Genomic DNA, 268,746 nt, shown 5'->3' on the forward strand with positions numbered 1-268,746 from the left:
TTCTTTATAAACATATTTCATTTTATATTTAACTGCATATAGTTGTTAGGAATTTGGTCCATCATTTTTAGTACATCAGAAATATGCTTCACTGGCAGTGGAGAGACATTCCATGGCAAAACTTGGATGATAAAAGGACAAGTCTAAAAAACTGAATTGACAAATGTGTAATTTCAATCACAATTTTGTGGGCTCTGGGTGGCATAGTCTAAGGTGATCATCTTTAGAAATCACTGTCATCTCACCTCTGAATGCATTGTTCTGAGTCTTTGTTTTGGCCAATGTGGGTTACGTGAAAACGCCTACCAGTAGCTGCTGTGAGTTTGTTGTTCTTTCCATGGGTTCTTCCTCCAACAGTTGTATTGGCCGCCATTTACAATCATGTGTGGAAAATGTCTTGAAACCCACAAAAGCCATTCAATTACAAATATTTTGCAATAAGTAAAGTTTTGATTGCCTTTGATGACTATATGCAGCACTAGCTTCAACATGGACCTTGTAAAGTTAATTTTCAAAAAGTTATTTACATTCTAGAGTCAAAATATCATATTGACCTATACGTATCGGTCGACTACTCATAGAAGCTACTTTCTAGATGTGACTATATTGATTGCATCACCTTTCTATGAAAATTTGAGTAGAAACTAGTTCCAGGTCAATAAGAAAGATTTGTGAACATAAGATTCTTCATGGCCAATTTTGGGACTAAACATGTACCCCAATTTCATATTGATATTTTTTTTTTTTAAACATATGAAAATAAGTTCTAGGTGACGAGTTTTTATTTTCTTGTATTGGAAAATTTCCCAATTTACTCTGAATGTAGGCCATATTCCCAATTACATCAGTGTCAGGCTTCATCTCAAAAGACCTAGTAAAATTCCTGATTGTTAACTCATCGAGGGATTAGCTATAAGATCTAATGAGGTCAATATGATTGGAATAAACTTTCCATTGCTACATATGGTAAACCATGACAAAGTGAAAATCCTCAACCAATCTGAACACAGAAAATTACTTGGGAAGAATTGTTTATTCCTCCTGCAACTATTTGAATCTGGTATTTGGCATTTCTTAAAATTGGAACACGTGTTCAAAAATGTTCACATTGACACATGCAGAAACCCAGTTATAAAGGTATAGAGATTCAGATTATGTACGATTGTTCTTATACATGTACGGGAATATAGGAAACACAAAAATTTAAAAAAAAATTTAAAAGGTGAGATCATTTTCTTGCACTAACACAACCTCTCTTGTTTAAAAAATTAGTAAATGTCACAGTATAGGACAAGTAGTAGCATTCATATTTTATGAGCAATCCGTCAAATAATTTATTTTAAAAAATACAGTCTGGCATAAAAGTTCAATCACAGATCTTTAGTCCACTTAGAAAAAGAAAAAAAAACAACTCTGCCTTTACTCTCTTTACAATATAATTTGTCTAAACAATGAACATCTGTAATAATACAAACTGCCTTGCCTTTTCTTTCATTATTCTGTTTACAATATAATTTGTCCAAACAATGAACATCTGTAATAAGACAAACTCCCTTGCCTTTTCTCTCTTTTGTTTACAATATAATTTGTTTAAACAATGAACGTCTGTAATATGTTATTCTCCTTGGATTTTACTTTGGAAAATTGGTAATTCAGTACACATGCAAACAAGTAAGTGTATGTTCCATTTAAAATATAGCAATTCCATGTAATTATAAATGCAATATGTGGAACAGTATACTGATGCACATTGGTATCAGTGTTTCTTTCCACTAATTTATTTAGTGGCTGAAGTAAATCATTATTTTGTTGATTACAATTGGAACTGAGATGGATTTATAACGTGTAAAATGTCATGAATCATCATACACAAGAAATATAAAAAAAAAAAAAAGAAAATCAATATATGATCAAAGAAAGCTCTGTGATTACTAGATTTCTTGAAGATTAGATTATCACTTATCAAACTGAAAAATTGGAACTGGATATGTGTGCATGTTAATATTTGGAACTGGATATGTGTGTGTGTTAAGTTTTGGAACTGGATATGTGTGCATGTTAATTTTTGGAACTGGATACGTATACATGTTAATTTTTGGAACTGGATACGTGTGCGTGTTAATTTTTGGAACTGGACGTATGTGTGTGTTAATTTTTGGAACTGGATATGTGTGTGTTAATTTTTAAAGGTCTTGTCATTACTGTTCCAACTCAAAAGAACTAGTGGGGCATACAACCCTGCCCCTTTTGTTCACCCTCTGCCGTATTGAACTGCCAAATTATGATCTACATAAACACTACAAAGTCATTTTCCATGCAACTATCTAGTTAACCTGGTTGTGTTAATTGTTTTTCAAACTTTAATCACTTGCCTAAGTTAAATGCAAACGACATTTTAATCAGATCAAGGAAAGCTGCAGGTCTGTGTTATCATCTGAACTTTACTAGAACAACTAAGATATTAATACATGCAGTCCCAGCTTTGAAGCATCTATCTCACTGGCTTGTTCTGAAAGTCACATATAAAAGCCTAAATATTCTGAGCACAAGCCAGATTTGCCATTACCCACCCACCCAACTGTACAGCTTAAACCTTACCATTTCAAAATGTTTATCCATGGGATTAATTCTTTTGATACAACCATTGCTACCAGCCTATATGCTTAAAATAAGTAACAGAAAAGAGTGAAGACAACAAGCTTTGCAAAATTTTGCAGAAAAAAAGAACTTAAGATATTGTGAATTAAGTCCAAAAATAATCCAAGAATTATAAACACAAGCTCTATCCATGAAAAGTTCTAAGTGAATCTCAGTTAAAATCCTGATGAAATTCAAGATGGAAAGGGATGACATATGGAATAACCTACGAAGTGTTGTAGTGTCCATAGTCTCTTGTTGAATCACAAAAATATTATTCTAGTTTTGAATTCAGCATAAATTTCAACAAATGTTTTTTTCCAAGAATTATATCAGAGCACTTTTGTATTTCCAGGGAAAATAATCACTTGAATTCAATAATTTGAAGAAAATAAAATTCAGCCCAAACTGGTCACAATACAACTAAAAATGCACAACATTCCAAAATTTAGAGCCAGATTAACAAAACTTTATCAGAACAAAAGCTACACGACTGATTACGACACAAAATACATCACCGGATGAGGTTCACGGTATTTATTTCTAGAAGTAAATAAAAGTTTGTTACCAAATGAAACATGATAAAACATCACATACTCCAAGAATGACCTTGACTCAACTTCATGATTCTTACTCTGAGAAAGAATTTTAATTTAAAAAAAAAGATGTTGACCAAAATTGTAACTGATTTTGAAACAAGGTCAGTGACTAGATACAAAGTTTCATTTACCCATAGAGGATAATGAAGCTATTTTTAGTTGTTTACATCAAAGAAATATTTTTTTTTTTTTTTAAGTCAATCAGGTCAAACACTACTGAACTGAATTCTGGACAAGGTCAAGTCGAATAAACAATGTTACAATACAATAGCAATGAATGGAGTTTAAAAAAAAAAACTAACAGACAAACAATTAAATTAAATATACATAACACCATGCAGTGATAAACATACTTTCCCAGTGCTGTGAAATCATAAAAGTTGCAGAGCACAATCATTCCATAATTTGCTTCTTTTCATCAAGTATCCAATTTATTTGAGATGAAAATCCTTACAGGTGTCCAGTCTTTTAATCCTTAAGACAAATGACCAATATGCACTACTGATCTATTCCAATTAAGATGGTCCAGAATTTTCAAGTAATGATATGCTTATATTTGTGAAGACATGAAAGTTAGGATGAAACGGATACATGGGGGTCCCACACTACTGTAAAGTTGGGGAAAAAAAGTCTGGAGAATAGGGTTGTTCCTGAATAACAGAAGCCCTTGAATTTTGCAAATATTGATCAAACTTGACAGGTGGGGGTAAGGAATTTCTAGCCTCCACTACTTATTCATCACAAAAAATAACAGAATAACTTAACTGGTCCAAAGTTAAATTGACTGTGTTCTTACTGGAATCTGTAGAGGTTGCAGAACTCTTCAGTCAGTTCATATTGGTGTATAGATCATTTGGGTGCATGTCCTAAACACGTTTGTATGGTTAATCAAAGTGTTCAGGCTAAGTAGACTAGTAGTCTAGCACGACAATGTGTCAATACAGCTGTGACATCTGATTGTGGTGAGCGTACGGAAAAAATTGATAAAGCTTTTCTTCCCCAGTTCTACATCTGATATGTAAAGTTAAAAGCAATGTAGTGATAAATCTTTCCTTATTACTTGGTAATTTGCACTGGAAACACTGTTAAACATTTTCATTAATAGCAACTTTTGTCTCCTTGAACTTGCCTTTGCTTTGAATTTAACTCTCAGACATTGCCAAATACTTTAGTGACAATTCCAACAGTAACATTTTGGGGAACCTATCCCTCAGCACTTGTCGTTGCAATCTATTTTCACACTTCCCTTTATAGCAGATTATAAAATATTATGAGGGTTTGTGCATTATATATTTTAGTTCAGGTTTTGTAGAAGATGCCTTTTTAAATAGCAGTGGTAGTATTTACTGTGTTCTTAGTATAAAAATATCTTTTTTTAAAAACAAGTCATTGATATGAAACAAATTTGTTTTTTCATCCAACATAATATAAATTTAGACTGCATTATAATACTTTTTTGTTACTTACAGGTGCTACTGGAATAAAGGTGCCATATGATAAATGGCAACATTAGTTTCACATCAAATTAAAGTTCTGTTTTATTATAAAGACTAGGAATCCTTCCGGCATATTTAGCAAGCAAATATGAAGTTTAAAACTAGAATAATGAACACTGCTAAAAATTCCTTTTTAGTGCAAAAATCATTCAACAGAATGAAAGGCAGTGGAAAGAATCATTTAGCATTTGACCATATGAATCCAAGCATATCTTTGCAAACAAATCTCAGACTATGTGGTGAATATAAGTACTTTGGAGCACTGTGCGTGTATCAATCATAATCAATATGAACTGTCAGCTATCAAAACAGATAGTGAGAAAAAAAATTTAAGGAAGAAAAGAACACATCCATCACAATTAAACTGGAGGAGCCATCTGCTTGTTAGATTTTGGACAATGCACATGTGTGTTTGAGAATCTGAATACTTAAAGATCCATGCTGGGGGGTGATTTGGGCAATATCTTCCTTAGAGTCTCCAACAGGCCCAAACAAGTGAAGTACCCTTTGCCTCTTTTTGATTTCAAGACATTCCCTCAACCCTCTTCAATACAATGTATTTATAAAAAATAAAGTGTCGATTGTTTGTAAAGTTTCCTATCAAAGTGGAAGGTGGAATAATTAAAACAAATTTACTTGTTCTGTAGTCAATTTTGGTGTATATTTGAGGATCATATTTACAGAGATGAGATTGCTTTTCTTTGGAATTCTTGCCAAAATTTCACACATGATCCATGAAAAGCAACTGAAAATATGAATATGTGTTGTCCACTCTGAAGCAAATTATGACTTAGTGGAAGGATCCAGATCTATTACAGATAAAAGATAATCCAATATTTCTTAATAAAGACATGAAAAGTCTTTCTGGAATGGAAACAGTTGCCAATTTTAGAGCTTGCTGTTTTTTGTTACATAAACACTGTAAAGAAGCAATACAAGAAAAGTGCTACTATTTTAAAACCCTCTTTAAGTAATTCTTGAATATTTATCATTTAATCTGAAAATATGCAACAACAGTAGCTTCACGTGACTTGTTTGGACTACACCTGCTTCTTTCATTTTTGCCAGCCTTGCCCTACTTTGGCTAGAGAGGTAATTTCTCCCAAATACTGAAGTCCAACACGGATCCTGACTTGTAATGATTATTTGCACTTAAAAACAATGACAATCTGAACAGAATGAGATAAAAGTTCTGGCAAGCGAGATTTACTAACATTCAAATGGTATATTTCCAAATAAAAGTTCTGTAGTTGCCAGGCAGACCCAGTAAATAGACTAAAATCATCCCTATTACTCAGAAATGCAGCAGAATTCTATGCTCTGGGTGACAACGACTTCATTAAATGTACTGTCCACAGATTTCAGGGAAAGTTGATGCCTGGGCACCATTGAACATGAATAGAATTTTTGGATAAATAATAATCAGTTTCCCCCCACGATATATAATGTTTAAGGGCCTTTTGTCCCAATTTTTCACAACCTTTGCCAAAAAGAATTTTCTGCATATCAACATTTGCAAAATTATGCAGAGTAAAATTAATTTTTTTTACTCAGTAAATATAAATGTGTTACATACAAATTTATATGAATTCGAATACTTTTGTTTCTAGTGATATGGCCGGTGTTTCTGAATATGGTCATATAATTAATTCAGATGGTATGGGAGAGTATCAAAACAGAAATGGCTTTTGATTTTAAAAATAGGTTTTGTAAAATAAAATGTTTTTTTTTTTATTCCATTCAGTAAGGGTCATAAGTGATCCATGGAAAAAAAATAATTTCACCCATGAAAAGACAAATCCTGGAAATTTTTGTTCCAAAAAGTGTGGGCATCCTGGACACATGAAAACTGTAACAACTACATGCTAGGTAGGAGTGTTTAGAGTACACACAACATAAAGGTGTCAAAAGTCTTTGAAAAGAATAACCTGTCAATAATTGTAATGACACTTTGTATATTTAGCCTAAAAAAGTACTAACTGTAATATTCAAGCAGAACTAGAAATAGCAACTGCTTGAAAAATATAGTACAAACATGTTTAAGTCTGTGTATTGCATGTTAATTGTCTTCTCTCTTTATGTTTTGATTATTTTATTCGATTTTAACTTAATCTTTTCGAACTTATATTGATTAAAGGCATAAATGTTACAATTGCTTAGAAGTGTTAGCATGTAGTCTGTTTACAGTTTTTTTTCATTTTGGCATTATTATATCACCCTGAAGGATGAAGAATTCTTCTCCAGCTGCATTCACATGTGAATATCTTCCACATATTACTGACATATTATCATTTAATGATGTTTTTCAATACAAGTCTGATTATATTTCAAGATGATAATTGAAATCACAAATGTTTAATATGATACCATGACAAAGGTTCCTTCTCACAAATATATGTCCTTATGGTTAGATGTGCCCTTACTATCCCTCTTCTGGAGTAAATTTTGGCTGGGCCACTGCATCATATACAATGTCAGAAAGTTGGCATTTAAATATGGCATCACCATCAACATAGCAATTCTACCATTTGGGGTTCAACTTTATAAAGGATGTGCCACTTTTAGATACCATGGCAAATTTCACAAAAACTTGAAGCCTACTGGCATTTTTTATTTATTTTTTACTCTTTCTGAATGGTTGCTATGTAATTGGGTCTAACTATGACAAAGATCACAACAACAGAATCTTGTCCTTTAACCATGGTTATTCCTTGTTAATAAAATGGTTCAAAGAGTTCCAGTGGTGTGCCACTCTTCCCTGTAGTATGAATTAGACTGTAAACCTGAAGATGGAATTAACAGGAACTAATGTTTAGGGTCTGTGGAACTAGAAATGTATCCACATGACATTGATGCAAATATGGTGTAGTTAGAGAAAGCTTTGTGCTATATGCTATAATAAAAATCTGTCAAATCTGGGCCAAATCCTGGTGTGTTTTTGTGTTATGGAATAGCCACATTTTCAAGGTTATATCATGCCAAGGCAAGTAGAGTCAAGCATTTTACCTAAGGCTACAACAAAGTAGCTGACCTGGAGCCCGAACTTGATACACTTTTGATGAAAACAAAAATGTTTAAAGAAAACCCTAATACCAGACGTACCTAATTCATCAAGTCCTTAACTACATGGAAACAAATTCATGATTAATGGGTGGATGAAACAGACATAATGCAGCACAGAAAAACAGACAAACATGGGTAACAATGTAAAAATAGAAAACCAACATATGTACCCAACTGTAAACATTAATACTTTAAAGGCAGACCTGATAATGGTGCATGTAAAATTTTATTAAAGGTGTAAACATTTAGAGCAGAAATGATTGGCATGGCCATTTTGTAATAAACAAAGTAGCTGTACAAAAATGGGTTTAGAAGATTCAAAAGTATGCACATGCACAATGCACGCTAATGCAGACAATGAAAAGTAATCAGTTAAAAATTCCACAAAATGGTGTTTTATCAGTGGTTCTTTATGCAATGACTCTAAAAAAAACTGTAACACAATAAAATCATAACATTCTTACACTGCTGACAATACCAGTGTCTTTATCTCTGCTAATGCTGATTATGCAATAATTGTATTTCATCGTAGACATTCATAAAATAGATCAAATTTATACTTATTAACAAAACAAGTTAAATTTACAAAATACACATTGCCAATTAACTAGAGGTCATTTAATTGCTTGGGTAGAATTCATAGTCCTCTACGTTTTGCAACATTCTGCACAATAAGAAAGATTTAATTTTTGTCTTTGCTGGTAGTAAACCTTTTTGAGTATTCATGAAATAAGTATTTTTGCATCTTCAAATATAATGTCAGAAAAACAAAATTGTATGAGCTATTCGCAGAAAGTCAAACTGAAAGTCATAAACAGTGCAAAAAGCACAATCATTCAAAAGAAATCTGTGCTCAGTTTCACCAAAACAAGAGTAACGTCTAGACTTAAGATTCTAAACTTAAATTCATATATAGGTTTGAGTTATGTTGGTGAGGTTTGCACTTCAGAGATTCTAAACTTAAAATTAGGTTTAGGCTTGATGTCTGTTGGTGAAAATTAGTTTTGGACCCAGATATCTGAAACTTAGAACAAAATTAACCTAAGGGCTGTTCCACTTAAACATACATGGCACAAAAGGAAGGAAGTTTGTTTTAAAGATGTGTCCAAGAGTACTCTGATGACTCAGTGAGTTCTGAAAATAATACAGAATTCTAAATATCATCTATGAGTGACTACACAGGGTAGAAAGTGCCTTTTTTAGGTACCAAGTATCTTTACTGGAACTGCCCTAAGCTAAAAATCAAAGTGAAATAATTTGGACAACCTTTAATCATGCAAAAAGTAAATTTCAAATCACCAAAATGGTTGTTATTTCTTTGCTTTCTCTACTATGATCAATGACATAATGTTCATATATTCCAAAATGTACACCCAATTTAGTGGGTCAAGTTTGAGTACGATGCTCAAATTTATCAAGGGCCCACTATTCAATAAAAATGAAACACGGAATGGCACCCAACTGCCGAGTTGGTTTCTAATGGCACTTCAAGCACACTCTAATTATTTGATAGTCAAGTTTTTTTTCTTCCAAGGACACACCAAGGCAGTCAACCAGGGTTGGCTTAGACAGGTATTAAACATGCAACCCTTGGATTACATGTCTAATGCTCTACCAACTGATTACTACAATTCCCTTGCAGAGTTACAAGGTCTGCATCAGTTGTCACATGGAACCAGTTACCATATGATTGGTACTTATTCTCTATTCTATGTAAATTGAAGAGATGAATATACCCCAAGTTACAAATGTTTCATATGCTAGTTTGAAATATACTGCAAAGAATAGGAATAATTCACAATCATGCAGTAATCAGTTTTGTGCAGCAACCAGACCCTTTTTTCTTCTTGCCAACCCAGTAAAACATGCTTATAATGAATATGGATACAATGCATACAGTTTATATTACTAAGTGAATTTGCATATCTGATAAAGCGAAATTTATACATTTTAAAACAGACGTAACAAACTATGACCCCAAGTGGCAGATCAATCGCATATTATCTCTGTCCATATGGGTTCAAAACTTGGCTTAACAATGTGGGTATTTGAGACAGCTTGCCAGAAGCTTCTGTAAGTCCGTGGTTCCTCCCTTGGTCCTTCTCACACAAAATACACTGGTTGTCATGTGTACCCTACCATGTTAAAAAAATGGCAATAAGCCACACATAACCCAGACAAACTGATCTTCTATAAACAATTCTCCAAACAAAATTCTTGACTCCCTGTGACTTTGGACAATACCTGTGGAACTGTACATGTGCCTAAATGCAGTTCTTTATGTTCAATGTAACTATGTCTGATTACAATGTTAAACCATGCAAAAGCTATAAGAGAAAATGGTCCTAGGTTGACCAACATCTAAAGGGGAAATGACTTGAGACCTTAATCTTAAAGATAGGACATCAGTGTGGTATCTACCACACCTTTTACTGAAAATGTAAGATGATACCAAGTTTCATCCCTTAACTTCAATTTGCTTCTAAGTTATTTGATGCAAAGAACTGTACCGGAAAACTTAAAATATTGAGTTTTAATATTGAATTTGATGATTGTATCCCCAACCTCACCATGACCAAGAAGATAGGACACCCAATGTTGCATGTGATGCACCTTCTAATTATAATGTACAGGAATAAGAAGTTTCACCTCCTTTAGCTTATGCCAAAAATGAAGTTGTGATGGATGGATACTGTGACCATTGCTTTTTTGCTTTAAAAAGACTGGACCATTAAGGAAGCAGAATTGGACAAAATCATTTAAAAACTGCCAAATGATACAAAATTTACTAAGTTCTAAATCAAAATCTGCCGATAAAAGTTTCCACAGAAGCTAACTATGGTATTAATCTAAAGTTAATGATGCGGGATATGTATTCATAAAATTCTATGTATTCATAGGCAGACATGTACATGAACCGAAACATAACTGGTGCTGCAACCAAGATAAGCCATTATGTGCTAATGTTAACAATGATTAAAAGCTTAACTTGCATTCATCCATTGTAGTTTTGTTTCCTTTCAGAGGATCTTTTGGGGGGCTTTAACAGCATTATTAACACATTATTGATTGTATCAAATAGTGGAATGCCAAGTGCCTTTTCCAATGACACAATGAGAAGGCTGACCCTGCCTGGCCTCGGTGGGTACTGAACCTGTGACAAATGGCTCAAGTCCAATGCTCTACCAAATAAGCTATCATGGCTCTCACTTTCAGAAGTATGGTGGTCTGTTGCTGTTGAAAATCATGCTTATGAAAGGTCTTGAATATAAAAATACTTAGTTTGGATCATAACATATTCATGCATGAACAAAAATACTTCTGGTTTTAAAAAAAGACATAAAAAAATGTATGGCTAAATTGTCACTGTGGCACAAGTTAGTGATATTGAGTTTTTCCTCAGTCTACAGAATGTTGCAGGCTTCATGTCATTGATTTTGAACCAGACCAGGAGAGGTCTGGACACTGGAGTCTGACATCTGGGCCTTTGGTTTTCCTCGACGCCGAACAGCAGTCTTCTTTCCCAAAGCTGTGGAAAAATTTAACAAGACAATTAAAAGTGCACTTTGAATGCAATGTAGGCCTCTTCTTGACTTGCCAATTCATCCTTCTGTCCTTTAGTTAGCTTGTTAGTATGATTACAGAGAAAGATCAATAGTTTTATAGCCATGCGTGTGTGCAAAAGTAATTGATTAAATTTTCATTCCATTTATGAGATTTCTGCCTTTATTTGCAAAAAAAATTGTTTCCCCATTTGTGTAAAATTATCTGGAAGAGCTGAAATTAGCAAGTTATATTGTACACATGAACATGTGTTAATCAGGATCTCTCACATCAATCAAGTTTTTACAACTATTCCAAAGGTGCACCTGCACCGTGATTTGGTCCTCTTTTGTTCTGCAAAGCTTGTTAGCCTGACTACACAAAAACTCGCCTGACATATATCCACATGCTGACAAACCAATTATATTTTCATGCCATTTAAATATTTTCCCCCGTCACAAACATAAACATATTTTTAAATACTACATTGGCATGATTTGGCAGCATGTTTCTACCCATATTTAGAACACAAGAAACCAATTTCACAACTGTAATTGGGGGTTGGGCATTTGTTAATAGTTTCTTTAGGCCAAAAAACTGTGTTTCCTATTGCACTAGTTTTAGAATTAGGGTAGGCAGGTTGTTTTATAACCTTGGGGGAAAAATGTGCTAGGGTCAGCAATGAAAAATGGAAACAGTTGTTTGACCGGAAACACACATTTTTTTCCTGCCTTATATATATTTAGACTCTAAACTTTTGTTGCACCAATAGGAAGGATTTGTTTGACCTTGGCTAACGGGATCTTGCCTGCAAATGTAGATTACAGATCAACTTTTTGTATTAACTACATTAAGTTTCCATACTTTCTGGACTTGGACATTTTGTTACTGCAGGGGTGAGGGGGGGGGGGTGTGGGGAGAGAGAGAGAGAGAGAGAGAGCTTTCACAAACATAAATCTAACAGCTGTATTTTTGTCCAGTTTTATGTAATTTGTGGGCTTTGACCTTTTTCAGGGAAAAGAACCCTTGTAAGCAAGGTTAAATAAATTGCTTGACCTTGGAAAATGGAAAATGGGTAGACATGATCACCATTACACAATCTGAAACTGAACTTTGGAACTTAGACTTTCTTTTGCATCAACCTCTGCAGTCAGGAGGATGCTGAGGAGACCTCGACAAGACTCAGTGCATTGTTTGCAAGCATCATGACCAAAAGGGTATGGGCTCAAATCCTACTACCGGACTGGCTAATGTGGTGCATCCTCAGGCATGGCACTTTCCTCAACTGACAAAGTGTGAGTACGTGTGATCTGGATTTTTAATTGTAACTTTAACAATTTTTCAGTCATATCGCTACAATGTCTACCATGTGGTAGTTTATAGTGATGTCTAGCACTGGGGGATCATGCTTCAGACATGTAGCATGATGTTCCACCCAATCACATTATCCTGACACCAGACTGACCAGTCCTAACACTAGCCTCTTAATGCTGAGTGCCTAGGGAGGCAGCTGTTAGTACAACATTTGTATGTCCATGTTATGACTCCACCAGGTTCGAACCTGCAACCTCCTGCATCCGAGGCGGAAGATTTAGCTACTAGGCCACCCCAGCAGTCAACTGACAATGTACTATATGTAAAAGTGTGGCTGTGCCATATAACACTAGACCAAATCAAATCAATGCTTTGATGGGGGGTATGTGTCTGTGATTTGGATTTTTAACGTAACTTTTTTTTAAAAAATCAGTCATATCGCTATGATGTCTACAGTGTGGCAGTTTATAGTGATGTCAAGCACTGGGACATCATGCCGCAGACATGTAGCATGGTGTCCCACCAAGTCACATTATCCCGACACCAGGCTGACCAGTCCTAACACTAACCTCTTAAAGCTGAGCATCAAGTGAGGCAGCTGTTAGTACCATTTTTGTAAGTCTTTGGCAGACGCTCTAACCACTAGGCCACCAGAGCGGTCCCTAATGGGTGGGGTGGGGTGGTAAACAAGTACAACAAAGAAACCCTTATCCAATAATTATGGGCATTATACATTTGTTCCCTCACCAATATTCACGTCTTCAAATTTCTACTGCTCATTCCTTGTGAAATGCTTAGTTTTATCATAGAATAATGAAAATCTATGGACCCTTAATACTTTGATAATTGTTACTGTTTCTTATGTTACTGGACCTCTAGCAGCTACAACAGATCAAAGACAATGTAAATAATAGATAATAATGGTCCATTGTTATTTCATTTTGCAGCCCAAGGGAATGTCACATTTTTTTTCCCACGAATCTCAGTTTCTAAGGTGTCCCATTTTCTTTATCAAAATGAGACCAATAATCTTTCTGCTGGCCAGTATTGTGAAAATCAAGCTCATGTGCATCCTTGCGCTTTGTGTCAAAGAAAGTATGTAAAATTGCCATCAGAGAAGAACATGTTTGATAATTCCTCAAAAACGACATTATCTTTGCAAATGACACTGAATAACAGCTGATATGATGACTGTTACATTGTGAAGGGTTGTTGTTTTTTTTCTGACAATCAAAATAAACCAATTACATCATTGGGAAGTGTCAGAGAAGACACAATTTCTCATTTTTTTCCTCAATATGGTTCATGATAAAATAGATTCCAAACATTGCGCAAGAATTTACAAAACAATGGATTAAAGTGTGCTCAATCATGTTTATTGAAAACAAGGTGTCAATGCACAAGTATGATTGATTAATCTAATGATCAAAGTGACAAGGTGCTAACAATTAACAATGATTTTAATTTTCTTAGCTACTGAAATATGGTTTAAGTGACTTCACCTTTTACAATTCCTTGACTAATACTCACTTTGCAGATCTCATTTAAAAATGGACAAAATAACAAAAACAAAACTTGCATACCAAAAACTCATTTTTTTTATTTTTTATGCATCCAAATTAAAAAATGCACTTATTTTTTATGCATATTTGGGCATCCCATAGAAAGCTGTTAGTGTAACCTCAGATTTTGGCATCCCAGAGAAAGCTGTTAGTGTAGCACTCATGTAAAAAGAGATTCGTTTAAGAAAACAAACTAGAAATGTGTTTGCAGAACACAATGCACCATTAGTGACCAAAATAAACACCCAACTTGGCAGAATGACAAATATGGGTAATTTTGTGTCTCCACCTCATGGGAGAGCATGACCCCACCCCCCATTAGTGTATTACTTTGGATTTACCTTTAGCTGGTTCTGCCTCCCCATTGACCTTCCCCAAATGTGCATTTCTTCTCGGTGATGCTAGAATGCCTGGTGCCCTGATGACAGGTTTTGGGGACTTGCCTCGACCAGACCCAGAGGGCATTCCTTCACTAGAAGATGGCTTTAATTGTTTGGTGGATGATGTGGCTCTCTTAGGAGATTTTGCATCCAGTGACTTTGGGGTGGAAGATGATGAGACTACAGCTGTCTTCTTGGCTACTGGTCCCTTCTTTCCTGGAGATTCACTTCGTCTTTTAGCAGCTTTCTGTTGAAAATAAAATCTAACCTCAGATTTACAACAATACCTTGCCATTTGAACTATGCAACTGTGAATCTGTAAATGTTATAGACACAGATCCTGCATCCCCAAAAGACTTTGTTGTAATTAGTTAGTTCAGATGTACTCCAAACCACATACTGCAGCAAGGATTGCTGTTTCAGGATAAAGGATTGATAAAGATTGTGATTAGAAAATAAACTGGCATATTAAATGATATAATAAAGTATTGGTAATCATTTTAGCAAGCATGAGAATTTCAATTTGTGGCTAGTTTATGAAATTATGCACTTTTTGATGTGAGGATTTAATTGTTTCAAGGTAAAAATTTATTGTTGTTATTGAATTCAAAGATTTTCCTTAAACACTTCTGAATGTAACAGTAATTTGAGGCAAGTTCACACTTTGTATGCTACACAATAAAAAACAAGTAGGGACCCTCCTCTCAAATGTTGAAATGGAGACAAATTACACGAAAAACCCACTGTGAAATTTATTAAAATATTTAATAAATTCTCACTTCTATGCATCAATGCTTTCTCACAGAAGCAGACCTATCCAATATTTCAAAAGAATTTTCAAAACTACTTTCCACTTGCATAGAATTACTTGTAGAGGGTCTGCATCTGTTGGTGTATGGAATTAGTCACTGTACATTATTCTTTTGACATACAATATATTTTGAACCAGCAGAGCAAGCATTAATGTATAATGCAACTTATATTTTGTAACTGCAAACAGCATAAATAATGCATATAATTTAGAACAATTAACAAGGTTGCAATAACTGATTCTATGCAGGAACTTGTACAGACCCTCTAAATACTGACCTAATACATGAACAATTTCATCAATCTTCATTTGCAAGTCAATGATTGCAAGCTGATGTTCCAAATTAACTGCTGACAAATTTACTTGCAAAGATATCAACTATCACCCATAAGTAAAATGTATCATCTTTATTTTTGAGTCCAACATTGTATACTGGAGTTGAAACTGACAGCTGAAAAACTTAACTGCCAAGATGCCAACCAGTGAGCAAGATTATCATTGTTATTTGTAAACCATCCAATGTATATGGAGTTACAGCTGACTGTTGATCAATTTAACTGCTGAGATGACAATCCATGGGTGAGTCTATTTGGAATCCTAGCATCAAAATTTCTAAATCTGGGCAGCCTGTCTGGAATGTATAGCATATTTGTTTGATGTAACAAACTTTTATACAATACAACTGCATCTTCCTACCTGTAGACAGTAACAATTAAGGTATAATAACAATAAATGAAGTATCCTTTCCTTCAATACCAAAAGAGAGTATTTTTTAAAAAGTAAATTATATCTCTGAGAATTAACTTAATCACATTAACATCAGCTACTTCTCACATGTAGCAATCCCAGAAATAGGAAACTTTAATCTTTCCAAAAGAAACTATTACCATTTACATCCCGTTCTCACTGTCTGTTAGGTGGCAACCAAACAGCCAGTTTTTTACTGGTTTAATTGCTGGAGTTTTCCCTGTGATATATATCACAAGGTAAAGCAGATCATTCACCAATGACATGTCTCATCTGAATGGGGCCACTTTGCAAGTTTGCCCCTGATTTTCTGAAATGACCCTCAGGACCAGAACAGTTGGAGCAGAGGCATAGCCCAAAATTCCATCCCAAATGAAAGTCAGAGCCTATGATTTAACCTTGTCACAAAGAGATCAGATGCCACCAAAGTGCACAAATCCAATAAAAGAATGATGGGTAAAGGGATGACTCATTGTGCAGAGTTTTTGACCTTCTTGACAGACTGACTGAAACATTGATAGCATTAGGTATGTCTGATCTGGACTGTTATCTTGTGCTGAGAGCAGTAGCATACAAATTTAGAGACCAGGACAGAAAAGTTGGCTAATTGTGGTCTCCCCATTCGAGGAGACTAGTGAGCCCTACAAAACTGTCGACATTACTAGGATCACTTTCCCCACAGCTGTTCTCTCCAACCACAAAGGCATTCATTATAGCCTTCAATTCTAAGGGATTATATAAAGACTTCTCCTCTTGGCTCTTGCTGAGGTGCAGCCAAACTTACAAGCCATAAAGTCTGGCTTCTGGCTTGTTGAGTTCCTGTTGTAAACATTGCTCATCTTGTCAATGACAGTTGTTCTCTCTTGGTCAAGATGGAAATGTATTGATCTAACCAAACTGGAAAAGGAGAACCACTGAGCTAAGAATGCCATCTGTAGAGGATGCATATCAAGGTGGTCATGAGGAAACAATCTAGTGCTGTGTTTAGTAACAAAAGTATCCAGAAACACCTGAAGAAAAAAAATCAGTTCAAATCAAGACTGATTCTGAGAACTTGATAACTTATGCATTTCATATTTGTTGGAAATGAAATGAGATTAAGACAAGTTAAAAATTCCATACAAAGATGGACAAAGTGCTAAGAGGGGATAGGATCCCAATTCCCTAGGAAGCTCAGATGGATGAAAAGTCTGAAAAGGCTATTTATTTCCCACAGCAAAACAGACTTAAAATGTGCTTCTGAGGATGCCATCCAGATATGCCGAATGCTATCGATGAAGAGGTTCTGAAAGGAGCTGACATGGCTGTATGTCTTTGTAAACATTAATGTGCCAAGATTACAGTAGAAAGGCAGAGCTTGATTTTGTTTAATTGTTCATTAGAAGGTGAATTGAAAAACTTGTGTTAAGTTTGATGGATAGGGACATGCATACAGAAACAGAATACAAATTCATCTCTCTTGATAAAATGGCAAACTGAACACAATTTCAACTTGAGGGATTATTTGTATCTGATGAACTGGCTGAGATCTATGACCTTTCTGAGTGTGCCATTGGCATGCTTCCAAAACAAGCCCTGGAGAATTTAGTTTGTGAACTCTCTTGACCACCTACATAGGAGTTAGGAAGTGCTCTCCATTAAAATCTCCAACTTCATAGGATCTCATGAGATCTCCATAAAAATTATGCTAATAAAAATGGTTACCTCTCCTCAAAGAAATCGTCTGCTGTAATGATTTACGATAAATCTTACCTTTGGAGTTGATGATGCCTGTTGTTTACTTTTGACACCATATTCTAGCTGAAGTTTCCATGCATCTTTTTGACCTTGCTTGGTTAAACCACCTTGCAGAATGGATCTAAATTTCTCGTAGTCTGGATCCTGGCTGTATCCAAGCTTTTGCACAGTGGTCAAGTAATTGCTGATTACACCTTGAATTGAAAAAAACAACGCCAACTATTCAAAACACAGTTCACAGAATTTCTTCTATGATAAGTCCAGTGAGTGTTCTAATAACATGTTAAAAAACTATGGGTAAGATATTAAACATGGGTTTATCAAAGGATAAATTTGGTACATTAATTTTTTATTTTTTTCCATCTTGCCCAAGTTGCATCATTGCTTCTCAAAATGTTTTTTTCCCTTCCAAATGCGACTTGTATGACACAAATGACAATATTCTTGGTTCAGATTAAATTTATCTAGGAAATTATTGTGCATATCTGTGCTATAGTTTTTGTGACAGGATAAAAGTTCTCAAAGGCTAGATTCGGATGACACCTACAAGACCCTCATTTATATTAGTTTCTCTTCTTAAGAAACCTTCCACAACAAGCAAACTGTGGATAGGTTAAACAAAGTAAGGAAAAAACAGACTATTTGGTAAAAAGATGTCTCCAATAATACTTACCTGATTACATTAATGTTAGGAAGGTGATCCACTACTCCTTGAATCCTGCAATAATGGAGTCCCCTCTCCTAATGAAAGGACAGCACCATTGACAATCAACCAGACTTCCTTTTCTTACTGAATAAATCACCAGAAAAATCTGTTGAAAGTGCTGTTCTAAGCCTGTGATAGGACTGTGCTGACTTTAGACCAGTCTGTGCTGGAGACACTAGACCTACTAGATTCAATTTTTGTCTTTGCAAAGCTAAGTCAAGCATACAGAACCTTGAAAAGGTTGAATGTGCATGCCAGCCAACTTTATTTATTAAGTGTTGGATAGTCACATTGCGTTTGAATGAGGCTTGCTGGGATAGCTTATTTCATGATGCATATTTCATCTCAAGAACTTGAAGTAACCTGGGCATAATATCCATTTTTGCCAGTAACACTAAGACTGGGTGGTTTCATTCTCTTTCCCAGTACTGCAATATCATTACCCCCTTAGACTCACTAATGGAGAAGATAGGATGGATGACCATTCTTGAACTGCCCATTGTTGGTTGCATCATCAAGACCACCAAATCATTTAATTAGAATTGTAAACAGTTTGGGTCCATCGAAAGACTAAGCAACTTGCTGACTCTGCATGACAACGCTTGAGCTATTAAAAAAAAAATGTTTTGTATGAAACGGCCATGTCATGACCCATATCTGTTCCACCACGAATGCGTCAGATATCCTGGAATGACAGCCTTTGATCATAATGGGTGCTAATTTTCTCCTCAAAGAGAATGTTAGCCGATTCTGGAATTGCCACACTCAAAGGGACAATGCTGTTGCAGTTGAAACAGGCAACGGTTGGGTGTCAGGGATATTTTGCTGCGAACATAAGCGGATCATTTCAGCCAGCATTTGTCCCACCAGAGAGGGTGCTTTTAGAATTGCTTTGCAATTCTGGCCCCTCATATTTTGAATTAGTTTTGGTACCAGGATTGCAGGGGAGGCTAGGCATAGCCTCAAAAACCCTGTGAATCCTTGGCCCATGCATCTGGATCCGGGACTGTTGAGACAATGTGCCTAGTTGTGATTCCACCTTGTAACAGGCAGATCTTTCATTGTGCAAAATCAATAATTAATTTGTGATGGACCATTAAACTGATAAGGGTCTAACCCATTCTTGACAATGAATGGGTCAAAACACTAAGCCTGTCTGCTATATATATGATTTAGGCACTGATATTGAGCTTGCCCAGAATGTCTGATTCAGGTAGTTACATTCACCTGGATGCACCAGCAGAGAAAATCTAAACCAGTAAGCATAGATCTGGTGATTTGATCCTGTCCTTGTTTGAAGAGATTTGTGTTTGGGGCTTTTTAAAGGTAATCATGCCACAAGTCATCGTTTGTTGCATCATTGATGCAGGAAAGAACCTACTTCAGTTGATATCATTAGTTTCTGATCGAGAAGCCCACAATAAGAATGCCACTGGGCACATGAAAAGGTGGCCAAGGAGAATTGACTGCCATGTTTAACAGTAGGAAACTGACTCTGTGAGCTTGATAATCTGTGTTGCATGTAACTAAGAAAGGCAAACAAGACTAAGGTTTGTAAAAGGGTGGACAAACTGCTGGGATGGAATAAGGCCCCATTTAATCAGACTGACTTGAAAGGGAAAGAACATTTTTGGTCTTGCCCACAGATGCACTTACCATATGATTTTAGATGTTGTCAAAATAAGTTACTGTTGTTGCTAATGAGACAGATCAGGAAAGGGATGACACATTTGATGGTTGTGGTGAAATCAAACCAAAAGAACTTGTGTGAGGACGTGTGTGTGTGTGATTTTGATTTTTAACGTAGCTTTAACAATTTTCAGTCATATCACTACAATGTCTGCAGTGTGTCAGTTTATAGTGATGTCTAGCACTGGGGCATCATGCCACAGACATCTAGCACGATGTTCCACACAGTCACATTATCCTGACACCAGGCCAACCAGTCCTAGCACTAATCTCTTAATGCTGAGTGCAAAGCAAGGAAGCTGTTAGTACCATTATTGTAAGTCATTGGTAAGACTTGGCTGGGGATCAAACCCATGACCGCCCGCATCCGAGGCAGATGCTCTAATCACAAGGCCACCAGTGCGGTCCGTATAGGGATATGAAAGTACATGTCAGCTACATCTAAACCACATGTGAACTTTTCACTTTTTATCAAAAGTTTCAATGACCTTGCCATCTCCATTTTGAAGCTAGTATCAATTATGTACTTGTTAAGCTGGCTGAGGTCTATCACTGGTCTGAGATTCTTGTTGGTCCTTGGGCATCAGAAACATCAGAGTCTGTCTTGCAAACTACCTCTACCACCCATTTGTCAAACTGCAAGCAGATCTGTAAAATCCCTGCCTTTTCCAGCCTGGATGGAAAATCCATCTTGGAAGGGGGAAGTTGAATGTGGTGGCGGTTTGATTAAATGAAATCTGAAGCATCTCTGAGGTTGCCCCTTTGTTCTCAGGAAAAAGATCCATCCACATGGTTTGAAAATGATGGAGCATGGCACATATAGGCTATTATGATAGGATATACACGACAGCCAGTATATTTGTTGAAGGAGAAAGCTGTGAATAACCACCAACCCCCAAGAAGCTACTTGCAGCTTTTTCACATACCAACACTGGTTCAGCCAAGATCTGAACTTGTGCAGACAGGTGAGATGTGTGAGTGATCTGTAAAGGTGAGTGCTTTGACCACATAGCATCTGCATGAAGGAGCAGTCAGTATGGACAGGAATGGAATAATTAAAACCATGGCTGTTTGAGAAGATTCAACATGGCTGGAATTTTCCTGGGCAGATCTATCACAAAATTAAGTAGATCTCTGTCCCAGGATTTATTCCATCTGAGATGCTCTACTGAAAGCACCTTGCAGTTCTGACCTCTCAGCCTCTGTATTATCTTTGGTGCTAAGATCTTGGACATATTGGCAAAGGCCCACAACCCCTCCAAACAAAGTGCATCCATGGCACAGGCTTCAGGATCCAGAACTGGAAAGATGAAGGTGGTCAGTGTGAAATTCCATCTTGTAAGAAACAGATCAGTCATTGGATGGCGCTTAAGCATGAAAAATCTGATGAAAGTCTGATTGATAGCTGGACCTTTTGGTATAAATAAGCTGGTCTTTTCTGACACAGCTGGCTAGGATATGGAGTCTCCCATGAATGTGTTTGATTTGTACATTTATATTGAGCTGGGAGCACCAGTGAAGAAACTGCAATGCCAGAATGCAAGGGTTAGATGATTGGTTCCCTTGTTTAAGGAAGTGGGTCAAGTGGTGTTGTCCTCAGTGACTGGGCATAAGACCGTTTAAGTGATATTGAACAACAAATGCATCTCACTGCACCAAATCCCAGCTGGCAGAGGCAGTCAAAACTGTCACCACAGAATGATGTACAACTCTGTTAATGACTTTTGTAATTCAAAGTAATGACTCCGAGGCATAATCATGCCTTATTTTTTTGGGCAACATAGCTAACATATTTTGAAGGGGTGTAAAAAAAAACAATTTTAATAACTTTACAGACGAAGAAGCTGTCATATTTATAGCTGTAATATTCTTGTCCAAAGTCAGAAGTTCAGTAGGAGTTCTGTAATAGTCAGATGAAAAGTTCACTGGTAATTGACTCTGAGAAGAAGCCTTTGAATTGCATCAGACCTGCCAACCCTGACAAGTCCATCTCAGTAAGGCAGTTGATTTTTTCCCCCGTAAGATTGACCAGTTTTCAGTAAGGGTGTAACAAAATATCAATAACTGCTATTGTAAAGCTGGAAAACATAATTAAAAATTTGATGCATCAACGATAAACATCATGTTCACACTCAAATTGGAATGTGATATCCAATAAATGTAATTGTGTCCTTTCCAGCTTTTATTCACAAGAACCTGAACTCTTCTTTTTATTCTTCTCTGTTGATTATTAACACTTTTCTAGAAGCTTATTTTCCAGTTTCATCTTCAACATGCATCTCTTTCTGGATGCCATTTTAAAAAATTATATAATCAAGTTTGATCATGCAGACGCTTTGCATGAACAAATAGGTGCAGTTTAAAGCCTCTAGGGTGATGCTGTTAAGTTAGTTAAGTTAGTCAGGTTCCCTAATTTTACTAATTCTAAGACCAATCCCGGATCCAAATAAAACACAGATGAACCAATTATCCAGATTTTTCGGCAACGATAATTTTTTCATAGCTTTAGCTACTATGTGGTAAGTCTGTATTTTAAGAGTAATTTTCGTAACACTTAAGGCAAAATCATAAGAGTTGGCAGGTCGGTTGCATGGATTGCTTATCTTTCTGGACAGATGGTCTACAATTTTGTTAATTTTCAAAGACTATGGAAGAACACATGTGAAATTCTCCTCCTCCTCACTGAAGTCTATTGACACAATGACCTTAGAGGCCTGACTGTCTGCTGTGGTGGGGAAGGGAAAACAGAAACAGACAACACCCAAAAAAGTTCTTCCACAACAGCCTTAAAGCTAAACCCACTTCTCTCCAAATCTATGCTAACTAAACTGCTTTGAGTGATTTTACTTCTTTTTCTTTTGATGTGAAAAACACTGCATGAATAATCATGAATGTTAGATGCATTAATGTAGGGATTGAAAAGGCATAATCGATTTTCTGTTTCTATATTCAATTCTTTTCTTTTTATGTTTCAAGATTAATTAGACTGAAAACAAGTTCTATCAAACTTACTGGTATCCTCTCCAGTAGGGAAACATGCCTTTATCAATGAAGGGATATTTTTCATAAATCTGTAATTTAAGAAAAGAAAACAAGATTAATAAGACATCAAATGAACTTTGAGCAACTATTAAAAAGCTAATGTCTACTGAGATATCACTGTTTTGAGGGCTATCGCTTTTCCTGTTCTTTATGGCACTACAAACCAAAAATGTTAAAACAATTCATTTACACAGATAACAGGATGATCCCCCCCAAACAAAAAATTAAAGTACTAATTAAAACATTACTGCTCACAATGAATTACAGTAAGCACATGGAAACCTGATTATAAAAGTTTTTGATTTAGTTATTTTTTACTATATCACAAAGTAATAATGCAAGTCCATATGAAAAAAACACAAGTACCTTGAATGGCACATTATTCACCAACCCAGTGTTTATTATTCCTCAAAGTAGATAACCTAATTTTTTTTAACAGAAAGCACTTTTCTTCTTTCAGTCACTGTAAGCTTGAAACTTGACCACAAAATCAATAAACTTCTTTCTTAGCTCAAGTGTAATCCATTCACAAAGTTTAGTCCTGGTCTGTGATAAAGAACTAATCTTACAGATGTTAAACCCATTTGTTTTCAGTCTCTGACCTTGACATTTATACTACAAAATAAAGAGGTTTCATCCTTACCTAAGTGCAAGCCATTCACAAAGTCTAGGTATGTAATACAGAACTAATGTTACAGTGAAGAAACTCTTTATATTCTTTGGTCAATGTGACATTTACTTGACCTGTTGATGCCAAAATCGATAGGGTTTTTTCTTACTCCATGTGAATGTCATTCACAAAGTTTGATAACTAAAGATGTTGGAGAACTAAAGTTACTGTACAAAAATCATTTAACCTTTTCAGTCATAGTGACTTTGGCTTTAGTCTTTTGATTTGGAAATCAAGAGGCCTCTTCCTTATCCCAAGTGCAAGTCATCTACAGAGTTTAGTAACTGTAAATAGCAAGTGTATAAAAACAAATCAATCATTTGACAGACAAAACTCATGTAAGGGCCATATAAAATTTCTTCAGAATACGTTTAATGCTTTCTAAGCCATGATCCCATGTGAAGATATAATGTTTATTGTCCATGATCTAACTCTGGAGTTGTTGAGACAAACCCATAAATGGAAAATCAAAGTCTATGAGACACTGAACATACCAAATTGCATTTGAGTATGCTGAATGGTTTCTGAGCTATATCAGTTATAAGGACCTACTGTAGCAGAGATTTCAAACTGATGGAAAACAGAAATCATTATGTCAAAATCTGACTTGAAATGATGAAACTGTTAATAGCATACATGCCAACCCCTTGCGAGGAAAAAGTGTACTCCAAGTGGACAAAAAAAGTAATTCGAGCAGAAAAAGAGTAATCCACATATAACTTGATAAAAATTCAATGAGCATATGAACAAAATGATTTATTTATCCCTCTGGATTTTAACATCAATTATTGCTTCAAGTTTTCGTATATAACACTTTGAGCTTTAAAAAGCAACAGACTCTCATTTTGCATTTCGAAACACTTTGTATCAGCTGAGACTATGAATGTTTTGCGCACCAGTAGAGCAATACTGTACAATCTCTCACAGTCAGTATTAGAATGGTAAAGAACCAATATTCCTTTCATAACCTGATCAAGAAGAGGAAATTTGTATCTTCCAGTTATTGGGTCTTTTAGCTGGGAAATAAGATGAAAAAAAATCAACTCTGTCCGCATGAAGTACATTGTCAGGTACAGTGCCAACTTGATACTTCAGGAGTTCTCCTAATTTATCAACAGCCTTTCCTGCATCATATGACAGAGACAACCTAATATGTATAATGATGGAGACATTTTTCAAAATACAGAATGCATCTCCTTTATGAATTCCAGTCATCACTGATGCATTATTAGCTGAAATATGCCAACTTAAGTTTATTCAAAGCATTATCAAGAAAATAAAAAAATGTTTTGTTAATTCTGGCAATAATAGAAGAGCACTCTGACTTTGCCCTTTTTGTTGTCAAAGTCTCTTACATAGACTGGGTACAACCTTTTGTCATCATAATTACTACTCCTGTCTGTTGCGATACTATATAGCAGAATTTTCATGGCTTCTGCAATTTTAAGTGAAGTATCTACTGCTAAACACCTAACAATATTAGATGATTTTGTTCTTGCACATGCATATTTTCTGAAATTTTTTAATCAAGAAACATTCGTTTGAACAAAGGACTAATGTAGTCTTCTACTGCTAGGGTAGTCGGTGTTCTATTAAGAACTTGGTACATAACGAATCTGCATTTATAAAATTTGTGTCCACAATTTAGTTCTGCTGTTAAAAAACCCAGGTTTCTTTGTTTTACTACCATGACTAATATTAAAATCCTTTCCACACAGCCTGCAAGGGGTGTGAAGCTGCCCTAGAATGGAACATTGTATTATGTAATTCATGTGTTCATCTCTGAATCGGTTTTTCGTCTTTTCCTAGTCCATCTGTGAAATTATTTGAAAAACATTTTTGCTCTAACACACTGGCATCGACTAGAATAAATCTGACTTGACTTTCTGCGCCAAATACCTACAGACTGGTTCTGTACCAGATATGAATTAGAAAAAGGATCTGCGAGCAAAGATTAAAAGTTTCAAAACCAGTCTGCTCTCTCCTAACTAAGCCATATAGCTGCTACAAAAAGAAACCAAGATCAAAAGTTTGAAAGTAGAAACCAGCACGTTTCTTGGAAATAGGGCAGCTGCTATAAACAGAACATAATACTGTTAGGAAAGTGCATGCAAGTCTACGACAAGCATACTCTTATGTTGTAGTTACATAGAAGCCTTCTTTCTAGAATAAGGTATGTGGGATTAACAGGATGTTAATAAAAATGAGAAAGCAAATTATTGATTTTTTTGGAGGAGGATATACCGAACACGTGTAATCTGAATACATTTACGTGTAAGGTGTAATTTAGTGAGACAAAAAGCATAATGATTACACCAAAGCGTAATGGTTGGCATTTATGTAAAAAGTACATATATATGTGTAAGCATTTCACCTATGGCATCCAATCATGTTTAAGGGTTACAGAGCTCTGATGGTTGCAGTAAGTTTGAACAGAATGACAGTACAACTGATGTGCAAATGGATAAGGTTATCTCATGGTTCCCGCTCTTTTCTAAATATAAATTTCCAGGTCTTTTCCAGGTTTTCTCCAGGATGAAATTATTTTTTTCAAGGTTGACATATGACCATTACTGAATGGAATTAAACAACATATTGGATTATAAAACAGGCATTTTCCAAATCTGAAAATATCTCCAAAATATATGTCACAGAAAAGATGATCATGTATAAAACCACAAAATGAGTACATGAAACAAAGCTGACTATATTCCTATAAATTGGTATTTAAAGCCATTTAAATGTACAGAATTCAAATTCTAACTTTAATTTGCTGACCTGCATTATGTTGCTACATGGAAACAACATAATGAGCATAAATTATTTTGTTTCCTTTCAAACCTTTAATTCTAAAGAATTCAAGAGCAATATGTGTATGTTATACAAAATAAAAGCATGAAGAAAAAAAACAACAAAAAAGGCAAAGTATTAGAATCCCATCTTATAATGAAAAGAGCTTAATCCTGAATTTATATGTGCCAATAAAATCTCAAACAAGATTTTTCAACAAACCTAAACTCCTTAAGACGATTTGGTTAAAACTTCCATCATTAAAAGACATTTGCAAAAGGGTTGCTTTAAATTTTGACAAAAGACCTTCAAAATTATATATTGTTGTATAAACAAGGACTGAATTTTCTGTAAAATCAACTTGTCTTCTTGTAGTTCAATACATCAGTCCCAAAACCAGTATTGATCATGGGCTCTCATAGTTTCTTAATTTATAATAAAAGGGACGATAATTTCCCATTTCCCCTGTGTTCTTTTTAAGATCTGAAACCAATGCTTCAAGCTACATATCACTGTGTAATAGTTTGGCACCAAAGTTCAGGTTACTGATTTTAAATTTTTCTAGTCTGGGTTTCATCTGAATATTCGAACCACATTTTACACATTTGGACATTTAGGATAAAGTGTGGGTTCAGAGCAATTACATTAAAAAAATTTGTAATCTGCCGCCATCATAAGATAGCGTACCAGCGAGCCTAGCAAATTTAAGCTATGTTATATAGACTTATACCTGCATGAAATCGACAGGAACATTATTTTCTCAAAAATGGCAAGTATTATAATTGTTATATCTTTAATCCGCTGAGAGACAAGACAAAGCTCAGCATAGATCAATCCTGACCTGATACTCGCCATTTGCACTAATAGTCACAGGACTTCACAAATTTCAAACACTGACATTGGAAGTTCAATAGTCCTGTGATATCAACAACAAACTCCTTTTTAATGTTGTGCAAAATTTCAATTATATTAAATGAAAGTATAATACATTTTTAAAAAAATCAGAAAGAACATATCTCAACATATTTATTTTGAGAACAACTACAAGAAACTTGGCCAGTCTGATTCATCGAGTAGTCTGGTGTCCTGCTTCATATGCTCCCTGCGTGAGAGAGCACATGTCAACGAGGTAGTCACGTGATACAACAAAACGGTAGAAGTTGGTTTTGGAATAAATATACAGAATTTTGTGCTCTTTTGTTTTTGTGTTTTTATTACAACCAATATAAGACTTTCATTTAATATTTTTCTCTACAATATATGAAATGGTGGTTGTGAGATTCTATGTGCTCGTTTGACTAGCAATCAAAATCGCTAGTACCAGCTCAAATTTCATCAACGCATTAATTTTATCATCTTTCAGCAGATTAAAGACAATGATTTTAATACTAGCAATTTCAGAGAAAAAAAAATAATTTTCATATTGATTTCATGCAAGTATAACTTGATTTAACAACGTTTAAGTTTGCTAACCCATCTGCTTAAGTGGCTATGCTTTAATGCCACCAGGTTGGCCTCTTGTGATGCTAGACTGGATTTTATACCTTCCATATAAATAAAGAAATGGATATCGAGCTGTCAGGGAAACAAAAAGTCTACCAGATGAATCTAATCCACTGAGCGTTTGGACTGTCTTAACAAATATATTTATGGTAAGCACCCAAATGATCCATACTGCATAATCCTATTATTCTGGTGAGAACTCATAAATTTCACTCAGGATCAGTTCAGTTACGACTCAATTATGTAATTGTTTCAGGCATCAAGTTGTGGAGGAAAATTCCAAGGTTCCCCCTCCCCCCTGACTTTCATCAATATTTGCAAATTTCAAGGACTTTTCACGGTCAAGAAAAAAATAATAATTTCTGCCGATTTCCCGGTAGCATGGGAACCCTGGTTATCTGTATAGGGCTCCCACTTCATTATGCAAACCTTGAAAATGTATACTATAATCAAACACAATGTTCAGTGGAGAACACATTACGAATGCAGCCAAAATAAATTCATAAAAGAAACTGATTATGATCATTGATTATCCAGTCCCAATAGCAGGTGGACATTTAACCTGTCCCAAAGTGGTGTAAAACATGCAAAGCATACATATAAACATGTGAGAAGTTCAAGTTTATAAATCCTTGCTAACTTTACCTTTGACATCAATTTCCACCATCAAATGTCACCCCAGTAAAAAGTTGCACAAACAGTCGCACTGGTTTGTTTAAAGTGTGAAACTCAAGTTTTCATGCAAGAACTGCTGACCATTTTAATGTGTATATGTCCTCCTTCTTCTCTGGTCACAATATAAAGTGTATATGATAAGTAATAAAATAAGGTAAATGTTAATACATACTTTTCTTTCTGGGAAGCCACTTTGTCTTTGTTTGTCAAATCAGTCTCCCAAGGTAGAAGACCACACAACCACTGGAGCATACAGTACCCCAAGATCTCCAGATCCCCTCTCCTAGATGGAGCTGCAAATTGGTAAATCTTGCCATTTCAGTAGTTGGACTCTCATTAGCTCTAAAGGTTGTATCTAGATCAATTATATCTTTGTTGTCAGAATGTATGACTGTGAATACAAACAGCAGTCCCAAGTCAAAATATATAACGGGCTCAAGTTTCATCAAAATATCTTTATTGATTCAAAAGTTTCTGTTCACATCATCAAGGTCACTTGTTTATATGTTCGACTGCCATGATCTTGAGTGGAATGAAAATAAGGATACCAAAAGGCAAAAAAAAGGGTCAGGATCTGGAGAAACAAGAACAGGGTCAGTGTTTGCGATCATACATTTACATGCCTTTCAAGATCTGTTTGGCCACCACATGCAATCTTTATATCTACATTATAAATATTACATCTGGTGTGATATTCATTAAGCTTTGACTTTATGATGAAGTTCCAAGTTTTGGTGTATTCCTCATGGAGTTTCTGCATCACTTTTGCTCTCTTCAAAGGGGGCAGAGCCATCATGAATTAAAAGTATAAACTATAGCAATGTGTACTGTCTTATGTCAATGATGAGACTGAGGATTTACAGCAAGGCATCAATAAGCGATCATATTAAATACAATGCCAACCGATTCTAAATATCAAATACTTCTGCTTCCAACTTATTTCTCTCTCTCTTTATAGATATTATTTTATTTCTCGATCAGATTTAGCTTAATTATGCGCTTTACAAAATTGGGAATTGGTTGTTTTTTAAAATCTGAAAAATCAAAATTTTCAGATTTAAAAAAAAAAGTGGGATGATCCTGAGTAAATCATGATAAGTGGCAGCCCTGGGCATTGGCCAAGGTATGTGGCATATTGTCTAGTCATGATCTGTAACTATTTAAAAGGTAAATTAAGATAATGCTATTTTGTGTATCCTCCAAACAGCTGATTTTGGTCACACCACACAGTATACATTTTGAGATGTCCTCTCATACATCGAAATGATCTTTAACCATTCACATATTCTGTACAACAATGCAAGATTGTCAAATAAAATGAGCTGCACAAAGATTACATCCATTTATTCAGATAAATTTATCACTACTGACCATATCTTCTATTATCATGTGAATTTAGGTCAATTGATGCATGAAGCTGAGTATTTAATTCATGAGGTCACGTTCCAACAGCATGGTAATTTTGGATTGGCCAATCAATTGCAATGCCCACCAATCCACACTTTGTTTACCAAAATACTTACAGATGCTAACCTTGTACATAAATTGAGTTATCATTCAAAACTAGAGGGGATAGAAGAGGAGAGAGATAGTGAGAGCCCACAGAATAAAGAGATGGAAAATGACATGGGTAACAGATAAAAACATCTGAAATGGAAATTTCATCCACATAATTTGATGTACAAAGTTCCGTAGGTTAAGAAGTTTGGAATCAAGAATTTGAACTATACATTCTTGAGCAGATAACCTTCTACATGCGAATTTCAGTTTAGATATTTTGACTTAGAACTGAAAACCACTTATTTCAAAATATAAACACTGCCCACATTATACTGTTAACAAACATGCTCGAACTTGTAGGATATTGGATTTATCATACATGCCACCCATCCCAAGAGGTATAAGCATAATTATTGCTATTATGTGGCACAAAAAGTATAATTGGGTGTAAAAAGAGTTATCTTCATTTTACATGCCAGAATTACAGCAGGTATGAAAAAAGATGCATTTTACTAGTTCTGCAGCCGGTCAAAGTTTTTGTCATAAAGGGCAGAATCCATAAGGATTAGAACCAGAATAAAAAAAAATATACTGAAAGGTTATTTATATTCAGCACTCACTTTAACTAGTCTGCATGTTGGTGGTGGTGGGAAATACTACCTATTTAAATACTGAAATACATCTGTCCTAAATTCGTATCTTCGTTTGGATATTGATTTTTATCCCTATTGCTAGAGTCAGTAGAACAGCTTGGAGTTCCAAGATCTGGAAAATCCTGACCAATTTTCCAGACCCTGAGGTTACAATATCTTTAGTTCTTCAAACATTATGCTCCAGATAAGAGTCACAGTTACACTACTAAGAAAGCACCTCAGACAAAATTTTGACTGAACATCTCCCAAGAAACTTTTCAATGAATTTTGATTTAAATTAGTTCAGCTGTTCTAGACAAAAGTGAAAAACAGACTTTTAACCTGATTGCTACAGAAGTCATACCATTTCTAGGCATGCCAAAACCTGCACCTACTGACATCCACTATTTTGAAGTGTTTATTTCACTTTCCTGACTTCAGAAATTAATAAAATTCTGCTGAGAACTCGCCACTTTTTTGAGAAGTTTAAAAACAATAACACTTCCACTACTCATAGTAAAAGAAAATCTTAGGGAAAAACATACAAAGAAATATGTCTAAAAATTTTCCTTGTGGTAAGTTTTAATATAAAGGTTTTCCAGACTAATTAAATTAGAAATTGCAGTTATTCATCACATATCCATATTGGCCGAGCAAACACCTGAACCCATGCTGACAGGTAAGATGTCACTGATCTGTAAAGACAAGCATCTTTGACTAGCTGGCCACCACAAGTGAAGGACTTTTGTTACAGACCATAAAACATTGGTCAAGTATGTACATAAAGTCAAACTACATCTAAAGGGCAAATTTTATTGTCCTTTATAAACAGGCTTCACTATACAGTAAGTTCAATCCCAAAGTTTAAACGATGATAATTACTGTGGTTTTCCTTTCATAAAAACAAGATCAATTTGCATTTACTTTTCTTTGGTATCAACTTAAGGAGGTTTTACAACAGAAGAAACTTAAATTTGTGGATTGGGGAAAGAGGATTTTATTGATTCCACAAATAGATCACAGTTAGTTGGGTCTTTAAATTTGTGGGTTGTAATAAAGCATCCCAAAAAGAAACTGAATTCACAATCCAGTATATCACTGTATATCGCTGTTTTGAACTTCTCCATTTAATGACAGTGTTTTAAATTTTTAAAACTAACATAAAACTACTGTGAATCATATCATTTTAGAGCTGGTAAATTGGAGTGAATCTTTGATTTTCTAATAACTGCAACATCAAATTTCAGGGATTTATCAGTGTTACAAGTCTATGATCTTAAAATAAGCAACAGAAAAGAGTGAAAGACAACAAGCTTCGTAAAATTAAAAAATATAAATTATTTCCCTAGAATACAAAGTGAAAATGAGAAAAAAAGAACATACAGTATTGTGAATTAAATCCCAAAATAATCCAAGAATTACAGAGACATGTCCTAGCAATTGAAAGTCCTGAATAAAACTCAGTACAAGTCCTGAAGAAATCCAAAATTGAAGGTGATGACATGTCTGTTATAACTTATAGAGTGTTCATGTGTCAAAAGTCTTTTGTTAAACCACAGTAATATAATGAGTATTGAATTCAGAATAAATTCCAGTGAATGTCTCTATCCAAGAATTTTATCAGAGCACGTTTGTATTTCCTGAGAAAATCAAATGAATTCAATAATTTGAAGAAAAAAAGATTCCAGCCCAAAACTACTGGTCACAACATACAGTATAACTTGAAACTGCTAGATGTTAAAGCACAAATGACCAAGTCCTCACAATCATAAGATTATATAGTTCTCTACTTGACTTCAAGTTACAATTAGCATTTTCTATCCAAAAAAAATTACCTAATGGAAAATAACCTTCTATAATGATCCTGATGTTTACAAAACAATAACCTGGATAATGTATAATTCACTTAGGAATTTCCAAAACTCTGACCCAGATAAACATATTTACCTCTTCTATTAATAATGATCCTGATATTAAACCCATATACATAGAGAGTGATTTAGTATGTACTAGTTGTTTACATAAAATGAAATGAAAAAGTCAATCAGGTCAACCAGAAATGAACTCAATTTTGGACAAAGTCAAGTCCAGCATACAATGTTACATTACAATTGCAAAATAGCACGTAATGAAATAACATATTTAAAAACTAACAATTAAATTAAATATACATAACATCAGCGAGTCAAAATAAAATTAGTTTAATGGTTTTACAGCAAATAAACATAAGCAATATGTCGTTGCATGTTATGCGTTGTAATTAAATTAGGAAGGCAGAAATTCAGCTGTGTAACTCAAAGACAAGGCAAATAAAGGTCTCACTGCAGACAGCAAGGAATGTTTTTGAATAAAGTGAGTGACAAAATGTCAATCATAGTATTTCTTTACTGCAGCAGTCACAAGACCATCTGCTCACTTTAACATCCAGAAAAATCCACAGTGCTTCCAAAATTTAGATATAACCTTGGTGAGAAATTTATGAAATAGTTGATTCGGGTCATCATCAGCAAGTCAGCCATTTCCATTAGCATCTCTTTCTCACACATTTTCAGCACGAGTAAAAGCTTTGCAAAAATTGTGTCTCTATGTAAGTTTGCTAAAATTGTAAGATTTACAGTACAACACAAACTATTAATATTGTTGATGCTGCCATTGCTTTTTTTCTACTGAAGAACAATACTGCATGCTAAATATAAAATGCTTAATTAATCCCTTTATAGTCCTTACCAACCCCTTTGTGAGCATCTATGGATGTGAACTCCACAGTCCCATCATGGGCTTTTTTAGGGTCCTCCTTATACTCCTTATGTTTACCATCAATAATGTACTTGCAGGCAAGGCCATAGTCCACTAGGTACACCTGTGTGATTGAAAATAGGCACAACTGTTTACATCAATAATGTACTTGCAGGCAAGGCCATAGTCCACTAGGTACACCTGTGTGATTGAAAATAGGCACAACTGTTTACATCAATAATGTACTTGCAGGCAAGGCCATAGTCCACTAGGTACACCTGTGTGATTGAAAATAGGCACAACTGTTTACATCAATAATGTACTTGCAAGCAAGGCCATAGTCCACTAGGTACACCTGTGTGATTGAAAATAGGCACAACTGTTTACATCAATAATGTACTTGCAAGCAAGGCCATAGTCCACTAGGTACACCTGTGTGATTGAAAATAGACACAACTGTTTACATCAATAATGTACTTGCAGGCAAGGCCATAGTCCACTAGGTACACCTGTGTGATTGAAAATAGGCACAACTGTTTACATCAATAATGTACTTGCAGGCAAGGCCATAGTCCACTAGGTACACCTGTGTGATTGAAAATAGGCACAACTGTTTACATCAATAATGTACTTGCAGGCAAGGCCATAGTCCACTAGGTACACCTGTGTGATTGAAAATAGGCACAACTGTTTACATCAATAATGTACTTGCAGGCAAGGCCATAGTCCACTAGGTACACCTGTGTGATTGAAAATAGGCACAACTGTTTACATTAATAATGTACTTGCAGGCAAGGCCATAGTCCACTAGGTACACCTGTGTGATTGAAAATAGGCACAACTGTTTACATCAATAATGTACTTGCAGGCAAGGCCATAGTCCACTAGGTACACCTGTGTGATTGAAAATAGACACAACTGTTTACATCAATAATGTACTTGCAGGCAAGGCCATAGTCCACTAGGTACACCTGTGTGATTGAAAATAGGCACAACTGTTTACATCAATAATGTACTTGCAGGCAAGGCCATAGTCCACTAGGTACACCTGTGTGATTGAAAATAGGCACAACTGTTTACATCAATAATGTACTTGCAGGCAAGGCCATAGTCCACTAGGTACACCTGTGTGATTGAAAATAGGCACAACTGTTTACATCAATAATGTACTTGCAGGCAAGGCCATAGTCCACTAGGTACACCTGTGTGATTGAAAATAGGCACAACTGTTTACATCAATAATGTACTTGCAGGCAAGGCCATAGTCCACTAGGTACACCTGTGTGATTGAAAATAGGCACAACTGTTTACATCAATAATGTACTTGCAGGCAAGGCCATAGTCCACTAGGTACACCTGTGTGATTGAAAATAGGCACAACTGTTTACATTAATAATGTACTTGCAGGCAAGGCCATAGTCCACTAGGTACACCTGTGTGATTGAAAATAGACACAACTGTTTACATCAATAATGTACTTGCAAGCAAGGCCGTAGTCCACTAGGTACACCTGTGTGATTGAAAATAGACACAACTGTTTACATCAATAATGTACTTGCAAGCAAGGCCATAGTCCACTAGGTACACCTGTGTGATTGAAAATAGACACAACTGTTTACATCAATAATGTACTTGCAGGCAAGGCCATAGTCCACTAGGTACACCTGTGTGATTGAAAATAGACACAACTGTTTACATCAATAATGTACTTGCAAGCAAGGCCATAGTCCACTAGGTACACCTGTGTGATTGAAAATAGACACAACTGTTTACATCAATAATGTACTTGCAGGCAAGGCCATAGTCCACTAGGTACACCTGTGTGATTGAAAATAGGCACAACTGTTTACATCAATAATGTACTTGGAAGTAAGGCCATAGTCCACTAGGTACACCTGTGTGATTGAAAATAGGCACAACTGTTTACATCAATAATGTACTTGCAAGCAAGGCCATAGTCCACTAGGTACACCTGTGTGATTGAAAATAGGCACAACTGTTTACATTAATAATGTACTTGGAAGTAAGGCCATAGTCCACTAGGTACACCTGTGTGATTGAAAATAGGCACAACTGTTTACATCAATAATGTACTTGCAAGCAAGGCCATAGTCCACTAGGTACACCTGTGTGATTGAAAAAAGGCACAACTGTTTACATCAATAATGTACTTGCAAGCAAGGCCATAGTCCACTAGGTACACCTGTGTGATTGAAAATAGACACAACTGTTTACATCAATAATGTACTTGGAAGTAAGGCCATAGTCCACTAGGTACACCTGTGTGATTGAAAATAGACACAACTGTTTACATCAATAATGTACTTGGAAGTAAGGCCATAGTCCACTAGGTACACCTGTGTGATTGAAAATAGGCACAACTGTTTACATCAATAATGTACTTGGAAGTAAGGCCATAGTCCACTAGGTACACCTGTGTGATTGAAAATAGGCACAACTGTTTACATCAATAATGTACTTGCAAGCAAGGCCATAGTCCACTAGGTACACCTGTGTGATTGAAAATAGGCACAACTGTTTACATCAATAATGTACTTGCAGGCAAGGCCATAGTCCACTAGGTACACCTGTGTGATTGAAAATAGGCACAACTGTTTACATCAATAATGTACTTGGAAGTAAGGCCATAGTCCACTAGGTACACCTGTGTGATTGAAAATAGGCACAACTGTTTACATCAATAATGTACTTGCAAGCAAGGCCATAGTCCACTAGGTACACCTGTGTGATTGAAAATAGGCACAACTGTTTACATCAATAATGTACTTGGAAGTAAGGCCATAGTCCACTAGGTACACCTGTGTGATTGAAAATAGGCACAACTGTTTACATCAATAATGTACTTGCAAGCAAGGCCATAGTCCACTAGGTACACCTGTGTGATTGAAAAAAGGCACAACTGTTTACATCAATAATGTACTTGCAAGCAAGGCCATAGTCCACTAGGTACACCTGTGTGATTGAAAATAGACACAACTGTTTACATCAATAATGTACTTGGAAGTAAGGCCATAGTCCACTAGGTACACCTGTGTGATTGAAAATAGACACAACTGTTTACATCAATAATGTACTTGCAAGCAAGGCCATAGTCCACTAGGTACACCTGTGTGATTGAAAATATGCACAACTGTTTACATTAATAATGTACTTGCAGGCAAGGCCATAGTCCACTAGGTACACCTGTGTGATTGAAAATATGCACAACTGTTTACATCAATAATGTACTTGGAAGTAAGGCCATAGTCCTCTAGGTACACCTGTGTGATTGAAAATATGCACAACTGTTTACATCAATAATGTACTTGGAAGTAAGGCCATAGTCCTCTAGGTACACCTGTGTGATTGAAAATATGCACAACAGTTTACATCAATAATGTACTTGGAAGTAACGCCATAGTCCACTACGTACACCTGTGTGATTGAAAATAGACACAACTGTTTACATTAATAATGTACTTGCAGGCAAGGCCATAGTCCACTAGGTACACCTGTGTGATTGAAAATAGACACAACTGTTTACATTAATAATGTACTTGCAGGCAAGGCCATAGTCCACTAGGTACACCTGTGTGATTGAAAATAGACACAACTGTTTACATTAATAATGTACTTGCAGGCAAGGCCATAGTCCACTAGGTACACCTGTGTGATTGAAAATAGACACAACTGTTTACATTAATAATGTACTTGCAGGCAAGGCTATAGTCCACTAGATACACCTGTGTGATTGAAAATAGGCACAACTGTTTACATTAATAATGTACTTGGAAGCAAGGTCATAGTCCACTAGGTACACTTGTGTTATGAAAAACTGATACAACTGTTTACATCAATTAAGTACTTGGAAGCAAGACCATAGTCCTCTAGGTATACCTGTGTGATGAAAAATAGGTACAAATATTTGCATCATTAATGTATTTGCAAGCAAGGCTGCAGTCGATTAGATACACCTGTGTGATAAAAAATAGGTACAACTATTGACATTAATAATGTACTTGCAACCAAGGCTGCAGTTGATTAGATACACCTGTGTGGTGAAAAACTGATACAACTGTTTACATCAATTATGTACCTGCAAGCATGGCCACAGTCCACTAGGTATACAAATGTGATGATGAATGGGTGCAACTGTTTTACATGGATCATATCTCTGCAGCGTTCTTGTTTTGTAAAGATCAATACTATCATAATCTATAAACAATTGTACCCTAATTTCATAGAGACACAATAGTTCTTTGCTTTTAAAAAGAATGTGACCTTTCTTCTATCAAGCATTCTGTTATCGTTAATGGAGACTGAGATAGGGCATACATACTTAACTGGCTGCTAAGGTAATCAAGCATAATTAAATCCATAAAATACAATTATTACAAAACCAAATCATCATCTTGGAGGTGAGGGGTGGACCCAGAGTTTCTTTTGAACAAGATTACAGGCAAAGAAGCAGGTCTATGACCTGTCACTTCTTCCCTTCCTTGAAATCAAGACATGGATATCTATCAAGTAATGGGGGTTAAAGGAAGATTCATTTAAGGTGGGTCCACAATCCCACAAGGTTTAAGCAGGTACGTAGGAAAGGGGTTTTTCCTGACCTTCACCAATATTTGCATTTCTCCCGACTTTTTCACGATTTCCTGGTAGCATGGGAACCCTGCTCTTAAAACTGTTTACTTTGTAACTAAGAGAAATAAATGTATATGTTGATTTTAATAAACTTGTTGGTTTTACTTCTTTCTGTTACCAAGTTGTCACAGTATGCAAAGCAGTCTGGTTATGATATATACTTGGGCCAAGTTTCATTAGAATATCCTAAGTGGTTCAATGTCATACTTCAAAGATGCAAGTCACAGAATTGCATTATCCCTTCTTATGACCATGAACTTGAGACGGAAGCATGGTTAAGGTATGTCACACATGGTCTATACAAGACATATAAGTGGCTATTGTTTCATTCTCATACAAGTATTTCTAATGGTTCCAAAGTTATATTCAAGACGAGTTATTGAGTTGCATTTTCTTTGCTATGGTCATCTTCGCTAGCCAAGGTTCCAATAACCCCATCTACAAATTGACAGATTGAACAGCTATATCGGTGGTTTGTCCTAGCGACATCTATTGGATTTCTTGTGTTGCCTCCCTTAGTATATAATTCCAAATAACTAATAGTGTGGTGCAGTGTACATCTGCTGAAAATGGTGGCAATTGATCTAAAAAAAATACTTTGTAAGTTTAACACTAAAAGTATAATTATGTACCAGAAGGAAGCCATTACAGGTCTATTTAGGTGAAAGGTATTTGTGCAAACATGGATCGGCAATGGAAAAGTGCTTATTTATCAGTACATTCCAGTTGTGTGCTCTACTTGTCTCGATCACGTCGAAAAAGTGTTCAAAATTTTAAAAATTTAATTTTGATTGGATGCAGTGGCTTGGTGTCACATCCAATAATATTCACAGACCCAAAGCACAGAAATATCTGCTCAACATGCCAAGGTGTAGATAGAGTTATTGGAGCCTTGACCAGCGAAGATGTTGCTATGGTATGCAACACACCATTTAGTGTGTGATTTGGATTTTTAACATAGCCTTAACAATTTTTCAGTCATGTCGATATGATGTCTGCAGTGTGGCAGTTTATAGTGATGTCTAGCACTGGGACATCATGCCACAGTTATATTATCCTGACACCAGGCCAACCAGTCCTAACACTAACTTCTTAATGCTGAGCATCAAGCAAGGCAGCCGTTAGTACCATTTTTATAAGTGTTTGGTATGACTCAGCCGGAGATCGAACCCATGACCTCCCGCATCCAAGGCGGATGCTCTAACCACTAGGCCACCAGAGCAGTACACCATTTAGTTGTGACATAATCATGAACCTTGCAAAGTTTCATTAAAACATCTCTAGTGCTCCAAAAATTTTACTCCAGACAAGGATACATTTTACAGAATTTAAAGGTGTCAACAGGTACCCAGATACTCACCCGATCATAATTCTCCAGGCAATATAATTAGCTATAGGGTACTCCTTTAACAAAAAGTTTCCAAGTTCAGATCAAAGATTATATTTGGCAATGACACGAGCAAGTGAGACACAGAATAACGAGTACAGTTTAAGGCTCATGTCATGTAACATTTACAAATCATAGATCTCTGTCTACTGTTATATTTTTGATATGTGTGACCATTTGGCTATATACGTTGAACAGTTTCCTTATTTTCTATTTATAGTAACTGTAATGACACATTTCCAAGAAAACAGATGGGATTCTCAAATTTGAAAATGTGTCAAATATTCATTAAATTTTGATATATACTTAAGTAGCAGACAAGTCTATACTGAAAAATGAAACATGGCACCAAATATTACATGAAATGGGCCACTCATGGATGTTATATGACTAAAATATGTTACAGGAGGGGGATTTTGCATTTTGCAAGACCATATTGCAGCAGGAAAAGGACAAATTAATAATGCATTACAAATATTGAAAAAGGGATTAGACAATGATGTAATAACAGCAATCAGAATTTGTGGACTTGACTTTATTAACTTTCAGCGAAAGTTACACATGTGAAGTAAACTAGTTAAAGTGAATGTTGTTTATAAATAATGTATCATTTTGTTTTGTGTCTGTATTCTTGTACTAATCCACATAGATTTAACAGATGTGTAACAAGAATTTAACTGCAGATTTAGGTAAGTAGCAAAAATAAATGTAGATTTTTCATACTGTTTTCTGTAATTATGGCATGTTAAGATAAAGATTACTCTTTTTATGCTTTTTTACCACTCATATTAGTAATAATTATGCTTATATCTCTTGGGGGTGTGTTGGCATATATGAACTTACAACAAAGTTGTTCAGGTTCACATTAAATAGAAGTTTAATAATCTTTTCAACCGAGACAAAGTTATCGGATCAACAAAAAAAAGGACAGACAACATCATAAAAAAATATGTCACATTTAAGATGGATACAGAAAAATTTGTAGCGACTATAAATGTATCCTGTCTGTTTAACTACAGATCAAACTGGTAATAGGGGCTTCCAATTTCAAAACAAGGGATGTCAAAATGTCCAACCCATCCACAACATACCATTTTTAAAAATTACCATTAGCCCTTCACTGTCTTACGAGTAGCCAATGTGATCATAACAATTGGCTTGTTACTGACCACACAATGAAGGCTATAAATTTGTATCCCATGCAAGAAAAAGTCAGGTAGGGGAGGCTACTCCTGATGTTTTGGAACCTGTCTGCGACTTGGGCAACATTGTGAATTATCAAACTATTGTCATTCAGGTTCATTTGAAACATAATATGTAGCAATTTACTTTAAAAACATGTGCTCTTGAATACAAAACTAACAAATACTGCTATAGATAAATATCAACACAAGGTAAATAAGTCTTTCTTTAAAAGCTGCACAAAAATGTATTTTGCAAATTATCAATCTTTGTTTTAGTTGTGTAGGGTACAATGTATTTAAATTTTGCTGAACATAGTCAATCTAACTTTTGGAGTTTATTTGCTTCTACTGGTAAGAATAATTTACTTCTCCCATGTATCAGCAGATTTTGTGATGCTTGCCCATGCCAAACTTTTCAGAGTCCCAAACTGGATAAACTAAGACTTGGAACTCATGTTTTAGAACATAAAATGGAAGACAACAGATCCAACATTTATTATTTGTATTCAAGCTAGTGATTACCTGATCAGTATCTGTCTTTCCATTCTTGTACCCTAGCAAGCAGTTTGAGGCTTTAACATCTGCATGTATGTACTCGTGCTCATGTAGGTATTCCAGTGCATCAAGCTGATAATATAAACCACATACATTACGAAGATAAAGGATCGAGTTGTTGTAATGGAAACAAAATACTGATTTATCTATTTAATAAGATTACAACAAATGCAAAATAATGAATATTCCTGACTTGAAAATAGATGTGTATAAAGTGTTAAATATGACTGATTAACATTGAATGATTTGCTTAAATATCATGATGCCATGATGACAAAACTTTCTTTGAATTTTTTGACAAAAAAGATATTGGCATACCATTTGGATCTCATTTTCTTTACCTGGCTGTTTTATAGCCAAACTCCTATCCTAAATTATGGAAAAAGGTCAACCACCCAATACAAATTAAATATACATAACACAGATAACTAGAAATATATTCAAGTAACAACTAACACATGCATAAAAGTAATGGTAAAACTATATTCCTTTATTTCACATATTGTGTGTCTGTGTGTAATTAAAATGTGAAGATGGGGCAACCAAGTCCTAACAAATATAACAAATACAATCAATTCCATACCAATCTTAATCCCAGGGCATACACAGTCACTTTGGAAAATCTCTTTCCAGCTCCTTCAAAGAGTTTCTGTAGGTCTGTACTGAACCTTTGCATAACCATAAACCTATATGTGGTGTTGTTTCTAACATGCTGACCAGATCCAATGAATGCAGGCACTCCAAGATACTTCAATCCTTTATTCTCCTGCCATGTTTTTACTGTCAAAAGAATCAATAAATAAATTATAGAGTAGAGTTTTATTACCCTAACTTTATAAACTGCAACAACTTGTACCTTCATATCTACCATGAACTGACAGCAAGACTAACTGTAAAGTCGTTGTTGTTGTTGTTGTAGGGTTTAACGCCATTTTTCAGCACACGATAGGCTATACATGGCGGCCAGTATTAATGGTGGAGGAAGAACCCGGGAAATCCCCAGAAAGAACCACCAACCCTCTAGAAGCTACTGGCAAGCTTTCTCACATACCCACATTGGCCGAATCTGAGACTCAAACCTACGCAGACAGAGGTGAGATGGCAGTGATCCGTAACAGAGAGCAAAGTCAATGAATCTGTGTATACTGAGGCATGCATGGAATAAAGTCTGTCTCAAGGTAAAACATGAAACACATCACTTAAACATGTATTCAGTAAAACACTTTGTCTCATCTTTTTGCCCACAGCTGAATCACTTTATTTTGGTCACAAGAACTTTAGGACCTTTTCATGCTAATTGATCAGAATAGGGTCATTAACAGTTCTTGTGTTTGACACATCACAGGGGGGCTGGGAAAATCCTATGAGTTAATGCTGGTTGCATAAATGACTTCACCTTTATAAGCCAAGAAAGTGTGTGCGTGTGTCCATTTTGGTTTCGGATTTGCTGCACCTTTATTGTTAGCTTTATCCTTTCAAGATTCACAGGCTTCTTTTCAAACTAGTGATTAATAGAAAAAAATATCATTCTTCAGAATTTCAGCCAACAACAGTATCGTATTCCACTCAGTTTTTAAAATTTAATTATTGACATGCAGACCTGCCATTTCAAAAATACATTATACCTTATAGGCATTTCATATTTCCCCAAAGTCAGCTGGTGCTGATGAATTTTCTCTTTCTCTCAAGGTGGGTCTAGGCCTGACATATTTACTTTTGTTCTAAAAGTATGTGCTGAAACATTGTGGTGCAATATAGTTAACCGTTAGATGATTACTAAAAAGCATGCTGTGCAAGCAATGTAGTGTCTTTAGTACATACCATGTGGAAATCATAAAATTAGTCTTTTTTGTATGTTTAGGTGATCAGGTACCACTGATAATAACCCTGGTAATAAAATGAACCACCAAGTACCCATTTACTGTATACAAGTTTTCTACCAGTGCAAGTGGCCACATAAGCCCTTGGCTTGTAAAGGCAGCACTAACTTTATTTTCAAGCTGACAATCTTCTTGATTGAGTCGTGAATATAATACATGTACTTGTTCAGTGTGAAACAGAGTTCTGCCTTTTCCAGTAAATGTTTGACCTTAATCTCTTGGCTTGTTTTCTCACATGACAACCCTCTGATTGAAACACGTGATACTTGCTTGGTGACAAGTAATAGAGGGTGGTTATTTGATCGTGCAGCACAAATGACACGTGTTCAGCTGGGCTTTCCTTAGCTAGAAGCTGGGCGATTTACATGGCTACTTTTATCTTACATCCCTACTTATCCCCCCAAATCTCCCACGCACTGAACAAGTCACCCTCCAACTATAAATCTAATGGAAAGCCCTGTGTATTCATTTGCAACCTTGAATAGATTTCACAAATTGTATGATCAAAGTGTTACTTACAGAGCCCAAATTCAGCCTTTATATAAGGACCTGTATATACGACAGTGAGGCCAAGGAAAGGTGTCAGACCATATTTATGTTAACTAAACCATGAAAATTTACTAGACAATGATGAAGGATTCAGAATTTTGTCAGACAATGAGGATAAATTCTTGGACTTTGAACCAGATGACATTAGGCAGTAAAGTTATAGGATACTGTAATTTACAAAAAATGTGGAATTAACATATTACAGGATACTGTGAATTGGATCATTCTCAAATATTTTGATACTGCTATATGACCCGTAACTGAATTCATGGATTTATCATATAAATGGATTTAAAATGTCAAGCATTGTGGATTTTAATGCATTTAATTAAGTTGTTAATTTATTTGTGACATATTCCACTCAATGATACAAGCATATTTTACACAATCTATATATTGATCCAGTTGGCCTTATTTTTCCAAAATTCAACTCGGATGCACTGAAGACAAGTCACCCCTTTAGATGAATGTGACTTGCAAAACACCCATCCACTTGTACACTTCAACCACTGAAAAAAAATAGACTTTTGCATGCCATTAGTGCCAGCATCACCTACAACAAAGCAGTTCAGGTTTGTTCACACTTAATACAGGTACCCAGGTAACTGACCATTAAGATCAACAGGTGCCCATTAGATGATTACTAAACTTTTCACAGCAACAAACATGATACTTGACATCTGGTCCTGCAAATACACAGTAATTTCAGGATATATGGTTGCTTGCAAGGTGGGAATCTCAATGGTTTCTTGGTTACATCACCATGGGCAGGGCCTCAGTAGGGCTCAGGATATACCATGACATAAATGAATTCCCATTAAATGCTAAGTGGGAAGTGTATACTTTAAAGGACATTAAGAGTTTCTAAGCTATCATCCAGTGCTCAGTCTCCAGAGGGCTGGGAGAGACATTGCTATCAATGTTGCTTTCATAAATCACTCGGTTTTATATGCCTAAAGTGTATATATGGATAGTGAGTGGAAATCTCGATGGTTTTCACATTATAATCCAGAGGCTTGGCTTCAGTGGGCAAAGTGTTACATGATGGTTTAAAACAAGGTTAACTGTCAATTTATGCAATATTTAAAAGATAACTCTGAAGATAAACATGTGCATCATAGCAAATAAGCATTAATTTCTATTAAAAATTAAGGGTGACCTTTGACATCCCTGCATCAGCAGGGTGGCATTCACTGATAAAAGAAAGCAAGCATTCACCACTTCCTAGTCATTAGGTGTATCAAGTTTCATCCGATTTCTGCCCGAGTTTTGGACGTATCGGTTTATAAAATACGGTAACATTTAGTTATTGTCTTGCTTTCTTACCAATGTACTGCATCATTCCTCTTGAACTGTGGATTTTAGTGCTTAATAATTGAGAGTTCTTGTAATGCCAAAAAGTTGTCTTGAACATCTACTGATAGCACCTGACCAATGAAATTAATGATGTCAGTTATGTTCCATATTTCTGCATTTTTCTAACTATTATTTCAAAAGAGATGAGAGTTGTTCATATTACCAAGTACTGATGGCAGTCAGTCATATGTAGTTTGATAATACCTTCAGTTGGTATAAAATTACCATATTTCAATTTGTGTTGACAGACCAACAGCATGCAAGCACATGTAGCTGTTTACACACACACACACACACACACACAGAGTCATTAATAGGCTAAAATTAAAGATCTGCTAAAGTTGCATCAAATTGTCACTGGAAATATGCTTTTGTGATAGTCACTTTTTGGACTATGGTTAAGATAGGTCTTGTAAAGTCCAGCTACATCACACATATACACAAAATCCATGTGCATGACTATTTTTAACTATAAAACTCCATTTATAAAAAAATACATAAGAATTACTTAATTAAAACATTTACTCACTCATTTCTGGTTTAGCAACTCTTTGATAGAAGTGAATCTCACAGAAGAGTGGACCATTTGTTACAGGCTCCTGTAGAATAAATACATGAAACAAAAACCCAAACTAACAAATAAAAAACAACACCAACACAAATACACACAAATATGTATGTCTTAATTGAACATTTACTTTCTGGAGGTGTCACTGACTGCATACCTTGCACTGGTAAACTCATTCATAATATTTTCAAAAGATGTTAATAGTAGGTTTTTGGTGAATTTGATAAATAAATATTTCTTTTAAAAAAAAAAACAAGAAGGTTTATACTCAAGTATTATTTAGTTTTCATTACTGCACACCTGAATTACATGGCAGGCCATTCCTGTCCATCCACAGCGATTATTTCAATGGCTTCTCCATGTAACTAGAGATCCTATGTCAGTAGCACTACTGTTAAATCAGTACGGAATTTGGTTAAAAAATCATTGCCAAATAAAAGTAGCAGCATCAAGCATTTCAAGAACTCTAATGAAATGGCCACAACCATACCAGAAATTTTGAATACCTTGGCCAAAACATTTGATAATAATTCCTCATGAAAATTATTCTGAAAATTCCTGCAGTGTCAAAAGAATTTAAAGAAAAGGTTCCTCTTAGAGTAACAGGTCTCTCTTGATCAAGCCCATGACATTCCAGCAGGACCAGATAACATTCACTATCAATTTCTAAAACACTTACTACTCCAACTATCGTCCCAGAGCATTAAGAAGTTACATTTGCAAAACCATAGAACGGATGTTAAACAAAATATTACTCTGGTATCCAACAACATAAAAGATCAATGTGGATTCAGATGACAGAGAAGTACAACAGTCCATCTTGAAATATATAAATATAATCATAAAGAAAGAAAACAGACCTGTCATTTCTTTTTATAATCTGGAGAAAGCTTATAATACCATATGGAAGTATGGTAAAATGAATAATCTATTTAACCTAGGTCCAAGGGGCCACCAGTGTAACTTTATCTGTAATGTTTAAAAGATAGAAACTTCATTGTTAAGGTGGGTAGTACCCTTTCTGAAGAGATCAATGTACAGGGCATCATACTGTCAGTCACCCTGTTCAGTATCAAATCCAGGAACTGACTGCCGAATGTATAAAAAGGATTTTTTAAAAATCTGAAATCGATCAAAGGCATGCCTACCAGTTCACATCAACTACAAATGAGCATCAACAAAGTAGAAAGGCAGAAGAAAACAGAACAAATTCTGGAATTAAAATACTATGCATTTCTGCTGATTATATCAAATTCATGAAGACCCAAAACTCTAAATCGATGGATTGCTTTAAAGGCATCAACAGAAAAATCTGCAAATGGAACTGATATGTTGCTGTCACATTATTCCAAACCTGCCAACCCTGATGAATCTGTCTCAGTAAGGCAGTTGATTTTTTTCCATAAGACTGACCAGTTTTCAGTAAGGGGGTAACAAAATATCAATTACTGCTATTGTAAAGCTGGAAAAAGTAATTAAAAGTTTGACGCATCGACAATAAACATTATGTTCAACTGAAAAGTTTGTAATGTATGCGTAGACTTTATTTAGCACTAGTACAGCTGCACAAACTCTAGTTCCAAACCCTATGCAGCTCAATGACTTGTTGCCATCTCTCAACTTGGCATAATTCTTGTAAATTCTTTTCCATTTCACATGACGAAGGCAATCATATCTCCCGTAACAATAAACATAACTGTCCTTTCCAGCTTTTATTCACAAGAATCTGAACACTCCTTTTTATTATTTTGTGTTGATTATTAACACTTTTCAAGAAGCTTATTTTCCCTTTCATCTTAAACATGGAGGTATAATATTAAACAAACTCCAATACAAGCACCGGATAAAGGATGCCATTTAAAAAAATTATATAATCAACAGTTTGATCATGCAGAGGCTTCGCATAAACAAATAGGTGCAGTTTAAAGGGTCTGGAGTATTGCTGTTAAGTTAGTCTGGTTCCCTGACTAATTTTACTAATTCTAAGATGAAACCCAAATCCAAATAAAACACGGAGGAACCAAATATCCAGATTTTTTGGCAACGAGCATTTTTTCACAGATTTTGCTAGTATGCCTTAAGTTTGTATTTGAAGGGTAATTTTCGTAAGACTTACAGCAAAATCGTAAGAGTTGGCAGGTCTGTTATTCTGTGGGTATCTCTCAAAATGCAAAATCTGCATTTGGATAACTGGATTTTCAAAAAGTACTATTACTGCAACTGACATTTAAACAGACTTTTGCTTAAGTTATCAATCAGTAAATCTCTCAGATTATCCATCAACAACCAATCAGATATGACAATAGCACGTTGAAAAGGAGATCAGTGAAAAGATGTTTTGTTTTTTAGTGAGCTATGCACATATAACTCACATGCATGAATGACTCCTGCCAAGAAATATACTTACAATCTTGACAACATAATTTGCATCTGGAGCAACTTTGGTCTCAGTCTGATCAGAGGCTGAAAAAGAGAGCAGGAAAATAAGCAGTGTTTTCACTAACAGTTTGTATGTAAAATTTCCAATAATTAAAAGGAATACATAAAGAAATGGACAAATATTGGCAGATGCAGATAGGTAGGTAAGAGAATTAATGCATAAAAAACTGATTGGTTGTGGTCTTATGGTGCACACCACTGCAAGACTATACAGTGCTGCAGAAAAGGTTATATGTGAAATTATTATCAAATGAGTGATAAAAGTACAAAACAAAAAGATGAGATGGTGAAGTTAATATATGAAGGTTCATGATCAATGGGGAATGTAAATGCATACATGAAAATCCTGAGAGTTATAAGCATAATTATTGCTATTATAAGTGGTAAAAAAAGAGTAATTGGGGCAAAAAAGCATACTCTATTTATTACATCCCAGAATTACAGCATTTACTAACCTAGTTCACATGCTAGTCAAAATTCTTTTCACAAAGGGCAAACTCTATATGGATTAAAACCAGAAAACAGACACAATTTACTTAAAAATTATTTATATTTAGCACTCACTTTTTAACTGAAATTTGTGTTCCACCTTTTCATTTGGTTTCATCATAAATGCTATATGCCCTCTTGTATTCAAACTTGAAAAATGTCAGTCTACTGCCACTAATGTCTGCAATAGTTTCTGAGATGAGAACCTAATTAAGTGTTGTGTTTTGATTTCCATTTGCATAAGGTTTTTTTTGTTGTATTGTTACAATCAATAAAAAGTATATCTAATTTGTAATATAATATTTTTTATCTTCTGTATCAAATCAAATGAAGTGTGGGGTTAAAATAGTAAGTTAAAGGCATGCAAATCCTACATACATAAGAGCTAGCTGTCACAATAGTGTTAGGTCAACTCAGTTCAAGTGATAAATATTATCATGTAGATGATGTAATTACAGCATCTAACATGAATCAGTGGTTTATCCTCAGAGGTCTTGGAAATGTTTAATCATGCACATCTGAGATGCAGAAAATCATGTACGCAGGAGTCCACCAAATACACGCAATAGCCTGTGTGGCAAATTAAAAGGCTTGCCAGTCCAGCTTTAACCACCTGCTGAGTGGGAAAATGTGTTGATCAACTGATCATTTTAGCTGTGCTGATATTTACAAATGACAGAATTCAGTGGCAGAAGGCCCACAGAAGTATATGTTGTTATTATAAGAGTACATCAAGTGAACAACTTTAACTTTCATTATGTTGTTCTTTTCCTAGTGCAGCCGAATTAGTGCACATGACCTTAAAATCAAGGCATGTCAAGACTTAGACAAAATGTCATGGGCAAATTTGGATAAATATTTTGGGATTAAAGGGCAAATTGACGAAGACTGTAATGAGATTCTGAAGAGTGCTAAAGTTGCTAGAAGTGATAGCTTAGATGGAACAGTAGCCAAGTGTAAGAAAGCATGTGATGCCTGGCTTAGTGTTCAGAATAAGACCAGTCCTTGAATTGACAAAATTCAGTCTGATTCTAATGAACAAACAAGAGCTATATGTCAGTGGTGTAAAGAATTTGGAAAAGTAAGCCCAATGACATTTAGCCACTTCAGGTATGCCCAATATGCTTATGGGAGGGGAATGCAACTTTTGCTTGTGGGACTCCTATTTTTACCAAAATAGGAGTCCTGGACTCCTAGTTGTACAATCATAGTGAGACCTCTGATTCTAATAATTCACAAATGTGATCAACAATACCAAGAGAAAGGAGAACTTGGTGAATAAACAGGTTTGTTCACAGATAAGGAGAAGCCAGTTCAAAAAGTTTGTAGTGAACATAAAATTCCTAAACTGGTACCAAGTGATTTGCTAAAGGATAAGCAGAAATTTCACTATAACCTGCAATGAAATCACAACAATCTTTTACTAGAAAACAATATTTTCAAAAATCTTGTTTAGATATTAATGATTTTTGAACAAATTCAAATGTCCATAATTTTTCAAAATAAATGACTCAAATGTATCCACATTCACATGAAAAAATGAGTGACAATACACAATGTTTTAAGAGATACACATGATGCATGTTGAAATCTATTTGAGTAATGTTTTTAAGAATCTTTGAAAAGTTAGTTATCTTAAAAATGAATGTAATTTATATAGAAAGGAAACAACTTCACTGGAAAAAGCATTTTATTGACAAATATTCCCAACACAATTATAAAACTAGTATTAAACCATTAACAACCCCATCTTTACCCAAGGTTAATATCCAGCCAGGATGGCATTATCTTCTTAAATTTTCTGAGGTACCTCTATAATTCACTCCATTGCTTATACAGCAAACTGCATTTGTGGACCATACTGTGTGCAAATTATTGAGGTGTAATTGTCAGACAATGACCAAAACATTATGAAGAAGCAAGCTCCAAAGTTTATAGGAACTAATAATTCATGAATTGGCACTTTAAGGTTTGCGAAAGGAAAAGCAGAAATTTTGTTATAACTTGGCGATGAAATCACTGCATCAGTAATATGCTGATTAATAATTTTTATTAAAAAAAACAAGTTTCTGTATTCTTGTTACTGTATTATACATAATCTTGTTTAATCTGAATATAGGGTAGCAATGAATGTATCCATATTTACATGCAAAAAGCAGTGACATAATACACTGTTTTTGCAGGTAAATGTGAAATGCAATGAAACCACTTGGATTAATTTTTAAATGATCTTTCTGAGATTGGATGTACTGAAAATAAAGCCAATTTATACAGAAAAGAAAAGAACTTCATCAACAAAAGCAATTTATTGACAGTTATTCCTAATGTGATTATTCAATGAGTATTTAACATGAGCCCATGGTCTGTGTTTTTGGACCCTGTTATGCACCCGTTATAGAGTGGTGTACCTTAAACCATTTGAGAGTTACAGCGTATACTTACTAATAAGTCGAGTCCAACTGCAAACAACAAAGATCAAAATCTGCTGTAGCATAATGTGCCTGTCAATCAGGGTTTTTGTTGTTTTATTCTATTGATTACTCCCAACAAACTGCATAGGCCCAGGTCTGCTGATGTGTTGTGCAATAGCAGGTCTGGGTCTGTGCAGTTTGCAATTGGACTTTTCTTATAAGTGTGTGTATATGGTATGCTTTGGAAACAAAGGTTTATGAACCATCTAATGCAGACAAATACAGTCAGATTGACAAAATGACAGCTATGTCACCCTGCATTACATATCAGGACAGGTGTGTATGTGTGTTAAAAACTAACATTAAAATGTCTTTAAAGCTAGTTACCTAGATATATAAGACCAAATCCTCCTTGGCCTATAACATCTCCGAGTCTCCATTCCCGTTTTGCCAAATCTGTCAGAATTTCACCATTTGGGAACTTCTCTGGAAGAATGTGAGCTTTTGGAGCTCTAGATTTCTTGGCTGACAATAAAAGATCAGTCAAAACAGAAGTTTTAAATATTTACAGATTTTAATATTTTATATCAATAAACAAATTTTCATGTCATGGAATAAAAAACAAAAAGTTATTTAAAGAGAACACATGACACAAACTGTCTTACTTAACCTTGAAAAGAACACAGCTCCAAGCTAGATTAATAAGACAATTCAAGTCAGTATTCCCTGAATAATTTGTACAACAGACCAGTATTTTATCAGACTCCTCCCACCCTACCCATCTAATACTTCAGTTAATGGTCTGTACAACAGACCTCAGTTACATATAAACTCCACCCATCAGCTCCATGTTTTATAGGACTCAAAATTACTTGTACAACATGCTGGGATCAACAGCTGTGAACTGAATCTCATTATTAAAAAAGAACTATCTGTTAGCTTCTTGTAATTGAGTTAGTACAAAATTTCTAATTATAACTACCTTAAGATTGAGTAAAATTATTATTACAGATGTTGTGACTTATGTCAGCCAACTTTATAATTTTGTTCCTATCCATACTCTTCAGAAAAAAATTCATCGGAAGCAATTTGGACCAATCAGTGATTGTCCTGCAAACTAAACAGAATGGTTTGAAGCTTATCATGCAATGTAATTAGCATTACTTGTTCATTTCCATTCACACAGTAGCAAATGAATAAACATTTTGCATTATTTATTGTCAGTCAAAAGTCTTTTAAAATTTAAGCAAGTCTATGAAGCATATGTTGGAGAGTAAAAATGCTTACACACTGAAAATTTATTGACTGACACTGAAATGAATATAATTTCAAACATACACAAAAATACACTTTTGCATGTGGTTCATGCTATTATTAACATATAACAAAGCCGGTCTCTAAACATTCAATACAATTTCTTTGATTGGGTACCTGGGTAACCAATAATGAAAATTGATAGGTACCCGGTAGATCTTTTTTATAAAATTTTCACTGCTCTATTTTTAGTGTCAACTGATGAAGACATGAAGGTTAGAGCTTTTCAAATGCTGAACTGGAAGGGAAATTTAAGTGGGATAAACATATTTCTGATTGAAGAATTTGTGAGTCTATGAGAATTTAACAATGCACAAGATCAAAATTTAATGAAAGTATAGCTTCTATCCACACCAGCAGTGACTACAATATACACACAATGTTAAGTGCATAAATACATCAAGGTAAGTCAAAATTTTTAACGTCCAAATGACTATAACATTCAAATTTAACTCTTTCAGGAGTGTATAAAAATTAACAACAGTGTAGGAAATTGAAAAATCACCCTCCACACCCATCATGTTAAAGCTTTAGAGACCAGTTCTATTAAAGTATGTTTTGTACTGTATATTCTGCAAACGAATGTTCATAAAACTCAATGTAAGAAACAAGAAAGAGGCAGGATACAGGATGCATGATTGTGGGATTTTCCCAAAATAAAACACAAATTTATCAAATCATTCATGAAAACTGCATACATATATTTTCAAGTCTTACTTTTATTTTAAAAAATTAAATTCAGAAAGTTTAGTTCTAGAATAGACATGAATAAAAAGTTGTTATCATCCTGATATGAAAGCAATGAAAAGTTTGATGACAGACAAATCTAAGACAAATACAGCTAAGCGCTGTAAAGTATACCTTCTTGACCACCTGTGCTGGTGTTAAGTAGCACTCATTCACACAAATGCATGTACACATATCATGTTTCAATACTACTGACATGGCAGGGCTTCAGTGAAACAGCACATGCAAAATCATAATGGCTCATAGCAATGGACATAACCTGGTCATAATTATTACATACATTCTAACTAAAAGGCATAAACATCTTCAAATATGATTCTTCATGTCTGGAAATGTCAGTCAGATGCATACAGATAAAATGCTATAACTGACAAAGTACTATTACAGTACAATAACTTACAAAGTACCATTAAAGTACAATAACTGATGAAGTAGGATATGACCACAAGTACCACTAAGTTATCAATTCCTGCAGATCAGTTGTTAGGATGGTGGAGACCTGGATTCAGAACTTATATCTGTAATTATTGTGCATAACTTACCTACTGGTCCCCCACTGTCTGTCTTTCTCTTTGGCATTGTATTCCGCTCTGAAATAAATGAGGTCACAATTTAAACATTAAGGGGACGTCCATTTGGGGGATGGGGGCTTAACCCAAATGCATATGCTTGCGTATAGGGGTGTATGTCTACTGAATGTACATATGCATAGGAAACAGGGTGTGTGTGTGTGTGTGTATGTGTTAAACCTTGATAATAATTTGTCTAATATGTAACTGGTTTGACTGGGTTCAGTTGGTATCTGAATTTTAATGGACACTAGACAAACTTTTTAAAGTTACACAGCTTATATCTTTGATTCAGCCAGACATTCAATGTCGGTGGACTATTTGTTTTATTAAACACGTTAATATTATTAATCCTTGATCGTTTCTGTATGAATTAAATATAGGCCGTTCTATAGAATTCAGGGAGGGTGGGAGTTTATGTGTATGCATCAAGTGTACACGGCCGGGGGGTGGGGGGTGGAAAATGCATGTGTACAGGGAGGGGTAAAGCTTTGCCAGAGTTCTGCATATGTACTAAATGGATAGCCCCTAACTAAAAGATTTAAGAAGATAAGTCTAATCTGATTTTGACTGCATATATATATATATATATATATATATATATATATATATATATATATATATATATATATATATATATATACACACACACTATTTAACTAATGCGTAAAGTTACATTAAGTACAGTATGTAGACAAATAATAAAACCATATTTGCAATCCTATCAATGGATCGTTGAAACAAAGGTATAAAGTGAGTGGTTAATCAAGAAAACTCCTAAAAATAGATGCACTTGCATATTGGCTGTGTCGATTCAGTTGACAAAAAAAAAGAATTTAGTTCATTCATATACTGACTTTAATTCTTCAGCGAGTTGTCTATGAACAGTTAAGGTAAAGTTTTATTGGCAACAAAGAAATTAGGATGAACAGGATATCTGAAAGATCTGTTCACTTGCTCTTATGTACATGGTACAGAGGTTTGTTTCAAACAAGTCATAAAATCTTTTCAACTGCCATTTTATAGTGAACTTTCGGAAAGTAAAAAAAACCCCACAAATTCTTGAGTATGGGTAGTTGATTAAGCATTTGTACTAACTGCAATTATAATACTTAAATCTATTAATTCAGTTAAACTTCATTGCAATCCATAGCTTCTGTTGTTCTCTTTTTAATTCATATTGTCAAAATGCACTGAATACAAATATGATAGTTTTTAAACATGCACCAATTGTGTTTATAATTGCAATAGAACTCTGAAACTTTTCTACCTGAAAATAAATTCTTGCTTACAACCAGAGGGCATACATTAATTAAAATAAGAGAATCAAAACAACAAACACACATTATATATATATATATATATATATATATATATATATATATATATATATATATATATATATATATATATATATATATAGTTTTGCTTTGCTCCAACTTCTCCCTGTTCTGTCCAAAAGAAGTAGTTACTTCTCCCTAAATTTCATGTCTAGCTTGACCCCTTGTTGACAACTATACAAAAATGGAAGCAATATACTTAATAGTAAATACCAAAGGGAAAACAAATATTAATGGATGCTTCACTCTGGCAAGTATTATTTAATTTCAAATCCAAATAAATTTGGATACTAGTATCGTGTAATGAATACTCTAAAAAACCACATTTGCAGTGACCACCATAGTCTATATGCATTTCTTAATGGGAATAGTGGCATGAAAGCATAAAAATAAAGTATTTTGTACATGCTGCAAACTTGAGTTTTCAATACTGCAACTAGATTTATATAATTTTGTTTTTCAAAAGTTTGCAGATAGCAGGAAAGGTTTGAAAAACATTTTTTATTTTATTAGATTTAATAAAATTTAAGTTTGAGCAAATTTTTGGACAAACAAGTTTTTAAAGATTTCAATGTTAATCTTGCAACTGATACACTAATAAGAAACAATACTATCATTGAAAATGTGTTCCACAATGTACGTCTCATAAAGATTTGTCCCACAACATTGAGTGCAAAAAGTAACTTTATAAATTAATTTATGAATTTATGATGTCCCAACATATATGGTAAATACGGTATTCTGCATATGCATATGGTTCATTTTGTCAGTAATATTAATAATAACAATTTTACTTGCTTTATTAAATGTGGTCAAAGCACTGAATTTTTTCAATTGTGAAATTGTACAAAATTATAATGCCATTATTATGTAGACTGCATTATTTTGGAGTGTGTGGCATAACCCAAAAAATGAAAATGTCTATTCTACTTACACTGTACATAACATTTTTATGATTCGAATTTTTCACCATAGTGTCATCCCTATTATTTTAATTTTACTGGTTGCACAAGTTGGTGTCTTCCAATGCTGATTAATTCGGACTATGCTTAATTTTACAAGAAAAACAATGGGACACACACGATTTATTTGAGTAGTTATTACTGTTATCACTAAAACAGTATGTCAATGTAAAAGTCTGATTTTCAACTCTTAAATTTACCGAAGACAGGTCTTCATACATTTCTATTAGAAATCAAAACAAACTGTATGACCTATTGCATTTAGGATCATTTTAAGTAAAATAACTTTTCCATGTTTACAAAAAAGAAAACAAACTTGTTCTTTGAATTAATATCCTTGAAAAACACTCCATAATTTTATAAATATGCCAGTATGGCCAACTTTCAACACAAGAATATATATATAAACAGACTCATGACTGACTAATTTCTCAGGCAAATCGTGTTTTCCTTGCATTATATTTACAAATAAATACTGTGTAAAGAGTTATTGATGAGTAACACAATTTTTAAACTTACTTTACTTATATTGTTGAATGTTTATGAGTAAAATTACAGTTACAGCTCATATGTATTTTCGGAGCCCCCACGCATCACTGTGTGGGTGAAGAAAGAGTAAAAAGGATTAAGAAAAAAAATACACTCAAACATTTCTCTGTGCACCCTGACTGTTGTCACTGTGGCATGCGGAGAATTGCTCTGCACAGCATGCTTTCTTGTGAGTCGTCAAGGATGACCACCACAGCATGAACGTAGTCTCTGTTAAATGGGTGTGTTTTACTGCATGGCCCATGCAAGCATGCTCTTGAGAGTTTCAAGGAGAGAAAGGTGCCAATTTATCTACATCGTTATCAGATGACTACAGTAAAACCTGTTATGAGAGACCACCCCTTCTGCCAACCAAAAACGTTCTCTCAAGACAGGTGGTCTCTCATAAGAGGTGTGTGAAAATGGACTAGTTTCCAGGATCAATAGCATCGTTGAAGAAAATATACCCATACTCACTGCACATGTATCTTAACCTTCATTCATAAATCTTGTTAAATACTAAATGCATTCCTCTCAAAATAACTTCATATAATAAAGAAATACATTTTCAAACCCAATGCAAGTCAAATTTATATTTGAACATCACATGAATATGTTCTTTCTTCCAGTGTTAGAATTTTTCTTTTTTTTCATCAGAGGTTCTGCCATTGCTGTTAGTGTTGATCTAATAATGACTAGATGTATTTGGTTTTGATCAGGTTTTGGGGAAATGTGGAATAAATATATATATATATATATAATGTACCAATGAATGAAATCAAAAGACATAATTAACTCATCAAGAAACAATACATTTATTTTGAGGCGAAGTTTAAATCATCAGTGTTATAGCTCAATAAACAAAGGTTGCGACCATCTGCACCCAGGTAAAAAGACAGTGGCTTGGTTAAATACTGTAAAAAATCACAAGTATTAAAGACGAAAAGCTCATTCACTCCATGCATTACGGATTAACTGGAAAGACAAACAAAGTACTCAACCCTACATTGAAGCCTTTTCAAAAGATTTCTCACTGGGACATTAGCAGACCTGCCAACCCTGACGAGTCTGTCTCAACTTGTCACAATGCCTCCAAGGCTGTATTAATACTACATTTTTTTTATTTACAAAAAAAACAAACAATAGTCACATTTTGCTATAAATTTACACTTTTACTTTATTCAAAGAAATCTGAACTTAGGCGTTTCATGACTGGGTCATTCCTTTTTAAGGACAACAAACATTGTTCTCACTTAAGTATAAACATGTGGTTATTTGTGTTTTTTAACAGAAGCTGCTGTTATCCGGAACTTAATTATACATACCTCAGAGGATCACTTTTCATGTTTAAACAATAGGATAAATTACACTGTTCAAGTGAAGCTCAACATGGTGTGCCTCTCATGAAGTCATGGCATAAGTTTTTTAAATGTATGAAATATATAAAATAAAGATCACTGATTGTTGAAATGTTATTTGATTGTAAATCACTCATGACTTAGTACTCTTCCCAGGATCTTCATTGATTGGCAATTCAAATCAATCAGTAATGCCAATCAGCAGAAATGTTATTTGATTGTAAATCACTCGTGACTTAGTGCTTTTTCCATGGTCTTCATTGATTGGCTATTCAGATAATAATAATAATAATAATAATAATGACTTTGCATAGCACCTAATCTTTAGAAGCTCTAAGCGTTTTACAACATTAGACAACACTTATAACATAAAAAACATATAATGATATAATTATAAAAAATAAAGACCATGAAGTTAGAAAAAAAGAAAAAAAAGCTGAAAATATTTAAGGTAGGGAACATTATTAGGTCTTTAAGGTTGTTATTGCAATCGAAATAGGCGAGTTTTAAGAGCCCTCTTTAATGGGATCACTGTGTCTTTGTGTCTAAGTTCAATGGGCAATTCATTCCACGTTGCTGGGCCCTGGTATGCAAAAGAACATTGTCCATATGAATTCGTTTTCATAGTGGGAATATATGAAGAGGAGCATAATTATCATGCTAGTGTGTACACATGGGTGAGGTCAGATAGGTATGTTGGACTGGAGTCCGTCAGTGAAATGTAGCACAATGAACAAATTTTGTGTTTGATTCTGGAACGAATGGATAGCCAGTGTAGGGTACAGAGCAGTGGGGAGGTGTGCTCTGATCGTGGTATTGTAAGTATGATCCAAGCAGCTGTGTTTTGAACTTTCTGAAGTTTCTGGAGTAGATACTGAGATGAACCAGACAGAATCGAGTTCAATAGTCACAGTCTTGAAAGTACTAATGAACACACAAGTGTTTTAGTGGCATCAACTGAAAGATATTTGTGAATTGAGCTGATACGTCTCAGCTCATGATATGTAGCCTTGCATAAGTTCATGACATGTTGGTGCAATGTGACAGTACTGTCCAGAGTAACACCTATGTTTCGTACTAACTGTGTGAATGTTGGCGTTGCTGATATTTGTTGTTTGAGGTAAAGGATGTGAATGAGAAAGTCTTTGAATTGTGATCAGAATGGCCTCAGATTTATCATCATTCATCTGCAGCTTTTTACATGTCATCCATGATTTCACATCAGAAATGCACCTCTCTACACACTGGATGGTATTATCAAGTTCATTTTGGTGGCTAGATTTGTATATTTTGGTGTCATCAGGGTACAATTGGTTAGACACTGGATGATGATCTATGACACCTGAGAGCGACTAAGTGTGTAGGATGAAGAGAACAGGTCCAACAACAGACCCCTGTGGAACACCATAACATAGATTAACTGGGCTGGAGTGTATTCCATTTGCAGACACAATTTGTGCCCTGTTGACCAAGTAAGGCTGTATCATGAATGCCAAATACATGCTGGAGACGGTGAATATATCATGGTCTATTGTGTCAAATGCTGCAGAAAAATCAAGGAGGGTGAGGACTGTAATCTTTCCACTATCCGAAGCAGAGAGAATGTCATTAACAACTTTTAAAAGAGTAGTTTCAGTACTGTGGCAAGGGCGATATGCAGATTGCACATTGCTAAAAAGACTTTTGAAATCAGATGAGATACAAGCTGGGACAGAACAACCTTTTCTACGATTTTTTTATATGAATGGGAGATTAGAAACTAGGCCATATTTCTTTAAATCATTATGGTCGAGTATTGGTTTCTTCAGCAGAGGCTTTACAATGGCAGTTTTGAAAAATGATGGGAATTCCCCGGATGAGAGAGTTAACAGCTTCAGTTAGTGAAGGCAATGCTGGATATAAGCACCCAAGCAGCAGTGATGTTGGAACTGGATCAAGTTCATATGACTTTGGTGCACTCTTCATCACGATTGTACATACTAAATCCATAGAGACAGGTTCAAATGCTGCTAATGGTTGCCACTGAAATTCTGTATCCCAACTGTATGGTGACGACGAGTCAATTGAAAATGTGTTGTCAAGCTTATCTCTAATGGTCTATACTTTGTCATGGAAGAAATTTGCAAACAGGTCCAGAAGGTCGACTGGAGAGAAAGTAGTTGGAAGTGGTGTACATTTGTTCCTTGTTAGTAATCTAGAAGAGCTCTTTGCAGCTGGAACTTTCCATGATCTTAGTACTGTAGTGGGCTGATTTCGCTGCATGGATTATGTTTGTGATGTTCTTCTTAGCTGTTTCATAGATTTGCTTATGAATAGTGTGGTGTGGTGGTGCTTTGTAGGTATTTTACTGTGCAGTTGCAGAGGGTTATTGCAGAGCGAAATTGCGGGGGATTAAGCCCCCCCCCCCCCCCGTCATGCATGCGGTTCCAAAAATACATGTGATCTGTAATGTACTTTACTTCTATGAGTAAAATCTCTTTTTTCTAATAAATTCAAATTCTCATACAATCAAATGGACCTGTTTTCAAGTGTCACAGGCCTACAGTAAAGTTGTCTGGAATACAATGGAAGCTGGGAATGCCCAAATCGGATTAAGATGAAGTATATTTCTTAAAAGCTGTTGTTGTAGTGATGTATAATGCCATTTTCAGCACAATATGGGCTATATATGGCAGCCAGTAACTGGTGGAGGAAGAACCCTGGAAAACCCCAAGAAGAACCACTGACACACAAGAAGCTACTGGCAAGCTTTCTCACGTACCAACGTTAACCGAGCATCACACTCGAATCAACGCAAACAGAGGTGAAATGGCAGTGATCTGGAACAGTGAGCACTTTATACCACCCTGCCACTCACAGCCCCATTTCCTAAATGAAACGAATAAAAATATATTAATAAGAAAGTGTTTAGCTAGCTTCATTTTGTTCAAGATTCTTATTGTCCTTTAGTCCTACATGTAAGACCTGATGCTGATATTTTGGGCGTCAGGGTCTTAGTACCAACCTAAGAGTGCTGTGTAGTGTGTTTTAAACTCTAGTGACAGGAGAATAAGAGGTGAAATTTTCACAATTATCGTATACTTGGCAATAAATATCAACATTCATCCACATATTTAAGAGTTATTGATATACTTACTTTGTTGTCTTGATCGTGATCGACTCAAAATCTGACACTAGCAAATGAATGCATTTTTATGTTCCTTTGAAAACATTTCAGTTGGTTGCAATGCAATGGTGGCTGAGGAATGCCAAAGTAGGTTTCAACAAGGCCGTTTTATTTTAACGAAGTGAAAGTATCTAATCGTTTTATCAAACATTTCCATTTTGTTCCTCATAGCCATAATAAAAATTACATTTCTTTGTTATACTTAAACAATAAATAGTGTATTTGTGCTTCAGCTGAGAGAATGAACTACAGCAGACAGTAATGGAACCAGCGTGGAATCAAATAAATAAATGACAGATCAAACTGACTCGAACATTCATTACTTGATCATGTGACAATTTACATGGGGAAAAAACTTCAAGGTGCGTGCCCACATTGTAACCAGTGATTGTATAAACAATGTATGATTTTGCTACTTGCCAACAATGGTGTTTGTAAATAAATACATTGAGATAAAATCGCCTACACCTTTGACATGACATATGGTTCAATAACTTAAGTGTTCATTAATTATTTTTGTTGTTTTACAATTTACAATTATATATAACAAAGTTTATGGGTAACTGTGCAAATAAAGTGGATTGATTTAATTTTGGATAGCACAGGGATTCATTTCAGAATGAATAACAATGTCAAGTATTGGTTTATTTGCAGACATAACAGTTGAAAAATGATAAAAATTAGCTGATTTTTATTAGCTTACTTTTTAAACAGTTTACTATATAAAGCTTGAGATATCAGTTTGTATTTCTGTATTGTTTACATTAAATTGGTGACAAAGTAAGCATAGTTGGGTAGAGATACTGGACATCATAAAGAGTTGTTCTATTACCAAAATACCCAAAATGGGGGGGGGTTGAAAAAGACTTAAATGAGCAAGGGTCCCTGTCCGTTGCGCTTGAGCCCTTGAAAAATTCGTCATAGCGATCTTGCAAAAGTAGCATTTCTTTGTTAAACTCTTGTGAATTTTTCTGGTTGCATAAATGAAAGCATTGGAAACATGGAAAAAAATGTGGTTACAGGAAAATTCGTTAAGAAAAAAACAGTAGCATTCTCGATTATACCGCTGAAAAAATTACTTCCATATCTAATCATACTTGTAAAACAAGAAAGATCATTCCGTTTATAAAATATGAATGACTGCCTGATTCCTTTGTTTCACTGACTCATTCTTACTCAATTACAATCAGTAAATCTACACAGACGCATTTGTACGTATTAAACATGCCACCATCAGTTAAAGAGAAAAGACGCAACATAGTCATGTGCAAATACATCTCAAGTGGAGTATTTTCATATGTATACAAGTTATTTATTTAATTATTTATCTACCTACATAATTATTTATATATATTTTGGTAAAACATAGGAGTCCCACCATCAAAACATTGCAGTCCCTTCTTTCCTACAGAATCAACACTGACATGAGTGCAACTATTTTTAGATGGAGAGGTTTTTGTAATGTAATCACTTTAATATAGCTTCATTACTACAGTCCATTGACAGGATTGCAAATTTATGGTTTATTTGTCTACGTCCTTGTAATAATTTTAGGCAATGGTTAAATAGTATCTGATATGCTGTTTTGTTTCCGTATTTTTGCAAATACGTGTCAAGTCGAAAAACAGCTTAGATCTTAAAGCACATCTCGCGAATTCCACAACACAGCATTGTCCCATATGTTTCTGACCTACATAATTTGCATTTTAAAGTTAAATCTTTAATAAAATAATACATTGGCTTTGCTTTCAATGATTTTTATATTTTTCTGAAAATATTCGCCTGATGATTTACAAAAACAGACAACCTAATAAACTGGTACATCCCAGACTTAGCGAAGTCTGCCATTATTTCCCATTAGGCCTACTGGTTCACTTACAGTTTCAAACTAATTTTATGACAAAATAGTGTACACGAGGCAGTTAATATATATCCAGATCACCGATTCTGATCTTAAAACACATGTTTGTATGTTTTATCATCAAAGGATATCATGCAGGAAATTGATAGTTGCTACCTTACTCGGAAGAAGGGTTAATGGTCAATCAGCTATCAAAACATATGCTTGTGAATGGGCAAGAGTTTGTGAGTCAAAGAAATTGATATACAAACTAGGCCTAGCTACTGATGAATTGATGAATACATTTCGCTACAACACTAGAACTAACCGGGCTAAGGCGATGGGGCATTTTAAAAAAAGTATGGTCAGTCAATGTACCTCTTAAATATCTCTTGTTCCATCAGAGTGATACTGAATTTTGTCAATCCAAGTAAGGACTTATTCCAAACACTAACCTAGGCATCACACACTTTCTTACACTTAGCTACTGTCCTATCCAAACTATCAATTCTAGCAGCTTTAACACTCTTCTGGATCTCATTACAATCTTCGTAATTTTGCAGTTTGACCCCAAAATAAATATCCAAATTTACAAATGGCATTTTGTCTAAGTCTCAACATGTCTTGATTCTCGTGCACTACTTATTCCGATATATTCGGAAATGAACACAATAACGAAAGCTAAATTTGTTTATTTGATGTACTTTTATAAATGACCACGTATACATCTCTGGGTCTTTCTGACTCTGAAGTCAATCACTGTAAATATCAGTACATTTTCCCACCCGGCCACCAGTCAAAGCCTTTGAACTTGCCACCCAGCTATTGTATCATGTTCCTTTTGGTGTACTCTTATAATGGCAACATATATGTACATCAAGGGGTCTTTCAGTCACTGAATTCTGTCATTGTAAATATCAGCACAGCTAACTGATCAACACACCTATTAAATGTGTACGGAGGACTTTCGCTCCAGTGATTTTCTGCTTCCCAGATCAAAAATTGGCGTCCAAATGTGCGTAATTAAGCGTTTCCGAGATCTCTGTATGTATATATATATATATATATATATATATATATATATATAAATAAATATAAAATTAGAAGAAATAAATACATATTAAGAACACAATGCATTTCTTCAAGAGGTATATGGATTCGGTATTGTTATTTCTATAGTGCCTATTTGAACAGCAAGCACCGTTTTGTTTTGTTCAAAAAACATATTCTGACTTAAACCTACTTCGGCATACCTCGACTGCGATGGCATTTCATTTCAACAAATTCAAATGATGTCAACTGAACAGGAAAATGCGTCTATTTGTAAATGTCAGATATTGATTCCACCAGGATAAAGACATCGCAGTAAGTATATTAATTACACATAAATTAGTACAACAATGTTTCCCTTTACACACATTTGTGCGTCAGGGACGCACGCTGGAGAAAACTGACGTACACATTTTGTTACCGTGCATTTTTTTGACGCAAAGGATTTTCAAAATATGATCATGATTTATTTAATACCCAATGCATTGGACGATGGATGGCACTGTAAATACTTTGCGTATAGGCATTGACTGGTTCCCCGCTTTGTTTGCTCCCTGCCTTGCGCTCCTCTATTCGTGTAGCAAAGTGCAATGCAGGTAACATATAAAACAATGAACCAGACTAGCATAGGCAATGTTATGACGGAGTAGCTTCCCCTAATCTCGCGAGCTTCTCGCGATTTCCATCGAGCTCAGCAAGCTGTTCTAGATATTTAACATCAAGCCTCGTTGCACTAGAAAGTGATCGCCAGATTAAAACGTCATGCACTAAAAACATTAGCGAAGAAAGTGAAAGAAGCAGAACACAAAAGAGTAACTGTGGATCTAACTTTAATGAAAAATGGAAAAAATTATTCCCTTGACTGGAATATTCATTATGATTACCGTTGTGACTTCTGATCGCGTGATTGCAAAGACTGCAAAAGTGAATAATCCTTCCGTGACAGGATTTTAGAATTTTAAAAATAGGCCCTTGTTCGCCATAAGATATCTGGAGAACACATTATAACCTAAGACATTATTTCACAACATAGAAATCAGTAAACTTGCAGAGACAAATGCATTATTTGGATTACAAAGTCAGCGGGTCATTGCAGATTTTGATGGTTTTTAACTTTTACTGCAATAAAAGAAAGATCTTAAAGTTCAAGTGTAACTTATTAGAAAGAAGATGAATCAGTATCCTCCTTGATATTTGGATAAATGTGTTCTAGGACGAAGTACAATGAAACCTATGAGAGTACACATTTGATGAAAGGCAGTAAATTAACTCCCATTTGGTTAAAAAGATTTATTTGGCTTTTTGTATTGGCTTATATGTAATGTGATGGGCTACAATATTGTTGAGGCGACTGTTAAAAGTATTACTTTAAAAGAAAAATGAACTAATAAAATTATTCTTTGAATGGACAATGCATTTGTTTGTTAATTGTGCATGTTTGTGTATTTGTATGTTTACAGAAAGAGAGAGAGAGAGAGAGTATGTTGTGCAAGTTGCAATATCCTATTTCAAGCTGAAAAAGTACAAGTTGTATGAAAATTTGTCAGTACATTTTTGACCCCCACATTTTTTATTTGACCCCCAGTTTTGACACCTAGGGGTTTTTTGTACCCTCAATTTTACACCCCTGGCAGATACACTGGTACAAAAGTGTCGATATAGGCTGCCAAGTATGTGTAATATTTCTGAAAATTTGACTACTCATTCTGATGTCAATGACATCGGAACACACTATACATGGGTGTTATTTGGATAGTAAGACATACCAAAGAAACAAAATCAACATGTGCTGTCTTACATCGTGGACTAGTCATCCTTTATAACCGATTTTGGTATTCCTGGCTTCCATTGCATTCCAGCCAGCTGAAATGAAGGCCAACTAACTTGAAAACATGTAGATTTGCTTGCGTAAGAATTTGAACTTATTAGAAAAACTGATATCAGAGTAAGTAAAGTCTGACTAAAACATTATGACTTTAATTCTTGCAAAGCACTGATATGGACTACCCAGTGTGTGTGTGTGTGCAATATTTCTGAAAATTTGCCTTATCTTTCTGATGTTCATTGACACTGGAACATGCCACACACCACTGTTATTTCGGCAGTAAATGTCATACATACCGCCATGTCAGCCAATTCTGCGCAAAGATATGTCATTTCTGTAAACATTGGATCACATGCTATTTTGGGTCAAAAATCCATTTTGTATCCAGAAAGAACAATCGTACATTAATTAAGAAGAGTGATATTCATAAAGTGTACAAAAATATCCCACATTTAGACTAAAAATGCACATAAAAATGTGATTTCTAAATGGCAACGTGAAGACCCACTCCATGACTTTCTTGAACCTGTAACCCATAAAATTCGATTTACTATGCATCTTTTAGAATCATACAAATAAATACACTTTATAAAAGATGGAAATGTGTACCTTAAAACAAAACTGTATTTTAATCTGAGTTTCCAATTTTGCAAGAAGTTGTCCCACACGTACAAAATCGTCTGCTACCCATCGTATCTACTTGCCGCTAGAACATATATTCACGACAAATTCCCCGGCATATAGTCTGTTTCTAATCTCTGTAGCAATTTTTCCCCATCAAAACACATTACATCCTATTCATTGTTGTTTCTCTTCCAGTAATAACTTAATTTTCATAAAATGTTGAACTTTACTAACTTTTTTACAAGATAAGTTTAGTTTTCTTAACCGATTCGGCCCCGATCCTGTCTGTAGGCGTGATGAGGCTGTACCCTACTTCCATGCTCTGCAGCATCAAGGTCATTTAAGATACACCAACGTGGGTGGTATTAAAAAACAGCAGACAGATATAGCTCTAAAATGATATCAAATAATCTGGAAGTTCTAGTTGCACTACAAAATACAGAGAGAAAAACCTCATTTTTTGGACCCGTTTTTTTGCACCCAAAATTTGCTCGAGATTGGAATGTGATTTTGAGTCTGGATTTTAGACCTTTTGGCCTCAGCTCTAAGGCATACCAGTCTTAACTGCACAGACAGGTGAACCTTTGCAAAAACTAGGATAAGGTGGGCATTTGGAATAAATTGCAGTCTCCATATGAAAATGATGGGTCCATTAAGCAAAACAAAAAAAACCCAACTTTTACCCTTCTGCTCATGCGAAAGCAAAATAACCAATGGAAAATGATGTTTCTAATACAACTAGGCATTAGTCTCATGGAAAATCTTTGAAAGCCGATGTTATACGATGTATTCAGAAATATCCCCTCAAATGTCTTTCCTACGCACATTTCAGGCAAAACTGACAAAAACCTCCGGGGCCGAATGAGTTAATATCTCTTGCCATTTATTGGCATTTTTACGTTGAATTTTGTAAAACTAGCTATAAACCTGACCTAATTACTCGACTGAACGGCTGACAGAAACAGTCCAATGTAATATATTTCATTTCTGTAGCTCAATGGATAAACATTACATCTTTTCGAAGCTATGCACAGAATAGGCCAACACACCTCTCCGCTGCTCTATACCCTACACTGGCTATCCATTCGATCCAGAATCAAACACAAAATTTGTTCTCTGTGCTACATTTCACTGTAGGACTCTAGTCCATCATAACTATCTGACCTCACCCATGTGTACACACCAGCAAGATACTTACGTTCCTCTTCTGACAATCGTATACTCATTATTCCCACTATGAAAACAAACTCATATGGACAGCGTTCTTTTGCATACCAGGGCTCTGCAACGTGGAATGAATTGCCCATTGAACTTAGACACAAAGACACAGTGATCACATTCAAGAGGGCTCTCAAAACTCACTTATTTCGACAACAAGAACAAACTTAATGACCTAATGTTTCCTACCTGAAATATTCTCAGCATGCTTTTTTAAATATTTTTTAATGTTTTTCTAATTTCATGTTGTTTGTTTTTGTAATAATATCATTATGTTTCTTATCTTATAGGTGTTGTCTAATGTTGTAAAGCGCTTAGAGCTTCTAAAGATTAGGCGCTATACAAAGTCCTCCTCATTATTATTATTATTATATCGCGAGTCCGGAAAACGGGGGATGGGTATCCTCTATGTCCAAAATTAATATTATTTTGAACAAAATATTCTGGTGACAATTGCATCTTTTCAAATGGTAAGCATTGCTGTATTTTATTTTTGTCAATCGCTCGAATTCGGTATGCGTTTTGCTTCAATATTGGAAACGAAAACCTTATACTGGCTCCAGGGGTATAAAACACCGAACTTATAAGTATATGCAAGAGATTAACTTCGTTACGAGTGAGATTATAAAAAGACTTGATACGTGACAACTGATTAAGACAGCTTAGGAAAAATAGTTTTAAAAATAGCCTCTATGTGATAATTACCTGATTTGAATGTGAAAACTTTACGTCTATAACCGGGTAAAGCGTATACAGCAGAGTAATGGCACTGTACGCGAAAACAAGCATAAAGTTTAAACAGGCTTATATTTTAAATCTGTATTTTTTTATAAGGATATTATTTCCAACTTTTGTGCCGCTTTTTTATCCTAGCTTCATTAACAAACGAAGAATCATGAAGTGTTCATCTTCTTTTGTTTTCACAAACAACTCAACCTTCTGTAATATTCGGAAAGTCCGCCAGCACCGGTTTTCATCCTAAATACAATCAGTGCGATGATTGGTCAATAGTAGCCATCGAATAAAATCTACTTTTACATTTTTAACCGGAAGTGTCAGTGCGCAACCGTAACAATGGTATTCTGTTGGTGTATCCCTTCTATATTTTTCAACATTCTTTGATCATTTAGCTTTTACCTGTCAACAAAATGTAGACAGCGACAAATTACAATGACAGAAACTTGTGCGCAAGGTGCTTTAGGCACACACGGGCTAGTTGAAGAGGATATCAATGATGCTGACGATAATGTTTTCTCGCCCCCTTCTGAAGAGGAAGTAAACAAACCACCGACATCCGCACTTGACGATGCTGAAAATATGACAGGAATCAGTGTCATTGTTACTGATGAAAATCAGAGTGCTGTAACAGAAAACGGAGAGGTCAAGAAAACGATGAAAAAGTCCGTCAGTTTTCCTGACGACCAATCGTTAATACAGGGCTATCTAGATCCACCTGACCCCTGGAAAACTGGTGTGTAAAATATTCGCACTCCCTCATGCTTGTTTGTACCCCCTCCCAATATTAAAACGAAGATTGGCGAAAAATGCACAAGACGCCATTTAATTCATCAATTTATAATAACCCGATATTCGCCGTGGAGCCCGTAACTCAATTTATTGGTGTTTAAAACAACACGGGTTCTCTGTGAAAGGTTTATAGTCCATACCCTGTCCTTTAATAAACGGTAGTAATTGGTTTTCATAGCCAAGGTGATGGTCGTTTCATACTGGAGGTGGTGGTTGTTTTGTATCCAAGGTGATGATCAATTTGTACCCATTGTACACGGTCAAATATACCATATTGTCACATTTACTGCTCCCTCTCTAATAGGGAATATCGGGGATTCCTTGTATGACGTCACAACTAAGCTTGCGCAGAGCTCTGGTTGGCAGAACCACTATGGCGGCGAAGGAAGAAGGTCGATCAACTTATGCAAATGGCTTACCAAACGAAGCGCGTGCTCGCTATATACAAAAATTAAATGGCATAAAAGATTATAAGGGTCTGCCGGATCCATATAATCTTAAGTTAGGATGGACATCAGACCCCTGCATTTGGCCAGACTTGACATTTGGCGATATTTATTGCTACCTGGTTGACACACCATCAATTTACTCCGCTGAGAAGATGAAGTCTTTTAAATCCCTTGATGCTTACAGGTAAGCTTATAAAACAATATATTTTTATCCATAGGAGAACTATAGTATATAGGTATTTGTTTTAATACATGAAAGGAAACCAGACGTATAAAAAATCTTTGCTGTAGGTTTGACGGGGGATGGTGTGTAAGATCGAAATGGTACAGTAGTGTTTGCATCAACTAATATTTTTATATGAGCATGTTAACTTTCCCACATATCTAATAATATTGAGCGAATTGTCCATTTAAAAGTAAATTTCAATTAAACTAAAGTTATGCTGCACAGCAGATATATGTATTAATTCGCAATTCTCCATGTTTTACTACATGAACATAATTTTTTGAATTTCTGAAGAACCAGTGCTGGCTGAATATCATTTGTTTTTCAGTTATGTTGTCAGTGGGCATGTGAAGGAGGTGTATTACCATTTTATTGAAGAGGACAGCCCTGTCTGCTTCCTTTCAGCTAAGGTGACACCGTCTCAGAGAATGAAAGACAAACCGCACCACCCTTGGGTGTGTCTGAGAAAGAAGGAAGCTACAGTCCATTGTGCACATTGCACTTGCATGGCTGGGTAATCATTCGTTGCTTCATGATTAGTAAATAATTGTTCATATCATATTGTACTTGAATTTGAAGTTGGAAAGAATAATTTAAAAGTATGATACATGTAAACATAAACATTGTTATTTTTAAATGCTCCAATAAACTACATATATCAGGAAACAGCTATAGTTTCTAATGCATTGAATTATCAGCACTTCTTATTTGGTGATGGCATGCAGAGAGTTTTTCATGTCGTTTGTTCTACCAGAAATTGTGACTCGGGAACTTGAAAATGGTGTTATTGATGCTGTTGACAATGATAATGTGGCCACATATTGCATATGTGATCAGCAGGAATATGGAAAAATGATAAAATGTGACAACGATGACTGCGCATTCCAGTGGTTCCATTATGCTTGTGTAAATGTGCGCCGAAAACCAAGAGGAAATTGGTACTGTCCCCGCTGTAAGGAAAATTAGTTTTTAACATTGCCACATAGTGAATTGTACATATAGCACATGGATATAGCATTTGTGCACTATAATAATAATAATAATACTAATAATGCTTTATTATACAAAGCTTATCAATGTGGTCATTCCATAATAAATTATCTACGTTCACACATACAAGCTTTTCATGTTTAACATTTTCTAATGGATGATTTTGTAGTGCAAGATATAGTTGTGGTTTCCCTTACTTGTGTAGCTTTTGTGATGTCTCCAAAATCATACATTTTGTTTTATCTTCATTAATTACCATCCTATTTTGTTGTGCCCAGTTTTGTACTCTAATAAGGTCTGAGTTTAATCTCATTTGGATAATAACTTCATGTTTCAGAACTATAATGTTCACAATTGTCTTTTGAGAGAGAGAGAGAGAGAGAGAGAGTCAATGTAAAATGAAAACACAATCATAGGGATCAGTGATGTCACATGTATTTAATACAAAACGTGTCTGGTCCTCAAATTTCACAGATCAGTAGTGAAGTGTACATTATTTGATTTCCAAAAGATTCTTTATACACATCATGATATGAATGTGATACATCTTGGAAATAAATATGCTCTTGAAATACAAAATATCTTCTTTGTTTATGTTAATATTCTTGAATTATGGCTTTAAAATGCTTGATACTTAATTAACCAGCTTGGGGTGTAGGTTACTTAATGATGCACAGATGGTCATGATATTATTTGAGTGAGGTACCAGCTTCAAGCTCATTGTTGAACTTAATATTTTAAAGTTTTTTATTCTCTCAATTGCACGCTCAACATGTATGCGCACACGTGCAATCCTTCTGCTTTTCTCAACCTCCCTAGCACTTAGTTGGTTCTTTCCCTTTGTAAAAGCAGGCATGATCAAGTGAGCATTTCGTGATGCAACTTCTTCTGCTATTAAGAAACCTCTATCGGCCAGAACCTGATCATCATACTCAAGTAGATCCAAGAATCCTGACCGCAAAGTGATCACTTTGTCTGAGGTCCTGCCACCGAAGGCTTTTGAAATAAAGCTGACAGAACCCGTTGGACTAATGGCAACGAGAAATTTAATTGTATTGTTATGCTTGTAATTTGACAATGTAGTTGCACGTGCTGTCAAGTTCCCGGGCCGCTCTATGAAAATTTCGCAGCAGTCAATAATAACGCGACATTTTATGTATGTTTCTCTGAATACATCAGGCAAATTCCTGTGCACTGTCTCTCTATTTGGCCATTGCACCAGAAAACATAAATTCCTGGCAAGCTGTGGCAGCCCCTGATTGAGAATGTCCGACACAACTGTTTGTGACACCATGAATCTGTATGCAAGATCCTGGTGTTGAATATTGAGTCTCAACTTCATCAAAATCAGAAGAAGAACAGAGCCAGTGGACAAAGCTTTACACTTGGGAAGAATGTCTGATAAGTATTTGACCATCCAAACAAAGGAAGAGTGGTGGGGTAGTCCAGTAAAGAATCTTGTCCTGGCATCTTTATCCTCATGCTCTAGAAAAGAGTCTGTAAACTTGATAGCATTAAGCTGTTGTTGTAGGGAACGATTTTCCTCCTGCAGTCTTGCAAGCTCATCCATGGCTTTTTCATTTTTAATCCGAAGATCTGCAATCATTCGCAGGCAAGTGTCATGATGATCACCTGTGAAACAAGAAAATAGCGGTTATTTGATGCACATGAAGGTTGCATATTATAAAGTAATTGAGGCATAAAAAATCGATAAAACCCAATGTTACATGCTCATCAAAATATATTCAAACTATGGTCATTGATACAAATATTACTGTTAACCTTTTTTTAATATTCAAAGTATAATCAATACAACAGACAATAGTATTACTTTAAAAGCTAAATATGTATTTCCTTATATTACATTAACTTGTTTTTATTATAAGTTATTTTGAAATATTACCTGCATGATTATCACAGCTTTGTAACTTGGTCTCACTGGGTGGAATCAAGTGCTCATTGTTGGTATGGCTCAAGTCAATAAGGGCTTCTGCAGCAAACAAATCATGTTTTCTATGTAACTCCAATTCCTCTTGACCTTGTTTCTTGGCTGACCGATTATGGGTTCGCTCAAATCTCTTCTTGGATGACAGTGGATCGGCAGTGCTAACTGTATATCCCATGCTGACATTGGGTACGTGATCGGGGTCATTAGGACTGTCACTCTTCTTGCCTAAAATTATATAAAAGGGAGGGTGATATAAATTGTTTCCAAGTTTTATTACTGAATGTTATATTTCCTTTGTTTATAAAAGATTATCAGCATAAAAAGCAGGAGACAGAATTGTTTAATGTTGTTTAATCAATGACAAAACAATACAACTTGTGATTCCATCGTGGAAACATTTTTATTTATTTTTGTAAAACAAAAACGTGGGGTGAGTGTATTGATTGTAAAGAGTTTTAATTGCACGTTTTAGTATAAAGATTTATCTTGACAGCTTCAGAAAAACTAGTGACTAGAATCAATGATTATTGCAATAAATGTCACTGTTAAACAGCAGTATATTTGTATACATAATTTCGATGTTTACCTGATATAAAGTGGCTCCCGCATACGCGATCGTGCTCAGTTGGAATCCAGTTTTTTCTGTTAATCGCAGCCAGCCATTTCTGCCTTTTAGATGGATCCTTAGGTAGGCAGTAAAAAGGTACGTCCTTTGGTTTAAAACGTCTAGCACAATTAACAACACAACAAGACACGACCATTGTTTCGGAATAAAAGATTCTGGTAACAAGTGTATTCAATCAAATATGGAGTAAGCCTATGGGCTTTCTGCCAACCAGACTAGGGAACCCCCCCACGTGATCGTTCCCCATGACGTCACGGCGATGTTCCCTATTACGCACCTACCTTTTGTCATATAAACTGTTCCTGCCATAAATATTGCATGAGTAAAGAATATCCCTGCATATAATTCACATTGTAAGTAAAAGAAAAAGAAAATGTTGACCAGGTTTAAGTAATTGAATAAGTAGTTTCTCTTGCAGTCATTCAAATCTTTTTCTTGGTTTTATTCAGTAATGACTAACATAGCTGAAACAATTACAAAAGTAACTAGAAATTTTGTGATCTTTTAATAATGGGCTGAAGGTGGATAAAACGGTGTTGCTTAAGTTTGTTGTCTCCAATGACCACTACTTGTGTTAATTTCAACTTTTGTCAGCTGTCACTTCCTTGTACTCAAACTGTAGATCACAGTATACTGTTCATTTTTCTGTTGACTGCTGGCCCTAAAAACTTGTGCAAAAGTTTTGGACAATTTCACTGATCAGAAGAAGCTAACAAATTAGTGACGTCACTGAAATTCTCATTTGAAATAACAGAAATTGGTGAGTGAAAAATTATTTTCATTGATTTGCATAATCTGTTTTATTTTGTTTTCTTCCAAAATGTAAAGCACATAAATACTCTTGCAGAGAAGGGAGGGGGGCTAAATTTAACTTGGCACTGCATTTTACATATATTTACTTCTCTGTTTTATAGCTATATATTTAATGTTTTAAATAACTGAATAAACTTATGCATGCTTGGAATCTGCCAGCAATAAAACATCTATAATGCACCCCAGGTAATATGGTATACATCTGTCACCAACACAGTCACTGAAATCGAATATGTAACAGTTTGAAATATGTAGAAAATACATTTTTATATAATGTTGGTGGTTATATTTGTACTTCAGTGCATGCAGTAAACGACTTTAGTTTTGGGTACAAAATGACAATAGCATTGGGTATGACATGACCATTGCTTTGGGTATGAAACGACTCATTTGGGTACAAAACGTCAGGTATAGAGCGACTTGGATACAGAATGACCTGCTTTGGTGTAAACAAGCAGTCGGTCCAGTCCTTTTCTGGTCTGTAGAACAGCCCGTTTCAGTAGAATCTGTGTCATGTACATCCAGCATTACAATGTCTTGTTTTCATGTTTATAAAACAAATTGATCAAATAAAAAGAAGGAATTCTTGTATACATGTGTTCAAAGATATGTAAATTCAAAATGTATGGAATTATCAAAATTATGAAAGACGATGAACTACATCACATCTTACCTGCACATATGGTGACCATGTTACTAAAGTTTTATTTGAAACACCAACAAGTTGCCAATGTTTGGGACCCCCTGCTGACAACAGAATTTGAAATTATACATTGACAAATGGAATGGCTAAGTTTTGTGCATTTTTTATATTATTGATATATTCCATTTTTAAAATTGGTAGTGGGGTACCAACAAATGTTGTGGTGTGCGAATACTATAGTATCTAAAAAATAGTTTAGGATTGTAATCTGAAATTTATATTTATCATTTTGTCCTAGGGATATAATAATTAACTTTAATTGTTGTCATTTATCTATTGTTTATTATTTAAACATATTGACTTTAGGCTCTAGTTTGTTGCACACAGCATTGTGAATGATATCTGCATCATTAGTTCAATGAATTTTCAGGTCAGCACCTTTAAATGCAATGAAAACTACCTAATTTGTTTCATTCACAAAGTATTTCAACATCATTCAAATGGACATACAGGATATTGCAGCTGGTTAAATATGTGCTGAAGCAGGGTTGACTGTTTACATCCAATTCTTTGTTGCTGCTTTGACCTGTAGAAGAGTATTTGTTTATTAAGGAGTGAGAAACTTTCCTATTTGGCTATCATCAGTCATCTTATAGTTGCCTCCCTTGTGATTTCTTTTTGCATTAGGAACCTGGTGTACATTTAAATAAATTATGTATGGTGATATGCTTCTGGCAGTAAGTTGTTTTCTTTGATTCCACAAGCAGTTACCAATTTTTGAGGCCATATGTTTCCATGGCATTCTTAACAGTATAGAGTATGTGTGATTTGGATTTTTTAATGTTGCTTTTAAAAAAGTTCAGTCACATCACTACAACGTCTACAGTGTGGCAGTTTATAGTGATGTCTAGCACTGGGGCATCATACCACAGACACGTAACATGATGTCCCACCCAGTCACATTATCTTGATACCAGGACAATCCACAGAGTCCTGTTATCCTGATGCCAGGCTGACCAACCTTGCTCTAACCTCTTACTGCTGAGCATCTACTTAGGCAGCTGTTAGTACTATTTTTATAAGTTTTTGGTATGAGTCGGCTGGGGTTTGAACCTGTGACCTCCTGTATCCAAGGCGGACACTAACCACTTTGGCCACTGGAGTGGTCACATAGTGTAGTATTTTAGCATGATTGTTGTTGTTGTTGTTGTGGGGTTTAATGCCATTTTTCAGCACGATAGGCTATACATGGTGGCCAGTATTAATGGTGGAGGAAGAACCTGGAAAACCCCGGAAAGAACCACTGACCCACGAGAAGCTACTGGCAAGCTTTCTCACAAGCCCACATTGGCTGAATCTTAGACTCGAACCGCCGCAGACAGAGGTGAGATGGCAGTGATCCGTAACGAAGAGCGCTTTAGACCACTTGGCCACTCGGGGCCCCCATTTTAGCATGAAGAAAATGTATTACAAAATGTATTTTATTTGTTTGCATCATAATGACAAATATGCTTTGAAACAAATCAGTATATCCTTTGATACATGCTATTCTTTACCTGTATGCTATCAGCTTTAATGTTTACTATTCACCTTTTGATTGTTTTTGCAGAGACTAAACAAATTCAGCTAAAAAGTAAATCAGTCATGGGTCAGTGATCTTGTATATTCATGACAAGTTTAAATTATGATCACCAGGATACTGAAGAATAATTTTAAATCGTCAAAGAACGTGTTTCTTGTATGTTCAGCTGATACATGAAGGATCCATTGACCAATTATATTACAATTTTCCCTGACTGATTAATTTTTATGGTAATAGTTACTTGCCAGATGCTTTTTAATAAGATGTGGCTATGAAGGTGAAATTTTATTATCTGTTAATACTATATTAAAGTTTATGTATCCAAAAAAGCCTTGCACTATAGAGGGTTTAAAAAAATTCAAAACTTCTTTAGAACCTGAAGGTCGCCCTCTTAGTATTTAAACACACAACATTCACATGTGTGATCCATGGTCGTCTTTTGATTTGTAAACTTTTCATGACCCTTGTTTTCATATTTTATCTGAACTTACAGGAATGTTGGGACGTGTTTACATTGGTAACAGCCAGGAGAAAATTCAGAGTGTATATAATTCCTTTCTGGTTTAAACTCACTGCATTTATAAGTTGTTTCAGGTCATTTGTTCCAAGAAGCAATGATTATTAAAGAAAATGTTATCTTAACTCAAGTTTATGTCATTTTTTGTAAAGACTAGGTGATATTTATCTACTCCTTGTGATAACCTTGTTTTCTCATTTGATATGAAACAGTCCTTAGTCACTGTAACTGTATGACATTTCTTACATTTGGTAAAGTACATTATCAGTAAATTGTCATTTGGCATAGTTGCAAAGATTTTGGTAGATTTAACTTTTTGATTATTTAAAAGTTGTTGAAATTTTTTAATTGAGGCATATCACATGAGGTAATGCCACACTGAGTTGAGCACAAAATATAATTACAATTACAATATTCAGTTCAGGCATATCAAATGAGGTAATGCCACATTGAAAACATGTGACTGTGTTGAGTATTTGAAAGTGGGGCCCATATTTTAGTGTTAGCTTTTGTGTTATGTTCAGGTTTAATATGAAAAGACAGTTGGGGTCCCTCCATTTAGTATGTACATATGGAGGATGGTTAACCCAAATGCATAAGCTTGCATATGTGGGGGGACCACTGATAATGTACGTACACATAGGAAACTGGTGGGTGGGTGAAACCTTAATAATAATTTGTCTATGGTGGCCTTCAAATGAGCCACATCTACTGGGAGAAGTAGCACTGTGGGAGAGGTATCACTTGTATGCCATTGTACCACGGATTGCTAGCTATGATGCAGCTCAGCAGCAAGTCTGACACAGTCTGGTGGCCTGCCCTATGTATTACACATCCTTCAATCTGGTCTCACTGTCGACTGCCGCTAGCTCAAGATTTTAGCTGCCTCTGTGCTCTGTTCGTGCTGCTGCCCTGACTATAGTATTAACACTGGTCTTTACATCTGTCCACTATTAGTACAAATCAGGATGGATAATATGGTCAAGTATTACTGTTTTTACAAAGCTGTGTGTAAAGCTAAGCCACAAACTAGTAAACAAGAACAACAAAAAGATACTAATTGGTTATGGGATAAAATAAAGCGTGATGGAATTACATATGAATATGTTAATGCTGATCTAGCAAGTAAAGTGTTGGCATGCAGAAGCAATCTTCTATCTTTCTGGTCATGCTCACACACACTAGCACCATCATCGGCATCGGATTCAACTGTATCAAAGTCTGAAGTGCCTGAGATATCCTCTCCTGCTGATGTTAATGCTTTAGCACCTACAATCATGATTTCAGTTGCATCTGATGTGTTGCCACCTATATTGGCTGGGGACACTGCATCAAGTCCATCGACTTCAGCCATGTCTGAACCTACCACCATGATCATGAAAACAGCAGAAACTCCACAACAGACCAGTATTCGATGTGACATCTCTGAAGCCCAAGAACAGCTATTAGCTTTACTACATTTAAGAGATGCAGGCCTTATAACAAAGGAACTAAAGGAGAAAATGAAGTCAGTTGAATTGAATGTGAAGCAAAAGAAACTGAAATTGAAGCAGCTGCACCTGTAGGCCACAAGGCAACATGAGTGCCATCTCAAACTCAAACGAACTCTCAAAGATATCACAGAAGAACACCCAAATCTGGGGCAAAAACAACAAAAGTTTACAAGGGATAGGGGTAGTAGACCAGCCATCACAGACAACAATCTGGATCTTCTCAAAGCAATTACTGATATAGTGTTGGTTGGTGCTGCGACCAGCGACCAATTGGCAGTCGCAGGGACTGCGATCATGTAAGACACTAGATGACCTACATAAAACCTTTTAAAAACAAGGCTATCATCTGTTGAGATCAGTGATGTGTCTGCAGCTTCTTCCTAGATGATCCAGCTCAATGGAAGGCAAACATCACATAAAGACTGTACCTGTGAAACTGACAAGTGCTGCCAATACCGCTCATGACTGTCACAAAGATGCGGCATATGTGTTTGCATCTATGTCATACCTAGATGAACTTCTGTGTTTGGAGTAGACGCGTGCTTCTATCTCAGCCAAGACGACAAGGCTAAAGTGCCACTTGGAATCCTGGCAGCGATGAAGCAGGCACCTAGACTGATGCATCTCAAGTATACAGTTCATTTGCCAGATCATGACTTTGCTGTCATGTCTCGCCATAAACTGATCCCATCTGCCTATGCTTCCTGTGTCGTGACTCCAGAAAAGTTAGTTGATGCTGTAACATACATCGGTCCTACGTATACTGCAGTGCGCTCAATGAAACATAGCAGCAGTACAGCTTTTACACATGGTCATGATACAGAATGTCTGCACTCAATTCCAAGTTTCCAGCCAGTAATGTGCACAGCTGATGGTCCTGTGAAACCAGTAATGGTCATAGCAAGTGATGGATTACTGGACAAGAATCCAAGATTTCCCAAACCTCTATAGAAGTTGCAGCCACTAGATTTGTTGACTGGGATCTGGATGTGTATTTGTCATGCACCCACTCACTGCATTATTTGGCCTATAGCAGAGTTGAGTGCTGGATGGCTGCACTGAGCCGAGAGCTAGCTGGACAAGTGCTATCTCATGGTCACTATGGGTTACATCTCATTGCATCAGGAAAAACAATCAACATGGGGTTGGAAAAGCTGAGCTTTGAGAAAGCAGGAAAATATTGACCCAGTAGAGCATGAATCACCCAATGAACCAGAAGTGAAATGGGTCGTGCATCATGTCAGGCATAGTCAATATTTCTGTAGATTATTAAGTGTGATGATTCCAGCTGCTGTTGCTCGTGGCACACCTCATGGAAAAATTACTTTCCTGAATGTTTCCTGCCCGGACCCATCATACTGACACATTGTGCAGCTGGTCTTAGCAATCCTGATCCAGAATCTATAAAGGATCTGACACATGTTCACTTGCTCAGCTGCTAGCTATTGGATTATCAAAAGTTCCTTTGAATGCATCATTTGATATGTACTGTCCGTCACTTGCACAACCTGAAATTATTAGATGCACATGTTCCATGTGGCGCATATCACTCGTTGCAGGCCAGTGTAAAACGACATCAGCGCATTCACAATACTGAGTCTACTGACAGTGAGAACAATCAAAAACTGGATGATAACATCAGTGATGCTGTGGATATTTATGTGGCGGCCCAGCAGACTGCAGCTAATGCTGCTCTGCTTCAGCCTGACTTTGTGCCTGTTGATGATATTCCTATAGTACGTAACCTGTTTGACTCTTCGGTCAGCATTTTAATTTTAGCAGACACTAGACAGACTTTTTAAAGTTATGCAGCTTATTTCTTTGATGCAGCCAGACATTCAACATTGGTGGACTATCTGTTTTATTAATCATGTTAAATATTATTAATCCTTGATCGTTTTTGCATGGATTAAATATAGGCCATTCTATAGAATTTGGGTGTGTGTGTCAAGCATATGTACATAGGTGGGTGTGTGTATAAATGTATGCATATGTACAGGAAGGGGGAGGGGTCAAGCATTGCCAGATTTTTGCGTATGTACTATGGCCCCTTGTTATTCACTTATCATCTAAGACTAAGTTCATGATACACTTAATAAAATATATCTGTCATTAATGTCCATAATACAGTTGCAGCTGTAATAATTAGCAAGAAATCTCGACTGCTTTGTTGCATATTTGTTGAAAATATTATGAAATTATGGGCAAAGCATTGTCATTGATTTAGCTGATGCTGCTAATTACCTAACCAGCTTGATCTTGAAGAAATTAGTTAATCTATTAAAATTTCCATAACATGATTCTGTGTTTTACTTTTTATACCAAACGAAAACATTCAATGTCCATTTTGTTTCTTCTGCATTGTGCTTGTTAAGTTAGTAAAAGATGAAACTCATCACCTTGTCATAGAGTGTATGGTCATTATATTTATACATAGTACAAAAACAATACTAGACTTTACTTCTAATTAGGCCACTCTAGTATTTTGGTTTGCTAGTGAAAAGAATGAGACTGAACTCTCTCATTCATATTAACTCAGATATCTTGGTACATACCATTATTTTACTAGTGTTACTAAACATTCCATATTCAGAAACTTAATTGTTATATACCTATTAGGAATTTAATAACCTTTACTTCTTTTGCATAGAACCGACCTGGACAACAGCAGAGTTAATTCAGAGCTACAAAAAGGGTTGTGAGAAGCATGGATCTAAACCACTCAGCAAAGTTGTTCAGCAATTGCAGGTAAATAGTTGCTTGCCTCAGAATTAAAGTATTTCTTTGTAATAAAAGATCTGAATGTAACCAGAACTTGATACCTGCTGACTTTTCTTGATTGAAGTATACTACCATATATTATTGAACATTATATGAGTCCAACTGCCATTAACATAGACCCTGATCTTGTTGTCAGATAATGTCACAGATGTAGGTCTGTCTTTTGTTCTCTAATGAAACTGCATAGAACCAGAATTGGGACTGTGCAGTTTGCAATTGGACTTAACCCGTGAGTATATATGTTACTTCCTTTGGGATATCTATCCTAATAAAGAATGTATCATAGGAAAAATCATTGAAAAGATGGTTGGCAATGTGATATGATTCTCTCTTTTTGGTATTGTGAATTCAAGAATGAATAGGACTGTTAGGAAAGCTTTAAGGGCAATTTCTTGATGGGCTAAGTATTATTTTTGGTTGTCGTATCCAACCTCTTATTCCTTAGCGGTTCATATGTCACAAGTATTGTAAAAATGTGCATGAATTCACCAGTACTGATTTGGGAGATGTCATGCAGAAAATTTAATCACAATCAGACAAAAACAGCCGAGATATCTTAATGTGAATTTGCATAAATCACCTGCAGTCAGTGGCCCATTCCACTTAGCCGTGTAATGCTAGTGCAGATAATCTTTTACTCCTAGTATTTCATCACACTGATCACAAACTATTGGTCACATTCTTAAATCTGTACTCACCATTTAGTATTAAAAAAATATATAATCATTTTGAAAACCAGACTTATCAAAGGATGTGAAGTGTTATTGTTTAAATAACTAAAAATAGTATAATATATAGAATCATGTATGGTTCCCCAGATGTAGTTTTTATATAGAATTATGTATAGGTTCCTAAAATTAGTGTTTTTATCGAATTATATATGGGTCCCTTCAAGGAATGGTTACATAGAATCATGTATGGGTCCCTAAAGATAGTGTATATATGGAGTTATGTATGGGTCTCCCCAAAGATAGTGTTTATTTAGAATTATGTATGGGTCCCCAAAAATAATGTTTTCATAGAATTATATATATTTCTCCCTGAAGATAGTTTTAGAAAAAATAGAATTATGTATGGGTCTCCCTAAAGATAGTGTTTGTGTAGAATTATGTATGGGTCCCTAAAGATAGTGTTTATATAGAATTATGTATGGGTCCCTAAAGATAGTGTTTATGTAGAATTATGTATGGGTCCCTAAAGATAGTGTTTATGTAGAATTATGTATGGGTCCCTAAAGATAGTGCTTATGTAGAATTATGTATGGGTCTCTAAAGATAGTGTTTATATAGAATTATGTATGGGTCCCTAAAGATAGTGTTTATGTAGAATTATGTATGGGTCCCTAAAGATAGTGTTTATATAGAATTATGTATGGGTCCCTAAAGATAGTGTTTATATAGAATTATGTATGGGTCCCTAAAGATAGTGTTTATATAGAATTATGTATGGGTCCAAGTAAAATCAGATTCATATCTTAAGTGGACAAATCAAATTCAGATCTTTTGCTGACAACTAAAATGACTGCATTGAAATTAATGAAGAAAATTTGTAAACCCATAATGGACACCTTTCTTGACATTCATCTCGGTTCAGAGACATATTAGCCAGTCATCAATTTTCCATAGTTGTTTAATATGTGACACATCCGGTCCTCAGCAGCTCTTTTGAGACTTGGATTAAAAGAGCATGCAGACACATTCATTAATTTTATTTTTATAATGGAGACATGTCTAAGTTTGAAGATTTATATGTGCTTCATGTCTATTTAAATTTGATGGAATATTTTATGAATACTTTGAAGAGCATGCAGACACATTACACGACAGTCTTATTCATAAAGTTGTTAATAGTGCCATCTAAAATGCATCAAGTAACTTAGTGACCAAGAGTATGTCAAGGTGCCTTTACTTGTATGGCTTTATTTGAGTAAGTGTTCTTTTAGTGAACAAGTGCTATCATTTCTAACATGCATGGACTAAAATTGATATGTATTAACATTTTAAGGAATTTATTTATGTGTGTTGGGTCAGTGGTATGGCATAAACTATCTAAATATTCTGTTTACCTAGACCACTTAAACAAGCAAGAACATTGTTCCAGGAATTGGTATTACACACACACATACCTATCTGATAACGTACCTTTAATAACATACTTTTAGACTCATGAGTATTATGGGATTTAATCTTGGTTACAGTCATGTCAGCATTTAGTGGAATGATACTGGTGACTGAAGAACTTTTTAATTTTTTCTGAATTTGGTTCACATAGATAAAGGCACAGGTACAAAGCACTGTTTAATATACTATTAATGAAGTATTGATTAATTATTAATTCTATGTTAATTATGTGCCCTTAGCACATATTTCATGATTTATGTTTTCTCCATTATTTACAAAAGTTAGATTTGTTTTTTAGACAATCACAACAGGTCTCAAGACAACTGCTTTTACCAGTGTTGTTTGACAATCATTAGAGGATATCCAACCCATACATTATCTGAAATAGGCCTATTAATTCATCAAGAAGCCATAGTTGATTTACAATCATTTATCCATCAGTTAGGATGTTTTCTGTTCAGTTCCTTTACAGAGACTATTTGTAATGGAATTTGTGTATAAATATACCATGTTTTTGTTTCGCATTTTTAACTTTTTCTAACAAATATGTTCAAAGTAGTCTTTCATTTTTATTGTTTTATAAAGTATGGGTCATTGCTACTGAATTCACTATTTTTTAGCTCTGCTGGTCATGGTCGTGTTTATGGGATAGTCTTTTGTCCATCATCCATGCATCTGTTAGCTCATGTTTTTTATTGCATCTTCTAAACTGCATGGTGGATTCTCATGAAACGTTACACACACATTCATCTCATGGTCTAACTGACTCTAATGAAAACAGTAGTGCTTCATTATAGCAGCCACAGTGGTCAAATTGAAACTCTTGTTATCGCTACTCCACCTACATGGATGGTTTTTCATATCATCATGGGCTTTTCATTAAAAGACCTGTTATGATGTCTGGTTGGTTCTAAATGAAAATGGTACTTCTCTGAAGTCCAGAATGACCACCACATCAGCCAACTGAATGGATGGTCATATCAGCAAATGGTTTTCACTGAAAGACTTCTAATTTTTACCTGGTTCTAAATCAAAAAGGATGGTGTTCTTACATCCAATATGGCCACCACAGCATCCATCTTGAAAATCTTGTTAATGCTACTCCAGAACAGAAGTTCAAAACAAAATAGGATTTCACTAGAAGACTTTTTGTGGTGTCTAGTTGATCTTATATTAAGAATGTGCTGAATTGATATCTGTTCAGGCTACCACCGTGACAGTCTGGAAAATCTTATTGCTACTCCTCATAGATGGAAAGTCATGTCAACTTTGCATTTTCACAAGAAGGCTTGTTATGATGTCCAGTTGTTACTAAATGTTGTTGTTTTGGGGTTAACGCCATTTCCCATCACATGATAGGCTACATTTGGCAGCCATTATAACTGGTGTGAGTGAAGAACCCGAGAGAAACCCCGTTATGAATCACTGACCTGTGGGAAGCTATTGGCAGCTTTCTCACATACCCACATTGGCCAAGTTCAAGACATGAACCTTTGCAGACATTTGTGAGATGTGAGATGGCAGTGATCATTAAAGGCAAGTGATTTAGACCACTCTGTCACCGGAAGCCCTTAGTTGGTGCTAAATAAAAATGGCGCTAGCCTAATATCTATTAAGGCTGACATGGTGGCTAATTTTAAAATCTTATTGTTCAAGAATATCTGATATGGTTTCAACTGAATAGAGTTAAATAAAGAATTGCTCTTATCTTGAATTTCTGTAAAAATTTTTTGGACTGCAGGACATCAGCTTATGAGGGATTCTTTGTTCATCACTACCTTGTAGCAGTCACATGGATTTGGAATGGTGTCTCCCATGTAAACAAATTTTCATACCTGTGATATCCTCATTTTTCATTTCAGGGCATTGAGAACGTATCAGAAAGATATGAAATTCTGAGTTTGAAAGGTAAGATTACTCTAGTATATAATCTTAAATAATCTCTGTTGAATGCATTATCACGTTAACATTAGGAATTAGCTTCCTCTATATCCTGAATCCAACACATAATCATCTTTCCCATCTTATATACAATATAGACTATACAAATGTAGTATCTATGGGCAGTGACATTCCCAAGATAGAGAAAACCCCTGATATAATATTCTTTATTATATCATGAATTTGCATTGTATGCAGACCTGCCAACTCTTATGATTTTGCAAAAAGTTGTAAAAGGAATCAGACTAACTTTGCAACAGCACCCATATGCTTTAAACTGCACCTCTTTGTTCATGCGAGGCGTCTGCATGAACAAACTGTTGATTATAGAATTTGTTATAAAGGCATCCAGAAAGAGATACATGTTTAAGGACTCATGGTACTAATTCATTTCCCATAGTTAACCTACGCAAACACCTTGATATTAAAAATTCAATAACTTAAAATTTCTGAGTGCTCATGATCAAACCTATATTTATCAATATACAGGAATGGTCCTGGCTTTTAAAAAAAATATTATCGCACAAAATATTGCCAGCCTCAATATTTTGTCGCCAATTTTCAAAAAATGTTGCCAGAGCAAGTAGTGAATGTTTTTCCAAGTCTATTAATGTAATAGGCAACAAAAATTGAAAAGATGGGATAGTTTTTACTTTATTGACAACAAGCAATACAGCCATAATATTACAAAATAAATCATTACATAACTATTTAGCACTACTTCCATGATCTTTGCATCCAGCATCACAGTTGGTGCATAGGTATGACTCTTGTCATCTGAAATAAATGCATTATCAAATCTGAAATATCTAATTTCCTGACATCTACAGTCTCTCTCTCATTTTTTTTAATAGAAACATCAGGTATTAAGCAAATCTATATTATGTATATTATTTTACAAATATTAGTTTTGTAAGGAACTTTTAGTTAATGACATTTTATTACAAAAACCTGATTGTCATACTTTGCAATGTAAGATAACTGACGTATAAGGCAACCATCGATTTCATGGCATTCAGGAATTAACCCTCCCTTTAACACTAGCGTCACAAAGTACATTGCTGTCAACCAGGAGTTCATAAACTTATTTTTGCCGTACTTTACATGCTTTGCTTGTCGTGAATTGTTTCCTAAATCCCAAGAATGATCCTGAATGCTTAGATTTTTTCGCGACCAGCAAAGTAGGATATCCATTCCCACCAATGAAACTTACACGCCTGACATTAATGTACCATATATATAAGCATTAATTACCATCTTTAAATTAAAGAAGCCATCAAGAAACATAATGAGCATATCTGTCCCCCCCCAAAAAAAACTAATTTGGAATAAATTTGTTATTTAGTAAGCAATGTTATATGCATATATGAATTAACAATAAGAATATAAGGTGAGATGTAAAATGTGGGAAATAATTATCACATGTATGGTAGCTTGAGACCACATTTGAACTGTTAGCATAAATTCACACTCATTTTAGGCATTGTTACAACAAAAAAAAGGCATTGTTTATTTCTCATTTAATTGCTAGTGCTTTCACTCACTGTAGAACAGGCGGTTTCTTTGAAGCGTGTCGAAGAGGCTTGCGTCTAACCTTTAGCTGTTGTGCAATTTGGGCTCTGCTGACCATAATATGAAATGGGGGTATGTATGTGGGGGGGATAATGCACCCCACCGGGAGAAATGGTATGTCCTTTGAGAATTTCATGTAGATTGGACCAAAAAAATCAGTGAATATTTAGGGAAAACAATGCTTAAATGTGTCGCATAAAAAAACCTTCCAGATGGTACGTCCCAGTCTGCTTGTATTCAGATTCAATCTCCCAACTTGGTTTTTGAAAAGATTTATTTTTTGTATGACACGCTAGAATAACTGTATGGTATTAACTAAATTTATTCAACGACTATTTGAATTCTTTGCAAGTCATTCTGTACATTTGAAACTTCAACACAGAAGGGTCATTTTTCGTTGGAACATATTTGGATTTCTTGGAACTATTGGAATTGAAAGGACTTTTAGGAAATAGGAATTCATTCACCATGCTGTGAGTTAATTTAATTTTTTCTCTCCTGTACTTTGAGAAATAAATTATTTTCAATTATGCAGAACTTGTTTGGTTTGTTATTTCTTGTTGCATAGTTTAAGTCCCTGGAGTCGTAACACAGGATAGACGGCAAAAATAAAAGATGAATTAGTAAAACTAACATAAATTACTTACCCCACCTGGATTCATGTTTGGTGACACACTCCTTTGAAATATCACAACCAGTTGTAAATGAAGTGACAACTTGTGCCTTGATACACATATCACAGAACATCTGCTTTAACTATGTATCATATCTCAGCCACGGACACCCAAGTTTCCAGCTGTCAAGAAATGTTTGGGAACTTTTGACCCATTCATCATGATTTGGTGTTGCACTTGAACCATAACTACCATCACTACATGTAGACGATGTTGGACTGTCAGGAATAACATCAGGTTCAGTGACTGTGTTGTCTGATGAATTTGCACTAAATCCAAATGCTGTTAATTTTGTTGTTGTTGTTGTTGTGGGGTTTAATGCCATTTTTCTGCACACAATAGGCTATGCATGGCTGCCAGTATTAATGGTGGAGAAAGAACCCTGGAAGAACCATTGACCCACGAGAAGCTACTGGCAAGCTTTCTCACATACCCACATTGGCTGAATCCTAGACTCAAACTCGCGCAGACAGGTGAGATTGCAGTGATCTGTAATGGAGAGTGCTTTAGACCACTCGGGGTCCCTGTTAATTTTGTTAACTTACTCTTAGGATGAGACGATGAACACACACGCATTGGTAAACTTTCGTTTACCCATGATAAAGTTGCACTGTTGACAGTATAGAATTCTGATTAGATTTTTTCCATTTGCTTTGTATTTATACATATCAATTGGTACTTCAGAGTTAATCAGTTTTCTCTGAAGTTTCAGCAAAACTATTTTATTGGTACATTTAAAAAACCCAGAAGGATTATCCATCATTCAATTAATTGTAGCTGTTTCTGTTAGCATTTTCAGACGTCATTCAATTGTAGGTATAGTCCGGTAGCATGACTGAGTGTATCACAGCATACATTACTCGAGTCAGATGTCAACATAAGCAGATTATGATGTAACAATGCACTGTAAAAATGGGTTTGTCAGTATGAACAAAAAATTAGTTTATGTAACAGATTCCAGTATAATGTGCATCTAAGTTTGTGGCTTCCTTCGTGGTCCCTTTGAATGTCTTCACTCAAAATCCATGATTGTATGTACAAATTAAACAGCAAAAAAAGTTGTCACCCAAAAAATTGCCAGATGGTATATTTTGTTGTCAATAAGGAAAAAATCACAATTTGCAACATTGGCGAAGCCCAGGACAATCCCCGAGTATAGTTGAAACCTGTATGTCAGCTTCTGTGTAGAAGAAAGGATATGAGCCGTGGCATTTTCTGAACCTGCATGTGTTTGAACCATGTTCTTTCAATTCTGCACCAAAGAGTCAGGTGCTAATTTTAGTAATGTATGTTCCAAGGCCCCGAGTGGTCTAAAGCGCTCTCTGTTACGGATCACTGCCATCTCACCTCTGTCAGCGTGGGTTCGAGTCTCGAATTCGGCTAATGTGGGTATGTGAGAAAGCTTGCCAGTAGCTATTAGTGGGTTGGTGGTTCTTTTCGGGGTTTTCCTGGGTTCTTCCTCCACCATTGATACTGGCCGCCATGTATAGTATGTGCTGAAAAATAGCATTAAACCCTACAACAACAACAACAGTAATGTATGTCCCAACTCAAGACTGTTAAGGGGCCATCCATTTAGTACGTATGCATGGAGGGGGAGGGGGGTTAATCCAAATGCGTATGCTTGCGTATGTTTTTTTTTTTTATACTGATAATGTATGTACACATAGGAAATGGGGGGGTGAAACCTCGATAATAATTTGTAAAATACATAACCTGTTTGACTGGGTTCAGTCAGCGTTTGAATTTTAGTGGGCACTATACAAACTTTTTAAAGTTATGCAGCTTATTTCTTTGATGCAGCCAGACATTCAACATCGCTGGACCATCTTTTTTATTAAACACGTTAATGTTATTATTCCTTGATCATTTCTGCATGGAATAAATATAAGCCATTCTATTGAATTGGGGGGTGTGTGCATCAAGCGTACATACGCATCTGGGGTGTATGTGCATGCATGTGTACAGGGAGGGGGGAGGGGTCAAGCTTTGCTAGATTTTTGTATATGTATTAAATGGAGGGCCCCAAAAGGACTGAAATTCCATTAAAAAACAATGTCTCTATTTTTTTCCAGTTATAACTAGGATAAGCTCTCTAAAGGTTCTTTTTCCTACAACATAACTTACATTATTAACCAATCCTGGTCAGCCAAACCCAATTTGAGTATGTCTTGTGGCAGGAGATATGGTTGCCGTCGTCATGTGAAATGGAAAAGAATTTCCAAAGAATTATGTCAAGTTGAGAGAAAGCAACAAGCCATTGAGCTGCATAGGGTTTGAAACATGAGTTTGTGCAACTGTACTAGTGTTAAATAATGTCTGTGCGTACTTTACAAACTTTTCCATTGAACATAATGTTTATCGTTGATGCATCAAACTTTTAATTATGTTTTCCAGCTTTACAATAGCAATTATTGATATTTTGTTACACCTTACTGAAAACTAGTGAATCCTACGGAAAAAAAGTCAACTGCCTTACTGAGATGGACTCATCAGGGTTGTCAGGTTTGTGTATGACTCCAGAAATTTTACATTAATTTTACCATTTTTTTAAAGTAATACAAAGCTTTTGGGCCAAAATAAATGAGACTTTTTTATTTAATAATCTGGCTCGATGAAAACAATTATCTAATAACAGTTTCTTGCTTATTTTTGAAAGACATCAGCTCCTTAAATAGATGATAATTGTTATTCTAATTGAACCATCAACAATAAAGCCATGAAGACTTCTTTGTGTTTGTCTTGGAAGCATCTTGTGTGTAATCCTTGTTTTATCCAAGGTAAACAGTCATCTACAGTCATGTTACTTACACAACCAAGCACCAAACTGTACTGCTCTTAATAGTTTTTCATCTGAATTTATATATTTTTCATAGTTACCCACACAAGTTTCAACAAATATTGGGTTTATTGCATGTTGTGCCTTCCCAGCAAGGAGAAGCAGTGCCCTTTCAAGGTGAACTTGTTTTCATTGACCAGTATGATAGAGTCATGACAGGGAAGAGCAGTGATCATGATCTGATAGATCAGAGGCATGCTTATCTGTCAGCTCTTCCATGCTGGACCAGTCTTTGACTGGTTACTGGGCGTGAGGCACCAGGCCTGGGGAAGCTTTTGGGGTTATTTTCCAATGCAAATCTTCTGCTGCTCCCTCACTTTGTTATGGTTAGGAGGTTCAGCAGATTTCCCTTAGCCAAGAGTCCAAGGCAGTCGAAGAGCCCAAGTGAGAAAGTCGTTGGACTTAAACCCCCTAATGAGGCCAACTCTTCCCTGTGCTGAATAGGTGTTTCACTAGGCCACTTTTCAGAAGTTGGTCAGGCATCATGGATGATGTGCGGGTCTGATCCACTTTAAATGTGGGTCCAGCATCACTTTCCAGGATTATTCTCTATCATACCCCCAATTTTGTGTCACCACTCCAAAATTGATTCTTTTAAGGGAAGAGGTATACACCCTTCTGCAGCAAGGAGCAGTAAAGAGCTAGGAAAAGAATTCAACTCAGGGTTTCTATTTTGATGTTGAAAAAAGGCATAAAGTTTCTACTTCTTATTGATCTTTCCACCTAAAACAAATTTGTCCAAAAATGACATAATGCCCTAGGACTGGGTGGTGTCCATAGAACCACATGATGCATACCTTCCCATCCCCATTTAACTGTTTCAGTGAAAATCCTCCTGTTTTGTTTTGACCAATTTGGGCTCTTCCATTCTGCTTTGCTTGCATCCCCAGTGCATTTACCAGGGTATTTGGGGTAATAGCGACCCACTTGAGGTCTTAAACGATTTCCATCCTCTGGTATTTTGACAATAGATTGATGCTCTCCTGAAAGGCCTATTCCACTGTTCATTGATGTTTTCTCATCTGGGTCTAGTCCCCAACCCATGTGGGGATGAATTTCCTCCCCAATCAAGGGAGGGTTTGTCACCCATCTGGCAGGACAGCTCAGATTCTGTTCCTCATAATGGATCTAAGGGCCAAGATTTTGTTGTCAGATCACCTTTACTTCTTGGTCCTAAGAACTCTAAATATTGTTGTGGGTCTAAATACAGCTGTGGGTATAGTTACCGTTGGGAGACTTTACTTGCACCCTCTACAGTTCATACTTCTAGTAAACTGGAAACTACACATACACCTGTTTTATTGGCTCAGATTTTCCTGTGATCCAGCTTTCATCACCACCTGAGTTTGTGGATTGGGATTCATTCCTGACTAGAGTCCTGATTCACAGCCCCAAACTGCACACCTTCTGCACGCATCAGACTTGGGATGTGGTGCTCACCTACAGTGAGTGGGGTAATTATTCAGGGACTTTGTCTTGAGAAGAAGCAACCTAGAAATGTGGCAGTGTTTCTAGCCCTTCATGGTTTGTGTCAATCTCATAAGGCGTTGTTGTGTTACGGGCACCTGAGGCAACACAATCATCATAGCATACCTCAAGCAACAGTGAGGCACACATGATCCTTCTCTTTTGCGTGGAATGGAATCTTATTATATGGACAGTCTCAGAGGAGATCCATCTCAGAGTCTACCATATTACAGGCAAAAAGAATATACTGATGAACAGTGTGTCTAGATGGGCCATGTGGTCTCCATGAAATGGTCTCAGCAATAGTTGATTGTAGTTGTATTTTTCAAGTGTGGGGAGACCATAAGTAGACATGTTCAATTCAAGATTAATTACAACCTTTTCCAGGTGAATTGTTCTCACCATCAAGAGAGCTTATCAATCCCTCACTGAGAGGGAACTTTCTTTCATGATAATTAAAGTTGATGAGATAGGGCTATTGCTGTATCTTATGCCTACTTTAATCACTTCTTCAATGGATGATGTTAAGACAGAAGCCATCTGGCAGTTGCATACTACCTCTTCATCCTTTTACATTCAGTTTTGGGGCCGCAAGTGGCTAAGTAGTCTAAAGCACTCTCCTTTACAGATCACTGCCATCGCACCTGTGTCTGCGTGGGTTCGTGTCTCTGATTCAGCCAATGTGGATGTGTGAGAAAGCTTGCCAGTAGCTTATCGTGGGTCAGTGGTTCTTTCTGGGGGTTTTCCTAGGTTCTTCCTCCACCATTAATACTGGCCGCCATGTATAGCCTATTGTGTGCTGAAAAATGGCGTTAAACCCTACAACAACAACAACAACAACAACATTCAATTTTTTGGTGCACGAGAATGAAGACCTCTTTTTGTGTCCAATAGTGACAGCACATTATGTGACCAAGCCATCTGCCACCTTACAATAATGGACTCTCCTACTGTATGGGTTAGTGCATTGTTTTCTTATAAAAGATTTTTGGGGTCATCAGCCTCCCCTTAACTGGTAAATTCAGCAGTGTGACAGTAACAGGTAATGTGTTACTGCTATTAAAATGTAAGTTTTTATGTGGTAAAACAAAATTTATTTATAAAATACGTACCTGATACTATTGCAGTGTTTCCTTCCTCCCACCCCCTTCTGATTTCCTATAGTCTTGGTCCAAGTCAAAAGAGGAAGGTATAGCCCATTTCATACTGAATTTAACAGAGTTGCTCCGTAATTATCCGAATAACCTCCCGAGTTACTTTATACTCCAGCCAATCGAACGCTGGTGGGTACATGTACATAATAAAATGGTGCCCATTGTTGTTTAGAAATATTTCAGAAATAAAATTAACTAAATGATTGAAATTTATATGTAAATTATCCACAGACTTTCAAAAATAAATCTGATAAACTCATATGAAATGCATTTGATTATAGTGACGTTTTGGATACACAGAAATAGTTTGAACAACTTGCTTTTTGATTGCCAGGATTAAATTTGTTTACTTTGACACCGTTTCCATTCTTACATGTAACATGTCCAGATGTAAACACCTCAAAACTACTCTCTCGTATGGGTTTGAAATCCGCCCTGGTTTCCAGAAAATAAGTCAGGATGGTTCCAATATTAAATTTCTTCAATATCTGCGGCAGCATCGCTGTTGAATATGCATTTTTCAACTCAATAAACGACGTTGAAGTAGTTACAGAAGTTGATACTGACGCTGAAGCATTAGCCATATTTTGCCCACCACCTAGTACGGTCAGCTGACCACCCGCCACGTGATCAAAATTCTGAGCAAATTACGAAGTTTACTGAAGTCAGCATGAAATGGGCTATTCCTTCTGTTGGTTATGACTAAGGTATCAGATTTAGATCATGTTCTTATCAATCCTGAGCCTCCAATTACTAATTGGAGCAAGGAGTATTTAGCTTGGACTGTGGACTTGGTGTCCAGGAAATGATAAGCAGTGCAATAACTCCATGTAAGTGTTACATAATTAAAATTAGTTTAAACCCACCACCCCAAGGCAAACAACATTTTCATAACTTGTATTAGTGTATTTGCAAGAAATTAAGTATTTGGATTTGGAATGGAACTTAGCAGAAAAGTTTTAGAAATTATGGGGGGGGTTTTGTGCACATTTTCTACAGAATTACTGTTACATTCAATGAGATCGGTTGTCAGTACATGTATTCTAGTTAGGCTATTCAGTGGCCACTTGTCTAGTACATGTATACATTTGTACCAATGCATGGTTCTCTTCTCCCCCAAACTAAATATGTGATTACTGTTTTAAGTATCACTGATGCCCATGGACTGCTCTGGTGGCCTAGTGGTTAGAGTGTCCCCCTTGGATGGAGTAGGTCACGGGTTCGAACCCCGACTGAGTCATACCAAAGAATTTTTTAAAAAAATGGTGCTAAAAAAATGCCTCATTAGTTGCTCAGTATTAAGAAGTTATTGTTAGGACTGGTTGGCCTGATGTCAGGATAATGTGACTGGGTGGGACATCATGCCACATGTCTGCAGCATGATGCCCCAGTGCTAGACATCACTATCAACTGCCACACTGAGACATCTATGCGATATGACTGAAAAATTGTCAAAGCTACGTTAAAAATCCATATCACACACACATACACACTGATGTTCATAGTTTTGCACCACCACCCCAACTCTACCCAGTCTTGTGTAGCTAAGAGGAATATACACATGCAATATGTTCTTAGTGAACTGACTTATTCAGATGTTGCAAATCTTACATAGCATGAGGACACTTTGTGGATCCTGTATAGTGAGGTTTATTTGTACGGTTATAATTACATCATACCTTTATCAATTCCACAATCCATTTGACCTCTCCGGAAATATCAACCATCCTTCTGCAAAGTCTGTATCATTTTTGATTGAATTATATTTGCTCAAGAATTGGTAACTTTATTAGTCCATACTGCTTCTACCATCATAGAGTTATTCACTGACCATGCTGTTTTTAGCTCTACTATTGACAGATCAGAAGTGCTTACGAGAAGGCCTGTTATCTGTTGTTTTTTGTCAAATATTTGTCCATTAGCACAAGTTTATTGTCACCACTATTAAACTATTTAAACAATTGCCATGAAACTACTCACACATTCATCCCAAGGTTTTGTTTTTCTTAAATGAAAATGGTGCTGCTTACATATCCAAGTTGGCCACCATACCAACCATCTTAATACTTTTGAATGAATGGTTATGTTGACATGGGCTTTTAACCAAAAGACTTCTTTGTTATGTCTTGTTGATAGTAAAAGAAAGGTTCCACTCAGGCATCCAATATGGCCACAGCAGCTGTCATCTAAAAAATCTTGTATTTGTTACAACTCCTGAATTAATGGTCATATCAAAATTGGGTTTTCACTATAAGACTTTTTATTTCTATTTGATCATAAATGAAAATGGTGCTAATTTGACATCCAGTATAACTGCACTGGAAGCCATCTTGACAATTTTTTTATATCTCTATTACTCCTGAATGGAAAGTTATATTAGCATAAGGTTTTCACCAGAAGATTTCTCATGATGTCTAGATGGTCCTCAATGAAAAGGGTATTACCTGGACACCCAGCATGACCACCACAGTGGCCATCTTGAAAATCTATTTATTGCTGCTCTACCTGAATGAATTGTCCTATCATCATGGGATTTTCACACTAAGACTACTTCTGATGTCTGGTTGCTCTTAAATGAAAATGGTGCCAGACTTGCATTTAGTGTGATCAACACAGCAACCATATTGGAAATCTTTTTATTGTTATTATTCATGAGTGGAAAGACATATCAACATGGAATTTTCATGAAAAAGATGTCTTAGTGAGCCTAGATGGTCTTAAAGGGGCACTCACCAGTTAATATGTACTTTTGAGAGAGTGACGTATGTAAGGTGAAGTAGTTTGCATTTAAAACATGCACAGTGGAGAGAATGTTGGCATACCTATATGCTACATTAATGTAATGTGGATGAAATTTCTTCGGATATTGTACTTTTGGAAATTTTTCATGATTTAAGCACACTGCTAACTAAAATGTCTGCTCCCTTGTGTTAAAAAATCAGCCTGAATTAGTCTAAAGTACACTATACATAGCAGCTGTTAAAATAGGGAAAATGAATTTTGCCAGACTAGACAATACAGCTTCTGAAAGTGCAATGAATGAATTACCAAATATATAAAACGTAAAAAAAGTTATTGGCTCTTTTTTGTACAATTTACCTCTGAAGTTCTGTAAGTGAAAATGACCAAGTAGAGCTAGCACTTTTTTGAAGGTGCACATCTGAAGTAAGGCCAAGTTGTATACTCTATAACCCATAGTACACCATCAACATACACCAAAATAAAGGGAATTAAAGGTTCTTTGAATTATACCTAAGATATACAAGGTCTTTTTTAAATAGCCAGTATAACACAGCCGGGAAAATTCTTTTTCTTTAAAATCCTAACCCTATGCAAAATATGAAACTGTAGACCGCCACCTAAATAAAAATTGTTCTGATCTATCCAATATGTCAAACACAACAACCATCTTTAAAATCTTACCAATATATCTCTTACATGGAAAATCATGTAAATATATGGTTTTCACCAGAAGATTACTTTTGATGTCTAACTGGTACTAAATGGAAATTATGCCAACCTGACATCCAGTATGGCCACTGTCTTTAAAATCTAGTTATAGCTACTTATCAAACTGGAGAGTCTGATTGACATTGGGTTATTACCAGAAGATTAATTATTGTATCCAGTTTTGTCTTGAATACAAATTGTCCAATATGGCCACCACAGCAAACATCTTGAAAATCTTACCGATACCTCTCTTAGATGGAAAATCATGTAAGCATATGGTTTTCACTGGCAGACTACTTTTTATGTTTAACTGGTACTAAATAAAAAAGATTTCAGTTTGACATCCAGTATGGCCACTGTCTTTAAAATCTAGTTATAGCTATGCTTCATAAATGGAGAGTCTGATTGACATGGGGTTATCACCAAAAGATTAATTATTGTATCCAGTTTTGTCTTGAATACAAATTGTCCAATATGGCCACCACAGTACTTATGAAAATGGAGAGACTGATTGACATGGGGTTATCACCATAAGATGAATTATTATATCCAGTTTTCTCTTGAATAAAGATTATTATGATCTGACCTCTATTACAGCTGCACATGGAACATAGTGAAAAAGTAAAAAATCTTGTCATTAATTGTAATGAATGGATGGTCATCTGAAGTCTTCTAAAGGTGTCTAATTTGTCTAAATGAAAATGGTATTGATCTTTCAGCCAATATGGCTACAAAAGTGGCTAATTCAACAAAAATATTGCCCAAGAATATCAGAGATAATTTCAGCACTCCGCAGAAAAAAAGGAATGGTTTTATGTTGAATTCCCTGGAAATTCTTTTCACACAGTAGAGTAGCAAGAATTTGTAGATGTGCACAGTTATTCTGTGTTGTACCTTGGTTACGGGATTTTAGAATCATCTGGGGCATCACCTGGATTCAATTCATAAATTTGAATGTCTCATTATAAAGCAAAGTCCATTTTGAGATGTGCTTGCCCACTTCTTTAGTCCTGGAGTCAAGGTCCTAAGATGTCCAGCATTGTCTTGAGCATAGGGTTAACATGCATACCACTACTGCCTTGTTATTTTCATAAGTATTTAGTTTGGGTGTCATTGCAGGAGAGAAGCTGGATATACGTCAGTGTGAAGGTCTGGAAGAGATTTTTCGGCGAGTCCGCTTTCGTTGTATTGACTTGGAATCAAGTCACCTTGACGATGAGGTAAAATAGAATTTACACAATTGGTATTTGTTTGTAAACCAGTCAGATTACTAAAATGGTCTATTCAGTTCCTTAATTTCTAAAGATTGCATCCAATGATCTTTCTTGATGTAAATGCATTTACATTGTTATGTATATTTGATTTAATTTATATTTGATTTGATTTAATTGTTTGTTTGTTAGTTTAAATTTTATATATATATATATATATATATATATATATATATATATATATATATATATCCCTTTACATGCCATTGTAATGTAATTTTATTTACTGGATTTGATATTTTCCAGAAATTCAGTTCAGTTTTTAGAAAACCTAATATTAGAACTTTGTATCTAGAAGCTGACCTAGTTCTTGACCTTATTTCATGATTGTAAGTAAACAACTTTTTAAAACTTTTTTTAATTCTTTCTTAATGTGGGATTTATAGAGTGAAATCGAGGTTGTACTTTTAGTATGTGACTTTAGACATGTAAATAGCTTCTGCATTGTTATTTTGAAATTCTAGTTTTACCGGAAGTGTGCAGTAGCCAGATTTAATAGTGATGTTTTGCGAGATAGTTTCAGTTGGGCTTTTAAAAAACTAGATGTCAAGGTTTTTTCCTGTTGTGACCATTTGGAGTTAAATTTTAATTTTTCTTCAAATTATTTGGATTCTAAGAGGTTATTTTTCTCAGAAAATAAATGTGATTGAAATTAATTTTTGGACAAAGATAATTATTAAAATTTACATAATTCAAACACCGGAACATTATTTTCTGTGGTTCAACAAAGAACTGTTGACACCTTCCATTTTGGATTTTCATTGGGACTTGATCTCAAATTCATTAGAACATTTTATTACTAGGACTTCTAATTTTTAATTTTTGGATTATTCTTAGATTATTTTTGGATTTGATTCTTAAAACTGTAAGTTCTTTTCCTAAATTTTTGCCTTGTTTTTCTAGGGAAATATTTGTTAAATTTTACAAACCTTGTTGTCTTCGCTTTTTTTTTGTTACTGTTTATGAGAGCCTAAACACTTAACACGTAACAACATGACTTGGGGGTCTTTTTCCTTCATTTGATCTTATTAAAGCCAAGCAGTCTAATTCTGGTTGAATTTTTTAAATTCTTTTTTGGTCACATACCTAGGGGAATTTTTTTGTAATGGCTATTTTGTCCTTGACCTGTGTAGAATCAGTTAAAATTGGAATTTGGTCAACTAAATTTTTCAGCTTCTCTGCCCCATCTTACAACATCTATAAAATTCTAATGTTGAATTTTGCATTTTCTAGTTAGTTACATGTGTCATGGAAGTTTCTTTTTAAGAGGCTTTTTCTGGAAATCAACAGAAGAATGCAAATCAAATCTATTTCAATTAAAGAATTCAGCTTCATATTCCATGTTCACGACTACCATAATCCATCAATCAAGTTATTACATTTGGAATGTTTTCTGCCTTTTCCATCAGTTCAAGAATTAAACCTTGGATGTAATTTGTCCCCATTGAGAAATATATTCTGAACTACATTTGTTCACATGGAGCAATATGGCAGTGGAAGGAGACACATCACAATCGGAATATCATTGGCCTTTGCTGTTGTACGGTAGTTAGTGCACTCTGCCAGAGGTGAATCACCAAACACATAAAAATTGATGTATATTCCTACAACTGCTTCTGGGGTTATTTAAAAAATTCTGGTGCCATGTCAAAACGTACGCTAACATATTCAATGAAAATATGCCTTTGAAAAAAAGAAATATATTTGCAAATTCAACAGCGCTTGGATAAGTGAATTTAAATGTATGAAGCATAGTGAAAATGGAGAAAGCTTTGCATGCTGCACAGCTTGCAACACACATTTGAACATTTCTAGTGGGGGAAACCACAGGGGTTCATTACAAAGAAAATTTGGAGTATCCTCCTTGAATCAAGGGATGGGGGTTCTAACCTGTAACAATATTATTAAAGATTAGAACCCCCATCCCTTGATTCATGGACAGATACTTCAAATTTTCTTTGTAATGAACCCCTGTGGGGGAAACAATGATCTTACAAGACACTTTAAAAGTATGCAGCACATTGCTCAGTCCTTCAAATGATTTGTGTATCGCTGCAAAAGGAGCTTCTCTACAAAACTGAAAGAACCAACACATGTTGAAATTTTTTACAATTTTGTTTGAGTGTTTGAGGTTCCAGTGTGTCATTATTTTTTTTACCACATTGATTCTTGTGAAGATTTTTAAATTATTTTTTGTGAGATTAAGAAAATAATATATATAAAAAAATATTAAAATTCAGTAACTATTATTCATATAGTTATTTCACTTAGATATGGTACAATCTGCACTTTCTCACTTATGAGAAAAATAGTCGTTACGCTAATCTCTCTGATTTGGACTCAATCTCCCTGATTTTGAACACAAATCTCCTTGATTTGATTCCAGAAAACTTGGCATGTCTGTATGTGTGTGTGATTTAGATTTTTAGTCAGTGATATCGCTGCAGACATGTAGCATGATGTCCCACCCAGTCGCATTATCCTGACATCAGGCCAACCAGTCCTAACACTAACCTATTAATGCTGAGTGCCAAGCAAGGCGGCTGTTAGTACCATTTTTGTAAGTCTTTGGTATGACTCGAATGGGGATTGAACTTACGACCACCGGCATCCGAGGCAGATGCTCTAACCACTAGACCACCAGATCAGTTAGAAATGTGTAAAATTAGGGCCTAAACTCTTGATTCAAGTACAAGGTATTTCTTTTACACTAAGAAAAAATCATATCATGAAAATTTCCTGTTTTCCATCTGTTAATTTATGTTATGTATGGAAAATGTATATTTCCTGGAATTAGCTTAATCTCTGCCCGGTTTATAGGGTACCATACATAGTGGTATTTCCTGAACCATTGACATCACAGCCTCACCACAACTACAGTCATAAATTAGTTAAAGTTGTTTCTGTTAAATTGAAAACCAGAAACATTTTGTTTGTGTCATATGCATTCATGAGCAACTGTTTGAAATTAGTTGCCATTTAAAAAAAATTATACACTCCTTTCAAAAATCATTTTCAGATATGTGTGTCCCTGTTTGACATGGTGGAATATTATGAATCAGCCTGCAAAATCAATATATCAAGCAACAAGAATATTGGCCCACGAGGCTGGCAGTCCTGTGCAAGACTTGTTAGAAAGGTAAAGGCTGTAATAATATGATATCATATATAGGGTTATACTGTGCTAAAAAGAATTTGATAGCCAGATGTCCAGTTTGCTTCTAATTTCAGATCAGGCCTCTCTTTTATCCTTATTGAGGTGTCTATCGAGCTTGTGGAGAAAAAAAATTATAACTTCCCTGAGAAAAGTTTTATCACACTGGTGAAATGAAGAATTCTATGTTCAAGTTGTTGAAAGATTAGTAAATTATTAATATTTATCACCATGTATGTCCCTTATCTTTATGAAGCTCATCTACTTACTGTACTTCTATTGAAAGCTGCACACAGCAAACCATGTGATATATGAGATGGGGAACAGATTGCCAGGTACTCACTTGGTTTTAACATTCATCTGGTAGGACAAAATTACTGTTTTTAAGACCATCTACCACACATACTGTTTTTAGTTGAAATGTACCACCTTTGAAAATTAATTTTGTTGTTTTTATACAATTTAAAAAAAAAAAAAGTGACATTCTATCCATGCATTATAGTAAGCGGTCAGAATGAGTCTGATGGTCAGAACTTTTCCATCAGTGATTGTATCTGGTACAATGATGCATAGCTGGACAAGCTGTTAATTGATTACCCTATTGTTGTAATCTGGAGAGATTAAAACCAAATATGGAAATGTTTTTTGAGGTGTTATGAGTAGCAAATGGATCAAAGGTGGTCTATGATGGTTTTTGAGTCTTCATTTAAAAAGCAGCTATTCCCTTGCTGGAAGTGAGATAAAATGGCAAGACTGACCCAAAAATGATTGCGGCAGCAAAACTTTATTAAGTAATTAGATTTTTTTTGTCATATTTAATTGCTGTTGAATTATTTAAGATGTTTATTTTTAATGATTAATAATTGAGCTGTCCTTTGTTCATGCTTACAACAGTGTAATGCAGCAGTGGTTAAATATACTAAGTAGCACCTATGATCAACATCAAAAGTGTAAGAGAAAATGTATCAAGCAAGACATGCTTCAGTTGCTATTAAACTTCGGTGCTGCTAGTCCAGTATTTAAGGAGCACATTGGCAGCAGCTGGACATTGACATCAAGACCCAGAGGAAAACATTGATTTACATCAGAATATTTTCAGATCTGAATAATCATGAGTTGGATATGATTTTCTTTATTTTGTTTCGTATGGAAAATACAGCAGTTCCAATATTGTGTGGCAAATGATAAAAAAAATATAAGGATCTTTTGGGCACACTGAGTTGAAGTCAATGCTTGTGAAATTTGAATCTGGGCTTGTGTGGGGGTTTTTAAGTCACCATCCCTGGGCCTGTGTCTGAAAATAATATTCTTTGAACACTGGTACAGAAATAAAATACAAATATTTCCTCAGTTTATTGGCTATTATGGTCATCGACCATGAAAGGTCATCAGATGGTCAGTTTTCCATCATCTGTTGTCAGTTCATCAATTAGCACACATTTATTATTACTACTCCTCCTGAACGAAGAGGATTGCCATGAAACTTTTCAAATACATTTTTCTCATTTAGTTGGTTCTAAAGAGTTTGACTTGGATATGGCCACCACAGAAGACATCTTAAAAAATAATTTTATAACTACTTCTCTTAGATATTTGGGCATATCAACATGAGGTTTTTACTAAAAGATTTCCTGTGAAGTCTAGCTGGTCCTGAATAAAAATCTTGTTATTGCTACTCCTCCTGAAAAAAAGTCATCTGAAATGCTGTTTTCACAAGAAAATATTTTGTGGTGCCTTATTAGTCCTAATTGAAGATAGTACCAATCTGATGCCCAGTATATGTGTCACAATACTCATCCATACATACCAACCATTACACTTTTGGCATAATCATTATGCTATTTTTCACCTACTAATATCTTAACCTTTCCTCAGTATGGATTGCACCTTTCAGATACATTAACAACAATATAAAAATAAAGAACAGTATAAAAATAAGGCAATAAAATCTTATCATTTTTAGTATCCTCATGTTAATCTAACACATAAATTTGATACTATTCTAAAATGAGAAGACTTGTGTAAGAATGGCATAAGAATTTGTTTGTCTACATACCTATGTGTACTTTACTTTTTTTATTTTAAAGCAGCTGTGTATCACAAGTTTCCAAGAAAACAGGTTTCTTCAGTTTGAAACCTTATCTCACCAATTTGTTATATTAATGAAGAGAATTTGATAGGGGACCAATCAATACTTTTAAATAAAACAAGTGAAACAAGCTTTATTGATGTGACTAATGGATGCTGTGTGACTGAAGAAATGTTAGAGAAGAGGGATCTTTTTAAACTTTGAAATGTGCTTATTAGGAAAATGACATTAATTCATTTGGCCCCAGAGGTTTTTTTCGTTTTCGCCTGAAATGCGAGTAGGAAAGACATTTTGGGGGCTATTTCTGAATACATCGTAATACGTCAGCTTTCAACAGATTTTCCATGAAACTAATGCCTAGTTGTATTAGAAACATCGTTTTTCGTTGGTTATTTTGCTTGCGCATGAGCAGAAGTGTAAGAATTGGATTTTGTTTAAACATTTTTTTTTGCTTAATGGACCCATCATTTTCGTATGGAAACCACTCTTTATTCCAAATGCCCACCTTATCCTAGTTTTTGCAAAGGTTCACCTGTCTGTGTGCAGTTCAGACCAGTCTGCCTTAGATCTGAGGCCAAAAGGTCTAAAATCCGGACACAAAATCGCATCCCGACCACAAGCGAATTTTGGGTGAAAACAAAATGGGTCCAAAAAATTAGGTTCTTCCCTCTTTATTTTGTAGTGCAACTAGAACTTCCAGAGTTTTTGGTATCATTGTAGAGCTACATCTGTCTGCTTTTTTGTAATACCACCCACTTTGGTGAATCTTAAATGACCTTGATGCTGCAGAAGTCAGAAGTAGGGTACAGCCTCATCATGCCTACAGGCGGGATTGGGGCTGAATGAGTTAATAATGATTTTCAAAATAAAAAAGAAAAATTTGAGGGTGGTGTGACACAACACTTGGGTTGAGCACATCACTACTCTTGTTGCAAAATATGTGGAGATGACTTTAAGATCACCTAGTGAAAGTTAGACATGTCATCTAGTTAAAGTGAGGTACATATATGATGTAATTTATCAGTATGTTTTATGTGTGTATTCTAGTACTAATCCACATGGATTTTGCTAATTTGTGACTAGAACATTAACCAGCTGCAGATCCAGGTTTGTAGCAAAACGAAATGTACAGTTTTCATATAGTTTATTGTGATTATGGCATGTATTGAAAATATTAGTTTTCTTATTTATTAATTTCTGTTGGTGAAATTTAGAGTCATGTATACATAATTTACTGAACAACTTAAGTGTGTGGGTAATATACAGTCTTTTACATGATAAATACTTGTAATTTATAGCTTTGTATTTGCTCAAGGCATTTCACTAATGTCAGTAGAAAACCATTACATCAACACTCATTGTTTGAGACACTTCACTTCTGAAATACTTTTCAGACTCCTTCTTTGACAGTTTTGGATGCCAAGAACTGTGATTTAAATGAGCGGGTCATCCCAATTATTGGTCGTTCTCTGCGAATGGGTTGTTTCCTAACCAAACTACATGTTCAGAACTCCAATATAGCTGGCAGGGCCCTTGTCATTCTAGGTATGTACCCATTGACAAGGTTGATGCTACAGTTCTCAAGGTAATTGACAAACTTTGCTCTGAAAAATACAGACATTAGATAATCTAGTGTACCATAAAAGGGATGCACTACAGAATTGTCCATTATGGATATGGTTCCTGTTCAACTTTACTAAATATTTTAATAGTATTTTCTTTTGTAATTCCCCTTTCTCAGAAATGTTTCTCTTCAAACTAATCAAAATTTGATTTTATAGCTAAATTATTCATTTCTGCCTGTTTCTTTGTTAAAATATTTTACCCCCTTTTACATAATTTATGCAACCTAAAATATTCATTAGATTAGGTTGTTTAAGAAGACATGTAGTAAAAACTATGACCATCCTTTCAGAAAGAGTGGTGGCTTAATCACTGACTTCAAGGAAAAATCTGAAGCCAATGGTAAAATCCATTACATTTTCCTTCACCAAATGGGTTGTTTTAATAGCAGTAGTAAATAACCTGTTATTATTACTCTGCTTTCTCTTTTCCTAGCAATAGTCCCCAGTCCATGGTGAAAGTTTCCTCCTCCATTTGGTAATTGCAAGCCTAGCACTAATTTGATACACAGTACAGTGCCTTAGATAATTCCATTATTTGGAATGTTGACCTTTTCCTTGAATTTCAGGTAATGATAAAACATCTCTGGTCCCTCGAGAGTTCCAGATAAGTCAAATGGACAATTTTGGGTTGCAGTTGATTGTTAATTTCCAGTCTTTGTTTTCTTTTTTTTCATTACCCATTGTTCCCATTTGTCATTTTATTGATTTTCTTGATTTTAGTTTACTCTTGTATGTGTGCTAGTGAAGCATTGCTTCCATAAATTGAACCCACATGTTGCTACCAGTGTTTGGATAGGTATTACCCTTAAAAAATTTGTTTTGGTCATTTGTTTCTTTGGGAATTTTCTTTCAGCCTTTCCACCTGCTACAAGAAATTGTCAAATGTGGCCATATAAAAGATTCATGGGACAAACCTCCATGCCAGTTTGGTATGCACTAAGTGTTTTTTTTATTTATGGATGTCCCTTCTATGGACAGTTGAAGTGTGGGATTAAGCAGAGTTGCTTTTTCGATAGAAGTAGGAAGAAAGGAACTGCTTCCCCTTCTTTGTCTCCAGTGAACATCTTGCATTTCATGGAGAGTCCTTCCATGGCACATCTTATGAGAAAGTTGCCAGCACACTGCCTATTATGAGAGATCAGTGGCACTTCCTGGGATAAGAAGGTTACCAACAATTAGGGCTCAGAGGCACTTCCAGGCTTGGAAAGCTGCAGATAAGCAGATTCCAGCAGGGATCAATTGTACTTCCCAGTATAAGGAAGTTGCCAACTCACAAATCCCACCAGGGATTAGAGGCATTTTCCAATTTAAGAAAGTCACCATGTAGCTAATATCTGGACAATGGTACTTCATGGTGTAAGGAAGTTAAATGCACTGATCCCAGGAGGAATAAAGGAAGTTGTCATCAAGCAGATTCTTTGAGAATCACTAGCTTCTCCCATAGATCTTTCCCCATGAAGCAAAAGGACTTCAGGATGATGTCAGCCTCAGTCAGGAAAACTGTAAGGATCAATAACTTAGTAGACTTCACAAACTACCAACACATCCCCATCTTTCCATCACACAGAAAATTCTTGCAGTTCTGTAAGGACAATGAGGTTTTTTAGTTTTAGGTTCTTCCCATTGTCCTATGGTGGCCTAGTGGTTAGAGCATCCACCTCGGATGCGGGAGGTCTTGGGTTCGATCCCCAGCCAAGTCATACCAAAGAGTTACAAAAATGCCTGATGTTCAGCATTAAGAGGGTTAGTGTTAGGCCTGGTGTCAGGATAATGTGACTGGGTGGGACATCATGCAACATGTCTGCGGCATGATGTCCCAGTGCTAGACATCACTGTAAACTGCTACACTACAGATATCATAGCGATATGACTGAAAAATTGTTAAAGCTACGTTAAAAATCCAAATGACACATGCACACACATCATTCTAGCTCTTTGCCCAAAGCCTTCACCAGGGTGATGGGAGAAATAGCAGGTTATTTGATAAAATTGGGGTGTGCCCATCATCTAGTATTTTGATAACTGGTTGATGCTCAATGTTTTCTGACATATTTTACTCAGAGATCTGTTACTTTGTTGGAAGACAGTGCCTCATGTGGACTTCATCTCCAATTTGGAGTGGTCTGATTTGATTCCTTCACACATAAATGGGTTGAATTTTATCACAAGAAAAGGGTCAGTTCATGTTTTTTCCAACAGGATGAAACATATACTGTCTCTCACAACAAGAGAGTTCGAGAGGACATCATTGTCTGCTTGCCTCAGCCTCTTCTGGGAACCATGAATGCAGCAGTCGATTTGATTCCCCATGAAAAGAACTTAACGAGGCCCTACTAGTTTATGCTGCTAGCGAATTGGATATCTCACAAATAGAAGGAGTGAAATTCTTGCTTTATTGGTTGAAGAGGGTTGCCTTAATTTCAGTGGTGGCTGCAGTTCAGTCTTCAGTGCCAGTCTGGCTTTCTGGCCAAAAATTAGCTACATTTGTGCTTGGAATAATGAAGATAGACTTCTTTCTCCGGGCAGGGCTTTATGTTTTTATCTGTCTAAATCAAAAGTGACAAGAAATGGTCTGAAATGTATCATTCTCCCTCTAAGAAGTACAGTGGTCCACCTCTTGAACTGCCCCCACCCCCAATCAGTGGCTACCCGCTTCTTATGGCCAAAATCCCATGGCATCGATGAGTTTGTGTTCAAAAGTACCCCTCATGAATGGCCACCCCTCTAACATGACCAACAGCCAGCATATTAGTACAAAAATGTAAAATGTTCCACTCACAAGCGGCCACATTTTATTTCAAATGTGTCCAAAACCAGTAATTCATATCATAAGGTAAGAAATCAGATTATCTCCACCATCGATACCTGTCTCCCAATGTCAGGTTTCCATTACTGATGTGTTGGTTAAAGTACATGTAACGCTAAGATTAATATTATATCATTACCCATAAAAGCCGATGTTTTACAGGAAATGGAACCAACACTGTTGTGATATAATTTTGGGCCTCACCCATTTGTTGAGTTCTTCTCACTGATGACTACAGTCAGATGTAATTGTCAAGATCATAACATGGTCAGCATGGGTTAAATTTATAATAATAATAATAATGAGGACTTTGGATAGCGCCTAATCTTTAGAAGCTCTAAGCACTTTACAACATTAGAAACACCTATAACATATTTAAAAAAACAAATATAATGATATGATTTTTAAAAATGCACCATGAAGTTAGAAAACATAAAAAAACATGCTGAAAATATTTAAGGTAGGAAACATTATTAGGTCTTTAAGTTTGTTCTTGCAGTCAAAATAGGTCTTTGTGTCTGAGTTCAAGGCAGTTATCGAGTTGTTCGGCTGTAGGATGTAAGCAAGTTGTTAGGTTTGCTTGGATGTCATACATTAGTTTGGTTCTATTTATCATACGGAGGTTTCTCTAAGTAGCAAATAAAGATGGAGGGTTAGGAACTGATACGTCAAGATGAAGACCTGCCAACTCTTATGATTTTGCCGTAAGTCTTATGAAAATTACCCTTAAAATATGGACTTACGGTATACTCGCACAAATTATGGAAAAATGATCGTTGTCGAAAAATCTGGATAACTGGTTCATCTGTGTTTTATTTGGATCCAGGTTTCGTCTTAGGATTAGTGAAATTAGGGAACCAGACTAACTTTACAGCAGCACTCCAGATGCTATAAACTGTACCTATTTGTTCATGCAAAGCGTCTGCATGATCAGACTGTTGATTAGAGAATTTTTAAAAATGGCATCCAGAAAGTGATGCATGTTAAGACGAAACAGAAAATAAGCTTCTAGAAAAGTGTTAATAACCAAATCAGAAGAATAAAAAGGAGTATTCAGATTCTTGTGAATAAAAGCTTAAAAAGACACAATTATGTTTATTGGACATCACATGCCAATTTGTGTATGTCTCATGGTGGGAGATATGATTGCCATCGTCATGTGAAATGGAAACTAATTTCCAAGAATTATGTCAAGTTGAGAGATAACAACAAGCCATTGAGCTGCATAGGGTTTGGAACTAGAGTTTGTGCTATTTTACTTGACTGTGGTAAATAAAGTCAACACATACTTTACAAACTTTTCAGTAGAACATAATGTTTACTGTCGATGCATGGAACTTTTAATTACATTTTCTAGCATTATCATAGCAGTTATTGATATTTTATTACACCTTACTGAAAACTGGTCAATCTTATGGGGAAAAAGTTGTCTTACTAAGACAGACTCATCAGGGTTGACAGGTCTGAAGATGGCATATAATGCAGGGGTGATCTGATGCAAGTTCATGGGATACCATGGAGGACCGTAGAATATTATCGGGTCTATGAAAAATCCAGTCTAAAATGTGAACATGTTTATGGGTGGGTTGGTTAACTGACTGCTTAAGATTGAAAACAATAATGGAATCTATGAGTTTTTATGTGTTTGGGTTTCTGGGACAGTCAAAGTGAAAGTTGAAATCTTCAAGAATAATCAGGTTGCCACCTATTGAATTTCCATAAAGAGAGATTCAGTCAGCTTGTTTTTTCTACTAAGAGGAGGGCGGTATAGGCAGGAAAAATTGACTGACCTTTGTTCCAGTGTGAGTGTGGTTTGGACTAGTTCCAAAGATGTGTGGTAGAAATTGAAAGTTGTGGTGTGGTTAAGACATTTGATCATGGAGTTCTTTGTGATGACATCGATTCCACCTCCGCTAGAGTGGCGGGGGAAAACAACTTGATGGAATTACCGGTGGGTGTTAGATGCGCGCACTTGGGCTCATTTCCTGATGCTTTTAGCCATGTTTCTGTCAGGAATAAGATGTCGATATTCTGATTGTTGATAAAATTAACTATTTCTGTGCGCTTTTCCTGTGGTCCTACTGATTGGGCATTGAATAATGCAATACACAGAGGTATATCTTGGATAATCGACACAAAGGTTGATGATTTAATAGGGATTTGAATTATGTTATCTAAATTGATGGTCAAAGTTTTAAACTGTTGAGGTGGAAAGGGCATAAGGGAAATAACTGGAATTCTTCCTGTTCTATGCTGGCAGCTTGAAACAACGTTTCTTTTTTTTTTGCCTCTGTTTACATTTAGGTAATGATGAATGTAGTCCCCGTTCATTTAGTCTAGAGCACAATGTAGTGTGGAGAGCCAAGGAGTGGTCATTTAAAGCAATTAATGAATGTCCATCATAGCATAAATGGGTTGACTGGTGAGTATCACGTGATGGCAGTTTGTTCAACAACAAAGGAAGTTGTAGCAGTGGAGCAAGACAGCTGAGAAAAGTCTAATTATTCTCATTTTCAAAACAAGGAGATGAAGAAACATATGAACTGAGCAGCCAGTGCATGATGAACACAATAACGTAGACAAAGACAGACAACAGGCACATATATCATGAAAAAAAGGGCACAAAAAATGGAACAGCTGCTTCAAGCTGGTTAAGCGATAGCAGCCATCTGCAAATATAAATTTTGTGGATCAAATTATATAAGAGACATTGACCTTGAACAAAACAGAAAAATAACGTGACAATACATCTATCACTTCCTTTACAAAGAAGGCATTTCATCCACTCCACAAAGTTTTGTCTGCATAATTAAATTGCATACAGTTAGGTTAGCAACATGTGAATAAGTCATTACCAAACATTAACATGTCATCACGTAAACGGAGACATATTACTTTATAAGAAAGTTAGTTATTCTACTTGAAGACATTGAGGGTGGGGAGGGTTGGACTTGCAGAACAATTTTATGTAGAAAAGAGACTCAAATAAAACAATTTTATGCTAAAAAGATTTGAAAAAACAACATCGTAACCGATAAGGAGATTTTTTTAGTAGCAGTGGGAAAATGGACCAAACAGAAAGTGAATTATAAATGTATCAAGATTTAAATGACGTTTTTGAATGGTTTTGCAATGTGCTTGACAACAGTACCCTCTTGCATATTGCACTTACATCAAAAATAAGAACTTTTAATGTATATTCGGTTGAAATAAGTCTAATCTTAAGATGAGAAGAACCTTTTAATTAATGTTACTGTTAAATGAAGAAATTAATGCTTTGAAGTATGTAGCTTTTGTACTACGTACATTGCATATACTTCTCACAGAAAATTTAGCCCCCCCCCACTCTGGAAAGGCCACCCATCTTATAAGGCCACTTTCCAGGTGCAGATGGGGTGGTCATGTAAGAAGTGGACCACTGTACCTCTAATATCTTAGCAGCTACCATTTCTAGGTGGAGTAGTTTGACTACGAAAAGAGCCTATCAGTCTCACACTGAGAATGAGAGATTTCCTTCATGATAATCTAAGTCCAGAGCAAAGGTGGTTATGTCTTAGACAAGCAAATCTCCAGTCAGTTGTAGCATCCAACTGGAACAGATATTTTTAATTTTTGTCTGACAGCTGTGTAAGACCATTGGCCATCCTTTGAGCTTGTAGAATCAGCAATGTAAAGTGTTAATGCTATCAGAATGTAGTTTTGAGAAGTAAGCCTATATTGATGTAATACTAAAGTGCTTTTGTTGCAAATTTGCTCCTCCCTCGCTGCTCTGTTGTCCATTTAGTCTTTGTTCTCAGTGAAGGAAGGACAGTATAGATAGTTCCCGAATGACGTCATCAGCCGCCATATTTATGGTCATTTGGCAGATTGACCGTTGACTTTATATGGTGTTTGGAAGTTGAAATAAATTCATTGAATCTCTAGATACTTTTACGAAATTTACATACATAAACACAATGCAAATCAGGCTTTCTGTTAGTATCTATATTTATGATTTATAAGCTGACCTTGCTTCAGTGTGCCTTGTTAAAAATGGTAAATTTTGGTAATCGCATATAGGAGAAACTGCCAGGTTGCCCATCGTCTAGGTAAAATGGGCAGAATATCGTCTGCTAATGACCTCATCTGGAAGCATCTTTTCTGAATGATGCAGTTGAATATAGCATTGGACTGGGAACTTGTTTGTTTTTGTTCCAATTACAAATGCAGTCAGGCTGGGGAATAATGCCAGGAAAAGACACAGCAATAATAGCAGGTAATTATTACATAATTAAATTATGTTTTACTTTACAAAACTACATTTTTATATCACTGCAATTTGGTGGAGTGCATTAAGCTATGACCCTACATGTCCAGCTGTCTGTCTGTCTGTGCATTGACTTTTCCTTTTCAGTCATGATCAAGGTAAGTTTAATTTAAAAAATAATGGTTGTTGCACAGTACAGTTCAGGATCACATATCTTGGCCAAAGGTCAGGTTGTTGAGACTTGTTGGTCAGAAATATCTATTGTTGGTCCTAGTGCCAACATGGAGGACTGATAAACACAAAGCAGGCAGATATTGTGTCATTCATGGTGCTCTTGTTATTTAAATAAATCTGCATCAGAAAATATTTTTATCTTGGGCAATTTTAGTGATCGCTAACAGCACCATGACTTTGTCAGCAGCTACATATGCAGAGCCCAACCACAATAAAACAGAACATGCCAATTTTGCATTCTGCATGCCTGATATAATTAGACTAATTTTGCAAAGAATTTGACAATAGAAAAGTCTTAATGTTTTAATATATGCTTCTTTATAACGATAAATTATGTTAACAAGAACTGTCTTTAAAGTGGAGTAAATCAACGTTTTAGATTAACTTATAAACTTTTCAATTTTTATATTTCCATCAAAAACAAGTGGCTAACATAAGGGCAAATTTTTCACATAATGATGACATTGTCGTTCATGAATGTTCCTTGTTGCCATTTTATAATTAGGTTCAATATCATTTCTTTAGGTGGATGAGTCACAGGATGAGGCAACATTTACTGATGTCAAAACTTAACATTTTCACTAAGACCTGCATCAAGATTAGGTTACCTATGGCAATCACCTTTTCTATCCATCCATCAGTTCATCCATCATTATGTCTGTTAATAGCTCATGCAAACATCATACCTCTGAAACCCTTACACATAATTGGATGCCATTTGGTAGATGAATTGCCTTTTACATGTAGATGTGCAGTTCGTGTCTTCAACTGTGCTTGTTACAGGCATGGCTTAGGAACCATTCAATTCAAATTTAAATATACTATGAATACATGTGCCTTTTAAGGGTGTAGTTTCATCTGTTCCATTTGAACAGACTTGTGTTCCTTGTTGAGCACATAGAGACTTAGAGTGTTGCTTGCAGTCAGCATTGCACAAGAGCCATTTAAAATATTCTGATGGAATTTGGTAAGGACACTTTCTCGTACATCTAGATATGCCTTTTTTGTGGGATGTTGCTTCTAATCATCATAGGCCAGAAACCATTAGCATAGAACATTGCCTGTAATCGATACAGCTCAAGAACCATGTAACATATTCTGATGACATTGTTTCAGCGATCCAGATATATCTTTTATGCTTTTATGGGTTTTGTCTTGTCTGCTCGACTGCTCTGGTGGCCAAAGTTTTTAGAGCATCTGCCTTGGATGCGGGAGCTCATGGGTTCAGACCCTGGCCAAGTCATACCAGAGACTTATAAAAATATTACTAGGAGCAGCCTCACTTGGTGCTCAGCATTTAGAGGTTAGTATTAGGACTGTTCAGCCTGGTGTCTGGATAATGTGACTGGGTGGGACATCATGCCACATGCCTGCAGCATGGTGCCCCAGTGCTGGCCATCACTATAAACTGCCACTCAGCAGACATCATAGTGACATGACTGAAAAATTGTTAAAGTAAAGCTATCTTGAATCTGAATCACACACACACACTTGTCTGCTCCATTGTGGATAGAGTTATTGCCCTTGTTGATGGACTTCATATCTTTACATAAAATCTTATTTATTTTCATAAAACACTGAGGGAGCTGGATTTCAAGCATTCCATCTCTTCATTTAGAGGACTCTGACCCTCAAATGCTTTTCCTGACTTTGGTTTCCAATCACAAGTTTCTCTGAGGCCTTTTTGAGTGAATTGTAGTGAGGGAGGACCTTAATGATGCATCTGTTGCTAATATTTGTTGTTCTAATTTTTGAATTATACAGTGGCAGCCCTGAAGATGAATGAGACTCTGAAAGAACTGTTTTTGGGAGACAACAAGTTGATGCCTACTGATGGTATACAGGTTGGCAGTTTGCTCAAGTTCAATGTTAAACTGGAGCTGTTAGATCTCAGGGATAATCACCTACAGGTTAGACTTTTCATCCTAATAAAAGAGAAAATAAGACTGTTCTGCAGAGAATGCAAGGGTTGAAAGGTTATAGTTTTCAATCTAAAAGTGATCATTACTGTTTGTCTTGAAGTAAAGTTATTAAACTTAATTGCTTAAGTCAACACTGCTGTAAAACTTGGCTGGACAGTTAACATGTGATGAAAAATTGTAGATCCACTTTAAAAACTAAGAGTCATAGATCAGAATTGGGTTGATGCTCAAATTTTTGAAGTAGTCAGGTTTTCACTTGAAAATATGTTGCAATTATCAGCTGTAGTTGCCCTGAGGAATTTTCTATTCCAGATCTGATTCTTATTTAACCTCAGTCATTACCTGTTATTAACTAGTATTTTCTTAATTCCCCTCTTTCTCAGAAATGTTTCTTTTGAGAACAGTAAAAGTGTAATTTATTGCTCAGTTATGTTTTTCTGCAGTTAAAAAAGATTTTGCAGTTAAAACTCACAGTTAATTTCAGTTTTCAAAGATTTGGATGGAAGTCATTTCCTCCAGACTGCATGTATTTATTCGTTCATTGTCAGTTATCAGGGGAGAAATGACCAGGTGTCATTTCTGGTGAGTAAGCTGAATATGTTATATTTTACAGCAGTTTTTGTCATACTAATTACTCTGGGAAAAAGTTATTTTTCATTCCATATTCATGCAGTATGTAATATTACATAGTATAACCCCCCCCCAACTGATTGTTACTGTTTTGGGGATAAAATTGTATGAGAACAAATGATACAGAAGTTTGCTTTTTCCTTTACAGGATGTTGGAACGGCTCATGTTTTTGATGGGATCTTTGAACAGAATGTAGGAGAAGGTCTCCAGACTCTAGTCTTATGGAACAACCAGATAACTTTCCAGGCCATGGCATCAGTCAACAAGGCTCTGGTAAGGAAAAGGATTCAGCTTTATTTGGAAGGAAACCTCACCATTCAGAAGTCTTGTGATAATATTTTAGGTTCATGTTTTACACTTCAAGATGCTTTTGAGATGACATACACAAAGACACATCCAGACATGCAGTTGCAGTGAACCAGTCTTTTATAGAAAGCTTATAAGAACATTTATATGGATTAATTGCAATGGAAAAATGTTTTTCAGAGCTCATGTTATTTGTTTATTTTACTTTAGCATGTGCAGAATGAGGTTAAACAAAGGTAGCATCAGCAGCCTACAAATTGATGCAGGGATTTTGTGTTATTATCTTGCAAAGGCAAAATGTTTCAGTTACAGTGTCTTTTATTCTTATAATTTCAGAAGATAATCATTTTAATGTTTTTTCATTCCTAAAAGCATCAGTAAATTGTCTTCAGAAAAAGTGAGAAAAGTTTCTGGTTATACAGTTAATAATCATCTGAGGTATTAGGTATGAGTATACCTAGTTTTCCAGTAAATTCTTTCAGAATGATTTCGCATGTTCAGGGATCACCCAGTTGCCAATGGTCATCACCACAATTTCTAGGGGTCAATAGGATATGGGTATAGAGTCAGCCTAGGCCCCCACTGGGGTCCAAACTTGGATGAAGGAGCTCTTTAAGCCCTTCAGAATCAATTTCCTAGCAGCTTTATTTCAAAAACAGTGTTCCAGCTAAAGCAAGATAGAGAGACTTCCATACCTGTACCTCTGCCTTTCTGTCTTTTTTAACTGCAAATTTAAATTAGTTTTAATGTCAGTAATACATAACCTATTGGTATTGCATAGCTTACCTAGCCTGGAATGGAATTGTTCTCATTTGTCTAATAAGATTTCATCCTCCACTAGAGAATTTTATAAAGAATGCAGAACATAACACAGACACAGTTTGACACCCAGGCTTGGGCACATTTGCTACGCTACTATTGTTTTTTCTGGATGCCATACGTATAGCATTGTATGCAACATTGCTCTGTTGAATTTTTTGCCTTTGATTCTGGTCTAAATGTGCATCTTGCATTATAATATCAGTAATAACCTGTTGCTATTTCATACATTTTTCTTTTCTGGATGGAAAATACCTTTGAACATTTGTTGAGAATTCATCCTCCCATAGGGTGATTCCAGAGAGTAGTCGGTAGCTTCTCGCCTTTGTACTAATTCTCACTCATTATTGTTCAGTGTTTGTCTTTAAGACAGATTTAATCAAATCTTTCTTGGAAATTGCTTTTGCTTTGAGTTTTTGTTCATGAATTGAGCTTCTCCATTTGCTTGCATAGTTGTTTTTGGTATTAAAATACCTTCAGATTAAGTACTGTTACAGTTTGGAATTAGCAATCTGTCAGATTATTTGCATTCTTGGTCACATTTTTCATAACCTTGCATTTATTTTACCAACCCACATATGGGGTTTTCAGATATGTTTATTCTCACTATTAGCTTACCTATTTTCTATGTGGATCGTATAAATAATGGTCAGGTGAGCTTATCAGTCCCTGGCTGACAGGGATCTTTCTTTTCATTCATGAAGATTAAAGTCCATAAAGTCTAACTTATTACTACCTCATGGGCCTCTCTAACTTGTTCATCATTGGAGGGTTATAAAGGCTATGTTTTGGGGGTCACACACAACCTTTTCTCCAGTAGTGGACATTCCTACAGTACAGGTGAGTATTTTCTTGTTTATATCAGTTCTTGAGGTCATCAGTCTCCACCAGCAAATTCAGCAATGCAATACTAGCAGGTAAAGTATATCGGATATTAAATGTATTTGGTTGAGAGGATAAAATGAACTAAATTTAATGATGTAATACTTACCTGTTGGTATTGCTAGAGTCCCTCCACCCACCTAATCGTTAAAGAAAGATGAGTACTGCAGTACATACTCTAATGTGTTGGACAGTAGACTGGGTCCGTGTTATGTTCTGGATTCCGTCCAGACTTCTCAGTAGAGGTTTATCCATGAGATGATGAATTTTTAATAGATGGATGTGGGTAATTCCTTCCTTGAATAGGTAAGTTATGAAATACCAATAGGTATATATTACATCATTAAAATTAATTTTACCACCCCCCTAAAAATACGTCTTTATATATGATTTGTGATTTTCCATACTAATGGGCAGTCCTTGGTTATTTGAGTGCTACAATTTAACAAGACCTTGAGGCTCTTACCGAGCATTTGTCCAGGGTACATGATTGTTGTAACTTAACAAAACCTGGGAGCTCTACTAAGCTTACATGCATTATAAGATTACAAAGGAGTACTCATAATAAACAAAGAAAATTTCTTATCAGCATCCCACTTAAATTAGGTAACCTTATAGAAAACTTTAAAACAGTTCCTTTGTTAAAAATAAATATATTTTGGAAGTCCAAGGTGGTAAATGTATTATCGTAACTCTACATTACATTAAACAATAACTCCAATATATTTTCTGGACATTTCATTGAACATTTGATGTTGAAGATGAAGTCAGTATCCTGGTATAGGTTTCAGTTAAGCAATTATTTATCAAGGTTGATCTTTTGGTTTAAAGAAACTTAACATGTTCAGTTTGTACATTTTATTGTCTGTAAAAAAAGGTCAGTTCTGTTTTACATGTCTAGCGTAGATTACAATGTATTAAAATTTACTTAAATTAGTTAAAGTGTCCATGCAGTTATAATTATGAACAAATCACACTTCTGATAAGTTATTGAGATAGTCCCCACATTTAACTTGACAGGCAATGTAGTTTCTGCCCATTATCTATGGTCCATCTTAATCAGCGATTTTGTTTTCTTGGGTTTTAATGGAACATTTAAACCAGTATTGGCTTTTTCATGCCAAAGATATGGGAGCTAAGAGCTTTTACCAAGGGACACATTGAGGGAGTTAGCCAGGTCTAGCCTGGGCAGGTATTGAACCCACAAACTTGGATTACATTCAACCAACTGAGCTACTGTGGCTTAAGGAATGTTTATGATGGTACTGAGTTTGAAGATAAGAAGGGAAAATTAAAATTATATTGATTTGCTTTTTAATCTGTATCCCAAGAAAATCTGAGGAACTCTTGTTGATGGAGACAGTTTGATATACTCATGGACATCATTGGTATGGGAGTGGGATGCAGGAAAGGTTAAAGTTTATTTACATGTAAATTTTGCTCACCATTTTTATATATGGTCACAGTGGAAGAGTTGTTGTAGTTGAAACATAATCAGATGAATATAAATTCTTTTTTCTTTTAGTATATTACAGAGAAACTGGAGACACTGAACTTTGGGCACAATCCTCTCACCAATGAAGGAATTCATGTGTTAAAGGATGGACTGTTGAAAAATAAATCCCTTATAAGACTTGGTCTGGCAGGGACAAAAATTACTTGTGAAGGTATGTATTACATTTTAACAATTGCATACTGAAACTATTGAAATGTTTTCAAGGAAAGTGAGCATTATATTGGTGATTAGCGGGGGGCTAATCCTAGTAGCCGTTACAGTTACATGTATCCAGTATACAATTTTCATCTTGCACATCACTTACTTTTATCCATAATTTACTCGTGAGTTTAAAATTTATTTCTAGAAAATCATCCATATCACTGGAAACTCGAATAATACCTAAGTTTTAGTTAAATGTATAAAGTAACTAAGTAAAATAGCTATTATTTTCTAATTATTTGGTATGAACAACTGTAAGGTATATATATATGTATCTCAATTTTAATTCAAGCTTCTTAAAATATGATCCTATTGAGTTCTTTGGTTAAGTTTTACATGTTCGCATATTACTTGCAGCCTTCCAAATAAGTATAGTACTTAGTCAACTTAGGCCTTATAAAAATATTCTCATATAATTGACAGAGAGAAAAGCATACTTGATTTTTGGTGGATCTTTAAAATTGTTCACAATTATGCTGTTATAACAATCTCTCAGGGACCAATTTAAAAAGTGTTTATTTTAAAACCCAATTTCTTTCTAAAGGGGGAATATGCATAGGTTTTATATTCCATGGACTACATTAATTCTGATCTCATCATAAAAGAGCATTGATATAAATGGACTTGATTCTCTCTTTTTGTACTGCAGGTGCTGTAGCATTGGCAGAGGTGATAGCAGATAATCCTAACCTACAGAGAGTTGATTTACAGGAGAATGACATAAAAACAGCAGGTCTGATGGCCCTTTCTTTAGCCCTCAAGGTCAATGAGAACTTGACACGACTTGACTTTGACAGGGAGACAAAAAAAGAATCTGTAAGTATACAACAACTTGACATTAGACATAATATTCTTATTCTTTGTTTTTATTAGCTGTCATTTCCGTTCTGTCAACACATTTCTTGTAGATTGAAGATGTTTAACTATCACAGCATCAGCATTGGCATATAGAAGCATATATGTATGCATAATCTCATTGCATTTTAGCAATTCTGTCTTCCTGTGCTCTTGATTTAATAGCACCTACTAATCTAGACATGGGCAGCTTCCCTCAGGGCGCAGGCCAGAAAGCGATTTTTATTCTGTACATAATGCCAAACAGTGCCTTCAACAAACCATAACTCAGGAACTACAAGTAATACCAGTAAGAATCTAAAGTGTACACTCACTGGTTGCAGACAAGCTTGTCTGCATCAATTAGTCTCAGTCAAATCTGTGCTACAAATGAAAAAGAAAAAGAAATGGTCTTTTCCTCCCTCTCAGAGATACCTCCAATATTTCAGTGGCCGCCACCATTATAAGGTTTGTTGTGATGGAATATTTGGACTGCCAGAGAGCTTAGTTGTCTTTCATAGGAAGTATCTTTCCTTCATGAGAAGCAAAGGTTATGAGGTTAGGGCTATTGATGCATCTTAAGTCTTTCTTAATCATTCTTCACTGGATTGTATCATACAAGTCACCCTCTGGCAGTCTCGATCCATGTTCTCATTATTCTAACTTCATTTGTTGTCACACTGTAATGAATGCATTTACACGTTAGGCCTGATTCTGTCAGTCCAGCAAGTTTGCAGTAGAGCATCCTGCTGGAAATAGATTATATTTTCACTCTGACACAGTTGCATAGCAAGAAATTCTGCCCCTTAATTCTGGGTCCCTTCCCAATAACCATTTCCTAGGCATGGGGATTGGATGGGCAGTTGCAATGCCACACCTCCGACAGCCAGTCAAGTGGCCATAGCCACTATTTGGACTGGAATAGTATTACTGCTATTAAAATGTAGTTTTTTGAATTGTAAAATAAATTTTAAGTATGTCATGTCAGTCTTGATCCAAGTTGAAGAAGGACGATATTCCAAATGATGGAAGTGACTAGGCTGTGCTCAACATTTTAACATTTTGCACAGGGTTAGAATTTTATAGAAGATTTTCCCAGGTTTTACTCACAGGTTATCCTGGTTATTCTAAAAAATGCCCATTATTTGATATATTAAAAATAACTTTAATTCCTGATAATTTGGTATATGATTGATGGGTGTAATTTGGGTATAGATTATACAGTGTGGCCTTTAAATGTGCCAAATGACTGCTTGTTTTGCTGGTCATTTTTATATTCAAGACTTCAGCGATAAATTGGAATAAAGAAAAACTACCAATTACTTTTATTTAGAGTTTTATATATTTTTCACTCATATATTTTGCTTTCAGAAGATAGGGTTGTCTGTGGTGTCAAAATTCACTTTCCCTATTTTGATAACTGCTAAAGTGACTGTAATTTGGACATTATTTCTCAGGCACATGGGAGCAACATTGCAATTAGTAGTCGCTGCATTGTTTCCCTAATACCAAATATAAAGAAATGTAAGTCGTAGTATATGGAAGTGGCATAGAGGGTGGGTCAATATTCTCTTCATTGTACTGGTTCCAAATGCACACAACTTCACATTGTACCAATTTCGGTTCAGCCATTCGTAATAACTGTAAAGTGTAATCCAAGTCATCGTACTGAGACTGAATTTTGTTAAAGGCCTCCAATTAGGTATCAGATATTTATTATATTATTAAAACTAAGTTGAGCCCCCAAAACTACATTATTGTGTGACTAAAGTATGTCATAAGCTAGTTAAAATTGTTGATGACAAAAAGTTAATATATTTGAGTGGTATTATATACATCCAGGCTATATGAAGTTGTTAGTTATTGTGTTCCTGATGTCTGTACAACCTACGGACAACTTACTTTAACAGTGTTCTCTCTTGATCTCGATCTTGATTGATTGATCGATACATCGGTATCATGGATACTTTATTTTTGCCATCACAACAGTCAAGGACAAGATCTGAATTGCACAATAAATAAGGTTTGCAATGACTGCCGGAGACTGCCACTCCAAAGCAACCCACTACTGAATTTTCAAAGGGTGCCTATTATTATTTTGAAAACTTTTTGAACTGCAAATAACTTGAAAAAGTATTCTTGCTCAAGGCTTTATTTCTGATCAGCTTTACTGCATCAGATTTGGTATGTGGTTGTTGTTGTTGTAGGGTTTAATGCTATTTTTTGGCACAAGATGGGCTATATATGGCAGCCAGTATAAATGGTGGAGGAAGAATCCTGGAAAACCCCAGGAAGATCCACCGACCCACAAGAAGTTACTGGCAAGCTTTCTCACGTATCCACGTTTTAACTTAGCTGAGCCTGAGACTCGAACCTATGCAGACAGAGGTGAGATGGCAGTGATCCAGAATGGTGAGTGCTTTAGACCACTCTGCAGCTTGTGGACCCGATTTGGTATGTAAGTTTCTTTCATGAAAATCTTGGATAATTCAGTTATTGGGACATGTATTAATGGGGGGGATCAAGCATCTGATTGGTTGAGCTTGTGAACTTTTGAACACTCTAGAGAACATAATTCTGATTCAGTTTAGTATGCAAGCTTATGTCATCAAGATCACAGAAGTGTTTCATTGTGAGTTGATCTTACATCTAATTGGCTGAGTTTGTGAATGTTCCAGAGGTCACATTTCTGGTCAAAGACTTGATCAGATTTAGTAGGGAAGTATGGAAGCTTATATCATAAAGACTTAGCATGAGTTTGATTATGAGTGACATCCATGCATATTAATGAAGGGATCTTGCATCTGCTTGGTTGAGCAATCTGATTAAAATTAGATCTCCGCTGCCCTACATGAAGATCTGATGATGACCACTTAGGGGTCATGTTCTGGTGACCTTTGAATTATCTAGTGGAAATGCAGCTTTCAAAAATCTGAAATTGAATCAAATTGTTCAGCACACATTCATGCTTTTTATCAACACTGCTGTCTCCAAATGCAAAGATAGAAGATTTCATCTGTTTGGCTGATAAAATTAGCAATTATGGTAATAACATAGTTTGCCAGAATATGACCCCTAAGCCATTGCTGTCAGATCTTCATGTATAACAGATCTGATTTTAATCATATTGCTTAGTTAAGCTTCTGAACACAAAAGAGGCCATATTTCTGATTATATTTTGATCAGACATGGTATTTAAGCTTGTATTATCAAAACCTTGGGCGAGTTCCATTGGGAACAAGATCCAAACATATTAATGAGGTATGCTTGCATTGGCAGAGCTTTTGAATGTTAAGTAAGTGTGTGTGTTTTTAAAGCAGGATCTATGATCAGTTTTAAGCTATATCAGAGAGTAATCACCAGGGCAAGGATAGAATGCTTGTTATATCAATGACTTGTCCTTTTTTTGTCAAAAAAGTGATATATATGTACATACATGATCTGTGAAAGAAGATAAATGACACATGTTATGTATATTTTTGATTTAATTATATCTGATTTAATATATATTTATTTCAAATTAATTTCTTTGTCAGTTTAAATTTTTTTATTTTTTTCATTACATTATATTGTAACGTAAATTTATTCACTAGAGATGATGTTTTTTTTTTGAAAATAGTTTGACCTTGACTGTTAGTTTATAAACACCAGGTGTTGATCTAAATCCTGACCTTGTTTTAGAATTTGTAGCAACCTTCATAAACATGCTCTTTTTTATTTTAAAATGATTGGTTATTTCCAAGGTCATGATGGGACTTTGTTCTTAAGATATAAACAATTTTTTTTCACTTTTTATTTCCTAGAGTAAAAATAATTGGTTTTCATCAGGGTAACACTGGGTAAATGTGATTTGTAACAAGTACTTGCTCTATAAACTTCCAGAAGATGATCACGTGACCATTGTTTACATTTTAGAAATCCCATATAACCCATGTTTTGGAGAATTAATATCAGTAGAAGCTGGGCTGTTAAACTATTAGTTGTATGTTGTGCTCCTTTGGAGTTATTTCAGATTACTTGGTTTGGAGTTATTTCAAATTGATTGGATTTAAAAGGATTAATTTTATTTTTCTGTAAAATATGTGTGATCGTGTAATATTGTGGAACAAGGACAGTTTTTTTTACTAAAAATTTATTCAGCTATCAGAAACTGGAGTGATAATTTTTATTTCTGCAAGGAACTGTAAACTTCAACACTACAGATTGCAGCAAACATCATCATCTTCCATCTTGGATTCTTTGTTGGGTTTTGAACATGAAATCAGTAGAACATTTTGTTATTAGGACTACTAAAATTTTATTCTCGGATTATTTTTGGATTTTATTCTATAAAATCATAAGTTCATATTTTTTAAATTTTACAGAATTTTTCCAGGGAAATAACTTATTGTATTTTTCCAAAGCTTGTTGTTTTCACTCTTTCTTGTGTTACTGTTTATTCGAGCCTAAACAAGTGACATAAGACACAATAACACTGAGAAGAATAATAGGTAATGTAGCAACTAGGTAACTCTAGCAACCAACCTTTTATTTTCCCTCATCATTATCAATGCAAGTTGATTTACATTCACAAACTTATATATCCAGCAGAACAATGAGAGGCCAACTTGGGCCTCATGTTATAAAGAAGTGAGGAAATGTTTTTTGTTCATTATTCAGACAATGAAATAGTTAAATTAAGATGCAAAAAATCATGTATTTACAAAAACTACATTTCTGATCAATTAATTGAAAACATTTGCGATGTTCAAACTATGCTGAGTTTCCCAAATTACAGAATTCAATTGTGTTTAATAGTATAATGCAGTGTACATTCCCAAAATATTAGGTACATAATTTGATTCTTTTTTTCATAATTAGGGAGTGAAGGACTATGCAGAGCAGCAAAAGAGGCTTCAGCAAGACATCAATGAGTATTTAGATAGAAATCGCAAGTTATTTTACAAGAGAGCTCAAGTAAAGAAACAGCTTGAGGAATGTAAAGAGGAAAACACAGAGAGACAAGAGAGACCTGATCTACAAAATAACAATGAATTTAATGAAGTAGAAGCATCACTCTACATTCCAACAATAGATTCAATTCGGCGACCAGCTGTTCTTTTTTCCCCAGACCTGTCAGGTGCTGACTTTTCTCCTGAGTACATGCTTGATTCACCTGTTGTTGAAAGTGTTCTGCCAGATTCAGGGCCAGATTTCAATCTTTTGAATCCTAGGGTAGATGCAATAGATTCAGTACATACATGTGTACCAAAAACTCCAGAAAAGACTTCTCCCATCTCCCCCCCTGTACCAGAGCTCCTCAGTCCGCAATATATTCCAACAGTTAAAGCCAAAAAATTGTTCTCAGTAACAAGAGTGGAAAGCTCCCAGTATCTGCCTGTCACAACATCTGTTTCTTCTGCAGGGCTAAATACTTTCATCTCACATCCAGGACTTGCTTCTTCTTCAATATTTACCACAGGCCCAGATCTGCTTAGTCCACAGTGTATCCCAAAGGCTAAACCTAAAAAATTGTTCTCTGTTACAAAAGTGGAGAGTACTCTTTCACCTGTTAATCATTTTTCTCCAATCCCATCTATACCCCATCCAAGTTCTTTAGATATAGTATCAGTCACTGAGCCATCATTACATTTACCAACTCTAGTCCCCCAAGTAGTGTCTCCTCTTTGTATGGACACCACTTCTTCCCATATAGTGAACGATTTTGCAAGTCCTGTCTACACAGAAGCAAATGAGATAAAGGAAAAACTTGCTGCTGAAACTATAGAGATGTATACAAGGGAGATAATTGACACTGCAGAAGGAAATGTTTCTCTGCGAGCTCGAATACCAAACCAATTTTCAGGGGTGGAAAGTTTTTCTGGATCACAGACATCACTCAAGAGTGGGAATAAAATCTTTGGAACGGTGGATCATTATGAATCAGATATACAGTGTGGAGATAAAGATAGTGTTGTGAATGAAATAACAGAAGTAACCCATGAACCGAGTCTGAGCATTAACTCACAGGCCAGTGACTCATATTTGAGTTCAGAAAATAATTTAGCAAGACATGAGATCTGCCATAATACTGATAGAGAAGATAGCAGTGGCAAATTGTGTTCAGATAATGATGGTGTTATTAGTGGCTCTGATAGTATATTTATTCAGAAAACATTCAAGGGGACTTTAGAAGGTGTTGAAAGAGTGAAAGGAAGTGATGTTTGTGTTGTGGAAAGTTCCAGAGGTAGTGGTGATGAATGGCTCACTGCAGAACTTGATAAGGCAAAAAAAATTTACGATGTGGATAAAACCTTTGAAATGGAAACCAAAATAGAAAAAACTTTAGGCAACATTCCAAATGCAGACATTTTACAAGATCTAGAAGATGAAGTTGCATGTAAAACAGTCAGTAACAATAATAAAATAATTTATGCTGATAACCCTGTATCCTCAGATTCACATTCTCAGGAGACAAGTCAGAGTTTGAATGAATTGTCTCCATTGGATGAGCTGGAGGAAGATTACTCTTCAGGCACATCAGGAAATCCAGATGTGCTTGCAAATGCAGATATTAGTGACTTGGATCAATGGAACACTATAGATACAACAGATCTTTTAGTTGGAGTGGGTTGTGGTACAGATGGAGAGGGTGGTGGTGCTCAATTGGGGAAGGATAAACCAGATTTTTTCACTAGTCTGACTATGAATGGATTGAAGCAGGAACTTGCCAATTTAATTGATGATGTAGATGTAGATGGCGGAGCTTCAGTTAACTCGGCTTCTAACTTAACATCTCCAGCAGCAGACGGTAAGAAAACTCTACACTTCAGTATTTAGTATAGTATAACCTTGTGACCATTGCCCATCTGTCCATAAACACTTGCATGATTAACACTGTAGAGGCCAGATTTTTTTTATTAGATTTGATTGGCCTTGTGCCCATTGCCCATCTGTCCTTAAACATTTGCATGTGAAAAGTAGTGGCTTCATTTCAGTTCATATTTTGATGAGGTTTGGTATGTAAGCTTATATCAAGATCTTGTGCAGGTTTAATTATGAGCAACATATATTAATGTGGTGATCTACATCAGATTTCCTCAGCTTGTGAACATTCTAGTCGGATCTTGAGTACACCAATATTAATAGACAGTGTAGCAGTTACTTGCTTTAAGCCATTCTTTTCCCACTGCAGTTTTAATACATGTCTGAATTTGGGTTCACAAGTGGATGTATGTGAATTACCATAATGAGAGATAGAAGGCCAAATTGGGCTTCTCTTTTTTCATTGTTGCATGATTTTTTCCCCTAAAATATGTACTATACTTGTTAAATTGCTTGAATGTGTATATCAGGCAGTTTGTCATAATGATTGATGTAAATAATATGTGAACTTTCATTTTGACAATTCAGATGAGGGCACAAATAGCATGAAGTCGGACAAAAATAAGTGGATCTCAGCAGAAACTTTAAATTTTCCTTAAAATTTGAATTATAAAGCAGAATTAGCTTGCCATAACATTTGGTTTACATTATCAGAAACAGGTGACTGTCAGAAACATCAGAAACAAGTTACTTTGTAAATTTTCTTATATATTAAACAAGAAAATAATCAATAATTTTCTGTAAAACATGTCATATCATCTGTAAAGTCCAGCACAAAAATAAGTTTTTCTTGAAAATTTCCTCGTTGTCTTATAATGTTTTGGATGTAATTTGACAATTTAAAGAGTTACAAGATAATCATTTCTTATATCATTCATTTTGAGAAAAGGAGAAACTACATGGATATCAATGTTCAGATTATGGTTAAGTGATCAAACTCAGTGATAGTAACTTTGTATTTTGCAGTGTTCACAAGATATCCCGTCAGATTATAATAAACACTATCAGTACCAAACCAGGGATTACAATGCCCAGTTTATTTAATTTCTTGCTTAAGCTCTGCGTCACTATTTATTAGCATTGTCCAATATTTAATGAGATAGTTAGGATTATGGTATACTATTTTTATAGCAGTAGTACATTATTTGCTATCATTGTGTTGTTACCTCTCTTCCTGGTGCTGGTCCCCAGTTCACAGTGAATATTCACTCCTCCAGTTAGTAATTGCAGGTCTAGAACAAAAACAAAATGATCCAATTTTGATTCCTTGGTTATTAAGTAGTCTTTTGGGGGTATCTACTGCCATTCATTTTTGTGTTGTAACTGATATTTTCTCCCCAGTCCTTGTATACTTTTTAACACACTTGGCTGTAATACCAGGTGAATTTATGGTATGGCCCTGCATCCAATTGCAATATGGGTTTATATTTTCAAAATCTCAGAAAAGTTTGATTATGAGTGAGATTCATACATATTGGTTTACCTATGTTACCATTTCTGGAAGCTGTATTTCTGATCTGATTTTGATAATTATGGTCTCAGATTTGTTCAGTATTGAGCAAGATCCACAATATTAATGAGGTGATCTTGCATCTAATTTGTTTCCACTCTGAAGGCAACATTTGTTCAAACTTGAAATATGTGCTTATATCATTAGGATCTCAGACAAGCTTGATAAAGAGCGATATATATATATATATATATATATATATATATATATATATATATATATATATATATATATATTGTTATATATACTAATTAGGTAATCTTGCATCCAATTAGCTGATTTTGTTATGCCTCTAGAAGCCATATTTCTGATTTGATTTTGATGAAGTTGAATGGGCTTATGCAGTCAAGATCTTGGATGAGTTTGATTGTGATTTGAAATCCATGTATGTTAATGAGGTAATCTTGCATCTGCCTTTGTATAGTTTTGTTAATCATGATCAGTGCACATTTGCAGGTTAACACAAGTTATTTAAGTAATTAGATAATGGAAATATATATATTATAAAACATCATGTTGTTGAGTTATACTGATATCTTTCTTTTTTCAGTGGAATAAAATATGCCCATGCAATCATGGTTCACTTTCTGTAAATGGATGGAATTGGAAAAATGAATTTAAAAAAAAATCTATTAATTACCAGCCAAGCCAATTAGCATAAAACTGGAAGCACCCCTGTTTTCTTAGGCCTTGTAGACAATTTGACAACTAAGTGCTCCAAACTTTCCATTCTACTCTACATTTTAACAATATGTAGTAATTCATTTTCATGAGCATGCAAATGTCAGTTGACTAGTGAGCGATTACAGGCCCAGTCGGACCTCCTGTAGTTTGTATAATTACGTCCCTTTTTGTTAATTTTTTTTCTTCTTCAGAACCTTACTGGTAAAGCAGTGCATGTTTATGTTTTAGTTTGCCTTGGCAAATTTTGTTGCACAATAAAAGAAGGTCATTGGCTTCATTTCCATGACCATCCACCTCTTTCAAGATCCACAGTTCCACCAGTCCTGTCTGGTATCCATAAGGGAAGAGGTGTACACCAATGCAAAGAAGAGTCCAGTTGAGAGGATGATGGACATTAATCTGGGATTTTATTCTCAAATCTTCCTGGTTCAAAATAATAGGTTAAAGTTTTGACTCATAGGTCTTTTCCCTACCAAACAAATTTCTTAGTATAGAGCAGTTCAAGATGAAGACATCCACCTCATTCAGGAATGCCATAAAGTTGTATGACAGGATGGTCTCTTTAGATCTCTAGGATGTCTGCGTTCACATCCCCATCTTCCAAAATTCTTGTGGGTTTTGTCTAGATCAGAATACCTTTAAATTTAGAGATTCTTCAGCCTTCAGCCCCAGAGCCGGATGTGTATAATAGTGGTTTTACTCAATGTCTGTAGAGGTTGCCCATCATCCAGTATTCAAGTACTACTTTAAATTTAATGTCCTCAGATTTTCCCTTCTGTTGGACATGTCATACTGTAGGAAGACAGAGACTTGTCTGGAAATAATCAACAACACAGGCAAGTCAGATCTGATCTCTTCTTACAGTTTCATTTATGTGAAGATGAATGTCCTTGCCTGGGTTCCTCACATGTCTGTCAGAGGAAAGTGTGTTGTCTGCTCTTCATCTCTCCCCAAGGGACTAGGAATGCAGCTACAGCAGATTTATTTCCCATAGGAAGACTTCATTTGGGTTCCTGTTGTTAGTAAACTGGAGACCACAGGGACTGTCTGCCTGCTTTGGTTCCCTTGGGATCCAAATCTAATTACCCTTGAATTGGTGATGAAATCAGGACTGGTTTCTGACGGGATTCCCAATACATTCCAAAACATCACTCCTTTCTGTACACCAACATCTCAGATTATGGTTGAGGTGCTCACCTGGAACCTGGTTTTGTGGTCTTAAGAAGAAATTTTACTTTATATCAGCAACCTAGATATGTATGCAATTTTTGGGGGTGAAAGGGTGATTTTTTTCAATACAAATTTAAGGGGGGTTTATACAAATATAATGATGTGTTAACCACATAAGATGTCATTGTGGCATAATTGTTAGAGACATGTTTCTTTTGCATACTTCATGTTCCATCTCTGTTTGGAGATCTGGAATCTATTCTTTTGGACAGTCTCCTTAGAGATAACTCTCACGATTCCACCATCTTCTGGCAAGAGATATTTTGATTGCCTCTGACAAGATTGGGTGGCCCTCACAGGATGGTCTCAACACGAGTTGGATGCAGACACATTTTAATCAGTTTACATCAGTGTTAGAGTTGTTTGTTTCAAGGCTGAACAAAAAGCTCACTCGTTAGATCTCACAAGTTCCAGAGTGATGACCTCTACATCATGGCTCATACCTGATAGCCACAATGGTTGTGGTTCATTGACCTTGACCTGTTGGTAGATGACTGCGGGGTATTACCATGGAGGATTTGCTTTTGCAGCACGGAAGGTCCTTTCTTCAAAACAATCCACAGATTCAACATCTTCATGCTGGGCAAATACAAAACAATCTATCTGCCAAGATTGGCTTTTGAGCATGGTTGCTAACTGCATCAACCATGCTGGGATGTGATCACTTCCAGAATTTACATTACAGAGTGGAAAATATGCTTTAATTGGTGTAGTAAGAAAGCATTGATCCCCATCAGGTCCCCATTAACTGCAATTGCAGATCTTATTTTTTTCCAAGGAGAAAGACTACTCACTATCCAGCATGAAGGGCTAGAGAGTATAATGCTCTCAAGATCTCTTGGAGGTCCACCCCTGAGATGGACCCCCATTATTCAAAAGTGATGAAGTACTGGTACTATCACATAGCAATTTGACTAAAAGACTTATGATGATATCTAATTGGTCCTAAATTAAAATTGTGGCAATCTTACATACTTTATTGCCGCCTCAGTGACTAATTTGAAAATCTTTTTATCACTCAGATATATTACAGTTGGATTCAACACTCAGCATTTAAATTGAAGAAATTGTTTTATCTCAAATTCCTAGACATTTTTTGGGGCCAGTAGATCTTTAACCCATTTGAGGACTCTTTGTTTTCTCTTAGCTATCAAAAATTTGAGTTTGCTCTTAGGTTGAAGAGTTACATGAATATGGAGTCGGGTCTGATGTGTCAATACATACTGCATTGACAAATCTGGGTTGAATCTATTTACTGTTTGGCAGGTGTTTGATGCAAGCAAATACGTTACATCACTTTCATAAACAAAATTATTCATGCTCTTATTCTTTGATACCTAAAATGTCTGCCATTGTCTTGTTCCATTTAGAAGAGTTTGAGAGAGAGCTGGAGGAAATATTGGAAACTATTCAAGCAGACATTGCTCTGCTTACATGTGGTTGTAAGTAATGGAAACCTTAAGCTTGATTTGTTCATGCATACATTTTTGAACCTTTTGACTATATTCTGGAATCACCCTTGCAGTGAATACCTTTGAGTTATCTGTATAAATAATAGATTTAAATAATGTAAACAGATAAGAAAAAAGATGACCTACATTTCCTAAAATTGACCACGTTTTCTTTTTTTTGTTTAATTTTCTTTTCATTTATTTCTAAAAATTGAGATGAACCATTCATTTCAATGAACTAACCATTAATTGCAACAGGCAGACTATAAGTTTTATCTATTAATTTCTGTAAATTCTATAATGATTGTTATTGCATCCAGTCAGACTGTGACAATTTGTACACCTGTATTTTTTTTTATTTGTTTAAGGTGAAACAATATTCAAATTAATATTTTTGAAGTTCATTTTTTAAATGTTATTATTTTTCAGTTGTAGATGATTGTCAAGTAATGAGTCATTTTGTCAGCTTACATATAATTTTAGTGGTTGATAAGAAACCACCGTTTGATAATTTCAGTCAAGTAATTAATTGCAAAATTCTACCTAGTATGCTGCTATTTTCTTTGGTCTCTTGAGATTGCTTCAGCTTCCCATTTTCACATGTGCACAACATGCATCCAGTAACACACAGCTTATATCCAGTTCTACTATCACATATTTGCCACAGCAGACTTGCATGTAACAGTTCACTTACGTAGAATGAAAAGCGTAGACTTTGATCTAATGGCGCATAATGTGATGTTATATTTGGTTCATAGCTGTTTGCTTGTCATACTGAGAACTCTCTCTTCATATCATGCCTCTTATTACAAATGATCATATTGCTTGCATTCATTGATCTCACTGATTGATCTTTTCCAGATATGCATGTTCATGCAAGAGACCCATTTTGGGGCCTTATATCAGGGTTGCATTCAGTAAAAATGTGTTACACTCTCAAAGGACAGTTTGTACTGCCTGCCTGCCCTGTCATAGAATTTTAAGCATGATGGACAAATGCTTTCATTCAATAGCATTCAATTTTTCAGGTTCTTCTGCTACCCTCTAGAAAGTAGAGGAAAGCTATTGTGCTACCCCCCAGTGTTGTTCATACAGATAAGACACGTATGTACAACCTCACATAATGTTAACTATTCCTTCTCTCTAATTCAATATCAGCAGTTTGGAATGGGTCTCATTGCAGATACCCCCTTGGGTGGGGGCCCAGGTGGTTTACTTTGTACATTCTTGGTTAAGGTTTTGCTTTGAGCAATGGTAATGCCAACTGTATAAATAGTTATAGCAGAGATCGGCGACGTATCATGTACATGTGTTATGCGTATCACATGATACACAAAAGTGAAAATGTAGGACAAATAATGACAGTGGCTGATAATAAATAGCATGTGTAAGTAAATACTAAACAATGGTATGGAACTGTATTTTAATTACTGCTTTTATCTTACAGCCATCAACAATGGAAAATGTATATCCATACACACACACACACACACACAGACACACACACACACACACACACACACATATATATATATATATATATATATATATATATATATATATATATATATAACACAGAAAAAATATATAAATATAATGAAGTAATTGACAGGATTCTCTGTTTTGATTTAGTCTATATTGAAGACAATTTTAATTATGTTTGTAGAACAGTTTGAAGAGTTAATCTACATGTATCATTTCAAAATAATAAAGTTGTATATTCTTTTAGTGATAATACCCTTGTACACACAAGAAGTTTCAAAACTGATGACAATGTAGAAATTTTTATCATTTAGTAAATAACATGCCATCCTGAAATATTCATGAATCATTTTACTTTTAAATGGAATGTCAAAATACCGTTTTGGGATCATTGTTTCCTTCTTTTTTTTATTGGCAACTACATCACTGCCATATTAGGTAGTTTGTGTCCCAGCATCACAAACAGGGGTTGCTCTATACATAATGGCCTCTTCTGGTATCTACAAAATGAATCAGAAGACATAAGTAATTATATTACATATCACAATTGAATTTTTTTCGAATGTGTGAGATTTATAAGTTTGTTTACTCATGTTTTTATTTTTACACTTAAAAAGAAATATCTGAATAAAGGTTCCTACATATTAAATAAGCAGCATTAAAGTCTAAATAGAAAATTAAATACTTATTGAGTTGCCAGGTAAAAAAAAAAAAAACATGTTTCAGCCAGATCTGGAAAGGTCATTTGTGTTAAAATCTCTTGTTCATTAAAAAAAATGAAGCTGTGTGCAACAAAACCAATGCTGATTATTTTTTTATATGCTGTGCCCGGTTAGTTCCTGATATACCATATATAGTCACATATAATCCCATTCATGTACAAGCTGACCCCTAAACTGAACAGGTATAAACACTGGAAAGTTCATGACCCGCATATAAGCCGACTTACAGACATCTGAAGATGTTCATGGTAAGTTCTAAATGCATTTATTTAGGCAAAGTTATGTTTTAAAAATTACATGTATACTTTTCTCGAGGTTGGCATGCATGAATAAAAAGAAATGGTATAAACTTGTTTGCAAAGTAATTTATTTATTTTTCTGTTTTCTTACTGTTTCTGCCTAATTTAAATTTGTGTATAATTTGATTGAATGATTACAAGAATTTAGCAATAGCGAGTTGCTGTAACACTACCTCTCCCTTTTGACTTGATTATTGTTTGTTTATGCATTATTGCGTTGGACATTTTATATCAGTGCACTGGTAATTACGTTTTTACTTTGCTTTGAAATTGTAAATACCTAACTCATTAAAATCTAATCGCAGTATGTGAGCACAATGAATAAAAACAATACGGTTTGATGCTAATACCTTAAAAGCAGAGTTGTAGTTTGCTTTGATGTAAACAACCTTACACCATACCTGTCAACTTTCATGCCAAGAAGGAGAAGAAAAAAATCCCGATTTAGGGGTTGCTCCATGCCTACCTCCCGATTTCATAATATCTTCTGATTTTTGCAGAGAACTCCCAATTACTACATTATGTCTTCGATTTTCATTTCTTCTAAATAAGAAAAGTCCTACATGTTCTGTTGTATCACCTGTGAATTATTGTTGTGATGAAATAATTACTATAAACAATTCGCTTTTTCACTAAATCGATTAATTTTAAACATTATTCACATAAATTAATGATTTTTTTTGCCTCTACACTCTACAATAATAAAAAATGAAAAAAATAAAAACAAAAAAGTAAACCACAACAATAAATGCTGGAACTCCATCTGCTATAGCACCATTCCCACAAAAGAAACTTATATGAGTGACCACTGGGCATTTTTATACCATATATACCAATGATAATTACCAGCGTTAAATTAAAAGAAGGAATGAAAATACATACTACGCAGCAAATGTGTCCTGAAAAACTAATTCCGAATACATGTTTTATAATAAACAATACTAAATGCTTTACGAGTTGACAGTAAGGGAATATGGTCGGATATACAAAGAGGGGAAAATAGTTGCCACATGTACGGTACCATGAGGCTGGCTATTTTGGTACCTTTAGTTAAAACAAATTGGGAATCCTTTATTTGGCAATCAATTGCTGGTGCTTGCATAACACATAATCGTCTAGAATATGGTTTCTTTGAATTACGGCAGAGGGCCAATTGTTTTCACAAAATAGTTGCATTGATAAGAATTAACTTTTAATTATTCATGCTGGCTTTCTTGCTTGTTTTTTTTTTAAAGACTAATATTTAGCTATTGTGCAGTTTGACCACAGCTGACCAGACTATGAAAATAGGGCATGCCAGAGGGAGAAACAGCGAGTCTTTTTGTGAAATTTACGCTTATTGGCCCAGGAGGATTGATTAATATTTAGTGAAAACAAGGTTTTACAAATGCCACGAAAAGCCTCCCGATTTTATTTCCCAATCTCTATTATTATATTCAGTCTCCCTACTTGGCTTTTGAAAAGTTAATAGGTATGCCTTTGCCTCCATTTTACAAAACTACATAGTATTTTGGAATAAAAGGCAATTACACATCAATGTATTTGTATAGTTACTGGTAAAAATTCCCTCTTATCACAAGCCAGTTTCAGGGTTTTAAAGATTAACTGGCCTGTACTTCTGTCGCAAAACAAGAAATTCGCCGACTATCAACATAGGAGATGCCGAAAGATCAAACTTTCCATTGTGTAGAAAGTTATGATATTTGTTCAGCTAAAACACAAAACTAAAATTGATTAATGGTGATCTTAGTTGAAAATTTTAGCCTTTATTATTACCACTCTTTGTGAACATGTAAATTTTGATGGTTACCTGCCTTGTACAATTAAAGGTGTGTACCTTTTTAAAAATATTACCTCAATTTGTAGGATCATTTATATCATTGAAAATGAGTAACTCATGAGCGTGTGATTCAGTGTAAATGAAACAGCTATTAAAGACTAGCTGAAATGTTATCTGGAAGAATGCAGTTTGGTTGAAACAATGAATAAAGCAAAATCTGCATGTAATATGTTTGGGAATAAGTAACGATTTAAGTGATGATATGCATGCTTTGCAATGTGTAAGTACAGTAAATTATAGTTCAGCATGGTCTCCTGGTAAATTCAACCGGCCCACGAATTATGAAGTCTTTTTTTACCTTTAATTAACTTCGTGTTGGAGAAATCAGAAAATATGCATCTGCAAAATAATAACAAAATCAATCACAGTACTGTGTAACAGTTTAATAATTGTTGGGTCACTGAAAGTTACTCTTTTTTTTTACATGCCTATGTCTTAGGACATGGAAAAAAATTATTTTTTCATGTCCCAAGATTTTTAGCCATTACAGTAGTCAACAAAAAGACTACCGGTAAAAACTGTCAAGTTTAGATATTGGCTCGTGGATATGCCGACCCCCCCCCCTTCTTCCAGGCCTTTATTTGTTCCTAAATTATTTGGCTTATATGCTAGTATATACTGTAAGTAAGGTAGTCTCAGTGTATCAGAACTTAAAACTAATGCACTGGATTTAACCAGAAATGTTGAAAACAGTATATGAGGAACTTAAGTATAGTAATGCACTAATTCCTTGGATATCAAAAAAGGGAAAATCCATGGTAAATACATCTTTTTTATGATTAAGTAACCAAGATGCATTCATAGCTAATTATTTTATACATATCAGTGAAATAAGTAGATTAATCAATTAATCAGTGCATATTTGAATAATGCAATGTTAAAACATATACCTTTTACCTTTTAATGGTGCAAAGCATCAGATTTGAACAAACATCTGCTATACTTGTTAATTTATCACATGGTTGCTTTCAATTTATTTGAAATTTCATTAGGATGCAAACAAAACTTGATTGAATAACTAGTACTGTCATGTATTGGGGTGTTCTTTTGGGCACTTGTTGCATAATTGGAATAATGTGTAGTCTGTCTTGACAAATATTATGAACACTCTGACATTTTTTGATTATTTTCTGTGTAGAAGAGTTTGGTTTGTCCATTCAAGAATGACAGAGGGCTGTTAAAGCTACTGGTCTTGTCACTTTTGAGGAGTTTACATAATTTTGGGCTCAAAATTATAAACGTTTAAACATGTTTTGAAAATTTGAAATGAATGTAGAAATGATTTCAAGACACACTATTTTATTCCAGTGCTTTTTATGGTAATGTTAATGATGCTAATATACATGCAGTTGTGTTTCCTGGTATGACCCATGGATCTCACTTCCTGGTATGATGTCACTGATAATGAAATCTCATTTAATTCCAATGCATTGAATGTGTGATGTCATTGATAGTGATATCTCATTTAATTCCAATGCATTGAATGTGTGATGTCATTGATAATGAAATCTCATTTAATTCCAATGCATTGAATGTGTGATGTCATTGATAGTGATATCTCATTTAATTCCAATGCATTGAATGTGTGATGTCATTGATAATGAAATCTCATTTAATTCGAATGCATTGAATGTGTGATGTCATTGATAATGAAATCTCATTTAATTCCAATGCATTGAATGTGTGATGTCATTGATAATGAAATCTCATTTAATTCGAATGCATTGAATGTGTGATGTCATTGATAATGAAATCTCATTTAATTCCAATGCATTGAATGTGTGATGTCATTGATAATGAAATGTCATTGATTATGAAAAGCAGTCTTTTACTGATCTTTCAGTAACATGTTTGCTTTCCATTGTAAGAAGAATAAAAGATGCTTTGGGCAGACTCTGATTTGCAGCAGTGCTGTATAAAACAGAACTCAGTCCTCACTATTTATGATTTATTGCTCATTATATAAAAGGATATAAGGTATCAAATATTGTTCATATTTATTTATTTATCTATTTACTTATTTTGACAGGGGATGATGTTTTTGAAACTTCTGAGGGTGGAGATATTCAGGTATCATCAGCATCTTCAGGTTGAGGTCACAACTTTAACAATTCCAGCCAGTGTGATGCATCTTTTAAGTGCCCAATTATACCAGAAAGGAGGTGGTCACAGTGTCCAGCAAGGGGTCTGACCACCTCGCTACCTCTGTCTGTCATATTATTGGTACTGCACAATACATCAATATTTCTCGGCAGTGTTATTTGCTATACTTGTTTTCAGTTATATGCAGTTCTGTGTATGTCCACTGGAGTTTGCCACCATCATAGTATTGCTACAGCTGCAGAACTCTCAATAGTGAGAGTCTGAGCTTCCTGGACCTAGTTTATTGTCTTGGCCTCATTTCATACATGTGTATACCAGTCATTTTCATTAGATGTCACACATGATTAGAGCACACATTCAGTTGTAATGTGCTTTATGATTGGTCAAGTGTCAAAAGTGATGGCAGTAAAATCCATGATATATTTTGGATAGTTTGTTGCAGTTGTAAGATGGTGAATATTCTTTTGACATGATGTCATAGAGAACTACATTTTGTGCTGTTTTTTAACAACATTTTAAAAAAGTGGAAAAACAACAGGATTTCAGGAGGTTTGCTCTTGCTTTCCAGTTCTGCTACTATTGTTAGTAAAACTCAATGTGCAACAGTAAAACCACCATAATCTCAAATCTTTCATACAAGGCAGTTATTCCAGAATGTTTGTATATGATTTATTTTAATTTTACTGTTTACAAGTATGGCTTTTCTAAAATCTGGCCATAAACTTTAAAGTGATTCTGGAGTTTCCATATGTAGAACTCACAGCCTTGTTTGTTAGGGTTTGAAGAGATTTTTCACTCTCAGGCATATGGACTGCTGTCCACTCTCTGTTACTAAGAATAGTCTGTATTTCTAATAATAGGTACTGTTTTATATTTAGCTTCATTGGCTTTTTGGCCTTGAATAGTGATTCTTTTGAATGGGCATAACTCAGATTTTAACTTGAAACAGAAATGACTAGGCTAGTCAACTCCCTTATTATAGTTTAACAACTTTGTAGTTCTTCAAACAGAACTATTTCAATAGCAAATGAAATATTTTACAAATTTTTTAATTCTGTTGAGCTGAAGGAGAGAAATGACTTAAAACATTAAACAAATTTAATTCAGATTATATGTGTTTTGAGGGATATTGTTATTTGTTTGAGATCATAACAAGAAGGATGATTATCAATGTCTCACAATTTGTATTTATCCCTTTGTTCCTCTTTAACATACTGTATTTCTCAACATTATGGTTAGATATGAGATGTGTCCGAGCACTTCCATTTTTAAAGTTCTGCAGAGAACTTTGGCAGAACGATGGAATTTATTGACTTTTCCATGAAAGATGCTTGATATTTGATCAGTTCTTGAGAGATTTTCTTCAAATTCTTGTACAGATCAATACATTTGTTGTTTAATTGTAAATTCACCATCAAACCAAGATTTTAATATAATTAACATTAATTAATTAAATTCCACTCGCAATTAAAAAAATTAAATTCTACTCTTAATATGTCAATCACATTTTCAAAACAATGTTTATATATAAATTTAAGAAAATCCAAGACTGTTCCTCAGAATATTATGGTATTTCAGTATCTCATACTTGTTGCTAAATAATTACACCTCTGTCATAGACATAACTGGCAGGAAATAGCTACTTTATTGCAAGACTGATCATAGGACTTGAATTTACCATGCCCTTATCATAAAATCACATTTGCATAATACTGGAGATTCATAATCATCAATAATAAAAGAAGCATCAACAGAGTTTCTTGATTTAATGACCAGATTTGAGGAATCAGGTTGTTGGATACATGTAACTACTTTAAACATCCAGTTAAAACCACCAGTAGGACTGGGTAGAAGTGATTTTAATGGAGAGTTAGTTGTCTGATTTAAAAAAAATGAGGTAAAGATGGATAGTCAAAATGGGTTACAATGGGGGGAATGGTTTTAATTGTCAGATTGCAAAGCAATTTATGTTGCTTATGGATTGCTGAAGTTTGTCTGAAAGTCTTTCGTACTATCCCTCCATTCATCTGTTCATCTGGTGTCAAGACAGAAGTTAGTAGTTGCATTTAATTCATTTTTGCAGACACTTTATGTAAATATTTAATAGGAAATACTACAGCCATCTGTGACAACTAGGTCACTGTAACTTATATTTAACTTGACTGCACTTTGACCATAGCTCTATTGTTGGTTTTCTTGTTTGGGTGTTTGGAGTAGCAGGCACTGACCTGTTCTAAATAAAAATCTCAGGCTTTATAAGTTAACCTTGAAATACTGTGGATGATCATTATGATGAGTTTTCTAATTTCATTTGATTAATGAGGTATTGGGAAAGAGTTTTATGTCTTTGTACTATTATTGCTTCTTACTATTATGCATGCTTTTATGTACAATGTCTACAAATCACTAATGGTTACATATGAGTGTTATATATATATATTTTTCCTATGTTTTTACTGCATCCTGTACCAACTTAGGATTACATTGTCTTATTTCAGACAATAACTGGTTCTTCATTTTTGTGTGATCGTACCCATTTGTTTCTTTTTACATATGGCCACATAGATCTGTTTAAACCAAAACTGGTGAGCTCTTGTTATTGTTCACACTGGAACACAATTTTTAGCTCACTGGCTGTAAGGCCATGTGAGCTAATGTTTTTTCCAGTGTGTGTTGTCTGGCATACTTTTTGCATAATCCATCATTCACCATCTGCTGTTTGAAACTTCTCAGAAACCACTGGGCTAATTTCAAATAAATTTTGCATTGATCCTTCTGACGTGAAGAGCTTTCAGATTTTTAGAAATGACACCAAACTGCCATCTTATGTAGCCATCATTGCTAAAATAGAACAAAAATTTTAATGATTATTTAGAAACTACTGAAAAGAGTTGGACCAGTTTTGGTTGAAATCATCCTGGTGTAAAGAGATTTCAGGTTTTCATACAAATAATGCTGATCATTCATCAATACGGCCACCATTGCTAAAATAGAAAAACCTTGAAATGACTTTATTTTAACAAAACAAAAGAGAATTGAAATGATTTTAACAAAAGTGTCATGGCTTGAAGGTCTTTTAAGTTTGCACCTCCCGATGTAGCCTCTGTTACTTAAACAAGAAAAACCTTTCATTGATTTGTTCTAAACAAAAACTGCTGAACAGAATTGGACCAAAATTGAGACAAAACATACTGACATGAAAGCCTTTGATGTTTATACAAATATGATGCTGATCCACCACCAAACATGGCCATCATTTCCAAAATGAGAACCCTTAAAAAAACATTATTAAAAAATGCAGAATTGAACCAAAGGGCTTTTAAGTTTACAAAATTTATAAAGTTAATGCTGATTCACCTTGAAAATATGTTGACCATTACTAAGATAGAAAAACTTGTGCATAACTCCTCAAAAAGTGCTTCAAGGAATTTGATGAATTTGTCAGAAAGCATCCTAGCAAATTTGGCTTTGAAGTCTATTTCTTTTTGCCTTTCTTTTTTCATTTAATGATGCTGATCTGATTCAGATATAAAGTAACCAAATTAGAAAAACCCAAAGTAACCAGAAATAGAGAAACCTTTAAACACCTTTTTGTAAAAACAAAACAAAACACTATTGGCAGTGTAGTCAGTATCCATGGATAAAGCATATATATGTACATCCTCAATGCGTCACAGCCATTCTTTCTTCCTAGGTCTTGGGTAACAGTTTGGAGCCAGTTTCATAGTGGCAACCTCTTTAGGAGGGAACTATTGGGGCTAACTTTGTAAATACATGTACAGAAGTTGTATATTCTTGGTTAAGTTTATGCATTTAGCTCAGGGTTTTGCACACTCTATAAATATATTTATCATGCCAGATTCCTTAAGCTGCCTGAATTTATGCATCTCTGTTAGTACCACAAAAGAAAAAGTCACTGTGATGCACATTTCATGTTTTGCATGGTTAAGTTTAATTAGCTCATGACCAAATGGGATTTATACACCTGTTATGTATACCTAAAATCAATGAATTTGGTGAGGTGATGCATTTTGCATCTGCACCCTTATCACAAAAGTAGTACACTATACTCATATTTTATACATAACTGATTATGGTTGAATTTTGTTTTTCAAGTCTTATGCGCTGTTCATGGTTTAATCACCCTATAGTCTGCTGCACCCATACAAGATAAATAGGTCACAATGATCTACATTTCACAATTTACTGGGTTAGGTTATGTTTCTTTAAACCTCTTTTATACATAGAATCATGAGGGAATGCATTTTGATAAGTAATTTAGTCTTATTGCAGAATGAGGTTTATGTGACCTACTGCTATTTGTATTAGAATCATGAAACTTTGTTATTGGATGAATGTCTGTAAGTACTACCCCCTTACAACCAAAAAGGTCACAGTGACCTACAATTAATGCTCTGTGAACATAGTTTAAGTAGTTGTGTTTTGCTGGTGACCACATATTTTTCTATGCTGTATACAACCCTTTTTGACCTGTGCAGTTAGAAGTAGGAGTAAAAATGTTAGTTCAATGATAAACATTCCATATTATTGACTGTACTTTGTATACTGTGATAGGTTATCCTCAGTAGGGTAACACAGTATTGTACATGCTAATGAGTATTGGAATTATATGAGTGGTCTGCACATGAATCTTCAGCTGTAGTGGTTAATCAAGGTAGTTATTGATACATAAACTGTTCATGTACTACTGGATATCACTCTAAGGCTACTCAATGCATCATTTTCATCCAGTATAATCTGGCAGAAATTCTAAGGGTGAACAGTTATACTAACTCAAAAACCGATTTTTTAGAAACGATTTTTTTTTAATTTACAAAAAAAAAAAACGCACAAAAGTCATCTCTAGTTTCTGTCACCTGATTATAGTAATTTGATATGATAGAAAAGTACTTTTTTAATGTGTTATTTCTTTATCACCCTATCACAGTGTGTATGTATGCATGTATATTCTTTGATGGCATAACACCATAGTACTGGCTATATAATGCTGATTAAAAGTGAAAATTTTAAATTGTAAAAACATTAATGGTACAAATGTAAAGATTTAAAAAATTCTGAAGAAAGTTTCAGTTAGAAATGGGACCACATGATGTTCTTAAGGTCATTTAGACATTTCTTTCTGCATGATAATTGTAATTATTGATTACACTTTGATTTTATTATTGTTAGACATGATTATCCTAAGATACTTGCACATTAATTTTACGACACAAAACATATCCAAAGGATTTATGATTCCATAGCAGAGTGGTATATTTGTAATGATTAAGAATGGAAAACAAATATTTTGCAATTCTGCAGTAAGAGTTTACATATTATATGTCATACTTTGGCAAGATATATCAAACTATTTGTTTTGTTTTAACCTGTTTGATTTTAAGATATTAATGAAATTATTGGATTAATCTATATATATATATATATATATATATATATATATATATATATATATATATATATATATATATATATATATATATATATCTATAGTCCTATTTGGGACAAACATGATATTAGAACTTTCTTTTGCCTTTAATTTCTGTATTCCAAATTTGTTTTTTTTTTTTTAAATTCTTTTTGACTGAGATCACTTCACCATTAAAAATACATGTCAGTGCCTCTCAAAAATTTGTAATCATACTCTTCCTTAAGATTCTTTTCCATTTTAAATGTTTCATGTATCACCAAAAGTCCACTAAAATCATCATTATCTGTTCTTGAATATTATGTGGAGAGAAGTTTTTGTCAATAAAAATAAGCTTACAAGTGAACTGAATATTACAATTATTTGCTTTTTATCAGTAATTATTTATACACATGAAAAGTAAGTGTATGAAAAACACATTAGAGGACATGCTAAAATATATTTACATTTTACTGTACATTGTATGGTTGTAACAGAACTATTTTTGTTTTCTAAATTCAGAATAATATAATATTGCTGTAATAAATTGCATACAATTTAACTTCATTGTCTTAGATTTTAATATGAATTTATTGTTGAATATGAGCTGAGAAAATGTTAGAATTATTAAATAGTAGATTTTGTCTTGCATTTTTCATTTGCATCACGTCAAGATGGGTACTTGGAAGGCCACGGTTACCATTAAGGTTAAGCATTGGGTTTATATTTTGACACTTAAAACATCTAATTTTTATTAGCTCTACCAGTCATAGATCAGAAAAGATTATGGGATGTCATGTTGCCCATCTTGAGTCATCCATCCATCCACTTGCACAAATTTGCAGTCAGTAATTTTCAACTACTTGGATAATTTCCATGAAACTTTGCATTAGTTCCCAAGTCTACATGGTCCTAATGACAATGGTTCTTCTCAGACATACAATATGCCACCACAGCAGCCATCTTGAAGATCTTGTTTTTAATAGGAGTAACACACTGCTTGCATCAGCTGAATTGCTTTCCTTTTCTGGATGCTTATTCCCCAGTTTAGACTAATATTCTCTAATAGTAATTGGAGGTCCAGAACAGAACATGATCCTAGTCTTAATACTTCATCAAAGTCTGGATACAAAACACCCAGTCTCACCCACTTACTTCCTTTGATTGAACTTGCAGGTTTATTTGGCTCCATTAAATTTAACCGTCATTGTTATTGTTTTTGTTAAACATATGTTTGGCCCATCATTGCCCTTTTTATATTGACTGAGTTATTTTCTGATTGGGTGTTTTCTTGCATTATTTTGGTAATTGTGAAGGGGTTTTGCACTTTTATCAGTGAGGCAGTGCTTCTATTAATTGTTTTCCTATCAGTGCCTTGGTAACTTCATCTACCCTTCTCTAGCTTCTGGTTGTTTTGCTTTTTGTATTTATTCTCTTTCAGCATCATAATGTGTCTCAAGGTTTTGGTAAGGGCTGGCATAAGAAGGCCCTTATGGACACTCACCCTACCTTCACATAATGTACTGGTTGTGCGTGCATGGATGAATTTCTGAATTGTTGCCTTTGGTTAGATGATGTGTGGGCATTGGTATCAAGTTGCTTTACATATTGGTTTAGGAAGGAAGGCCCTTTCTTCTCCTCTTCATCTCAGGATCGATTCCCCCAGCCCATTAACAGAAGGTTTCGAGACTAGTTCCCGTCTGATTGGTCACTGGTTGCCAGGCACAGGGCATTTACTGGTTACTAAGCTTAGAGTACCAGACACCAGTCACAGGAGTGCTCTTTGAGTAACTGGATACACCATTTTGATTGTCAGTCTGGGGATAGGGATTAGGTCGATACCATGCTTTTATGAACTGTAAAATCCCAGTGAAAATGGGCTTTGCTCACCCATCTAAGGAATGGAATCAGGTCAGCATCTCTATGCTTGGTTTGTGACCTTGCACATAATTTGCATGGGGTCAAAGAGTCTGCCAAGCAGTAGAAGGAGTGGTTGTTACCTCTGGCTACACTCTTGCCATTGGTCTCCACCTCCAGTTATCAGGTCCCTTCCTGGGCTTTGCTTCTTAGGCATCCCCCGTTAAATTTTGGTGCACCCCAAAATGGGAATATTGACTGCAACCTGGGCTCATTTCCAGCCTTGGTGCATATGGTTCTGTATAAGGAGCAATCATGGTCTCCAGCAGCATTTCAGTGCTTGTTGGAGGTTGTGGCTAAGACAACCAGATACGCACTCATAATGTGTAAGACACATTCTGAGGAGCTTCTTCACCTCTGCAGAGATGCATCTTTAGAGGGGCATATACCTGTTTTTGAGAGGTGTGAAAAAGATCTTTGGTGCTCTCATCCCTTCTGTGGATACCATGATTTGAGGAAATAGGAACATCAGTCTCTGGCCATGACTCCAAGCCCATTGAAATGGGCTAAGAAACACTACCACCTAGATCAATTCATGTAACCTTGTTCAAAATTTTCCTGTCCAGTCTCATAAGACTCATATGCAGGCCCTATTCAGAATTCCCTCCCACCTGTTTTTTGCTAGACAAAGTGGCCATGGAAGCCAGAGGTGAAAATCGTGCTTCTTTCCCATTGCTAAGGAGGGAGATAATCATCACTATGGAGTGGCACCCTCTGGATCAGTCCCTTCCTCTTCCCAGTGTTCCAGTTGATGTGGAACTATTCCAATTTTCAGAGGCTTGATCAGGCATCATGTATGATGCCATGATCCATACTACTTTAAGGGAAGGTTACTGGCTTTCTTTCCAGGAACAACTGTTGCTATCATATATTCCCATTCAGTTTTACCAGTCCATACTGGTGTTCAACTGAGGGAAGAGGTACACAAATTTCTGTGGATGGGTGCAGTCAAGAGGGTGGAAAACAACCAAACTCCAGGTTTCTTCTCTCAGATCTTTTCATTATCAAAACAAACCCAGAAAGTTTTGACGCAGAATCGATCTTTCCACCTTAAATAGATTTAATGGGACAAAAGCTTTCAGCCTGGAGCACCACAAGGCCCTTCAACTGGACAGTCTCCATAGATCTCCAAGATGCATCAATTCGCATCCTCATCTTTCTGTCTCACAGTAACTATCTCCCATTTTGTCTTGGCTGAAAGGTATTTCATATCTGAGCTCTCCCATTTGACATCACCTTCACCCCGAGAACCTTTTGCTGAGTGATGGGAGTAATAGGGGTTCACTTGAGTTCTTCAGGTGACCTATCCTCCATTATTTTGACAAATGGTTGATGCACTATCCTCAGAGATTGTCTTCCAAAGGACCTCTCCCTGTCTTGGTCAGTGGTGACTTGTCCCTGTCTAATCCCCAGCCTTTAGAAGTTGGACATTATCGCTTCTCGGTACTGTATGTATGGTGGGGATTGTCCATTTTAAAGTGGATTTCCACTTTTGTCCTGGTTGGAATCTAATTTTCCTTCATATGGTCATTTTTTTACTAATATCTTGGACACATATTTTAAATAATGGTCTGTCCAGTAATAATTTAACTATATCAAGATGATCTGTGTGTGTGAAATTTGGATTTTTAACATAGCTTCAACAAGTTTTCAGTCATATCGCTATGATGTTTGCAGTGTGGCAGCTTATAGTAATGTTTAGAACTGTGGCATCATGCAGCAGACATGTAGCATGATGTCCCACACCATCACATTATCCTGACACCAGCCTGATCAGTCTTAATATTAACCTCTTAATGCTAAACACCTGGCAAGTCAGCTGTTGGTACCATTTTTATAAGTGTGTCATATGACTTGGCCTTTGGACCTGCAACCTATCAGTATAATAATATTCTTTCTGTATGTTATTAAATGAAGATCATTGTAAAGAGCATTCTGATTAGTTTAAAGTTTCTACTTGTCCATTGCATCTACACATAATATAAACTGATGAACATAGTATGCTTACCGAACATGGCATATCCAATTATTGATACAAAAAATTGTATACACAGGCACAAAAAGCTTGGATAAAGGTTTGAAAAATGAATGGAAATGGGAATGGCTTTAATGCAAAGTTGATGAGAACATAGACGGTCAATTTGTAAGAAAATTAAGTTCCAGATGGCTAGTATTTTGCAGTCTTTGCCAGAATGATTTGAACTGTTGTTGCCAACTCTAGCATCTGATATGTTAAATGAGGAGGAGTTGGACCTGAATGATTTGGAAGTTAGAAGATTCCAACCTGGTTCCCTTCAGGGAATTTACAAAGGGACAACATATAGATCACTGGTGGGGAAGTGTTGATATTGTTGCCATTTACCCTTTTCTGTCAAAGATGGTAATGTCTTTACTGAGTTGTTTGTATGACCTACAGATTGAGTCATTCTTGAATGTCATGAACGATATTATTGATTCCAAATCAAGGAGAATAAAAATAGAAACCTACATCTTGGAACAGAATATCAGTTATGGTCTGAAAAGGCATCAGGACAAAAGCAGTACAGTATTTTAATAAAGATTTCTTGCATCCCTTTATCAGAATGTGCAAACTGAATGTAGTCATTATGAAGAGGAACTTAAAAGAAAATGGTAAAAAACTCTTGTGTATGAAAAGAAACAACAGAGGGACCCATTATCAGCTCTGATTGCAGTCACCTGACTGGGTGGCTAGATTGGGTACAATTTCTGACTGGATTCTTGACTGATGTTCCTGGAGCCTACTCTTTATGTACACAGAATACACAGAATGGTTATTCCATCAGGGACTCTAACATACCATTCATATAAACAGTTTAAAATTGATGGCAGTGTTTCAGTACCTAGGTGAATTTGCCTACCCTTGTAAGAAGTCATTGGATTATGATTGCCACCAAGAACATGTAAGTAATACTTTACCTCAGCTGTCAAGGAGGTACACGTGCACCTTCACTTTGTGTGGAAGTCTGGAACATTCTTATATGGTCAGCCTCATTAGCGGTCAGTCTCAGTCTGACATATTCTGGCAAAATGGAATATCTTGGTAGACAGTCTGTCCAGGTTGGGCCAATGGTCCTCAAGGAATGGTTCCTGCTCCAGTCAGTCACAGAGGAACATTTTCAGTGGGTAGAGTCCATACAAATACCACAGAGGAGAGACCTGCTTTGGCAGTACAGGGGGTCTCTCCTACACAACAACCCACGGATTCTCCACCATCATGCTTGGCTCGTTAAAACAATTTGCAAGCTAAGTATTCAAGTAAAGGTTGTTGACTGCATCACTTATTTAGGGAGGATAAGAGCTTACAGGGTTCACAGTGCCACATGGAGAATTTTCTATAATTCTGTAGGAAATGGATTGATCCTCACTATCCACCTTTAAACACAGTAGTTTACTTTTTCAATTTCTTTTTGAGGAAAGAGAATGTGTTTCTGCCATTAAGGTCACAGGGCAGGGCAGCCCTTTTCTACAGTCAAGTTCTCTAAGGGTTCCACCATTGGATTGTACTGCAACTTTCCAATATCATTAGGTATTTTGAACTTCAGAGAATGAAGCCTCACTCATTGAAGCCTTCCGTACATCTTTCATGTGTTTTTTGGGTGTTATTGAAACTTCATGAACCATTCATCGAGAACCTTAAACTTAAGCATTTCTTCCTGCTGTCATTAATGATGGCAAGGAGAAGGAGTGAAATTCATACCTTGTCAGTGGAAAAGGATTCTTTGCAGTTCAGCAAAAACTATAATGAAGTTTCTCTTCTTTTCCAACCTGGGTTTTATATGAAGAATCATTTACCTTCAACAACTTCACTTCCTGTTGAAATTACCTATTTATTTTGATTCCTCTAATGTATAAGGAAGATCATCATCATTTCTTTCTCTGTCTCAAGGGTTCTTCATATATTTTGATGGTCTCCATGCCAGAAGGATTGTCCTCATTGTCTAGGGATATCAGTCAAAGGTCTCTCAAAGAGAGGGACCTTTTTCATGATTTAAGTCCATGATACTAAGGCTATTGCTGCACCTTGGGCCTTGAATCACTCTTGATTAGATGACATAAAGCCATCAGCCTTCCTCCTGACTAATTGGACCCCACCGGTGGCCTAGTGGTTAGAGCATCTGCCTCGGATGCGGGAGGTCGTGGGTTTGAAACCCTGGCTGAATCATACCAAAGACTTACAAAAATGGTTCTAACAGTTGCTTCGCTATGTGCTCAGCATTAAGAGGTTAGTGTTAGGACTGGTAGGCTTGGTGTCAGAATAATGTGACTGGGTGGGATGCCCCAGTGCTAGACATCACTATAAACTGCAACACTGCAGACATCATAGTGATATGACTGAAAAATTGTTAAAGCTACGTTAAAAATCCTAATCACACACACACACACACACTCCTGACTAATTGGAGAACGATTATTTGGCTTGGATTGCAATACATGTACCTGGTAAGTATTACATAATTAGTTGTACCTCCAAAAACTATATTTGGAACTAAAAGACATTCCTATGATATCTAGATGGTCCTAAAAAGAAAAAGGTACTGATCAGTGGTGACCATCATTCAAATTTTGCTTGAAGGGTTGATCATAGCAACATAGTGTTTTCACTGTATGAAGCTGGTCCTAAAGATAATGATTTCATTTTGACTTATAAAACTTTGACAAATCTTGTAACAACCATTTTAGTGGATACGGTAGTCATACCAATAAATAAATAAATAACATATATATATATATATATATATATATATATATATATATATATATATATATATATATATATATAACTTTACTGCAGTTATAGTTCTTATTCTGTTAATTGATGCTGATCTGAATATGGGATTTTTAATAAAACATTGTTATAACTGTCTGTAGTTGTTTCTGGTTAAAAATGGTGTTATCTGACCTAGCATGGCACCACATTGATCAGCTTGAAAATCAACCTAACCCTACTCTTCCATGAATGGCACTGACATGGATTTTTTTTACTAGAACACTTCTTGAAATGTTTAATTGGCTGTGAATGAAATGGTGCAGCTCTGATCTCCCACTTGGTACATGTTTGTGAAGGTTTTTTGAAACCAGATCTGTTTGACCTTGGAGTCAGGCAGAGGTTATTGGTTGCATTTTTTGTAATTCACCAAGTTTTTGAACACAGTGACACACATAAGTGTGTGTGTTGTGTGTGTGTGTGTGTGTGTGATTTGTAGTTTTAATGTAGCTTTAAGTTTTCCAGTCATATCACTACAGTGTTTGCATTGTGGCTTTTTATAGTGATGTCTATCACTGGGGCATCATGCCGTAGACATGTAACATCATGTCCCCGCAAGTCACATGATCCTGATACCAGGCTGACCAGTCCTAACACTAACATCATAATCCTCAGCGCCAAGTGAGGCAGCTGCTAGTGCCATTTTTATAAGTCTTTCGAATCCGCAACCTTCCACATCCGAGGCAGACACTCTAACCACTGAGACCAACAGAGTGGTCTACATACATAAGTGAATTTTGACCAGACATTGTATTTAGTTGCTATTCACTGAGCAAGTTTTTAGTCAGTCCTCTGATATTGATTTTAAAGCCAAAGAAGTTAGCACTCTGTCACTGATTTTAAGGCCAGAGAAGTCAGCATTCTGTCATTGATTTTGAGGCCAGAGAAGTCAGCACTCTAACATTGATTTTAAGGCCAAAGGAGTCAGCACTCTGTCATTGATTTTGAGGCCAGAGAAGTCAGCACTCTGTCATTGATTTTGAGGCCAGAGAAGTCAGCATTCTGTCATTGATTTTGAGGCCAGAGAAGTCAGCATTCTGTCATTGATTTTAAGGCCAGAGAAGTCAGCACTCTGTCATTGATTTTAAGGCCAGAGAAATCAGCACTCTAACATTGATTTTAAGGCCAAAGGAGTCAGCACTCTGTCATTGATTTTAAGGCCATGGGTCTTGTCTGGGATTTTTAGTTGTACTGGTTTGTTAGTATGATAATGCAAACAAGTATAAATGGACTTTTATCAAACCATTTGTGAACATACCAATTCAATACCTTGAATAATGCCACTTAAGTAATTACCAAAGAAATATAAATTAAAGAGTTAACCAAACTTAGTACATGGGTCTGTTGTGAACATGTGAACTCTTATATATGACAAAATATTTTTGTTAGCAAAAGTTTGTATATTGGAGTTTTTCAAGAATATCAGAAAAGGTTTTAGTACTCGACAGTTTAAAGGAAAAAATAGTTTTATTCCTTTAATTTCTTTTCAGTCATTTGAGCATCCTCCTCCTGACAGATTCTTTTTTTTTCCCTTCTAAGCTTTTTGTTCAAATTCTTGACTATTTCTAATAGGTCAGCATTGTGACAGTATAATCTTGACTTATTGCTGCCATAATTGTTTACCTTATTTTTGTTCATTGGTCTGTTCATTATTACAAGGAAAACAGCATAGCAACAGTTGGGTGTTGCATAATGCAGCATCATATCTAGCCCTTTGCTTGAAATCATAATTAATACAAACAGTATGGATCTTCTAGGTCTGTACTCTTTGCAGTTGGGTTTATGTTACCCACCAGGAAATTGCAGTAGTACGCTGGTCCCCATCATTATTATTTTTGAAGACTTCATCTTGTTTGTGGGCTTAAGGTACACTCTAGTTCATTAAATAATTCCTAATAAAGAATGAGAGTTTTGTAAACATCCTTTGTTTTTAGATCTGCTGGCAGGTTGTAAAAGAGCATATATGATGGACTGTTGTGGTCATCCATTATCCATTAGCACAAGTTTGTTTTTGCTACTTGTTCTATTTTACTTTTAAAATTGTCATGAAACATTGCACTTATATTCATCTAAAGAACTAGTTGGTCCTAAATGAGACTGATTCTCCTTGGACATCTAATATGGCTACCACATTGCCCTTGTTGAAAATCCTGTTTTGGCTACTTCTGATGAGCAGTTGGTCAAATCAAATTGGAGATTTCACTAACAGATTTATTATGTTGTCTAGATGGTCCTAAATGAAAATGATACCAGTCTGTTATGTTGGTGATCTTGAAAGTCATGTTATTGCTAACATGAGGTTTTCACTAAAAGGCTTCTGGTGATATCTAGTTGGTCCTAAATGAAAATGGTGCAGATCTGTGTTTTTGTTTGTGATTTGGATTTTTAACGTAGCTTTAACAATTTTTCAGTCATATCACTACAATGTCTGCAGTGTGGCAGTTTATAGTGATGTCTAGCACTGGGGCATCATGCTGCAGACATGTAGTATGATGTCCCACTCAGTCACATTATCCTGACACCAGGCCAACCAGTCCTAACACTAACCTCTTAATGCTGAGTGCCAAGCGAGGCAGCTGTCAGTACCATTTTTGTAATTCTTTGGTATGACTGAGCCAGGGATGGAAACCACGACCTCCCACATCCAAGGCGGATGCTCTAACCACTAGGCCACCGGATCAGTATAGCTCTAACATGCAGCATGGCCAGTATGGTGGTAGTCTTAACAAATCTACTATCACTATTCCTGACGATTATATTGACATGGGATGTTCATCTAAAGACTTCTTATGATGTCTTGTTGATTATAAATCATAATGGTACTGATCTAATAGCCAGTATAGCTACAGTGGTAGCTGTCTTGAAAATCATGTCAAAACTACTTCTTCTGAATGGATGGTTATATAGACAAGTGCTCTTCATTTAAAGATGTCTTATGATAACTTGACAGTTTGAGTAGATTTTTTGATCTTCACCTTTAGTTTGCATCATATAGCCACTATTGTGATGAGGTGCCATAAACCCTATTACATACATATATATTTTAAACCAATTGTTCTTTTTAACAGCAGCCATCTTGAATTTTTTCTGTCACTACCTTTCTTGAAGTGATGGTTGTATCAACATGAGGTTTCCATGAAACACTTCTCACTATATGTAGCTGGTCCTAAATGAAAATGATACCAATGTGACCTCCAGAAATTTGAAAAATCTCATAACAGTTAAATTTGCATGGATGGATGACCATATCAGGCTTTAAAAAAATGTTTCTTTCTTGCAATATATATTTGTTCCTATATTAAAATGATGCTTATCTTCAAAAGGGCTGTTTTGATGGTTAGCATTTAAATCGCCATAAGGCTTCTTCCCCTGAATGGATTGTCACTTCAGCGTGGAATTTTCACTAAAACAATGTTGCAATCTTTTGTTGGTTGTGACAGAAAATGTACTTTTCTAACTCTAGCATGGCACTGTAGTGACTATATCGAAAAAATTGTTATTGCTACTCCACTTGCATGTATTGTGGCATTTCATGTTTTTTCACTAAAACACTTCTTGCAATATTTAATTGGTTGTAAATGAAAATGGTGCAGATCTGACTACTAACGTATTCACCCAGTTTGTGGATATATTGAAAGAACACCCTGTATGATGTTACATAAATAACTTTGGGGATTTTTTTCCAGAAAAGATTATAAATTAAAACAAACTTTGCAGGTGGGTATATTTCGGCATTATTGAGACATGTTCATGCTCCATGTCTAAGGCCATTACAGGATTTGCTGTTACGTGCATGCTGTGGGGCCCAGATTAGATGAGCTTGGGCCAGAGTTTTATACACATATTATGTTGAGTGAGAGAAAGGGGGAATATATCTCTCTTTAGCTTTATTTATGTATCTTGTTGTGTTTTAAAATTTTGTAAAAGATTGCTGATACAAGATGGTCAGGTTAGAATAGTTCTGTATTTATTGTAAGTGCAGATTTTTTAAATGTTGTCTAAATGTTAAAACAAAATCTGTTCATATTACAAGTTATAAAGATTAAATTTGATTCCTGTGATAGCATACTCACCATTATGCAATAGAAGTAGATTAATATGCTTTTACAGTTACTGATTTATATGTACTAGTGCATACTTTCCAGTATGACTTGATAGATTTTTTATTCAAAGTTGACATGGTTGATACAAAAAAGTTTTTTCATTAGTCTGTATACTTAATCTAGTATCATTGTACAGTTCTAAAATAATGTAAATACTAACAGTGATAATATCTCTCATTATATTCAAATTCTTGAGCTTTTCAAATGTTATGTATTAAAACCATCTATTACAAAATCTGAATGTAGAACTCAAATTTTGAAAATATGTAAAAGTTTCATGCAGTGTGATTTATTAAACTTTCCTCACTATGAATTTATTTACTCAAATTTGTTAAAGGTTGATAAATATAAACATTTAATATCTGAATTGAATTTTTTAAAATATTGAGACACAAGGGGCCCTGTCAAGGGAGATAAATCATGCAGCATCAAGACAGAAAAGAAGTAGAAATGGAAGAGAGATTTCAGTGGTGTACATACTGGTTTTAGCATATTCTTGGTATCAATTATACAAAATACTATCATCTGGAGGTATTTTATGCTGCCCAGTGTTTTGAATGTGGGTAACTTGTTGCTGTTCATATGTGTAATAAATGTTATTCAGGTTCTTAAATTTTGATGTATTCTTCAAATGTCTTCTTTTTTTTACTTTCAGAATAAGACCATTGTTTGATTTATCTAGTCACTTACTACTATATATTCTTTGATAAAATTTAGATATTTTAACTCTTCATGATAGCAAAGTACAACTTGGCAAAAAAATTTGATGATCACAACATGTAGGACAAGTGTTGAGTTTACAAGTAACAGGTATCTTTAGAACAACATAATGAATAACAGGGATGGACTCTTAATGTTTAACAAATGTTGGTAAAGAGCACCACTTTTTTGTACGAGTCTGTTTTATAAGCCACCCTGTTAAATAAGACAGAGGAAATAGGCCACAGTAACCCATTTTTGTTGTGCAACAAATATTTGTCCAGAGATGCACCCACTTTGCAATTTTGGTGGCAGTATATAAATAAGTATTGTACTGCAGTTTTAAGCAATTTTAAATGATTACTGGAAATAAAGGTGTGGTGACCTACATTGCAGATTTACCCCCAATAGTTACTTGTACTGTCAGCTTTTTAATGCTGACATAGATGAAATATCTTGACAATTACATGAAAGAAGTAGTTATATGAATGTGAATCAAATGCAAGCCAGAACATCAGATTCAAGCAAAGACATTCCAGGGAACATGTATTTGCTAAGATATGCTTTTTTTAAAATCAGGTTGAGCACCACATTATTACATCCATCTGTCCATTCTATATATAGTTTCTGCACAATAGAGTTCTCCACCATTTTCCGTTTCTAAGCTTTATGAACAGGTTGCATTTGAGGTAAAGTAGCTTGTTATTTTTGGCGTCATGGTCTCGGACTGAAAGAAGAAAAATACTTTCCACACAATAACATTAGTTCTGCATCATGTACCTGTACCAAAATTTGTGGATAGCTTGCACTTGAGGTAAGAGAGAAGCTATCAAATTTGCAGTCAGAAGTCAAGGGCACTGAATGAAACAAGAAAAATGGTTTATGTGTAATTACTTTAGTCCTGGACTAAATGTTGTGGATGGTTTGTGCTGTGAGTAAGGTAGAAGTATATAAATTGTGGTTTCTAAAGATCAAGATCACTGTGGTTGAAAAACAAAAAATATATTCTGCAAAAAAAAATGGAAATTATTTACCATTTATCTTCACCAAATGTTGTGGATGACTCACATTTTGTATTGTTTTTGGAGCAAAGATATTAAGATTAAGGTTGCTTAATGAAAGAAGAAATATGATTAATTCATGGTAATGTTTATTTAAGACCCGCTACCATGAGTAAAGCTTATTGAGGGCTTGCATTTAAGATGTGGAAGAGGTCTAATGATTTGTGGGTTGAAAGATCGAATGGCCATTTGCACAATAGCTTTTCTTTTAGAATTAATTTTTTTTCCAAACTTTTGGATGTCTTTCACTTAGGGTAACAGAAACCAATACAGTAGATTTGGTGGTCAAAAGGTGAGAAAAATTGATAACTCTAATAAGAAAATATTGGTTTCTGCACAGTAAGTTTAGTTCAAGACTGCAGATCTTGACCATAGGTCAGTGTCATTGAGACCCATTGGTCAATCATCTCCAGAGTCAACCATAACCTACTAGTGCCTAAATAGAGCACTGTTAAACATGGGATGAGTGTTTAATGTTCCTTTGACGGTACTCGTTAGCCAAACCAATTATGCCCATTTCCATTCATACAAATTTTGTGTATGCACTCATGCAGATAATCACATTAGTGCATACACGGAATATATATTCATGGTGACTAAATCTGGTTCCCTCTTGAATTGAAAAACTGATCACAGAAAGGGAAATTTTATGATTTATTCATTTTAAGTCCACAGTTCCTCGTCAGATCTAGAGCCAGAAATTAACTTGATATGCTGCTGAAACTTTGTTTTACATTTTTTCACTAGCAAAGTTAAGTTTTGGGGATGTTGACTAACACAGTTACCATACAAAGCAACTCCTTTACTGTTAGCAGTAACACCACTTGAACATAAACAGCTTTTAGTTTGCAAGATTACATTCAATTTTAATATTTATAAAAAAAATTTAAAATTAGAATGAAAGATCACTCGAGTTCCTGTCATCGTAAAAAGGTTAAATAACTGGTACCAGCAAGAAAACTTGCCACTGCATCCTTTTTCCGCTAACAAATCAAAGATTTCAACTAGCAAATTGTTAGCTGACCAGCAAGTTATTCTCTTTTTTGAAGAAAATATATTTAAGAATTATTTGTAGCAGACTTCTTCGTCACCAGTCATGTCAGAAAAAGAAATCGGTGGTGAACAAAATGTTGGTTTTATTGCTAACTTACTAATGTTAACATTGAAGCCTTCAGTCCATGTGACATAGAAGAAGTCAGCTTAAAAAAGCTTGTGAAACCTGAAACAAAGCTTTTGGTCTGTAGTTAAAACATTTCATGCCTCAACATAAATGGCAGCATCTCTCTAGGCTCAGATGACAGTAAATTCAGTTCATTTGTAAAAAAGTTTTCTTTACTCGAAGATAAGTATTCTAACTCAAGAGATTCAAATGATATTATTTTGTTTATATAAGCATTTTATTCAAAATTAAAAGTTAATTAATTTGTAATCTCATCTTTATAAGGCAGTATCTGGGCTCCATAACTGCTAACCATGTTATGTACTAAACGACTGTGTAGTGAGAATAATTAAAAATTGGATAAATGCATGTGTGTGTTTATGTGGGGCATTGGAGAAGGGAGAGGATAAATTATATGCCTGTTAAACATAGTTATAATTTTAGTTCATGTAAGTAAATGGATTTCTTTTCATATTATTTGTGAATACAATCTTGTCAAATAATGTTTTAAACAGAAATAAAGATATACTACTAAACTTCATGTTATATGTTTTCAATATGTATATTGCATATATTTGTTAGAGTAGAGTTACATACAAGTAACATGCAGTGCAAGATGTAACAACCTTAATAAAAATACTTGACAGGGAGGGCTCATTTCTAATCTGTCACAGAATTGTCATGAAGTTTAATGTGATTTAAAATGATGAAAAAATCTCATTAATGTGGACAAAGTAAATAGGATTAAATATTGATTGCAGATCTGTCAAATACTTCCTGACATTAGGCACTAAATATATATATCATTAGCACTTAACTGATGCCAGAGTTTGGATCACAGATTTGATGCATGTGTTTAATCCACGTTACATCCACTGATGCCATCCAAAAAATTGTTGTTAAGAAAATGTACTAGTCCATTTTGACCATGTGTATCCCGGGTTTCCATACTATAATTCACCAACAAATTCATATGCTCTAATTATGGTAATAAAGAGTTCCTACTATCTTTAATCACTCTTAAATATATGATTTCATAATAAAATGACACAAATGTTGTAACAGGCCTTATTGGAGGATACATGAAGTAAATAAGCATTGATCTGTGTCTGTCACTTTCTGTTTTGTGATTGTTTAAATGCACTTGGAGCTGCAATATGACATTTCAGTTGCAATCTTTATGTGATGAAAAACTCAGACAAGTTTATCAGTTGCATTGTTTACTGACACGAAAGAAAAACTCCACAAAGGAAGGAATTGCCTGTAGTAATTAAGCTAATGGGGATTTGAGACCACCTTACCAATTCTCAGTTCCCAGGCCCAAAATACTTTATGGATTACCCGAAACTTTTCCCTCCTGAGGATTTTTTCACACATGTACATCTGTGATTGTAGTCCACGTGGAGCTTATCATACACAGGCAAACATTTATTGTAGTTTGAATGTAATCAGTTACCTATTTTTTGTCACTAATGACCAATTTTATATTTGTGCTCAGTCAATGACGGTTTTCCACCTCATTGTGCTGTCTTGGACTATGCCATAAGGCTAATCATTTTATCTTCACCAGCCACTGAGTATAGTTTACTAATTGTATTAAGACTACTTTCTATTGCTGCAAACAGTCCGGAATAGACGTATATCCGTCAATGCAGATTATTTTGCCAGTGGCACCAGTTAATGTTGATTCAGTGCAGACTGCACATACATCTGACTGGTGTACATATAGTGAGAATTGGTACGATCAATGGGAAAAAATATAAATTAAAAAAATATTCCAATATTCCTTTTATTTAATAATGAATATTGATTTACAGATACAAATATTGCACTACCCAAAGAATGCTGTAGCAGATAATACACTAGTTCATTATGTTACATTTTCAGGATAAACACATAACATTACAATTTTATTCACAGTTCAATGATGAAGGAATGGAACTTCTTTTCACTGTTTTTTTTTAAAGTTCATGCTGGTTAAACTATAGTTACATGTATATCCAAAAATAACCTATTCCTAGATTAGATGAAAAATTCATCAGCAGATACGTCATTTCTAGGATCAATAATCCTATATTCGCTGTAAACCCAACCAACCCTCATCTACATCGAAAAAACATTACTAATAAGACATAAATTATGGAATTTAAGAGACATTATTTTCAAAACAAATAATCTAACTTAAATACAAGGTAAATCTGAAAAAATACTTAGGAGTTAACAAAGTTCTAAGTTACTATATCTAATCTTTATGTTCTGGGTTTGCATTGTGTGATCATATCAACTGATGTTCTTACATGCTAACCTTGCCTTCATTAAACAAAGGCCATCCATTTAGTACATACACGTTTTTTTTTTTTTTAACCCAAATGCGTGCACTTGTGTATGGGGGGGTCTACTGATAATGTATGTATGCATAGGAAATAGGGTGGGATGGGGTGAAACCACGATAATAATTTGTCTAATTCATACCTGTTCAACTTGGTTCAGTCAGTGTTTGAATTTTAGCAGACACTAGAAAAACTTTTTAAAGCTACACAGCTCATTTCTTTGATGCAGCCAGACATTCAACGTCAGTGGACTATGTTTTATTAAACACGTTAATATTATTAATCCTTGATGGTTTCTGGGTGGATTAAATATAGGCCGTTGTATAGAATTGGGGGGCATCAAGCATATGTACATGGGGTGTGTGTATAAAAAATTATACATGTGTACAGGGAGGGATCAAGCTTTGCCATATTTATGCATACCTACTAAATTGATGGCCCCACACTGCAATCTCTCACAGCGGGCAACAGATGGCAGTCATGCTATTTGTCAGTGGTACATAGACCCAAGTTTTATTTCAATATTTCAAATCATGCAAAGATTTTCAAAAATTATTTGTCTAATAAAATTTGAACCGATCCATAATATATAAATTATTTATGGACAATATGAAAATAACAAATACTGATGTATTTTATTCAGTTTTAATGTTTTATGTTCTCTTAATTAAATTCAAAGGTTTTTTTTAACAAATTAAAGGACTTTTTTCATCTATAAGAAAAACTTTTTTTTATCCAAGAAGTTTTTGAGGCATCCTTGCTGATTCAAGGAATTTTTAAAATTGTACAGAACACAGGAGAAGGAAATGTTAAGTATGGTTGATTGCATGGAAGAACTATTAATTTCATCAAATAATGGTTTATTATGACAAAAATCAGTGACTGACATTAAGGGCTGTTCCAGTAAAACATACCCCGGACTCAGGGAAGACACTTTTAATGTGGGGTACTCACCCACAGATGCAATTAGAATTTTCTTATTATACCCTAGCATATATTTTTAAAAAAATGCCTTCCCTGGGTGCGATGTGTAGTGTGACCCTGCTATAGCATGTTCTGTTTTAACACAAATTCAGATATAACACGGTCATGGTGTGGTTCCCGAAATTTCATATACATATATTTTTCTCATACATGAAAAATTTCTTTCTTAAAATTACAACAAAAAGAACATACACAGTTTATTATCATTTTGGGGAAGAGATCGCGTATGAATAATACAAGATGATCGTGGCATGGCTCCTGAAATTTTATATGTATTTTTCTTGAGCACAAAAAAGTAGATTTTTCTTCTAACAAGTACGAAAAATAATGTGTAAAAAGTTTATTCTGGGATCAAGCAGGGCTTCACCAATGTAGCAAACTCTGATTTTTTTTCCATATTGGCGACAAAATATATCATCTGGCGATTTTTTTTATTGGTGACATTGTTGGCTGTTTAAACTTGCATTTACCACCATCGGTTGGAGTGGAGAAATTCAGAGGCCCCATGAAAGGAAGCTGCAAACTGGATATAAAATGCACTGAATTCCTTGTCCATATTGACAAACCATCTAAACAGTGCAGTGTTATACCATAATCCACTTATCTTGACATATAGCATGAGTATTGTATGTTGTGAGATATCTGCTTCTTTGTTGTTGACATTTCTGGTAACTGAGATCAACAGGACGAGGCATTATCTCGTAATCTATCTTTTGTCGGATTTTTGGCCACTCGCTACTAATTAATATATTTACATAGACTGACGTTTGTATGTGGGTGGTAAGTAAAATTCCTCTTCTTTTCACTCATAATTAAATCCTTCAGAACTCACATTTTCTGTAATAATTCCCATAATCAGACCAGAACACCCTCATCTCTATTTTCCATTGATCCCTTGTTAAATTTCTGATGCATGTGTGGAAGGCAGCATCATGCTGCTACCACAAATGTAAGAAAAAACCCACATCTTACTTATTGGTTTATTCAATAGGCAGGGAGGAAAAGTAACTAGAATAGACCAAATGATGGTCAATTCCTTTTTTTCAAATGTACCCAGATAAAATAGTTTGCTGAAATTTCAAAGGAAACATTACCTTTGAAACACAGATTGTTATGAAAACGTACTCAGCAAATAGAATACAATTTATTTGATGTTGCTGCCACAATAAGAAATGGGCATTTGTTTGGTTCTCCAAAGACTTCAATAATGCATGCACCCTTCAACAAAGAAAGCCGTATACAATCTTCAATAAACAATGAAATTTTCTTCAAAGGAAGTCAGTACCAAACTTAAATATAATTGAATATAATGGATTTTTGCATTTTCCAACGTGACTGGAACACGTTAACTGTGCTGTGAACGTTTCCTTTCTGCAAGGAAAAAGTTTATGTTTATGAATGCTACCAATGGCACCTTAAAATGCAAACTTTTACCGACTTGGGACGTACTGAAAAGTAAATGTGCTTCTTCTTCATTCATTACGAGATTGCGCTATGTTTTTCCACTGAATTCAGACCATTATGACTTTAACAAAATTACTGAATTTTTATAAATCTGTGTGTGCATTTTTTCAATGGAGTCACTTGTATTGTGGATTCAGTGTAATTGAGATTCGTGGGTAAGTACTCAGCGTTGATACTCTATTCGTGCTATACATTAGACATGTATGTATAAAAAGTATTCACTTATATGTACCAATTTGTGGTTCTCAAATTAAACTATTATACATGCCTTCTTTTCACTACAGGTGTATTTCTCATTTAATATGCATCAATAAGATGGTAACTGTGCCGATGAAGCACATGTTTTTTGGGGTAAATGAATCATTTTCTTCAGTAAACTGACCAGGTTGCTTATTACACAGTTCGGTCTATAACATGGTCGGGTTCTATGGCTCCCAATTACCCTGTTATAGTGGGGTCACACTGTATGTTTAAACAGAACGACCCTAAGTAAGCCATATAGTAGATTATGTACATTTCTTCCCTCAGTAAAATATAACACATCAAATGATAAAAATGTTTCAAGTTCCATGGATAATGATGTTTCTGGTAATCACACAAAAAAATATTGCTTAAAAAGGTTGCACCATACAGTTTTTTCCAATAGCTACTCTTATAAAGTTTTAGAGTTACTAGTGGCTCATCAATGGTCAGTTGTTTCCTCCAATTCTTAAACCGCAAAAAACACCCCACTGATCTAAGATTCCAATACATGGTTGTTTCTGGGTAGAATCAATACTCAAGTTAGTACCAATATCGGTTGTACAAAGTCTCCAAGCATGCATGAACCAACAAAAGATCAAACCAGGACTTTATAGGCAGTTTCCTGACACTGCTCGACTTGACCAATCGTGTTCTGATTAGGTTGAAACTATGAACATTTAAAAGCTACCTCTATGCTAAAAAAACAACCAGCTGCAGTTACTTCTATTGTAGTCCACAAGAAAATCTCTTTCTGCTTTTCGAAGACCTGAAGTATAGCTAAGAAAGTTTTTGTATTCAGCAGAAAGAAGCATCACAATTTATAAAAAATAGTTTTTATGGATTCACAGAAGAGATGCAGCCTATTTTGGAGAATCCATCATCCATCCAGTCATTCAAATGCCACTAATTCATGAAAATGTACATCAACCTATACAGCATTTTTACAAATTGTGTCCCAGTTATTGCTTAGCAGAATTTTGACAGCCTTGGTTAAATTAACTTGCAATAATTGAACTGGACCTTATTAAACATAAATATATAAGGAAATAATTAGTATTATAACACCTAAAAGTCAACATGATGACAAAATAGAGTTACACTGTTTCACACTTTTAAAGAAAAACAATAAAGGACAATAATTGTTCCCTAATAGCTGAATGAAGTCAAGATTTTGAAGTACAATAAATTCAGGCCACTTCTTCTCTGTCAAGTGCACACCAATCTGTCAACTTTCCAGTCTGCAGGTACATGTCTCTGGTCACACTTTTACTTGGCAAAGTCTCCAAAGCACCAAACATAGCTCCTGTAAACAAATGTGTGAAAATAACATTATTTTACTTTTTTCTGTGGCATAAAATATTGATAAATAAAGGAAGAAATTAATCAACCTAAATATTGGGCAATTCTTAGTTGTTTGGAAATCAATAGTTTACGAAAAGAAGACAAGACAAAATTTGTCACAAGTTTGAATGATAAAATGGAATAGACAACAATGTAGAATGATGTTCACTTCATTGCATGGATACACATTTGGTAAACAATATCTGAAATGCCATGGTCACAGTCAATTTCTATGCATAAAATTTAATCATGAATGTCTGTGCATATAGGTACCTCCAAGCCAGCTTGTATAATTCTCCTTGGCAGGGGGTAGATGGAACTTGAATTTCTTGAGGGAAAGGTTATCAGCATATTTGGGCTTCTTAATTAAATCAAATAACTCTTCCTTTATCCTGTGATACATTCCAGGTAACATGGTGGTTCCACCAATAATCACTATGTTCTCTGCCAATTCTTTTCTCATGTCTATAGGACACTGAAACAGAAATAAAATGAAAATTCTGGAATGAACAACTTTAATGATGGGGGAAGTTTTTCAAATTCCATCTTTGATAAACGGAAGATCTTACCATAGTGCTAATTAAAATTCAGGCATGCATAGTGCCAATGCATCAAAATTGCAAAATTTCGTTCTTTACATCACAGCTATCAGATGATATGTCCTCAGTAAAGTGATTCTGTCTACATGAACACTGGACTATTGAGAAAATATATGTACCTGTAATATGGCATCAAGGATCAGTGTAACTATGGAGACCTCTTCATTATCTTGCTCAAACATCACCTCACAGGCCCTCTCTCTGTAAAAAAAAAAAACTATGTAAGTGTAACATACTTTCCAACAGGGTTCATACTGAACTCTGAATGATAAATTCAAAGACTTTTCCCCAACTTTGAAAGACCACAAACAGAGATTTCCAAGACCTATTTTCACTAACATTTTGTATACAGGTTATATGAGAAAACAACGAATGCAGAATACTACAATATTGTTTAGTGATGAAATTCAATCTATAATTAATTTCCTAAAATTGCTTTATAATGATCTGGAAGATAGGTTAACATTCACTGTTATTTCAGAAATATGTAACTAATGCATCCGATTTAATACAAAATAAATTGTTCTCTTAACAGACATCAGCACTGCTTTAAACGCATTATTATAGTTGCTGTTTTTTCTCTTCAGTCATTTTGTAAAGAGAAGCCACTGCTGTCATCTTTTACTCTGCTCGTCTCCTAAGAGCATTTGACTCTGTTACAAGCACAATGAGTCCTTTTAACTCTGCTTCTTCTGTCATCTGAACAGAGGAAGCATTTAGGCTGGCAATGTCTGCTTCATGAAGCAGCTTTTTGGCTTTAAGTTCTTCCACTTCACCCATGGCTAACCTCCATTTCTTTCCTTTTCTGATTTTCTCCTCATGCTCCTCCTCTGCTTTCTTCTTATCCAGATAGGCATGGTACTTATATCATGCAGAGGAGGCATATGTCATCATTTCATTGCTAATGATGATTTCCAAAGGTCCACCTGCTTTTCTCATTGTGTCAATAATTAGCCTTTAAGCTCTGATGCTTTCTCTGCTGAGGTTCTCAACAGATACCCTTTGTTGACAGAAAATCCTCTCTCCACTGTTGCCTGCCCACATGAGAACAATATTTTTGGAAGAACATTCCAAAGTTCAACATATTCCTTTTTTTTGGAAAGGACGGAATAAAACACTTCATCAAGGCTGTCATCTGTTCTATTGAAGCATTTCAAGGGACGATTGACCGATGGGATAACTTTATCCACTAATTTTCCATACTGAGTCAATATTAAATCACATCGGGACTCTACTTCTCTTCCTGCCTCACACATAATTCATAAGTGTGTAGCTACTGTGTACTAATTTGCATCTTACCTCTGGCATGACTTGTAAGGGCTCCTTCTCCCATCAAAGCCAAGTTGATCATCTTTTTACACAATGTACAAAACGCCTTTTGTTTACATGTTTTATCCTTTTTCATCAATTCCATGTATTTCTCTTGTTCAAGCCAGACATCGTTGAGAGAGCAAAGACCTGGCATTTTTAAACATGAGGTGAAACAAAACTGAAGACGTAAATTGACTGAACAAAGTTTGAATCCTCTAGCATGTGTTACTTTCCCACACTTTCTACATAGAGTGAGTGCTTGTTCAATGTAACCAAAATTCAATTGTCTGAACAGTCTTGTTAAAAAAAATTGTGAATTAGTGTAATGAACATTTTGATTGGCCAAAGCTCATGAACTTGTCCAATCAAATTGAACGATTCCTCAAAAGAAAAAAGCCTGGAAAACGGACTACATCTGAATCTAACGACATTAGGCAATTTTATTTGTTATAAATAGTGAATACACTATGGGATACTTTACTTCCATCAGACAAAATAGTGATGTAGTTCATCCTATTCAGTAACTGCCAGACAATTCCGTAAATTACCATAACCTTGAGAGTTTGGAATTATATCCCTTTGCACACATGAACATAGAAATTAAACCGCTTGTTAAATCCACATGAAAGGCAATTATTTTTATGTCATTTTTTTCCTTTGCTTGTTTTGACTTTGGAAATATCAGAAGCAGATGATATATGTATGTACATCTGTAGTTATGCACACACCCCTTTACTGAAAATGGACTTGTTCAGGAACTGGAAATGGATCTCGAGCATGTCCGTCTATTATACTGAAAACTTCTGTTAAGTATGAAATGTGCCAATTATGACAGTGTTAGGGCCAGTCTACTCACAGTCAGGTTAGAAATTATAAATCAGTGAATGATTTGACTAAGTTCCTTGCACTTTTTAATACATTAAAGGTTTCCATTATTGAAATCGGTAGGGGATAAAAACAAATGGGTTGGTATAGTCAGACTATACATCCGAATCTAACAACCTTGGACAATTTTATTTGTGATCATGGACAAAAATTAAAAAATTTGGGTTTATTTCAATTTTTAAAGACTCTGAAAGACCTCAGGGTAATCTGCTCGCTTTTCCCAAACTTTCAAGGCCTTGAAAATACTACCTCATTTTTCTCAAACTCTCAAAGACCTTATGAACCCTGTCCAATCAGTCAAATTTACAGCTAGAAGATCCATATTATAATTCCACAGAATGCAGCATTTTGCCTCTAAACCATGTCATCATTTTGCCTACACATAGGAACTCTCAACATATCAGGATATAGACTTTTAACTATTGCAATACTTTGCCAAAATTGGAGTCAACCGAACCATGGATGTAGAATATGATGGATTTCAAAATCTGAACATGTCACCTAAACACTTTTGTCTGTAATCTTGACACTGTTGATGCCACTGCAGACAGTGTCTGTAATCTTGACACTGTTGATGCCATTGCAAACAGTGACTGTAATCTTGACACTGTTGATGCCATTGCAGACAGTGACTGTAATCTTGACACTGTTGATGCCACTGCAGACAATGTCTCCACTGGAAAAGTGATGTATTCATATACCACACACATAACCCTTAAAAATGGATTCGGCCAATGTGGGTATGTGAGAAAGCTTGCCAGTAGCTTCGAGGGTCAGTGGTTCTTTCCGGTGATTTCCCGGGTTCTTCCTCCACCATCAATACTGGCCACCTTGTATAGCCTAACGTGTGCTGAAAAATGGTGTTAAACCCCACAACAACAACATAACCCTTAAAAACATGTTAATATCATTTTGAAGACATTTGGCACTATATGTGACTGTACCAAAGAGAACTATATTTATCACACTTTCCTGCCAAAAAATGTTCAAAGACATTAGGAAACAGAAAAGTACCGTATTTAACAATCTGAATGGTGATGTGTTGTAAAAAAATTTTTTTTCGCTAAGTCAAATCATGCATTGCCAGTAAAATTCCATTTGTAATGTTGTAAAACTTTATGATTCTAAAATCTTGAAATATGAGACCTTTATCCATAAATTTTTATGTAGGCAGTCAGAAGAACATGCCATGGACAATAACTTAAGTTTAGGTCCATTGCCTTTCCTCTGCTTCACCCCCAAAAATAAAGTGAAAGATCTATTAGTCCAAAAATCAATCTAATGTGTGCATCATGAATTTGAAAGGTATGTTATCATGGAAATGAATGTTACTAATGTATTCCTGCTAGTTCCTGTATAATAAAAGCCCATATTTCAACATAAATAGTCTATCTATATCTAAAAGTGCCTTCATATGACAGACTAAGGAGACAGTGCTCGAAGCTCATACTGTCTACTAAATCCCTAAAATCCTAGGTCAGTGTCTGACATATGATTAAACTAAAACTATGACAGATTTTTCAAAGTATCCTTCAGATTTGCCCAAAACAGGAACATTACTACTGCAACAAGTGCAATTAGTGATTGGAGTATCACACTAGGTCACACTCACTACAATTTGTTCCCTTGGGCTTCAAAATATGAAACTTGTATTGGTTGACCAAAGTCAGGGGATGGGTATTTGGGGACCATAATTCTTCTAAATGATTACATAAAGTGCTTGAAATCAAACTCCTTCATAGACTCATCAGTGCCAGCAATATCGTATGCAAAGATATAGAGCTGATTGACATGGACCAGAACTCTATCAAAAATGGAGCAGATGAGAGAAGTCCCACAAATGGCTTATCTAGGTCTAAAAGGCAATGTTTTTACCAAATACCATCAGAACATGCTGAATGGTTCTTGATCTATGCTGACTGGAAGCAACACTCCAAGTTTCCAAGTAGTACCCTTCAAGATTAATCCATGCATTAAATTCTGTGGCAAATAGGTCAGACTGACCTAATTTTGCCATTTATGAGTGGTGCCTATGGTGATACTCTCCAAGATGAAAACACCCATCGAATTTCATTTCTGTACATGCAGTATCGTCAGAGTCGCTGAGCTAAATGCAACATCTTAACACTAATGCCTACAATAACAATGCCATCAGGAACTAATCTAAACGATGGGAAAGGGAAACAACTCCATCAAAACTTTAAATGAAAAGATGAAACTTTTAAAAAGGCACATATACATGAAATATGCAGTTCCTTAAATGATAATTAATTAAATTTTAGTTTATGCACAACTTGATGATCTTGAGTTATTGTAGGTACACATTGCCAGTGTTGCAATGGGGTTTGTCTCATAAAGACCATTGAGGGAGGAAATGGTGGTGTGGTAAGATGATTTAATGCTAAATTATAAAGCTTAGTCAGTGGCTAACACTTGGATAGGGGTTTTGTACATGTACTATGAAACTGAGAGGCAGACAGGGAATCATGCAAGAGACTGTTATTAGCCTCTTACTTGCTGTCTTCATGGCATGGAGCTTGTTGGAGGAGCATGGGGGTGGGGGTGCATGAGCAGAACTATTCTTATTGGTTGGTATTAGCAGCAGAATTCAAAGAGCCAACCAAATTAGACAATCTTACGTAACATTTCATGATCATATAGAGTACCATGTGATCAGTCACTTCTCTGGTTTTTCAAATGAACAGACAATGACTGTACAGTTTCACTTCTCTGGCTTTTCAAAGGTACAGACAATGTATTTTGAGTCTCCACATCAAACTTTTCTTATCAATTTCAGCTAGCCTGCCACCACCCCAGTCACCACCCATTAATGAATACATGTTGTTCATGCACATGGGGCTACCATGGGATATTTTTTCGTAATCGGATACTCATAAGCTATACTAATAACATAAAGGTAATGCCCATTAAATACATCTCTATTACAGTTTTAAGATGGAAAAATATAAGAATATTTACTTCATGCTGGGATCAGCCTAGCTCTATTCCATGAATCTGGGATCAACCCAGAATGCACTCTTATGATAGGATCAGCCCAGCACAAAGTCTACTTAAGCTGGGATCAGCCCAGAATACACCTGAATACTGGGATCAGCCTAGCACAGATTTTACTTGAGCTTGGATAAGCCCAGAATAGACTATCATGGTGGGATCAGCCTAGCACAGTTTTCCTGAGCCACAATCAGCCTAGCACCAATTCTACTTAAGCTGGGATCAGCCCAGAATACACTGTAATGCTGGATCAGCATAGCACCGATTGGGAATCAGTCTTTTACACTGAGCTGGGATCAGCCTAGCACCAATTCTACTTGAGCTGGGATCAGCCCAAAATACACTGTAATGCCGGGATAAGGCTAGCACTGATTGGGAATCAGTCTTTTACATTCAGATTCTAGCCCATGAGTAGCCCCCAAAGAGAGAGTTAACTATTTTTTAAATATTTAAATTAAGTATTGAAGTTATTTTAGTTATGAGTTTCATGTTGTAGAACATTTGTATTAATGAATAGTGGCATGTTTGAGAGAAAGGGAGAGAGTGAGTGAGAGAAAGAGATGAATGTATATACTCATGTATCCTGTATTTTTTACAATGCATGTATTAAATCATTTCTTGTACAATTCAGTATTGTTTTGTTGTGCATAAAATGACATCTGATTATGTGTAAGTGTTAATGGATGGATAGATTAACGAACAGACATGTAGAAGTGGTGATTACTACAGATTTCATGCATCTCACTGCAGGCCTGAACCATTTATATGTTTAACAGAGTTTGTGTAATTGTGGTTCCAGTGTAAATGAGATTTTTTCTACATTTCAAAGCTTACCTGACTTCTCCTGAAATATGCAAAACTTTTCCTCCAGCTAGAGGATATTGGACACCAGGAGGAGGGGTAGGAAGCTGAAAAAGTAGTGAAAAATTACTTTAAAATGTCATACATGTCATCTCTATACCATAACAAAATTTTCCATAATAATAATAAATACTTACTACCAAATCATTTTCCTTTTTCAAGAAAAAATGCCATGGGCTGCATATCTGGATTGCAAAGATCTGTTGTGTTTAAACAGTATTGTAGACAATAGTGTTAAAAAAATGTGCTATTATAAACAAAAAGTTTAATGCAGAACACGGGTGCCAAAAATATATATTATACTTATTGGTTTCGTCTTACATGTATAGCATTTCCTCTTCATGAACTAAAAGCAAGGTCATATGACTGCAGTCAACAGTCTGACAAAAGGCAATGGTGAATACAAAACAATGGAGTAACTTTCTCTTAAAAGTGTAGTACTATTCATGATGTTATAAGATAATTTAAAAGGTTCAAACAAATTCTGATAAGTAATAGTGTTGTGAGAGGATTGACAAGCTCAATGAAGATCACCATATTAATATGTAAGGATCTTGTTAATAAGTGTACTCATTCGGGGATCTTAATTATGCAAGCCTAGATACCAAGTTTGATCAAACTCAGGTCAGAAATACAACCTTTCAAACTGAAACAAAGCTCAGCCAATCAGATGCAAGACTGCCTTGTTAATATGCAGGGATTTTGTTCATTTACAAATTCATATGAGATCTTGATATAAACCTACATTTTAAGTCTTCTCAAAATTGGATCAGAAATATGACCTCAGCTAAACAGATGCAAGATCACTTAATTAAAATGCATGGATCTCTCTAATTATCAAACTGAATACAGCCTTGAGTGGAAATAAATCTCAGCCAATTAGATATAGGATCACCCCATTATTATGCATTGACTGTGTTCTTCATTTAACTTGTCCAAGGTTTTGATGATATAAGCCTACAATCCAGGTTTGATCCAATTGATCAGTAACATGGCATCCAATGTTGGAACAGACCCATTAAAAAAGATATAAAACCACCTAAAAGATGCCTTTAATTATGAAACTAGACCAGGATCATGAGGATGTGTTCCCTAATTCCATGTCTGAGTGAAAATGGATCAGATATATGGGCTCGTCAGTGGACACAAACAATTGTTGATGGGCAGATGATGCATGATGGATGCGGGGTCATACCATAGGCTCATTTGGCCTTAATACCAGAACATCTAAAATATTAAAATTGATGATAAGGAAAAACAAAAGTGACAATGACATGAAAAAGTATTACCTCTATTACCTAACTAGTTGGTCTCACCTTTGCTTTGTTGGTGAGATAAAATGGAAATGTAAATGATTTTGCACATGAAAGTTACAGAACTGAGATTAATAGTTTGAAAATTGTCAACTTTATATCAGCCATCATGACTCATTTTTAAACCCCAACTTACAATAAGATGCCCTAAAAAGCTAAGTTACACATATTTGTAGTAGTGTGGAATTTTTGAACATGCCAACAAACTTGGTTAAAGCAAATACCAGGTATAACAAAGAACTAATTCAAGTCCAAAATAGCTGTAATCAATGTATTTATTTCTATTTTCTAACTTGTTTCTACTTGTAAAGATCTATAGATTTTATTAATTTATAACATTTTATTATAAACAGTGACTGTTGTACAATGATTACTAGGTACTCACCTTATTGGAATCCCCTCCATGCAATGTTATTTCCTGTATCAACTTGGCCCGAGAAAACTTGGTTACAAAACAGCACCTAACTGTCAAAAGTACATATTCATTCAGATGTTTGGATACAATTTTTGCTTTTAGGTGAAACTTAAGTTTTCAACTACAAGTCTAAAGCTATAAGATTTCAAGGTAAATGAGCATCATATATCATACCCCATTATTATAATTCCTATATATCAGCAGAATGTGATAAACTAAACTGTCTATCCATGTATCTATCACTCATTTTTCTTAAATTTCTTGGTGGAAATTCAACAAAATCTGTATATAGGTTGGAGATGTGATAACTAAGTGTGAGAGAGATATAATTTCTGGGTGCCTGCCTTAGGGTCTGTGTGTGTGAGTGACAGGTCAAAAGTATAAATATTGCTGTTACAGTGACTTCTTCTTAAGAACATTTCATAGGCTAAATTTGAAACATGTAGCTCAAGGATAAAGTAATGAGTCCCTTGAAGGGGCATATGTTTCACTACCCAAAAAGAATTTCCAGGAAATCAAGGCAGGACCATCTCTTCCTTTTAACTACTGATTGGCAAATTAGCAGCTGTAATTGTCAAATTGGATGCAGTTCGAAGCAAAGGAATATACTTAGAAGTATACTGGTGACACCCCAACCCCCATATCAATATGATCCTCCACGAAGGAGTGGTGATACAATTTTCAAAATAGCTGTCATGACATCCATATAAGACACATGACTGGCACCATTTTCATTTAGTACTAACTAAATTTCATAAAAACTCGTGTCAAAATGGCCATCGATTCAGCAGAAGCAGCAATAACAAGACTTTCAAATGGCCATAATTCTGATCACACAGGATGTCAGACTGCCATTTTCATTTTCCAACACGACAAATAAGTCTTCTGATGAAAACACCATGATGATATGTCTTTCTCTTTAGGGGTAGCAATAACAAGATTTTCAAGATGGCTGCCTTCATGGCCACTTTGTGATCAGTTCCATTTTCAGGGTGAATCAACTAGACAAAATAATAAGTCTGCTGGTGAAAACTCATTGTCTGCATGACCTTTCATTTAGGAAAGATAGCAATGCAAGAATTTTAACATGGTTGCCATCGAACCCATATATAACATTCGACTGGCACCATTTTCATTTAGGCCCAACCAAGTCTTGGAGTAAGCACTTCATGTCAACAAGACTAAACATTCAAGAGATGTAACTATAACAAGATTTTCAAGATGGTCTCTGTGGCAGGCATATTTTTTAAAAAATCTGCATTTACATATCATAATCAAGCCTTGACTGAAAACTTGTTGTCAATACGACCTTCCCCTCAGATGGAATAGCAATAACATGATTTTCAAGATGGCCACTGTGCTGCAGTCGAAACCTTATGTCAGTACGATTTTCTGTTTTGAGGAGTAGCAAAGACAAGCCATCCCATAAGTTCTTCTGGTCTATGAAGAATAGAGCATTTGCAAAGGCATGCCATGGAGGTAGCACTAGTAAGATATGCAAAGAAGACTGACAGGTAGCCATGATTAAACATGTTCTCATTTGGAACAATATTTATTTTCCCGAACTCTATCTTCCATTTGTAATATTTTTTAACATTATCATTCCTCCTCATCGCATTTAAGCAACAACAAATTTAAAAGTTTTAAATAACATATAATTTAAAAAAAACAGGCCAAATTTTAATTTAAATCCTTAAAAACATCATTCCCACAGAAAAGGTGTTTCCTTTATCAATTGTTTAAATTGAGGATTCAGGTAGTTTTAAAAAAATATGCTTCAACATATTTTAGAGCTATAAATAGGATGAGCTGTTAAAAGCTGGCACGTAGTTGGATCTCAGATGGTTAAAAATCCAACATCTGTGGCCCCATTATCATCCTGATTTAGCTATAATAAGCAGTTTAATGACCAGACCTTTTGAACAAGCAATAATAAAGCAAAGTTTTTAAGTAAATCATTTTTCTGCGAGAACAATTACCCAATCACATTACATTAGGAATATTAGCCTGCTATCTCACAAATCCAGCCCTACTAAAAGAGGAAAATCATCTGAACATATCTGAAGGTGAAACAGCAGTGCTGACTGTATAATAAAAACAAAATTACCTTTAATATCTTCCAGTATTTCTTCTGTAAGACATTCTGTAAAATAAAAGTACCAAAATTAAGTTTTTTGTTTGGTAGAACATTTAATTTTGTAATACCTATTTACCTGTTATAATAGTGTTTGCCTTCAATAATCCCGTAACTACTCCCCAGTCTGAAGTGAGTTCTGTTCCTCCTATTAGAAACTGGAAGCCTAGAACAATAACTAGGCCCCCATCTGATGCCTTAGTTACTTACTTTTTTTGACATATCATCCTTCTCTGACTTGGACTGAGACTGAAAGGTCATTCGAGTCAGTAGTGCAGAAGGAATTCAGTAATAATAGTAAGTAAGCATTATATGTTCAAAGTCAGTCTTAATCCCCACCCAGTCACCAACCCCAATATATTTTAACAGCATTAATATATTACCTGTTACTATTTACTGTTGGAAGACTGATGGAACCATGACTAGCTTTCAGAGTGAACATATCATCTGTTGTCAGGATGGTGTTTTACTGCAGACTGAAGGATGGCTTGAAAACTTGCTGGACTGAAAGAATCAGACCGAATGCAAAGACACCTTCATTCTGGTGCAACACTAAACAAAGGCAGAGACAGCACTATGAGACCAAACTATTGCAACTTTCATGACAGCATCATTATAATGATCAAGATAGGCCCAAGATATATCAATAGCCCTAACCTTGTTGGCACTGGTTCTCATGAATGAAAGATTTCTTTCAGTGTGAGCATGAAAGCTCTTTTGTTAAAAGATGGCTTCCAAAATATATCAGGAGAACCTTTGATGACAAATATAATTTTTTTAAAGAAAGTTTTAAGCTTGAAAGCTACTGCAGTTTCTTAATGATCAAAGATTCTAGAAAAGCATTGATTGCAGATGACCAGGCAGTACATCCAGTTGATTTCTTTCATCCCACTGATATATGTATCTTGATTATCCTAAGGCTGCTGTACCCAGATACACTCAACAAAGATGTGTCCTAAGAACTAATAAATAATGAACAGTAGAGAAACAATCACAAAATGAGCGAGATGTGTTGCACACATTGTCAATGGTTTAGATATAAATAGCTGAAAGCCAATTGGGGAAAAATTTCAAACTGTTTCAATCAAATGGCATGCCACTGGTTATTGTATAGCGTGTACAAATTTATAAATTTTAATAAACACTGCAGCCTTAGGTACCTGGTGACCTGTGCCTGGACTCGGTGAGTGTTCTCCAGGAGTCCCTTGTGAACTTGACTCATCTAATGATGCAGACTCCTTTGTCATGGGCACATGTCTACATAAGCAGGCAGAAGATGACTATGCTTTCCTTGCACTAGCAAGACTTGCAGGTGCTTGTGACTTTCCTGGATGAGGCAGTGCTACTGATCCCTCCCTACACTGAAGCAGGTCCAGCAGAGAAAAGGAGGCATCACCCTATTCCTATCAATATAGGAGTGTCTCTGCCTAATGACCACAATGCTCAGAAAAAACATCCATGCATGCAAGTGTACTTAGCAGGTGTCAAGTTGGTGGGATGGGTGTCCAAAAAGCTTTTTCATGGCAACATTTACCAACTTTTCGTAGCATGATGAAATGCTAAAAGAAAAACAATAACAAACAACCAGAACAAATTTGTAGGGGGTAATACTTACTCCAACACTGGTACCAATTGATAACATTAAGTAAACACCAATAGTGATTGGGAGTAAAGTAACCTTCAAAATAACAAAAGGAAACAGAAACATGTGCAAAAATTTAATGACTGAGGAGAAAAGGTCAATTACAACAAAATAATGGATACAAAAGAAAAAACTAAGCCAAAAGACACTAGAAATAGTGGATATCTTTGAGCTTTGATAAAGCTATTCAAAATGACAGAAGTAACAAGGTAATTGGACTGAGAGTGTTTTTGTTCTAGACCTCCAGTTACTGACTGACGAAATGAATTCACTTTAACCTCATGACTAGTGCCAGGAAAAGTTAAAGCAGCATAATAATAACTGGTAATAGTTACTGCTTTTAAAATGAATTATTCAAGATATCCAAGTCTACAATAAAAGCAATTTAAATAGCCATAATACTCTAAGATTATAAATAACAAAGCAAACCAGTGAAATGCAGCGCTCCAGCCAGGAATATTTTTACAAAGGAGAAAGCAAGAGAGGCAACCGATCATAAAGCACATTTAATAAATGAAGGGACATTTTGAAAATCAATATACCAATGAATAATCTAAATCATAATAATATGTGGTGGGGATGTCTATCCAAGAATTGAACGCCTTTTTCTGGTGGCAAATGTATTTATCAGCATGATAGAAATCAGTAACTTACTTAAAAATGATAGAAACAAAAAACAGAGAAGTACAGGAAAACACGGCTGCTGAAAAGACCACATATCTACTGATTATACATTAAACATGATTAATTCTCATTAATTCTATATGATAATTACTAATTACCTGGCACCATTGAGACTGGTTTTTCCTCTCTTGTCTCTGTTGTTACTTTAGCACTTTCAAGAAGCATCTTCTTGATACGACTAGGACATAATAAAACAAAAAATATTCACTAAACATGACACTAAATGTAATGGAAAATTATCATAACAAAGTATTTTCTGCCTGAAAAATTGAGTGGTTAGCCTGATTTTAGATTAGGTAAATATTTGTTTAATTTGACCATACTCAGGACCTTTATTATATTTAAAGTTGGAGGGTGAGTGGCCAAAGTAGGTGGGGGTTTGGGGGACCTCCTCCAATGATACAGGTTTTTTAAACAAGTTGCCAGGTGTAAAGTAAAAGTAGGCAGATAAATCAACAGGCTGATAAGGAAAGACCTGCATACCCTCAATATAATAAGGATATATGCTATGGAATGATGTGGTCTGGGCTTTACAAAATAAAAGAATGTAGATACTATCCAATGTCAAGCTTTTGTGCATACCATATACCAGTGGAATCATTGGCTGGAAACTGTGAACTAGTGGATGAAAATAATAACTGCTCTCACTAAAGTTGAAAATTATTGTCGTAGGTGATGAGATACACCTAATCCTCTCCTCACCTAATCTTAGCTTATCTGTCAATCAACTATGTGTACCTGGATACTAGTCAATATGTTTAACCACTAATGCATTACTAAAGGTAACCAATTAATAAAACAGACAAGAGATACAGCATTGTTCATTTTCATGTAGTACATACTTTGTTTTTCATACAAAATTAAAAGTTTTATATACAAATATGTAGATAATCTTCTCTGCTTGTTGGATCACTGATTAGTCATAAATTACTGTCTGCAGTGGGCGATCTGAATTTGACAGGGGTATGTTCAATGCAAAAACTAACACTGTTGAGAGTTGCATTCATTGTCTCTTTCTATAATATACTTACTGCATCTTTTGAAGGAGGGGAGACTGGTCTAGCTCAAATGCCATAAACATTATGAGCAATTTGTATTTAAAAGTGAATGTCTGTGTGTGTGAATGTGTGAGAGAGAGAGATTTGGTATTTTAACGTAGCTTTAACAATTTTTCCATCATATCGCTATGATGTCTGCAGTGTGGCAGTTTATAGTGATGTCTAGCACTGGGGCATCTTGCTGCAGACATGTAGCATGATGTCAAACCCAGTCATATTATCCTGACACCAGGCCGACCAGTCCTAACACTAACCTCTTAATGCTTAGTGCCTAGCAAGGCAGTTGTCAGTACCATTTTTGTAAGTCTTTGGTATGACAAGGCTGGGGGTTTGAACCCACAACCTCCCACATCCAAGGCAGACGCTATAACCACTAGGACACTGGAGCTGTCACATCCATTACAAGCATTTTTTTACTTACAAAAGAACATATATTACACCATCCATTATGAGTAATTTGTAATTACACTGGTCAACAGTGAAATCATTACTGACTTGAAAAGGCCCTAATCTGTAGTATTTTGGTGTGCCGAACACGAATATAACCGTGAAAAATTTGTATTGGCTCTCGTTTTGAAGATATTCATATACCTCATTTTCTATGTTTCACTGTGTAAATTTCTCCAGTAGGACTGCAGCAACATCCGGAATAATGATGTAACATTGCATAATACCATCATGCTCACATCATCCACAGTTGATTGCATCATTTTCTGATGCAATGCAATACTAATGCCATGCGGCTGCTGAAGTAAGTTGACGTCAGCAGTGTACTATACATGTGTAGGCCTATTATACTAATGCCAGGCGGCTGCTGAAGCTGACGTAAGCAGTGTACTATATAAAGCCCAATCAGATAGGTTCAGCATTTAAAATATTTTAGACGTTGTGCGAGACAGTTCAAGCTACTGTTACATAAAACTTATTATTTTATCCATTTACGTACAATAAAGAACAGTAATGCCTCGAAAGTGTGTTAATACCGCGGACAATTTTTGCTATATTTGTGGGGAAGTGACATTTGCCAACCAGAAGAAAAGTATCAATTCTCAAGTGAAGAAGGCATATCATCTTTACTTCGGATGCAAGGTTGGTGACCAAGACAAGCCTTGGGCTCCGCATATATGCTGTGCTACATGTACAACACAGCTTTCACAGTGGTTGAATTGCAAAAGGTCATCAATGCCGTTTGCAGTCCCAATGGTGTGGAGAGAGCCAAGCAACCACCTAAATGACTGTTACTTCTGCTTGGTTCCTCCTCTTTCCGGTGGAATAACGAAGCGAAAGAAGTCGAGAATAGTCTACCCAAACATTCCGTCTGCATTGAGACCAGTTCCACATGGTGAGGGACTTCCTTTTCCAGAACCTCCAGCAGAATATTCTCTTGATTCATCTGACGAAGACAAAGGTGAGTCGACCTGTTCTTCTCCTGGTCCATCAGCATGCAGTGATCCAGATTTTCACTGTGGTGCATCATCAACCCCACACAGAATAACACAGGAAGAACTAAATGACCTGATTCGTGATTTGGACTTATCAAAGAACAAGGCAGAATTGCTAGGATCAAGACTCCAACAATGGAATCTTCTAGAAGATGTCACAATTACTGCATATCGAAAGCGCCACCAGCAATTGGAGCCTTTCTTCAGAAAGGAAAGTAATCTGATATTCTGTTCCGATATTGAGGGCCTCATGAATGCTTTAAAAATCACTCATGACCCACAAGAATGGAGACTATTTGTGGACTCTTCGAAACTGAGTCTCAAGGCTGTGCTTTTGCACAATGGAAACATTCTTCCATCTATTCCAGTAGCGTATGCTGTCCACATGAAAGAGACATACGATAACTTAAGGCAGCTACTGAATTCCATTGAGTATAACAAGTACAGCTGGCACCTCTGTGGTGATTTGAAGGTAGTTGCCCTTTTAATGGGACTGCAGCAAGGATATACAAAATACATGTGTTTCTTATGCGAGTGGGATAGCCGAGCAAGGGAAATGCACTACATGAGGAAGGAATGGACTCACAGGCAGAATGTAGCCATTGGAGAGAAGAATATCCAACACCCAGCTCTGGTTGAGGCTCAGAAAATCTTGCTACCACCCCTTCACATCAAACTAGGTTTGATGAAGAACTTCGTGAAAGCCATTGACCGGACTTTGCCAGCATTCCGATACCTGCATGAAAAATTCCCTCGACTCAGCGAAGCAAAGATTAAAGAGGGAGTTTTTGTGGGTCCTCAGATTCGAGAGCTTTTCAAAGATGACCGGTTCAACAACTTGCTGGAAGGTGACGCGAAACAAGCATGGAATGCTTTTCGCCTAGTTTCTACAAACTTCCTCGGAAATGTTAGGGCAGAAAACTATAAGGAACTAGTAGAAGACATGTTGATGAAGTATAAGAAACTTGGCTGCAATATGTCTCTAAAGATTCACTTCCTTCATTCCCATTTGGATTTCTTTCCTAGCAACTGTGGTATTGTTAGTGATGAACACGGCGAACGTTTTCATCAAGATATCGCAACAATGGAACAAAGATACCAGGGAAAATGGTCCACTACAATGCTGGCTGACTACTGCTGGACACTCCTCAGAGATGCTCCCGAACAGCTGTACAAGAGACAGGCGAAGAAATCTAAGATGTAGTCAATGACTTGATTTTTTATAGGTAGGCTATTACAGTTGACCTTTTACTATTGGAATGCATTTCGTTATGTAAACATTAATTTCTTGCAGATTACAAAAAAACTAGAGCCAATTTTGCAATTTGACTGTCATATTCGTGTTCAGCACATAAAAATTGATAAGAATTGACTAATTTTATTTCAGTAACATGACTTTTGTAAAAATTTGTTGTCCAGTGTTACAAGTGAATGTATATGACAACATCCATTATGAGCAATTTGTAATTACAAGTGAATGTATATGACACCAGCCATTCCACAGTTTATGTACACCCCCTCCTCATTAAAGTGCCCTTCATCAAAAATCATTTCCTTTTATAAGGCTGATATAGTGATGGGTCTCGCTTCAATATGTAGCAGTAAAAGTACATGTATAATGGCCTTCATTATAAGCAGAGTTCTCCCACTTTCTGAAACAAAAATGTTCAGTTTTTCCCCAGGTTTTTTGTGTGACAAAAACTGAATTTTTTCAATAATCACTTATGATCTTTACTGAATTGAATGAAAACCAAACCATGTTGATTTGCAAAATTTGCATTTTTAAAATAATAAACCGTTTCTATTTTGAGAATATCCCAAAGTGTCTGAATTAATCAGATAACCATGTCCCAAACCAAAGGATGTATCACTAGAAATAAGTATAACAATCAAAATTCATATAAACTTGCATGTAACTCAGTTTAATTTACAGAATACAAATGTTAACTTTGCTCTGCTTAACTGCATATGCTGGTATAAAGAAATTTTGTGGGTTTTTTTTGCCAAGGGTTGTTTCTAATTTGGACTAAAGCCCTTAAAACTTATATACTTCTACATAAAAAGGACTGATCTTAATAAAAAAATGTCATGTCTAATTCAGTCTATAGCTGGTATGTGTGTGATTTAGATTTTTAACGTAGCTTTAAGAATTTTTCAGTCATATTGCTACAATGTCCGCAGTCTATACATCTATTCTTAATGTAATCTGACTATGGAATGTATCTTTAATGCTATCACCATCAAGGACACCCTCAGCATGGGATTCTGAATTAAAAATTGCCCAATAGTTGGCATATTTCTTAGTACAGAAATGATTCTGCTATATTAATTGGGGCCTCCCCAGCTGCTACAGAATTTTTATTTTAAAATATATCAATTGAAAGTTATTAAATCACCCTTGCCAGAACTCTAGCCTCATTCGCTTCAGCTTTGCATTACTGTTAAGTGCATTCAATCAGTAGGTCAAAATCCATGCATGACTCCAAAAGAAATTGCATCTCTCCAGAAAGAACAGGTCCAAATTAAAAAAAATAGGAAGAAGCAGGTGTACAGAGTTCAAAATAGTCACTTGAAACTACTGCTTTTGAAAATTTTCACCTCAGGTGAATAAATATTGATGAAATTCTAATATAATTTTACTATTAAAAAAATAGCAACACTTTTCTTATATTGCTTCACTACAGTTGCTGTATAACATAAAACGTCAACCCTGAAAATCAGTGACAGTTGAACATTGACAACTGTTTCCATACCAGAATGCCTCATTTCCGTATGATCAAAATACTGAATACAATGATTAGTTTTTGTTATTTATAGACTTGGATATACCCCTCCCCCAACCCCAGAGTCATAATTTGCTTTAGATTGGGATACACAAATTTGCTTCTTCAGTTGTTTTTCTTTGATCATGTGTGAATTTTTTTGTGGCTAGGAATTCTGTAGAAAGCAATGGTATTTATAACCATCAAATTATCAACAATAAGAAAATTGACTACAGAATATAAAATTTGTTTTTCTGTATTTCCACCTTCCTCTCTGATTATAAAAGATCAATGTTTTCCTTTATTACTACACTGTATTCAAACAAAAATGGACAATGTCTCAAATCAATACAACTTTACATTCTGGGTGTGTTTGGGTAAAATGACTCTACAGCAACTATTTTGTCCCAATCATCCAAAAGCATGGAGCCCTTAAGTGATTGCAAATAAATATTAAACAAATTACAACACAGCCGAAACTTATATTAGGTTCAATGAATAAACACATTATTTCATATTAAGGACTTGTTATCAAAAGATGCTCTAACCACATAGGCCACAAGAGGTCTGAAATGAATGCAAGGATACAGTCGTACATACACACATGCTTGTATAGACTGGCAGAATTACATATTTCCAATAAAGAACAAGCTATTAAGTACCAAGTAGCTAATACCCCCAATACGTACCTGTGGATAGCCTTTGAGGCACTAGGAATGCACTGCATGGCCTTGAGGATAGGGATACCTTCATAAACCTATTAAGCTGTTAAGGACTCTCATTAAAAAAATATCAGGTTTTATTGTTTTATATTTATGTGTAAGGTATTAATTTAGACTCACGGTTAGTGGTTAATATCAATACATTAAAAATATCAATGAAATGCAATAAGTATGGGATGAGGCAATTCAAATAACCTGTCGTTATAACCTTTATAACCAATTCTATGTCATTAGAGATGCACATGTCATCATTAGGAATAAATCAGATGAAAATAATATCTTCATGCATGAACAACATTAGATTTGCAATTAGCATGCATTTTCTAATATACAACATGGGAAACAAAACTCTAGTTTATTAGTTTAAAATCTTATTTATTTCAAATACTGCCACAAGATGTTTGCTTGGTACTTCTAACTTTTGGTTAAAAAGATTTATACCAGACCATATAAAATAAACAATGAACAGATGAATGTGTAATTAATGAACTTCAATTCAATTATAAAAACATAAACAGTAGATTTCACATTGGACTTCTGTTAAACCAGAAAAGCCAATGGTCAACTACTGGGGGTCGGGGTTAAGGTGCATGGAAGCTTCAGAAATAAACGCATCTTCTCCATCTTTCTATGAAACCATTAAAAATATAAATTTGAAATGCTCTACAGCACTTAGTATTTAAGGCATAGAAGTGTAGGACAAGAGTTACTTAAGTTGGGGCAGTGAATTAGGTGAAGGCAAGCATTAACCTACAGAGCTGAAGGTTAGAGTAACAAAGTGATGGTAGAATCCAAGTTGGACTTGTAATGAAAGTGAAGTGAGATGGTGTAGTAGCAACTCAATGTTACTGAAGTAATATACTTTTATATAAATTTCTGAAGGAAAATATTTAAATGTTTCTCAGAATTATCTACAGCATCCTGATTTTAATTCCCTTAAGTTAAAGAGGGTAATCACAGTGATAATTCACTGAAGTGAAATCATATCAACCAGTACTGTAACAGACATCACCTCAAGAATAATTAATTCTGGAATTCCCTGTAATGTCAAACAAACATATCAAATTTCAATAGGAACTAAATGTAGATCTAACATGCCTTTAGACATTTTAAATATGTACTATTTTAACAACGAAACCCAATGCTTGAATTCCATCTGCAACAATCACTGGAGAAAATAACAGTCACGCTCATCATTACATTTATGTGTCACTATTGATAGGAAAATGTCATGTAATCAGAGGGCAATCAATCACCTCTACTTTCATTCTGTCAAATATAAACATTAAGATACTGAAAATAAATTCAGACTGGAGTGATTTTGGCCTTGTTTTCCAAGTTAAGATATTTTTTGCATTCTTTTATCTGCCAATGTGGGTGCATGAGAAAGCTGGCCACTAGCTTTCAGTGAGTTGGTGGTTTCACGGGTTCATCCTCTACCAATTATACTGGCTGCCATGGATATCCTATTGTGGAAGAAATTCCGAGAGTTTGGTAAAATTGGAGCCATATAAGTTGAAATAATCATCTTAAACAGTGTCATCCAAGCATTAAAGTCCCAAAGAGAATATCCATGTATGACAAGAAACTTTTACGTTATTCACTTTCACAAGTTGTATGCTATTTCTATAAAAGCATCTGCAATTTTGTCGAATTTGTTAAGTTTTAGAAGTAATTCATGCTCTTTTGTTGTTTTTACTGTTTATGCACTGTGAAAAAAAGATTACAATAATAGTTTCTGATTAACAATTTGTGGATGGCAATCGTGATTTCTATAAATCATATGACCAAGAAAAGTCTCTGAAATCAGAGAGTGTGATTTGGATTTTTAATGTAGCTTTAAAAAAATTTCAGTCATATTGCTACGATATCTGCAGTGTGGCAGTTTATAGTGATGTCTAGCACTGGGGCATCATGCTGCAGACATGTAGTATGATGTCCCAACCAGTCATATTATCCTGACACCAGGCTGACCAGTCCTAACACTAATCTCTTAATGCTGAGCACCAAGTGAGGCAGCTGTCAGTACCATTTTTGTAAGTCTTTGGTATGACTCGGCCGAGGATCGAACCCACGACCTCCTGCATCTGAGGTGGACGCTCTAACCACTAGGCCACCAGAGCGGTCTGAAATTAGAGAAATAATCCTGAAATAAATTAATGATGCAAGCGCAAAAGACTTATATTTGTGAATGATTTCACCTAACTCTGAATGCTGAGACAATATAATTGTGGCAAAACTGAACCTCTATAAATATGAAGGTAAAATAATCATATGGACTGGAACAATATTCTTTAATTTTACTACAACTGTGAAAAATCATTTTAATGCAGGATCATAATGAATGAAAACATATGAATTTATTATCTGAGATCCAAAGTGCAATAACAAGATAAAAAGGTGGTAAATGTCCAGGATCAGACTTTTTATTTGTGGAACATTTTAAATTTTCAGATACTAGACTTCATGTGCTTTGATGATTTTACTTAATTGTATGTTTGTGCATAACATTTGTACCACATGATTTCACAAGTTACAATTATACTGCTACTAAAGAGTAAAACTGGTAACCTCGTGGACAAAAATAACTACAGACCTATAGCTTTTATGACTATTATTTCAAAAATATTTGAATGCATCATACTGCAAAGATGTGAAGTCACAATCTCCGATAATCAGTTTGGTTTTTAAAAGCAGTATTCAACAGATTTATACATACATGCCTTTAAGGAAACTGTCAGCTTTTATGTAGAACATGGCAGCCCAGTGTTTGCATGCTTTTTAGATGCTAGCAAGGCATTTTATAGGGTCAATCACGGGACACTCTTTAAAAAATTGATTGATATTAAAATACCTGTCTACATAGTTCATACTTTAGTTAACTGGTATGGCAAACAGTTGTACTGTGTGCAATGGGGAAGTGTATTATCCAGTGCTTTCCATGTAACAATGGTGTCAGGCAGGGGGGTATTCTTTCCCCTTTGTTATTTAACATATAAATAGATGAGTTAAATCGTAAGCTCGGTCAGTGTTACGTGGGGTTATGTCTGCCACCAAATGTGTTGTTTCTTAAAAATTTTAGTTTTGCTGATGATATGTCACTGATAAGTCCTTCTATCACAGGTTTATGGAAATTATGAAAGATATGTGAACAATACGCATTTGAGAATGATATCATCTATAATACAAAAACATCAGTATGCATGGTCTTTCAGCCAATTTCTTTCAAATTATCATCTACTCCCCCTGTTATGTCTGTCAAGAGTTATACATATTTGAGTCACATTTTGAAATCCAACTGGTCAGATAATGAAGATATGATGAGACATTACCGATTTTTGTACTCAAACAAACAAGCATCTACGTAAATTTAAGAATTGTTCATTGAATATCAAAATTTGATTATTCAAATCTTACTGCTGCACTTTGTATTGTGCTCCTCTGTGGACAAACTTTAGTGAATGTATGAAAAGAAAGCTAGTTATTGGTTATAATAATAGTCTTTGTTTTATATTGGGTCTTCCTAGGTGGAACAGTGCCACCAACATGTTTGTAAATTATAATGTATTCAGTTTTGATGAAGTAATGAGAAAGTATGTATTCTCAATGATGACAAGTATATCTAATAGTAAGAACTGTATATTGAAATCTCTTTGGATCTATGACATTCATTTAAATTCTCATATTATTAGTAGATGGAACAAATTACTCTTTAAATGTGCCATTTAATTTCATTCGTAACGATGCATGGAACAACTGTTGCAGATGTATCTGTATATTTGTATGTATATGTATGTTCTTTTTTGTTTACAATGCTTTTAATTTACATCTATATTTTAATTTTATAGAGGTATGAACTCTGTAGTCTGAAATAAAGAATTCTTATCTTATGTCACTGTGATATTATTATTATTATTATTATTATTTTATTATTAAGGATACAGGTACAACAAGTGCTTCTTGATATCCTATGTCCATGACAAGTCCAATGCTTGACCCAATAGTCAACAGGGACAACAAGTGACCTGGGGAAAACATCACTGTACCAACCTGAAAAAAGTACAGAGGAATAATCAAGTATCAATATGTCAAGCAGAATAGCAATCACAGTGCAAAAAATTAACTCTTTAATAATAAAAAATACCATACAATGGTATGTGAACTCTATTGGACTACACAGATTTTATTTTATTATTCTTATTCTATTCTTCCTTACCACCACCAATACATGTTCTTATTTTTTTTTAAACCCGAGACAGTATATAACTAAGGGATTAGAAACCCTTATTATATTCTTCCTTACCACCACCAATACAAGTTCTTATTTTTTTTAAACCAGAGACAGTATATAACTATGGGATTGGAGATAGCTGCCAGATATTACCCCTTCCTTTTGACAAGTTGAGACTTAAGATCAAAGATACAATTTTGGGGTCAAATTGCACTCGGGCTAGAAACCTAGCAGTGCCTACCTAGGTGACAGGATGAAGTTAGCTGCTACATTATTCTGTCAAAAAGCAACTTGTAACTTCTACCTTTCCTTTATAAGTAGATTTTTTATTTTTATTTCATCATTACCAAAAGAAATATCAATATTTCTCCTCAGTTCTGATATAATTATGTAATTTTATGATACATAATGACAAAGACCATGAGAAGATATCTTTTGATGAACTTTAAGTTAACACTGATTTTCAATTTGAAACTTTCAAATGGGTTCATTGAAGGAAATTATTGTGGTAAAAACTGTAGCAATGCATTTTTCACTTAGAGTATATAAAGGTACAATTTATTTATGTATCTTGCAAACAAAAAGGCATTACAAAAGCCATGGTACAAATGTTATATCTGAATTCAAAATTCTTCTTTTATGTCTCACTTTGTTCAAAGGTTTTGTCAAATAGTCCAAATAAATTACTACAGTCTAATGTCATATCTTTTAGTAACAAAAGGACACATCTATTTCTAATTATTTTAACAATGAAATACAGGAACAATGCAGTTTATAAAATATGTACCATAAATTAACTTCTCTGTCACCTTTAATAAAATAATTTCAACCTCAGACTGCCCTTGGAACCTCATTTAACCTCACAGTGCCCTTGGAACCTCATTTAACCTCACAGTGCCCTTGGAACCTCATTTGCAAAACAATAAGGAATGGGTGATAACAGGTTGACTAAACAGTTAGTTACCAATCCTCAATATGTTCATTTCATTAGTTAACTAAAGTAGTTCGAAACTCTCTGATTCTTCTGGAATAAGATTTAAATTGTTGACACTGCTGCATTACCATAATCTTCAAAATACGAGTATTTTTTAAACATTTAGCATCATTACAGTAAATATGATACTCTCTAATCATTTTATTTTGTGGGTTTTATCTTTAACTTAAATTTGTATATGTGTAGAAACATACAAGTGTTTTGCTGAAATTAGAAAATTAGTTACAGTCATTTATACAATTAAAAACAAATTTAAGAATTTTGTGACAGGCTAAATTTATTTACATATTTTTCAAATAAAGAATGTGAAATACAAATTGATGATCAATTATTTGCTAAAATGTTATGTGCAAATACTGGTATGCTGAACTTTTGAATCAACTCACAGAGAAGTTGGATTCAACTGCAAACTACATAGATCACGATCTATTGTCACTTAATGTGCTGGCAGATATCAGTCTATGCAGTTTCTTAAAACCAATCAGTAGAACAAACAACAGAGACCATGATCTGCTGGTACATTATGCGACAGCAGATCAGGGTTTAAACTGTTTGCAACTGGACCTTGTGTCTAAATCTGCAATTACCTCATAATGCTTTAAGAGCACCCTGGCTAGTATGTCTACCTCATAACACTTTAACACTTAAAGTGCTAGTCGCGACTAATGTCGCGCTGTCGGTCGATGTCTTATAGTGCTTATTGCAACTTAAGTCATTTTCCAGGTAAGCAACAATATACACATCCTATTACTTCAACTAGCCATGACTGCTTGTAAAACTATATTTGATTGGTTTATAGAGACCCAGACCAAGCATTCTGTTGTACTTTACTATGCATTTTGCAAAGAAGTTTTACAAATACTCACTTTTGAGCACGTAGTACCTGGAAACAATTAAAATGGCTGACGCTGAATATGATGGTGATTTCTTGCAACAAATACTGGCTTCTGATAGTGATGATGACAATGATTTTGAAGGATTTGAGGAGGATGAAATTACTGGAGCTGGCAAAGTGTTGATGGAAATACCCATGAGTGATTTTGAGCCAGGAATTTATGTGGAACTGGAGTCTGATGTACATGCTGGCTTGACAAGAAAAGATGGAATGCCTGTCAGCCCCCCCCCCCCTTCACTGATAATTCAAAATTAAATGTCGAGATGGCGAATAATGGACCTATGGACAATTTGAGACTTTTCTGATGACGAGTTATTGTATATGATAGTAGATCAAACAAATCGTTATGCAGATCAGAGAGTTCTTGGGGCAGACTTGAAGGAGAACAGAAGAAATGGCAGCCTGTCACACCCGAGCAGCTAAAACTCTTTTTCACATCGATTATAGCAATGGGTTTGGCACATAAATCTGATCTCGATTCCTACTTGGCTACTGATGATGTGATATCAGCCCCATACTTCAACAACAGAAAATGAGTTTGGGATAGATTTCTAGCTATTCTAAGCAATTTACACCTGGCAGACAATGAGAACAATCAAGGTGACCATTTACACAAGATCCACCCAATGATTGAAAAAAATAAAGCATTTGCTTAGGTTTATTCACCAGATATGAACCTCAGTTTTGATGATATTAGAATAAATAACAAGTGAAAATTTTCATGAACATTTATTACTGACTCTGGGGGTCTAAGCATACCTCTGAGATTCAGGGACTGGATGTTTACAAACTGTTACCTTTTCTTTACCTGTGATTTTCACAAGTTAGATATAACATTGTAACAGTCATTACATGTACATGGTTGAACTACTAAAGAATGTATAATATTTCTTAGATATATTTGAACTTTTCCAAATATAAAAAAATACACATGAAATATACTTGTAACTTGTCATTTTACCTGTATTTGCACCTGTACATGCAAATATGTTAAACTTAAACATGTGCCTTGATGCTAATCCTAAAGTTTAGACATCCACCATCATTTTTCATATAGGGTTTGTGTATCTATTGTGTATATTTATTGAAATGCATGCAATTTAAAAACTAAGCAGTTTTCTTGTTTTTTCTAAGACAATTCACCACTGAGGGATCTCGTACTACAAAACAATATAGCACCATAGGGGTTAAGAGTACCCTGGTTAGTGTGTGTCTAAATGTACATTTACCTCATAATGCTTTAAGAGTACCCTGTCTAGTGTGTCTAAATGTGCATTTAATTTATAATGCTTTAAGAGTACTCTGTCTAGTGTGTCTAAATGTACATTCACCATATAATGCTTGAAGAATATCCTGGCTAGCATGTGTCTAAATGTGCAATTACCTCATAATGCTTGAAGAGTACCCTTGCTAGTGTGTCTAAATGTGCATTTACCTTATAATGCTTTAAGAGTACCCTTGTTGGTGTGTCTAAATGTGCAATTATCTCATAATGCTTTAAGAGTACCCTGTCTAGTGTGTCTAACTGTGCATTCACCTTATAATGCTTGAAGAGTACCCTGGCTAGTATGTGTCTAAATGTGCAATTACCTCATAATGCTTGAAGAGTACCCATGCAAGTGTGTGACTAAATGTGAATTTACCTCATAATGTTTGAAGAGTACCCTGGCTAGTGTGTGTCTAAATGTGGCAGGACATAATAGAGATTCACACACAACCATGCGTCTATCTTTGGGATTGACTAATAAGTGCCTGTAAAAGAAATAATGCATATAAGCAAACAAGTTCCACCAGTATCTCTGTGCAATATAAGAACAAAAGAGCATAATATAAATTAAATTTTAATTGCTGAATAAACTGTGAATTTGTTCATAAGGACTAAAACCTGTGATATGTTTTGTTTCAAGCAGAATCAGCAATGTTGCCTTTTTCTTCTGAGTGATTCTCCCTCACACAGCATGTACATGACTTGGCTTCATGCAAAAAAAAATGCATATTAGTACTTCCAGTAATGAAAGAGTTCATTTTTCCACACTCCACATAACAGGAACAATGTCAATTGTATCTCCAACATCATTCTCTTTCTTCCTTAGCCAAGGCAATTTCTCTATCCAATCTGAACCCTACTGTCTTTACTTTGACCCCTGACCAGCATTTACTTTACCAGCCTCATTCTGAAGTTACATCCAAGACTTCCCTTGCATCCTGAACTAGTTTACATTTTCCAAATAAACATTGCAAAGAACACATACTCATGACCATTTTAGATACTCAAAGGTAACTGAAAGTAATCCTGATATCAAAAACAGGGAATGTACACCAGTCTAACTGAATTTAACTGATAAGGATTGGTTGATTAATAGCTCTCAGTTCACTCAGACATAATACCAAAATGTTTAATTTTTTTACTATCAAAACAAAACTCATTGGACATTATTAAATCAAAGGCAAAGTTTACATCTTCCTCAATCAACAGACAACAATAGACTTAGATAAAGACAGCAGTAAATACAGAAACTTCAACAAAATTGTGGTATGTCTTTAATATGATCTAAACGAAGCAACATGACTTCATATCCCCAATAATCCTCTACCATGCAATTAGGTGTCACACTGCTGAGGAATTACATAATGCAAGTAGGTTCTTCATAGCACCTGTTATGATATTTGCACATGTACTAACGGGGGGGGGGGGGGGGGGGGGGGGCAAACAACCAACCAATGCCTGAAAACGTGCGACCTTTTAAGTAGTATATTTTAGAGGACACTACAACAAAAACACAGAAGAAACTCTATTAAAATAAGGTGTCCCAGGTACACAAGGGGTTGAAAATGTGTGTCTTGGCTGCTGACTGCATTGTCCTGACTTAAGCCCTTGGGTCAAAAACAAACTCCCATCAGGAATTTATAATGTTTCAACTTTCACTTCTGGCAGATTTGCAGGTGATGTCTATATAAACCAATGTCTTATTCCAAAAGAGGAAAAGTAAAGAAAAATAAAGACATAAAGATTTCATTTTACATGGTTAGACTTTTGTTGCATACATGTTATGCTATTTAAAATATCATATTTAAACAAAAAGACCAACACTGTGTCAAATGCACGAGTCCCATAACAAATATATATGCACTAGGCCCATGGTAATATTGAACACTGCATATTATAGTACTGTCTTAAAATGAGTAATTTCATGGAACCAAAGCTTCATCTTACCTGAAATAAAGTACAAACAAAAAGTCTTTCAAGTTGTCATAAAGTTCTTCTTCTGTATTGTATTCCCAAATTTTCTTCATCTGCAAGCATGTAAAACACAATTTTTATGGTAGAATGTTATAACTATTGAGCTTAAAGTCTTTTACCATTACACTGCAATAACCACAAAAAAAAGTGTTACACTATTTCCCTGCATGAGCTGAATGCAACTCTTTCCTATGAAGCTTAGAAAGTTGCAACATGAGACTGCAAACTTGATGTGATGTAAACTACCCTGCTTTGATTTACTTTAGAAGGGTGAAAGTCTGTTACCAGTAACTATTTTTCTATGAAGAACCAAAAAGCAAGCAATAAGACATGTATACATCTTTCACTTTTTAGCTGTTTGTGGCTAGTAGAGGAAACAGATAGAGGAAATTTAACTGGAACAGCCCAGATGAACAAAATAAAATGAATTAAAACATTTGTCATGGCTAGCTTCTGAATTACAATGGGTGTACCTAGTGTAATTGGCTTCGCTTCAAATGATCTACCTAAATCTCAGTCCTCCACATTACAGTACATAAATCATCCACTCCCAAAAGATCTACCTAAATCTCAGTCCACCACCTTACAATACATAAACCATCCACTCCAAAATATCTACCTAAATCTCAGTCCACATTATAGTACATAAACCATCCATTCCAAAAGGTCCACCTAAATCTCATTCTACCACCTTAAAGTACATAAACCATCCGCTCCAAAAGGTCTACCTAAATCTCAGTCTTAGTGGAATTGGCTCCATTCCAAAAGATATACCTAAATCTCAGTCCACCACATTACAGTACATAAACCAAAATACATGCATCATTTTTTGAGTCAATGGAAAAAAACAAGATCAATATGGCACAGAGATATATCAAGATTATTAGGCCTTGAAACATTTTTTCATATACAGTGTTGGCCATTGAGAGTGAGCTTGCAATTTTGGTCCTATGACCCACCCACCCCCACAAATATTGACTCTGTGCACACACTCATCCACCAGCACGCTTTTTCACATGCAACTTCCACCCATGTCTGTGTTGGCACTAGCTATGTCCAAAGTTGCAAAAGGTGATAAAACTGTATGAACAATAATCCTTGTGTTATCTGACATAAGGTTAGTTTCTTTCAGTTTATTATCCAATAAATGTCTTGTTTATCTATTCTATTTTATTGAAACATGCAGTTGGGAAGAAGCACGCAAATTCAACACAAATTTATTCAGTTTCTCAAGTCTTGGGACATAAGACCTAGGTGAAAAAAGTTTCATGATAAGTTCTGGGGAAAAATTGTATTATTTTGTCCTACCCCAGTTTATATGATAAATACTGAAGCCTCTTCTGATTACTTTTTACTTTTACAATTGGAATGAAATAAATAAAAAAAGGGTTCCCATTTAGGTGTGCATTATGGAAATACAAAAATTACAGAAACATGTAAAATGCCATTTCGACAAAATAAGATTAAATAAGTACATAAGAAAGTTTGACACTATCCTGTCTTGTCATGCTTGTATTTACACAGTATTTTACAATATACATTTTTTCAGGGCTACTATATCGGTATATAGAAATTAATGGAAAACAGTCAACATACGCCAAGTGAACTAAATCGAGCTAAAACAAACCATGAGAAAATCTAGGCCTCTTTTAAAAATGTAATTTTTATCATTCTAGCATATTTTTAAACAAAGTTACTTGTGATCCACAATATACACCGAGTGTGATACTGAACTAAGATGTTTCATGCCTTTGGAGTCAGGATAAATGCCCTCATGCAGAAAAAAAAATGACTTAAGAAGTTTACTAGTTACACAAAATATACCTTCCCATCTACTGAGCCTTTGACCTCTGATGGAATAATACAACGAGGTCCACTTTCTCCAGCTAGACCACATCTGAAAATAAATCATCAAATACGGATAAACAGACGTTTATCTTGGAATGTTGTACTGGCACTAAAAGAATTATATTAAAGATTGTCTTAAAATATATTCTAATACTTTTTCAATCTCAAACAAAAAGCCTTTATAGCTGTTGCATCATTTATTTGACCCTTTCCAAACTATCCTTGAGGCAGTTTAAAAAGCAAAGAGGTCCAATATAAACATCATTTCACATATTACTTAATTGGCTGACAATAGCCATCATACGATGTGTTTGAAGACTGCAGTGGTGAGCCCACTGTGTTAATTTGCATGGGTCAATGACAAAAGTTATTATGTATTATTTTCTTAAATGAGAATGTTTAAGACATCTATATTAAACACTAGGCACAGGTTTCCAGGTTGGCCGACCATCCTTGTTTCTCACTGATGACATTAGCACTTTTTCCCCCCATGGTTAAAAGAAAAAAAGAAACACACAAAAATCACATTAAATATATATAATAACAAAAAAAGACCTGCCTACCTAATGTTAAAACCAGTGCAATAGAAAACACAAATTTTGTGGGAGGACCTAATTGACAAATTTGTGAACAGCAGCAAAATTTCTCTGGATTTTACTCCACATATAAAATGCAAAACATGATTATTTCAGTTGTCAGAATAGTGTTCAACTGAAGGTGATTCAGGAAGCAATGAGCGATCAGCAAATCAAGCAAATACCAGCAAAATTAAATTTCAGAATTGGCTGATGCAGTTTTACTTTTTGATGTGCAAAGTAGATGGGGTTGGATTTAATTCTTTGCACATACTGCAAACAGCATACTGACGTACATCATTCCTGTGTGTATACTATCTGTCAAAATAAGAGCACCACCTGTATGTAACATATTCAATACGCTGAATTAAACATTCAGATTACAAAATTTACCATATGTTTTCGGACTTCAACAAATAATTACTATTTTTGTCATCCGAATACATATTAAATTCTTTAATTAGGTGTCCAAAACATACAGGTGAAGATGGATTCCCGCCCCCCAATGTCTGTAATGAAGTTACCGTTAGCTCACATGACGACGTCCTGCCATGAACTAAAACAAGTATTTTGTCTAGCACCACGGAAAGGATAATGAATGAAAAACATGCATTACTTGCCTATTTTGTCTATTTGATACATGTCCATCCACCAAAAAACACAGCCATACATGTATTAGAGCCACGACTGTGTGGGTATTTTCCAAAAGAACCGCCATATTAGTAATCTTGCAATCCACAGTTTAACTCTCTGCTAATCAGTGATCATTAAAATCTACATTACAAATGCATGCAAGCTATATTTCTGTGTAATTAAGATATTAATACAAACTAAATAAAGAAGATTTTGGAATTATAATTCTTAAGATATTTATGACAGAAACATTTTATTATTGAGAGTAGAAATACCAGAACATGTATGATGGCTAAACTTAGAGCACCAAGGATAAGAGGCTCCATATACGGTGAGTGTTGTATGCACACACAGAAAGGGTAAAATTAACAAGCAAGTTGCTATATACGAGTTGGCATGATTAATATGTTGGTATTTTTTAAAAATAAAGGTGATCTATTTGTTGTGGTTCTCTCTTCTTTTTTTCCCACCTACCCGAGGGTATCTTCAAAATCAGCAGAGCTTGCCGACTCGAAACAATCAACTGCTCAAACATTGTTTTGATGCATGTTGGAGATTTCAAGGTGTCTAGGTGTGTTCATGCTATAACTTGTGGGATTTCTTTGACAAGTGTTTTCAGAAATAAAATGCAGCCATCTGGATTTCATTAAAAAAGCACATGATGTACCGAACATTTAGCACCTACAATCAATATTTATCGTCTACAAAGAGGTTTATTACCTCTAGAACAATAACTATGTTTAAACCTTCGTATATAATGTCTCAGGGATAAGGGGTTTATTTTGTTGCACAATACCAATGAATTTTACAAATCCATACTGATTCTCTGATGTATTGTTTAATGATATAAAGCTGGGGTCATGGTTTCTAATCAAAGCCATAACTGTCACACCTGTTTGAAGTGGTTTCATGTGTAACAATGTCTACACTGACAACCAATCATATTTTTGTTAGCCGAATCAAGCTATTAAAATACAAAGTATAAATAAAATAGCCACCACTATCAAAAGTTTGGATAGCTGTCATTGTGAAACATAATATTGTTAGTACTGTAATAATTCTGATGGATAAATATATGCGAGGAGGCATTGTTTATGAGGGACTCTCCCTTGCCGAAATCATCTCCAAAGAGGCCAGTAGGCCTTCCACAGAAGTGACCTCAAATTAATGATTCTGAGGATGCATCACAAAAAGAACTGCCTATGAAGAAAGCTGCTCTTGATGACGAGTCTGATTACCTTGAACCTGAGAGTGCTCCACCCGATTCTGTACGTGGTCACTATAAACATTATACATTAAAACAAAAGCAGGATATCATTAACAATGCAAAACATCTGGGAATTAGACCTATAGCGGAAAAATTCAAGATTCCAAAATCCATGGCGAGTACCTGGATGAAAACTGACTTTTCTGCAGATCTGAACTTGAATGGACATTTGCCTAAGTGTGGACAACCCATTTCATATGGACAAGTTATGGATAAGATAGCTCAATGCGTGCTCACTCAGTGTGACTTACAAATTCCAGTCAGTGTTGAGGGAATATGTATATATGCCAAGGAGCTTGTCTCAACAGAATTTCCGGAGAGCAAATTCCATGCCAGTCGTTCCTGGGGAAAGAGTTTCATGAAAAGACATGGGTTTGTGCTCAGAAGCAGGATCTCTCTTGCTCAACACTTACCCAAGGGTTTGGAAGAAAAGATTGCTTCATTCCACAAGTTTGTGATGGATAGACGTGAGAAGGACAAGTTTGATGATAAGTTTATTATTAACATGGACGAGACACTGATGTACTTTGATCTTGTGCCAGGGAAAATAGTGGACAAAGAAGGAACAAAAAGCATTCTGATTCGTACAAGTGGAGCAGAGAAGAGACACATTACTGTCATTTTAGCCATTGCAGGTTATGGTAACGTATTACCCCCAAGGATTATTTTCAAGGGAAAGAGACAACTAGATCTGAAGGCACCAAAAAGAGTAGATTATCGCAGTTCGAGAGAAAGCATGGATGGATGAAATGCTAATGCTGCAATGGATTGTAGAAATGTATTTTACATTCAACAGAAGAGAGCGATCACTATTAGTTATGAATCTGTTCCGGGCTCACATCACTGATGACGTGAAGAAACAGTTGCGGCGCGGAAATGTGTCAGCAATAATACCAGGAGGCTGCACATCAGAGTTGCAACCTCTTGATGTGAGCATCAATACACCTGTCAAGAGCTACCTCCACCGCAGCTGGATGGAATACATCAAAGTTGCTATGAATGCATTAAAATCATCTGATGAAAGCAGCAATGGACGGATCAAGACAGCCAGTAAACAGACTGTGTTGGACTGGGTTGTAAATGCCATGGACACATTGAAGGAAAAGCGCACAATGATAATGAAATCTTTCAAGGTGTGCGGCGTCTGTGTCAATCTGAGCAAAAGTGAAAACGCGCTGATCAGAAATGACAAACAATTAAACAATATGGATGATGATAGTTATATAGAATTTGAGGGCTTTTTGCCCGAGGACCTAAAAAAAGCTACTTGATACTGAATAATATATTTAAATATATTACAGCATTAAATCATATTTCTTTTCATTCTCTGATACTGCTATTTACTGTGTATGGCTTAATATAAAAATGTTTATCTATCAATCTATCTGCATACATACATACATACATACATACATACATACATATATACATACATACATACATATATACATACATACATATGATTAAAAATTTTAAATAGTTCATGGAAGTTCATGACCACATTAAATAACTGGCGATCTTTGTATCAGTTAAATTAACAGCAAACACACAGTGAATTTTACATTAAAACAATGCAGCAGATCTTCTTAGATTTTGTCTGAAAACATAAATTGTAAAAAATTATAGCAGAGCAACATCTGAAAACTTACAAGGAATTTAAATATTATATTTCCCCAAAAAATATCATGTCCGAAAACATATGATAAAAACAGTAGTTATCTTCATTGTTATTCATTATCTTAATCTTATTCAAGTCTAAATATTACTGGATCCATTCTTTTCCTCACGATTTTAGCCACAAAACAGATTTAAAGACAATAATAAGCGAACACTCATGTTTTTACAGTTGATCTGTGTTGATAAAGCATTACTACCCATACTGGGCAGAGGTGTTTATTACTGTTGTATTACCTGTAAATCCTCCACTAAACTTTAAAATATTATGCCCCCACCTTTCCTCAATGAAATGGTCAGTCCTAAATGTGATGCATATTCATTTTTCAATAAAAATTAGCATATCTCATGACAAGTGTGCAACTGATACAGTTTTGACGATGCTAACTAAAAGAATCAGCAGAGAAGTTTTAGCACAAATACCAGCCAGTCTCTAGTGAGTGTAGTGATGAACACTAATGACACCTGCATTACCTTCAAACCTCCTACTGAGAACAGCAAAGACTGCATCTAATTAAGCCTATATTTTATCATACAATGAATTTTAAAGTGAGAAACCTGTTGTATGTTTTTATTTAATGTCAGTGTGGTTGTGATTATGGGTTTGTACTATGTGGATATGTATAGTGATGATATATGACAATACTAAGTCTACCAACTATTTTTATTTGAAAGTGTATTCAGTGCTAACAATTTTATTTTAGACCACCCACCCACCCAATTTTTTTGTTGGTAAAACTCCTGTCAACTAGGATTTCTGACCTCACTTTTTTGGTGAAAATTAATTGCTGTCTAAATCAGCTTCAAAAAGGAATCATGCTTAAAAACTATTCTGACAATTCAAATGATCATGCTTTGTGTTTTATGTATGCAGTAAAATCTTACTTCAAAGAAACATCGCCACTGTTCACAAACTTATCTCTAATACATATGGCTGAAACATTATAACTGACAGGCAATCATATGCAACAACTTTTCTTCTCCTACACATTATAACATCTCTTTGATTTATCTAATTTGGGTTGTTCCACACCATTATCATACCTATGCAAATTAGCAGAATGGGCTCACCCACTGCAGTCTTCAAACATTTCTCACTAGCTATTGTCAGCCAATTAATTATGTGAAATTGTGGGTTGTACCTGACCTGGTTGCCTTTTTATTGTGGCTATTTCAATTACCCAAAGGACAGTTTTACATCTGCTCCAATCATGACTGTTTACCATTTATACATGCCACATGAAAGGGTGCTTTTTTATTTATTTTTGAAGATTACTGAAAACTGTAATTTCTCAAAATGTGTTGGGGGGGGGATTACAATATCATGTTTTAGCATGAAGTAATGTGTTACAATCTGATTAAAATCCAATATCCACTTCACACAGGAAAGTGATTATCCGATTTTAATCAAATTGTGCCATGTTATGGCAGGTATGTCTATACCTTGAAAATACATTTCCACCCTTCATCAGGGTGATCAAAGTTTTCTGTGGCAAATTTAAATATTTTTTATCAGCAAGCACAATGGGCACCTCTCTTAAAATACATGATGGGCCTGATCTGAAATTAGTGGGGGCCCTGGCGTTGGGCTATCAGAAATTTTAGCACTGATATTAAATACTTTGAACAAGAGAGACAAGTTATTTTCTTTTATTCAGATTTCATTTTGTATAGGCTTATATCAGAAGTTATCTTGTTCTCAACTGGATATGACATTTTTGGGTCACATACACTGATCCCCTTGGGATCTCAAAACACTTTTAGAGTCTCAAAAACTCCCCAACACTCTCTGGGAATATTGCATGTATGTCTGAAAAGAGCAGGTAGTAAAACAGGGCAGTCAATCAGATAAAGTGAAATTTTGCTCCACTTCAGTCATTTTAGCCCTCAGTAATTAGTAGGTACAGTGGACCCCATTTATAACATCAGACTGAACACATTTTTAAAAACAAAGTATATTGGTCTTGTAGGATTCATTATATACAGGATTCATGTGTAAGAATGACTTAAAGAATCAATCAGCAGAGATTTTCCTCTGCCAAAAGATGTCTACATAAATGAAGAGACCTCATTTTCAATATTCAAAATGATGCCTTTTTTCCACAATTATGCTTTTCAAAGTCAGCCAGGGTGATGTCACAGCATAAAACTTTATTAAAAGAAGGGATAGCGAAAGATATGGGAGGTACAATGAAAATCAGATCAAAATAATTCAGGATTTGCTTAGAGAATCCAGCAGTGAAGTTTAAACACCAGGAACATCCAGTCTCTAGTGAATGTAGTGATGAACACTAATAACACTTGCATTACCTTCAAACCCCTTAATGAATTTATATTTGAATTTGTAGTGTTTGCATCACTGTGTGACAAATAATATTAAAAAAAGGAGAAATTTCAAGCATATAAAATTGGAGTCTTGGCTTGTGGAATTCAGTCTAGGCTGGTTATTTGTTTTAAGTTGCCAGCCCTGGGCCTAAGCATTGCAGGGGATAACTCCTTTGGCATTCTCTAATGGAAAAAAATGAGGTCCGTGCTTGAACATGCATTAAAAGTGGGTTTGCAAGTTATCCTGGCACAAATTATTGAAGGAGAGTTGTACATGGTGAAATGCCCAAAGTGGACATATTAATCTTAAACATCCAGCTCCACATCGCAGAGATCATACCTGAATTCACTAATGTTCATGCAATTGTAATCAATTTTGAACATAAAATTTTAATAGGGCCATTGTGGAAAATAGTACACAAGGGAAAAGCTGGGATGCTGGAAAGACTGCAATATGCACATATATTTCAAACGTGTGTATGCATGTATGTGCGTAGGCACACACACACACACACACACATCTGACCACACGAAATAACTAAAACAACTATCTGTACTATAAATATACACAGAAACCGATAAGGTTATTTTCGTGTTGTCACAAATATTCGATGTACTTAATTGATAATATATTCATATACACCGACAGAGATATTTACTTTGAGTATGCTGCTCCAATATCAATAATAACTACATTTTTATCACCAGTGTAGCTTAAGCCCTCAAAAAGAGGCATTATGCTTCCTTAAAGTGGCTAAATATGCAATAATTTGGAAGCAATGATTTCGACACCTTACAGAAAACACTCCTGTAATTTGCTTCTGCAACTATCTAATAATATACAGTCTGGAGTGTCTTCTGATAACCAGTCTAATTAAGCCATTACCTACTAAAATCAAACACTGCGTATTTTCTGTAACAGAATGAGCCCCTCCCCCCGCCCGTGACACAAAATGATTGCAAGCACGGATAGCGTGGATGAATGTGTTAAAAATGTGACACACTTTATATACTATCGACTTAGACAAATATATTTGAAAAACGTCATTTTTTATCTTGTCTATGACTGTGTGTTGGGCTTCTCAATTAAATTTCGTTTAAGCTATATCTTTTCTGTGAACTTGCACGATGGTATTACAATTGTGAAATGTTCCCAGTAGTACAAACACGACTTACTCAGTGGTAAAAAAGAACCCTGGTTTCTTTTGGCAGAATAAATGTAATAAATCCCATTGCCATCTATTCCATTTCACCTGGTCGATGGTAGTTTAATTCAATCCCACATCTATATATTCAATTTCATCTGATAGATGGAAATTTATGTAAATCCTACTGCCATACATTCCATTTCACTCGACTGATGCAATTTAATTCAATTCCATTTTACCTGATAGATGTATATTATCATAGTCTTTTAGACCTAATTATCCATTTTCGGAAAAGAAATCCATCTTACGGAATTCTGAATATATATATATATATATATATATATATATATATATATATATATATATATATATATATATATATATATATATATATAAAGGCCTTTGAATTCTTGTTACCAATTATTGTTTATTTGCCCTTGAATCTTGATTTGGTGGAAGGTTAAAATTCATGCAGATCAAATTAATTTGTTTGAGATCGATAATATTCTTGTTTGGACTAAATGCCCCACTATGTAGATTTTTCACAGCTCACTAGGTTGGTGTTTCACATTTTGACAACAGTTTCCGTATCTGAAAGCCAACAGTTTGTAAAGAGATTTTACCAACTCAGATAGACTTTATTCTGTTAAATGGCAGTACGATATCACACAATCATTAGTATTCAATTAAACTACTCACATCAAATGATTTTGCCAAATATTCGCGTTAAATGTTAAGCGACTTGCTATGATCGTAACACAGATTTATTCAAATGTTCAATGTCTGAGAAAACACTGTTATAAATGCACACATATTAGTCAAATACACCAATGAAAATCATCAACTAGTCTATATAAAAAAAGCCAAAATACACCCACCCACCCCCAATAAGAAAAACGCTTACATTCAGGTTTCTTGAAAACCAATCTGCTGAAAGAGTTTGTTTTCCCCTAATCACTTCTTACCCTCCCAGTATGCTTTGATAGTGTGACAAAACCTCAAACGAAAAACAGATGAAATCTTGGTAAGCATGCGTCAAATGTTAGTTGTTCTGTTTTGATATCTTCGTTATCATTGACGAAGGTCTGCATGAGTTCCAACTGACTGAACAAATGAGGAACCATCATGAACTCCGAAAGTAGACGTAGATGGCGAACATTTTGTTTCTGAGTCAAGCATTACAACTTTGTCCACCTACACACCAATGTCAACAGCTGTGGTACTAATGTTTTAATTTCTCAGATTCGTCGTCATTGATGTCACTGGCATCAATCATCTTTTCGGTGATGTTGCTTCCAACTAATAGTCTCCTGGATTCAATTTGCATTATTGGCCTGGTACAGAATCTTGTCGGCATCTGTGAATGGTTTTTCAAAGTGCACGCTTCAGCCTCTGGTATGATCTTTAAAACCCATGTTAAGTTTCACATTTTTTCAATATTAATATTCTGTTGTGGTCATTATTTCTGACGTCAGGAACATATGCAGGGTGATCTCGATATCATCATGGATAGAGGTGTCTGAGATGTTGTGACGACCAGGCATGCAATAGTTCAACCCTTAAAACAAGAAATACTATTAGTATTTAGTACGCTATGTAAAATTGTATTGGTTATGGGCTGAATACATGTTTAACAAAAACACGCACATTAAAATTTCTTTCTTTCCATCTCTCTCAAGTTAGAACACTAATGAGTCAGGACATATTTCTTGGAAATAATGCTTGTTCGCGATAAGGTGAACAAATTGAATTTTCAAACACTTTTTGCTGTCACATAACATTTTTCTTTTCGTTTTACATTAATTACTTAAAATTGAATTAAGACGGAGGGAAAAAAAGTTCAGGTTATTCGGTACACGAACAATTTAGACAATTATTTACTTCTGCTTTCGGGGCCCCGAGTGGCCGAGTGGTCTATTTCATTGGGCGGGCCGCGAGTGGCCGAGTGGTCTAAAGCGCTGTCCGTTACGGATCACTACCATCTCAGTTCTGTCTGCGTGGGTTCGAGTCTCGGATTCAGTCAACGTGGGTATGTGAGAAAGCTTGCCAGTAGCTTCTCGTGGGTCGGTGGTTCTTTCCGGGGTTTTCCCTGGTTCTTCCTCCACCATTAATACTGGCCGCCATGTATAGCCTATCGTGTGCTGAAAAATGGCGTTAAACCGTACAACATCAACATCAACTTATGCTTTCGTCTGCTGGTGATGATGTTAGGCGTGGTTGAAACGATAAGGCAAAACTTGAAAAAGAAAGACTTTCTAAACTTAAATATTTTTTTAAACCTTCAGGTGGATATGTCAAATATGAATAAATATGGAACTGTGATGGGTGTTAACATGTATGGTTGCGTAAAAGTTATTTGAACGTATTTTTAGGGAAATAAATAGCTAAGTCGTCAACGTAATTTAAAAACATCATCCGAATAGACAGGAAATACACAATCCGGAACTTACATAGCTCAGTCCAGTCATTATTTTATCCCTCACGAACGCAGCTACATTAAGTCATAGCAAACATTGCAAGCTTGTATACCAAAGATATGCCTACATTTTATTATTGTACCTGATATTTTTGTATTATAGGACATAAATGTTAACAGTACATTTGTAACCAATTATAGTAGAATGTTCGTAAAATAAAAATTATGACCGTATCATATGGAAGCGATGATATTTTCAAGTTCAAGTATTAACCTTTGACATGACACACACAAATCTGCTGTTACATGCGTCGTTCAGGACAACCAAAATTTAAAAAAGGTATTATGCATTAAGGAATGAGGAAGTTGATAAGAGGAGCTGGTAATGAAAAAGAATACGGACACTGAAGCTGTATCTTTTGTAGTGCATGAAACGAAGTTTAGGATACAACCTGTCCCCAAAATAATAATAAGATTGCCTTTCTCCATCCATGGGTTTTTCCTCAGGATTTTCGCCATTACACTTGCCAAAGCAGCTAATGTGATAGTTCGTGCTAACCACGAACGTGAAATGGAGAACATTTGTCTCCAGTACGATAGTGTTACTCTGAATCTGTTCCTCAATCGATTAACGACAAGTACAGATAATGACTCGTTTTCTTCTACGACTACATAAGGAGAAGTTAGATACACCTTTAACTGACACCTCTCTTGTGTTATGTATATGTACAATATGTTTAATTTTTTTCATTGTTGTAGATTGAAAGGGTATTTTGTAAACAACATATTACATATCTAACTTTTGTCAATAATTGACAGTTGTTCTTTAAGATAATAGTTGTAAACATGCTTACATTTCCTTTTCACCTTATAAAGTTCCAGAAGTAAACTTATAATCAGCATCCTGGTATTCTTATTATGTCTTATGTTTTTATAAAAAGTTGAAGTTCTACACAAAAGCTTTATTCCTGTCTTAATATGATTAATTTAGCTGTATTCAGCTGTAATTAGAGAGGAGCAATTTATTCAAATTATTCATTAGAATTACAAAGTGATCACTGACATTTTGAACTAAATCAATAGTTTTTAATTATTGTGAATTCATCCAAAAATATTCTGGATTATTTCATTGTCATGCATCAAGACTGTTGTCACAACAACTCATTAAAGGCTATTGGTATATCAGCACGTTCAAGACTGGAATTCTATACTTTTGAACTTGTGATAATACTTTTAGGATTATTTTGGATCTAATTCACGATACTGTAAGTTACTATTAAATTGTATTTTTATAACTTAGAAAATTTAATTATTTGTTATATTTTACTAAACGTATTGGTTGTGTTTTTTTTTCTTCTATTACTAAGTTTAAGTCCATGGAGTCGTAGCATTTGATTCAACCAGAATAGAGGTCAAGAATGTTTTGATACTGTGCAAAAAAATGTGGAGGAAGCAATCTCGAAATATTTTAAAACAGAAAAGATCTCTTTGACCATAAAGAGTCTGTCAAGCATAGTTTATTCAAAAAGCGCTCAGCTAAGGCAATAGTGCACAGATCACAGAATAAGTGAATTATTTATTTGATAAGCAACAAAAGAACATAGAACTGTGCAACGTTAGTGTCAACAATTTCTTTACTGATATTCATTGTATATGGGTTAATATGAGAAGTGCATGTGATAACTGATTGCACGGTAGATGTCTTAAAATGACCAACTAGCAACAATGTAACTAGTATAGTGGGATACTTTGGCGACAAAGAAAATCCCAGTCACAAAGGTCGTGGAAACTTTTGGCGACAAGGGGAATTTAACATGGGTGGGACTATAGAGCAACAAATATTTGGACAGTATAGCGACAAGGGTATGGGATTGTTTAGCGAAAAATGGAATTGACGTCATGGTACTGGACACTGGCAACGATGTAGCAAGGGGCTGACCTCAATCGGACAAAAGAGCGGGAAAAAACCTAGAACATTTTGGCGGGACATAGACATGTATAACACATACATCATACAACAGACAAACACAAACAACTATACAACTAACTAAAAAAATTTTAGGCAAGAAAGCAAATCTTTTCGAAGCATATGAGTGGCTCTGAAGGGCCTTTGGTTATGTGTTAACATCATTCCGTTAACATAGAGGGCAACGCATATGCCTTCTTCTCTTCGTAAAACTTCTTCTGACATATGGACCGTAGTTAAAAACTCTCTTCAAACAACCTTGTCTCTCAACATAGATTCTTCTTTTCCAAACACTCGTATCGGTACTCCAGATAATTGGACATGATGATCTGACATACATGGGTAAGTCCGTACGGAACTACATCGACGATACGAGGGTAGATGATTCTACGTTTGCCCACATCTTGTGACGAGAACAGGTGAAGGGAATGAAAAGAACGGGGTTATTTATATTGGAAGAGCGGTTCGAAACGGGCTGAGTTTTTTCACCAATCATAACACACGTTACAAAATTCAGTCACAGCACAAAGTCTGTCTTTCAATCATAAGAGGGCTACCACTGACGTCACAGTCCCTATATAGGTGTGACAGCGTCTGCGCTTTGTGAATCCATGTGAGAGAGTTTTCAAACATGACGAAAATTAAGAAGACGTTGAATTGGGGCGCATCAGTCGTGGAGATGGGAAGCGATAGTATATCAGCGGCTACCAAAGTCAACACAGTCTTACTTCCAGAAGAGGTCGAATTTGATTGGAATTTAGTGGATTTTCTCTCTTCTCCGCAAGAATTTGTTCCGGTACCAGTACCTTCTTTACCACACGTCGATAATTTTAAACAGAAACAGAAAGAAGAATTGGAGAAAATTTTACAACAGCAGAAAGAAGCAGAACAAGCTTTTCTCCTTCAACAGCAACAGCGAGAAGAAGAAGCAAGAAGGAAACGAGAGGAAGAAAAAGAATCAGCAGAGAAGAAACAATGTCTAGGAGAGAAGGAAGACAGTAAAAGTCAAACGGTGACAGTACTTTTAGACATTTTGGCAGAATTAAAGAGTCTGAAACAAATGTATCAGACTTCTTAAATACGACACAAGAGAAAAAGACTTTCCCGAGCCAAACAACTCAGCCTGTTGCTATGCCTGCATTACCAGCACTAGTGATTTCTATCAAATCATCATCGACAGTAGCCAGTCCAGAAGTAGGCATTGGCCGTGGTAAAGGCTTAAGGCAGTTAAAACTAATTGCGTTCCGTTCTTGAGCTTTTTTTTAAAAATAATTATATTAAACAAATAAACAAACAAAAAATACCCATCGGTCCTTTTCAGGGCCACCACTTCTCTCGAAAAGAAATATCATTCATTTTGCCAAAATCAATTAAAACTCAAAATCCATTTTATTAACCCACGATGTACGTGTGTGAATGTTTGAGCGAGTGCGTTTAAAATGTAGGCATTTGACTTCTTGCAGTCAAAATGAAACGATGGCCTCATTTTGTGGAGAAAGGAGAAGAAAATAAGAGACAAAAACGTGATTTATCGTCTCGCACAGTAGCCGAAGTCTTGGCTCAAATTCATGCCAGCGATTTTGAAGACGACATGAGTGAGCCATAATCCAGGCCCAGAGAGTCTACTTGCAACCACAGTTCACCATTATTAGTAAGCCCTGAAAAGTACTATCACATTCGAAAGACAGAAAGGCGCTCCTCTGGAAACTTTAGAGCTACGGCTTACACGTACACGGTGAAGTTTAAAGATTTCAAATCCGATGTACAATTAGAGAAAACAGAGGGGTTCATCACCGAGGTGTGAGATTCTTTGTTAACCACAATGAAACCGCAATGACGATCGCTTGAGACTTTCCATTCAACACGACCCGTTTGGATCCAGTTTAACAGCCCAGCAGAATTGACACCTTCCAAAGTCATCGACAAGTCTCAACACTTGCTTCAATCCAATGAAAGGTTTCACATCACCGATGGAAAAGCGACACTGTTTATAATCCACATGTCTCTTCCCCAAGGGACAGGACACAAAAAAGGTGTTATTGGTGGACGACCTTCGCAGCACCAAAAAGAGCCTCGTCCAAATTAACAACCATCAAGACAAGATGTGTTTAGCCCGTGCCATCCTCGTAGGACGAATATATGCCGGCAAGAACGACACTGAAGAATAGAAAAGAGCATGAAAAATAATTCAACGCTTGGACCGAGCCAAACAACACACAGAAGCAGAACTCCTGTTACAACAAGCTGGCATGTCTAAAGAAACACCCTGTGGTATTCCTGAAATGTAAAACTTGCAAGATGTCCTAGCTCCACGCTACACCTTGAAAATCCACCATCGAGAAGCGGCGGACCACTATTGTTCCGAGGCAAAGATTTCAAAGACGGAAAATACATTCACGCCTATTATCACGATGAACATTTCGATGCCATCACCAGTCTCACCGGATTCCTGTGATACGGTTATTATTGTGAGAAATGTGACTATGGTTATAACAATCTAGAGCAACACAAACATTGTGGATCGAAATGCTCAGGATGTTTGGCCTCTCAACCATGTCTGGACGAAGGACACGAATGAGTGCATTGCCCACCTAATCAGCGCATTTTTGTCAGCCTACTTGTTACCAGCAACATTTGAAGACGCAAAGTTCACAGCAGAAAAGGTCTTGTCAACCGCTGAAATTGTACCCTACTTGTAGACATGGCAAACGTACCAATAATGCCAAGGCACACGTATGTTCAGGAAAAAAACTATGTCAAATTTGTCGCCAACTCGTGGATTTGGAACACGACTGATACATTCAAAAATACCATTCCAAGCAAGAGGAAGAAGTTGACCAGAAGAAAGGCAATTTCATCTTTTTCATCTTTATCGATTTCGAATGCAAGCAAGAGACCGGCATTCAGATTCCTAATTTCTGCGTGGCTCATCTAGCGTGTGAGAAGTGCATCCAAGAGCCTATCTTTTGTCATTGCCTCACTGCAGCAAGATTCATGGAGGACGTGAAAAAATCTTTCGGGGACCAAATACGCTAACCGATTTCGCCCAATGGATCTTAGACCCCATCGACGAGACGGGGAGCCTAGAGGACATCGAACGTTACGGAGATTGTCATCGCTATGCCACGGTAATGGCTCACAATTTATCGTGATACGATGGACATTTTCTTTTGAGATACTATACTGAGCAAAGTACCGAACGTCCGAAAGTGACTTTGAAAGGAGCCAAAATCATTTACATGCAAGTGGGACAAGAACAGTTTAAAGATTATATGTACTACTTGGCCATGCCATTGAGTCGAATGCCTAAAGCGTTTGGAATGATAGAAATGGCCAAAGGCTACTTTCCACACTTTATCAATACGGAAGCCAATCAACATGCCGTTTACCCCATTTGCCTGAGGCTAAAGACTACGACCTCGACAACATGCGTACAGACCAACGAGAAACTTTCTACGCTTGGTACCAGGCTCACGCCTCAGACCCATTCGACTTTCAGGAAGAAATGTTAAAGCATTGTCGTTCCGACTTGGACATTTTACATCGTTGCTGTGGACAATTTCGAGAACTGTTCATGGAACACGGAGGGACCAATCCTTTGAAAGAAGCATGCACCATTGCCAAAGCGTGTTCCTTAGTATACCGCCAACAATTCATGCCCGAAAACACCTTGGCTGTTATTAGCCCTCAAACGACCAACTTTGTCAAACGTCAATACTCGGTCAACGCCCTACTCTGGCTACATTACTTGTGCGACAAGTGTCACGGAATTAAACTCTTTTATTTATTGAATACATATACTCGGGTTTCGTTTTTTTTTTTTTTTTTTTTGTGTACAACGATACCCGAGGGTGATTTATGTATATTGTGTCGTATTTCGAAATAGTGAGTTCGGTTCATCTCATGCCGCACATGCGAGGTGCTCTCGATGGGAATAACCGATTACCTACAATGCACAGATTGTGTATAAATGCCTCACCGTATGTACATTTCTTTACAATACGGATAAGTCTTGTCAGCAGGCATTCTGCTTCAAGGACTTGCACATCTTCAGCTGTAGAGGTATCTAAGTTTATTAATTTCTAGTCTATAAGTTATAACTACTGTATTAACACGTTTATTCTTGTATGTTTGCTATGTAGCTTTGGTTTACGCAGTATAATGCACATATTTCTATTCTTGTTTGCGACTTAGCAAGGGATTTATATTAGTAATGTAAAGCTACACCTTTTATTTAAAGGACTGTTTAATCTAGTAGGATTCTTATCGAGCAGGGTTAGGTTTATTTTTGAACCTGTCATTTTGTAATTATTGTGCTGATAATGTAATCTCTATAACTTACCGTGTATAACGTCTTTATGTTATTATGCCCGTGTCATGTATAGTTCGCGGTATTGGATATATTTTCAGCTGTCTGTTGTCGACTGTCTAGTATCTATTGTCCGGAGTGTCCGGAGGGTCCAATGTCCGGAGTGTCTAGTGTCGAGTGTCCGGAGGGTCTAATGTCCGGAGTGTCTAATGTCCGGAGTGTCTAATGTCCGGAGGGTCTAATGTCCGGGGTCTCCGGAGTGTCTAATGTCTGGAGTGTCTGGAGGGTCTAATGTTCGGAGTGTTCCGAGTGTTTCGAAGTGTTCCGAGTGTCCGGAGTCTGTAGCAGCCGTGGAGCTAAAACAAAGTGTACTGATGACGGAGTGTATCTCCGTACATGTAATTTGTTAGCCGTGGGCTAAATTTGGGGTTCGTAAAACCCAGATTATCTTTCGGGACTGTAAAGATAAGGTGTCTATCTGTCCCTCTTTTTTTATCACCATAATTTCGCTACCTGAATTAATGCATTGTACTACATGAATACAATTTTACATCGTTTACTACCTGAGTAAACTATATCCATCATTTCATTGTCAAATCGTTGAGAACCATTCACCCCTTGTCTTTGTATTTGCTAAATTAATTTATTTGTATTTTTATCATTAAGTCTGTGCGTTCTCATGTTAATTAAATCCAATATTTGGATTATATGTACACGCACATATTCATAATTAATTGTTCATGCAAGTCATCCGTTATTAAACATTGTATTTATATCATTGTAAAAAGTGTTATTTGTGAATCCGAAAAATTCCACCCGATTATTTTGTTACAAATGGTGTCAGAAGTGGGATCATTTCGGATTTAACGGAACACTACTACTGTTTCATTTTATTTGTGTGCTCTTTTGTGTATTTCAGAAGCTCTTGACAAGACCGTGATGTTGAGTAGACACATAAAATTACTTTATTTGTTGTATATGTTTCTTGTTTTTGTTGTCTTTCGAGAAGGAAAATACTGTTTGTTGTAATAATTACGCACTTTGCATAAAACTGCACTTTAAGTTGGTCACTCCAAACTTTTGAAATATCATCAATGAAAGAACTTGTAGAACTGGGAAAACAGTTCGGCTATGAGGGGCGCCCCTTAGAAGTTTTTGTTCGGAAGAACGGGCTAGGGAAAGGGGTTCAAGGTTAAAGATAGGGAAATAAAAAAGGGAGAAACTAGAGATAGAAAGGGTAGCCGAAGAAACGAAACGGGCCTTTGAGAGGGAAAAGATAGAGAAGAGGAAGATAGAATTAGAAAAACAGGCCGAAAAGGAAAGGATAGAATGGGAAAGGGAAGCAGAGAGGGAGAAAATAGAATTCCTTAAAGAAGGGGAAGATCGGAAGTTAGAAAGGGAAAAACAAGTAAGGTTAGAAACTTTGGAGATGGAAGATAGGAATAGGCAGAGGGAGTATCAAACAAATTCTGAGCTATTGCAAAGTAAAAAGGTGGCGGAACATGATGTTAAACAGAGAGGTCAAAAATTTTCCCCATTTGAAGATGATAAAGATAACATGGATAGTTATCTAAACAGGTTCGAAAAGTACGCCACGGTACAAAAATGGAAGAAAGAAGATTGGTCGCTTCATCTTAGCGCGTTGTTGAAGGGTAAAGCGTTAGAAGTGTATTCACGTTTATCCGTGGCCGATTTGCTGAATTATCTTGCGTTGAAAGATGCACTTCTGAAGGAATACGAGCTAACCGAGCAAGGGTTTCGCAAAAAGTTTAAGTATAGCAAACCCGAGAGAGGCGAGACATTCACCCAGTTCGTCAGTAGGACGTGCAATTACTTGCAGCGATGGGTGGAATGTGGTAAAGTCGTTAACTATTGGCAATTTGTGGCAAGGAGTTATATTTGTTCTTGAGGGAAAAGTCCTTCGCGAATATATATGACATGGCCACATACATTTGCCTCCCAATCCGAATTTGATTGAGATGTCCCAGTTACAACACGAATTGCAATCGTTGATGGATCGCAACGATTTGTCCGAAACAGAAAAATCGCAGAAGTACGGTCAACACTTGCAACGACTACAACTCTTTCACCAGAAAACTCTAGACAAAACAGCTCTACCCATTCCTGAAAGATTTTAAGGCCTTAATGAAAAGTCCATCACCATCACCCAGCGGTCAAGACAGACTCAGCCCCACGAATGATTGAGGAAGAAGAGGTACGAGAAGTCTTTCAAACACAGTCAGCAGCTCCCATTCCTGGTAAGGTTTCAACGTCCTTGTGGACCCTTTCCCCCACTCCCCAACGAGAAGAACTGAAAGCTTGGGTTAAAAAGATGATGTCGACTCCTCCTTGGACATAAGTGAAAAAAAAGTGAAAAAGAAGTGAAAAAAAAGAAGACCAAAGCCATCCCATTATCACCTTCACCGCTACCACTACCTTCGACTTCTACTCCCGTGACACATCGGAAACGTAAAGCCGTTTCCAAGTCACCATCTCGCGCCGTCGAAAGTATCATCAGGGAAGAGCGGTGACTCATTAACAAAAATGGAGAAGGTGTTAGCCAACATTTATTACAATCCATCCCATCCTGCGGGATACCGTCGTACTGCCAACAATCGACTGAAAAGTCTCCGTTTACCTCAAGTGCAACGATGGTTACAAGAACAAGGTACGTACACTTTGCACAAACCCATTCGGCGATAATTTTCCAGAAGTCGCACCCGAGTGGAGGGCATCGATCATCAATGGCAAGCAGATTTAGCCGATGTCTCTCATTTAGCCACCTACAATCGTGGGTACAAATATTTGTTTTGTGTCATCAACGTCTTTTCCAAATTTGCATGGGTCGTGAAATTGATTTCCAAATTGAGCAGTGAGTTAGTGCGAGCCCTCGAACTGGTGTTGAAACAAAGCTGTCGTCACCTTCTTCAATGGCAAACTGACAAAGGTACCGAATTTCTGAACCAAGCTTTCCAAAAAAAATTAAAGAAACTTGACATTAATTTTTTCACCACCGCGAAACCGAAACCAAAGCCAGCATCGTAGAAAGTTTTCAATGCACTTTGAAAGAACGCATGTGGAAATATTTTGCGCATCAACACACTCTCAAGTACATCGACGTCTTCCTGCACGTGGTTCAAGCGTACATCCAATCTTGCCATCTTTGCAACGGACGTTCCCCAAAAAGTGAATCCTGACATTGAAGTACCTGGTTTTGAGCGCCTGTTTAGTACGTCCCCGACGGTGGCTGTCTCCATGAAAAGTGGAGTGCTGTCAACTGGACCACCGAATTGTTTCGTGTCACTGAACGAGTGCCTGGCCGTCATCCTGTCGTCTATAAATTGAAAGACATGCACGGGAAAGTGTTAAAGGGAACGTTTTACTTACCCGAGTTACAACGCGTAACCAAAGAAGAGGACGAAGTGTACGACATCGAAAGCATTCTCAACCGAAGAACGCGTAAAGTTGGAAAACGACCAGACAAAGAAGTTAAAGTACGTTGGAAAGGATATCCTCCAAGTGACTATCATGCCCTTCCACACAGCCTAAGCTACCACAGTGACCACTCTTTCATCCATATTTTCTCTGAAAGATCTACAAAAGAAACCCTTGTGGGTGTGGTGTGGAGAACGTGTGCTTAAAATGCAAATCGTCTTTTTCTGCCAAATCTTTGTAGTGTCTTGTGTCATCGGTGTGGCCATTGCCAATTTGAGTTTTCAACAAGGAGACAAACCATTGTGGAACATTTTCCTGAGCAGTTGCATAGGTTACCCTCTTCCCAATCCTTCCCTGAAATATTCCTCGAGCGCAAACAACGGGAGTCTTGCGTCTAACGTCAGTCACCACTCCAACAATAATCACCAAAATAATCCTCTTTTAGACACTCATCTCACTTCCAATGACCCCTCGGACAACAACCAATTTTACTTAATCTTACCTAGTAACAGTTCCACGGAGGTGTTTACCAATAACACTTTGTATTGTTACACGGCCAAATTAGATCAGGCCATCCAATTGGATCACAAAGCCAATTGGGAAGTGACTTTGGTGGAAATGATTTACCCTACACAAATCAAAAACACCACTGAAAAGCAAAACAATTTCCAGGTCGAAATCCTAAATGTCCAATTCCAAAAAGAGATTAATAAAATCGGGTTTTCAGGGGACACAAAGTCAGCAAGCAATCCATCATTCAGCATCTACACGTTGAAAATTTCGTCAGGCTATTATTTTAGCGGTGAACATTTGGTGGACACCATTGCTGACAGGTTCGATGTAGCGTTTGGCAAAGCCCTGAACAGAGCCAAAAAAGTGTTAAGATTGAGTAAGTAGTGAATAGGGATAGTATAGTGTCTATGGGACTTATCATTAAAAACACCCTTGGGACAATATAGGGTCTATGTAAATTTAACATGGAGAAAAATCGTGGGACAATATAGGGTCTATGGGAATTAACATGGCCAAAAACCCCTGGGACTGTATAGGGTCTATGTAAATTTAACATGGCCAAAAACCCTGGGACTGTATAGGGTCTATGTAAAATTGAAACAGGGAGGGTCTCTATTTTTTAAAAAAAAATAAAAAAACAAAATAAAAAAGGGGTAGGCAATGGAAAGGCTATCTCTTTTCGAGAAATATGGCTGGCCCTGAAAAGGGCCTTTGGGTTTTTCTTCTTCTTTTAACTTCTTAACTTCTTCCACCATCCTCTTATTTTGTCCATCATTCCTTTCTTCTTTTTCTTTTCTGTTTCCGGCAGCCAGTCCGGGTGGCCCATGGCCCGGAACTTCTCTTGGATTTTCATCCAGTTTGTGTTCAGTTTTTCGAATTCATCCCTTTTTTTCTATTTTCTTCTTCTTTTCTTTCCTTTGACCACTTTTCTTTGATCTTCTTGACCTCTTCGGTCAGCACATTCCTCATTAGTTCTTCAGCTTTCTTAAGTTTTTCTAACCCCCACTTCGCGAAACACCAATCTGTCCATTCTACAATGTCTTCTAGAAAGCACCTTGCACTCGTCACATGATCTATCGCTTCTTTTAACTTACCCACTTTGACATACGGTGGGTTAATTAAACCTCTGATTCTCTTCTCCTCATCCTCTATCATTTCTTTTACAATATTTACGGATAAGTGGAGGCTGGTTACTTGTCTTGAGACGAAGTCTTTTGTCACTGCATACCTCCATTCCTGTTCAACCCTTTCTACTACACTCAATCCATCTACCATCCAATACCAACTTCCCATAAGATCGTTGTATAAAGCTGAAGCTGCTGGCATCTTCTTCTTTGCTTATTCCGTAGAATGGGTTCCAATGGCCAACACTGTTAGTTTTATAATAAAAGCGCGTACGTGAAGGAAAACATACCCCTAAAACATAAAATTGATCTTACCTAGATCATGACCCAACAACGCGCGGACGTGAAGGAAAACATCCCCTACTTTCTCATTTCATATAATATAACCACAACTATACTCTCTACATACGCTAAGAATCAATAAATAAACCCATAATCTACTATTCACACAAACTTACTTCAGCATTTACAAACACAAACACACAAACTTACTTCAACATTTACAAACACAAAAACACAAACACATACACTTCCACTATTAATAAAGAGTTAGTGTTTATATTCACACTACTCTATCTACACACATTGGCAAATCGATCGTTATTTCTTTTCTAGAGTATTGGGTAGCCCTGAAAAGGGCTGTTGGTTTTTTTTTTGAACTCCAGATGCACCTATCTAATAGTTGCACCTTCCTGGCCTTGCGCCACACACGCATCTTCTTCCCCAGTCTTCTTTCACCTTTCTTCTGGGGAGCGCAGAGGGAGGATGATTCGCTTCAGCACCCCAATCCTCTGTCTCGGGAATATTGAACGACATCATCTCTTCTCTTTTCTTTTCCTCCTCCTCTTCCCTCTGTCTTCTCTCCTCTTCTTCCTTCTTTATTCTTGCTTCTTCTACGATAGCCTCCGCTGATAGTTCATTTACTATGCGCCTGGCATATTCCAGGTGCATTTGGAGTTCTAACAGTTTCACTATTCTGCTATTCATTCTTGTGTTGATCAATCAACAAGGGTAGCTAGACTGCCCAGCGAGTTTCAATTTATAGTGAAAGCGCGGACGTGAAGGAAAACATCCCCTAAAAACATAAAATTCATCTTACCTAGATCATGACCAAAAAAAACAACAACGCACGGACCTAAAAGAAACACTCACTCACTTTTTATGCTACCTATCACTATTTTAAAATCTTTTATAAATCACTTCAATAGACTATCCACATACGCAAAGCAATCCAATCTAACCCTAAATATACACCTCTAACAGCCAAAAAAACAAACATCATTTTTAATCTACTACCCATACCAACTTACTTAAGCACTTACAAACACTAACACACAATCACATACCCTCACATTTTTTTTTAAAAAAAGAGTTAGTGTTTATTTTCACACTACTCTACCTACACACATTGGCAAATTAATAGCTATTTCTTTTCTAGAGTATTGGGTAGCCCTGAAAAGGGCTGGTTTTTTTTGTTTGCTATGGCATTCTTTTTTAGTTTCTAAGAATGCGATGTCCTCTGAGGATAGACTTTCTGGCGATAGGTCTGCTTCTTCGGAAAGAGAAGAAGAACTCTTTGGTGTCGATACGACAATCGACAAAGCCTCTGTCAGCTTCAGGTTGTTGCTGCTGCTGTTGCTGTTGTTGCTGTTGCTGCTGTCTCTGAAGTCTGTACTTCTCTGTCCATTCTTCTTTTTCCCTGTTCATTTCTTCTCTGAAGAGCTCTTCTATCAGGTCTTCAGTGATTTTTAACATTCTCACATTCTCTATTTCTTCTGGCTTCGGTATCAGACTGTGTCTGACCCTATGCAAATTCACGTAGGCTTCGTTGAGCTTAGCTAGTTTGGAGCACATCTTCGTAGGAGGATGAGTCGACAATGGATGGTTAGACTGGAAACAACCCCGGTTCTTAAAGTCAAAGCGCGGACGTGAAGGAAAACATCCCCCACACGGTTTTCTAGTTGCAACGTTCAGTGAGTGTCATGAGAGGGATAGTAAGAAAATGAAAGAGCATCAATCCAACATTCTTATAGCTAAACAAAAGACAAAGGCATTTTTTTCAAAACACAACATTTTTTATTCAAAAATCACTTAACACTAAACAACAACAACTCTAACATTTTTTAACAATAATCCAACACTATAACATCAAACAATTTTTTTTCAAATCACAAACATTTTTTTCTCAATGGACAATCTACTTTAAACAGGGCTGACAACGTTGTGAATGAAATTGTGATTTCCACTGTTGGAAATCATTAGGCCATTGATGGACACTACGTTTCCTAGCTTGAGACAAAAGATAAGCATAATGGTCACAAAACCATCGATCTACTCTCACATCGTTTCTAGCAGAAGAACGAGGATCAAAATGAGTCACTAAATGTTCTAAGGAATAGCCCAGGCTGCGATGATGCAGAAAATACACACAGTACTGTCCACACACCAAGGAATCTGTGCCTTGTAATTTCACATTATTGAATCGGGTGGTTTGAGCATTTCTTCTCGTAAAGTCGATGATATCGTCTTCCAAAGGGGGCAATCCGTACGAATCGAAATATTCCACACATCCTTCTTGAGGAAAGTAGACGGCTACCCAGTGGGTTCCTGGGAGATGACTGTCGTCCGTGTTGATCACGTAAGCTTGATGGTCTTTAGGTTTGCGATGAGGGAGTTCATCTTTAGCACAGACGACAGGATTCCAAGAAGCCGTATACGAACTGTGGTTCAAAAGGTAATAAAGTTCCCAGGTATCCATTTGTGTTGTTTTCTTCTTCTTCACAGGTAATAATAAGTCGTCAATTCGATCCTGACTTTTTGCTTGAAAATGTCTGACGAATAAACGGTTATTCGTTTTGTTTCCTCACTCTGATTCAGGAGAGCTTCGATACGATGGATCTCTTGAGTGGTTAATGGTGGACAAGAATGTTCACGCAAGTCTTTATACCACTGGTGCAACACGTCTTTGTTCGAAATGAGACTCCAAGCTTCGTCCAGATACTCGTCCAATTTTTCTTCTTGACTTAACATCAGGCATTTATCGTGTTGAATTTGACTGGGATGATCGTTTTGACATCCATAACAATTTTTCTTGATCAATTCCGTCATTTTTTCCACCAAGTGTTTGGCAAAACAGGAGACTAAATGGGCTTCTTGTTCTGGCCATCTTGACTTCATCATGATCACTTCTTCGTCTTTGTCTTGAGATTCTTCTTCCCCGGTCTCCTCACATTTCATCTCCAAAGTTTCTCCACTAGGTAAAGAGGGATAACAGTCTTCCATGGCTTCTAATAATCTAGAATGACTTCTCTCAAACTGTTGATTTCTATCGTATTATCGAATTCTGCATACAGGATGACGTTCACCGTTACATCAGGGGCTGGGTCTGCAAACTGAAGTTCTACACGAATCTGGCCGGATTTTATAGGGTGGAAATGTCCCTCGTCGCTGCCTTGGTCTGGAGTGAAATCAAAAGCCCACAAAGCATAGCCTCCTGCGTAATCTTTGTACGTAATGCCGTGACTGGTGTTGGTTCCTAACTGTCCGGTGGCTTCGTACAGGGACAAGTACGATCTCAAGTAATTCTTCTGGGCAAAGTTAGGTTCGAAAGGTCGGGTACACAAGGTCTTGCCATCGCGACTGACTTCGATCTTGGTCACGCCAAAGTGTCGAAAGTTGAAAGGATTTTTACCCAAATCTCCGTTGAAGGCTGTATTCTCGACCATACCAACGATCAAACGTTTGGGTAGCTGTCCTTGGAACAGATGATCTTCGATCATGGATCGCTGTCCCCTAGGAATGGTGAAGGTTTTCACTTCCACGCGTCGTATGGGATACTTGGCGGTCGTTCTGCTCAATGTTTGACTGATGTCGTTACCCACTTTAGGTAACACTTCCACGCGTCGTACGTAGAGCCTGGCTTCCTCGATGACAGTTTTGCAAGCGTCAGTACCTATCAAATGGAAAGCGGCACTGCTACGATTCAGTCTCAGGCGGACATTCACCCCGTTCAGCAAATATTTCTCTTGCAACCACATGTCCAAATGCAAACGATCCATCAGTTCTAAACTTTTGTTTTCTATGATTCTGTCTCTTCGTTCTGTAAATCCCTCATTATATGATTTAGTTTTATCCTTTCTATCAATTTCGAATGTTTCAAACTCGTTAGCATCGTCAGCTTCCCATACCACACAGGCATCGAGATGAGTGTTCTTGGCGTCTATTCCGTACGTCAAGAGATTTTCCAGGTACGCTCGATAAGGGTAAGTATCCATGCTGCTGCTGACCAGTTTGTTGTTCAAGTACAAGTCCACTCCGCTAAACAAGGAATGCATGAAATTGTTGACGGGAGCTATTATATCAGTACTTTCTAGGGACGAATTGTCATCTTCGATAACTTTGACTTTCAAGTACAAGTAACTGCTATTCAGATCGATGTAATCTTCGGGCTGTCCTTTGATTTCAAACTCGATGGGAGCTGAGGCTATCAATGAGGAGACGGGATGAAATTCCACCCACTGGGATTTTTGCATCGTCATCATGGTGGGGGGCATGGCAAACAGATCCAGTTCCGTCTTGGAACAAGCGCAAGACTCTCGGTGCATCATTTTTTGTTCTGTTCTTTCTCAATAATCGAAAACGTCTAAGTCTCGAACGGTTTTTCTTTTCTTGGCCTTTCTCGCTTGAAGTCTGGTGAAAGGGTGTTTTCTTCGTCGTCTCTTTCTGCCTTGTCCTTGCTGAATGCCTGACTCGGTAGCGTGCAGGGCATTTATAGGTGTGTCTCGTCGACCTAAAATGTCTTTACCCGTTTGCAGCAAGACATTTTTGCCTGCCCTCATGAAGGCTTCTTTAGGGTTTTGTTTGTCGATGATGACATTTTGGAGAAATTCTTTGCCTTGCGTCAGTGCCGCATCTTTCAAGGCGTGCAATTCGCGTGTCACCATCGGTTTCAACACCGGGGCCACTGAACGAAAGGCCGATTTTAACAAGTCTCCTAAACCGTGTCCTCGCTGTCGAGCCACCCCTCGGTACACTGGATACATGACTTACTTACGAGTCGTGAGAGAACCGTTTTCGAAAATGGAGTTTCACCGTGACTATTCCTTTGGTGAATGGAATATTTTGTCCCAAATCCCAGATCTCCTTTTATAGCAATGTTGACCGTGTCCAAATCCGACTTGCTGACCGGCAAATAGTGAGGATGGACAAATTCGCGGTGGACGTGGTAAGTGTTTCCACCTTCCTCGTCAGCGTTTGCGGCAGAATCCACTTTGAAAGGAATGACACGCAGTAACGGCACGGAGGTGTGTCCCACCACGTTGTATTCCACCACATCGGAATACACGAACATCAAATTTAGTCCTTGGTTCAGTTCTACCGGGGTACGAAAATACTTGGTAAAAGAGTCGTTGTCGTAAATGATTGATAATTCGGGGGTTTTTTTTTGTTCTACATTCTTCCTCATCTCCGTGTCACCGCCCAACATGTCAAACAATTCATCATAAAAATAGAAACCCATGATTTTATCCCCCTCAGGAAATTTCATCAGGAAGCGACGAGCTGTTTTGTGGTATTCCAGGGTGACACTTTTCTTGGCATTCTTTAAAGCTTCCCCAAACACACCATTAAACTTGGTGGCTTTGGTGTTGACCAAATGTTGACCACTGAAATAATAGCCTGGGAGAATGGACAAGTGATAGGTGGTGTACTTTTGATTTTGTAAACGGGTTTTCTTGTCATATTTGCTATTGTCATGCATCCACTTTTGCACTTGCTCGTCATAAACTTCCACATCAAATTTATTTTGATCAGCAACGTCATTGAGGACTTGGGTCGGGTGAATCATTTCTACTAAAGCCACTTCCCAATGGGCTTCGTGATCTAAGGGGATAGCCTGAGGTAATTTGGCCGTGTAACAGCACAACGTGTTGTTGGGAAACACCTCCATGGAACTGTCACTGGGTAAGGTTAAGTAAAATTGGTTTTCGTGACTCATAATTCCAGAGTTCTGTGGCTGTCCGAGGGGTTAGTGGATGTCAGAGGCGTGTCTCCACCCAAAATGGGGTTCTGGTTGTTGTTGGAGTGGTGACTGGCACTGGCACTGGACACAACGTTCCCGTTTGAGGAGAATTTCAGGGAGGGATTGGGAAGCAGGTAACCGATGCAACTGCTCAATAAAATGGTCCACAATTGTTTGTCTCCTTGTTGCAAACTCAAATTGGCAATGGCTGCCCCGATGACACAATACACCACGAATATTTGGCAGAAAAAGACGATTTGCGTTTTAGGCACACGTTCTCCACACCACACCCACAAGGGTTGTTTTTGTAAATCTTGCACAGAAGAACTAGGTGAAGAAGGAGTGGTCGACGTAGCTGCGTCTGCTGAGTGAAAGGGCATGATGGTCACTTCTTCTTTTTATAGTCGATGACTTGCGAAGCGTCGATCCAAGAATCGAAACTGGGTGGATATCCTTTCCAACGTACTTTGACTTCTTTGACACGTCGTTTGCCCACTTTACGGGTTCTGCGTTCGAGAATGCTTTCGATGTCGTACACGTCGTCTTCTTTTTTGGTGACACGTTGTAACTCGGGCAAATAAAACGTTCCTTTGAGCACTTCTCCGTTCATGTCTTCCAATTTATAGACGGCAGGATCACGGCCATGCACTCGTCCAGTGACGCGAAACAATTCGGTCGTACAGTTAGGTAAGTAACCTTTGTCGAAAGTGCGTTTGGTTTTGCCAATGCGCACCCAATCTCCTACGGCCAACTCTCCACTTTTCTTGGGGACAGCCCTCGTCGGGGACGTACCGAACAGGCGCTCAAACACCAGCACTTCGTTGTCGGGAGTCACGTCTTGCGGGGCACGTCCGATGCTTCGATGGTAAGATTGGTTGTACGCTTGCACCAGGTGCGGTAAGATGTCGATGTACTTCAGAGTGTGGTGATGCGTAAAATATTTCCACATGCGTTCTTTCAAAGTGCGTTGAAAACGTTCCACGATGCTGGCTTTGGTTTCGGGATTCTCGGTGGTAAAAAAATGAATGTCACGTTTCTTTAATTCTTTTTGGAAAGCTTGGTTCAGAAATTCGGTACCTTGGTCCGTTTGCCATCGAAGAGGGTGACGACCGCTTTGTTTCAACACTCGTTGCAGGGCTCGCACTAACTCGCTGCTGGATTTGGCAGTCAAGGGCACGACCCAGGCAAATTTGGAAAAGACGTCGATGACACAAAACAAATATTTGTAACCACGATTGTAGCTGGCCAAATGAGAGACATCGGCTAAATCGGCTTGCCATTGATGATCGATGCCTTCCACTCGGGTGCGACTTCTGGCAAACTTGCGTCGAATGGGTTTGTGTAAAGTGTAGGTAGCTTGTTCTTGTAACCATCGTTGCACTTGAGGTAAACGGAGACTTTTCAGTCGCGTTTTGGCAGCACGATACAATTTTTGAACTCCTGCGTAACCTGCAGGATGCGAGGGATCGTAGTAAATGCTGGCTAAGACTTTTTCCATTTTTTATTTTTGTGTTGGTGTGTTAATAAGTCACCCACTCTTCGGTGATGCTACTTTGGGTGGGTCGAAAGGGTGGTTTGGAAACGGATTTACGTGTCCGATGGGCTACGGGAGTAGAAGTCGAAGGTAGTGGTGGTGGAGGTGGCAATGGAATGGCTTTGGTTTTCTTTTCTTTTTTCGCTTCTGGTTTCCCTTCTTTCTTTTTCACTTCTGTCGAAGGAGGAGTGGACATCATCTTTTTAACCCAAGGGGTGGGGGACGGGGTCAATAAGGATGCTGCAATCTTACTCGAAATGGGAGCTGCTGACGGTGTTTGAAACACTTCGCGCGTCTCTTCTTCCTCAGGTCTTTGTGGGGTAGCATCTCTGTTGACGGTTGGGGATGACAGTAGTGGTGGTGGTGGTGGTAATGATGATGATGGTGCTGGACTTTTCATCAAGGTCTTAAAATCTTTCAGAGTGGGTAGAGCTGTTTCGTCTAAAGCTTTCTGGTGAAAGAGTTGCAGTCTTTGCAAGAGTTGACCGTACTTTTGCGATTTTTCTGTTTCGGACAAACCTTGGCGATCCATCAAGGACTGCAATTCGTGTTGTAACTGGGACATCTCACTCAAATTGGGATTGGGAGGTAAATGCGGGGTGCGTTGTTCTTGCCACCGATGGTATTCCATCCATCGTTTGTAAGGCACTAAAGCTAGTTTTCGTCTTTCCATGGGGTTGTCAGGGGTGAATTCTGAGATCTTGGGACTTCCGAGGGCCTTTTTATCTTGCTCCCACCAGTCCTCCCAACATGGTTCCCAAGACTCCTTTCAGTATGGGGCCTAACAAGAGAGGTAAAATGCCTCCACGTTGTACCAACATCTTCTTTTTTTGACGAATGGGAATTTTCTTTTGAACCATTTTCCGAAGAACGTGACGATGTTTGCCTAAGCATTGTTTCTGGTGTTTGGACAAAGGGATCGTGCCTTTCAAAACGTTCAAACAACATTCGCACACGGTATCGATGACCTCTTTGGAGGCCGTTTGAATGAGTTTTTTTCGTAGGGGTGGAGAAGCTTTGGACAGGACAGATAACATGTCCCCATGTTTGGCTAAACGTGGTGGCAGTCCTTTCCTTTTCTTTCCTTGGTATTTTCTGGAGGGTGACATCTTTGCTTGTGGGTTCCGGGACATTCACCAAACAGACACTAACGTCGATGACTTAACACACACCCTTTTATCTTTTTTTTGGGACTATCGCTTTGTCATAAAGGTGACAATGTTTTTCCCAAAATCGCCAAGGAATCCTCCCCTTTGTTGACGCCTCTTTTTCTTGGAACGACTGTGTCTTTTCTTAGGGTAACGTCGATGCTTGGCTAAGCGCTTTGTCGGATGACGCGTCTGCCTTTTTCTCTTTCTTTTGTGGCTTCTTGGAGGTGACATCTTTTACAAGTTCACTGATACCCCGACTTGGTCACAGGTCTTTTTATACTGGAACGCGTCGCCACTGATTGTCTTTACGTCGTATCAGTTTGAGGACAGGCATGACACGTCGTGCAGGGGTACGCAACGGACTAAATCGAGCCAGTTCTTGCTTGGACAAATCCAGTAAACTTTGTAACATGCCCGATCTTTCATGGACTTTGATTTTGGGAGAAGGTACTTTGTGAGCAGCAGCCACTGCCGCTAAATGGGAGGGTCCTGCCACTGGGGAAGTTCTTTTGGGGGTCATCAACGGAGAAGTTCTTGGTGTGATCAACGTCTCCAAGTACTCTTCAGTTCCTGGTGACATCAACGGAGAAATGGACAAACGTGAGGCTGCCGGAGACGCAGTCACCGCTGTGGCAGGTCGTGGTTTGCGAGTGTAAGGTTGCGTCCTGGCCGAAGTGCCTCTCTTGCGACTAGTTTTCTTCTGTGGACTTTTCTTTTTCTGAGGACTTTTTCTCTGTTTCTTTTTCTGGGGGCTTCTTTTCTTTTTCCGGGGTGGTGTCTGGTAAGAGGAGGGTCCTGCCACTGGAGAAGTTATTCTTCTTGGGGACCTGGTCTTTTTCTTTTTCTTCTTGGGGCTTCGTTGGACTTTTGTGTTGGGGATAACTTTGGGGGCATTAGGATCCCATCTTAAGAGTGAGCGAATGATGACCCCTCCTAGAGTACCGCTTCCTCCAGGTTTCAAAATGATTTGTTTTTTGGTCTCAGTGTCGATGCGGGGATCGGCCAGTTGGACCAAAGCAACTTTGTTTCGATCGAAAAAGCGTTGGGTTTGATGAGGAATCTGAATGATTCCTTGGAGTATTTGACGTGCTGTCACCGTGAACCATCGTAAGACTTCTTGGAGACTAGCTTCTAAAACACGAGCTCGTGTTTGTGGATTTTTTTCTCGACTGATGCCATACAAGGCACGAATCAATTTGACGGGAAGATGCGACTGAAGGGACGTCATGTTCACACTGTGTGAGACAGATGAAAAAGGGTCTGAGGTTTTTATAGATTTTTTTTATGGGGAGTGAAATGAAGTCGAGGACGGAGACGTGTACAGGACAGGCCCTCCATCTTGGCACCAGTGGTGAAACAAGTGGGTACGAAATCGCAAATCCTCGGGAGTCGTAGGTTTCAAATCGACGAGTAAATAGGCGTGTGGCGTTTGAGTGGCATCGTCGTACGCCTGAGTCAGCCAAGGCGTTCCTAACTGTTTGGCTAAGACTTGCACTTGCGATTTATCTCGAGGGCTTTTAAACAAGACCACGTAATGCGCATTGAGACTGATGGTGCGATGGGCTTTACTTTGTTGAAACAAATTTTGGGTGATGTAAACGACACTGGCATTACGGTGATGCCCTTTGCGCGTAAACCACAATTTAATTTCTTCTTCGTCTTCTCCTAACATGTCGTCAAAAATGACCAAATGGGTTTGACGGGAGTCAGAGACGATGCCGTCGTCTTCTTTAGGAATGCCTTCCACAAACACGATGGAATCGCCTTGACTTTCTCGCAAGAGGCTGTACGCCGATTGCCACTCTTTGTAACACCACACGATCCGTTGAGGGGGCCGATCGATCAAATGATGTTTATGTTCGATCAAACGTTTGACGAATTCGGTTTTGCCTGAACCGCTAGGTCCAGCAATGAGCATGTTAAAGGGATGGCGAAGATACAAAGCCTCCCAACTGGCACGATCTAAGTGTTCGTCGATGACTTTGACAGTAGAGGAAGGGGGAGCAGAGACAGCAGAGGTAGCCATGATGTGAGAAATGTCACTTGTGACACGAAAAACAAACAAGACAAGAGTTTATATACTTTTTCAGAACACGTTTATTGAATGTTTTTTTTTCAAACATGAATACGAAAGACAAAAATACATAAAAGCCAAAGGCTTACGTACAAGGATAAAAGGCACATGATAACGATGAACGTGGAATAAACACAAGTGTCTGTACAACATGTTTTGGGTAATGTTCTAACCAGTTCTATAGTAGGGGGTAAGGTCACACAAGTGTCCTCCCGAAAGGGTCTTTCAGGTCTATCCACGACAGTCCTGTCCTGGGTGACGGGTTCTTCTGGCACCGTCACTAACACGGGTTGAAAAGTAACTTTTTTCCTTGAACAACTCTCGTGCATACTGGGCCACTTCTTGGGTCCAAGCCTCAAAACCCCATTCTTTCCAGGCACGGACATCTGTCCAATGGGGATGTAAGTCACAAGCTACACACACATCGTCATACACGTCTTGGGTAGCTAAAAGTTGACGAATCTTTTTCTCCTGTTGAGGTCGAGAAGTATCCAGATGAAAACGCAAGGCTTTGAGCAAAAGGAGTTTTTCGTGACCATTTAAGGCCATTGAGGTGGTAAGTAGTGATCGTAAAGAGTCCACAAAGAATCGGCTGGTAAACGAAATCCCAAAAAACAAGTCACTAAGACACACACCACTTGTTGTCCCAAATTGAATGGATACAGTTCTTGTAATAATTGATGGTATTGATCCACGGTTTGAATATGGTCATTGAGTTCCTTCCACGGAATCTGTTGGATGACATGTGACATAAACCGTGGCATGGCAGCCTGTTTTTATATTCTCTTTTTTTTGGATGCAATAGACGTACTTTCTAGCCAGAGATCTTCGTTCTCCAGTAGGGAATCTAAATCTTGCATACTGTAACCGAAACGTCAGAGTTCGTTTAGAAGTTTCCTCTTCCGCTAAGTAGATTCCACGTAACAAATGTTGGTAATCCTTTAACTTGTCTTCCTCAATGCGTTGCACTAGGTGAATCTCGAAGTAACCATAATTATGAACATGTCGATCATTAGCGACCTCAAAGTTTTGAACAATGTCTGACCATTGAAAGAATTTCTGACGAATCAGTTCTCTTATACCATTCAGGTACCAGTGGTTAAAGATCTGGTGACGTATCGGATGCAATTGTTCTTTAGGTTTGACTTGTATTTTGACCAGCTCTCGGTAAATGCATTCTCTCAATTCCACAGGCAAGGCACGAATGTTCTCTAGCAAAGTATCCATGAATAGGTCATACTAAATCCTCTTTGGTCTGACACAAGAAATGTACTGTTTGCACAAACATGGTTTTAATTCATTGTCGAATCTAAATCGTTTCACCACTAATCTACACATTACAATTCGTTCAGAAGTTTCCTCTTTCACCAAGTTGACATTGCGTGAAAGATGTTGGTAATTCGTTAACTCCTCCTCTGGAATTCGATGCAGTACGTTTACAATGTAGTAGATAGAATCGTCAATACCAAACCATTCCTTTTTATAACCAGGAGGTCGTTGATCAATGTCTGTCCAATGGAACAGTTTCAACTCAATCAGTCCTTGTATAGCATTCAGGTACCAGTGGTTCAAACACCGGTGACGTAACGGATGCAATTGTTCTTTACGTTTCACTTGTATTTTGACCAGCTCTCGGTAAATCCTTTCTCTCAACTCCACAGGCAAAGCACGAATGTTCTCATGTAAAGTATTCATGAATAGGTCAGTCCGTACAATTCAGAAAAGTAATCCACATAGTGAGTAATTTCTGACCACTGCCATTCAGGGTAACGTCCAAGAATGTCACTGAACTCTTTTGATGTAAACGGTCTAAAGCGATACAATAGGAGGAATGCACCCTTGACCCAAAGAAATCTAACACACTGGTTGACTTTTTTCACTTTCCTCTTATGAATTTCTCGACACAAAAGTTCTACAGTGACCCATTGAGATTTCACTCTGGCAAACCCCTGCCAAACTTCCTTGTAAATCTTCTCTTGTAGTTCTTTAGGTAATGATTCAATATCGTTTTTGAAATGAAGTTTAAATACTGGTCTCGGTGATGTCCAACATTTGACTCCTAACCAATCTGGTTTCTTCTTCGTCAACGACATGGTAAGTTACTTCAATGTCTCGGTCCCACTAAGGGTAAGTAATGACAATTCGGTGACCATCGAGCATGTTCTACGTAGGCCGAATCTTGCGGTTCCCAGTGGTGAAGTGACACACCGCAACTGAAGCACTTGACTTTATCTCCTTCGCCCAAGTAGAAAAATCCGGCTCTGGCTAATTCTTCTAGGGTCGGTCCTCCCAGATACTTAGGCCATTTTCCTTTGAACGATTGAAGACGATTTTCAAAGTCGCAGTATTCCGACAAACGCACATGAAACGAATATTCGTCTTTCACAGGTTCGTTTCGATGAGGGTTGAGTGACATGGGTAGGAGTTTGCTCAGGGCTGGATGACATCCGGAGGGGGGTAAACGTGAAGGTGAACATTCCCCTTTAAAACGAAACCCAGTAAAATGTCCAAGAGGACGAGCGGCATCACTTTCGCATCCCACAGGTTTGACACGCACAGCATCCCTTTCCATGATAGGGGTAGGGACACTAAAGTTCCCATGATGCTTTACGGCATCGCTCAGGTCACAAGGTACAGCATCGGTCCCATCGCAAGGCTCACAATCGCACTCGTCTGCAAACTCCGTTAAGCAATTACAATGGTAACCACATGGACAATCGCAGTTTCCTTCCGGACATTTTCCGTCGCAATGCCTGGGTCTTATCCATCCAGTATTAGTCACACTAGAGGAAGATACAACTTTTTTACAATCCACAAACTGGAACGATGTCTCTTTCAAAGTATTCATCTTGTTCGCTCGGTCTTGGTAGTCACAATGAACTATCGATCTTGCCTAGGGTTCCTTTTTTATATACAGACCAATACCGACGTGACCGTACGGTAAGGTGAAATGATTGGGAAGTCGAACTCGCTTCTGGTATACAATTTGATAGACTTTTTCCAAGGGTCGACTGACGATGTGGTGAGTGGGTAAACGTACAATTTTGTTCGGTTGATAGGTGGTCACTTTAAAGTTTCCATCCTCTCCCGATTGCAAGGCTTCTTTCAATACCCCAAAGTTGACCACACGACTGGTACGATAATTCAGAGTCAGTCCTTTCACTTTGCACGTCGTGTGCACTTCTCCTTGTTTGTCACGGTATTCGTAGCCGTAATTTTTGGGACCGCCACTGACGAAACTTAGAATCTTGTCGTCGGGATGCTCGTCTGTCCAGGCTCCTAAACGGTCTCCTTCGATGTTAGGGTGATGTTGAATCGGGTGATGGATGTAAATGCAACTGTCCGTGTCAAAGTACAGGACGCGTTCTTCTAACAGTTCTAAAGCTTCGTACAATTTTAAGCGAGCATGGGCTGTCACGTAAGCCGCAATGATGACATTTCCAAAAGGGTCGTCTTGTACAAAGTCCAGATCTTCTTCGTAATTGACCAAGATCAAATTCTCTCGAACGACGTCCACGTGTTTCATGTATTTGGTTTTGTCGTGAATCATCTGAAAGTAGCGGGAAGGTTCTGTCAAATATTCCGTCTTGGGTAAACACGGTCGTTGTGCCATTTTACCCCACAAGCAATTTAACATCACTTTGGCAAACGATCGCCTGCCTTCGTTTTTCTCGATGTGGTCTAAAGTGATGCCTTCTTGTTCGTAGTATTTCTCTTTGAATTTTATTTGGTCTTCGGGAGTGTGACACCAGGAAGGATAGCCGCTGGCTTCTTGCTTCAGTTTCAAAAAGGCATCCACGTAGTGAGCGAAAATGCCTTTCTGCGTGGGGTCACCCTTGTGGTATTGTTGTGTCTTGGGAAAGTGACAAATTTCGTACACTTCTAACAGTTGGTATCCCATGTCCAGAGCTTTGAACAATTCTACGCTGACCCAGGTTCCCGTCAAGGCCCGTTCTTCCTGGCTGTGATGACAAGGCTGGTCTTGGTTGCACGTTTCGGCACAAGTACGGCACAAGGGAAACATCAGTTTGCCTTGACAATGGTGAGGTAAGACGGGATGGTAGAGGTTCGTGGTAGGCAAAACTTTACACTTGATCAAGCCTTCGTATTGTCGAATGTTTTTCAGGTCGATGTGTTCCGTCAGCAATTGCGGGTGCCCTACAGGAAAGCGACAATATTTGCACACGTAGGGATACAGCGAACACACGTCCAAGTATTTGATTTCTTCTCCTTTCTCTTCGTCGGCTTGGTACAGCAAACAGGTGGCATTGGTCCTTCCTCCGTACAAACTATCCCTCGGATTCAGCGGGTCCATGAACTGGTAACTTTCCACGAGGCGTTTAAACTCGGGATCGGTTTTCATACGGTGATCGTACTCGTGTTCCCACATTTCCACCACTTGGTATCCTTGCTGTTCTAACTTTAGGCGTCGCTGACAAGTGTCCTGGTACAAGTCTTCCATGGTTCGTTGCAAAAACTGATTTTTAGTGCCACGGTCAGGGTAACAGACGGGACATCCGTGAAATAAGCAGCCGTTAAACTCGTACACGATCTTGGGGTTTTCTAAGTCCCAGCCATCGACCGAATACGTTCTGATGGTCTTTTCACCCCCTCCGTTGCGGGCATGCTGAATCCATTTGTCTTCCTTGTCGCACAAGTAATGTAACCAACGAAGGGCTTTGACCGAGTATTGACGTTTGACATAGTTGGTCGTTTGAGGACTGATGACAGCCACGGTGTTTTCAGGCATGAATCGTTATCGATACACTAAGGAACACGCTTTGGCAATGGTGCAAGCTTCTTTCAAAGGATCGACCCCTCCGTGTTCCATGAACAGTTCTCGAAATTTTCCACAGCAACGTCGTAAAATGTCCACGTCGGAACGACAATACTTTAGCATTTCTTCCTGAAAGTCGAAAGGGTCCGAGGCGTGAGCCTGGTACCAAGCGTAGAAAGCTTCTCGTTGTTCGGTACGCATGTTGTCGGGGTCGTAATAGTGAGCCTCAGGTAAATGGGGTAGAACGGCGTGTTGATTGGCTTCCGTATTGAAAAAGTGTGGAAAGTACCCTTTAGCCATTTCTGTCATTCCAAACGTTTTAGGCATTCGACTCAAAGGCATGGCCAAATAGCTCATCGAATCTTTAAACTGTACTTGTCCCACTTGCATGAAAATGATTTTGGCTCCGTTCAAAGTCACTTTAGGACGTTCGGTGCCTTGTTCCGTATAGTACCTCAAAAGAAACTGTCCATCGTATCCGGAGAAATTGTGAGCCATCACCGTGGCATGACGATGACAATCTCCGTAACGTTCGATGTCCTCTTGGCTCCACGTCTTGTCGACGGGGTCTAAGACCCATTGGGCAAAATCGGCTAACGTGTTCGGTCCCCGAAAGATTTTTTCACGCCCTCCGGGAATCTTGCTGCAGTGAGGGCAATGACTGAAGATAGGTTCTTGAATGCACTTCTCGCACGCTCGATGAGCCACGCAGAAATTAGGAATGTGAATGCCGGTTTCTTGCATGCATTCGAAATCGAAAAAGATGAAATTGCCTTTCTTCTTGTGACCGTCCTCTTTCTCTGGTGGGGGTTGTTATTTTTGCACGTAACATTGGTGTTCCAAGTCCACGATGTGGTGACAAATGTGACATTTTTTCTTTCCTCGACATACGTGTGCCTTGGCAGCATTGGTACATACGACTTGTTCACACGTAGGGCACAATCTCAGGAGTTGACAAGCACATTTCTTCTGTGAACCTTGCGTTTTCAGATGTTGTTGGGAACAGGTAGGGCTGACAAACGTGCGCAGACAAGTTGAACAAGGCACTGGTTCTTCGCTCAGACAGGGTGAAGAGGCCAAACATCCTGAGCATTTCAATCCACAATGCTTGTGTTGCTCTCGATTATTATAACCATGGTCACATTTCTCACAGTAATAACCGTATCCCAGGAATCCGGTGATACTGGTAATGGTATCGAAATGTTCATCGTGATGATAAACATGAATGTATTTTCCGTCCTTAAAGTCTTGCCCTCGAAACAACAAAGACCCGCGCACTTCTTGAGGGTGCACTTTCAAGGTGTATCGTGGAGCTAGGGCATCTTGCAATTTTTGCATCTCAGGAATGCCACAGGGTGTGTCTTTGGACATGCCAGCTTGTCGTAACAGGAGTTCTGCTTCACTTCGTTGTTTGGCTCGGTCCGATTGTCGAATGTTCTCCCAGTCTCTTTTCCATTCTACGGTGTCGTTCTTGTTGGCATAGGTTCGTCCCAGCACGATGGCACGGGCTAAACACATCTGGTCATGAGGATTGTGAATTTGGACAAGGCTACGCTTAATGCTGCGAAGGTCGTTCACCAATAACATCTTTTTGCGTCCGGTCCCTTGAGGAGGAGAGACGTGGGTCATGTCCAATGTGGCTTTTCCATCGGTGATGTCAAACTGGTCATTAGATTGTTGCACGTGTTGAATCTTGTCCATGACTTTGGAAGCGGTCAATTCTGCAGGGGTGCTAAACTCGATCCAAACAGGGGATTTCAAACCGTCGTGTTGTATGGAAAGTCTCAAGCGGTCGTCTTCTTTGGGTTGACATTGTCGCTTGAGTGCAGTGAGCAGAGAATCCCACACGCCGGTGATGAACCCTTCTGCTTTCTCTAACGGTACTTCGGACTTGAAATCTTTAAACTTCACCGTGTATTTGTAAGCCGTGGTTCTAAATTTTCTAGAGGAGCGCTTTTCCGTCTCTCGAATGTCATAGTATTTTTCAGGGTTGACTAAGGGTGGTGAACTTGGTTTAGAGGTTTCAAATTCTGGTTCACTCATGTCCTCTTCAAAATCACTGGCATGAATTTGTGCCAAGATTTCAGCCCTGGTTCGAGGCGATAGATCACGTTTCTGCCTCTTACTTTCTTCTTCTTCTTTCTTGTCGAATGAATGGGATCGTTTCATCTTGAAAGCAAAAAGTCAAATGACTCAAGTTCAAACACCATGAACTACTTTATAGTCATAGCAGACCAGCGTATATAAAAGGGTGTGTGTCTTATCCTTTCACTATTCATTTCACTCTCAAGCCGAGCACAACGATGGAAGAGACTAACCAGATGGAACGTTTCGTCAGAGCTTTGCGAGGGGTCATTAGAAAATTCTGTTCAGACCAGCCTACGGACTACTCTCCTTCCTTTCGAGATAAAAGTCAAGATACTTGCTATATCTGTCAGAAGAAAGGGCATTGGTCTTCAGAGTGTCCAGACCGTCAAAAAAGAACAAAAACAGGCACTAAAAAAGACAAAAGTCAAGATACCTGTTATTATTGTCAAGAAAAAGGACATTGGTCTCCAGATTGCCCAAAAAAGAAACAAGAGGAGTCAGAAGAAAAGAGGGATTCTTCAGAAGAAGAGAGGGATTCTTCAGAGGAAGAAGAGGAAGAAAAAAGACAATTCTATTTACAAGAGGCAAAGAAACAGGAGAAGAAGAAAAGAAGAAGGGAAGAAAATGAGGAAAAGACGGTGAAGAAATTCAAAAAACAGAGAGACTAAACAAGGAGAAAGAAGAAGTCAATGAGCTTTTTATTAAAGTGTTGTGTTGTGAATTGTGAATTGGATTGTAAAAAATGGATAAAAGAATAAATGAATGATATAAGGTAAGAGTCTTTTAGTTCTGATTTTAAAATAAGAACGTACACTCACGCACTCATACACAGACACGTACTATAAGGGTAAAATGGGTGGGGTTTTTTTTGAGCTATTGGCAAATTGAAATTGTATTTCTTTTCGAGAAATGTGGGTGGCCCTGAAAAGGGCCTTTTTCTCTTTATGATGTAGGGGTGAGTTTAAGCAATCAACTTTAACTGCCTTATGCCTTTGCCACGGCCAAGGCCTACTTCTGGACTGCGTAATGTTGATGATGATGATAATGATTGGGTTGAAATCACTAAGGGTGGTACGGTAGGCTTAGTCACAGGGTTGACGTGTTTAGCTCGGGAAGGTCGTATTCTCTTCGGTCGTGATAAAGAAGTCTGATACATTTGTTTCAGACTTCTTAACTCCGCTAAAATGTCCAACAGTACCGTGACCGTTTGACTTTCACCTTCTTGTTTCTTTGCTACTTCTTCTTCTTGTTTTTTTTCTTACCTCTTCTTCTTGTTGCTGTTGCTGTAGGAGAAAAGCCTGTTCCGCTTCCTTTTGTCGTTGTATAAATTTCTCCAGTTCTTCTTTCTGTCTCTGTCTAAAATTCTCCACTTGCGGTAATGAAGAAGGTAACGAAGGTTCCGGAACAAATTCTTGCGAGGAGAGAAAATCCACAAAATCCCAGTTCACCTCTTCTGAAAGTAAGTCCGGGTTCCCTTGGGCGGTCTCCCCTACTGGTGCACCCCATTGGATCGTTTTCTGAGTTTCCGTCATGTTGAATCACTGTCGCATAGATTGACTGCACACAAGCGCTAGCGAATCTATATAGACTACGTGACGTCACAGACTGCTCTCTTCGGATTGGATGCGGGCTGACTGAATTCTGTAACGCGTGTTCGGATTGGTGAATGAACTCAATCCGTTTCAATCCTACCTCTGCCTATAAATAAGCGCAGTTCAGTGCATTGATTCACCTGTTCTCGTCGCTTCAAGATGTGGACCACAGTTGAGTCATCCACCCTTGTGTCTTCCATGATGTTTCGGACAGACTTGCTCATGTATGTCCGATCCAAGTGGACCGTTGTCCACAGGACAAACACCAGCCTGTGGATACGTAGGATCTACGTCGAAAGACAAGGATGCCTGAAAAGAGTGCTGGTTTACGGACCAACAGTGAGACGCAGCCTAAGGACAAGAAGAAGACCAATACGGTGCCCTTTATGTTAATGAATACATTAACATAAACCCAAAGGCCCTTTTCAGGGCCAGCCATATTTCTCGAAAAGAGATAGCCTTTCCATTGCCTACCCCTTTTTTATTTTGTTTTTTATTTTTTTTTTTTTTTTTTTTTTTTAAAATAGAGGCCCTCCCTGTTTCAATTTTACATAGACCCTATACAGTCCCAGGGGTTTTTGGCCATGTTAAATTTACATAGACCCTATACAGTCCCAGGGGTTTTTGGCCATGTTAATTCCCATAGACCCTATATTGTCCCACGATTTTTCTCCATGTTAAATTTACATAGACCCTATATTGTCCCAAGGGTGTTTTTAATGATAAGTCCCATAGACCCTATACTATCCCTATTCACTACTTGAGTATCATATGTGGCTCGTCGCCTATTGATATAATATCAGGATACCGACACGATGTCCATAAGGTTTAATGGTAGTTTGTTTGAAATTTTGGGTGGACATCCACAGACCGTAGCACAGAATCTGAGCCCAAAGATCAACAGTAATACGGATTTTTACAGGGTTTTTTGATCCCCTGTAGAACTGAACAAAGGACTTAATATGATCTTTGTGTACTCCGATGTGGTTGAGTATATGTATAATAGAGTCTACCCACGGAGGATGTCCTAAAGAATTTCTTCGAGAGGGATCAGCGAAATAAGTGGCGCTTTTTCGGTACCAGATATGAAAATCCCACCTTGAGTATAGATTATCTCAATACTTTGTACTAATTGTACCCTTACTTAGAAGATTTTTTCTGTGTTTCTTGGATAGTATCTAGATAGGGGCCCGTTTTAACAGTAAAAAACTTTTAAGGAGAATTTTCGAGCCGATTTCGATAAATCCGGAGCTCAATACACGGTCGTTATAACGATGACCACTAGGAGAGTGCCTCTGTCCTTATCTGGATCCTACGTTTCTTACCTAAATGACCTCGTGATCGATCTTTCTTGTGAAAGATTGTACATATGGATATGTTTTACTCCTACAAGATATATTGACACCACAAAGGGATTAACAGGAAGGTCGTTATGGATACCCACAGTATTGCAGCGTTACAGCCCTTTAGCAGATTTTAGTAAAACTTTGCGAAGCAGGTGTGTGATTAAGTCGTTTATATACACATGGACCCTTGATTACCAATATAAAGAGTTTTATATTGGCCCTTCTTGAGTTTTTATGTCTGGTAATATGTTGAAACCACGAAATAAATCTTGACGAAGTGAGAAGAATCAGTAAATGGGGAGATTTCTGGGTATCGGATATAAAATAACACGTTCAATGGCTGTCGATTGTATCAATATTTTGTACTACAGATACTGTATTTCGAGAAGTTTGATTTCAGCGCCTCTTGGAGAATTTCTGTCTGCGGATTCGTTTCATAACTGGATAGATTTATTGAAAATTTGTGGGGCCGATTTCTAGAGATATGGAGCTCAATATATGTTATGTATAACAAAGAACATAACGAGATCACATGTTCAGTCCTTCTCTTGCGGTGGAGAACTAAAAATTGTTTTCCAAAATCGATTTGATGTCCATTCATGGTACATACATGCATGTGATGCCCTAAAAAAGACATTTTTAAGCACTCACCCTCTAACAGTTACAGAAACTCGCAGCTTGGAAAATTGGCCCTGGACATTCGCATGCGGGTGGCCAGCAAAGCAATTGTCAGTCCCGTTTTCGATCGCAAAGAAGTATCTTTTCCGTTCCCAAATTTGCTCGTCTCACGTCATTGGCTATTGCTGCCAGGGCGGCGGTGACCGCGCCACAATTAGCTACCTTCAAGGCCGCCACTAGGCGCCTTAGCTGGGCTGGCCCATAAGTCCAACAACTACAGCGTCGGAGGCAAGGGTTTGGGGCGAGGGCGAGCACCATCTCCAACTTTAACCGACGCCGCCTCGCACAATCCGAAAACAATTCTCCGGCGTCTGCACGATCGACGAGCTAGCGCGTCTGCCATGGTGAGGTGTACAATGGTCGGCATTGTCAGCCTCGGCAACTCGCGAAACTGCGTGACATATTGGATGGTTTGGACTCGTGGGGATAGTCGCGTGCCACCGCCTTGACTGCAGAGTCGGCTACAAATCTCTGTTCGGAAAATGTCTGAAGGGCCGAATGCGATTAAAAATTGCGCACGTAATGACCTGAAGCCTGGTGCGTTGAAGTAGACGGCGTTGTTTCTGCGCAGATGTTAATTGAAACAGGTCGGATTACGGAATGTAGGACATTCTGGTGGTGGTGGACAGCTTCAGACGCTGAGAGATACGGACGACGACCTCATATGCACTCTGGATAACATCGCCCAGTGTTGAGCTACTGAATTACAAAAATATCTGCTAAGCCATAGAGAAGAATGACCTTATTGTGTTCACTAAGACCGACATGAAACCAAAATTCTCTGACGTACATTTTTTCACTCCAACTGAGGTCTGGCGTACTGGTTTAGTCAAGACTGTATAAAGAGTGGACGTAAGGGCCCACATGTATATAATCTTACGGCATATGATCTGCTCGACTTCCTTTATTTAGCCGCAAGTTTCTCGAAATCGGCTCGACGAATTGTCTTTAAAATTATTCTGCTGTTAGAAAGGGGCCTTATTTAGAAATAGTATAAGAGGCGTTGAAATCAAAATCCTCTAAGTAAGGTTTCCATGAGTACAAACTATTGATACAGTTCATTAACATTTGCGTGTTTTTCATACCCAGTAACCCATAAGGCGCCCCTTATTTTGCTGTTTCGTCTCCATGAAATTCGTCAGGACTTCCTTCGTAGGTAGACTCTATCTCCTAGAGATAAAATATCCATGGAGAGTTCATGTCAAGACTGTATAAAAAGAGGACGTAAGGGCCCACGTATATATAATCTTACGGCATGTGATCTACCCAACGTCTTTATTTAACCGCGAGTTTCTCGAAATAATAATAATAATAATAATAATAATGAGGACTTTGTATAGCGCATAATCTTTAGAAGCTCTAAGCGCTTTACAACATTAGACAACACCTATAAGATAAAAAACATATAATAACATTATTACAAAAACAAACACCATGAAATTAGAAAAACATTAAAAAAAAAACATGCTGAGAATATTTCAGGTAGGAAACATTATTAGGTCTTTAAGTTTGTTCTTGCAGTCGAAATAAGTGAGTTTTGAGAGCCCTGTTGAATGTGATCACTGTGTCTTTATGTCTAAGTTCAGTGGGCAATTCATTCCACGTTGCTGGACCCTGGTATGCAAAAGAACGCTGTCCATATGACTTTGTTTTCATAGTGGGAATAATGAGTATACGATTGTCAGAAGAGGAGCGTAAGTATCTTGCTGGTGTTTACACATGGATGAGGTCAGATAGGTATGTTGGACTAGAGTCCGACAGTGAAACGTAGCACAGAGAACAAATTTTGTGTTTGATTCTGGATCGAATGGATAGCCAGTGCAGGGTACAGAGCAGCGGGGAGGTGTGCTCTGATCGTGGTACTCTAAGTATGATCCAAGCAGCTGTGTTTTGAACTTTTTGAAGTTTCTGGAGTAGATATTAAGATGAACCAGGCAGAATTGAGTTACAATAGTCCAGTCTTGAAAGTACTAATGAACACACAAGTGTTTTAGTGGCATCAACTGAAAGATATTTGCGAATTGAGCTGATGCGTCTCAGCTCAAGATATGCAGCGTTGCATGTGCATGTGCTCATGACATGATGCAATGTGAGAGTACTGTCCAGAGTAACACTTATGTTTCGTACTGATTGTGTGAATTTAATGTTGGCGTTGCTGATATTTATTGTTTGAGGTAAAGGATGTGAATGAGAAAGTCTTTGTATTGTGATCAGAATGGCTTCAGTTTTATCATCATTCATCTTCAGCTTGTTACATGTCATCCATGATTTCACATGAGAAATGCACCTCTCTACACCTTGGATGGAAGCATCAACTTCAGTTGGGTGGCTAGATTTGTATATTTGGGTGTCATCAGAGTACAATTGGTGAGACACTGGATGATGATATATGACACTTGAGAGCGACTGAGTGTACAGAATGAAGAGAACATGTCCAAAAACAGACCCCTGTGGAACACCACAACATAGATCAACTGGGCTGGAGTGTATTCCATTTGCAGATACAATTTGTGTCCTGTTGACCAAGTAGGACTTGAACCACAGTAAGGCTGTATCATGAATGCCAAATACATGCTGGAGACGGTGAAGTAATATATCATGGTCTATTGTGTCAAATGCTGCAGACAAATCAAGGAGGGTGAGGACTGTAATCTTTCCGCTATCCAACGCAGAGAGAATGTCATTAACTACTTTTAGAAGAGTGGTTTCAGTACTGTGGCACGGGCGATATGCAGATTGTACATTGCTAAAAAGACTGAATTTAGATGAGATACAAGCTGGGATAGAACCTTTTCTAAGATTTTGTATATGAATTGGAGATTAGAAACTGGGCGGTATTTCTTTAAATCGTTATGGTCTAGTGTTGGTTTCTTCAGCAGAGGCTTTACAATGGCAGTTGTAAAAAATTATGGAATTCCCCAGATGAGAGAGAGGTATTAATAACATCAGTTAGTGAAGGCAATACTGGATCTAAGCACTCAAGCAGCAGTGATGTTGGAATTGAATCAAGTTCACATGACTTTGGTGCACTCTTCATCACGATTGTACGTACGAAATCCATAGAGACAGGTTCAAATGCTGCTAATGGTTGCCGCTCAAATTCTGTATCCCAACTGTATGGTGACGACGAGTCAATTGAAATTGTGGTGTCAAGCTTATCTCTAATGGTTTGTACTTTGTCATGGAAGAAATTTGCAAACATGTCCGGGAGGTCTACTGGAGAGTTGGTAGTTGGAAGTGGTGTGGATTTGTTCCTTGACATTAACTTGTTAGTAATCTCGAAGAGCTCTTTGCAGCTGGAACTTTCCATGATCTTAGTAGTGTAGTGGGCTGATTTCGCTGCATGGACTATATTTGTGACATTCTTCTTAGCGACTTCATAGATTTGCTTATGAATAGTGAGTCTGGTGGAATACCAGAGCCTCTCAGCTTTACGGCGGTCTCTTTTAGCAGTGCGAAGCTGGTCCCTAACACTGCTATACTATGGAGAACACTTTTGAATTGATACTCTGCACTTGGTAGCTGGGGCATGTTTGTCAAGTAATGAACGCAGACAGTTATCGAGTTGTTCTGCGGTAGGAGGTAAGCAAGTTGTTAGGTTAGCTTGGATGTCGTGCATTAGTTTGGTTCTATTTATCATACGGAGGTTTCTTTTAGTAGCAGATAAAGGTGGAGGGTTAGGGACTGATACGTCAAGATGGCATATAATGCAGAGGTGATTTGATGCAAGGTTATGGGATACCAGGGAGGACCGTAGAATGTTATCATCAGGTCTATGAAGAATCCAGTCTAAAATGTGACCATGTTTATGGGTGGGTTGGTTAACTGACTGTTTGAGGTTGAAAACATTAATGGAATCTATGAGTTTTGATGTATTTGAGTTTCCGGGACAGTCAAAGTGAAAGTTGAAATTTCCAAGAATAATCGGGTTGCCACCTATCGAATTTCCATAGTCCAGGAGGCAGAAAAAAAATGGACTGACCGCTGACGAATTTTCTTTAAACTTTTTCTGCTGTTAGAAAGGGACCTTATTTCGAAATAGTGTAAGATGCGTTGAAATCAAAATCCTCTAAGTAAGGTTTCCATGAGTACAAACTATTGATACAGTTCATTAACATTTGCGTGTTTTTCATACCCGGTACCCCTAATGCGCCCCTTATTTTGCTTTTTAAGCCACAGCTTTGCAACTGCATTGTTTCTTCTTATTCCATTTCCGTAACGTATCGCTCGTATTTCACGCCTTGAAAAAATATACAGGGAACTATTTTACCTGCGCTCCCTCAGGCCAGTCAAATCATGCTTTTAAGCCTCTTGTCGCCTATTACCTTGCACCATATCTTCCATTATAACAACAATAGAAGACGTCTCCAGACAACGGAACCGTTCCTTATGAATTACTGTATTGTACAATTTACCTCTCACCCATCATGAATACTGCACATGCACTCACATAATCGTTACATACAGTTAGGTTTTAATAGGGACTACTCATCTGCCATGAATACTTATGGGACTCTGACATGAACTCACTATAAAATTAAACCATGCCATCCTGGAATCTCTACAACACCTCAGTCTGTGACGTTTTCCCCTAGTAGTTGGCTAATTACTCGGTCTGAGGACACCGACTTCCCAAAATCAACCAAGTGATTACTTAAATCTATGAAATCCTTAAAATGGAGAGCTATATTCAAATGGATGATACTCCAAATTTATTACAATATCAAAAATGGGTCTGTGTAAAAACTGTATAAAGAGGGACGTATTAGCTCAAATGTAAACGTAATATAAAGTCTTGTCATATGTTGTGCTCGACTAACTTTATCTAGCCGAGAATTTCTCGAAATAGGCTGGACGTGTTTGCTTCCACTTTTTCTTTATGTTAGTTACATAATATCCAAGAGACGTTGCAATCAAAATCCTCTTAGCAGAGGTTCAATTAGTGCAAAACTTTGATACAGTCTATGAACTTTTTAGTGTTTTGAATACCCGGTACCCATCGTTGTTTCCTGTCAACTATATTCGCCAGGACTTCCTTCGTGGGTGGACTCTGTCGCACAGAGATGAAATATCAAGGAAGGTCCATTGTCAGAACTCTCTAAAGAGGAGACGTAGAGGCCCAACTATATATGTAAGGTTTAATATTCTGATCGCATGTGTTGTGCTCGACCTCTTTCATTTAACCGCGAATTCGTCGGAATCGTCTAGACTAATTTTCTTCTAAGGTTTCCTACTGTTGGGATAGGTTACTCTTTACCGACTGTCAAACAAGGGTTGAAATCAAAATTCTCTGAGTAAGGGTTCAAGCATCGCAACGTTTGGCTGCAATCTGTTCATAGATTATAACGGTTTTAAATACTGCTGGTATCCGTAAAGTCCCTCTTACGTTTTCCGCTTGCATTAGACAAACACCGTCAAAAATGCTTTGGTGAGTCATATATATATATATATATATATATATATATATATATATATATATATATATATATAGAAGATATCGTACAATAATAAATGTCAGGATCGTTTTAGCGGTGAACTGTAGGAACCATATATGGATTAAAGAGGTAATCTGCTAATAAACTTTGTTACAACTATCGTATATTCATCTCCGGATTCCAACAAATCGGGCCTACGAATTTTCTTTAAACTTTTCATGCAGTTGGAAGAGATCCCTAACTAGATATTATCTGAAAGGCGTTGAAATCGATATATTCTAGTTAGGGGTTCAATAATAACAATATATTCAATCGATCCAAATTGTGCGTCTTTTCCATACCTGGTGCCCATAAGTAGCCCCTTTTTTCGCTGATTCCTCTCGATGAGATTCATCAGGACTTCATGCGTGGCTCGACACTAACCCATAGAGATGAAATGTCAGTGAAAAGTCCATGTCAAAGCTCTTTAAAGAGGAGACGTATTGGCCCACCTGTATAAGTAAGATATTATCTTCTTGCCGCATATGCTGTACCCCACCCCCTTTATTTAGCCCCAATTTCTGTAAATCGGTTAAATAAATTCTTTCAATGACTTTGGCTTTCGCACTGTGTGTGTGTGTGTGTGTGTGTGTGATTATGATTTTAACGTAGCTTTAACAATTTCCAGTCATATCGCTACGATGTCTGCAGTGTGGCAGTTTATAGTGATGTCTGGCACTGGGGCATCATGCCGCAGACATGTAGCATGATGTCCCACCCAGTCACATTATCCTGACACCAGGCCGACCAGTCCGAACACTAAACTCTTAATGCTGAGCGCCAAGTGAGGCAGCTGTTAGTACCATTTTTTAAAGTGTTTGGTATGACTCGGCCGGGGATCGAACCTACAACCTCCCGCTTCCGAGGCGGACGCTCTAACCACTAGGCATGTGGAGCGGTAATTCGCAAAAAATATTATTATATTTGACTCACACTAAGCGTGTTTCATACACCTACCCGTGTGCTTGTTTAACCAGTTCCAAGGACTTCAGGACAACAGTCGATGTCAAATGAATGCTTCCTAAACCCGTAGGTACTTTAAATAATTCTTCTCTCAGCACATTCTGACCACATAAGAGAAATCTCCAATTTCACACTTGTATAGTTTTTTGTGGTTTCACGTTTACTTGAGTCATTAGTAAGCTTTTCGAACACAAATACTAATATTTCGCGTCATGCACAACAGAACGCAACCCAACATCTAACACAACTAATTAATCCTATTTCAAATGACTAATTACGGATTCCCACCAATATCCTAATCCCTTCCTCCACATAGTCCTTGATTTGTCTGTCAACTGTATATATAGCTGGCGCCAAAGGACACTCGTATTTCTCTAACTGGGTTAGTAGTTAAGTGGGGCACCCTAGCGTCAAGGGGAATTAGCATTACAGACCTCCCTGGGCAACTCGAGCGTCAAGGGAAATTTAACATGGGAAAAAATCATGGGCAACTCTAGCGTCAAGGGGAATTGAACATGGGAAAAAGTCTTGGGCCACTCTAGCGTCAAGGGGAATTGAACATGGGAAAAAGTCTTGGGCCACTCTAGCGTCAAGGGAATTGAACATGGGGAAAAATCTTGGGTCACTCTAGCCTCAAGGGGAATTGAACATGGAAAAAAAAAATCTTGGGTCTGTTGAGCGACAAGGGAAAATGGAACAGGGTCGGGACCCTATTTTAATAGGGTCCCGACCTGATGGGTCTATGGAAATGGAACAGGGGAGAGGGATATAAAACACACACACACACACACATAAAAAGGGGTAGGCAATTGAAAGTCTATCTCTTTTCGAGAAATGTGGGTGGCCCTGAAAAGGGCCTTTGGATTTATGTTAATATGCCCTTAACATAAAGGGCATCTGCGGCATCTTCTTGTCCTCAAGCTGCGTCTTACTGCAGGGCCATAAATCAGAGTCCTCTTGAGGCATCCTTGTCTTTCCACATACACTCTTCGTATCCACAGACTGGTGTCTGACTTGTGGACAACTGAACATCATCGAAGAAACAAGGGTGGATGATTTGACTGTGGTCCACATCTTGAGGCGCCGAGAACAGGTGAATCAATGCAGTGAACTGCGCTTATTTATAGGTAGAGGAAGGATTGAAACGGATTGAGTTCATTAACCAATCCAAACACGCGTTACAAAATTCAGTCAGCCATCGTCCAATCGGAAGAGAGCAGTCTGTGACGTCACGTGCTCTATATAGATTCGCTAGCGCCTGTGTGCAGTCAATCTATGCGACAGTTATTCAACATGACGGAAACTCACAAAACGATCAGTTGGGGTGCACCAGCAGTGGAGACCACCCAAGGGAACCCGGACTTACTTTCAGAAGAGGTGAATTGGGATTTTGTGGATTTTCTTACCTCGCAAGAATTTGTTCCGGAACCTTCGTCTCCTTCATTACCGCACGTGGAGAATTTTAGACAGAGACAGAAAGAAGAATTGGAGAAATTTATACAACAGCAAAAGGAAGCGGAACAAGCTTTTCTCCTACAGCAACAACAGCAAGAAGAAGAGGTAAGAAAAAAACAACAACAAGAAGAAGCAGCAGCAAAGAATCAAGGGTGTGAAAATCAAACGGTCACGGTACTGTTAGACATTTTAGTAGAGTTAAGAAGTCTGAAACAAATGTATCAGACTTCTTTATCACGACCGAAGAGAATACGACCTTCCCGAGCTAAACACTCCAACCCTGTGACTAAGCCTACCGTACCACCCTTAGTGATTTCAACCAAATCATCATCATCATCAACAGTACGCAGTCCAGAAGTAGGCCTCGGCCGTGGCAAAGGCTTAAGACAGTTAAAGTTGATTGCTTAAACTCACCTCTACACCAAAACCAAAGGCCCTTTTCAGGGCCACCCACGTCTCTCGAAAAGAGATAGACTTTCAATTGCCAATAACTAAAAAAATAACCATTTTACCCCTATAGTACTTGTGTATGAATGTGTGAGTGTACGTTCTTATTTTAAAATCAAAACCCAAAGGCACTTACCTTTTTTATGCCTAATTTATTCTTTTATAAATATTTACAATTCAATTCACAATTCACAACAGAACACTTTAAAAAGTTCATACACTTCTTCTGTCTCATTGTTTGGTCTCTCTGTTTTTTCAATTTCTTCACTGTCACAGTCTTTTCCTCATCTTCCTCCTCACTTTCTTCCCTTCTTCTTTTCTTCTCCTGTTTCTTTTTCTTTACCTGGCTGCTTTCTTCCTCTGAAGAATCCCTCTCTTCTTCTGAAGAATCCCTCTTTTCTTCTGACTCCTCTTGTTTCTTTTTTGGGCAATCTGGAGACCAATGTCCTTTTTCTTGACAATAATAACAGGTATCTTGACTTTTGTCTTTTCTAGCCCCTTTTTTTCTTTTTTGACGGTCTGGACACTCTGAAGACCAATGCCCTTTCTTCTGACAGATATAGCAAGTATCTTGACTTTTATCTCGCAAGGAAGGAGAGTAGTCCGTCGGCTGGTCTGAACAGAATTTTCTAATGACCCCTCGCAAAGCTCTGATGAAACGTTCCATCTGGGTAGTCTCTTCCATCGTTGTGCTCGGCTTGAGAGTGAAATGAATAGTGAAAGGCCAAGACACACACCCTTTTATATACGCTGGTCTGCCATGACTATAAATTAGTCTATGGTGTTTAAACTTTAGTCATTTGACGTTTTGCTATCAAGATGAAACGATCCAATTCATTTGAGAAGAAAGAAAAAGAAAGTAAGAGGCAGAAACGTCATCTATCGCCTCGTACCAGGGCTGAAGTCTTGGCACAAATTCATGCCAGTGATTTTGAAGAGGACATGAGTGAACCAGAATTCAAGCCCAGAGAGTCTTCCTCTAAACTAAGTTCACCACCCTTAGACAACCCTGAAAAATAGTATGACATTCGAGAGACAGAAAAGCTCTCCTCTAGAAAATTTAGAACCACGGCTTACACGTACAATGTGAAGTTTAAAAATTTCAAGTCCGACGTACCGTTAGAGAAAGCAGAAGGGTTCATCACTGAGGTGTGGGATTCTTTACTTACCACACTCAAGCGACAATGTCAACCCAAAGAAGACGATCGCTTGAGACTTTCCATACAACATGACGGTTTGAAATCCCCTGTTTGGATCGAGTTTAGCACCCCTGCAGAATTGACTGCTTCCAAAGTCATGGACAAAATTCAACACGTACAACAATCCAACGACCAGTTTGACATCACCGATAGAAAAGCCACACTGGATATGACCCACGTCTCTCCTCCTCAAGGGACTGGACGCAAAAAGATGCTATTGGTGGACGAGCTTCGCAGCACCAAAACAAGTCTTGTCCGAATTAACAACCCTCAAGACCCGATGTGTTTAGCCAGGGCTATCGTGATGGGACGAATCTATGCCAACAAGAACGACACGGTAGAATGGAAAAGAGCCTGGAAAACTATTCAACAATCGGACCGAGCCAAACAACGAAACGAAGCAGAACTCCTGTTGCAACAAGCCGACTTGCCCAAAGACAAACCCTGTGGCATTCCTGAAATGCCAAAATTGCAAGATGCCCTAGCTCCACGATACACCTTGAAAGTGCATTCTCAAGAAATGCGTGGGCCTCTGTTGTTTCGAGGGAAAGTCTTTAACGATGGAAAATACATTCACGTCTATCATCACGATGACCATTTCGATACCATTACCACTATCACTGGATTCCTAGGATACAGTTATTACTGTGAGAAATGTGACTATGGCTATAACAATCGAGAGCAACACAAGCATTGTGGCTCGAAATGCTCAGGATGTTTGGCCTTTCAACCCTGTCAGAGCGAAGGACAAGAACTAGTGCATTGTTTCACTTGTCTGCGCATGTTTGTCAGCCCTGCCTGTTACCAACAACATTTGAAGGCGCAAGGTTCACAGAAGAAATGCGCTTGTCAACTGCTGAGATTGTGCCCCACGTGTGGACAAGGCATACGTACCAATAATGCCAAGGGACACGTATATTCAGAAAAGAAAAAATGTCACATTTGTCATCACATCGTGGACTTGGAACACCAATGCTACGTGCAAAAATACCAACCCCAACCAGACAAAGAGGAGGGACACAAGAAGAAAGGCAATTTCATCTTTTTCGATTTCGAATACATGCAAGAGGCCGGCATTCATATTCCTAATTTCTGCGTGGCTCATCGAGCGTGCGAAAAGTGCATTCAAGAACCTATCGTGAGTCATTGCTCTTACTGAAAAAATCATTCGGGGACCGAACACGCTAGCCGATTTCGCACAATGGGTCTTAGACCCCATCGACGAGACGTGGAGCCAAGAGGACATCGAACGTTACGGAGATTGTCATCGTCATGCCACGGTGATGGCTCACAATTTCTCCGGATACGATGGACAGTTTCTTCTCAGATACTATACGGAGCATGGCACCGAACGTCCTAAAGTGACTTTGAACGGAGCCAAAATCATTTCCATGCAAGTGGGACAAGTACAGTTTAAAGATTCGATGAGCTATTTGGCCATGCCTTTGAGTCGAATGCCTAAAACGTTTGGAATGACAAAAATGGCTAAAGGGTACTTTCCTCACTTTTTCAATACGGAAGCCAACCAACACGCCGTTCTACCCCATTTACCTGAGGCTCACTATTACGACCCCGACAACATGCGTACCGAACAACGAGAAGCTTTCTACGCTTGGTACCAGGCTCACGCCTCAGACCCTTTCGACTTTCAGGAAGAAATGCTAAAGCATTGTCGTTCCGACGTGGACATTTTACGGCGTTGCTGTGGAAAATTTCGAGAACTGTTCATGGAACACGGAGGGGTAGATCCTTTGAAAGAAGCTTGCACCATTGCCAAAGCGTGTTCCTCAGTGTACCGCCACCAACGATTCATGCCTGAAAACACCGTAGCTGTCATCAGTCCTCAAACGACCAACTATGTCAAACGTCAATACTCGGTCAAAGCCCTACGTTGGTTACATTACTTGTGCGACAAGGAAGACAAATGGATTCAGCATGCCCGCAACGGAGGAGGCGAAAAGACCATCGGAACGCATTCGGTCGATGGTTGGGACTTAGAAAACCCCAAGATCGTGTACGTGTTTAACTGTTGCTTATTTCACGGATGTCCCGTCTGTTACCTTGATCGCGGCACTAAAAATCAGTTTTTACAACGAACCATGGAAGACTTGTACCAGGACACTTGTCAGCGACGCCTAAAGTTAGAACAGGAAGGATACCAAGTGGTGGAAATGTGGGAACACGAATACGATCACCGTTTGAAAACCGATCCCGAATTTAAACGCCTTGTGGAAAGTTACCAGTTCATGGACCCGCTGAACCCGAGGGATAGTTTGTACGGAGGAAGGACCAATGCCACCTGTTTGCTGTACCAAGCCGACGAAGAGAAAGGAGAAGAAATCAAATACTTGGACGTGTGTTCGCTGTATCCCTACGTGTGCAAATATTGTCACTTTCCTGCAGGGCACCCACAATTGTTCACGGAACACATCGACCTGAAAAACATTCGACAATACGAAGGTCTGATCAAGTGCAAAGTCTTGCCTCCCACGGACTTGTACCATCCCGTGCGACCTCACCATTGCCAAGGCAAACTGATGTTTCCTTTGTGCCCGTACTTGTGCCGAAACGTGCAACCAAGACCAACCTTGTCAGCACACCCAGGAAGAACGGGCCTTGACGGAGACGTGGGTCAGCGTAGAATTGTTCAAAGCTCTGGACATGGGATACCAACTGTTAGAAGTGTACGAAATTTGTCACTTTCTCAAGACACAACAATACCAGAAGGGTGACCCCACGCAGAAAGGCATTTTCGCAGACTACGTGGATGCCTTTTTGAAACTGAAGGAAGAAGCCAGCGGCTATCCGTCCTGGTGTCACACTCCCGAAGACGAAAAGACATTCAAAGAGAAATACTATGAACAAGAAGGCATCACTTTAGATCACATCGAGAAAAACGAAGGCAGGCGATCGTTTGCCAAAGTGATGTTAAATTGCTTGTGGGGTAAAATGGCACAACTACCGTGTTTACCCAAGACGGAATATTTAACCAAACCTTCCCGCTACTTCCAGATGATTCACGACAAAACCAAATTCATGAAACACGTGGACGTCATTCGTGAGGATTTGATCTTGGTCAATTACGAAGAAGATCTGGACTTTGTACAAGACGACCCCTTTGGAAATGTCATCATTGCGGCTTACGTGACAGCTCATGCTCGCTTAAAATTGTACGAAGCTTTAGAACTGTTAGGGGAACGTGTCCTGTACTTTGACACGGACAGTTGCATTTACATCTATCACCCGAGTCAACACCACCCTGACATCGAAGGAGACCGCTTAGGAGCCTGGACAGACGAGCACCCCGACGACAAGATTCTAAGTTTCGCCAGTGGTGGTCCTAAAAATTACGGTTACGAATACCGGGACCCACAAGGAGAAGTGCACACGCAGTGCAAAGTGAAAGGATTGGCTCTGAATTATCGTATCAGTCGTGTAGTGAACTTTGGGGTATTGAAAGAAGCCTTGCAGTCTAGAGAAGATGAACACTTTAAAGTGACCACCTATCAGCCCAACAAGATTGTACGTTTACCCACTCACCACTACGTCAGTAGACCCTTGGAAAAAGTCTATCACATCGTGTACCAGAAGCGAGTGCGACTTCCCAATCATTTCACCTTACCGTATGGACACGTCGGTATTGGCCTGTATATAAAAAGGAACCCTAGGCAAGATCGATAGTTCATTGTGACTACCAAGACCAAGCGAACAAGATGAATACTTTCAGAGAAACACAAAACAAGTTCAGACAGGCACACTTCAAGTGTGGGGCTTCTGAAGTGGAATGCGATTGTGAGCCTTGCGATGGGAACGATGCTGTGCGTTGTGACCTTAGCGATGCCGTAAAGCATCATGGGAACTTTGTTCTCACTAACGCTATCATGGAAAGTGATGCTGTGCGTACCAAACCTGAGGGATGCGAAAGCGATGCCGCTCGTCCTCTTGGACACTTTACTGGGTTTCATTTTAAAGGTGGATGTTCACCTTCACGTCTACCCCTCTCCGGATGTCATACAGCCCTGAGCAAACTCCTGTCCATGTCACCCAACCCTCATCGAGACGAACCTGTGAAAGACGAATATTCGTTTCCTGTGCGTTTGTCGGAATACTGCGACTTTGAAAATCGTCTTCAATCGTTCAAAGGAAAATGGCCTAAGTATCTGGGAGGACCAACCCCCGAAGAATTAGCCAGAGCCGGATTGTTCTACTTGGGCGAAGGGGATAAAGTCAAGTGCTTCAGTTGCGGTGTGTCACTTCACCACTGGGAACCGCAAGATTCAGCCTACGTAGAACATGCTCGATGGTCACCGAATTGTCATTACTTACCCTTAGTGGGACCGAGACATTGAAGTAATTTACCATGTCGTTGACGAAGAAGGAACCATATTGGTTAGGAGTCAAATGTTGTACATCACCGAGACCAGTATTTAAACTTCATTTCAAAAACGATATTGAATCATTACCCAAAAAACTGCAAGAGAAGATTTACAAGGAAGTTTGGCAGGGGTTTGCCAGAGTGAGATCTCAATGGATAACTGTAGAACTTTTGTGTCGAGAAATTCATAAGAGGAAAGTGAAAAAAGTCAACCAGTGTGTTAGATTTCTTTGGGTCAAGTGTGCGTTCGTCCTATTATATTACTCTAGACCGTTTACATCAAAAGAGTTCAGTGACATTCTTGGACGTTACCCTGAATGGCAGTGGTCAGAAATTACTCACTATGTGGATTACTTTTGCTCTAGGAGAAGATTGTGAATTGTACGGACTGACCTATTCATGGATGCTTTACAAGAGAACATTCGTGCTTTGCCTGTGGAGTTGAGAGAACGCATTTACCGAGAGCTGGTCAAAATACAAGTCAAACGTAAAGAACAGTTGCATCCGTTACGTCACCGGTGTTTGAACCACTGGTACCTGAATGGTATAAAAGAACTGATTCGTCAGAAATTGTTTCAGTGGTCAGACCTTGTTCAAAACTTTGAGGTCGCCAATGATCGACATGTTCATAATTTTGGTTACTTCGAGATTCACCTAGAGCAACGCATTGAGGAAGACAAGTTAAAGGATTACCAACATATTTTACGTGGAATCTACTTAGCGGAAGAGGAAACTCCTAAACGAACTCTGAAGTGTAGGTTACAGTATGCAAGATTTAGATTTCCTACTGGAGAACGAAGATGTCTGGCTAGAAGTACTTGTATTGCATCCGAAAAAAAGAGAGTATAAAAACAGGCTGTCATGCCGAGATTTTTATCATATGTGATTGAACAGATTCCGTGGAAGGAACTCAATGACCATATTCAAACCGTGGATCATTACCATCAATTATTACAAGAACTGTATCCAATCAATTTGGGACGACGCATAGTGTGTGTCTTAGTGACTTGTTTTCTGGGATTTCGTTTACCAGCCGATTCCTTGTGGACTCTTTACGAACAGTACTTACCACCCAATTTAACATGAAAGTGGTGCCTTTAAATGTTCACGAGAGACTCCTTTTGGCCAAAGCCTTACGTTTTCATCTGGATACTTCTCGACCTCTACGGGAAAAAAAGATTCGTCAACTTTTAGCTACCCAAGACGTGTATGACGATGTGTGTGTAGCTTGTGACTTACACCCCCATTGGACAGATGTCCGTGACTGAAAAAAATGGGATTTTGAGGCTTGGACCCAAGAAGTGGCCCAGTATGCTCGAGAGTTATGATCCTTGCTTTCAACGTCCAAAGAAAAAAGTTACTTTTCAACCTGTGTTAGTGACAGTACCAGAAGAACCCGTCACCCAGGACAGGACTGTCGTGGACATGCCTGAAAGACCCTTTCGGGAGGACACTTGTGTGACCTTACCCCCTATAGAACTGGTCAGAACATTACCCAAAACATGTTGTACAGACACTTGTTTCTATTCCACGTTGATGGTTTTGATGTGCCTTTTATCGTTGTACTTAAGCCGTTGGCTTTTATGTATTTTTGTCTTTCGTATTCATGTTTAAAACATTCAATAAACGTGTCCTGAAAAAAGTATATAAACTCTTGTCTTGTTTGTTTTCGTATCACAAGTGACATTCCTAACACTATGGCTACTTCTGCTGTCTCTGCTCCCGCTTCCTCTACTGTCAAAGTCATCAACGAACACTTAGATCGTGCCAGTTGGGAGGCTTTGTATCTTCGCCATCCCTTTAACATGCTCATTGCTGGACCTAGCGGTTCAGGCAAAACCGAATTCGTCAAACGTTTGATCGAACATAAACATCATTTAATCGATCGTCCACCTCAACGCATCGTGTGGTGTTACAAAGAGTGGCAATCGGCGTACAGCCTCTTGCGAGAAAGTCAAGGCGATTCCATCGTGTTTGTGGAAGGCATTCCTAAAGAAGACTACGGCATCGTCTCTGACTCCCCTCAAACCCATTTGGTCATTTTCGACGACATGTTAGGAGAAGACGAAGAAGAAATTAAACTGTGGTTCACGCGCAAAGGGCATCATCGTAATGCCAGTGTCGTTTACATCACCCAAAATTTGTTTCAACAAAGTAAAGCCCATCGCACCATCAGTCTCAATGCACATTACGTGGTCTTGTTTAAAAGCCCTCGAGATAAATCGCAAGTGCAAGTCTTAGCCAAACAGTTAGGGACGCCTTGGTTGACTCAGGCGTACGACGATGCCATTCAAACTCCACACGCCTATTTACTCGTCGATTTGAAACCTACGAACCCCGATGATTTGCGATTTCGTACCCACTTGTTTCACCACTGGTGCCAAGACGGAGGGCCTGTCCTGTACACGTCTCCGTCCTCGACTTAATTTCACTCCACAAAAAAATCTATAAAAACCTCAGACACTTTTCGTCTGTCTCACACAGTTTGAACATGACGTCCCTTCAGTCGCATCTTCCCGTCAAATTGATTCGTGCCTTGTATGGCATCAGTCGAGAAAAAAATCCACAAATACGGGCTCGCGTCTTAGAAGCTAGTCTCAAAGAAGTCTTACGATGGTTCACGGTGACAGCATGTCAATTACTACAAGGGATCATTCAGATTCCTCATCAAAACAAACGCTTTTTTGATCGAAACAAAGTCGCTTTGACCCAACTGGCCGATCCCCGCATCGACACTCAAACCAAAAAACAAATCATTTTGAAACCTGGAGGGAGCGGTACTCTAGGAGGGGTCATCATTCGCTCTCTCTTAAGATGGGATCCTAATACCCCCAAAGTTCTCCCCAAGAAGAAAGACAAACGATGCTCCAAGAAGAAGAAAAAGACCAGGTCCCCAAGGAGACCCGTGTCTCCAAGAACTTCTCCAGTGGCGGGACCCTCCTTTTACCAGACACCACCCCGGAAAAAGAAAAGAAGCCCCCAGAAAAAGAAGCAGAGAAAAAGTCCCTAGAAAAAGAAAAGTCCACAGAAAACTAGTCGCAAGAGAGGCACTTCGGCCAGGAGGCAACCTTACACTCGCAAACCACGACCTGCCACGGCGGTGACTGCGTCTCCGGCAGCCTCAAGTTCATCCACTTCTCCGTTGATGACACCAAGAACTGAAGAGTGCTTGGAGACGTTGATCACACCAAGAACTTCTCCGTTGATGACCCCAAGAACGTCCCCAGTGGCAGGACCCTCCAATTTAGTGGCAGTGGCTGCTGCTCACAAAGTACCTTCTCCCAAAATCAAAGTCCAAGAAAGATCGGGCATGTTACAAAGTTTACTGGATTTGTCAAAGCAAGAACTGGCTCGATTTAGTCCGTTACGTACCCCTGCACGACGTGCCATGCCTGTCCTGAAGTTGATACGACGTAAAGACAATCAGTGGCGACGCGTTCCAGTATAAAAAAGGTGTGTGACCAAGTAGGGTATCAGTCTTTTTTGGTGCTGAAGACTCAAAGATGTCACCCTCCAGAAAACACCCCTCTTCTAAACAACCCCAAGGAAAGAAAAGGAAAGGACTGCCTCCTCGTTTAGTGAAACATGGGGACATGTTATCTGTCCTGTCCAAAGCTTCTCCACCCCTACGAAAAAAACTCATTCAATCAGCTTCCAAAGAGGTCATCGATACCGTGTGCGAATGTTATTTGAACGTCTTGAAAGGCACCAGAACAATGCTTAGGCAAACATCGTCACGTTCTTCGTCAAATGGTTCAAAAGAAAATCCCCCTCCGTCAAAAGAAGAAGATGTTGGTCCAACGTGGAGGAATTTTACCCCTCTCGTTAGGCCCATTGCTGAAAGGAGTCTTGGGAACCATGTTGGGAGGACTGGTGGGAGCAAGATAAAAAGGCTCTCTGAAGTCCCAAGATCTCAGAATCGACCCTTGACAACCCCATGGAAGGACGAAAACTAGCTTTAGTGCCTTACAAACGATGGATGGAATACCATCGTTGGCAAGAACAACGCACCCCGCATTTACCTCCCAATCCCAATTTGAGCGAGATGTCCCAGTTACAACACGAATTGCAGTCCTTGATGGATCGCCAAGATTTGTCCGAAACAGAAAAATCGCAAAAGTACGGTCAACTCTTGCAACGACTGCAACTCTTTCACCAGAAAGCCTCAGACGAAACAGCTCTTCCCACTCTGAAAGATTTTAAGACCTTGATGAAAAGTCCAGCACCATCACCACCACCACCACCACTACCAGTGACCAAGACAGAAAAAGGAGAAGAAGAAGAAGGGTTTCAAACTCCACCAGAAAAAGTACGCAAGTTAACAACACCACCTACCTCCAGAATTGGATGGATTAAAAAGATGATGACCACCCCTTCTTCATCACAAGAGAAAAAGAAAGTGAAGACAGAAGTGAAACAAGAGCCGATATCCCCTGTTCCGACATCCTCCTCTTCGACACCTATTGCCGGTCGCACACGCAAAGCATTGCAATCCAAGAAAATACCCCAAGATAAAAAGAGTAGCATCCTCCAAGAGTGGGTGTCTTACTAACACACAAACACAAAATGGAAAAAGTGTTAACCAGCATTTACTACGACCCCCCCCCCATCCTGCAGGTTATGCAGGAGTTCAAAAATTGTATCGTGCTGCCAAAACGCGACTGAAAAGTCTCCGTTTACCTCAAGTGCAACGATGGTTACAAGAACAAGCTACCTACACTTTACACAAACCCATTCGACGCAAGTTTGCCAGAAGTCGCACCCGAGTGGAAGGCATCGATCATCAATGGCAAGCCGATTTAGCCGATATCTCTCATTTGGCCAGCTACAATCGCGGCAACAAATATTTGTTTTGTGTCATCGACGTCTTTTCCAAATTTGCCTGGGTCGTACCCTTGACTTCCAAATCGAGCAGCGAGTTAGTGAGAGCCCTGCAACGAGTGTTGAAAGAAAGCGGTCGTCACCCTCTTCGATGGCAAACGGACATATGGTACCGAATTTCTGAACCAAGCTTTCCAAAAAGAATTAAAGAAACGTGACATTCATTTTTTTTACCACCGAGAATCCCGAAACCAAAGCCAGCATCGTGGAACGTTTTCAACGCACTTTGAAAGAACGCATGTGGAAATATTTTACGCATCACCACACTCTGAAGTGCATCGACATCTTACCGCACCTGGTGCAAGCGTACAACCAATCTTACCATCGAAGCATGGGACGTGCCCCGCAAGAAGTGACTCCCGAGAACGAAGTGTTGGTGTTTGAGCGTCTGTTTGGTACGTCCCCGACGAGGGCTGTACCCAAGAAAAACGGAGTGTTGGCCGTAGGAGATTGGGTACGCATTGGCAAAACCAAACGCACTTTCGACAAAGGTTACTTACCTAACTGGACCACTGAATTGTTTCGTGTCACTGGACGAGTGCATGGCCGTGATCCTGCCGTCTATAAATTGGAAGACATGAACGGAGAAGTGCTCAAAGGAACGTTTTATTTGCCCGAGTTACAACGTGTCACCAAAAAAGAAGACGACGTGTACGACATCGAAAGCATTCTCGAACGCAGAACCCGTAAAGTGGGCAAACGACGTGTCAAAGAAGTCAAAGTACGTTGGAAAGGATATCCACCTAATTTTGATTCTTGGATCGACGCTTCGCAAGTCATCGACTATAAAAAGAAGTGACCATCATGCCCTTTCACACAGACGCAGCTACGGTGACCACTCCTTCACCCAGTTCTTCTCTGCAAGATTTACAAAAACAACCTTTGTGGGTGTGATGTGGAGAACGTGTGCCTAAAACGCAAATCGTCTTTTTCTGCCAAATCTTCGTGTTGTATTGTGTCATCGGGGCAGCCATCGCTAATTTTAGTTTGCAACAAGGAGACAAACAATTGTGGACCATTTTATTAAGCAGTTGCATCGGTTACCTGCTTCCCAATCCCTCCCTGAAATTCTCTTCGAACGGGAACCACGGGAACCTTGTGTCCAGTGCCAGTGTCAGTCACCACTCCAACAACAACAACAACAACCCTATTTTGGGCGGAGACACGCCTGTGACGTCCAGTAACCCCTCGGACAGCCACAGAACTCTGGAATTATGAACAATAAGAACCAATTTTACTTAACCTTACCCAGTGGCAGTTCCATGGAGGTGTTTCCCAAGAACACGTTGTGCTGTTACACGGCCAAGTTACCTCAGGCCATCCAATTAGATCACGAAGCCCATTGGGAAGTGGCTTTAGTAGAGATCATTCACCCGACCCAAGTCCTCAATGTCCTTCCCAATCAAAATTTTTTGATGTGGAAGTTCATGACGATCAGTTGCAACTGTACTTGGATACCCATGGCAAATATGACAAGAAAACCCCTGGCATAAAAATTCAAAAGTACACCACCTATCACTTGTTCATTCCCCCAGGCTATTATTTTAGTGGTCAACATTTGGTCAGTACCATAGCCTCCAGGTTTAATGTCTTGTTTATGAAAGCTTTGGAAAGTGTCAAAAAAAGTGTCACCATGGAATACCACAAAGCAGCTCGTCGCTTCTTGATGAAATTTGACGGGAGTAAAATCGTGTCCATTTTATTTTGTCCTGAATTGTTTGACATGTTGGGCGGAGACATGGACATGAGAATGGCCATGATGAAGAAAAAGGAATTACCAATCATTTACGACAACGAGTCTTTTAGCAAGTTATTTCGTGCCCCGGTAGAACTGAACCAAGGACTGAATTTGATGTTTGTGTACTCCGGTGTGGTGGAGTATAACGTGGTGGGACACACCTATGTGCCGTTACTGCGTGTCATTCCTTTCAAAGTGGATTCTGCCACGAACGCTGACGAGGAAGGTGGAAACACTTACCACGTTCACCGCGAATTTGTACATCCTCACTATTTGCCGGTCAGCAAGTCTTATTTGGACACGGTCAACATTGCTATAAAAGGAGATCTGGGACAAAATATTCCATTCACCAAAGGAAAAGTCACGGTGAAACTCCATTTTCGAAAACGGTTCTCTCACGACTCGTAAGTCATGTATCCAGTGTACCGAGGGGTTGCTCGACAGCGAGGACACGGTTTAGGAGATATGTTAAAATCGGCCTTTCGTTCGGTGGCCCCGGTGTTGAAACCGATGGTGACACGAGTATTACACGCCTTGAAAGATGCGGCATTGTCGAAAGGCAAAGAATTTCTCCAAAATGTCATCATCGACAAACAAAACCCTAAAGAAGCCTTCATGAGGGCAGGCAAAAATGTCTTGCTGCAAACGGGCAAAGACCTTTTGAGCCGACGAGAAACACCTATAAATGCCCTGCACGCTACCGAGTCAGGCATTCAGCAAGGACAAGGCAGAAAGAGACGACGAAGAAAACACCCTTTCACCAGACTTCACACGTCTAAAGCTAGAAAGACAAAGAAAAGAAGAACCGTTCGAGACTTAGACATTTTCGATTATTGAAAAACAGAAAAAAATGATGCACCGAGAGTCTTGCGCCTGTTCCAAGTCGGAACTGGATCTGGTTGCCATGCCCCCCCCCCCCCCCCATGATAACCATGCAAGAGTCACAGTGGGTGGAATTTCATCCCGTCTCCTCTTTGACGGATTCCGCTCCCATCGAGTTTGAAATCAAAGGACAGCCCGAAGATTACATCGATCTGAATAGCAGTTACCTGTACTTGAAAGTGAAAGTGATCAAAACGGACGACACCAATCCAGGAGGCGATGCTAGAGTAGCTCCTGTCAACAATTTCATGCATTCCTTGTTCATCGAAGTGGACTTGTACTTGAATAACAAACTGGTCAGCAGCAGCATGGATACTTACCCATATCGTGCCTACCTGGAAAATCTCTTGACGTACGGAAAAGAAGCCAAGAATACTCATCTGAATGCTTTCGTGGTATGGAAACCTGACACGGCAGGTGTAGTCACGTTTAACGACACAGTCCTAACAGAAGATGACAATCCTCACAATGTGTGGTTTAACGACCGTCGTAAGAAAATTCAGCAAGGGCGAAGTTTAGAACTGGTGGATCGTTTGCATTTGGACATGTGGTTAGAAGAAAAGTATTTGCTCAACGGGGGGGATATCCGTCTGAGACTGAATCATAGCAGTGCCGGTTTCCATTTGATGGCCCATGCCAATGAATACAAAACTATTATTCAAGAAGCCCGACTTTACGTGCGTCGTGTGGAAGTGTTACCTAAAGTGGGAAACGACGTCAGTCAGACGTTGAGCAGAACGACCGCCAGGTATCCGATACGACGCGTAGAAGTGAAAACCTTCACCATTCCCGCTGGACAGCGATCTATGATCGAAGATCATCTGTTCCAAGGACAGTTACCCAAGCGTTTGATTGTTGGTATCGTCAGGAATTCAGCCTTCAACGGAACCCACGATCAAAATCCTTTTGAGTTTCAACATTACAATGTGTCCAAGATCTAAGTCAGTCGCGACGGCAAGACCTTGTGTACCCGACCCTTCGAGCCTAACTTTGGTGTCGCTAAGAATTATTTGAGATCGTACTTGTGCCTGTACGAAGCCACCGGACAGTTAGGAACCAACACCAGTCACGGTATTTCGTACCACGATTATGCAGGAGGCTATGCTTTGTGGGGTTTTGATTTCACTCCAGACCAAGGCAGCGACGAGGGACATTTCCACCCTATAAAATCCGGTCAGATTCGTGTGAAACTTCAGTTTGCAAATCCACCTCCAGATCACACAGTGAACGTCCTCCTGTATGCAGAATTTGACAATACCATAGAAATCAACAGTTTGAGAGAAGTCATTCAAGACTATTAGAAGCCATGGAAGACTGTTATCCCTCTTTACCTAGTGGAGAAACTTTGGAGATGGAATGTGAGGAGACCGGGGAAGAAGAATCTCAAGACAAAGATGAAGAAGTTATCATGATGAAGTCAAGATGGCCAGAACAAGAAGCCCATTTAGTTTCCTGTTTTGCTACATTCCTGGCTGATATAATGAAAAAACTGATCATGGAAGAGTGCTATGGATGTCACAACGATCATCCCAGTCAAATTCAACACGACAAATGTCTGGTGTTGAGTCAAGAAGAAAAATTGGACGAATATCTGGACAAAGCTTGGGGTCTCATCGAGATAGAATTCGTGTTGAACGAGTGGTATAAAGGCTTGGATAAACATTATTCTCCTCCATTAACGTCTTTGGAGTGCCGTCGCATCGAATCTCTCTTGGACCAGAGTAAGAAGTCGGAGCTAAACGCCTTTTACTTGTCAGACATTTTCAAGCAAAAAGTCAGGATCGAATTGATCATTTATCATTACCTGTGAAGAAGAAGAAAATACCCCACACAAATCAATGGATACCTGGAAACTTTATTACCTTTTGAACCACAGCTCGTACACGGCTTCTTGGAATCCTGTCGTCTGTGCTAAAGATGAACTCCCTCATCGTAAACCTCAAGACCATCAAGCTTATGTGATCAACACGGACGACAGTCATCTCCCAGGAACCCACTGGGTAGCCGTCTACTTTCCTCAAGAAGGATGTGTGGAATATTTTGATTCGTATGGATTGCCTCCTTTGGAAGACGATATCATTTACTTTATGAGAAGAAATGCTCAGACCACCCGATTCAATAATGTGAAATTACAAGGCACATATTCCTTGGTGTGTGGACAATATTGTGTGTATTTTCTGCATCATCGCAGCCTAGACTATTCCTTAGAACATTTAGTGACTCATTTTGATCCTCGTTCTTCTTCTAGAAACGATGTGAAAGTAGATAAATGGTTTTGTGACCATTATGCTTATCTTTTGTCTCAAGCTAGGAAACGTAGTGTCCATCAATGGCCTAATGACTTCCAAGAGTGGAAATCACAATTTCATTCACAACGTTGTCAGCCTTGTCCAAAATAACGTGTTAATTGAAAAAAAATGTTTGTGATTTGAAAAAAATGTTTGATGTTATATTGTTGGATTATTGTTAAAAATGTTAGAGTTGTTTGTTAGTGTTAAGTGATTTTTGAATAAAAAATGTTGTGTTTGAAGAAAAAAAATGCCTTTGTCTTTTGTTTGGCTATAGGAATCTTGATTCATGCTCTTTGACTTCTTACTATCCCTCTCATGACACTCATTGAACGTTGCGGCTCGAAAACCGTGGAGGGATGTTTTCCTTCACGTCCGCGCTTTGACTTTAAAGCCGCGGGTAGCCTCCAGTCTAACCATCCATTGTCGACTCATCCTCCTACGAAGATGTGCTCCAAACTAGCTAAGCTAAACGAAGCCTACGTGAATTTGCATAGGGTCAGACACAGTCTGATACCGAAGCCAGAAGAAATAGAGAATGTGAGAATGTTAAAAGTCACTGACGACCTGATAGAAGAGCTTTTCAGAGAAGAAGTGAACAGGGAGAAAGAAGAATGGACAGAGAAGTAAAGACTTCAGAAACAGCAGAGAGAGCAGCAACAGCAGCAACAACAGCTGCAGCAGCAACCTGAACCTGACAGAGGCTTTGTCGATTGTCGTATCGACACCAAAGAGTTCTCCTTCTCTTTCCGAAGAAGCAGACCTATCGTCAGAAAGTCTATTGTCAGAGGACATCGCATTCTTAGAAACTAAAAGATTGCCATAGCAAACAAAAAACAGCCCTTTTCAGGGCTACCCAATACTCTAGAAAAGAAATAGTAATCTATTTGCCAATGTGTGTATGTAGAGTAGTGTGAATATAAACACCGACTCTTTTTTATAGTGTGAGGGTATGTGTTTGTGTATATGATTGTGTGTTTGTAAGTGCTCACGTACGTTTGTGTGGATAGTAGATTATGATCATGGTTTTTTTGCTGTTTGACGTGCGTGGAGAGTAGATTTGGGGTTTGATTTGATTGCTTTGCGTATGTGGATAGTATATTATTTGTTTAATAAAATTTTTTAGAATAGTGATGAGTAGTATAAAAAAGTGAGTGAGTGTTTCTTTTAGGTCGGCGTGTTGTTTGGTTGTGATCTAGGTAAGATAAATTTGGTTTTAAGGGATGTTTTCCTTCACGTCCGCGCTTTTAGTATAAATTGAAACTCGCTTGGCAGTCTAGCTACCCTGTTCATTCGTTAACAAGACAATGAATACAAGGATTGTGAAACTGCTAGAACTCCAGATGCACCTGGAATATGCCAGGCGCATACTAAATGAACTGGCCGCGGAGGCCATAGTAGAAGAGGGAAGGATGAAAGAGGAGGAAAGAAGAAAAATAGAAGAGGGGGAAAAGGAGAGAGGAAATTTCAGAATCCACATACACAGAAGACTGGGATTCTGAAGTCAATCATCCTCCCTCTGCACTCCCAAGAAAAAAAGTAAAAGGAGACTGGGGAAGAAGATGTGTGTGTGGTGCCAGGCCTGGAAGGTGCCATCATTAATCAGGTGTCACTGGAGTTCAAAAACAAACAGCCCTTTTCAGGGTTACCCAAACATTTAGAAAAGAGATAGTAATCCATTTGCCAATGTGTGTATGTAGAGTAGTGTGAATATAAACACTGACTCTTATGTGGTGTGAGTGTATGTGTTCGTAAGAGCTGACGTACGTTTGTGTGGATAGTAGATTACTGGGCTTTGTAAGTGATCACGTATGTTTGTGTGGATAGTAAATTTGGGGTTTCATTTTAATGTTTTGCGTGTGTGGATAGTAGATTTGGTGTTTGTTTATTGTTGCTTCAGGTATGTGGATAGTAGATCTAATGAAATGAGAAAAGTAGGGGATGTTTTCCTTCACGTCCGCGCGTTGTTTGGTTATGATCTAGGTAATATCAATTTTGTTTTAAGGGGATGTTTTCCATCACGCCCGCGCTTTAACTATTAGAACCCACAAAGTTTGATGTTCGAACCATTCTAATGAATAATCAAAACGAAGATGGTGGTTGCAAGTGAGTTGTTCAACAACTTGGTACATACATACTATTGGATATTGGATGGTATCTATGTACTGGAGAGACTAGAAAAAGAATGGAAGATAGCAGAGTACCTGGACTACGCTAAATGGATAAACGTAGCAAAAGAAGTGGTAGCAGGAATTATAGAAGAGGAGGAAAAGAGATTGAGAGGTATGATGAATCCTGCCTATGTCAGAGTGGGAAGCCTAAAGGAAGCACTTGACAATGCAAGCAAAGTCAGGTGCTTTCTTGAAAATATGTCGCATGGGACCGAGTGCTCTTTTGTGGAGAGAGGCCTGGACAGACTGAAGAAAGGAGAGGAGTTAATGAGAAAAGTGATCGAGGTAGAGGTAAAGAAGGTTAAAGAGACATGGAATAAAGAAAGAAAAGATCAGGAAAACAAAAAGAAACAGGCAGAGTTTGAGAGACTCAATCAGAATTGGATCAAAGTCCAGGAAAAGTTCCGAGCCATGGGTCACCCGGACTGGATACAAGAAACAGAAAAGAAGAAGAAGAAAGGAATGATGGAAAAAATAAGGGGATGGATAAAGAAGTTAAGGAGTTAGAAGAAGAAGAAGAAGAAGAAGAAGAAGAAGAAGAAGAAGAAGAAACCCAAAGGCCTTTTTCAGGGCCACCCACATTTCTCGAAAAGAGATAGACTTTCAATTGCCTACCCCTTTTATGTGTGTGTGTGTGTGTTTTATATCCCTCTCCCCTGTTCCATTTCCATAGACCCACCAGGTCGGGACCCTATTAAAATAGGGTCCCGACCCTGTTCCATTTTCCCTTGTCACTCAACAGACCCAAGATTTTTTTTTTCCATATTCAATTCCCCTTGAGGCTAGAGTGGCCCAAGACTTTTTCCCATGTTCAATTCCCCTTGACGCTAGAGTTGCCCATGATTTTTTCCCATGTTAAATTTCCCTTGACGCTAGAGTTGCCCGAGGGGGGGGGGTCTGTAATGCTAATTCCCCTTAACGCTAGGGTGCCTCACTTAACTACTTGGGTTCGAACAACACCAAATGCAAGCCCTGGAGGGCTTTTAATCTTCAATAAGTAAGTTATAACCAATTACTTATGGAACTGTGAATAAAGAATGAATACCCAACTGGATGTGAATAAGGAATAAGTGACCAAATGTATGTAGAAATAGTTGAATAGGGATCAAGTAACTGGTTACTTATTCCTTATTCAATCGGTATCTGGTTACTTATTCCTTATTCAATCGGTAACTGGTTACTTATTCCTTATTCAATCTCGGTAACTGGTTACTTATTCCTTATTAAATCGGTAACTGGTTACTTATTCCTTCTTCGATCGGGATTTAGGAATAAGGAATAAGTAGCCAACTTGATGTCAATGTAGAGGATGTAGTTCAGCACCGGTAGTGTTTTTGCGTTGTCTGATGTAGTAGCTGGAAAAGTGATCCAGCAATTAGTGAAAGTATATGAGAGCTCGGATTTCAATAAATCAGGCATGCTGTGTGTGTGTGTGTACACCAAAGAGGTCTTATCATTTCCAAAATTAATTACAGCTTCAAAGCGTTTGTATATTATACACTTTTTTTTCTTGGATGTGCGCGTTAATCTCGTCATAATAAATATGATGAATCACTCGCAGTATGTTAAGCTACCCTTGTTTTCATCCACTGACGCTTCCAACACGAGTTCGCTGACCAAGAACAACGTTCGCGAACAATCTTCGTTACGTAAGGGCGAGAAGAACGAGAGGAACATTGTACTCGTGTAAGTCGATACCCATGGTCTGATAGGGGAGGGGACGGGTGGGGGGATTCCAATGTGGCTCCAATAACAGATTTGGGAATGGTAGAATATTGGCCACATGGACACAGAAGTGTGCTGTAGAGACATAACTATTACTCAGCCTGACGAAACTATACTCCCCTTTGCAAAGTTCATGTGTTGCATTGCTGGGACAGACCGATTAAATTGTGCCCCACAAATTCCTATTATGTAAAATAGAAATTACACACTGAAAATTTCGTCTAATAAATTTTACAGTCCTTTAAGTGTTTATAGATGTAGAGCGTATTACATCGATTCAATTACAGTACGACTGAGTAAAACAACTTTCATTGTTTTCTCGTGGATTAGTTATTTCAGTTGAGCATTATATATATATATATATATATATATATATATATATATATATATATATATATATATATATATATATATATATATATATATGCGTGTGTGTGTGTCTCTCTCTCTGTGTGCTTGCCATTTCATAAAAAACAGACGTTACATAAAAGATGGTTATACTCGACGCTAAAAAAATAATATTTATTTTACATGTATTTACTATCATTCTCAGTCCAGAGTTAAATCTAATCAAAGAAAAAAAAGACTTGTGAATTATTGTTCTGGTAGCTCTGGCGAAGAAATAAGTCCTCTTCTTCCATCCTGTATGCGTTCATAAGCTTGCAAACTTGAAGCAACAAGGTAGTCTTCTGTGCGCCGAATCGGGATCCAAGGGCAGGGGGTAGGTGGCCTGTCAATCATCGCTGCGTGGTCAGGATGAAATCGTGGGCAATATAATCTATTGGATTTGTAGGAATCTAGAGTTTCCCATTTGTCATCTGAAGTGCTTCTCTGTAGATTTACCACGGTTTTGTGAGGAAGCGACTTGTCAGTGGGATATACACCAGGCGCCCATGCCTCCTTTTTGGTACGACGCCTTTCCGCTTTGGTCATGCCGCCAGTCTGGCTTTTTACAAAGTTCTCTTTAAAAGGACTATCTGTATGTTTCAGGTTATCTACTCGCGTTTTCCCAACGTGATCCCTGTGTTTATAGGAAGCCAACTTGGGCTTCCTGTACGGAAATTCCGATGGATTGATAAATCTAGATTCTCTTTCGCCGTCTCTTGACGCTTTCGTCTTCAAATATTTTCCACCAGTTTCTAATCCTTCTCCTGATTTACACTCTTTGCTACTATTCGTACATTCGATACTTGACACTTCGGTTTGCTTAGTGCGATTGAACTCCTGTGATACTATTTCTTTCCCAGAAGAGAGTTCACCACTATATTCTTTTACCGTTACTTGAGTAGCCTTTCTGTGTTTCCGAAAAACAGATCCCATCGTAGAGAAGGCCCATCTCTGCAATTTCTTGCAAGGTGACCTACATCTCACAATCATCAGCCACCGATTGTTGCAACCATGACGTCACCAAAGATACACTGACAAATGAATGACGTTCCTTGGTTCGGATTGATTTGCATGACGTCATATATCAAGGTAAATCGAGAAATCTGTTTCCTGATCAAGCGAGGAGAAAAAGGGCAAATATTTGAAGATAAAGAGAAGTTTAATTTCTGGAAACAGTCATGGGGGTAGTCAGCAGCAAAACGGAGGTTAAAGCGATCCAAAAGAATAACTTAGATATCATAAATCATCAAGAATCTGTCTCTGATTCTTTGAAAGAAGAATCACAAAGACAAGGCGGTTCCAAGGATCCAACGATTAAATCTGATGAAAACAGTAAGCATGAAATTCAAGAAACAGAAGCGGTAAATGGTGGGCCTACGGACATCGAAATTGATCCTAGCGTCTTATCCAAACCGATAACAGAGGCTGAGAAGCGATTGGAGATGTACAAGAAAGAAATGGCAGATGCAAAAAATGAACCATCTAAACGACTTCTGAACAGAGAAAGAGTAAATAATACAAAGGGACAAACCTACAAAACTGTTGACTGGAACGAGGATCGAAAAACGACAGATAAGCTTGACAACAGAGAAATCAGTGGCATAAGCAATTTTCAGCAAAAAAGCCCAGCACAATATCGACAGTTGCAAGAAGAATGTATGGTTATTTCCGCAGATCGGAAGGAGCCAATTTCGCCAAGAAAAGACCAAGAAAGCGAAGATCTGGTACTAAAGGGACACTCACCATGTAGTCCTGGAAGATACCAAATAGAGCAGGCGTCTCTTACTGAAGATAAATTCAGGCAATCGGAGAACATGTACCTCGATCACAATCATGGCATATGGAAAGGTAGTTTTGAAAATAAACATGATTTGAGACGTACTGCTCCAAAACTGCCCGGAATTGAATCCTTGAAGAAATCGCCACCTCAGGAAAACCAACTGAATCCAGTCAAAACAGGAAAATTGGGCATGGAAGGCGGCGGTATATTATCCCAACTCGGACATCACGGTATTGTTTCAGATCTAGCTCGGAAGGACCCAAGAGAGCAAGAGATCATGGGTGAACTGAGGAATATCGGAATTATAATGTCTCCTGACAAAAGCTATACAATGTCCACAGGCTCTCCAGTACGCCCACCGCCACCGAGGCTGAGCCAGCTCCACCATAACGAAGCTGAGAAGGGTATGCTGGATGGGAAAATATGGGAGTGTCACGGTGATCAGGAGTACATAAACAAAGGATCCCCAAAGAAAGAATCAAGTCCCATTCCGGAAGAATTATTTGAAAATGTGAATACGCACGAACATATTGGAGATGCACAGAGACTATGTTAAAAAAGACAAATTTAGTTTTGATATAAACCATTGACAATACCATCCCATTTTTCCATGTTTGACATCCTGAGATGAAATTGGAAGTGATATACATTTAATTTTAATACATATATCTGAAGAAATTTTGTAATATGTATATTTTCATAAATTTGATTTAAAGCAATATTGTTAAGAGATGGTTTTTTCTTGCAAAGTGTAAAATGCATCTTTAAGAACAAGTGAATAACATCAAAGTTTTATTTATTTCAGGTTTTATTAGTGTAATAGTATTATATATCTACATTGGCCAGCCTAGTAAAGTTATATAAAAAAGTGGGGAATACACTCAAACAAATATACCCTTAGGATGCATTTGCCAGAATGTTGTGCATGTGATGTGCTTTTCATAATGCATTTTGTTGTCAAGAATATGCAAAATTAAGCCAAAGTATAAATATATATATCAATCTTAACTTAAAAGGTAAGGCCAGGGTCTGCATGACATGCCTGTGACCAAAGAATTACTGCAAAATGTTTTACCTTGTCTCCCAATGGCAAAAGGTTGAGTGATATTGCAGAATTGTCTTAGCTTCATAATGATTCATGTAAAGTATACAGAAAATTCATGAAGGGATTTATGAATTACAAGCAAATGAAAAAGTAAGCATGTCCCAGACTGATTGTTGTAGCTTCCTATTGATTCAACAAATGTATGGAGAAACTTGATCAAGGAGTTTAGAAAGTATAAGCAAAGAAAATAATCTTTAACCAGAACTGTAATGCAAACTTTATATGACTGTGACCTTGACTGCATGGTCCAAGGGACAAGCTTGTGTACTGCATAAAGATTTATTCCAAATTTGCACAAATCCACAAAGTGATGAGGATATCAGAAATCAAAATGCAAAACAATAATATTCTACAACTGACTTTAACCCCAAGGTCAAAGGGTCAAGCAAGCATGTATCATAATAAATTAGCAAAGCTTCATAATTCATCATCATAAGTTTGAACCAGATCCATCAGGGGATTCAGGAAATATATTCAAATGGAAATAACTGCAACCAAAACCTTAAAGTACATTTTTTGTGACTGTGACCATGTGTCACAGAATGGCCTTAATTTTGTAATGATTATGTCAAGTCTGAACAGAATCCATCATGGAGTTTTTGAAATATGTGGTAAAGAAACATTTCATTAAAACTTTAACTGCTGAAACCACCATTGCTGCCATAAAAGACATTGCCATATCTCACATTCCAACAAACATAGTCCTTCTCTTATTTCAATCATAAAACTTCTTATCCAATTTCTTTAAAATTCCATAACAAGTCACTTCAACTCAGTTTGATCAGGATTGCTGCAGGTTGCAGCTATTAAAAAATTAGAGCCTCAAAGTGACTGATGCTCTACAGTTTGAAAAGGTACCATCTGCATTTAGGACCAACGAGATATCATAACGAAGTCATGATGAAAACCCAGTGTCAATATCATCATTAATTCTGGAGGATCAGCAACAGCATGATTTTCAAGATGGCCACCATGGTGGATATATTGGTTGTCAGATCAGTATCATTTTCATTCAGGACCAACTAGACACTAAAGAAGACTTCTAGGGAAAGTCCTATGTCAATAGGACTTTCCATTTAGAAAGCTCAGCAACAAGAAGATTTTCAAGATTGCTGCTATGGCAGCCATATTGGAGCTCAGATTGGCACTATTTTCATTTAGGACCAAATAGATATTATAAGAAGTCTTCCGGTAAAAATCATATGTCAAATTGACTTTCAATATCAGAGGACCATAATTAACATTTCAAGATGGCAGAGATGGTGTCCATATTGAATGTTGGACCGACTCCATCTCATTTTCATTTAGGACCAATCAGACATTCAAACAAGTCTTCTGGTGAAAATCCAATGATGATATAACTTTCCATCTAGGTGGAGTAGTGATAATAAAAAAATTCAAGATGCTTCCTGTGGTGGCAATACTGGACATTGGATTAGCAACGATTTCAATTGAAACAATTAATCAACATAAGAAGTCTTTAGTGAAAACCCTCTTATATGACCATCAATTCAGGAGAAGTTACAAAGTGGTTGCCAAACTGGATGATGTCAGAATGTCCTGTTCATTCTTGTCGATTTGGATCAACTCGGTAAAAAAAGAAAAAAAAACCCAAGATGTTTCAATTTGTTTAAATAAAGTTTGTCCTGTCACCTCCTATCGACTCAGAAATATGAAAAAAAACCCCGATATTTTGATTGCTCTGCTACTTAATGTTGACCTGAAACGACTCAAACAAATATCTTTAATATTTGTTTTAATTAAGAGAATTTTGCCCTGCTTGGGATTGTCAGATTTTCTACACACAATCCAGAGATTCCAGATTAAATTGGGAGAGTTGGCATGTTTGTTGATGGCAGATATGTTTACACTGCAATTTATGGCAAAGAGATTTTATGATAAAGAAATTTTACACTTGTATGTATGGCAGTGACATTTTGTTATTGTAATTATGGTTTGAAGCAACTACAAAATTCTTGAAAATGGTACCCCACAATAAAAAAGCAATTTGTAGCACCTTCATATATGTGAAATACCATATTCTATGAAATATCAACAAACCATAATGTCATATCTTGTAGGAGTGAAGTGGCTGCTAAAATCTACCTACTAAAATATACCTAGAACATGATGAATTTCTTACAAACTACGAACATGCATCCCTGGCATATCATTCCCACTAAACTTTTAATGTTTTATTGTACAAGAGCATAATGTGTGTGTGTGTGAGAGAGAGAGAGAGAGAGAGAGAGAGAGAGAGAGAGAGAGAGAGAGATTAGAGTGTGGTATGATGAGTTACCA

At 36.9% G+C, this 268,746-nt stretch overlaps 5 protein-coding genes across 6 annotated transcripts; 2 read left to right on the top strand and 3 right to left on the bottom strand.

Moving 5' to 3' along the window:
* Window positions 1-4,629: 4,629 nt before the first annotated feature.
* Window positions 4,630-68,808, bottom strand: LOC149805446 (serine/threonine-protein kinase VRK1-like). Its single transcript, XM_089950030.1, has 13 exons — window positions 68,544-68,808; window positions 53,901-53,948; window positions 51,685-51,822; window positions 48,366-48,421; window positions 45,920-45,989; window positions 42,189-42,385; window positions 41,573-41,677; window positions 33,824-33,956; window positions 29,137-29,257; window positions 23,297-23,355; window positions 17,905-18,083; window positions 14,556-14,841; window positions 4,630-11,324 (listed from the first exon to the last, which is right to left on the bottom strand). The coding sequence occupies exons 2-13, from the start codon at window positions 53,935-53,937 to the stop codon at window positions 11,224-11,226; spliced, it is 1,482 nt and encodes a 493-aa protein (XP_089806156.1). The 5' UTR covers window positions 53,938-53,948; window positions 68,544-68,808; the 3' UTR covers window positions 4,630-11,223.
* Window positions 68,809-68,904: 96 nt separating this feature from the next.
* LOC149805447 (uncharacterized) lies at window positions 68,905-157,056 on the top strand. Of its 2 annotated transcripts, XM_089950038.1 has the most exons (13): window positions 68,905-69,309; window positions 81,302-81,399; window positions 85,415-85,460; window positions 97,769-97,869; window positions 100,940-101,059; window positions 104,558-104,708; window positions 113,839-113,984; window positions 114,775-114,900; window positions 118,160-118,301; window positions 119,001-119,167; window positions 124,046-125,975; window positions 130,844-130,915; window positions 137,297-157,056. In XM_089950038.1, the coding sequence occupies exons 1-13, from the start codon at window positions 69,009-69,011 to the stop codon at window positions 137,359-137,361; spliced, it is 3,465 nt and encodes a 1,154-aa protein (XP_089806164.1). In that variant the 5' UTR covers window positions 68,905-69,008; the 3' UTR covers window positions 137,362-157,056. The 2 variants fall into 2 exon arrangements, with proteins under 2 accessions (XP_089806164.1, XP_089806165.1); XM_089950039.1 differs by lacking the exon at window positions 130,844-130,915.
* LOC149805448 (uncharacterized) lies at window positions 69,669-70,747 on the top strand. Its single transcript, XM_089950037.1, has 2 exons — window positions 69,669-69,998; window positions 70,369-70,747. The coding sequence occupies exons 1-2, from the start codon at window positions 69,691-69,693 to the stop codon at window positions 70,556-70,558; spliced, it is 498 nt and encodes a 165-aa protein (XP_089806163.1). The 5' UTR covers window positions 69,669-69,690; the 3' UTR covers window positions 70,559-70,747.
* LOC149805449 (uncharacterized) lies at window positions 71,450-73,868 on the bottom strand. Its single transcript, XM_089950036.1, has 3 exons — window positions 73,565-73,868; window positions 72,934-73,203; window positions 71,450-72,662 (listed from the first exon to the last, which is right to left on the bottom strand). The coding sequence occupies exons 1-3, from the start codon at window positions 73,737-73,739 to the stop codon at window positions 71,665-71,667; spliced, it is 1,443 nt and encodes a 480-aa protein (XP_089806162.1). The 5' UTR covers window positions 73,740-73,868; the 3' UTR covers window positions 71,450-71,664.
* Window positions 157,057-158,295: 1,239 nt separating the features above from the next.
* On the bottom strand, window positions 158,296-200,220 carry LOC149805450 (actin-related protein 10-like). The gene is made up of 13 exons (XM_089950040.1): window positions 200,065-200,220; window positions 192,908-192,980; window positions 191,057-191,136; window positions 189,486-189,594; window positions 185,665-185,772; window positions 181,690-181,757; window positions 175,837-175,916; window positions 173,386-173,421; window positions 171,249-171,328; window positions 169,524-169,597; window positions 163,601-163,682; window positions 163,156-163,357; window positions 158,296-162,844 (listed from the first exon to the last, which is right to left on the bottom strand). The coding sequence occupies exons 1-13, from the start codon at window positions 200,139-200,141 to the stop codon at window positions 162,729-162,731; spliced, it is 1,185 nt and encodes a 394-aa protein (XP_089806166.1). The 5' UTR covers window positions 200,142-200,220; the 3' UTR covers window positions 158,296-162,728.
* Window positions 200,221-268,746: the final 68,526 nt, after the last annotated feature.

Source organism: Sinohyriopsis cumingii, chromosome 2, assembly GCF_028554795.1.
Source record: "Sinohyriopsis cumingii isolate HCF-2022 chromosome 2, ASM2855479v2, whole genome shotgun sequence".
Taxonomy (NCBI): Eukaryota; Metazoa; Mollusca; class Bivalvia; order Unionida; family Unionidae; genus Sinohyriopsis; species Sinohyriopsis cumingii.

Excerpts from the sequence above, each read along its gene's own strand:
- LOC149805449 (XM_089950036.1), bottom strand. The coding sequence starts at position 73,739 with ATGGTCGTGTCTTGTTGTGTTGTTAATTGTGCTAGACGTTTTAAACCA. Across the intron at positions 73,204-73,564 it reads CGGGAGCCACTTTATATCAG|GCAAGAAGAGTGACAGTCCT; the intron begins GTAAACATCGAA and ends ATATAATTTTAG. Across the intron at positions 72,663-72,933 it reads AAGCTGTGATAATCATGCAG|GTGATCATCATGACACTTGC; the intron begins GTAATATTTCAA and ends CTTGTTTCACAG.
- LOC149805446 (XM_089950030.1), bottom strand. The coding sequence starts at position 53,937 with ATGCCAAAGAGAAAGACAGACAGTGGGGGACCAGTAG. Across the intron at positions 45,990-48,365 it reads CAAATTATGTTGTCAAGATT|GAGCCTGTAACAAATGGTCC; the intron begins GTAAGTATATTT and ends TTTATTCTACAG. Across the intron at positions 18,084-23,296 it reads CCCTACTGGAGAGGATACCA|GTGTAATCAGCAATTACTTG; the intron begins GTAAGTTTGATA and ends TTTCAATTCAAG.
- LOC149805448 (XM_089950037.1), top strand. The coding sequence starts at position 69,691 with ATGACGTCACAACTAAGCTTGCGCAGAGCTCTGGTTGGCAGAACCACT. Across the intron at positions 69,999-70,368 it reads AAATCCCTTGATGCTTACAG|TTATGTTGTCAGTGGGCATG; the intron begins GTAAGCTTATAA and ends TTTGTTTTTCAG.
- LOC149805450 (XM_089950040.1), bottom strand. The coding sequence starts at position 200,141 with ATGCCTCTTTTTGAGGGCTTAAGCTACACTGGTGATAAAAATGTAGTT. Across the intron at positions 181,758-185,664 it reads AAGAAGCACTTGTTGTACCT|GTTTATGAAGGTATCCCTAT; the intron begins GTATCCTTAATA and ends ACAGCTTAATAG. Across the intron at positions 169,598-171,248 it reads ATGGAGGGGATTCCAATAAG|CTTCCTACCCCTCCTCCTGG; the intron begins GTGAGTACCTAG and ends CTACTTTTTCAG.
- LOC149805447 (XM_089950038.1), top strand. The coding sequence starts at position 69,009 with ATGACAGAAACTTGTGCGCAAGGTGCTTTAGGCACACACGGGCTAGTT. Across the intron at positions 69,310-81,301 it reads ACCTGACCCCTGGAAAACTG|AACCGACCTGGACAACAGCA; the intron begins GTGTGTAAAATA and ends TCTTTTGCATAG. Across the intron at positions 130,916-137,296 it reads TGCTCTGCTTACATGTGGTT|GGGATGATGTTTTTGAAACT; the intron begins GTAAGTAATGGA and ends TTATTTTGACAG.